This window comes from Apodemus sylvaticus, chromosome 5, assembly GCF_947179515.1.
Source record: "Apodemus sylvaticus chromosome 5, mApoSyl1.1, whole genome shotgun sequence".
In the NCBI taxonomy this organism is placed as follows: domain Eukaryota; kingdom Metazoa; phylum Chordata; class Mammalia; order Rodentia; family Muridae; genus Apodemus; species Apodemus sylvaticus.
The window spans coordinates 8,365,733-8,635,524 of NC_067476.1; the positions used below are offsets into that span (position 1 = coordinate 8,365,733).

Consider the following 269,792-nt stretch of genomic DNA (forward strand, 5'->3'; position numbering starts at 1 on the left):
TTGACCCTCTGATTTGAGTCTCTTTGTTAGGTGACTGTTACTGAACAAGTTTGGCAGCAGAGGATCAGTGTTTATTTTTCCTCTTCTTAAAGATAAAAAAGATACATTTATTTATCTGAAACAGAGTCCCGTTATGTAGCTCTAGCTGGCCTGGAACTCTATGTAAAGCAGGCTGACCTTGCACTCACAGGAATCCACGTGCCTCTTCCTCCCAAGTGCTGGGGTTAAAGATATATGCTACCATACCTGGCAGTACAGAGTTTTATTCTAGTGTGTGTGTGTGTGTGTGTGTGTGTGTGTGTGTGTGTGCATGTGTGTCTTATATCTTTCTGCATGAACATATGGGTGGTTGCTCATGCATGTGAATGTGCACACATGTGGAAGCCAGACATTGGCATAGGGTGTCTTCCTTTATTGTGCCCATCTTAGATTTTGAGTCATGGCCTCTCACTGGACCTGGTGATCAGCTGTGCTGCCTCGCCAGTGGTCTCCAGGGGACCGGTCTGTTTGTCACCTCCTCCATCAGTGCTGGGGATGGATGTAGTCACCGTCAGAGCTTGCTGGGGATCCCAGCTCAGATATTTATGCCTGTGCTTTCCTGACTGAGCCATCCTCCCAGCCCTGTTTTCTAGAGGCAAGACCACATGTTTGTTGGCTGGAGAGAAGACTCAGGGATTAAGGGTGTTTGTTGCTCTTCTGGAGGACCCAACGTTGGTTCCTAGCATCTCACAACTTCATAACTTCAGCTCCATGCAGATCTGACACTCCTCACCTGGCTTCTATCAGTACCGTGTACATGTGGCACACCTATACCAACACACATACATGTGTATAAAAATAATAAAAGGAAATCTTTTGTAAAAAAAAAAAGAAAAGAAAGAAAGAACACAGGTTTGGAAGGGTTAGGGGCAGAGGGCGCTGCCTAGGCTCATTTCCATGGGCCTCTCTGATTCTGGGGTCAGTTTGATCTCCTTTCTTATCATCCTGCCTCATCTTCAGTATCACATCAGCATCTTGGTGGGTAGAAAGCCAGAGAGCACAAGAGGAGGCTGTACCACCCCCACTTTAGATAGATAGTAATAGACCTGATACTAAGCACTTTAAACATGATTGATGTCTGAACCTTAGCCAGGTAAACACAAAGGAATATATAATCTACCTCATGTATTTTCATGCTGTCTGTTGGGCTATCTCAGACCATTGCCCATCCCTTTCGGGCAGCTGCAAAGTGCTGAATACATTTTGTGTCCGTGTATACTGAATGATTGACATGAATGTGGACCATGTCCTAGGCCTATGTGCTGCTTCCACTCAGTCCTCAGCCTTACCCCACAGTGTCTTAAGCGTTGTATTTTACGATTACAGGCAGCTCAGTGTCATTGTGGTTGATCCAGGGCAGGACTGGGGAAGTCTTTCCGGTGACATTCTGCCCAAAAGTGCCACGCATAGCTTTGCATCTAGGGTACCCTTAATAATTATTAATTGATGAGAATGTCTTCATTGAATGCTTCAACTGCCTGCTCTCAGAATACAATGGGAGTCACAAGCACATTTTAATTAAATACTGACAGCTATAATTCTGGTTGCTTGTTCTCGCAGTCCCGAGCTTGTAGCATCCAGCTAATGGCTTGCTCATTTTGGAAGATGTTAGTGTGTGTGTGTGTGGGGGGGGCTGCCTTTTACTAAAACAGAAGATCATAATAATTAAAATCTGATGTTGCTCAAGATGAACTCCTTCAAAATAATTTATATCCTGCCAACACACACAGATGCGGGCACGTACACGCCAACATCCTCGAGAATTTACAATACCTCAGAGAACCCCTGTCCATTTCTTTCTGAAATGAAAAGTTTTCTGTTGACGTGATAAAAGACTCCTTACTAGGTTCAGGGGAAATGTGTATTTTCACTGATCAATTTCTCAGTTTCCCAGAAGAGGGGAGCCATGGAGAAATTCAGAAAACTAATGACGGCAGGAGCAAATTCTATTTGTACTTTATTGCTCCAATCAGGGTGGGAACTAGCGAATCACGGAAGGAGACAAAGGAAGATTCTGGGCGAGTTGGGGGAAAGGGCTGAAAAGATGAAGAGATGACTCTGATGCAAGAGAGACAGAGTCATCTGGAAAAAGAAGACAAAACGGCAGGCATACTACCCTGCATTGACTCATTGCTTCAGTGTACAGACCCCAGCCTCTGAGTCCAAGGTGGGCAGCACAGTGGGGACTGCAGGAGAGTCTTAACTAGAGGGCCACATTTAGGCTTTCTGGGGGCCACGAACCCCCGCAGATGTCACAGAATATCACACCGGTAGGTATGGACGAGAACAGACAAATCTAGTGTGTCTTCCCCCTAGGGACAAAGGATGCAACTTGGGGTTCCTTCTCCTCTCGTCTTCAACCTCTCTTCTTGTTTTTGTTGTTTGTTTGTTTATTTGTTTGTCTGTTTTGAAGCAGGGTATCTCTAAGTAGTCCTGTCTGTCGTGGAACTCTCTATGTAGACCATGCTGACCTTGAACTCACAGAGATCCACCTGTCTTGGCCTCGCATCTCTTCCTGTTTTGTCAGGTCATTCTTGCTCTGTGTCCCTGGGACTCTTTGTCTCCATCCCAGCCTTGCTTTCACAACACTTTTTTCTCCAGAGCCTTCCATGTGTTAGGATTAGCGGTGAGGGCCACCGTGCCTGGTCACATCTTCTAAGCCTCTAGGGACCACTAAAAAAATAAGTACACAAAACCAGAATTTAGGGTCTCCAGTCTCGCCAAACCAAGCCAAGCCAAGGGACTCAAATACTTTCCTTTCCTTTTCAGTTTTCCTTTTGTAAAATAGGAACAAACATCATAAAAACCCTATATGCCAAAGTTGACGAAAAGTCTACCCCAAATACAGAACCCTGGGATACAGTTAATTGACAATGTAGTAGCAGCAGGGCCATGCCATTAGGAATCTTGAGAACAAATAGACCCCACTGCTAACCCTTGCATGGTTCTTTATAAAGAATCCCCCTGTGGAGAGTCACAGGCACCTTCTCCTAATGGATATGGTTTTTGGTGTGTTTATTATATACCAATTATTATTTCAAAACTTTTCATTTTTGAGATGAGGTTTTACATTCTAGTCCAGGCTAACCTCAAAATTAAGGTGATTTTCTTGCCTCAGTTTCCAAGATCTAAACATTTTTACCTGCATACATAGTCATTAAAGCTTGTGGCTTTTTTTTTATGAAAATTAGTTTTAAGATAACAACCCAATTCCAGAACTTAGGAGGAAGAGGCAGGCAGAGTTCTATGAGTTCAAGGCCAGCCAGGGTCCTAGGGAGACTGTGTTTCAAATAGACAAAAACAAAATCAATAAGCAACAAACAAACTAATCAGAGCTTAGGAAGGAGAAATAACCGAGGTAAAACTCTACAACCTGAAGTGAAATTTTTTTATTTATATGTATATGGTATATGCATGCGTGTGGTGTGTGTAAATGTATAGGTGTTGGGGGTGTTCACCTGTTGATCAGCAGGTAGCCAGCAAGTCTAAATCATTCTCCTATCTCCAACTCCACAGCCCCGGGGTTAGAGGCTTGTGTGTGTCTAGTTTTTTTCCCTGGCACTGGGGATTCAAACTCAGGTCGGAACAGCTGGACAGCAAGCACTCTTAGCCACTGAGTCACCTCTCCAGTTGATGCCCTTACTGCCCGATGCCAATCTTAAGAAAAGCTATAATTAGCAGCACTGTGAAGGTGAGGTTGATGCCTGGAAATGGAAATTACTGTTGAAACCCAGTTCAACCTAATTCAACGGGAATGCTTTTCCTCCTCGAGGCACTGTGAATTCGTTTAAAGAGCACTTGCGTGCTGTTTGTCTCAGGCAAAGCAACACTGGCAAGCAGATTTTTGTGCAGAATTTAATCTTTTAAAAAGTTAGCCTATTTTTACTTTATGTGAATAAGTGCTTTATGTGTGCACATCGCATGTGTGCCTAGTGCCCGTGGAGGACCAAAGAGGTTGTTGGATCCTCTGAATATGGAGTTACAGGTGGCTGTGAGCTGTCACATGGATGCTGGGAACCAAACTTGGGTCCTCTTGTAAGGGCAGCCAGAGCTCACAATATTGCAGCTGTCTCTCCAGTCCTCAGAAACTATCTTTAAACTTTCAGAACTAGTGGATTAAAGTCGAGATGCTGCAGTCAGGCTGAGGAGAAGATGGGAATTATTAGGCAAGTGGGGATGGAGAAGTGGTTCACACACTTCTATTCTAATCTATTCTATTCTATTCTATTCTATTCTATTCTATTCTATTCTATTCTATTCTATTCTATTCATTTATATGAGTACACTGTAGCTGTCTTCAGACACACCAGACCATTACAGATGGTTGTGACCTACCATGTGGTTGCTGGGATTTGAACTCAGGACCTCTGGAAGAGCAGTCAGTGCTCTTAACTGGAGTTACAGATGGTTGTGAGCTACTGAGTGGGTGTCAGGAACCTAACCCAGGCCCTTTGCAAGAGTAACAAGTGCCCCTACCTGCTGAGCCAGCTCTCTAGACTCTGGTTTGTTCGTTTGTATCGTACATGCCTTGTTCTGTAGCATTTTGTCTGGTTACAGTGCTGTATACTCATTCATTCACATTGCTCTGTAAGCCTCCCTATCTGCCATCCACAGACTTTTCCAAGACCACTTTTTTTAATGTTTCCAAGGTGACAGGCCAAAGTCTTCTTCCTTGAAGCTTCCCCATAACTGATTCAGGACCTGAAACTGGAGACTGAATCCAGAGCCTCACATGTATCAGACAAGCATTCTACAACTGAGCTACGTCCCTAGGGACAGCTGGTTCTTTTTGTTGTTCCTAGAAATCCGAGAAGGGCTCATCTCCTTGTACGACGCAGTGAAGGCCAACATTATGAACTCCTTCTTACTCCTCTGTCTTCTCTGTTCCCAACTGTGTGTGCTTGGCTCCTCCCAGGACAGAACCTGTCCATAGTAGACACAGCAGAAAAATAAGCAAGATGCCTTAAACTGCAGCCTCAGATTTGCATAATATTTTGTTTACACCCCAAACTCTCTTCTTTCTACAGTGTCTATGCTAGGAGTCTTTTCTTTAGATGTGTGAACTTACTGGAAACCAGCCCCTGGAAGCTGCAATTTCACTTTCTCTCCATGTGATTTTGACTACTTCTATATTTTATAAAAACAGAATCTTAGGATATTTTTCCTTTTTTGTGAAAATTTTGCTTCCTAAAGTTTATTGTTCCAGTTCCATCTGTGAAATCGTCACTGGCAAATGTGTGCCGTTCCCCTCCATATTATTTTATTTGCACGGGTATTTTGCTTACATGCAGGTTTGTGTACCATGTGTGTGCTGTGGTCTTGAAGGCCAGAGGAGGGCAATAGATCCCTTTGGACTGTGGTTACACTGATTGTGAGCTGCCATGTGGGTGCTTGGAACCAAACCCACATCCTGTAGTAAACTAGTAACTAGTAGCTAGTAAACTTAATCACTAAGCCCTCTTCCCAGCCCCCAACGTGTCTTTTCTCCTTTAGTATAGTTCTTATGCTGTGCCCATGCTAACTTTAAAGTCCTAGACTTCCTATTTACTCTCAAGTTCTGGGGTTACAGGTGTTTGTCATCATGCCTAAGCAATAAAATGATGCATGAATCTGCAGATGTTATTAGGAGTATAATTATTATCTGATTAGCATGTGTCAGAATTTCCCCTTCCTTTAGGAAAAAAGGTAACGTTAAACCTGAGAATCTGGAGGAGAAAAGACCAAATCCACTATTGTCCAGTTAAAGCAATCTATTTGGGAGTGAACCTATTGTGGCCAGCCAGCTGTCTTACCTGAAGTCAGGATTTGAGAGAGCAGTCCCTTGAGGTCCTTTTCATAGGAGAGAGACGGTATTCACAGGGACTACTGCTACACACTGTTAGAAAGATACAGGGAAAGGGAGGCACAAGGGGAAGGGTGCTCATCATGTGAATGTGGTTGCAAGTTTAGTGTAGAGCTTGAAGTCATGTTTTGCAGATTTACCTAAAGAACAGGAACTTATTCTTTTTTCTTTTAAGATTTATGTTTATTTTATGTGTGTGAGCACATTGTAGCTTCTTCAGGCACACCAGAAGAGGGCATCTGATCCAATTACAGACAGATGTGAGCCACCATGTGGTTCCTGGGAATTGAACTCAGAACCACTGGAAGAGTAGTCAGTGCTCTTAACCACTGAGCCATCTCTCCAGCCCCAGGAACTTATTCTCAATTACAAATAAAACCCTAACTTGCAAGGACTTAACATGAGACAAATACAACTTATTCTTTAATTACAAACAGCAACTTTAGACTGCACAGGACAAATGCGAACTTATTCTTAACTGTCTTAACTGCAAACAGATCCCCCAAACTGCAAGGTCTATTTTCCCTGTTTTGATCTCCCATTAACTTGAAAGGTATATTGTTCATTTTGATCTCACAGTATATATCAATTTGTATCATATATAACCATATTTTGCTTATTTGCTTATATGATGGTGGATACCTGGCTCCTTCCACACTTGACTATTGTGTATGAGGTTACTATGGATATGAAAGTAGAAACATCTCATTAAGACACTGCTTTTAGCTGGGCGGTGGTGGCACACGCCTGTAATCCCAGCACTCTGGGAGGCAGAGGAAGGAGGATTTCTGAGTTCAAGGCCAGCCTGGTCTACAGAGTGAGTTCCAGGTCAGCCAGGGCTATACAGAGAAAGACTGTCTTGAAAAAACCAAATTCAAACAAACAAACAAACAAACAAAAAACCAAAAAAAAAAAAAAAAAAAAGGACACTGCTCTCAATTCTTTTGGGCATATACCATTAGTATACCACTATTTCTATTATTATTAATACTAATTTACTTTTTAGACACAGGACCTCATGTAGCCCAACTGTTTTCTGTTTCCTATTAAGTTTCATAGAGAAAAACGCTCTGAGACTATATAGAATACCTTGCTTTAAAAAAAAAAAACATCAGTTGATTCATACCTTAATCAATTATTTAGGCTGCCAAGTGGCAGTTTTCTAGTATCACTCACTCTTCCTTCCTTCCTTCCTTCCTTCCTTCCTTCCTTCCTTCCTTCCTTCCTTCCTCCTCCTTCCTCCTCTTCCTCCTCTTCCTCTCCTCCTCTTCCTCCTCTTCCTCCTCCTTCCCCCCGCCCCCTCTTTCTCTCTCTCTCCCTCCTTGGTTTGAGACAGGGTTTCTCTGTGTAGCCCTGGCTGTCCTGGAACTCACTCTGTAGACCAGCCTGGCCTGGAACTCAGAAATCGGCCTGCCTCTGCCTCCCAAGTGCTGGGATTAAAGTCGTGCGCCACCACTGCCCGTGTCCATCTTCATTTATGTGTTGACATTTTTCTATAGGTAAGAGAGTTCTTCCCCTTTATTTATGAATATGTACTCATTTTATTCAAGTACTCTGGGGACATTTTGTTGTTCTGAGAAATTCCTATGACTGCTCAAATTTTGGGGATACGCGGTGAGCCTCTGTATTTCTTTGTCATTCACTATCAAGCTAAAGGCGAGGACAACCTGACTTCCCTAGATGGAGATCACACCTTATGGTCAACAATCTCATTTAGTCAGACTGGCGCTGTTTTTCCAAGTTCGCTGGCGCTTCCTGGATAGGAGCCACGTCGCAAACTACACATCCCAAAAGCCTCCTAGGACGACGTCATCAGGAAGCGCCGCGCGCCCCTCAGACTGTGGTTCTAGAAAGCCGGCTGTGACGGCTGCAACATGGCGGACGTGCTGAGCGTTGGGGTGAACCTGGAGGCCTTTTCGCAGGCTATTAGTGCCATCCAGGCTTTACGCTCTAGCGTGAGTAGGGTCTTCGACTGCCTTAAGGATGGCATGCGCAACAAAGAGACGCTGGAGGGCCGCGAGAAGGCCTTCATCGCTCACTTCCAGGACAACTTGCATTCCGTCAACCGGGACCTCAAGTAGGTACTGGCTGAAGGGATCGGGGTCTAGGACCCTCCTGGCACCTGTCCCGCCCGGATTCCCGCGCCAGTCTGCCCAGTCACGGGCCTCTCTTCTTTATCCGCAGTCCGCTGTCACTTTCAATTATTCCCGGGTCCTTGTCAGCCTCTCAGGGACTCCCTGTCTCCCGTCCCGTTACCTAGTATTCATTCTGTTTGCCATTTCGTCCTGGTTGTCATCTGTGGTCCTTGATTCCCGCTACAGTGGTCGAATTCTGATGAGGAAACTAGCTCTTTTCAGGAACTTCCACGTCGTTGATCTTACCAGGTCTTTTCCTTGGGCTCCATCACACCGGGCCAGCCCCCTTGCCCCCAAACACTGTCCCAGGCCCAGTTATGTACCTCTCCATCCTATGAGCTCCAATTCCCATCCTCAGAGCCTGTAATTCATCAGTTCCATCTCACCTCACTCCCAAACACTACCTGTTTCCTTTTGCCTCTGCATTTCCCCTCCAAAGCCAACCTGCTCTGCACTGCCCGTCACCATCATTTCTTTTGTTCAGCTCTTTTCTTGTGAGAGACACATCTCACATCTGTTAGGATATATAGGAGGAAGGGTTTATTTAGGTTCCGTTTCAGAGGACTCGGTCTACTACAACGGGAAAGCATGTTTGATCAGCTTAACCCTTAATAATTGGGGACTGCATATTTCCCTCACAAGACTCCTTCTTTTATGTCATTAGTGTATTAAAAATTAGCTGAGAGGACGTTTCTCAGATGCCATACATAGAAGGCACTTAGTTTTTTGAGACAGGGTTTCTCACGGTAACAGTCTTGGTTGTCCTGGAACTCTATTTTTAAACCAGGATGGCCTCAAACTTACAGAGATCTGCCTGGCTCTGCCTCCCGAGTGCTGGGATTAATGGCGTGTGCCACCACACCCAACTTGGTAGGCACTTCTTATTTGCCTGAATTTGTGTTCTCTTCCTGTCTTAGAAGTTAGAATGTAAGGACTTGGGCTTTTTACTTCTGAAATTGAACATTATCTAGTCACCTAGAACTTCTGGTCAGGTTGGGTTAAGTTTCTTCCATCTCATGTTCCTCTACAGTGCCTGGCCCCAACTCAGGGCCTCCCATGTGTCAGGCAAGTTCTTCACAACTGGGCTAACTCAGGACTCCCTCCACCACTCAATTGGTCAAGTAGCTTGGAGGAGGAGGAGTGAAGTGATGTGTGCCGTTCCTCCCCCATATTCCACCCCTCCTTAAATTACACATACACACGTTTTTGGGTGCAGTGTCAGCTTGAGGAGGACATGCCCCTCCCCCCACCTCCATTGACTCCCCCCAGGGGGGCTTCCCCCCACCCCCAAGACAGAGTTTCTCTGTATAGTTCTGGCTGTTCTGGAACTCTCTTTGTAGATCAAGCTGACTGACCTCAAACTCACAGAGATCCCCTGCCTCTGCCTCCTGGGTGCTGGGATTAAAGAAGTGTGTCACCTCTGCCCTGCTTTCTAATGAGATGTCACAGCCCTTTGTCACTTTAGAAACTTTAGTAATGTTGATATTTCTTTGTCTTATCAAATGTATAGTAGTGTCAAGAGGGTGGCTGAAGATTTGAGATTGAATGCAGCATGGGAATGGTTCACAGCGTCCCATTGGCTGCTGGGAACTGCCTCTTCAGAATGCATGATTTCCCCGTTTGCTCACTTTCCAAGCGTCTCTCTAGTTTTCTTGCTAGGCTGAAGTGTGTTTGATTGACACAGCTCCCTTGATGGTGTCTTTCCATTACATTTGTTTATTATATTTCTTCTTTGTTTTGCTAAGCTCTGCCATCTGTGAAGCACTGTGCACAAATCTATCCCAATGTGAAATGATAAATAATCATGATTTATTCAGGTACTTGCTGCTTTGCCAAATGGAGTGATCTGCACGTGGGTCCGAAAAAAATCCTGAATGAGAAGCAGTGTTAGACTCTCTACAAGATGCTCAGCCTCTCCTGCTGTGGATGAATCTGAGCTGTTACATCCCAGTTTTTAGGGAACTTACAGTATCTTTGTGCCCTTAGGTTTGTTTTGCCTCTGGAGTGGCGTGAGAGGGCTAACCAGGGCTACACAGTCTCACGCCATTCCAGAGGGAAAGCAAACCTAAGGGCACAAAGAAGCTCTAAGTTTTCTAAAAATTGGGATGTAGGCTGGGCAGTGGTGGTGCACGCCTTTAATCCCAGCACTTGGGAGGCAGGGGCAGGCAGATTTCTGAGTTCAAAACCAGCCTGGTTTACAGAGTGAGTTCCAGAACAGCCAGGGCTACACAGAGAAACCCTGTTTCAAAAAGAAAAACAACCCCCCCCCCCAAAAAAAAATATTGGGATGTAAGAGCTCAGATTCATTCACAGCAGGAGATATTTGTCTCACTGTGTATCCCTGGTTGGAGTGGAACTCCCTGTGTAGACCAGGCTGGCCTCAAATTCACATTGATATATCACACCTGACTCCCCAGTTCTGGGATTAAAAGTGTGGGCCACCATGACTGGTTTTGACAGGTATTTTTGAGATTAGAACTCCCCAGTTAGTCACTCTCTTGTTTGTCCCTAGGTTTTTGTTTTGTTTTGTTTTGTTTTTGCCTTTGCAAAACTCTTCTTGAGAGAAGTCTGATGGTGTCAGACTAAGCAGTGTGCTTGGCCTTGAGGAAGTGAAGTGGACTCAGGTTTATGTAGCTTCTCTCTTGACTTTTAGCGAACTGGAACGTTTGAGCAACCTGGTGGGCAAGCCATCTGAGAACCACCCTCTTCATAACAGTGGGCTGCTAAGCCTGGATCCCGTGCAGGACAAAACGCCGCTCTACAGCCAGCTGCTGCAAGCGTACAAATGGTCCAACAAGGTAAGGGGCTGCTGCCGGTGGAGCTGACAGCAAAACCCGGTGCTTCTCCCACAACTGCGGAGAGCGTGCGAGGCATTTTCTTTTGCATCTGCACAGGCTGTAGAGTTAGAATTCTAAGGTTTCCTGTAAGGAATCCCTAGATCAGGTATACTTAGCCTGGAGATTGACTATGAAGAGCTACTTGTAGAACCCTGGATGGTGCGTACAAGGTGCTGTGGTGTGTTACATACAGTGTGCTGGGCTGTGTGCAGTTTTGCCTGAGGAAGGTGCATCTGTTCTAGCCTTCTCAGCTTACCAGGAGGTCCCGACTCCTACAGTTTAAAGACTGGCAATGGAAAGGCTTAGCCGCTCACATTGTTTATGGTCTTGTGTTGGATTTTCTTTGTCATGCTGGGAGAGTATGTGGAGAGTGCTATGGGTTAGATTATGCTCCACTTCCAACTGAACCCATATGCTACAGAGTCTAGTTTTTACGGTGTTGAGTGGGCAGGTCCATGGGCCCTCAGGAAGGTTGGGAAAGGAAAACTGGCCAATCATGTGAATCACAGGAACCACCAGCTTACAAACCTGGAAGCAGTTTGTTCACCCGAGTCCGTTTTGTCTGTCTGTCTGCTGTGTGCTGTGTGTTTCCCTGCTGACAGGAAGTGGCACGTTTTAGGAACAGGTTTAGAAGCCTTTCTTGGACGCTCCTCCGGGTCCACCCTTTACCCTCTGCCCTGGCTCTCTCCCTCTCATCTGTCTTGGTGACAGATGAGCCTTGAGAGTTTTTATGGTGTGTGTGTGTGTTTTTTGGTTTTTTTTCCTTTGAATTTCTGTGGTAGGCTTAGTTTAGTATTCTTTGGTTTGAAGCGAGTTAGAGATTCAGAAAGATGATTGTCCCAGGCGGACTAAAAGAACTTGAACTCTGAATATATTGATTTGGCCTTTAAGACTTTCCCCTCAAACTCTGTGGTGCCAGGTGTAGAAACCTGCCCTGGTGTTGGAATTGGTCAGTACAGTGGTCAGAGATCTCCCTGGTTCAAAGCTGAGCTCGTGAGGCTCAGCTCATGTGTGTTGCTGTGTCTGTCACTCAGGTGCTTCTCGGGCCTGCTGGCTTTGGTTACTCTGAGACTCTCCTGGTAGGAGAAAGTGTAGTCCATCAGCTGCAGGTTTGTGCATCCTTATGCCTCTAGTACTCCCAGTGACTGTGTCAGGCTCTGTGTGGCAGGTGTCCTTGGGGAGGGTTAATAGGACCCATGGGTGGGAGTCTCAGCTTGGCTCACTGGAATGATTCTTCTTGGTGTTGGAGAGGGCCATTTTCCCAAAAGAAAAGAGTATTAGTCTGTTTCGTTATTGTAATGAAGTACCTCAATTAGACTAACTAAGAAGAGTGGTTTATTCAGGACTTGGTGTTGGACAGGCGCTGCATTGACTTCATACTGGTGAGGACTTTATGGAAGATACTATCATAGCAGTGGGTGAGCATGTAGGAGGGACAGATCTCATTGTCAGACAGGGGTCAGAGAGGCTGGTGTCCACTTGTGAGGACATGTCCCAATTGACCTCAGGACCTCTTATTAGGTTCTTCCTCTTAACAGATCATCACCACGTTGGGGACAAAACTGCTAACAAGTGAAGCTTGGAGGGAGGTGACAACCCCCACTTAAACATACCCGAGCAGAGCAGAAACAGTGGCAGGTGTCTGCTGCAGGTGCTGAGGCTGCAGCCCAGGGTTCTAGGCTGCCCCATGGACACTGGCTTTCTTGGGGGTGTGCCTGGGATCTGAGCATGAGTTTGCCTGGTGAGTGGGTGGAAGCAGATGCATGGTTGGACTCTTAACTGTTCCCATTTGACTCCCAGAAAATGCAAACCTATGTTTGGTTGAGGCGGTCCTGTTGTTGTGTCGCATGGGTAAGAAGCCTGAGTGCTGAGACAGAAGTGACTGGCCTTACACTGGAGTGATGGCAGTTTACGTTTGAACAAAGCTGCTTTCATAATTTAAGGAAATCAGCTTCTTTGACTATGGAAACAGGAATCCCTGGCCCTTGCTTTTGTCCCAGGGAGAGAAAGCGTGTTAAGGAAAGTAAATACGTGTATGGACCTCTGCCTCAGAGGTGCTACATGTTAAAACATTCATGGAAGCTTGTCATGTAAAAAACTATATATCTAGGTCTCTAGTCAGTGTCGGGGGCTTTGGAGGATGCCCCGACATATGGTGATGTGCGCTTATAAAGCCACAGCAGTCTCTCATTAGTCGCCTGGGTCATTGGCAGAAGAATTCAGCCTCTTGTGTTAGAACCAAGCCATTGAAGTCCACTGACCTTGTCATAGCTCCTAGCTGGACTGTGGTTTGAGGTTGTTTTTGTTTTTGTTTTTTTTCCCTGAAACTTGATGGTCCAGTTTTGCTTAAATTATCAACTTTAGAAAGCATCTCTCCGCTTTGGTCACACCTTAGAAATTCTCTTTGTAATTTTGTTCATAATTTCTTTAATTAAGAAGCCATTCAGTCTGCATGCATTTCCATGGTTTATGAAAAGGCACGGGAGACAAATACATGGTATGTGGGCCTTAAATATTTGCTCTTCTCTGGGTGGACATTACTAATCAGCTGTTGCGTTCTCTCCTGCTAAGGCTCTTTGCAGATTGGCTCTGAATTGTACAAATGTTCTATGCTGGGCAGCTCCTGCTGGGCACTTTAGGAAAGGGCTACAGGGGACCTTACCTCTGTAGCAGGACTTGCTGTCTAGTGTGGCTGTTACTCATTTCTTCCACACCTCACTGAGGGAAAGACTTAGGATTGTGGGATCCATAAAAGCAGAACGAGAAGAAGGTAGCCAGCATGAGGGTGCCTGATGTACTCTGCTCAATAAACCCAAGAAGTAGCCTTGAGGAAGAAGCCAGTGTTCTCATCTCCAGCTGTTGGTGTGCAGGAGGCCAAGCATTAATTATGTGTTTTTCTTGCTTCTGTAAATGAAAAGAGATTTTAATTGTGAAAACAGTCCATTCATCATTTTATCCAAGAAATTTAAACAGCGTGCGCAGTAACGTGTGAAGGGAGCTGGGTATCTTGCCCATGTCAGCTTTCTACACTGTTGCTGAGAACGGAAGGACCCGGGAAAAGGCTTTGACACCACCCATTATGTGGGGACTCTGTGTGCAGTTGGCCATAGAAAGGTCTCGTGCATGTCCAATGACTACTTATTTTCTTTGGGGGAGTTTCTTAAATTTTGTAAAGTCAGTTGGAGTCTTAATTACATGGTAGTTGGCATAATTGTTAGAATAACACATCCAAAGATTAATATAACGAAATGGTGTCAAATCGCTGTGGGCAGCACTTTCCCCATGCTGATTCAGAGAAAGAGCTGAGCTTCTTCCTCGGATGCACCTATAGATAATTGTTCTGCAGACGGGTGACAAGCTCTCTTGATTTGGGCAAGGAAATAATTGGCATCACTGCTGTCCCTGCTGTAAAGTAGTCAGCATAGCCTGTTGTCACTTGATATGCTTAGGCATGAGGGAGACCGAGCTTATCCTGAAGGTCCCTTTCTGAGGATTCCAACCTGTCACCAACCAGGCTTTGAATTTCAGGCATTGATGCTTTTCACTCTTGTGACAGAAGGCTGCTTTGTATAAAGCCCTCCCTGGTCACAGTGGGGTTTGATCCCAGGAGCTCATGTGCCTGAAGTTAGGAGGTCCACAGATGCTGAAGTCCCTCATGTAAAACAGTGCTGTATCTGCATGTAACTAAGTATATTGCCTTCTCCTCCTTTTTTCTGTGCATTTGTAGATGGGTTCTTGCTGTGCTGTCCAGGCATCCCCCAAGTGATCCTTCTCCCTCAGCCTCCTGAGAGGCTGGGATGTAAGCGTAAGCTATATGCCCACCTTCTCCCCGTGTGTCACATGGTTGCTGGGTCATGTGATACCGAGCACAGTGCCTTTGCTATTGTGGCTGTTACACTGTACTGTGCAGGAGGTAATGACAGGGAAAGTCTGTAGACGTCAGTATAGGAGCAGTATTTTCTACCAGGAGTTGGTTGAATTTGCAGACTCACAGATAAGAACTAGGGGAGGGCTCACCATATCTGTCTAGAAAAGCCAACCACGACTTTGCCTTTCCTTGGCGATACCTAGAGTGACAAAGATTGCAACTACTCGAGTTGGGAGAGACTGACAGAGCAAGACACTGCTCCTCCCTCTTCCTCTCCATTTTCCTGTTTTCTAACATCTTTAAGTTTTTGATTTTGTTATTGTTTCTTGCTGTAATAGCCAAAAGCCCTTGACCTTTCTTTGTAGACCAGGCTGGTCCCAAATTCACAGAGATCTATCTACCTCTGCCTCCCCAGTTCAGGGATTAAAGGTGTGTGCTGCCATATTTGGCTTAATGTTTAATTTTTGTGGGTTTTTGTTGTTTTTTTGTTTGTTTGTTTTGTTTTGTTTTGTTTTTTTCCCGAGACAGGGTTTCTCTGTGTAGTCCTGGCTGTCCTGGAACTCACTTTGTAGATTAGTCTGGCCTCGAACTCAGAAATCCACCTGCTTCTGCCTCCCAAGTGCTGGGATTAAAGGCATGCGCCACCACCGCCCAGCTTAATGTTTTAATTTTAAAAGGAAGTTTTCTTCTTGATGTGGTGGTGTATGCCTTTAATCCCAGTATTTGAAAGGCAGAGACAGGCTGATCTCTATGAGTTCTAGGCATGTCTAGTCTATATAGTGAGTTCCAGGCTGAGTGGGCTCTGTGGTAAGCCTTATCTAAGAATAAAAAATAAAATAAAAAACAACTTTGTTTTGTTGTTTTTGTCTTCCAAGAATTCAAGCTACTCCATGGTTTTAAGTTACTATGATGTTCATCTGCCACATCCATCTCAATGCCGGCGTGCGTGCGTGCGTGCGTGCGTGCGTAGCGTAGTCTCATGGGGGCCAGGTAGGCCTTCAGTACAAGCTGGCCTTGAATGTGTGATCCTCCTGGTTCCACCTCCCAAGCGTTGGCTTACCATGTCTAGGTTGACATTTCTCTTTGAAAGTGTGCTTTCTGATTTTGCATTCTGGAACTGGCAGGCTTGGGGGTTGCTTTAGAGTATTACACTGAAATTTCCTGTAGGAAGCCTGTCTTGTTTTAAGGGTAAACTGTAAATTCCAGAGGGGAGGCACCACAGAGATCTTGTTCTTTGTAGGCTGTTCCAGAACCTTGCAAGGAGCCTGATAAACAAGCAAAATAGAGATGCAATACAGACTCACCCAGTGAAGGCTTCCCGTGAGCTTACTCTGTCTGCTGAGCTCAGCAGCAGAGTGCTTGCTTAGCATCGCGTACGGAAAACAAAACAGAAGCCACCTCTGAAGGAATGGAAGGACTTTTGACTTTAAACTCATCACCTGTTGTGGCTCTCTTGCTTGCATTTTTGACCTGGTATGTCCATTTTTAGCCATTTCTGAGAGTCCAGTTGCACAGTTAGAAGAGAGGATATCCCAGGATTTGTAAGGGTCCTAACTTCCAGGAGGGTAATTTGGGAAGGTCAGACAGAGGTCAGTTGGTAGACAGTGGTAAGCGTTTCCTGGCTGAGCTTAGCAGGTTCATTTGGGAGCCATGTCACCCAGGATGCCCTTCTTAGTGGACCAGATCCACAGCCAGTGCTTAAGAGGGGACACAGTTTGCTGGAAGCCCCTTGGGGCAGACTGAGTAAGGCTGATTTGAGCTGCTAAACCTGATGCAGCTTTTCTGTGGCAGCTGTTGCTTTGACAGCATCACAGAAACTGCCTGCGAAGAACAGGGTCAACTCTACCAACCTCCAGGGGTCCCACTTTGTGAATTCTCAATAATTTTGTGTTTTGTGTATGTGTGTGTGTGTGTGTGTTTGTGTGTACTCACACTTCTAGAGGTCTGGAACTTGATGACTTGCTGGTTGGCTGGCCAGTGAGCCCCAGGGATCTGTTGCTGTGATAGAATACTGGACAGAATAGTTGGGACAGGAAAGGCTTTATTCTGCTTACTATTCCCGTCACCACCATCACTATTGAACGTTGAGTCGGGCAGTAAAGGCAGGCCTGCTTATCGTTCTCCACAGCGGTGCCTCTGACCAAGGAACTCACTTCACAGCCAGTGAAGTACAGCAGGATCCATGGAGGATGCTGCTGGCTGGCTCTCACCCTGCCTTATTCCCAGCCATCTTTTGTATACAATTCAGGATCACCTTCATAGGGCTTGTACTGCCCACAGTAGACTGGGCCTTCCTATGTGGGGGCCCTGTAAGCATGAAGGCCAACAAAGAAATGAACCACAAGAGGCAAGAAGGAAAACTTGGTTCAGACTGATTTAGTCAATGCTGGTTCAAACTTCTAGAGAGTCTGGCACCAAGGTAGTTTATTGTAAGCATTTAAACACAGTATAATTTGAAAAAAAAATTGCTTGTATAATACAATCCTGGGGTACAAGGAAGCATAATTACATCTAAACTCAGCTCACAGTGCATATGACCATGAAGATGTCTTAAGGGCCTAGGTATGGTCTCTGACTGTGAATAGTGTAGTGGTCCGCAGGCCATAAAATGTTTGTGACATCTCCCCCAAGGATGGGCTCTGTTGACTGATAAAACTACAAAGAAAGGTCTGGGGCAGGTCTGGGATAAACATTTCGGGGCTTTGGGTCTGGTCTGGCTCTATAACTAGCAAAGGTCACCAGGGCATTAACAGCATCCGCTCCCAGTCCTCTGCTTAGAAAACAGATATTTATTTCCTCCTTGGAGACGACAACCCCAAATGATTAACATTTGGTTTTCCTGATGTACTGGCTGGTTTTGTGTGTCAACTTGACACAGGCTGGAGTTATCACAGAGAAAGGAGCCTCCCTTGAGGAAATGCTTCATGAGATCCAGCTGTAAGGCAGTTTTCAATTAGTGATCAAGGGGGAGGGCCCCTTGTGGGTGGTGCCATCCCTGGACTGGTAGTCCTGGGTTCTATAAGAGAGCAAGCTGAGCAAGCCAGGGGAAGCAAGCCAGTAAGAAACATCCCTCCATGGCCTCTGCATCTGAGTTCCAGTCCTGACTTCCTTTGGTGATGAACAGCAGTGAGAAAGTGTAAGCTGAATAACTCTTTTCCTCCCCACCTTGCTTCTCGGTCGTGATGTTTGTGCAGGAATAGAGACCCTGACTAAAACACCTGGTGGTCTGTGGGAGCAAAGACCTTTGTGCTCCTAACACTCCTACATCAACTGATGATCAAGACAATCATATATAAGCTGACCTACACATAAAACAGTCTGATCTGGGCAATTCCTCAGGTGAGCCTCTCCGTTCAGGAGAATAAGCTGTGCAGATTGATACTTAGGTTAACTAAGACACTGACAGTGCAGACAGGTCCTTATGCTTTTGTGCCAAGCACTTTACTGACCCAGCCATCTTCCCACCACTACCTATCAATTTTTTCTGTTCTAGAGTCTTCCTGGCAACAAGGCCTGGCCCTGACCATTTTATATATATCTGACACCTGCACATATACATGTGCAAACCTGTGGGCATGAGTTCTTACAGATGAGATGGGTCAGACAGTTACTTAGGTATTTGTTACTGTGGGACTTGGTACTGTTCTAGGAAAGGGACTAGGAACCATTCTTACATGTGCTTTCTCCCTAACCTGGTATTCAGAGCACCTGCTCACACAGTGAACCATGCTGGCAGTGGGGGGCTGGCTGGCATCTACTGCACATTAGCCTCAGCCCTGGCACCTCCCCTTCCGTGGGAGGCAGAATAGAAAAAAGAGTAGTCAGGAAACCCTGGCATGAAGGCAGCCTGCTGGCCGGTGCTACACTTTCCTGAGGCTGGACCTGTGCAGACCTGGCTGCTTGCTCTCCAGTCAGGCTGCCTGGGTTCTGACCTAGCTCTCTGCTCACCGAGCGCCTTGTCGAAGCTGTAAACTTCTTCCTGGGTGGGGGGTGTCCTGACAGAAATGAGGTTAGAACTAAGGTTTCTATCCTAATGTCGGTGAAGTAGAAATAATGTTTGTAGAATGCCTTCCTTGGCTGTTGGTCTGGGTGTAGCTTGGTAGTAGATCATCTGTTTTAGCATGTGAGGGGCCCTGGCTTTCATGTTCTGATAGCAAAATAAAAATAAAAACTGTCCACAGCTAACTCACACATAGCAAATGTTGAATGAACGGTGGCTGTGTTCAGCACACAGTAGTGTGCATGTGTATGTGTACCTGTGGCATGCAGTAGCACTACTGTGCACTTACATGTGTAAGCTCTAGGCTGTGATCACCTTGGCTCACATCACATCCCATTACCAGAGAGCATGAGACTCACCTTCCTGTTTGTCTCTTTAGTTCCCTAAGTTGGGCGTGTTTCAGAGATGACTAGGAGTTCTGAGTAATAACTAGGGCTGGTGGTACCACGTTCACAAACAGCTTTGAGGAGACTCCCAGGATGCTCTGCCTCCCTGTCACTGCTTTCTTTCTGACAGCAGGCCTCCCACCACTGACAATGGTGTTGACTCTGAAGTTCTTTGAAGTGCCTGAGCAAGGATAGCAACCCTTCACACAAGAGTGCAAGTTAGTCTGTGGGTTAGTTCTTTCCTTGTAAAACCTTGGGTGTGATGTGAGGGATTGGGAGTTTGGCAAAGGGTTGGGAATTGTGAGGCATGCCAGCAGGGAGAGCCTCCTCAGAAGAAGCCACAGAGAGGGAGGAGAAGGCCACAGGGAAGGGCGCAGGCAGGTATGCTCAGTGACTATAGAGGATTCATCTTTCCTGGAAGTTCCGTAAGATGTCTGTCACAGGATTTGGAATTGTGACTGCTCCCAGGGTCTTCAGCTGCAGGAATGCTGAGGGCCCACTTGTTTGAACACAGAGGCTGATTTGGAAAGATTATGTCCAATTTGTCACTAGCATTTATGACCAGTGGAGTTGTGTGCCCTCCTAGGCAACTGCTGGTTCAGAGTTGTCACCAGAGTAAGAGAAACTCATCTGTGGTGACTAGGTGGTGAGCCATCTCATGGTTCCGATGGTCTTCCCTTGGCTGCTTGAAAGGTTGGGCTGGGTGTGCTCTGAAGGTTTCCTCCGCCCTGTCTGGAAAGGCTCAGTGGCATTGATGCATGCAGTGGGTAGGGAGGAAAAGCCTCCTGAGGGCTGGAGAGGATCTCTCCTGTTGGTCACTTGTTTAGGAAACTTCTGAAGCACTCAGAACTGTGTCCGTGCTCCAAGTGTCTGACTGTGGCAACCCTTGAGGGCTCAGTGGAAAATTACCCCAGCAAGCTTCTTCAGTGCTTTGGCTCTTGCAGTGTGCCTGTATAAATGCCAATAAGAGTCAGGTGATACCCCATACTGTAAATGATTTTTAGCCCAAGGCCAGTCCACAGTTTAACATTCTGATTAGTTGTAGTTTGTGAAAACAGTTACTTGTTAGAGTCAGTGTGCTACTACTCCCCGTGGTTTCTGTGACTTGGAGGGCTGGCCTACCCATGGGCAGCTGCAGCCTTGTATCAGGCCTGTGGTTTTCTTCCATTTACCCTGCCTCACACGTTTGTTTTTGCAGTGCTGGGAGGGATGGAACCTGGGGCCTTACTGCATGCTGCTCCAGCAGTCTCTCCTGAGCTGCGTCCCCAGCTCTGCTAGACTTTCTGGACTGGGCTCTTCACCCCATCTTGGCCACCCTCGCTCTGGCTGCTGCTACTCAGTTTTCTCACAGGCTTCTCCTGTCTAGTGAACTTCTATCTTCCGATTGCAAGGCATGTTATCTGCCACTTTCCAGCGATCCCCATCTCTTTGTGCAGAGCATTCTAGCACCAGTGTGCATGAATCTCACTGTGTTACCCCGCCTCAGTTTCTATGAAATGGTCCTGGCAGTCCTGCCTGTTACTATTGCCATGATGATGACTTGTGGTATGTGGCACAGGTTGAGTCTGCTTCTATCCATGGTCTCCAGGTGGGCCTTGGCATGGCCTGGCACACACTGGTTCCCTAATATCCTCTGTAGTCCTTCCTGCAGAATATAAAATAAAAAGGTTTTATTATGGGAAATTTCAAGAGACATAGAAATAAGAATTATGAAACTCTTGTCATAGTTAGCTTCAGTTGACAATTTGACCTACCTGGAAAGGAAAAGGGAACTTTAATTGAACACTGCCTCCATCATATCGGTCTGAGGGCATGACTGTGGAGCTTTTTGCTTTTTTTTTTTTGTATTAATAATTGATCTATGAGTGCCTAGCCCACTGTGGGCAGTAGCATTCCTAGGTAGGTGGGCCTGGGCTATATACAAAAGGTAGTTGAAGCTGGCCATGGTGGTCGGTTCATGCCTTTAATCCTAGCACTTGTAAGGCAGAGGCAGATGGATCTCTTACTTCAAGGTCACCTTGGTCTACAAATCAGGTTCTATGAGAGTCCTGAATACATAGAGAAACCCTATCTTCAAACAAACAAACTAACTAGCTAACTGACTGACTAAGGTAGTTGAGCAACCTAGAGGAAGCAGGGCCAGAAGTAGCCTTTGTCTGTGGTTTCTGCTTCAGGCTCCTGTCTTGAGTTCCTGCTTAGATGATGAACATAACCTGAAAGTCAAATAAAGGCTCCCTTCCCAAGTTGCTTTTAGTAGGTATTTTAGCACAGCAGCAGAAAAAGCATACTAGAATAATCTGTATGCCTAGCTTGATCATTTCAGGACCTTCTACAGTCCTGTTTTATTCACCTCTCCCTGAGTGCTTTTCTTTTCAGTGAAGGGGTAGGCCTGGACACAATTTCCTAGTTTTCCCTGCCTTTTGAATGTTAGAATTACTAACATGCACCATGCCCCAGCAGGACTGGAGTGTTTAAAGCAAGACCAGACACAGTGTCCCATGGTGTGCACATTCTGCAATGCCCAGCTCTGGGTTCGAGCTTGCCTGCCTCTCTTTGGCCACTTTGATCTTCTGAAATGAATGCAGTCTCCCCAGGGCCTTTGCACATGCTCCTCCATCTCACGCCTCATCTCTTCCCATGGAAAAGTCTTAGGCACCTCAGTTTCTCTTGCTGCTCCTTTCTGAAAGCCTGCTATGAATCCAGTAGGTGCCCCCTTTTGTCCACTGCTGCTTTTATCCCACTCTGGTGGCTTAACCACCTGTTTGATCATAAGACAAAGCCGGGTTCTGCTTTGGGCAGTTGCTGAAGCCCTTAGGGCCTAGTGTGCTGGACTATCAGTGGACTGATCGATCTCCCAGAGCTGTTCTGATCTCTGTCTGCTGTGCAGTTTCCAGTGTCTCCACCCCAGTCCAGGGCTCAGTGACATTTCAAGTACTTGTTGCTGTTGGCTCCCACTCTTGAGTGTAGGAACCAAGTTAAACTCAAGCCCACCCTGCTCTCTCCCTTTAGACTGTATCTTTCCCTCACCTTGACCTTTTGCTGATTTCCTTGTGCTCATTAGAGACGAGCTGTGTGCATGGAGGAGGTGTGCATGTGGGAGCAAGCACCTTCTCCACCCCTCTCATGCCATTCCTGCCCTCGGGGCTCCTCCAGGCTTCCTGAGGCTGGGCTCAGGGTTCTGCCAGATTGGGGAGGTGAGGTACGCCTGGTTTTGCCCCATGCTCACTGCGCTATCCTTTGGCTCTGGGTCTTGCACTTGACCTTTCTCCCAATGTGGGCATTCCTTTGCTGCAGTTACTCATTTATTTGGGAGGCACAGCTCACTGCAGTGCCCGGGGCTTGGGGAGGCTTGTTGCTGGGGGTTCAGTTCCTACCATTGCTGGCCAGCACTGGCCGGTGCTGGGCTGGGCTTCTTCTTGCTGACTTGACACTAAATAGAACTGATTAGCAGGCTTTGGCAAACTGGAAGCTAAAGCCATGACTGTGCTGAGCTGCTGACCACCCCTCTGCCTGGGATGCCTGTGGCTTCGTGCATATACCCCTCACTCTTGTCCTGTAGAGGTGAAGCAGTTTTAGTTTCACATGTCCTTGTCCTTTAGCCTTCATGTGGCTGCTCTGATCACACTGTATCATGGGATGTCCAGTTGTGCCCCTTTCTCCAGGGTTAGAAGTGTGGGTCACCTTTGGATACCTAGCATCCAATAGACACTTGATGACTGAGCCTTACCCTGATGTATTTTCAAGAAAACTCAGGGACTATGCTTCTTCAGTGGAGCATGAGACCTCAGGGGCTCAGCGGTCAAGTATATCGTTCCTCATCTTACAGAAAGTAACTTGCCTATGGCAGTGTGCTAACCCTCTTAGTGAGACTGGCAGGGGAGGCTGATATTTGGAAGAGCTGAGTTGCTTCTCACTGCTGAGGCTGTTTTCCCTGTAGGTAATGTGGGAGCAGTGGTCCAGCCTAGGCTTGGGTGTGGTCAGGATTGCCTTGACTGTCATGGGTAGAACAGCCACAGACCCCACCTCACTAGAGAGGCAGCAGCTCTCTATTGCAGTGAGCTGCAGATACATTAAGTTGAGGGTCTTAGCAAGTAACTGACCTCTGTACTGGGACTCTCCTGAAGGAGTGACACATGACATCTAAAGTTGTTTCTTGGCTTCCATAGGTATGTACACACACACACACACACACACACACACACAGTGTGACAAATACTATCAGCATAAATGTAAAAAAACCTTACATCCCAAACAAAACTGTAAATGTAGCCATGGCCCCTGTTCCTGTTCCATCAATGCATCCCTTCTGGCTCCCACTGGGCGGCCTAAGACCCTGCTGTAGCCTCAGGATAGAGCAGCAGAGTATGCTGCAGTAAGATGGCCTCGGCTTCTTGGGCCTGCCTTCCTCTCTCTATTGAGAATTTACTTCCAGAGTTGGGGCTCACCCTGTGTCCACCCAGGCTGCTTTGCACCCATTTTCTCTTTTTATCTAAAATGCCTCTTAATGCTACAGGAATGGTTGTGTGTCAGAATGGGTCTGGTGTTGTCATTTAGTTGATGAGGATGGCCACAGTATCAACAGCTGTTAGGAGAAGTGACACTTTAGTATATTTTTCTCTGGAAAAAGGAATGTTTCAAAATGCTGAAGTTGGAATCTCGAGCAATACATGATTGGCAGAGTGCATGACACTCAGCAAGCACCAAATGAAGGCTTCAGGAGCAGGGGCATGCACCCCCCACCCCACCCCCCAGCAGTGTGCAGGGCTTTCCCCACATGTTCTCCTGGCCGGTAGCAGAAGAAGACCTCCCGGAGCTGGACGTAGTGTTGCAAGATCATGCCCTACAGTCTGGCTTCATGGCAGAGACCTGATTCCTCCTCATACCATGTATATTCTTACACTAATCAAGTGATGGCAAAAAAGAAAAAAAAAAAAAACAAAACCAGTAGAGAACAATATTTTAACTGCTTTTGTCAGTGGTTTTTTACCTTGAAAATGGACTTCGTTTCTAGTTCCTCAGGTAGCCCAGCAAGGCGAGCAAGTTCAACGGGTGACCCAGGGTAGGCTGTGTGGTGCTGACCAGCTTCCACATCTTTAAGTAGGGGCATCATGGTTCTTACTGTGTCAGGGCCTGGTGATGATTCCAGGAGCTAACACTGGTAAAGAATGGGATGTGAGCTCTTACCAGTGCAGTGATGAGAGAGGAGTTCCTGGATGTCCATGCTAAGAGTGTTGACCTGTGTTACCCACAGTAGGAGCAAGGAGGTAGGCCGTGGGAAATCAGGTGTCCCAGGAACACCATATGACAGACAGGCTGTGTTGGCCACCGTATATTAACAGCTGTTTCTGGAGGATTTATTTCCGTCAGTCATGTGCTTGCAAATGGCTGTGAGTGTGCTGGCTGTAATGGATCTTGTGTTTAAAGTTTCTATTGTCACGGCTCAGCAGGGCCCTCCCTGGGTCTGCCCCTCAGATTGCCTCTCAGGTTCCAGAAGTACTGCGTTTCTTCCACCCATTAGCTGTCAGCTCTGATTTGGGGACTGTGAGACATGGCCTCGGAGCGGCTGGCAGATTGGCCTTAGGAGATGCTAGGCACTGGAGTTTGCCAGCACAATTTGTACTTTGATTAATTTATTTAATCTAACTATCTTGTATCAACCTGCAAGGATAATTATGCACAAATTACTGTTTAAACTGGAAGCTTGTCTCCCCTCCCGAGCCCCATGCTGGCCCATGGTCTTTGTGAGAGTGTTTCTTATTCTTTCGTCCTCCCCAAGACACTGGACTCTCCGAAGTGAATACTCTAGTTTGAGTTAAAAGCTTTTGAGAAAAGCAAAGCACTGGTTTGGATTCTGATCCCGTTTGTCATATCTCTCGGGCAGAGAACTGGCTCTTTTATCTTTGTCTGTGAGTTCAATTCCATTTTCTCTCAGCAGTAAGGTTTTGTAGCTGGCTGCTGCTGCTTCAATATTTGAGTCAAGTGGGATTTTCAGAATGGGGCTGGAGCAGGTTCCTATGTTCTTTGTGAGCATGGGGAGGGGCTGTGAGTAGCACGTGGGGGGTACCCACAAAGTTGGTTCTGTCTTATTGACTGCTTTTGCTGATTATAAGGCATGCCGTTCTTTTCTGTGCTGCTGTGAAACCACCAGAGAAAGCAAAACACTGTCAGATAATTCTCAGACCCCTGATGGTGGGAGACATCGCGATGTCAGGTTTTAGGATAAGTGAATTATGACTTATTGATGATGGGGGTTGGCTATGCAATCTTAGCTTTTCAGGCAGTTTCACTGAAACTGTGAAGATGTAGGCATTTTTGCTGTTGTTCTTCAGTGACCTTCAGTTGAACTCCCAGATTACAGAGAAAAGAGCAATGAGCCTTGCTTTTGAAGGTAGGAAGAGGGAGACCAGTTCTTCCTCCCCACCCCCAGACTCTGCTTGAGAAAATGAAAAAGACGGAGGTGCCTGTGGCCCTGTGTCATGTCTGACTTTGAAATGAACATATTCAGCATGTTTTCACTTGGCTTCATAGGTTTTTCCTTATAACATTTCTGTACAAGACTTTAAATTCTTGATATTAAAAAAGATTCTTGGGACTCAGCAATCACGAGAGCACTTGCTTGGATCCAGAAGACTCAAGTTCAGTTCCCAGCACTCATAGCAAGAAACTCACAACAGCCTCTAATGTGATCAGGAAAAGCTTGTTATTGCGGCTGGTTTTCTCCCCAGGACAATTCTCTTGAGCCCAGTCTCCATTGCTGTCATCAAGGAAGATGCTGAGAAAAGGGAGGTGGTGACAATGTGAGTCTGAGGGAAAAAACTTGGGAAGTCTGTTGATTTAGGACCACCTGCTGGAAAAGCCCTGTTCTGCCTAAATTTGCCGGTCACTTGCTGGTTTGGTTTCTAGGAAACGAAATCTATCCTTCTCATTGGCCTATAGTTATGCAAGCATAAGTAAGACTGAGTGAGGACCCATCTAAGTTACTCCTGGTTACTTCAGCAGGAAAAAGCTGGCTGCAGGTGTAAGAGACTCCTGGATCACCATACGAGTGTGGTCCATGCCAACTGTGGACTCTCCTGGACCTCCACACCTTTGGGTGTGGTGACTCCGGGTGCAAATTTCCAGGGAAGTAATTGGTAACAGTAAGGCGAATTTTCCACTCTTGTGTTTGACTTTTGTTCCCTAAGGACTTATGAATCAAGTCCTTTGAGCATGGCACCCCCAGTTGGTTTGTCAACTGAGGATGCAGAGGGTCAGGGAAGACAAAGACCAGAAGCCTAAAACCAGGCAGCACTATGGTGGAGGCCTGGCCTGTGTATGCCGGCCTCCTCTCCCCAGACAGGCAGCAGCCCTCTGATCCTGATGGACTTGGGTGACTGAGGATTACATCAGACATGCAGTCTGAGGCTCACCTTTGCATATGTCTAGGTTCTGTTAATGAGGGTTACATTTATTGGGCATTTATGGAACTGAAGGGAAGGCCATGTAGGACTCCTAATGGCAACTGCAATGTGGGTCTTGGCCTCTTGAACCTCATGGTCCCTTGTCCCTGTTTCATTGTGTCTCTGTTGGCTTTTCTTTCTGTCGTGGTGGAACGAGGTTTCCCTGTGCTTCTGAGGCCACACCTCTTCATCTTAGTTGAGGAGAAAGAGAGAAACAGGGAGAGAGATTCAGATGGGCTACCACCTCCAGGTGGAGAGAGTCCGAGAACACACTGTGAGAAGAAGTGCCTGAAGCCCTAACTGCTGGTAGTATTCGGAATCTCGGCTGCGAGGTAGACAGATTAGATGGCGAGGTACAGCTCGAAATAAATCTTGGTTTCTCTGTGTGGTTATTGGGGACTAACAAAGGTAAAGAAGTGCAGATACTGGGTTAATTCACTGTTTACACTTACATTAAAATAATTCATTTTACAGTTCTGTGGGCCCAGTGAAGGATCTTTTGATTCTAGTTTTAAAGAGAGGATTGGTAGTCATCTGACCAGCGCTCTCCTTTCTTGTTGGAACGGGAGATTGGCTGTAACATAATTATTAGCCAGGTGTCAACCTTTGTTTTAAAGCTCTAATCTAACATTTTCCTGTTAGGACGGCACCAACTGGGGACTGTGCAGATGCGGAAAGATTTATTATTGCATCTTGCCTACCTGCGCAGTGTTTGTTAGAGACGGAGTAAGGAGGTGTGAAAAATGCTGGCACTTGTTCTCCCTAATGAGGTTACCTTATCAAAGGCGTGAGGTAAACAGTATGCCCTGGTAATTGTGGTGGGAACGTGAAGAAATGCTGTCAGTTTTATCTGAGAATATAGACTTGGAGCACAGCGCAGGCATGATGATCAAGCCTGTGGACCCGGGTGCCAGGCTTAGCCTCTGGTAGTGCTGTTCCCTTCCTGGATGTCCTGGTCCACGTGATTTCCTCTCTTTTTGCTTCCTTATCTGAAAAATGGGGTTAACCACCTTACCGATTCATGGAATTGTTAGAGGGCACTTGGGACATAGTCAGGGCTCAGTAACCAGTTGCTGTCCTCAGCACCATCATTCAGTATGAGTGGTCTGTACTGGGGTTTGACTAATAGGAGGTTTTGCATTGTCTGCAGATCTAATGGCCTTGGCTGCTCTGTTGGCTCCAGTAAGGGGTTGGTAGTGGGGCGTCTTCTCTGTGCTGATGTTAGGCTAAATGGCGTCCCCCTTCGTAATGCTCTGTCTTGGAAGCGGCTTATCTGTGCTTTAGTGAGTCTGAGGCATCTTAATAGCAGATTTCATTTGTGGTTGGCAGTATGAGTTGACCCACATCTAAATCCTTCTTGATCTAATCGTCTCTGCTATCCTGTTTGATCTTGTAAATATTAATTTAGTCTGTTTGTACATGTGGTTTCCAATGGTCCCAAGGTTAATTACTGTATTTTGTTTATAAAGTGCTCACAGGAGGCTGGGCATATTGTGGAGGACTTAGGAAAACTCTATCACCACTTAGGACTGTAGGATTAGCAGTAAAACCTGATGAGTGTCAAAGTGAAAAGAATTCTTAGGTCTTGTAGCTTGGTGATGATTTCTGCTCTAGTCTTTTGTTTTAAGAAGTATATGGATAGGTCTGGGGACATGGTACAGTGGGTAACGTGATTGTTTTGCAAACATGAGGACCTGAGTTCCGATCCTCCGCCTGTATATACAATGCTAGGTGCAGCAGCATGTGTTTCTATCCCCAGCACCAGTGGGTGGAGACAGAAGGATCTCAGGGACTTGCTGGCCAACTGTCCTGGCCAGTGTGATGAGCTCGGGTCTGAGGGAGCAGTGCTATTTAAAGAACAGAGTGGGAAAGTAAGTGAGGAACATGGCAAGCATGGCTTGTCATAGGTATACACACAGGGATCACACACACAAATACACACATGCATGCACACATGCCTACACCACAAGCACAACCTGGACACACAAACACACACACACACACACACACATACACACACACACACACACATTATAGGCACACATGTTTTGTGCCTCTTCTCATTCTGTGGTAGAAATGTTCCCTAAGAATGCTTAGGGAGCGCTGACATGGTCATTTTGGACCATTATGCCCAGAGCCACTTGCTGGACTTTGGGGAACCAGGTCTTGTCATAGCACTTCCAGTACACCGAGAGGAGTGCATGTCTAGGGGTGCCGGGCTGAAGGTCAAAGGAAGGGCATTGTAGACTCTTTATGGGGGAGATACTGCTGAGTCCACCCAAAAGAAGACTAGGGACGGGCTGTCTGTGTTTGATGTGGAGGGTTAGGGGAGAAGATGAGAGAATGTTCCTTTTTTTGCTATATTTCTACATCTTTATTTCTGATTACTTGCTATCTTTTAAAATTAATTTTTTAAAAATATTTTTGCTTTAAAAAGGAACTATTGTCATGTATTAATTATATACACACATGTATTTGCTAATAGATTATGTATGTATACTAAAATAAGAAGCAGTGTGCCTAGGTATCACCCAGGAGCTGTCTGCTAGACCTTGCTTCACCCACACACTTTGGCCAACTGTAAATTCAGCTAATGAGACTTGGCTATTTTTCTTTGAAGAAGAGTTGATGAGGCAGAACAGTGAGGGGCTGGGAACACAGCCTTGGAGCTACAAGTCTGGCTCTGTGTTTAGGTACGCCAGTGGGTCTGTAGTTTGCTTCTGCTGCTTACTGTTCAGGTTTGTCCTTTACCGTCTCTATCCCTGTGTTTTCATGTGTAAAATGTAGTGTCTTCTAGACTGTAATATAGGGAGAGCTGAGGGAGGGTTGATAGGGTTAGCCTTTATTAGATCTTTCTCCCTGCCTTTGGAGGTAGGCATTGTCCTCCATGATGCTGTCTCTTATGAAATACTACATTCAGCTCTGTGGAGCTTATCCTAAAGAAAGCAGCATCTTTACATCCAACTCCCTTCTTTGGTTCTCTTCATAGCCACACCAGCTGATAGTTTGCTGAGCACAGTAGCACAGCTGAGTGAAGTGCATGCTCAGAAGAGTGGGGTGGGCCCACCTGGAATATGGGGAGCAGCTGCTGTACCTGTATTTGCCTGGCCTTCACTGTGGAGACACACACACACACACACACACACACACACACACACACACGCACGCACGCACGCACGCACGCACGCACTCGAGGAGACACTGATTGCATTTTAGGTGAAGGCTCTACTCCCACATAAAACCGAAGTTTATAAAACTCCTTTATAAAAGAAAGATGACAACACAGTTATGTGTGGGGTAGGGGCCTTTTAGCCAAGGCTGTTTCTTCTAGCTGCTTCCTTTTGTAAGGGAACTTGTAGCCACTTGTGAGGTTATACTGCAGCCTGCCTGTCTCCTTGTCCTGCCCCTTCATGTTTGCGCTGTGCAGAGCAAGAAGGACTGGGCCATGTATGTCTTCCTGTTCCGCTTTTCTGGATCTCAGTTTGCTTTGTTTTACTGTTGCTTTTTTGTGCAGTTCTTAATGTAATTAAATGGGAAGGGAACCTACTTTGTCACCTTTGCCTCCATTGGGATCCTTCTGGCCACAGAAGTCTGGCACTTGATGGAGTCATTTTCTAGAATGGGGAGAGTGCTTCTCCGTTGAGAGTCCGAGACACTCAGAGATTATCATCCATGGTGCCTCTTAGCCATGTGTATCCTGTGAGCCCTTGAACTGTTGCCATTGCTACCAAGGAACTAAAATTTCAGTCTTACTTAAGTAGCCGTATGCAGGTTGTAGCCACCGAATTAAAGAGCATAGGAAGACTGGAAGGACTCATGGGTCATATAGACCAGTACCAACCAACCTCCCTGTCCAGTTAACTATACATATTCCCCCAGTCCTGTCTCCTGCCCCCAGAGCTGGGAATCAAACCCAGGTAAGCTCCCTTCAGTGAGTTCTGTGCCCAGCGTCCACAGCTTAGATGGGAGCAGAGACTGACACAGGCCTTGGAAAGCTGTAATGATGAGCTGCAGAAAAAAAAGCAGACCCCCAACTGAGGAGTCCTGGATTCTTTTTTTCCCCCAGCATGGTTCGATTCTAGAACAGAATATGCTGGGCTCCTGAGTTAATCCTTGGAGAGATGCATTTGCCAGCCACCAGTGCCTTGCTCCATTCTTTGCCAATAAAATCTTTGCAAGATGCAGATGAGTGGTAGATGTGTTATCAGGGATAACCTTGAATCTGATCTAATTTATTAGTAAATCATTGACAAGCTTGTGTTATCGGGAACATGTTACTTGTGAAGGGCTTTGTAATTGATTACAAAAGCCACCGTGCTTTGACATTTCTGCTGCAAAGATTGATGACAGTATCAGAAGCACCTGTTGTGTGTGCAGGGGTGGGGGAGTGTGTGTGTGTGTGTGTGTGTGTTCATGGTGTGTGTTCATGGTGTGTGTTGAGTCTAGGGTTTTTTGGTTAAGTAATGACTGATGAAATATAGCCTTAGGCCATCACCTGGGCATTGCACTCGTCCTTTTTGCCCAGGTACCAAAAAAAGGCTTAGATGTTGGCGTGGTAGGAATGAAAACCAATGGCTTGGTGTCCTCAAGCTGCCCTCAGCTGGGGGAGGTGAAGGTGCAGAACCAATATTAAGCAGTGATGAGCGTTCCAAAGATAATAAGCCTATAGGTTGAAAGTAGAGAGACTGGGTGGGGCCCTTTAGATGGGGTTGGGAACAGGCCTGGTGGGAGGCCAAGGGGCCCAGCTCTCTGAGAACTGCAAACATTAAGAAGTCTGGCTTCAGAGTCTTTTGAAACCTTTTTAGTAGGCTTCTAGCTGTTGGTGTTTTTCTATTAGAAAAGATGCCCTGCATTTCCATTTTATAGTGGCTCCCACTGACCTTGTCCCTGTCAGTGTTGTAGGCCCTGACCCTGGACCCCAGAGAGTGGCTTTGCTCGGGACATTTTCAGCTAAAGCCTGATGGCTGGCCTTCTTCCTGCCTGAGTGTCTGGTCTTCAGTGGTGATCCCACTGGTGGCTTCCCTGCTGACTGCCCCGTCTGTCTGACACCCCTCACCGAGCCTCTTCAGCCCAGATGATTTCATTCTGTTCAGGGACCACTGTTGTATTTAGCAGATGTCCCTCTTGCCTGCATCATGCCTCTTAGATTCAAAAAACACCCTTTCCCTCACTCCTTCCCTGGTCCTTCCACCCTTCAAGTCTCTCTTACCTTTGCTTTTTCTTGGACACATTCTTAAGTCACCTATTTGTGACAGGAATCCATGTTTTCTGATCCAAGCACAGCGTGTTTGTATTAAGTCCCCTCGGTATTCTGGAATTGTTGAGTTGGTGGTGTGATTGGGATAATTCCAGTGTGCGAAAAATGCTTTCTTGATCCAGCAGCAGTTCTAAACATGTGGGTCTTGACCCCTTTGGGGGTTGAATATCTGATGTCCTACATATCATATATTTACATTATGATTTATAACTGCAGCAAATTATATTTATGAAGTAGCAATAAGACAGTTGTATGGTTGGGGTCACCACAGCATGGAGAACTGTATTAAAAAGTTTCAGCATTTGGAAGGTTGAGAACCTCTAGATTCTAGTGGCTTGGCCTTAGGCTCAAGGAGTGTAAAGTTTGAATTAAGAAACAATAATTTGGGGGCTGAGGAGATGGTTGAGCTGTTAAGTGCACTAGCTGCTCTTCCAGAGGACCCAGGTTCAACTCCCAGCACCTACATGGCAGCTCACAGCTGCCTGCAATTCTAGTTCCAGGGAATCCAACATCCTTACACATGCAGGCAAAACACCAAGGCACATAAAATGAAAATAAATTTAAAAAAAGAAACAATAACTTTATTTTAGAATGTAGAAATCCCCCCACCCCCATTCTTCACAAGAGAGCTCACTTTTGTTTCCTTTCAGTCCCCACCTCTCTTTGGCAGTATTTTCTTTCAGTCTTCTGGTTTCTCTGAGAACTGAATGTGCCCTTCAGGTGGAGTGAGGCACCAGGGGGCATCTTGTTAATTCCTGATGCAGCTCCTGAGGGGTTGTTTTGCTGGAGTTGTTTCCTCGGCCCTTTCTGGTTGGAAGGCCCCGCCCAGGCCCTTCCTAGCCCCTTGATGGTGCTGCTTGCTGGGGTCCATCCAGGACTCTGCTACATGTTGGGCCAACACCCACTGCTTGTCCCAGAGACCCATGGAACCGGGTGAGCCTTGGCTTTGCTAGTCTCTCCCTCCCTGCCTGCTGCCTCCCATCCCCCACGTTCTTCCATCCTAGGGCTTGAGGGTTACCATGCTGCTGTTGCTTTATAGTTGGCTCCAAGTACAAGCACATGCGCACAGAATCTCACTCAGAGTGGCAAGACTTTGCCTTGATTTTCCCACAGTCTGCAGAGCCTGATTTAGGGCCGCACCAGGATTAAGTAGGATTACCAGCATCTTCCCTCTGTCTCTCTTGTGTATCTTGTATGAATGTGTCCTAATAACTATTGATATCAAGTTCATCCCTCAAGAAGCCGAGTCCGACCTTTAGTGTCCTGCTGAGGCTGCAGTTTGCTGATGTGTTTTTCTTGCAAGTAAAATCAATGCAGATAAATCTCAGTAACTTTTCGTGCATGGTGAGGTAGTAGGGCCCTCTGTCTACATAGCTGCCATAGTAGGCTCTTCTGTCTATATAGCACACCTGCATCCCATGCAAGGCTGTTGGACCAGCATTGATTAGCTGATCTACTACTCTTAAAGGTCATGCTTAATCAGGCTTCAGGCATACTGGAGAAGATTCTAGAGTTCCTGGGCATTGCAGTTGACTTTGTGTTATTCTCTGCTGATATTTGCCTTTAACAGCACATCCTTAATTCACCAAGCAGGTAGGGCTGTACTTAAAGGGCAAAAACCTGGCGTGCATTTTTATCCTGAAAATTAGTCACAGCCAGTTGGCTGTGGTTTAGGAGTGGTAGGGTTCACTTCTGGAAATCCTAATGTAAACGGGCTGATACCCCAGCGGGCTGTCAAAGCCCTGCTCTCTGTCCGAGACTTGGATGTGGGAGGAAGTGACCATGGAAATTGTAAAGTAAATGGACTGACATCCCAACAGGCTGTCAAAGCTCTGCTCTCCACACTTGTGACACAGATGCTGGGGGAAGGACAGACAGCGGCCACCGAGAGTGGGCCAGCTTCTCCAAACAGTTGATGAAGCAAGCTGCCAGGGGCACAGGCTCTGCTGCTAGCCCTTCATGTTAAGCGTGGTGCTGTAGAACAGATGGAGAGGAAGAGGTCTCCTTGACAGTTCGGGAGGGTGGGGACCTTTAAGTTATGAGGAGTCAAAAGAACACTTTAGTTATTAGCTGCATTCTGGGTGACAGCCTGACATTCCGTAACTGTCCACAGCAACCAGGCTGCATTACAATGACACTATCGCAAATGTCTCCTATTAACTTCTCCCTAATAAGGAGGGATGGTTTGATTTGAATAGTTCTGAATAATTTCACAGTATTTATTGCCCATCAGCAATAAATCCCATAATTTCCCATCAGCTATGGGAATGCTTCTTTCTTGTCATGGTGGTTGACTGGAGGACCAGAAACAAGGGCTTCCATGGTTCTGCCGAGATACAAGCCCCTCTGTCCCATACCCAAGAACCTTCCTTATTCTTGAAGGGAAAAGTTGGGCTGGAAAAATCTGTAATATTAATATTCTGAGAGCAAATGTTGAGAATGTTTGTAAGATTTTAGAAAGAAATTAACATTTTTTTGTGTAGTGGGTAATTATAGTTTTCAAAGAGGTATGTGTTCATTATCCCATCTGGAAAAGAAGAAAAAAGGTCATCTCTAATCTTGCCACTTAAATATGGGTCCTGCTGCCTGCTTTTCTACTGGCTCATTTCTAGGGACATATATATTTGTTTGTTCATTCTTTATACACCATGAAAGTGACCTTGCCTCATCTTCTCCTGGACCTTAGCAATTTTGTATGATATTTATGACAGTGTTACATGGCATCGGAAAATTAGACATTTAAAACAAAAGAGCCTAATCTTCCATTCAGGACATGTACCACGATTTACCATGCTATTTCCCTGTTGTTGGAAATTTCAATGGCTGCGCTTAAAGATGGATGGGATCAGTGCCATGTTTAGGACTGTCTAAGGCCCCAGCCCCAGAGGGATTACTGGTCATAGTGCTGTTTTCTCTCTTCCAGGATTGAAACAAACTTTTTACAGGAGTCCAGATTGCCACCTCATTGCAAAGTTGGATCAAGACGGTTTTGTGTGTGTGTGTGTGTGTGTTTGCATATTGTGCTCAGGTTTTTCACATTTTCAACCATTCTGGCTGAGCCCATGCGAGCTGTGTTGACTGTCTTCTGTGGCCTTACACACCTCCCTCCCCTTGGTACTCACGTTCACTCGCATGTTCCCCTGACTGTTGCTGCTGCTTTCTGCACCTGTGCTCTGCCTCTCGCTATCTCAGCACACACTGAAGTAGTCTGTTCCCCTCATTTTCTATGGGGTTACTAGAGTGAACTGCAAAGCCCAAAGGCACTGAGATCTCTGAAGCAAGATACATCATTTTATCATGGTAAATATGAATTTTTAATCTTGATGCCTTTTAAAGACTGGTTTGGAATTTCAGGCCAGTTTGGTCTCTATATAGCCAGTTCCAGTGCCATCATTTACCAACCAACTAGCCAACCAGCTAACCACCAAATAGGACCTGGAGAGATGACTCAGAGGTTAGGAGTGTATCCCTGCATCAGGTGCCTCACATCTGCTGCCTGTCACTCCACCTCCAGGGGACCCAGCACCTGCTAGCCTCCACAGGTACTGTATTCACATACACAGAGCTCCCTATAGGCGCGGGATGGAATAAAACAAAGGATCCTCTGAAGGTGCTTGGAGCTGGGGCTGCAGTGAAGAGAGCGTGGCACTCAGGCGGAAAGGCATATGGGAAGGTGTTGCCTGGAAACTGGACTTTGCCCTTTCCTTTCAGTTTCCAAGAATCTGTGGCTAGTATGGAAACTGTCAGAGGACTGTAGTGTTTGCTGCAAACACTGTTGACACTACTGTGGTCACCTAGCCTCATCACTGATACTAACAGGACAGGACTGCTGATCACAAGGAAGACTTTAGGAAAACCCCATTTGAAAGGCTGATGATGGCTTTTCTGCCTCTGTGTAGCTTTGTGAGTTTGGACTTGTGTAAACTTATTGGATTGAACACCACCTCTATACATCACCTCCAGCATCCAGAACAGTTCTGTTGCAAAAAACAAAAAACAAAAACAACAAAAAACCTCAAGCATCCTTTGTAATTCCCAAACCCATGGTGTGTCCCTCAGACTATCATGTGTATCTGAGGCTGTCCTGTCACTCTAGCTTCTCTCAGCAAGCATGGAGCCTTGAGTTCCATCCATGCTGCTGACGGATCCCTTTTATTCTTCACAGCTCTGCACAGCTTGACATACACACATTGAAGGACGATTGCTTGTCTTTGTTAAATGGTGTTGTAGACATTTGTATGGATTCCGTGACTCTCCTTTCTGTGTCATAGCCAAGGAATCTCAATATTCCTGGTTTACAAAGTTTTCCTCCACTCCGTTCCCCTCTCCTCCCCTCTCCCCTCCCTTCCCCTCTCCCCTCTCCTCTCCTTTCTCGCCTCCCCTCTCCTCTCCTCCCCTCCCCTCCCCTCCATTTCCCTCCTCTCTTTTCTCTCTTCTAGAAGCTTTATAGTACACATTTGACATTAGACTAATTTTGAGTTAAATTTGACTTGTGTCATGAGACTGGTGGTAAGACTGCCCAGCCGGCTCTCTCGTTGCTGTCAACCGTTGTGTGCATTTCCAGGCTCTTCAGCTTGGTCCATGCAGGGCTTTCTTTTTTCTTTTTTCTTTTTTTTTTTTTTAAGATTTATATTTACGCTGTAGCTGTCTTCAGACACACCAGAAGAAGGCGTCAGATCTCATTTAGGATGTTGTGAGCTACTATGTGGTTGCTGGGATTTGAACTCAGGACCTTCAGAAGAGCAGTCAGTTCTCTTAACCAGTGAGCCATCTCTCCAGCCCCATGCAGGGCTCTCATTGTCCTCAGGCCTGCCTCATGCTGGACATACATGTTCTGATTATTGAAGCTTTATGGAATGCCTAGAAATTGGTAAATTACGTTCCTTAACAAGTATTTCTTTTCATAAAAATTGTTTTAGCAGTTCTGGGTCCTTCACATTTGATCAGCTCCATTCATTATTTCCCACACCCCTTGCCCCTGAATTTTCGTTATTCTGCTTTGGGGATGTCAGAGATGCAAGTGGCAGTCTCGGTGCTGTCACTGTGCAGGTGTTCCTTTCCAGGGTCTCCCTCCCTTGCTGTGGGAGAGGCATTCTACTCCTTTCCCTGGCTGGAAAGCTGACAACACAGTGACAGGCCCAGGGAGCACAAAGGCAGAGCTTGGGGAAGGGCGGCGCCTCCACACACAGCTCCTTGAGAGACTTCACAGGGCTTCCTTTGCTGCTGCTAACGCTGCTGCCGCTCGGCTGCCATGGCTTAGGGCCTGGGACAGAGAGTAGAGAGAAGAAAAGGCTCAAAAGGAGAGAGAGAGACAGAGAGACAGAGACAGAGAGACAGAGAGACAGAGACAAATACACACACAGAGAGTGTGATATCAAGAAAAACAAATGTGGGCCCCTGCTAGGCATGTAGCGTCCTTTGATTCCCTGCTACATCATGGCACAGCCCACACGAATACCGTGCATCTCATAGGCAGTCCTGGATCACTGCCGTTTGTTTGCCTGCTGTTGATAGATGGGCTGCCTGGTGTATTTTCTGTTACAGATTTGCTGCAGAGTGTCTCAAGCATATCTCTTGGCACACGTGGCATAAATATTTGTCATTGTTCTTTGAACGCCTACTATTAAGCTTTTGTTTCCTGTGAATCTTCTCATTTGTTGACAGTTTTAGATTTTGGGATTTTTTTTTCACAAACATCCACAGGGTTTACGTTTTTATTGGTGGGGTTTATTGGTCTCTTCTCTGTTTTCTTTCTTTTACTCTTAGAAATAGATGGGAGACATTCACAATTGCTTTCTTGCCACCTTCGCTGTGGTTTGATCTTATACTCTGAACTCTCAGATATGGAGAGGTATTTCAGGTGCACAGTAGGTTACAACTCTTCTCTTTCCTGCATTCTCATGGAGTTATATGAATTTTAATTTTTCCACTTAATGGCAGGCTTCTCATTAAATGAAAATGAGGTAAAGTGGAGAAGGTTTGGGAGGGTATGGTGGTCGGGTTTCACAGAGGAACTTGCCAGCCATGAAGTTGGCCGGGGAACGTGCACTGTTTCTGACTGGTAGCAGGACCATGGCTGTCCTGCAAGTTTGAGGACAGCAGGTGCAGCTACTGTGCTTAGAGAAACAAAGTTACCCACGAACCCAGAGAGTTGTGCAGTGGGCAGGAAGGCTGCCAGGAGGGCTGGTCATCCCAGCACCCTCTTCTGTTCCTGTGGTCCCTCAGAGGCACACAAGGCCAAGGATGCCCAATACAAAAGTGTAGACTTTCTTAAAACGTTTTAAGACGTGTGTGTGTGTGTGTGTGTGTGTGTGTGTGTGTGTGTGTGTGTGAGAGAGAGAGAGAGAGAGAGAGAGAGAGAGAGAGAGAGAGAGAGAGACTGTGTGACTTAAAAAAAAAAACAAATTCGATTGTATGGTTCTTAAGCAGAAACTTTGTAGATGACATTGTTGTCTTAGTGTCAAAAGATTGAGCCTTTGGGATCCACTGTGGCTGAGTTACATTATACTCATGTTCCAAAGTGATGCATGCCAGTATGATCTTATTTATAGTGGGTGCCCCCATTCCCCCTTATTCCAGATCTCTGTCTCTATCCTTGACTATCCCTCCCAGTGCCATGCAGAGACCTCCTTGCCTATAAAGAGGAGGGCCAATCCTCTTCAATTTTAAAGAACAACCTTGATCAAGGAGTCTAACTGGGCCTCCACATGGGAAGCCAGGACTTTCTGCATGGTCCAGGTCTGTGTGGACTTGAGCACTAATTCCTTAAAGTATCCTTCATAACTAGGGCCAAAGATTCTACTGCAGCAGAACCTGCAGTGCTGCCCCACCAGCAGAAAAATGAGAATGGGGTGGCTCAGCACACATGGGAAAGCCTGGAATGTAGAGTTAGGTGGGCCCTACCTTATTCTCAATTAGAGTGAACACTTGTGTTATAACATGTACAAAGACACAGAGGAGTAGGTTCTCTTCCAGCATAACAAATCTGAAGTTGCACACTCCTTTAAGCCATTAGTGCAAACAAGCCAGGTAGCCTCTGAAACATGGAAATATATCTCACCACCATTCCTGGAATTTACTTGCATAGAGAGAACTTCCTAGAGGATATCTTAGTACCACTAAACAGGCACCCTTACCTTGGAGTCCCCCAGGGTGAGCTTGGGTTGATTCCATTTACAGCTGTTAGGGCTGGAAATGGAGCTGGTTGTTTGGTTCCAATCCCAACATAATATGGGGCTTGAGGTCCAGGACAGCATGCAGTCCTGACCGTCTGGATGAGAGTAGCTAAGGATGTGATATACTCCAGCATCCCAGACATGGAGGAGCTGGCTGGTGCTGCCTCCTAGACCTTCATCTGAGGTTACCAAAGGCATTCTTAGGGAAATTGGAGTTTACAGGTTTATCACCTTAGGGGGCTCACATTCTGGGGGATACCAAGATGGATTTGTTTGGGCCAGTGGGTTGGACAACTGTAGGTGCAGGTTTCTTTTGGATAGTGACTCGCTGCCTGGATCGGGACCATTTAGTGATAACCTGACTCTCCAGGTTCTGCTGGTTCCATAGTAGTGATTTTTTTAGAAACAAGAACAACAAGAGAGCTCTATTGTATGTGAGAAATATGAATCAACAAAGTGACCACATCTGTACTCCTCCCTGAGGAGGGTCTACTTCTGTCTCTCTGATTATCACTGGAATCTTTTCTGTTACTCCATCTAGGCACACCAACATATACTGTCTCAATTTTGAGTTTGTTAGTTCTAGAAGGCAGATATCTGTATTCTTTTTAAAATTTATTTTTATTTTGTTTTATATATTTGAGTATTTGGCCTGCATGCATGTCTCTATACCATATGCCTGCCTGGTGCTCATGGAGGCCACAGTAGGGTCTCATATCCTGAAACTGGAGTTACAGACGGTTGTGAGCTGCCACACCGGTGCTGGGAATTGAATCCAGAGCCTCTGAAGAGAAACCAGTACTCTTAACCCCCAAGCCATCTCCAGTCCCAGTATTCCTTCTGCTGAAGGCTAACTGAGGCACCTGAGTCTGGCAGGAAGGATAACTGCCACATTGGCACTCACACCTCAAGGCGCTTCCTCCTCCTCTGGGTGGTAGGTGGTTCCCGTGACCTCCAGTGCTAATTGAGACTGTGACCACTCCCAAAGAAGAAGTCTACTTTGGAAGTATTATTTTCTTTGCTGAGATTTCCTTCTGCCTCCCTGGCTCTCATCAGAAAGCTTGCCTTGCCTCGAAGGGTAAAGTACTGGGGTCTGTGGAAAGTCTGTGTCTGGGTCTCCCTGACTTAGAGTAACGGGTGCCTGACGAACAGGAGCAGAAGCGCTCTCTTTATAGTCAGCTCCGTGGGTTCCCATGAGTCATCTTGTCTCAGAAGACAGCTGGCCTCTCAGAAGTTCAAATGTTGTGAATTTTCTGCCACAAGTTTTGGAAAGTTTCACAACTTAGGTGAACATTGAGATACAGGTGGATTCTAAGTGGAGCCTAGTAAAGAAAGGCCCATTACAGTAGTGCCTGGTGCCTGGAGCCCACTCAGACCTAGGGTGTCAGCCAAGAAATGCCAAGAGCATTTATTCCAGTGAAGAATCAATGTGGGAAGGTTGCAGTTGCTGGATTGTGGATTTTGGAGGGGCAGAGGCACTGGGGTCTTCAGCCCAGTGACCATTGGACTGTAGTACTTGGTTATCTGAATGTAGAGACACTGAAATCTTTAGTCCCAGAGACCACTGGACTTGACTGCTTGGTCATCTGGATGTAGAGGCACCAGAATCTTTACTCCTAGAGGCCACTGGACTGTGCAGTGCTTGGTCATCTGGGTGTAGAGACACTGGGGTCTTCTGCCCGGAGACCACTGGACTGTAGTGCTTGGTCATCTGAGTGTACCCTGGAGTCATATAGACCTTGTTTGATGCAACTTGGAGCAAGTGACTTTGCTCTCTGAGCCCTGTTCTCCTACCCATCATGCATCTCAAGAACCGTGAGCTGTTTCTCTAGAGTCTGGTGCATGGTATGCATTAACTTGGCCATTGTCACCATCGCCATCGTCCTCGACCTCCTTGTTTTGTAGAGGGAGAAACTGAGTCCCAGCTCCTGTGAGCGTGTGCACCACTCAGAGGCCAGGCGGGGACTGCTCCTTTCACCCCGCCACCTGCCCATCTGCACTTGGCTCCAGATCACGTACTGTCACCTCCTCGGTTCTCTGCAGTGCCGGCAGATCCTGACAACAGATGGTGCTGTTCTGAATTAAAACAATTTAACTCAAGATCCATCAACTGCCAACATCAAACACCCTTAAAAGAAGGAAAGAAACTCATTATCAAGAGTATTTAAGCAAAGTAGGTATTTAATCTATCTTAATCATTTGCATTCTCCAGGAGAAGAAAGTCAGTGACTGCAGCTGCCACCACAGGCCAGGCCTGCCTGCTTGTAATTGCCTCAGTCTGGCCGCATCACACCCCTATTTCCTTGTTTGCCACACAGTACTAATTTGGATTTGGGTCCTTAAAGAACAGTCTTTAAAGCTATGCTGAATATTTGAATATTTAAACATTTAGAAAGTACTCTGTTGCTTTTGTACCTTTGTAAAGCTTTGGTAGGGCATGTGGACACTGTGCGGGGTTGCTTGCAGTGCTGGGCAGAAAGGATGTGTTAGGCCAAGTTTGGTATTGCAGTGAAACACCCGAGGTCTGTTACCTCTCAGCAACAGCAGCTGAAAGGACAACAACAGTAGCTCGGGAAGGACCCTCTCCCTCCTGGCTGCAGCACTTTCTGATGGAAGGCACCACAGTGGCAGGGGCATGTGTGGGCAAGAGAGGTCACGTAGGCAGCTAGGTAGAGAGAACAGTTGTGGTGTGACCAGGACTGCTCCTTTGTTATAACCACCCTCTTGGAAGCCAACTTCCTCCCATGAGCATCACAGCCAGCACTTCTAGAGCCATCCCGGTAGGCGCTGCCTCTTAATGTCTCACCAGCCTCCAGCATTACCACTCTGGGGACATGGCCACACCATGGCAGGAATCACTCTGGTCAGTCTACTAAAGTCCTATCTCTTGGCATGACCGTCTCCTGTCCTTCTGCTGCTGTTCCCATGGTCCTCTTGCAAGCATCCCTGAGCACCAAGAAGGCCAGGTCATCTTTACCTTGCTTTGTTGCCTCTTTCAGTCCTGTGGTTGGGGATGTAGCTTAGCTCTTGGAGACCAGGCAATGGATGTTCCCCTTCCCTTGACTGAAGCATTTATGGCCTAATAATAGCTACTCAAGGGGCAAGTAAAATAGTTGTACTGTTTTTCCAGAAAAGTCTGTGCATGGGCGGGGAGCAGGAGCCACATGTATAGGGTGTGCTGGTGGAGGAAGCACACTGTGTATATACTCTGTAATCCTTTGTCCCTTCAGTGTTTCTTACTGAGTCTGTGGTGTCTGTGGTGCAGGTTCTAGCCTGACAGGCTGAGAGGTCTGCTTCCCATGTAATGCAAATGTGCTCCCCTACATATTTGTTCTCTGCCTCACACTTTGCCTGATGTATGTACCAAAGGCCTATTTGTGGAATATTCTCCTGACATTTGTATGGGCAGGCTGTCCTCCAGAACTGTCTTCCTGGGCAGGCCTGCCCGGACTCAGCTTGCTGCTTCTCTGGCCCACCTCTTGGTCCAGGTGGTGTCCCAAGCAGCTGTTTGGAAGGGACCTGCCACAAGGTCTCCATTTAGTTTGGTTCTAACAGTTTTTCCATAAGGAAAGAAAATAAAGATGCGGAGCAGCATTTGCAGTTCTGTCTTTTAATAATTAATTTCTCTAGCACTGAGAAGAGACTGAGACTTCACAGTTGCTTGAGAGGCCAGGGCTTTGTCTGATCTGTGTCCCCTGTCCTGGGAGGGGCACTGAGAAGTTCAGATCCATCAGTCTACCTGACAACATTTTGAAGAGTCATGCATAAATGTGTGATATTGGTGTGGTAGTCTCGGTTTATCATAGCATACTGTTGTGTGAGTAAGTGTGTGGTAGTGGTGTGGTAGCCTCAGGTTTACCATAGCATACTGTTGTGTGAATAAGTGTGTGGTAGTGGTGTGGTAGCCTCAGGTTTACCACAGCATACTGTTGTGTAAAGGGAACACTGAGTGTTTTCTATCAAAATGCCCTCTTTTATTGACACTCCTCATCTTCCCATTGTCTTATGAAATAAAACAAACAAGACATGGAACATTGACATTGTAGAGCTAGAGAAAAGTTACAGAGACACCATGTTACAAGGGATCATAGAGGTGAAGGGTCTGTTGTCTTTAGTGAAAGCCTAGTGAGGCAGGAACCTGGTTGTGAGTGTCCTTTCCTGGGGCCAGCACTGTGACAGGGCTTATGCACAGGGAGGGGTGGTTGAGCAGGGCACATCTGCCTCCTGTTCTTAGGGCATGTGTGTTGGGGCATGTGTGTGCATTCTCTGTGCACACTCACTTGAAGTGGCACTCCTTTTATTAAAGCACATATTGGCTCCACAGACACCTTTGCCTTCAGATAGTCCAGGTGATATGGTCAGGACCCACTCTGAGACCTCCCCAGACTTTCTTGCCTCTGTGTGGTAGGACAGTGTGGACACAAGGTAGGATGGTATGGACATGGGGTAGGGCAGTGTGGACACAAGACTCTATAGCTGCAGCCAGTAGAGGCAGTGCTGATACTTAGTAAGTACTTGCTGTGTCCCGGGGACTAAGGACAGGGTCTGTTAGTTCCCCGCTTAGAGATGAGGAAATGTAAAATATACAGCAGCTTGTAATACAGCTCAGCTCAGCATCCTCCTGGCCATCCCGAGCTCCCGCCTTCCAACAAAGCCCCTCACACAGGGCTCACTTGGAAAGTGGGCAGCTGGAGGAGACTGAGCTTAGAACATTCATGCCCTGGCCTTACTCTGCTCTTCAGCATTGAGGCCTGGAAAGTTCTCTCCCACCTAGAGATGTAATCTACATTCTGATTGGAGTGTTTTTGACACATGGCATTCCTTGTAATTTAGAAGTCAAAAGTGAAGGCCAAGGGGCCCCAAATAGGGCTATTTAATTGCATGCAAAGGCTTTACTAAAGGGGCTGACCTCTGTGTTCTTGTCTCAGACCTGCATGGACTTTTGCTCTCCCTTGCTGAAGTGCTTGTTGGCCAGCAGGCAGAGTCCTTCAGCAAGGACAGCCAGTTCCGTCTCCTCTACCTCCAGCTCTGCAGCAGCTCCCAGCTTGCTCTTGTGAATCCTTCAGTGATCACCCCTGAACTCTGCTCCCTGCTCTGACATTACCTCCCGTCTCCACTCCCTGGCCATCCTGGGCCTCTAGGCAGACTGATCTTTCACACATACCTATGTCTGTCTCCTCATTTTCTGATCCCTCTCCATCTTCTCAGCGAGCACCATGTTTAACATTGTGCCCTGCTTCCATGCCCTGTAGAAACCGTAGCATGCCTCATCTTCCTGTGACATTCTGTTCTTCCTGAAAAATGTAGCTTTGGCTGTGTGTTCCTCCCCTAGAGCTGTTCTTTGTCTTTTTGCTTTGCTATGTTCTAAGCATGTAGAGAAGCACCTGGCACATGTAGAGAGTGGCCCACTGATGCTTGTGGGCTGCATGGGGTGGATGGATGGATGGATGGATGGATGGATGGATGGATGGATGGATAGATGAGGTATAGACTTGAAAAAGACACTTTCTCTTTGGGTCTTTAAGATTTCTAAAGTAAAATATCAGCTTGTACTAGATGAAATGTCATCTCCTCCCAACTGTGACTTCTGTCGATTCTCTGCATCTAGTGGTGTTGATGCGTCACTCACCACCTTCCCCCACCCCAGGATGTGGGCTTCCTGGGGCAGGCAGGATCTAGCTGGTGTTGAGGAGGCAGGTGTCATGGTAGTGCTGTTTCTGGGAAGGAAACTAGAGCTGTGGCCACCCGAACATGCATGGAAGACGTGCCCCACTTCCGCCCCGCAGCAGAAGGCCCCACATGTTTTGCCCATTTTCATTTGGTGATGTTTCCTGGGGACTGTGCCATGCCGTTGTCATTTTCCTGTGCCAGCATGGCAGCTCCCTTCTCCTGGATGCCACCGAAGCCCAAGCCCATTGTTGCTGTGGGTTTGTTTGCATATTGCACAGCCATCTGCTCCTTTACCATCCAAGCTTTAGATTTTGAAATATGAATTACCAGCCGCTCCAAGAAGTTCAGTGGCGTTTTGCTTTGTATGCCAGGAGCTAGACTTTCAACCGCTAGAGCCGCCATTGCCGAGGCTCTGCTTCCTCTTGATTTGGGAGGCACTCTGGCAGGAATTGGGACTGGGCGGACTAGTACCCGGGTGTCTTGAGATCTCATACTGCTGTTCTTTCAGGCCTTCATCCAACAGGGCCTCCAGGTCAGAGCTGTTTGAGAAAGCCCCAGTGTGCACTAATCCCCCTGCTGTAAGTTGGTAGATAAAGACTCCACATATTTCAGTGTTTATTTGCTATGCAACTCCAGTCCCACTTGCTCCATGGTAGAGTACATATATGCTGTGTGCTTCATCCTGTAGCATCTCCTGCCACAGCATCCCTGGCCAGGTGCTGCCCCTGCTCCTGCCCGAGGCTCGCTGGCTCACCCTGCCCTCCCCTCTTTCCCTAGTGCACTGCCATTACATGCCGCTCCCTCCACCTGCTGTGAATTTATGGGGAACACTTCTAGCACTGTGCTTTTCCTCTGTTGCATCTCTCACGGAGGCCATCAGTCTTTGGTTTTGGAGTGAGTGAGCTGTTTAGTAAGGCTGTAGTTCCATGAGGTTCATGGTGCCATGGAACATTGAGCTCTTGGAAGCAGGGTGAAAGGTGGGTTTGCACAGACAACAGTATAATGATGTTTGCACAGTGTGATGTCTGTCGTGCCTTTGAGGGACTGGGGCAGAGAAGGGCGCCTGCCTAGGAGTGCCTGGGTGGAAGGGAGGGCTAACTTTTCCACGATGCTCGTTCCTCAAAAGTCAGGCAGTGTTAGCAGAATACTGATTGCCAAGCCACTTAGCCAGCAGCCACACACAATCCAGAAGATCTGTCTCTGTCTTTCGAGTGTATCCACATGCTCTGGGAGATTTGACGTTCCTATTTATTAAGTGTTAGCCAAAGAATGTTTTTGTTTTTCAGCTCTCTTTTCTGATGTTTCCAAAATGTCTGTTTTTCTACTTTAAACAACCCCCCACATAAATGCAGTTCAGTCTTTTTCTTTTGAGGAATTTGTAGTTGTTAGAGTGTCAGCTCAGGGAGGCTAGGCTGGGCATCTGGGATAGTGACAGGAATAGATCCTTTTGGGGGCCCAGGGTAGAACCGGCTTTGCTGCCAAGTTGCTGGTGATAGAAACTAAGCAGGCTGAGTCCATATCACTGAGGCTTTGGTCTTTCCATTGCCCAGGAGACCCAGAGCTTCTGCCACCTCCCCCCACCCCTAAGGTGGGTTTCAGTACTGACCCTCAGAACGCTGGGAGCTTCAGGACAGCCATGGGTGGCAGTGTTCCCCTGGTGAGGATCTGCCATCCTTACATTTGGATATGTTTCCAGGTTATAGAAATGTCCCCCTCAGTGCGTGCAGAGCTCTGTGGACTCCACCCACGCCTCCTCTCCTCCTGTTGCTGGTGGTGTTGCTGTCTGAGTTAGGATTTCTGCTAAGAATGGGACGATCCATAACCGCTTTCTCTTCGCTGCCGGAAAACAGAGGTGCTCTTATCTCTACCTACTGTTCCCATGCTTGCTGTCTGCAAAGGCCAGATTGTATCTCTTTCCTTCTGTCTCGCTCTTGCTTGGGTTTTTCTTTCACTCTGCTATGCTGGTAATCAAATCCAGGGCCTTGGGCGTGCAAGACAAGTGAGCCAAGCCACAGCTGCTTCTCAGCTGGGTCCTTTTCCAGCACTTGCTCAGGATCCACTCTTGGGCCTGCCTGATCAGTTCTCCACCGAGGGAGTTCAAGGCTAGCTCCTGCTTCTTGTGTTTGCATAACTGCTACGCTGAAGGTGCTGGTATGAAAGCCCAGACCCAGGCACATTCAGAGGAAGGATTTTGAGACAAGGGCCACTGCATTTGCTATCTGGTAGCCATTTCCCTCTGCCCCAACTACAGGGGCTTGCCTGTGTCTACGTCACGCTTTTCACAGTCTGCTTCTTGGGTTTAGGTTATGGATGAGAATAAGCACACAAGATTGCCCTCTCATCTACCTAAGGGAGGAACCTGGGTGTAGTGGAGATTGTGCAAGGGAGCGTTAGTTAGAAGGCAGAGCCAGTGCTCCAACATGAGCTCACACTGGGTTTGGGAGGTTCGCCATTGAGGTACATTGCAGGTGTGATGGAATTCCGCATGTCTCTCACCTCCTGCTCTGTCTGTGCTCCACTGGTTTCCTCTGTGATACTTCTGTATCCTTCAACTTCGTGATCTCTGCCACCTCTGCAGGAACTCTTCCATATGGCAGTGGTTGCCTTGCCACCTCCCCCACTGGTGTCCCTGCCGTATTTTCTCTGTGCACCTTGCTACCAGCTCCATGATTTCCTTACTGCTTTGTTCAGGAATGTGCTTACCATGCTATGGGACTCCTGTTTGTCTTTGGAACTTATTCTCAGCACTGACCCCAGAACAGGGCCAGATGTTAGGACGCTAGATGCCTAGTATGTGTTTACTAGTGATGTTCTAAGATTTATATATGAGGTTAAATATGTGCTGATTTATCACTGGGTGAGCGAAAAGTCTGGTTGGCAGTAATGCACATCCGTAATGCTTCAATGGTTCTCAACCTTCCTGATGCTGAGACACTGTAATACAGTTCCTCATGTTGTGGTGACTCCAACCATAAAGTTATGTTGTTGTTGTTGTTGTTAATTCATAGCTATAACGTTGCTACTGTTATGAATTATAAGGTAAATATCTGATATGCAAGATATCTGATATTCAACCCTGAAAGGGGTTTTGACTCATAGTTTGAGAACTATTAGTTTAAGTGTTGTGAGCTTAGTGTCAGCAGTATGACTGTGGGCAAGTGACAGCTTCTTTTGGCCTCTTCTGCATGGGTAAAATGGGATTGTTGAACACCTTCCCCTGGATTGCATTGTGAAGGCATTATTAATGTTTGGGATAGCAGACACTAGAGTTCTGTTGTGGTTGTTACTATTTCACAAAATATGTAGACCAATAGTCTTTTGTTTGTTTTGTTTTATTAGCATTTGTTAATTGTACAGAACAATGTGTTTGATTATGACACTTCGTTACCATCTGTAACACACTTTGGTCGCCTTTAACCCCTCTTACCACATCCTGCTCCCCTCCCCCTGCTCTCTTCCCTGCCCCCAAGCCCCCTTCTACCCTCATGTATTATCTCTGCTATTTTCTTTTCATTATTGTTACATGCATGCACACATATGGATATAGAAATACTACCTGCTGAGTTCATTTGCTGTTGATCATATGTTTGATTTTTAGGGCTGACCACTTAGGATTAGAGAGCATCTCCCTGGGGAAGACTGCTTTTCCTTCTCTCATTCCATTAATTGCCTGTAGCATTCATTTCCTGTAGGCTTGGGCCTCAGGAAATGGGATCTCACCTTTGTTCCATGTTCACTGGTGCTGTCACTGTGCAGGCCTTGCTTAGGGAACTAGATTGTTAAGATGTCACGGGTGATATTCTATGTTCTTTACAGAAGATACAATCTTATAGCAGATGTCCCGGCCCTCTGGTTCTTAAAGTCTTTCCACACACTTCCCACAGTTTTCTCTGAGCCTTAGGTATATGGTGGTGCTGCAGGTGTGTCAGCTGGAGCTGGGCACTATGGCCAAACTTCTTCGATGAATCGTTGGTGTGAGCAGATAGAGTGCAGTCAGAAGAAATACTGATTTAGGAGCGTGGCAGGAATAGGTTGTGGTTGAGGAATAGCCTCACTAGTCACAGGTATGACTGGGTTCATAGTAGCACTCATGAACTAGTCTGAAGTCCAATTAGACAGCTGCTGGTTACCCCCAGGTGTCAGTCCCACCAAGGCACCTGTGCAGATGCCTGCTGTGCTAAGCCAGCTGTCTTGATGCACCATTTCTGGTCATATAGTTCTCTTTTGAGGTGAGTCTGTAGCTGTTGTATGCATATGCATACCCATTCTAGGAACTGGAGCACACTATGGATAAACTAGGCCACTGCCACAGATTGTTTTAACAGTTGACATGTCAGCATGGGCAGAACCTGTTTGCTACCTACGACAGCCTCCTGGGTTTGATATTCAAACAGAGGCCTGTGTGTTATATCCTTTACCTTGAGTCTGCTTCTCATTAACCCGCGTCTGCCTGGCAGGAGAGAGGAGAGGTCACAGCCAGTGCATGGTCAGGGTCTCTCCTTAAATCTGCCTTGTGCTGACAGGGGACTGTTTCTAAGTTTAGTATGTGACATTGTTGGGGACACATGAGGCACGGTTAAGTGGCTTTATGTAATGTGTCTTAAAAACTCAAGCTGTCATTCCGAGATTCAGTTCCCCATCAGATGCCCCGGTTTTGAGCTTTCTTTCTGTCCAGCAGTGAGGTGGGCCTTGTGACTTCCCTGCACACTTCTTTAGAGATGCCCTTTGTCCGTGGGCAAGAACACTAGTATGGCCTCAAAGTCAAGGGCCAGGCTTGTGAAGAAAGTAGTTCCCACAAGGTGAAGAGCAGTTTGTTTCTGTGCCACCACAGGTAACCTTGGTGACCTTAAATCCTTGTGTCTGTGCTTCCATGAATTTGTAGTCTTGATGTGTCCACAAATACTTAAGCTCTTCTGTGTTTCTCCCTTGATAAAGGTAATCACTTGTTTTCTGCCTCAGATCTGTTTATATTTATGAGAACTAATGACACATTGTATCTAGGGAGAAGAAAGAAAAAATTGCTCCTGATTTTGAACTTGGGGTGGGCAGGGCAGTGAGCTGCACCCTCTCTTCCCACATATTTAATAAAGGTTTCTGTGGCACTCGAGGCTTCCTGTCTGTTCACGTGGGGCTGCATGCTGGCGCCGTGTGCCGCTCCTGAGATTGGCACTGTTATATTATTAATAGTACTGATCACACATGCCTTGCATTTAATATAGAACATAAGAGGCTCACCTTCCATGAATGAAAACTCTCAAATTGAAAGTGTGGATGCCATAAAAATTTTAAAGGAGGAAATGTGCTGTGATTTAACTTTTGGAATAAAAATAGTGCATTTTTAAGCAGCAGGCGTGAATGTCCTTGGGTTCCTGAGTTAGGATGGCAGAGAAAGAAAAGGTTTCCCTTCCTTTTCCCTGTGTGCTGAGTAGAGACAGGATTGCCCAGAACACCAGGAACCTAGGTTGCACTGACTAAAGTGGAGGAAAAACTGCCTCAAAACTGCTAGGGAAAGCAGCTGTCCCCTTGCCCAGTCTTCTGCTCCTGCTTGTGCCTGTAATAGCTTGGCACAGTTGGAGATTTGTGTACACATATGCATGCGTGGAAATACCATGCTCTGATGACATTCCTTGGGGGGCGACCTTTGATGATGAATTTTCTTGCCCTTTTTAGGGGAGGAGAAGAGGAGGCGGGTGGTACTTCACAAGACTAAATTTACTCAACTTTTTTGGGTTTAAATTTCCTTAGGGGGAAAAAATGTCAAATGATTGTAGATCCCAAACTGTCTTTGTTGGCATTTGAATGGCTCTGAGTCCAGTGTGGGGAGCAAATGAAAAGGAAAGGCTCCTCTCTGCTCGCTGGCGCAAAAGGTGCTGAGGCGAAGCCCTGGACCACACAGTGTCTCGGGGACCTTCATGATTTATATATTGTATGTGATCTTTTCTTAAACATTGTTAACCTGTGCCCTTTACAGACAATGCTAGGTCAGAAAATGTCAGGGGAACTTCGGATTGCTTTCATAATTGTGTAAAAAAATTGTTGTCTTCAGGATCCAGAGCCCGTGGCAGGCATCCTTCGTAGATGGCGTGTTGGAGAGCCAAACAGCACTGTGTGCACGAAGCTGCCTTTGGCTGGTGGGGAAAGAAAAATGTTTGAGTGAGATTTTACTTCTGGCCTCATGTAGTTCTCAAGAAGAACATACGTTGTTGTTCCCTGGTGCACTGTTGTTGGCGCCTACTTAATTTGTTGGGAAGGCGGATTCCTCAAGCAGGAGGCCTTCTGAGGCTTACTCCCAGGCAGGCCCTTTATTACAGGGGGGCGGGGGGGGGGGGCAGGAGATAGGCAAGGGAGCAAGGCACTGCTCCAGAGGAGAGGGCAGTAGAGGCAGGAAGGGGATGAGGCAGAAGAAAGCCCTCCTTCCAGAGGGCTGTGGTCCCACGTCATGGAGGCTGCTGCTTGGATGGGCCATCGCCTCTTGGGACCATGCACTGCTCATGTAATCAAGGAAGGGCTGGAGTTGCTAGCATGTTTGGTCACAAGGTGGCATGGGCATATTGAGGCACAAAAGCCCATCTTGTATCCAGGTCAAGAGGAAGGCAGACAGCTCTGTGGCCGGGCCATGTGGCGTGGCTTGTGACTGCTGTGTTTTGGAACAACCTTGGTTACTTTGCTTCAGCTCTTTCAGAATGAAGAAAAGGAAGTTCACATGTGTGGGCCTGGTCAGCAGCTTGCCAGATTTCACCTAAGCTGAATGCTGAGGCCACATTCATTCTTTTCAAACAGTTTGCTTTCTCAATAAACACAAAATACAAACCTATAAAAAGAAGCCTAAAAACCTGACATTTTCCCTGGGCTTAAGACATGTCACGGGTATACAGAACTTTCCCATTGTTTTTCATCTTTATTTTGTCCAGGGGCAGGCCTTGGACTAGTGGCACTGAGGGCTCTTGGCGTGTGTGCAGTGCCTTGGAGCACCCGGAAGCTCAGTGCTGCACCCACCCCACCTACATCTGATGGAAGACCCAGCTCTCCCTCACATCGAGAAGGCTCGAATCGCCTCATTATCTCTACAACCTGAGTGAATTTTCGAATTAATTGATGTGTGGGAGGGAAGGCATCTGCTATTGTAAGATCCTTTAGTTGAGGCAGTAAAGCTTGAAATAAAATTAAGTGTTACTATAGTAAACTAATAGTTCCCAGGTGACGGAGCTAGTTGTGTCACATGGGGGACACGCATGCTCATGACCTATGTCGTGCCCTGGGTCTCCTTCTTTGCAGCAGTTTTGTGTTTGCTCATCAAAGGAACAATTGTGTACATACTTTAAAGGAGACTTTTACTGCAGACTTCTCACAGAAGACAGGTTCCTTGCCTGGCTCTCGCCATGTCACTTCCCAGAGGTAGCTCTGAGCTTTTATGTCACTCTTTGCTTTTGATTCTTGCCTGTGCTGCACTGAGTAATTTGCATAGGCCACCTCAGATGCTGTGTGGCTCCATGGAAGAAAAGGAGGGTTTGGCACCTGCACATCACATTCTCCCCAGGCCTTGCTTGCCTCTGATGACGTCAGTTTGCATGTGACCACACCATGCAGGGTGCTGCTTCTTTGCAAGGGTTGGAGGGGTGTCTGAGACTCCTCTTTTCCAGCTCTCCATGGGTCCCAAGAGTCTGGGTTAGCCTCTCCAGATTAGTGTCTCATGGGAGTAGGGATCTGGGGACTCATTGTGCCTACACCCCCATCCCCCTGCCGGACACCTTCCTCAGTGTGTAATTCTGTGTGCCATGCCACTTGCTGGCTTTTACCTCTTCCACCCTCCTCCAGCTCTCCACAGTGGGCAGTTTCAGTGAGCTTCCCTCTGCCAAGGGTTGGCCATGCATCCTGCCTGCTGGGCTGTCCCCTGAGGGCTCATGTGTTGAAGGCTTGGTCCCCAGAACAGCCATATATAGAGGTGGGTCTTTTAGGAAGCAAACAGGTCATGAAGGGTTGGACCTCACTGACAGATTAATCTACCAAAACATTTATGATTTGACGGGCTGTTGAAAGATGATAGAAACAGGATGTGGGACCTGGATGACACCAGTGGATGTTTGCTGGTATGCAGTGCTAGTCTCAGTATAAACAAAGGTATCAGAAAGCCTCTGATATTTCTAGTCTTTGCTTCATGGCTGCTTGGCTGTCTCCTCTGCTGCTCACTCCCACTTTTATGCCTTTGTGACTTCACCTCAGACCATCAGCAATGGAGCCAGTCAGATGAAACATGATCCCAAATACATCTTTATGTTGATTTCTCCTGGGATTTTGTTACTGACACAGAAAGCTGAGGGACTCAGGCTCTGTGTTTTTCCCTTCTGAATGGACCCCTTGTGCTCATTTATCCCCATCCTTTCAGGGACACGGGGAAGGAGTGCAGTTGAATACATTTATCCGCCATGTTGAGCCGAGAGACCTGGCTCCCATTGAGGCACCACACTTTGAGTTGTGCACAGGTTTATCATCCTGACTTTGTGCTTAAAGGGAAAGACAATGAGCTAGAATGCAGAGGAGGGCCTTCTCTTCTGCCTTAACTCAAAACAGCCCATCCTGCTGTCTGGGCTGCCAGCAGTTCAATCTTCCAGACTGTAGTAGTTGAGGACAGAGGCATACGGTTTGTAATGGCAACACAATGGAAGCTGAGCTTGACAAAAAAAGTAGACTTAATACTGGAGCCACTCTCCAGTGTGGGACTAGGGACAGTGTGACTCTCATGCCTGTGCAGCTGGGCCTGTTTCTCCATGTGGTGTCCACCTGACACCACCCCCTGCAAGTTACTTGTGCTGTTTCCAATGAGAAGGAAGATAAATTCCTTTGCACACCTCTCCTTGGTTTTGGAAACCAGAACACAAACCACCAATTTGATCTGTCACCTGCCTTTGGGAAATGATGGACTGTCTGTGTGGGATGTGGCCATGGCCGCCCACCTTCCTCTGCCCTTGCCTCTCCCCATCTCGGGCAGCACATGGCCCTGGCCTGTGAACCCTGAGTCCCAGCTTGCACCTTGCTGTAGCTCCCCTCCCGTTGCAAGGGAATGTAAAATGCAGCTCACAAGGCTATCTCAGACCTTATTAAAACATCATTTCCCCTGCCTTGTTCTCAGATTTCTGTGCTTAATCATAGAAAGGCAGCTTGCTCAAATACACATTATTCTTGTATGGAAAACTCTTGTCGGCTTGTCTGTCTCCCCACCCCCTCTGCATTTTATAACCCTGCTTCACCAAGGCAGGACTTATTAAATATCATAATTTGCTCGTTGGAGAATTATTTGTAAACTTAATTAGCTCTGTCAGTGTTTGAGTTAATTTTCTCCCTGAATTTCAGCCTCCCAGGTCCTGGTTTTCTGGACTCTGTCCTGTGTCTGTTAAAGACTTTGTAAATAGTTTTGAAATGCCAGTTGGTGATATATAGGCCTCCTTAGCATTTCTTTGATTTATGTGCAGTGCTGTGGAAAAAGGCAAAGAAAGCAAATTATATGGGGAAAAATGTTGCCAATCTTCACTTTTTTTTTTTACCTTTAGTTTTAAAAAGTACACTTATCAATCATGTCTGATGGATTTTCTTTTTTATAAAGATTGAAAATTTAACTATTTGAAGACTCCTGCAATGCAGGTCCGTATTTGCTTAGTCACGTATAGTTGAGCACTGGATAGGGAATCTGAATTTCCAAAGCTGTCTCCACTTGTCTCCAAAGGCATCATGGAAAGAGCAGATGCTGACTAAAAGGCTAGATGCCTCTTCATTCTCAAAGCAGGCCACATCTGTATCTACACCCCTAGATTCTTGTGGTGAGTTGGGTGCAGCTCAATAAGCTCACTGAGATTTGTCCAAGAGAAATTCTGTTGCATAGCAAATTCTTATTGCACTTATTCATTAGGATGTGTGCATGCATGCATGAACACACCTTGGTATATGTGTGGAGGTCAGAGGACAACTTATGGGAGTCAGCTCTCTTCTTCCACCCACCGTGTGAGCTCCAAGGACCACAGGCTAGTCATCAGCTTGGCATTGGGCACATTGACTGGCTGAGCCATCTCCTGAGCCAGTATGATGGCCTCCAGAGAGATATTGAACCAATCAGTGACTCCATACATATTTCCTAAGACTTTTCCATAATGGGTCTCAGGTTTTAGTATGCCTGAGACCCATGTGTGCTCACTGGTATTTGAAATGGATTCTTGGGCATCTCATAGAAATTATCAACCAGCAGATTTGAGGCAGGGCCTTATAATCTGCACATGGGATCAGCACCCTTTGGGTGCCCTGATGCCAATGAAGCAGGCTGGCAGGGGTACCAAGTGCAGTTATACCTACACCCCACAGCATGGCACAAGTTCACAGCCCCATAGCCAAGGCCTGGGAGTCTGAATGGGTTTTGATCTTAGACTTTTATATTCTAGAAAGGTAGCATATCGATATACCATATATAACACTAACTTCTCCAGCGGGATCCAGGGTAATACCTGGTAATCAGATGGTGTGCTGTAGAAATGTCTGCCTCTTCACAGTAAGTGAGATAAATTAAGATTCAAATAGATTCACATCAGTTCATGGCAGGTTCTGCTGCCACACGAGTTCTGCGCCTACATTGATGAGAAAGCTTTTGACTTTGAGGACTTTCATACATTTTCCTATTTCGAGAAGGAATCCTGGCTCTGTGCTGGCAGCTTCTTGTCCCGTCCTCTGCTCTGGGTGTGAGACAGCAGAAGGCAGTGAGTGGGTGAAAGGTGTGTATACAGCTAGAACACTCCGGCAGCAGCAGCAGGGGCTTCTGGGAGACCAAGTGCAAGTCCAATGCAGTTGGCTCCTCTGGAGCTGGAAAAGCAACCAGTGGGTTGGGACTCCAGGGCCAGCAGGGACAATTTGCTAGACTGTGGTAAGCCATGGTTCCATCTTCCAAGAGGCCTGACTGCAGACGCATGTCCTGCTGCTTCCCTCAGGAGAAGCCCTTACTAACTGCTCATTGTGAGAGTGACTGCTCCTTGTAACTGAACTAACCATGTAGCAGGGACATGAGAGCTGTCCCCCACCCCATGCCCGCCCTTCACCAGGACCTTACTCACCCCAGCATGGTTCTCAGCATAGTCTGAAGTTTACTTCTTATCTCTTCTGGCTTTTTCCCACTAGCAGATCACTCATTTCTTTATAAAATCCATCTCGAGGGCATTCTGAGTTCTCCGTGGCAGAGTGTGTGTGGTGGTTCGAGAACAGATGCCCCACAGTCTGGCCAGATTCCAGCCTCCCCATGCCTGTGCCTGTGCATGCCTGTGCCTCGGTTCCTCCTCCTCAGCTTAGCGTTAGTACCAGGGCCTACTTACATGTCTGTCATGCTGATCACTTGAGTTTCCAGCTCACAGTGAGTTCTTGCTATTCTCCAGATATAAGACACCCCCAAAAGTTCGTGTGCAGGGGCATGTGATTGTATTAATCAGTGGATTAATCCTTGTGGTGGATTCATAGTATGATAGCATTGCTGGGGGTGGGGGAGAAGGGAGGCAGTAGGCATGGCCTAGTTAGAGGAGGTAGGTTATTGGAGACATCCCTGGGAAGGATGGGCCCTGTCCTCTGCCCCTTTCTGTCTCCTGCTTTGCTGCCTTGAAGTGACAGGTCTCCTCCACATGCTTCTATTACCACACATCTGCCTCACCTCAGGCTCACCGTGACAGAAGCTGGTCTTTCCTCCCTATACTTGCTTTCTCAGGAGTTTCTCAAGGTTGTGAAGTCTGACTAACAAACTTGTGCATAATTAATGTTAGTGGGGGTTTTTTGTTTTTTGTTTTTTGATTTTTTACCGCAGGCTAGCCACTGTTCCTGACAAGGGAAGTCTCTGCTCCTAGGGGTTTGTACTAGATGGAAATCTTGACCTAAAAGCAGATACTACTTTGGGTTTCTAGCAGCATGAGCCCTGTGTTCTGCGTCTGTCACAGCAGCACATTCTCAGCATATTGCTATTGAACCTCCACATGGCTCTGTGCGGAGCCAGTGGGACATGGGTGGAATCCCATGTGCTGTCACGCCATAATGTTCAATGGTAATAGAAGAGCGGTTTCTGAGAGGCACAGTGGGTGTCTGGACTAGCTTGAGGAAACCCATGTGATCGGTGGCCTTTGTGATATCGAGGATGAAACCAGTGGCCTGTTCTTCCCAGCCCTGGCCTAAGGCTGGCTCCTTTCCACGCTGAGCTCTTTCCCTGGGTGGGCACAGTTGAGTTATTAGTCATTTCTTTTTTTTTCTTTTTAATTTTTTAAAATATTTTATTTATTTTATATATGTGAATACACCTTCGCTGTCCTCAGACACCATAGAAGAGGGCATCAGATCCCATTACAGTCAGTTGTGAGCCACCATGTGGTTGCTGGGAATTGAACTCAGGACCTCCGGAAGAGCAGTCAGTGCTCCTCACCTCGGAGCCGTCTCTCCTGCCTCCAGTCGTGCTCTGGATCTTCCCTCCCTGATACTGTTCCCGCCCAGCTGCTGCTCCAGTGTGGTTGGTTGCTTGCTTGGTTTCCTTCCAGGAGATTGGATTGGACAGTTTCGCCACAGTTGCCCTTCTTGGGCTAGGGGTGTGGCCAAGTGTAGTGTATGTGCCTGGCATAGGAGTCCTGCGTGTAGTCTGTAGTGGGAAGGAGAGAGAAGGAAGATGTGTGGGAGGGAGGAATAAGAGACTAGGAAGGGAGAGAGAAGGAGGAAAGGCGGGCAGGAGAGAAGGTGCTGTTCTGTGTTCTAGCCACTGCCACTTTCTAGCCTAGCTGTACTTGGTTTCCTTGAGGCCAGAACTCAGCCTTGTCCTCTAAATCTTTCATCCAAAGCAAGCTTTCCAGTCATCGGCTTGTTCCAGGCGCCTTGCTGGTAGTGGCGTCCACCTCAGCCTGTCATAGCAACCACAGATTACATAGTTCAGGTGTGTGCTTGCTGCCGCCTCTGCTCAGCCCTCTGTTCACCACTCGCCAACTCCCAGGACTCGAGGCCAGCTTTCTTCTGGAGCAACTGAGCAGTGTTGAGAAGCAGCACTATCCTAAGAAGAGTCTTTGGGGGGTGGACGGTGGACTGATGAACCCGTGCTCACAGGGCACAGGCTTAGAGGGCCTTTGGAATGTACCTGGACAGACCACTACATACCCACAGTCTCAGACTTAAAACTTTTCTCTGCCTGAATCATGTTGATTGGTAAATAGAACATTCACTCTGATTTGTTGCTTGTTTTGAATGAAAAACATCCCTACTGGGTGACTCTTATTTCTTCCAAGGATGAAAAAAAATCACAACCCTGTATTTCTGTGGGGAAGTTCTGGCACCTAGGCTGACCGCTGTCTGTCTCTTCTCATTCTTTCTGTGTAGACAATAATCCTGGTCCACCACTCAGTGCTGCAGCACCCACTGCCTAGCATGCACAGTGCCCCTAGTTCAGTCCCTAGCACCACCGAACCAAACCAGAATTTAAGCCAGTGAAAATCCTTTAACAGTCCCACAAAGAAAGAGAGTGGTTCTGTGAGGGAGGGGCTGTAGGAGGAGACTATGGTCTCAGCCTCACTGAGATCTTTGTGATCCTCTCTTGATGGCTTAACACATCAAGGTTGAGCTAACAAGCCAGGCATTTAGGGCGAGTGCAGATTAAAAGGACCAGTCAGGACAATCTATTAGAGGGAGCTTCCCAACTGATGCCCCGCCACGCCGCCTTCCAGGGCTTCTGAGGCCCCACAGAGTCATTCTTGTTAGTGAGAGGTTTATTCGAGATGGGCCGGGAAGCGTCTCTGCCCGCCAGACTGTCTTCCTTCACTGTGTGAGGAGAATTCTAAGTTGGATTTCTTCTCAGTGCAGCTAACAGCTGCATCTTCCTCTTTCTTCCACCCTCCCAGTTTGTTATCCGATGTGGGTAGGGTGACAGGACTTGATTAAAAAGGGATCAGCTAGCTAGCAGGATGAAGCACTTTTGAGTATCGAGCCTTCTCCAAATCTTGGACAGCTTTGGTCTCTTCCTCTCTGCAGAGTGATAGGCTCTGTGCTTGAGGCTGAGAATGGTGCCCTCTGAGACTTGGAGAGCAGCTCGGTCTCTACCTGTGTGCAGAGTGCCAGACTGGACCCTGTCCACATCACACCACTTCATCTGGAGGTGTCCTTGGCCTTCTTTGTCTGTCACTACCATTCTCCACAGAAATGTAAAATAAGACCCCCCCCCCCCCACACACACACACCTACCTTAGGGAGCGGTTCAGTTGACATAAAGACAATTCTTAGTCCCTCTAGGTGAACATTGCTGTTCACAGTGGACTGATAAGATAGACACAGGCTCTGAAGAGAGGAGGCACTCAGGGCCCTTTGTGTGGCGCTTGCCATTTGACTGTAAGGCTGTCTCCTGCCGAGAGGCCACACTGCCAAGCTCTGCCTTTGCTGTTCCAGGACAGTGTGGAGGAGAGCATCTGTTGTGCAGACCGCTGCCTCCTTTTGACCTCTGGCACTGGCCTCATGACTCCTTTACCTTGAAGAGATGATGCAGTGTAGCCGCCAGCAGCTACATGTAAACTGGGTTACCTGTTGAGAGAATTTTGGGGTCATAGGGAAGAGCGGCGAAAAGAAAGTACGGCTAAGTCAATGTTCACTGATCAAAGCCGTAAACTTTAATGGCGCCGGACCTTTTAACAGTTTGGGCAAACCCTCCCCCCAGACTCCAGGCTGAGTTCCGGTGGAAGTTGTCTAGCTTCTCTTGGAGGTCTTCGTCTTGACTGCTCCGGCAGCTGGGTGGGTCACCTGTTTAATTCAGGAATCCCTATACCAGGAAGAACAATGAACTTAACCTTTACTACGTGCGCTCCACCCTAAGTGGAGCAGAATCCTGGCTAACTGGGAGAAGTTAACCTTGACCAAAGTCAAACTCTGACCAAGTGCAAGACTGCCCCAATATGGCTCTGTACATGTCCTCCCTTTTTTTATTAATTTGAACACGAGGAGGTAGAAAACAAGTGGATAAATATCCTTCATAAGAAGGCGGGCCTTAACCAGGAGGGGAAGCATTGACCGTAATTCCTCTTAAATATTGTATAACGTCTTTTTCAGAGGAGGGGTAATAGGCTCCCTTATTATTTTAAGGACAGCCTCTCGACGTTAACCCCTATGCAATTAGGTGTACTTCCTGGGGACTCAGAAGCAGAAATTCACCTCCCCATGCAGTGCTTTGCCTCGCACGTCTCGCTGGTACCCATGTTTGTTCAAAAACAAACACACATAGATCTGAGTTCTATGTGGCTCCCTCTTTGGAGATCCACTTGTGTAAGTTTTGAAGCCAGGGGGGTCTGCAAGTGTCTTTAACAGACATGTAATCTCTCCATCCAGGTGAGCCTGGGTGGAGACAGCCAGTCTGCTTAACAGACAAGGTCAAGAGTTAAAGGTGGAATAGGATTAACTTGTCCCAGAAGTATCCAATTCAGTTGTAAATTAACAACTTTAAGGACCCAAGGCTTGGCCTCTGAGGTGGGAGAGGTAGCCTTGTGAATCAAGAATTAAGCTGTTACTTCTCAGGAAAAGTGGAGACTATATGTTAAATTAACACAGCTGGCTGAAGATTGTTAGCCATCTTCAAAATTGGAATCTTCAATATTGGGATTATTTCTAGACTAGTCTATGGTTAAGTCAGCTGAACACAATAAGGAGAAGAGTCATTTTAACTCTTCTAATTAATTTTTCCTAAGCTAGCTTAACAGTCTCCATGTTCTGTCCCACAAAGTCTAAAAGCTTGAAGCTAGGCAATTTATCTAACCTGGGACATTTAACAATTGAGGTAAGTCAAGAACATATATCCAATATAGCTCTTATGTTACCATGGTCTGGGCATTCAGCAAGCACAGTCAGCATATCTTCTGCAGCATTCTGTGGAAAAAAACAGAGGACATGCCTTCTCCCCCAATATTAAATCAGGATCATGGCATATGTTAGTAAGTGAATTCCTTCATTTCACCTAGACATCAATATGTCTAATTACAAGATGTCATATACATTTAGCAAGGAGTTTCTTGGCATCCAATTTTAAAATTTTAAAATTTTCTTAAAAACATGTAAGCATAATTTAAATTATATGCACAGGGACACAATTTCCCCTCTCTTCTTTCTTCCAAGAAGATATTGTTTTATTAATTTAAGTTGGAACACAAAGTATAAACCATAACATAGGCAATAACTATGTAATTATATAAAATATAGTTGCTTTTTCTGTTAGAGCAGTTGCAACTAGACAGCCTAAAAATGAATCATTAGTCACATGTACATATTTTTTAATCTTCTAAATTAGAAATATGAATATCATTTATCTGTAATAACTAAGTCCTCTAGAATTAACACCATTACGTGGTAGAGGTAGAAATTGAGGACATCAAGAACAAATCTTTATAATTTGATGTGCACAAAATATAAAATTATTTCAAATACCTAAAGGACAGTCATTTAGAGAATATATCCTTTGTTCTTAGAAATTTGAATCACATTTGTATAAACTGTAGAAATTAAGAATTAGCAGTATTAAAAATGGACCAATTTTAAGCAATTATAAACCATGAGCTATGTATATCTACTATTATTAAAAGCTTGACCTTTAACATCTTAAAAATAGCTGCTATAGCACCCAATTCAGGTATCTGTGTTGAAGCAGGGAGAAACTTAAAGGAATAAACATGTGATCTGATAGTACAAATTATCTTTTGGATAACAATTATTAATTTTGCCTAAAAATGCTTACCATGTAATAGACCAACCATTAATAATAAATTTGATTGTTGCTTGAAGCAAGGAACAAACGTTTCCTACCTTGAAAACAGAGGTTTAAGACCTTCTGTGGCAAGCTTAAAATGAGGTAAATAAGATAAAGCCAATTAATATATCTTAACAACCTTTGAAAGCCATTTACTTAAAAATTCTAAAAGTCTATGGTTATAGCAAAGGCCTGTAACAAACATTCTATGATTATAGACTGAAAAATGTAAGATCCTAACTCCTGTATTGAAAGAGAGACAAACATTTTTTTTTTTTTTTTTTTTAAAGCCAAACACTCCTTAGGTGGGGCCTGTAAGGCAGAAACAATTTCTCAAAACTTCCTCACTAGCTTCCCCTGAGGCAGCTCTAAGCTTTGCATTAACTCAAATGTAAATTTTTTTATCTGCCCTAGGATCCACCTTGAGTCCTTGGCAAGGACATTGTATGAGATTCCTCAAATGTAAATATCTTCTAATCTGAGCCTTTTATCTAAGACCAGACCCAAACCTACAAGGACAATTTAAGGATTAAACAAAAGAAACCTGTAATTTCATGGTCAAAGGAACCTACTTGATATCAAATACATTTCTACAGAGATCTCCTTTTTAATCTTGGAGGGTTAAATTTTGCTCCTACCATTGTAGCCTATAAACTTGTGGAAAAGAGGCAATGGGCCTCTAAAACCCATAGCTGCATCACTCTCAAAATTATCTTAATTACAAAGTGTTAACAATTACGAGCCTGCAAACTGAAAACTGTAGCCAATGACACACTGATTTTTATTGTAACTCAATGTTTTCTTGCAATATTAGAGCACAATTGTAATTTTGGAAGCAAATCTCAATTTTAAACAATCTATTTTCTTTAAAATTAATGGCAAACACATATTTACAGCACAAGGTTTGTATGCCAGTTCTTATGTTCAAGTGTATAACAGTGTAACTTATTAAAGAGACAATATTTTAAATCTTAATCTTCATTAAGTCTAATCTCCAGGCCAAGATTCACATGAAACACCATGCCAATTTAGGAGCGTCCCAAAGGCCTGTATTTCCTGGATTGCGTCATGCCACGTGGTGTTCAAAATGGCGACTACCCTAAACTACCAGCCTTAACCATCATGCCACGTGTTCAAAATGGCGACTACCCTAAACTACCAGCCTTAACCATCATGCCACGTGTTCAAAATGGCGACTACCCTAAACTACCAGCCTTAACCATCATGCCACGTGTTCAAAATGGCGACTACCCTAAACTACCAGCCTTAACCTGACTTTTGTTAATAACATTATACCTTTTAAATCATGTGCAGTGACTTAAGCCAATACTCTATAGTCAAGACATGTAAAATATACCTTTAAATCCAATTATAAACAAGAACAAAGCATGAGTGGCGTTAGGCCACGTGTAGTTAGTTAAGATAGCTCTAACACTGAATCACCAGTTTTAAACTAACCTTTTCTTAATAACACTATACCTTTTACATAATAACCAATTAATTTATAACTCTTTAGTCAAGAAATGTAAAGCCTTATATCATTAAAACCAATTAGAAACAAGTATAAAGCGACTAGATGAATTTCACAAGCCAAACCAAGGTCTTCCCAAATCTTGAGGTTTCTGGGCTTTTAAGAGCGGCTTTTTCCCCAGCCATGTTTCTGTCTTGGGTGAGTGAGCTACGCTGCTGCAGCGTGGCTTTGAATCAATCCCCACACAAACTGTGGCTAGCTCAAAAGGTTACCAGCAGATGTAATCTTTACCAATTTTTTCTTTTTAACATGAAACAGTCATTCACACAAAGACACAGAGAGGACATAAACATACACATAGACAGACAGTCGGTCGGTGCACCGGGACAAACACGGAAAGATACACAGAAAGTTAAGCGTGCTTGTTAAGCAATTGCATCCATTTTCCTCTTTAAACAGCTCTTAGAAGCTGTGGACATATGCCTATTTTTAAAAACCCCTTTCTTTTCGCCGAAATCAGCTCTTACGAGCTTTGGGCAAATGCCTACCAAATTCCTTCCCCATATTTCCCTATCTTATCAACCCAAGCAGTCCTGCGCTGGGTCCACGCAGTATGCTTGAAAAACTGTATCCATTCCTTGCACTCACAACCATAGACACGAATTCACTAGCGCTAGTTTTGCCCTCTATGTTGCTTACCGTGCGGACACCATTAATTTTCACCTTTTTCTGCGAAGCTTCGCTGGATAGGGCTACCTCAAGAAATTCTCTCGTGCCAGGTCTTCCCACGTTCAGGCGCCACTATGTAGCCGCCAGCAGCTACATGTAAACTGGGTTACCTGTTGAGAGAATTTTGGGGTCATAGGGAAGAGCGGCGAAAAGAAAGTACGGCTAAGTCAATGTTCACTGATCAAAGCCGTAAACTTTAATGGCGCCGGACCTTTTAACAGTTTGGGCAAACCCTCCCCCCAGACTCCAGGCTGAGTTCCGGTGGAAGTTGTCTAGCTTCTCTTGGAGGTCTTCGTCTTGACTGCTCCGGCAGCTGGGTGGGTCACCTGTTTAATTCAGGAATCCCTATACCAGGAAGAACAATGAACTTAACCTTTACTACGTGCGCTCCACCCTAAGTGGAGCAGAATCCTGGCTAACTGGGAGAAGTTAACCTTGACCAAAGTCAAACTCTGACCAAGTGCAAGACTGCCCCAATATGGCTCTGTACATGTGGCTCTGTACAATGCAGCTCATCAAAGGATCCATAAAATGGTGCTTTCTAAATGGCTTCTCCAGTTTCCTGCTTTTGGGTGTCTTGCAGGCCTCCAGACTAAGGGGCCATCAGCTCCCCTCTACTCCTGCCCTCTCTGCCTCTTCTGGTCTTTGCAAGTTAGTGGTTATGTGACTCCTTCCTTTTGCCATCTTTGTTGCCTGCCCCTCCCCCCATACTGTCGTCGGATCTGGGGCATCATGCATGACTACTGATCATTGGGGAAAGGAATAACAGGGGAACTGTGTCACGGCATTGAATTGGCACTTACCTCAGAAGCAGGCAGTTCATGACCGGGAAGGAAGAGTTTAATGTTTCCTTGGTGAAATCTAAACACAGCAGTAGCAGCACCAGCAGCAGCAGCAGCTGTGTAGCACACATTTTTCTCTCTGAAGGAACCATCCCTTTTCTGACTACCTGTAAAAGAAGAAATTTATAATGATTTAATCACATTCAATTATTTTCATTGTTTCATTCATGGTAATCTTTTAGAGATCCTGTCTCCTAGTTTACAGAACTTGTCAGAGCCAGTGCTGGAGCCTTAGTGTCTGAGATGGGTTTCCGTTTCATTCCTTTCTCCATTGCATAGCCTCCTTCCTCTCTTCCCCATGCCTCAGCCATGAATGGTGTGAAGATAAGAGTTATCTGTCAGCTCACATTGGGGAACCCGTCAACCTGGGGTTCAAAGGGTACTCCTGCCCCTCTACTGCTAGCTTTAGCTGGAGATTTTGAGAGGAGTGAAACAGCTATATCACAAATGGACTTACATTCACAGGCATGGATTTTTGCAGTAGAAAACCAGATTCAGATTGTGTTTTCATAGAGGAATGTTTATTATTTTTTATTTGCATGTGAGCATGTAGTGACACTTTTGAGAACTCTGAAATTTGAGTTCTTCTTAAACACAGACATATAAGAATATGTATCTGTTTTAATCCCATATGTGGGGATATGGGGCTGCTTCAGACTGACCACAGCAGCTGACTGATTTGCCTCGTGCTCTAGCAGAGGCATGGTTTTGCCAACTGCAGATAGTGTCTGCATTTGTGTGACATTTGGAATTGTGGGAAGTTTTCAGAGGGTACATAAATTGAGGGCCCTGAGAGGTGAGGTTGGGGGTTGTTGGTCATTTAGGGAGGTTGATTGCAGTTTGTTGATAGCAGTGGTCAAAGAAGAAGCAAAAGGAAAGAAATTAGATTCAGAGTTTTCTAATTCCTCTCTCCCTTCTGCCCTTGTTTCTCTCCTATCTAGTGTTAGGGGTAAAACTAAAGGGTTAAAGGGTGGGAAAAAGAGCCCACAGAGTAGTAAAGGGCAGCTACGCATGTGTAGCACCTGGTGGTACATGTAGCATCACATGAAAGCCTCCTGTGATACCTGGTGGCTCTCGGGAGACAGCAAAACATCTTGTCTTACCTCCCCTTGTCCATTTTTTTACTTAGAGGTCTGCTTATCTTCCTTTTTGTGCCTGCCTTCCTTTTTCCTTCCTTTTTGTGCCTTTTCTTTCCTTCCTTCCTTCCTTCCTTCCTTCCTTCCTTCCTTCCTTCCTTCCTTCCTTCCTTCCTTCCTTCCTTCCTTCCTTCCTTCCTTCCTTTGTGATATCCCCATGATGGCTCTACCTTCAGTTTTAGCTGCATTAAGTGTGTTTTGTTCCTGAATGTTCAGCCACATGAGTGATTTCTCCTCTTGCTGATTGGCATTTTGAAGTGTGATTGCATGCATACAGCTGTGGTGTAAACAGGAGCAGGTGGAGACAGCCTATTAATAAAGGTGTGAACTCCAGGAAGCACCAGTAGAGCAGGCCCATGCATTGATATGTCGGAAAGAAGCTGGAATGGCAGTGAGCACATCAACACATGCCACAGTGGAACCGGAAGCACAGCCCTGCTTCAGGGCTTGCTTTCAGAGTAATTGAGGGGCCTGAGTCTCAGCTGCCCGGTGGAGAACAAATAGGCAAAAGTAAATTGGAGGCCTCCTTCTTATGGTTTATTTATGCTGTCTTGACCAAGTAAAAAGATTATTTACCTATAAAAGCTCAACTCAGTGGTTTAAAATAAAATAATGGGCTGTTTGAAAGGAGTTCTGCGAGATAAAAGGGCGACTGAGGCTAATGCCATTATCTGATATTTAGATTGAAACCCAAGCAGAACAATTAGATTTATGGTATTTTTCTTTAGTTGTTTTCCTTGGCGCAGACAATGCCAGGCAGGCTTCTCTGCTCTCTTCCCAGAGTTGGGCTCAGAAGGAGTTGAGCTTCACAGTGATGCCGTGCTGTCTCATTAGGAAGCTAAGCTACTGCAGTAATGAGGGCCAAAGGTCTTTGCAGCTCAAAGCTGTGATGAAGTATTCCTGGTTTTTAGTTCCAGTTGGAATTTAATGGTTTGGGGAAATAGGACTGTGTGAAAATCTCAGCTCTGTCTACCCATGTTGCATAGATCTATAGAGTGTGTGCTGAGATTGCAGCTCTGGGTTTTGGTGTGTTCTCTGCTACCTTGAAGAGATCTGTCTGTCTGTCTGTCTGTCCTATCTATCTATCTATCTATCTACCTACCTACCTACCTACCTTCTACCAACCTACCTACCTACCTATCTGTCCATGCATCGTGGGGCCAGTGATCTACGAGGAAGTAGGGCATGGACTCCTTTGCTTTCTCATCAAAAGCCCCAATGTCTTCAGTAAAAACAGTATCTGTTTTACAGATTGGTAACACAGTCAGGCCATGATAGGACATAGTTGTCTCACTAAGTGACCCATCTGCTTGTCTACTGACAGATACACCAACATCCCCTGTGTGTAGTGAGTGGTCCTGGACATTAGCAGTATGGGGTAGCCAACAGTATACTTGGTAGTCCCCGAGAGACGTTTCCTGAGTCCATGTCCCAGGATAACAGTTATGTGCTTGGAGAGGGGCTAGAATGACAGGCAGAGGGGACTGTGGGGCTCCCTGCCCTTCTGTCTCTTCCTCTTATCCCTCAGGGCCTTTTGTAAATGAATCCTCACTTCACGCCAAGAAATGGCCTCCCTATTTAAGGATTGGGTGAATCCTTGAGAAGGAAATAAAATCAAAGTTTGATTGATCTGGCTTTAAATTTTCCGATTTTTTTTGAATGTCATATTCTCTTAATGTGGGCTCCAGGCCATAGGGCAAGGGTAGAAAGATGTTGCATATGGAGAGATGATGCATATGGAGAGATGCTGTGGCCTTGGACCCCAGGGCCCTATCTTAATTAGTGCATTGAACTTGAGCAGACCAAGAAATTTCTTTCTCATTTTTGATTCATTGAAGAACATTTCCCTTATTTTGGAGCAAGTAGAAGCCACCAGGACAACAGGGAAGACATAAAGCAAGCCGAGAACTAACCTAATGGCTCATTGAGTTTTTTAAACACTCAAGTTTCGACCAGGATCTTGGCATTGACTCCTGCCTCCTTCATTTTCTTTGATACAGTTTTCTTTTGATATGTGCTACTGCTTGTAATTCAGAGCATACTCAAGCCAACCAAACTTTGACCCTAGTAGTCTAGGTTCTTTGAAGAAAGTTCTGTGAGACCTAGGCTACCTAGAGGAAGAGGCTTGGGTAAGCCTTATGGAGTACTGTCCTCTTGAGTGTGACAGCCTTTGATTTCACTCGAGCTGCTGTGACTGTGCCTGTTGATAGCCCATAAAAAGCATGTGGGAGAGTCACTGGACTTCCCCTGGGCTTCTGACTGTTCCCCCTTGCACATCTCAGACCGCTGTATGGAATGCTGCCCTAATTGCACATGACCTTGTGATAGAGGGAACAGATATAGTATGGAAGGTTAACTGAAAGGGAGAGCACACTTGTTATCATCCCTGCCAGGCTGAGAGTTTTTGAAGGTGCAGTAGCTTTGGGGTCACACATGCTCCTATAGGTAACCCCTCAACTATACTCTGTAAGCCCAATAAACTCATTTGCTCTCCAGGTTGGACTTTGGGGTGGGGATGCTCATGTCACCTGTTGTATGACTGTTAGGGGAGGTGGATTGCTTTACCGCCCTTGTCTGGAGTCAGATACCCTCCCAGCTCCTTTAGAGAACTTGGCGTGTTCTAGAGATGGGTGTGGGATGTGCAGCCACAGGCTCTCCTGGGAGCAAAGCCCAGGAGCAGTTTCTTGAGAGGATGCTTGTGCAGGCTCTGTCTCATGGACCCCTCCTGGCAATACTTGGGGCATCTCTCATGGGCAGTGAGTCTCATCATTATTTACAGTTAGTTGCCACCAGAGTGTTCCTAATTCTGATTGGTCTTTACTCAGGCAATGGTGAGGTGTTGAAGTTTTCCCAGGGCTAGAGGGCTTTAGGCTGAGAGCTGATAAAACAGTCTGAGGAGAAGGTAGAAGGCTGAAATTAACACACAGTAGAGTCCTAAGTGCAGTGCCCTCAGCCCCAGAGAACAGAGCGAGCTGCTGTGTGTGGTAAACGAAGACCCCATGTGTAACATAATTTCTGGCATCCACAGCGGTGTGAAAGGTGCCAGGCCGGGCTGTTCCATTTCTTGTTAGTGAGGAAACAGTCCTGCGTGGAAACATCACATTAGAACTTTTACAAGTGGCTTTTCTGAGATGAAGCTGTTTCCATGCCACAGACATTTGGAAGGGAGTATGTTTATTGAAATATATTTTTATAGAAAACATTGCAGAACCTATAACTGAATATGTATGGCAGCGTTTTGTGGCATAATATGTTCTTAATGTTGTGTGTGGATTTGCTCTGAACCCCCTTCTGCTTCAGAACATTGACTGAGTGGACATTTTCCAAGAGTCTTTTTAGATCTAAACAGTGTTCTATGGAATGAAGTGTTTGGTGCTTAAATAATATATAAATCCAGTTGGACAGGAGCTGCCTGTCAGTTTTATTAACTTTGACCTTTCCGCCCATTATAAAGGTGGTTCACTTAATATTTAATGGTCCCTTATAGATCTTGACAGTTGGAGCCATGTTCCTGGAAACCAGGATCTTATATATGATTAACAAATGTCACTTAATCATTATGAGTCAGCTTGCAAGGGCAGGTTCTGTTCTTGAAGAAGGCACGTGTTCCACCTCCATGTGCTGTGGAGCTGCACTGCGTGCTGCGTCCTCCAGGATGGGGAGGCTTTGCAGGACCCTGCAGAGACAGGCAGCAGGCAGCGTGCAGCGAGGCTGTCTTGCTTTTTGTTTGTTCGAGCAAATGATCTGAGTGATGCCGGGTGGACAGAACCCCCTTGCCACTGCAGTTAGTAGGCCTCTGCCTTGAGAAGAGTCAGCAGGCCTAGATCGGCTGAGCTTGCATGGACAAAGAAGATGGAGAGCCAAAGGCAGAGAGGGTTCCTTGGGCCAGGATGGACCCTGCCAAGCTGTCTCTCCCTTCATTCCAGAAAGGCCCTTGCTTATTGCTCTCACTGCAGATTCTGGTCGGGAGGATCGAAGCCCAAGCAGCTGACATTTTGAAACATTGTCTTTCAAACTTGTGCTGTCCCTTGCTTCCATTGATTTCCCATTTAAGGAATCTGAGGGAGAAACCAAATCTGAGCAAAATTCATTGGTCTAAGATGAGTTGTTAAAGCCAAATTATGCCCTTCTCCACCCTGGGAAGAGCCCCTACATTAGTATGAAGGCCATCTGTCTTTGTCTCATCTGGGGTGGCCATAGGCTCCCCAACAGATCTACCAGGTAAATCAAGTGCCCGCTAGAAAGTAGTATGGGTGCTCCAAATGCAGCCAGCGCTGCCTCTCGGGGTCTGGTGGCTCGCTTTTCTTTTATAGCCACTTGCAAGGAACAGATCATTTTAATCGTCTTTGTCTTTTCCCTGTGTGCAGCCCCATGGCTTAGGTGAGGCCATTTGTTTTTCAGAGCTTTATTGCCCTTTGCATCCAGGCCCAGCCTTTTATATTCGGTGGTCACCATTTCATTACCAAAAGCTGTAATGCAGCTGACTCAGCAAAGAAAAATCCATGCTTTGGAAAAGCAATCGGGGAGAAATTGATTCAGAATGAGTTACTATTTGTATGTTTAGTTAATTCTAAATATATATTCTAAAGACTTTGCTTCATTTTAGAGGAGGGGGGAAGAAGTGTATCAGTTGCTAGAAATGGTCTTGGTCCAAATTTTTAGCTTAGCAGCTGTATATCTGAGTGTTTTGTTTGTCTGTTCAGGACTGGGATACCTGTCAAGGCTAATTTTATTGTAGAGAGATTGATGGCAATTCTTAGGATCTAGACTACAAAAGCAGAAGAAGGTTACTGTCACATGTCACAGAGATGTGTTTCATTTGGCAGTGTGTGAGACTGGGGGACTATGTTTTCAGTCCAGATGTTGGGATGGCAGAAGTTGGGGTTTGTCTGGGGAACCAGGGAGCTTTCTGCGGTGTTGGCAGATTTTTGTCTTAAGTCGAGTGTCGGTCTAAACCAGTGGGTCTCAACCTTCCTAATGTTGTGACCCTTTAATACTGTTACTTATGTTGTAGTGACCCCCAACCATAAATTTATTACTACTTAGTAACTATAATTTTGCTACTGTTATGAATCACAATGTGAATATGTGTTTTCTGGTGGTCTTATATGACCTCTGTAAAAGGGTCATTTTACCCCCAAAGGAGTTGTGACCCCCAAGTTGGGAACCACTGGTCTAAACACATCAATAGATATTTAAAATGCACGTATTCCACTTTACACAAACTAAAAGTATGGTGGGTTTCTATGCAATGTTGTCTGGGTTAGAGTTAGGATGTGGCACTTCCCCCTTCCAAAGAAGTCAAGATACTACAGGGAGTAAAAACGATGTGTGTTAAGCAACCTCCAGGCTCAGCAGTTTGTCCAGGAATGAGCAAAGGGTTCTGGCCCTGAGCCCACATCATATGTGCAGCTTCTTCACTGATGCACAGTTCGGTGGCCTGTGAGTAGAAATGGAGTTACTGTCTGCCATTCCCTCCAGAGCCTGAGTCTGTTTGTATAAGTTGCTCTCAGATTGAGTCCTAAACTGGCTCTTATCCTGATACTTGTACCATCCCCAGTGGGAAAAGTGAGTCCAGAGAAAGGTGTGCTTGAGCCCTGTGACCAGTTGAGGTCCTGTCTTACCACAGCCCAGGATCAGTCTTGTAGTTTTCATTATAAGCAAGCAAGAGTTCCCAGAACTTACTCTGTGCCTGGGGAAAACTGTCCAGATCTTATTAGCAGCATGCCGCAGGCTTTCAGGCCACCCCTTGAAACACAGGGTGAATTTCCACAGCCACATCTCCCCAGTGCTGCTAGTATTCAAAAAATGTGCAGTGCTCCGCAACGCCGCGCCCCCCCCCCCCCCCCCCCCCCGCACGTCTCTTGGTTCAGGGTGCATTCTTCTGTTTGTAAATCAGTGCAGCAATTCTGGGAGGTTTTTTTGCTATCTGAACCACTTTCAACTGAGTCCAGTTTTCACTGGTGCATTCTTGCTGTGATGAACAACTTTATTTCTGTTTCTCTTCATCTAATTATCACCTTAGGAATAAATTTCTTGCAGCAGAATGTTAGCAGCAGTATTTGAAAAAACATAAAATGTATAAGGTAACAGAATGGTCTGGGGTTGATAGTGTAATGCCTGCTGTCCTGAACTCATGGAATGTTCTCTCCCTCTTGTCTCTGCAGCTACAGTACCATGCAGGCCTAGCATCTGGCCTTTTGAATCAACAGTCCTTGAAGCGCTCTGCAAACCAGATGGGTGTGTCTGCCAAGCGAAGACCGAAGGCCCAGCCCACCACTCTGGTTCTACCGCCTCAGTGAGTGAAGGGTTTATGGAGGGCTTTCTGCATGGGTGACCATTGCTTTGTTCTCTTTTGGAGTTGGTGGGAAGGTTTTGGTTTCCTTCTAAATAGTGTCTTCCTTTTTAAAAGAACTCCAAGACTAGAAAGTGTAACTTACCTAAGGTTTTCTGGATCAGCTGTGACAAAGTTCCTAGTTTGCTACATGTCTGGCATGATTTGCCAGCTGGGAGTTTTAGGTACCTCATATCTTACTATTTCCTCAGACCAATTCTAAAGCTGGCAGAACACCAGTAGATCTGACCTGTGGGCCTTCTGGTAAGCACAGCCTAGAGGACATGCTTAAGCTGGCATAGAGTTAGAACTAGGCTGGCTGCTGCCTTCATCTAGTAACCCATGTGCTCTTGTTTTTATCCCTAGGAGGGATATAGGCACAGCAAGCCACGTGCTTTTCCATCTCTGTGCACACCCCCTGTGCACACCCCCTGTGCACACCCCCATAGCCACCAGTTCCAGAACCCCAGGAGAGTCCTCAGGCGCTGAGTTGGCACTCGAGCTGCCTTTAACCCTATGCTGAGTATTGTTCCCATTTCTTCAGATAGTTAACTTTAGCCTGGTATGGTGATATGTGCCTGTGAATTGCAGCGTGGGGGAGGCTGATACAGGGGGATCTCTGTTTAAGGCTACCTTGGACTATATAGTAAGATTCTATCTCAAAACAAAACCAAAAAAACTTTCAAGAACAGAAAAGACAGTTTTGCCAGTTTCTGTCATTTGTGTTAGGTGTGTTTATGCACTGGGGATTGAACTCAAAGCCTTTGTCCGCTAAGAATGTATTTTTCCACTGAGCTATTTCCATAGATCAGCATAAAGATAGGAGGCATAAATGTCTTTTTTTCAACTCCATTTAATAGTTGTTGCATCAGTTGATTCAGCTACTTGGCTGGCAGGCTGTGTGCTGAGGTCTTGCTGGTGTGCTCTCTCCCAGCGCACACTCCTCAGAAGGGTCACACTTCCAGGGACTGTGTGGGCTTCAGCCATCCCCCAGCTGTCATTCTCTCGCTGCCCTGCCTTTGCCTCGTCCTCGGCTCAGAGCTGCATCTTTCCATGGAAGGCTTGAAGGTCCTTTACATCTAAGACATGCGTGCTCACCTTCATTCGGGAGCGCATTGATTTTTGTCTGGTTAGCAAATGCTTACTGTGCCTACTATGTGCCAGGCAAGGTTCCAGGTCTTGAGGCTGTAATTATAAGCAAGATGGCTGCCAATACCATACATAGTTTCCAGTTATAATTAATGCTGTGAAAAGAATAAAGAGGAGTAGAGCGTGGGAGGGGGGTCTGCTTAAACAGAGCGGTCAAACAAGGACCCACTAGCAATGGCTGAAGACAGAGACTTGAGGAAAGAGAGCTGAGGAAAGTCCCTGTGGCTCTGCAGCAGCAGCACCTGTCCACAGCTGTCTCCAAGTTCTGTGGACCTCTCAGAGCCTGCACAGGCCACTCAGGACAAACAAGCAGCACTCTCCCGGGGGTTCTACATGCTGCATGCATATGCATGGCCTGTGTTCTTTGAAGAGGGGCTGAGAAGCAGAGAGCTTCTTGCAAAGCGTTACTCTGTTGTTGCATCACATTGACTTGGTGACTCTGCACATCTCAGCACGCAGCTCCCTGAAGTCTGATGGGCCTTGTAATCTGTCATTTTCCCTGCATGGATTGTCTACTGAGGCAAGATGTTTGGCAAGAAGTGAAAGACTTTCTAATGGTCCCTTAAGACCGAAGCCAAAAAGTGTTTGTTGCTAACTCTCTCCTGACAAAAGTCAGTTCTTGGTCCATCTGTTCACCATTTGTTAATTTGCATTGGCTTGAAACCTGTTTACAGGTGACATGCTATTATGAGGACACTTAGAAGCTATTTTAAGCACTGAGGCAATCAACAGACACTGTTCTGATGCCAAAGGGAAGGAGAGAGAGGAGTGTTCACAACTGTCACCGTACATTTATAATAGATCACTCAAAATACTTGGTTTCAAAGTGAGAAGTTGTTACAGCAGCCCAAGAATACAACAGCGGAATGATTTCCTGTCCACTGGAGCCATTTCCTGTAGAGATCGACTGCTCCTCTTTCACATCTTTGAGCTCTAGGGCTCACAGCCTCCTGGAATCCCTTCATAGAACTTCTGCCTCATAGGCAGGATCTATATCCAGACTTGCATACAGCTCTTCACTGTGGTTGATGTTGGCTAGGAATAGGACACGGCAGAGATGATGGCCTATTGGAATCATGAACATTTTTAAAAAATTAAACAACAAAAACCAACCCACAAGAAACAGATGTATAATATAAATGTAAAGAAAAACAAAAGGCAGCATATACATCACACCATCCCAAGGAAACCCCTTTTAAGATTTGGTGGATTTTTTTCAGTGTATACACACACACACACACACACACACACACACACACACGAGAGGGTGGGGGCAAGGGAGGAGAAATCATTTTTATAAGCAAAACTTTCCAAAAGGGATCAAATTGAGATCTCCTTGTTTCTGTGCTAGTGCATCATGAAGGCAGCATGGCATGACCTCTGAGGTATTCAAACATGTATGCTAATAGTGTAATAGTCAGCCATCTTACATAGCACATGATCACCATAGGTTCACTTTGCCATTAAGAAATTCCTGAGCCTCTGTGAAGCGTCCAGATTTACCAAGGTTGCTATATTAGTTAACTGTCACTTACCCCTAACCCGCCGCTCTCAAATTTAGATAAATTGTCCCTGATTATAATGTTAGCAGTAAGAGGCACTCTCTGTCCTGTCATCCTAGGTCAGGGTTCTGAGAGTGGCTTGCCTGGGCAGCTCTGACTCAATGTCTTAGTGTGTTCTACTGAGACATTAGCTAGGTCCATAGTCATCAGGAGCTCAGCTCATGTCACCAAGGCTATGCAATGACCTCAGCTGAGCTCTCTATGAGTTGATATCTCATTTGAACATTCTGAGAGTTAGGCAGCAAGCCAGCCACTGTTGATTGGTGACAAGAGGTTGTATTTCCCATGTCACAGGCTTCTTGAGTGTCCTCAGGTTTGGCACTGGCTTCTCCAAATGTAGCCGACTAGGGATGAGCCAAGAGGAGTTTGTCCTTGTCTAACTCAGCCTTAAAGTGTCTGTTGTCCACTCTGTTCATTAGAGATGGGTCACTGAGTGCTAATGGCATTCAACAGGAGGACACAAACTGTCCTTATGAAAGAGAAAGTAGCAAGGAAAAGGTCAGGGAAGGGTGGCAAAGAGCGAGCCCTGTTAGATCCGTTTTCTTAGCCACAGGTGTCAAGTAGGCGCCTCAGAGAGCACTGAGGTGCACTTCAGCTTTCAGGAGACTAGAGCCGGGAACAAATGAGTCACAGGGTAGCAAGAGTGTGCCAGGTTCTGTGCTAGACAAGACCCATGTTCCCGTCAGGGTGCTATTGTAGAGGGCGGGCTATTCTCCAAGCACAGTGGCCAACACCTTCATCGTTCTGCTGCAAGAGATTCGGGATCGCTGACCTCTCACCAGTCCTGCAGGCTCGCTTCTACACCTCCCGCCACTGGCTTGTAATTCTGCCCTCCCTGCACTTGCCCTCAAGGGATGTGGAGGTGCTAAGTGACCCAATTATGGCAGTTAACTGAAGAAGGGACACTGTGTCAGGGAAGTCAGCATCCGGCCTAGGATGAGACTGTCCTGCGGCCTAGGATGAGACTGTCCTGCGGTATGGCTGCTTAAGGGGCACCTGTACTCTGAAGCCTGTTAAGCTTAGCTTGGACTTCTGTGGAACCTGACTTTGATTTTTTCTTGGAGCTTTTTAAGGAGAGGGTAAGTGTTTGTTGACATGTACCTGATCAAGAGAGTCCCGTGTCAGGTGCTGAGGAAGATCCACTTACAGACTCCATGAAGTTTTCCCAGATTTCCTTCCTACCATCTTGACCAGACTTCTAGGTTTCTAAGGCTAGGTGGGCTTTAATCAGTGAAGAAAGCAGCCAGGGCCTTCCCAAGTTTGCCCCTTCTTGCACCCTCTATTCTAGCCCTGCTGAGCTGTGCAGCAACCATGAACAGGAATGTGGGACAGTTTTAGAATGTGTTTTTCAGATGCACCGACTTGAACAGTAGTCACCTGCAGACTTGGTTGCTCCTGTGTGCTGGATTAAAGACTCACTCCCACTCCGCCCAGTTTTCCACTTTCTCCTCCCCACATCTGAAGATGTGTACAGTGTGTGGCTGAGCATCCTTCCTCCAGCTGTCCTAAGTGCTCCCGCTCAGTAATGTTGCTGGCAGAAGGGGCACTGTTCCATCAAAGAGGCAGGCACCCTGTTGCTATGGAAACATTGCTGGACCTTTGACTCCCCCCTCCCCCATTGGATTAAGGTTGGCTTCTGTCTTATTCAATGGGTCTGTGAGTTTTGTTTGGAGACCTGTATTTAGTATCCATCAGGGGTAGCTGTGTTGTGCTCTCTCCCAATAGCAGGTTTGGGTATGCTTCGCTATTGACATGGGATGCTGGTTTGGATTGTGTGGTCAGGCTGACGGGTCCATGGATCTGTGGCCTCAACAGCTAATGATGAACTGACTTTCAGTGGCCAGAAATGAAAGAGCCCTTTCTGCTCCAACCCACCATGCCTCAGCCTCATTTAGGTTTGAGGGGAAACTAGTTCTCTGAAAGGTTCTTTTTGAAAATACTACCAGTAGGCCATGCAGGCAGGGTTAGCATCATCTTTTCCCCACATTTCCCTGTTTGAAAAGATCCTGCCTGTGGAATCAGAGCCCCATTCCTTTAGTGCCTTCCCCGAGAGGACCAAGCCATTGTCTGCTGGTCGCCTGCCCTACACTAGTTCCCCGTTGGTCTTCCTTTTCGGTTTGTCAGGGTTTCCTTTCCCTTAACTTGTTCCTCTTAGCAGACAAAGTGTACTGGTTCGAACCATCTCCCAGGAATGCTCTCTGAGCCCTTTGACGCCAGCTCCCACATCACCCAGCTCTGCTTTGCAGCCCGGCTCTCAGAGCTCACGTCTTGGTTCGTCTTTTCTCTGCAGCCAGCGTGTGGTCTCTGCTGTTTGCTGTTTGCAGTTGCTGTTCCTAGAAGGGCACACAGTGGATTGCAGACTGTGGTGTCTGCCCCCTATTTACTCAGTGTGGAGCTTTTGAGATCCACTCTGATCGTTGCCTGAGACCTTCAAGGGAGCTATGTTCACACCATGTGTGTTTGAGTAACAGTATCACTATGGTAAACATAGGCGAAGCAGTTTCTGGGAAGAAGTACCATCGACTCAGCACAGGGAGAGCAAGCCCTCACCTGTTCTTAAACACAGTGACCTTTTCTGTGCCACTGAATTTTCTCTGGGACTTGAGTCAAATGAGGCGAATCTCCTGCTACCACTCTTCATGCCTGGCTCCCGAGATCACCCACTCATGGTCCCACATGGTCACTTTGTTCCCTTTGGCTCACACTGCCTTTTGTTTAGTGTAGAAACACCAGGGAGCAAAGCAGTGCTATTGTGTGTCGTGGGTGTGAAGAGGGACAAGAGAAGGTAAGAGCTGCTCACTGGTATGTCACCAGCAAGGCAGTGCTCGTGGGAGGCTGTCCTGCCGCTCTCGGCCTCTGGCCACACACTCTCTCCTGTTGATTTTAAGATTTGTTTAAGATGGAGAATTTGTTTTATTTTCCATCTTTGTCCCATCAGCATTCTGTGAAGTCCAGTATTTTGTAGCACTATCGTAAAGTCATGTCTGTGGTGATCGTGAGCTTACGTCCTTGTGGATTGTTCTCACTCCTGAGACTATTTTGAGGGCCTGATGTGGTTATGTGGTGATTAATTTATATTAAATCCATTGGCCTTGGTGGTGACAAGGGCTTGAATAGGACCCTGCCTCTCTTTAACCAGAGCTGAGTTCAGCTGACCTAAACAAAGGCTCAGTCAGTAGTGTCTGGCTGTCCCTCTGTCAGAAGCTTTCCACAGCTCACAGCAGCCTCAGCCTGTACTGGGGCTGTGGCAGAGGCAGAGCAAGTGTTTGGCCTGTGCTGATGTCCCACAGAGGAGAGAAGCATGCAGATGAAAGTTTGCTGAGTTTGGGGGAAAGTTTGTCAAAACTTAGGTGGAAATTCACTAAGCCTCCCTTTCCCCCATTGGTGAGCATTAAGTAACAATATTCATTAAATACCACAGAGAGGCTGTGTAATAAAGAAATAATCCTAGGCCTAGGTGGCTGCAGTTCTCCAGAAGAGCTGAAATTGAGAATATAATTAAAGATTAAAACATTGTTTGCATTCTAGAACATGGAGAGATCTTTTCTCTCCATTGCGGGACCATATTAATAAGGAGGAGATCAGTTTCCAATAACTGTTGCTGCTGAGGCTCAGTTATTAACACCCGTTACGTCTGAGCTTCTGACTCAGGACTTCTGTCCTTCTCCTCCAAGACTGGCTAGCAGTCCCAGCCTTCCTCAAAAACAGCTTGCATGGGTTGGGGAGACGCCTAGAGGGTAAAGGGTCACTCACAAGCATGAGGAACAGCGGTCAGAGCTCCAGCACCCATGTAAGGAGAGCCCACTGTATGCCCATGTGTTTGATCTCCGGAGCGTGAAGAGTGTGTTGAGATAGCCAGGGTTGCCTTTATAGGAATCTCAAACCCTGCAGCCCCCTGCTCCCCTCTCTTGTAGACGCAGTAATTTTCAGTTTATTCCTTTTAGCCAGTTTGCATGCAAAGGCAAAGATATAGATGGGAACTCTCTCATAGTCAGCAATGTTTATAACTGTGGCTGACAGGCCACCTCAACCCAGGGACAGATAGGAAACTGATGCATAGCTGGCACCTGGTCTCCAGAGCTTTTGAGGCCAGTCTAGACACTTAGCCTCCCAGGGACTAGGGCGACTCCAGAGCCTTCCTCCACCTAGCCCTGCTCCGTGGGCTGTAACAGCCCAAACATTATTTCACTTTGTGTTTGCCACTGCTTGCACCTGCTAATTTCCCAGTGCTATTGAGATAGACTGGGAAAGCATTTTGAGGCCAAGGGCGTGGAATTGGCTGCTTCTGGCTCTCTCCTCTGCTCTTTAGAGTCTCTGTTTGAGGAGAGACAAGCCTGTAATTGTTGTTAGGCTTATATCCGTGTGTTGTTGGCAAGTAGAGGAGGAAAGAGACTCTGAGTCTCTGAGGTGGAGGAAAGGCATGATGTGGTTCCTGTGCAGAAGGGAGTGTCCTCTCCTCATCCAGTAAGGCCTTAAGCCCAGGCTTCTCCGCGGCACCTAACACACTCTCCCAGTCACCCAGTTTCTCCACAGTATCTCAAGCACTGGTATGTACTTTTCCTGGCTGATAAGGCTGAGAACACTTTTCTCTGTGTCTCTGTATCTCTCACTGTCTCTGTCTTTCTGTGTCTCTGAGTGTTTGTGTGTGTGTGTGTGCAGAGTAGAGTTCAACCTCTGGTGTCCACCTAATGTCCCCCTTTGTGGAGTCAGAGTGTTTTCCTGGTACCTGAGGTACTACTGATACTCTTAGGGTACCTGGCCAGTTGGCTCTTGACATCCTTCTGTGTCTTTCTCCCCAGTAGTGTGATTATAAATATGAAACATCATGCCCAGCTTTTTATATAGGTGCTGGGGATCGAACTCAGGTCCTCATGCTTGTGTGGCAACTACTTTAACTACTGAGTTACCTCCTAGCTTCCCAAGAATGCTTACGAGACATTTTTAGATGTGATCACAGTACCCAGGACTCACAGTGAACCGTAGCTGTAAGTCCTGAGTATTTAAGTGGCTAGGAACCAAGGACAGACAGAGAGGGTTGTAGCGCGGAAGGTGCGGAGGTTGGGCTTGGAGCCTTCCACAGAGGGCTGGGCCCAGAAGCCAGTCTTAGCATACTGTGGAAGAGCAGGCCCTTGGGGCCAGCGAGCAGGGCACAGTGGTATATTAGGAAGATGAATCAAGTGGCAGGTTGCAGATGAATAAGCTAGTCCTTTGTAGCTGTTTAAAAGATAATTGGTTCATGTTACTTATCTTTTATCCCCTCTCTTTGGGCAGGAAAAAAGTCTCTGGGAGAAATAAACGAGGAATCCCTCATAAATATTAATGCAAAAATCTGTCCGTGGAGAATAAATATAGGGACATTTTGTTTTAAATGCTCTATATCGTTGCGATTCATTAGCATATATGTTGTAAAGCCGCTGCTCTTCACTTGAGAGAACTGGGTTCCACTCAGCTAATAGCCACAGACCAAACTCTAACTTGTCGGGACTGCAGTGCTTGAAACATACGGCAGAACTTCGCTCCTTGTTTCAGCCAGAGGGGTTCTGGTTCCTCGAACTCAGAGGACTGCCTGTCGAAGGGTGCCTGATGTTCCCAACCCCCTTCCCATCTGGCCTCTGTTGGGACCTTTGATTCACTCTCCGTGTACTCCTGTGTCCTGTGTCCTTTCCACTCAGAGCGGGTGAGGTGTGTGGACAGCCAGGCCAGGAGCATCATGGCACAGAAAGGACTTGTAAACAGAGGGAGAGAGGAACCATTCCTCTCAGGGCATACGCAGCTTGAGGTGCTCACAAACCTCAGGCAGAGTGATGGATGGGCCACATTCACTTTAAATAGGCCAACATCCTGCTGCCAAGCATGCAGTCAGCATACCGCTGCTGTTGGAGTGGGGGTCCTGAGACCGTCTTGTCATGTATGGTGCTGCTGGGCTGCCGGGCTCTCTTACATTTGCCTGTGCTTATATGTTCGCCCAAGCACTTATCTGCAGATAATAGAAACTGACTATTGAATCTCTTGAGTCCAAGTGCAGGTTTCCATATGAGCCCGAGTATGATAAGGCCTAATCCATGTCTCACAGTGGGAGAGCAGCGTGCGTTCTTCCCAGTTTCACACACAGAAGACTCTTATTGCCACAGATCTTAGGAACCTCAGCATGCTTTAATTTTTTTTTAAATCAAGTTAGAAACTGCTTTTTCACTTAGAGGAGTCCTTTCCAGCTTCTCGCTAGCAAGTCTAGGCTGCTGGCATGAGCCAGGTAAGGGTTCTTGGAATGTGAGTTCTGGGATGCTTCAGAGTGGTTATCTGAAGGTCTCAGACTATGGTTGACTGCTGGAATCTAAAGCAGCAGACAGTAAGCCATGGATGATGGGAGCTATTCTATCTGAAACATTTATGATAAAATGTTGGGACTCTTAGGGGAGTGCTCAAGACAAGTGACAGGTGGCACGGGGGACCACCCAGCTTTGGTGACAACTGTCACATCCTGCCCCATTGACCTCACAGAAACCTGAAGCTGTTAATGCCCAGCTCTGGTCAGCATGGGCACCTGCAGCCCTCAGGGACAAGCTTTGGCCCCAGCACTGCCCCATCCTGAATTTGTCTCAGACTACATGTAACACAGACATGAGAGACTCTGCCTTCTGTAGATACTGAATCACAGAGCAGTTGCACAGACTAGGAAACGGTACCAAAGAACCTAGCCGTTATACCCGGAGTGGGATGTTCAGCCTGCAGAATCAGTTTAAAATGATATTTCATTGCGCCCTCTAATTGCATTTCTCCTTTACAAGGTGATTTTATCCAGGAAGACAGCTGTCTGCTGTGGCTATTACATCACTGGCCATTACAGGGCAAAGGAAGAAAAGAATGGGTGGTTCCTAGATGCATATCAGATAGGCTCTGGTCCTTTTAAAACATGGCATCAAGGTTGAGTCACAACGAAGAAAGCTATGGCTTCGTTATGTGTTGAATTTTGCTTAGTACAAGTCTTCCCAAACAGCAGACTTGATAAAGTAATTGAAAGTAAAGGGTATTTGTTTAATTATTTTGCATAACAAAGAACTGAGCCTAGGATTTTTAGCTTTTCACACCGTAGGGTTCCCAACTAAAGCCTGGTATGAGTGAGACTCTGAAATGCTTCTGTTCTGCCTGTGCTGGAAAGCATTTCCTGTGATCTCCTGTGGTGCCTCTCTCTCTCTCTCTCTCTCTCTCTCTCTCTCTGCCATACTGGCCATTAGTAAGCTATAGGCAGAAGGAAGTCATGAAAATCTCCTTGTAGCATAGAGGTGGTGGAGACACAGAGAGCCAGGCTTTCTTCTTTTTTTCTTTTCTTTTTCTTCTCTCTTTCTTTGTTTCTTTCTTTGTTTCTTTGTTTCTTTGTTTCTTTCTTTTCTTTGTTTGTTTGTTTGTTTCTTTCTTTTCTTTTTTTTTTTTTCCGAGACAGGGTTTCTCTGTATAGTTCTGGCTGTCCTAGAACTCACTCTGTAGTCCAGGCTGGCCTAGAACTCAGAAATCTGCATGCCTCTGCCTTCCAAGTGCTGGGATCAAAGGCGAGCGCCACCACTGCCTGGCTAAGAGCTAGGTTTTCTGTTCACTTTCAAAGAGTCCAGAAACTCACAGGCCCACTGTGAGATCCAGCCTGAGGAGGCAGTGCCTGTATCTCAGCTGGAGTCCCTTAGGGCAGAATGGACTCTGGTCTTGTGGCACCAGTTCACCCAACACTCAGTACCAGCCAGTAGATGGACACACAGGAGTTCTCGGCAGTAAAAGATACTGTTTGCTGCCCTTGTCATTTTGACTTGTAGCTTGCTGGGACATAAATCTCTTGAATTGGGTCTAGTGTGGAAACAATTGGATATTTTCCTTCTGTCTGGAGGCGTGGTATAGAAGCAGGGGCAGTGGGCAGGACCAGTCCTTCTCCTAGGCACTCAGACAGCTGGGCCAGGGAAGAACAGGCTCCCAAGTAAAGGGGAGAGATAGCCAGAGATTGGAACCATACAGGATACTTGGGAGAGAGACTTAGCATTCTGGTAGTAACAGCTGCCAGGAGGATTCCTGCAGGTACCTGAGATCCTGAGAACTAAGACAGCCACTGCGATGTGGGGGTTCTCCAGGGGGTGCATATGGAGAACCGAGAGAGCGAGCCTGTCATATGCAGTGGATAGAGCACTGTGAGGAAAGCTTGTAGGGCTCACCGAGGCAGTCATGGGGTCTGCTGGGTTCAGCTCAGGAGTCCAGGGTCAGGGCTCGTCACCTCCTCATTCAGTTTAGCCTGTGACTACAGGAAGACGGGGCTCTACTCTTTCTCATTCTTCACTGTGCCACTGTATATAATACTCACGTACTCAGTCTGTGTAACCAGACATGCTGCACTGCCCTGTGGGTATTAAGAATTAGTATATTTATGAAATCACAAGTACACAATTTAGATTTTTAAAACTAAATGCGTTTGTTTATATACGTGTGGCAGTTTAGTTTATTGTAGATTTAATGTGTATTTTTTCTTTATAGCCATTTAATAGCTATATTTTATGATAAATCATATGTATTTAAATTGTGAAATAATGTATGAGTACTACTTTGCAATAATCAAGAAGATGAAAATTATTTCCCACCTCAAATATTGCCCCATGTCCCTTTATCATCCCTTCTGTAAATTAGTTTGTATTTTCCAGAACTTTATGTCTGTGAAGCCATACAACATATACCCTCTTTTTAAAAATCTGTTGTTATTACTTGGCCTGACCATTGAGATTGAGTCTGTTGTTGCATGTAAACAGAAATGATCTCATTTCTGTTTGCTACTGTACAGTAGTCCACTGAACATCCCACAGTTTATCCCTTTGTCTTGATGACACTTGGGTTGCTTGGATGCTGTGAATAAAGCCATTCTGACCTTTCACATACCAGGCTCTGCATGGACAGGCGCTTCTGTTTTCCTGTATACGAACTTTGGATCACCGTATCTTGGTCACATCCACAGATATATGTTTAACTTTTTAAGAAGTTGATGAACAATTTTCTTTTTTTTTTTGATATATTTATTTACATTTCAAATGATTTCCCCTTTTCTGGACCCCCACTCCCCGAAAGTTCCATCAGCCCCCTTCCCTCCCCCTGTTTTCCCACCCAACCCTTCCCACTTCCCTGTTCTGATTTTGCTCTTTACTGCGTCACTGAGTCTTTTCAGAACAAGGGGCCACTCCTCCGTTCTTCTTGTACCTCATTTGATGTGTGGATTATGTTTTGGGTATTCCAGTTTTCTAGGTTAATATCCACTTATTAGTGAGTGCATACCATGATTCATCTTTTGAGTCTGGGTTACCTCACTTAGTATGATATTCTCCAGCTCCATCCATTTGCCTAAGAATTTCATGAATTCATTGTTTCTAATAGCTGAATAGTACTCCATTGTGTATATATGCCACATTTTTTGCATCCACTCTTCTGTTGAGGGATACCTGGGTTCTTTCCAACTTCTGGCAATTATAAATAGGGCTGCTATGAACATAGTGGAACATGTATCCTTATTACATGCTGGGGAATCTTTTGGGTATATGCCCAGGAGTGGTATAGCAGGATCTTCTGGAAGTGAGGTGCCCAGTTTTCGGAGGAACCGCCAGACTGATTTCCAGAGTGGTTGTACCAATTTGCAACCCCACCAGCAGTGGAGGAGTGTTCCTCTTTCTCCACATCCTCGCCGACACCTGCTGTCTCCTGAGTTTTTAATCTTAGCCATTCTGACTGGTGTAAGGTGAAATCTCAAGGTTGTTTTGATTTGCATTTCCCTAATGACTAATGAAGTTGAGTATTTTTTAAGGTGTTTCTCTGCCATCCGAAGTTCTTCAGGTGAGAATTCTTTGTTTAACTCTGTACCCCATTTTTTAATAGGGTTGTTTGGTTTTCTGGAGTCTAACTTCTTGAGTTCTTTATATATATTGGATATTAGCCCTCTATCTGATGTAGGATTGGTGAAGATCTTTTCCCAATTTGTTGGTTGCCGATTTGTCCTTTTGATGGTGTCCTTTGCCGTACAGAAACTTTGTAATTTTATGAGGTCCCATTTGTCAATTCTTGATCTTAGAGCATATGCTATTGGTGTTCTGTTCAGAAACTTTCTCCCTATACCGATGTCCTCAAGGGTCTTCCCCAGTTTCTTTTCTATTAGCTTCAGAGTGTCTGGCTTTATGTGGAGAAACTATCATTATTTGCAGATGACATGATAGTCTACCTAAGTGACCCAAAAACTTCCACTAGAGAGCTCCTACAGCTGATAAACAACTTCAGCAAAGTGGCAGGTTATAAAATCAACTCAAGCAAATCAGTGGCCTTCCTATACTCAAAGGATAAGCAGGCTGAGAAAGAAATTAGGGAAATGACCCCCTTCACAATAGCCACAACAGTATAAAGTACCTTGGGGTGACTCTTACCAAACATGTGAAAGATCTGTATGACAAGAACTTCAAGACTCTGAAGAAGGAAATGGAAGAAGACCTCAAAAAATGGGAAAACCTCCCATGCTCATGGATCGGCAGGATCAATATAGTTAAAATGGCCATTTTGCCAAAAGCAATATACAGATTCAATGCAATACCCATCAAAATCCCAACTCAATTCTTCCCAGAGTTAGAAAGAGCAATTATCAGATTCATCTGGAATAACAAGAAACCCAGGATAGCTAAAACTATTCTCAGCAACAAAAGAAATTCTGGGGGAATCAGTATCCCTGACCTCAAGCAATACTACAGAGCAATAGTGTTAAAAACTGCATGGTATTGGTACAGTGACAGGCAGGCAGATCAATGGAACAGGATTGAAGATCCAGAAATGAACCCACACACCTATGGCCTCTTGATCCTCGACAAAGGGGCTGAAAACATCCAATGGAAAAAAGATAGCCTTTTCAACAAATGGTGCTGGTTCAACTGGAGGTCAGCATGCAGAAGAATGCGAATTGATCCATCCTTGTCTCCTTGTACTAAGCTCAAATCCAGATGAACAATTTTCTAAAGAAGTTGTACCACTTCATATCCCTAGCAGCAGGGTTAGAGGGTCCAGGTGTTCCATGCCGTCACCCTTGCAGGGGTCTAAACACAGAGCTTTGTCTGTGTTTTCTGTTCCTTAGCTTTGAGCTTTTGCCGGCTTCCTTCCTGGGTAGCTGTGATAGCTGTGGTCTGGAGTGGCTCTTGGTGGTAACAGGCAGCTAGCAAGTTTGCTTTGATTTTTCTTTTTTCTGCAAAAATACTAATTTTTGAGCCACTGATGTCTAAATTCATGCTATTCTTGCAATTCTTTTTGCTTATTTGAACTTTGTTTGTTTGTTGGAACCTGTTTTTCTGTGTAGCCCTGGCTGGTCTAGAGCACTATATAGATCAAGCTGGCCTCAGGTCTGTGGTGAGCCTCCCACCTCTGCCTCCTGAGAGCTGCAATTTTGAGGGCTGCTATGCCTGGCTTCAGTTGACATTATCCTCACTTATTTGCACTAAGTTCCACTTTGTGTTCACTTTCATGATTCAGAGAAGAAAACCTGATGCCCACCAGGCTGGATGCTGGGTGCTGAATAGTCAGCAGGGGAGTGCATATCCCTACAATCAGAGTAAGGAAGGCCTGCTAAGCAGACACTTCCCCTGCTCACCCTGTCTCTCACCTTTCACCCAATGACCTCATTGCCCAGTGACCTCATCCATATCTGTAACAAGATATGGGTCTCAGATCGAATCAAAAACAACTTAAACTACGGAGAATATACACATGTGTGGTCCCCAGGTTTCTCTTGTACAGTGTGCAGAGAGACTCCTAAAGTGCCATGCATGCGTGTCCCCAGGTCTCTTTCCCAATATGTTCTGGAGCTTGGGCACACCATTGGAGGGCTGTGACTCTTGGCTTTAGGGAGACCTTTTCCAGCTCTCCATGTGGTAGGTAAATCTGAGGATTTCTTGCCATCAGAGGGAATCGCACGACATCACAGCGCTCTAAAGAAAATAGCCCTGTAATTCTCTCATGGACTTTCAGTAACATTTACTTCATTCTTACCAATACATGGTGGTTTCTAAGCATGGTGGTTCTGGAAAGCCCTTCTCCTCATTTGGCACAAAACAAAAAAGGAAGTTGATTTGAAGTATGAAGCAGGTTTAGACTTGGGCGTGTTGGAAAAACTGTAACGATGAAATTATGTAGTACATTAAGTTGAAGCTACCAATTGCATTTTCTCTCTCCTCTAAACCTCTTCCTGTCAGTTGACATGAGCCTTACCCCACAGGCTGGGCACAAATCTGACTTTCCATATAACGTGGGCTGGAATAGGTTTTCTCAAAACTATGTTTTTTGGCAGATTTTTCTTTTTAACAAAAGAACACTTAGAATTTAGAGGTCCCTTATGACCAATTAATTCAATGCAGTTTGTTCAGCAGACATGTAGACACTATGCAGAACTGTCCTTACCCCAAAGGAACTTCTGTATTCTTGAGGAAGCATATTTGGGGCACCATGGAACTCAGACTAGAAGAGCCAGGAGGCATCTCTTCCACCTTCTCCTATGTTAGGGAAACTCTGGCTGTAGAGTTCCTGAGGTTTCATTAGAATAGCCCTGCTTGCACACACACACACCCCACCCCCTTCTCGCAAGTAAGATGGATTAGGAGAGGCAGACAGAGCCGGGATATAGAACACAGTTACATCTGTCTTTCCCCGTGATTTTGCATGGTCTCTGAACCCTTCCTCTGCTTTGCTTTGCTGTTCTTAGAGGTCATCTCTCCACTTGGTGGAGACCTGTCTGTGAACCCAGTGTCAAACCCTCGCCTCCAGATTCTTTACAGGTGGAAGGGCCTGCCTCCCTCTATTGCTGAGCTTTATGCTTCAGTATGCCTGGTGGCCCTGGAGCTTTGCCTGGTGCGCACTGTTTTTTGGCAGAGGCAGTACTTTATCAGCCAGGATGGACATACTTCTGTGCTACAAATGAGTCTAGATTTATAGCCTTAGATTCCAAGGTGTGAGATGACAGCTCACTGGCCACAGCCAGTCAGCCACAGAGGGAAAAATGAGTCATTCTGAAGGTACAGTCACTCTCCTCAGCTATAGGCGCTCACACCCTGTCCACAGTCTCCCTGATGCAGAGCTGGGTGTGAGGATTCTGACAGCTCCACTTGCTAGCTGTCCAAGGCATGGGTGCTGAGGTATGGTGTGTTTATTTGGGAGTCAGTGCTTGGGAAAGGAAGGAATAGAATAGGTCTAGGCTGTGGGAGAACAGTTTGCCTGCATCCAAAGGGGCCCTGATCTCCTGGGAAGTGTCTGGAGCCAGCACTCAGCTGGAGGCGCCCTTCTGTATCCTGCCTCACTCAAGTCAGACGCTGCAGGCTATACTGCAGTGCAGAAGGAGCTGGACAGCTGGAAGCCAACTGCCCCCACAGCTGGCCACAGGCTGAATCTCACCAAGCCTGCTCTGTAGCAGCCTCAATTCTGGTACCATACAGTGGTGTTTCAGAATGCTAGTCACTGATTCTCCACCCCCCAGAAGCATGCTCGCACAATCTCCAACACGAGTGGTGAATGCCGTTGCTGTCCCTGATACCCTTAGCTGCAGAGCTGGCCCAGGGAGGCACACAGCTTCATTCCTGCCACATCTGAGCCCCCATTACCAGGCCCCTAGGTGCCTAGAGTCACAATGGGTGAGTATACTAGGACACTGTGAGGTGTCCTGGATTCCACCTCATTCCACTGCCTGCTTCTCAGAACCAGTGTTGGGGCAAAATGATGACACCCCTGTGTTCCCACAGGTTCTAAGACCAGGATTGCAGAGTACCCTGGAGGCAGCCATGCCATGATACAGTGGAACGGCATCCCCCCTGGTCAAGATATGTGGTCAGAGACCAGGAGAGGGCCGCTCCAAGTCTCTTCTGAGTGTAGAGACTTTTCTCTTGGTCCTCTTGACTCCCAGACCTGTGTATTCTTTCCTTCAGAGGCACAGCATCCTACTGATCCTCTCTGGTTTGATTGCTATCCTGTATCTTGGGGGATGGTACCTTGTCTTTGCATAGTGCTGTCTTGGCACCACAGACATCATTCTAGTGAGAGTAGATTGCTAGCCCTCTAGGATAGAAGATATTCTATCACCAAGCCTTACCAAGCAGATGTTGGTTGGCCTCCTTGAGGAGTCACCTGCCTTGGCCACTCAGTATCAGTCTCTCTTGCTGGCAGATATTGGTTGGTATCAGTAGCCAGATCACTTCAAGATGGATATGTTCACATTCAGCCCATTTCTGCCACCATGGCCACCTTGAGTGGATACACTGAGCAGACAGTGGACTGGGAGTATTTCTTCTCGTTGCCCAGTGCCTTTTCCTTGAGGGTTGATGACAACATGTAGGCCCTTTCACCCTTTCCATTTCCCATGTGCCCATGTACATGTCTACTCCTGTCCTTGTCCTGACTTACTAATCTAAGTGGCCACCCATGAGACCATGTATCACATAACCTTTGCTACTACTCTGTTTGGACATACACCATCTGTGCCACTGGAGCCACTGGGCAGTTTCCCCCTCATTGATGATTTTGAAGCCAACCCCATAGCTGACATGTGCATTTGGCTGGTTCTCACGTAACAGAAGACTGATCCGTAGGCCAAACTTGGGCCCTTTTTTTCTTTTTCAGTTGACCACTTGGGATTCCTTTGCTCAGACATAGATGATAGTCTTGGGGTGAGGGCTGGCACAGCCATGGTGAGCTTTACATTGTGGAAGAGGGCAGGAAAACTCTCCCAAAGAAGAAAATCTAAGCTGTGTACAGTCTGTAGAATATGAACTGGGCTTGATTCTGTGTTTCATTGGGATGAGGAAAGAACATGCATTCACTTTGAAGTGGTTTTGCCAACCTTCAGTGGTGACATTCACAAAGGTGCTCCTCCACTGATATGGTGTGTGTAGTGAGGCCCTCTGCCTGTGGGCTGTAATGATCTGCAGTCCTCCAGAAGCCATTTGGTTTCTGCAGAGGTCAGACTAGTGAACAAAACAGATAAGGTGAAGACCAGTTGTCCACACCCTTGAGAGTCTTCAAGCAGACACTGCTCTCCAGTATTGCAGAATTGCTTCTGACACAGTATGAATTGGGAGTGCAGCAGTGGCTGGTCAGACTGTTTGGTCTTCCCTGCTCTAGTGGGTTTTACCCATAAAAGACGCCATATGGTCATTGAGTAGACTGTCAGGTATGTCGATCTGAGTTTTATCCAATCTGTGTAAGTACCCATGTGTCCCGCAGGTCTCTCCGAATTCATGTCAACCATGGTTGGCTCTGCAGGGGGCTTTGAGCTTGAATGAGATGGTTGTCTGCTGGCTACACTCAACTCTGGTGCTGGAGCACCAGGATTCGTTCCCCTCAGTCCTCAAGACAAGGGTTTGTGCTTTGTTTGACTCTATCTCCCAATATGGCAGATAGTGTTTGAAACAGAAAGAAACTTTCCATAGAAAGCAGCTCAAGAAACTGCTGTTTATTAATGGGTTTAGGTTAGACCCTGGGGATAGAGCGAATCCTTGGTCTTAGTGCTTAGGATATGTGGTAGATAAAAATGAGGAAGGATCGGCCCAAACTGCACAGCTTCTGTATAGACTGGGACTCAGCCTGGCATTTCCATTTATCTGTATGCCATGTTCCCCAGCCTCTTTGAAATCACTCATTTTAATCCTTTCCTTTGTCAAACAGGGTGACGATAATGGAAACATAGCTCACATCATGTCCCAGATGGCAATCACTAAGTGTTAGCTATTCATATGTCATGGCAACTATTATATGTGGTGGCAGCAGTATGTCCCAAATGACTTTTGTGAGTACTGAGTGTCTCAGGATTCCAACAGAGAGCTGTGACAAAGGGTCCACAGTAGAGTCAGGCCCTTGTGCCTTTCTTCTGTGCAATCTCTTTTCAAAGCAGGCACCAAAAGAAAGACAGTGTAGATTGAAATGTTCGTTAGAACTTGGCAGAAATCCAGTCCCTGTTTGCACATACATGGTGGATGAAAATGAAGGATCAGTCCAAAAGGCACAGCTTCTGCATAGACTGAGTCTCAGCCTGGAGTTCTGGGTGCTATATCCTCTCCACACCCACAACCTGTAGAAAGATACCTGCCTGTGTGGACAGTACCAAGACTGTTCTGTCTCTTTCATGTACACCTGGGCCAAGCCATGTCTTCTCCCTGCACATGTGTTTACTCAGTGTATACAGAGTACAGTTTTCCTCCCAAATAATGCAATTAAAAGTAATGTCATCAGTGTTCCCTAGATGAACTTCTGAAAGCTCGCCTAACAGACAATTGGAGTAAATGTCTCGGTTGCTTATGATTAATGAATCATGTCGGCACTGAGAAACCGATGCACGCCTTCCTGAACTTCAGAGGAAAATTAAATCCTATTTTACATGTTTTTATTCAAAGTACATGTTATTATTCATTCACATGTTGTGTGTAGTGCCTTGAGATAGCAAGGACAGACCATTTACAGAGTCAAGTGAAGATTTACCTGTCACGCTGGAGTTTAGCTCAGGTCCCTTTCTGCAGTGTGAGTAGGAAGCCTGCTTAAAGGTGTGTTTCTTATTTCTAACAGTCAGTTAGAAATTAGTCCGCTTTGAATCTCCACAGCAGCCAATGCAATTAGCATGCTTCTGCCTAGACTCTAAGGGGTTCCTGCTGGGTTCAAGGATATGGAAGGAACAACTCTGCTGTAAAATGTCACTTCTGAATGGTTGTGGCTGAGGGTATGCCTCCCTCAACAGGTGCAGACTTAGGTCTCTCGTGGCACCTGCAATTTGAAACACAGCTGTACTTTACCAGCACGCGTCTGTTGTTTTGTATGGCTGCCCCCAAGATATTTGGGTACAAGTCGCAGTTAGGAGAAACTGTCAGTAGTTGTCTTGGAAAGGGAAACAGCCTCCTCTTGCTGTGTTCTGGGTTATGACTAAAAAGCTAGGCAGGTCTTCTTTGAGAGCTTTATCTCACACTCAGGTTTCCCATTGTATCCTGTGGCCATAATACCGATTACACTGATTAATGAATTGACCACAAGTGTATATGGATTTTCCACCCATGTCTGATTAGTGCACAGAGTTATATGCCCTTGGCTATGAAGAATTTATAATCTGACTGAAGGACTGTTTTGAAATGCAGGTAAGAGAATATCAATTCCTGGTGATTTGTATAGACTGTCTGTCATGAGCGCGTTGTGAGCTGAGGTCCTGGGAGAGGGTCAGCAGCCAGCTCTACTGCGTTAATGGAAACCCTAGACCTGAACAGCACCTGCATTTCCTAGGCAGGGCAGACTTTGAGGCCACAGTGCATGGAGTCAGGGTGAAGACACTGCCCTCTCGTAGGTGACATGGGAATCGATGGCCGAGTGTGCTGTGGGATACGGGCACAGACCCAAAAGGGCAAGGACATTTTGACCTCTGTCTCCTCGGAAAAACTTAGAGGATGCTCAGCAGACTTTTGGGGTGAGCCTGCTATGAAGTGACAAAGATCTTGGACACTAGCAAGATGATCTTATGGCCACACAAGCAACATGCACTCTCAGGAGCCTAGGCCAAAACTCTCAAGGGAAGATCAAAGAAGAAATCCACATAGAGACTTCTGCACAAAGCAGCTGCCTGCAGGAGCGTCCCATCAGGGTTTACGTCCAAGACTGGCTGAGAAGCTAGGGCTGCACCATGGGTGTTTTATTGTGGAGTCTCTTCAGGCTCCACATGGGCAGAAATAACTGTCAAGAGCTCTGACCCCTTCAGACAAGAGTGGAACTGGGCTTTGGAAAAAGCAGATTTCCTGTAGCACGGGTGTGGGGAGGAAGTATTGGGGCCGCTGGGCAGGACAGCAGAGAAGATCAAAGGTGGGGCTTGTTCTGTGTAGGTCGGAAAGAAAGAAGGCAAGCAGACCAGTGCGCTGGTGTGGGCAGCTGCGGGGCTTGGTGGCTGAATTCAGGATTTGTTGGTGGCAAGCTGAGGCCCGTCCCTACTAATGTAGCTGTTAGCAGCTATGAAGACCAACAACAGCTCTCTCCCTTGAATAGGCAACCGGGACTTGGTAACAATGTTTGGGGTTTGCATTGTCCTTTGCAGTTTAGTTAAGAGCATTTATGCAGTGGGAAGGAGCAATGAAGCAAGATATCAAGACGTGTGAGATTGTTAGAGCTGCCTGACAGGAGTCTGTTGTGACTTTCCCTTCCTTGTGGGAATGTTTGAGCATCTCTGTAGCAGAGAACTGAAAACACAGCAAGTCTCAAAAAATGTGAGTGGCCCTGGTGCCATGGAACGGTGCATATTAGAGAGTGGTGATGGTAAATTCCACCTTCTGCGTATCTTACCACCGAGCAGTATCTAGTCGACTGGCAACAGGGCCTGCTGCTATCCTCTGGACACAAGCAGGGCTTTCTCAGGAGAGGGCCTGCTGCCATCCCGAGAGGGAGGTCCCAAATCCTAGAGCAAAGTCAGTCTCCGTGGTGTGGGCTCCCATCCCTCCCTGCCAGGCCTGTTCTCAGGTTCATCAGCACACTGTAGAGCTCTAGTCCCTGGTGCTTCGTCCACAAAGCACAGAGCATTGTGAACTTTAAATGAGATGAAGAATCGTTTTATGAATGCACCTCCAAGGGCATCCATGAGAGCTGTGTGCAGTGAGTGGTTTAGTGTAGAGGTGGCATTGATGCATCAATTATTCTTAGTGGAGAAGTAGCAGACAAAGACTGTCCCTATACTAACATCATTTTCTAGACTAAAAAGGTACAATCACAATGTTAGAGAATTTTAAAAGAAGAAAAAAAACAAACAAACTTGCAGTTTGCTTCTCCCCCGCCCCCTTTGGAGATAGGATTTCCCTGTGTAGCCTAGGCTAATCTTAAAATCACTGTATATCCCAGATTGGCCATGAACATTTTGCCTTAGCCTCCTTGTACATTGTGATTATGGGTTATGCCACCATGTCCAACATTAGTTAACTCTTTTTTTTTTTTTTTTTTGAGGTTTTTCAAGACAGGGTTTTTCTGTGTAGCCCTGTCTGCCTGTCTGTCCTGGAACTCACTGTGTAGACCAGGTTGGCCTCAAACTTGGAGACTTGCTTGCCTCTGCATCTTGAGTGCTGAGATGGTATGTGTCGCCACCACCACCTGGCTTATTTAACATTCTTAATATGATTTTACCTTTTGATTACTATGTTTACTGCCTCAGTGGAATCCAAATTAATGAGATCTCCTTGCACCCTATCCAACAGGGAGAGGCCCAATTTCACGCATAATTCATCCTGACTGCTCATAGCATTTTAATTGTTTGCTAGTGTGTCAAAATACTGTTCTCCTGACAGTTGGGACAATATAAATAGGAATCAAGAGGAAGTAGAAAATCAAGTAATCTACAAGAAAATAAGAATGCCTTTGAAACACCTAAAAAGCTGGCATGCTAGACACTTGCTCCCTGACACTGTCGGCATGTTGTTTTGGGAGGCTGTGATTTCTCTAAGTCAGAATCTGCTAAGGATGAAGCCCCTGAACCTGAAGCAGCCTACAGAGAGCTGGGTCCTTCCTGTCAGTGCTCCTCACTGAGCAGATGTCCCACCTGCTTTGGGGACACAACATACCCGAGGAGTCTCCTGCCGGGTGCACCCCACAACTTTCTACACAGATTCATCTCTATCCTTTAGCTTACGCCCTATTTTAGTAAAGCATCATTAAACTGTTGGGGTTTGCTCCAGCAGCTAGTCCTCACTGCTGGCACGTAATAATCTTGCCCTGAGGAGCTTTGGAACACACAGAAGACACCCTGGAGGATGTACTCTAGCCTTAGACTCTCTACTTGCACATTTAGTTAAACAAGAAAAAGCCCAAATCTGTGATGCACCCACATCAGTCATAGGAGGGACTTGCAGTCAGGGCAGGCAGTACAGAAGATTATAAAATTGTCCTGTTCATGACATCTAGTCAGACCAGCAGCAGTACAGTATTTGGGAGGAAGTTCCACCCAAGATTCTTTAGCCTCAGCTCAGTATTATTTATTATTATTATTATTACTATTATTACTATTACTTCATGTCCTCTAGGAAAGGGTCATGAGTCTTCCTTGGAAAATACTAACTACTGAGTCACAAAGTACAGAGAGTGGAGGGATCCCCAAGGTGCTCCAGTTGAGCAGGTCTTTAGTGCCTGCTTGTAGGGTAGGAGATCAGCCTAGTTACTCCACAGTGGAGCAGGTCTTTAGTGACTACCTGTAGGGTGGTGGATCAGCCCAGTTACCCCACAGTGGAGCAGGTCTTTACTGACTACCTATAGGGTAGGAGATCAGCCCAGTTACTCCACAGTGGAGCAGGCCTTTAGTGACTACCTGTAGGGTAGGGGATCAGCCCAGTTACTCCACAGTGGAGCAGGTCTTTACTGACTACCTATAGGGTAGGAGATCAGCCCAGTTACTCCACAGTGGAGCAGGTCTTTAGTGACTACCTGTAGGGTAGGGGATCAGCCCAGTTACTCCACAGTGAAGCAGGTCTGTAGTGACTGCCTATAGGGTGGAGGATCAGCCCAGTTACTCCACAGTGGAGCAGGTCTTTAGTGACAGCCTGTAGGGTAGGGGATCAGTCCAGTTACTCCACAGTGGAGCAGGTCTTTAGTGACAGCCTGTAAGGTGGAGGATCAGCCCAGTTACTCCACAGTGGAGCAGGTCTTTAGTGACAGCCTGTAGGGTAGGGGATCAGTCCAGTTACTCCACAGTGGAGCAGGTCTTTAGTGACAGCCTGTAAGGTGGAGGATCAGCCCAGTTACTCCACAGTGGAGCAGGTCTTTACTGACTACCTGTAGGGTGGAGGATCAGCCCAGTTACTCCACAGTGGAGCAGGTCTTTAGTGACAGCCTGTAGGGTAGGGGATCAGCCCAGTTACTCCACAGTGGAGCAGGTCTTTAGTGACAGCCTGTAAGGTGGAGGATCAGCCCAGTTACTCCACAGTGGAGCAGGTCTTTACTGACTACCTGTAGGGTGGAGGATCAGCCCAGTTACTCCACAGTGGAGCAGGTCTTTACTGACTGTCTGAAGAGAGTGGATTCCTACAGGAGGCACTGGGAATATAACTGTTCTAGCTGATGGGTTCTAATGGGGAATTGCAAGGCTGTTTGTCCATTTAAATGCACAACCAAGGCTAACTACGGGTCAGAGATCACATTATTATAGGATGTGGAATCTTCACTGCATAGCCAACCAGCACTCAGGGTTAGTGAGCTATCTTATTTTGTTTAGGAGTAAGCAATTATGTATGGTTAGCAAGAACTCAAGACTTAAGGGTCTGGAGTGGCTCTGTGTAGTGGCTGTTCAGTATGAAAGCATAAACCCCCGAGTCCAGATCCTCAGTGCCACATAAAACGTCAGGTGCAGTGGACACAGGTCAGTTACTATGCCAGGGAGGCCAAGGCCGGAAGGTTCTCAGGGTTGGCTCCAAAGATAAGGTATAGAACCATCAATGTAGAGGCCTGATAGCAACCTTTGGTCTCTACTACACATAGACACACAGACAGACAGACAGACAGACAGACAGACAGACAGACAGACAAAGGCAGGCAGGCAGACAGACAGACAAAAACAGACAGAATTCAAGGGTTTTGCATATTATATAAACCTGGAAAAAACCTCCATGTGTTAAAAAGAAAGATGATACAATGTGACCCCCCCCCCTACCAAGAAAACAAAAGGACAAAGGAACCCAGTACCGATGTAAGCCTGGCCATAATCTGATGCCAATGGATAACAGTGGGATTAGTTTCTCACCAAAGGAAAAAGAAGCTGACAGCCTCCAATAAGGCATTGCCATGCGTCACATGCTGTAGATGGGCACAGAGGCAGATCCTGTGCCCCTGACACAGAAGACTTTTGAGGGACCCTATCTATTAAGTTCAGAAGACACAATGTCAGTGGTCAAGAAAGGGACAATTTTGCAACTTCCAGCAAGAGAGTGACATCCACAGGAAGTCCTGATGGGCCAGATTACCAGCTGTGTGGTGGGCAGGAAGGGCCAAGACTTACTTTAGGAGCCCCTGGCAGGTCAGGGTGACAGAGACTCCCACAAGCATGAGCATAGTTTTTATAATGCCTCCCTGGATCCATCCCATAATGTCTCCCTGGATCCATCTCATCATTAGTGTGCTGCCACCCCTGCAGAGATGCTATCCCTCAGGGTCAGAAGCAGCTTCTCCAGGCCCTCTGCAGACCCCTTCTCTGCACTGACTGGCTTATTGTCTTATGTCCTGTCTGTTGGCATAGTTCTGTTTGAAAGCCGGCCCTTGTCTTGGTCACCGCTATAGCCCCAGAGCCTGGAACATGCTTGCCAAACCTCTGCTGATTTAGGAAATCCTGCAGGTACCTGCTCTATGCCATCTGTTGTGGGAACTCTTGACTACACTGGCAGTCTAAGCATAGACCCTACCTTCTAGCAGAGAGCACATGATCAGTAGGTAGCATGCGGCATGCTGGGAGGAGGGCAGTGCCTCAGGGAGAGTGGAGCTGGCAGAAAGGGCCCAGAGAAGCCAGCCAGGGAGAGTACCTTGAGGTGGTGACGGAGGAGCAGATGGGGTGCTAGCCGTGCAGCCCTCGTGGGGAAGGTGTTTGAGACAGGCACGCCAAGGACAGGGGTATTAATGAGGTAGGTCGGGGCCTTGCACACCAAGCTTGGACTTCCTCCTGAGACTCTAGGCCTGACACTGGCCCTGCTCTGACGCCGCCAGACTAGTGTCTGGATCAGCTGAGTGAGAGGAACTGGGGCTGTAAGTGACCTTGAGCCACTCATCCAGGCAGCTCTGCCATGGCGGTGCAGACAAGAGTCCTTGTTTTATCCATTGTTTTGAGGTGGACAATATGTGCTACTCTCGATTATTAAAAAGTCCATTTAGAACATTTATTAGCACAAATGAATTCAATTATTTCAAATATAGAAGCAAAATATTGTACAAGATGAAAATATATGATATAATTAGACTATTAATGAAGACATTCACATACCTCTACATGATTGAAAATGAAAGCTTAACAGTCTCGAAAGGATGGTGCTAAATATTTACATATCTGTCTGAGGCTCACATTTTAGATGCTAAAAATACTCATTGTTAATGATGGAGGAAGGGGTAGGTTTAAAGAAGTATTATATATTTGTCACACCAAAGTCAGAGCCACTTCCGGCAAGTCTCCCAGGCAGTCTTTGAGATAGAAGTACTGCTGGAATCGGAGTGGACTCTCCGCTCCATACTAAAGGAACGTCCGTAGGATGGCAGCATGCTGGGGAAGTCTGCCTGGAAGGTGGGCCTCTGGTCTCTACATTGTGAAATCTGTGGAGATGTGACAAGGAGACAGTGCATCAGAGTGCAGTCTGGGGGAAAGGACGAATGGCAGCCCGAGCCTCTCCTCCCAGGAAGGCCTGCTTTGGCTTGCTTCACATTGTTCATGCTTTCCTGCCTCTGTCAAACAGTGGTGAATAGAATAGAGGGGTAGGGTTGTAAAATACAACAAGAGAGAACGGAATGACAAACTTCATGCTGTCTCTAGTTCTGCAGCAAGGTCTCTTGGGAACTTACCAGCGCTCAGTCCTCTGTCCATTGTATCACCCCCATGAGATGGGATGGTAACACAGTCATCAGGTGATTAGTCTGCTTATTAAAGTAGAAAAGGGGACTGGAGGGTTGGTTCAGCAAGTGAAGCACTTGTCTTGTAAGAGTGAAAACCTTGGTTCAAATCTCCAGAGCTCATATAATGCCAGGCATAGTATGCACATCTCTAACACCTGTGCAAGGGTGACAAGATGGGACACAGGGTTGTTCTCAGAATCATGCAGGCTAGTGTACAAAGTCGAAAGCTAATGATCCTTCTCAGGGTAAAAGGCAGGGACTGACTGCTAAGGTCCTCTGACCGTCACATGTATGCCTTGACACGTGTGGGCTTGCGCTCACATGAGCAAACAAATCATACATACACATACATGAGTTGAAAATAGAAAGGCTTTGGCTTAGTGCAGTGATTGGCAAGCCAAGGCTCACTGGTCGTGCTTGCTCAATACAGTTCTGTGCAGGGCCATGTCCACTCATTTGTAAGTCCAAAGAGACTACACAGAGGTCAGTTTTTGCCACAGAGGTCATGTGATCAGCAAGGCTAAAAGTATTTGCTCACTGGACCTTTAAGAAAAGGACTGTTGGTCCTTGGCTTAGAGGACCAGTTCTGGTGCTGTGTCCTGGGCCCCCGTCCACAGCCCATCTCTTCCTGGTGTAATGTGATGGTGGGGCACTGTGCGCCCCTCATGATTGAGACCCATTGCTCGGGAGGACTCGCTCACCCTGTCCTTGATAGCACGCTGTGATTTACTAGTGATTCCCACTCTGGTCTGGCCCAGGCAGCCAGCCATTCCTCTGACCTGGCCACTTGCTTGTTTACCATAGCTCTTTTACCCTGTGACCTCAGCCCACTTCTGCCTGTTGTGGCCACAGTGCCCACTGAGCAGAAGAGCTTGGCTTCTTGGGTGCATGCTGGGGCTCCAGGGCTTTCAGGGGAGCAGAAGGAAAGCTTCTGAGGGCCAGTGCTCAGGCTGGGACTGGTGCTCCGTGCCACTGTGCTCTATTAGTCAGAACATTGCCAAACCTTGTCCTGTGGGCCATCAGCTGATAGACATCAGCACATGGAAGAGTGCACAGAGTGTGCAAGACGTGGTATTTGCTATTTGTGTGGACATTCTGTATGTGGGAGTGGGCCTTTCCCCAGGTGACTTTCTACTGATTGGAATCCTCTTTCTCTAACACTTCGAAATAAAGGAGGAAGGAAATGGGGTCAGTTGTTAAATTTGGTTGGAAATCTGAGGCCTGGTTTTTCTTAGAAAGTGTGCCAGTCCCTCACCTGGCAGTGTGCCCTTCTTTCCGTATCTCTTGCCGTCTTCAGCAGTAGCATGGTGACTCGGGGCTTGCAGAGCTGGTTATGTTACCAGTCTTCATGTTGCCTTCCTACCTCACATCCTGCTTTGCTCTGTCATTGTATTAGTGTGTTAACTATCTTCTTGCTGTCGTGGATACCAAAGAGCCTCAGTATGTACAAGAGTGTACACACACATGTGCGCACGCGCGCATGCACGCGCATATACCCTCACACACGCACACATACACACACACACACTCTGTCTCTGTCTCTGTCTCTGTCTCTCTCTCTCTCTCTCTCTCTCTCTCTCTCTCTCTCTCAAAAAACACACTGTAAATCCTGAACCCTTCCTGATGCTTCTCTCCAACGAGCAATTCCCTCTCCAGTTAGTTAGGGTTGGTGCTCACAAATGGCTACATTTTAAAATAAACCCAGAGAAAGGAATCATATCATCTGTGCCTCATGTGTGTGTCTGACTTCTTCATTATCAGAAGGGGCCCAGACTGCAGCTGTCTGAATGACTGGTGCCTGTTTTGAGTTTAGCCATCACTCAGGGCAAGCGTTGGAGATAGATTGTAATTTAGCCAAGACAAATAATAGTTTCGCTTAAAACTTGCAACAGTGCTGTGAATGAGCAAGGGTTTATACAAGGTATGAGGTAAGTTTCATGCAGTCACAGTGTGAGTCCCAGCCAGCAGCTCTGAATCGCCTTTATATTTTGGGTAACAAATTTGGTGGCATTCTTTTTTGCAATTAGGAGCCCTGCTGCTTGGAGATACTCATCCAGATTGAGTTGGGATAAAGAAAGTTATGCTGATTTCTCTCGCTCTCTCTCTTTTTACAGTGTCTAATCTTTGCTTTCAAAATGTGCAAATTCTGTCAGAAAACTTGGGTGACTGAAACTCTTCCCCCAGGGTTTCATTTTCTAATCTGCTCCATTGAGCCATTTCTTCCACTAACAAGGACTTAGACAGCACTGGGCTGTCTGCTGCCAGCTGCCATCTCTGTCAGAAGGCACTGACTACCAAGCTAGCCAGCAGGGAAGAGGTTAAAGAACCTTTTCCAAAATGGGACCAAGCAGGCAAATGTGTTCCAGCCCCTGTCCAATAAGCAGTTAAAATGCTTTTGAAGACGTTTTCCATGAGAATGCGGCTCACAGATGATTGACTGCTGTGTGCTTACTTTTAAGAACTAATTGGAAAGCGGCTCCTGTGCCTAGTGGGTTCCTCCCACCAGTGAGGAGTGCTAAGATCTTCTGTGCCTCTTACCTGTTTGCCCTGAGGTCCCTTTTGTTTCACAAAAGAGGAAGGGCAGGCCCATGAAACTGCTCGCTGCTGCTGTGCCTGCCAGTCTATGCCTGCCAGCCTCCTTTGAGCCTCCCTCAGTGGTGGAATCTCTCAATCACACAGTCTTCTGCTGATTGCAGGAGTCCACCATTTGGGGTCAAAATCAGGTGTGCTCTGAATAAGAGGAACAGTTTTGCCTGCCCCAGCATTTGAGAGCTAATGAGCGGGGTGGCTGGTTTGTTTCCAGAGCAGCATAGTGCTTAGAGCTGAGGCTCTGGCCCAGCCCTCCTTTTCTCCTCTCTCCCCTCCGCCCACGCCCCTTCTTAAAAGCCGCTTGCACAGTGTGAGCTATGTTCTTGTTAGTGATGTGTTTATACTTTTGAAAACTCACAGACCAAAAACCATTTAAAGAGACAGTTAAGGTTTGAGACTGTAGTTCTTAGGAATTTGTATGGTTTCATTATGTTTTAAATAAAAAACAAAATGATAATTTAGGCAAAGCACATAGCCAGGTTTTAAGAACCCAAGAGAACCTGTAGGTTCCTGAGATGGACTCCACCCTCCGTCCATACCCATTAGTCTTCTCTGCCCATCTCTCATGCCAGGTTCTGCACTAGTTGTAGAAAGAGCCCAGTCCAGCAAAGTGTCCCGTCCAACATTGGTGACTTCGCTGTTGGGCAGTGCATGGAGTACTGCATGGACTCTCCATGTCAAAGCAGGGAGGTTCTCACTGAGGGGTGGGCCCCTCGTCTCTTCACCCAGCAGTTCCTTTGTTGAGCACCTTCTGTGTTTCAGCTCTGCACAAAGGTGGCAGCAGACAGAGAATGACCAGAATCCCCTATGTTGTCTGCCTTCATTAGAAACATTCAGATTCTTTTAGAGAATGACTTTTAATATTCAATGGCATTGTAGTGCAATGGAGCTTAGTTGAAAAAAATAAAATGATAGTGGTTTTTGTGTATTTCTAATATATAAAATAGGATTCAGAGTTTGACTTAAATTCTCAGATCTGTCTCAACTGAAATCAGATTTGTACAGGTACCCTGGCTTCTGAGTGCTTTCCTTGTATTGTTTTGTAAAATGAGGCAGAGAGGAGGGTGTCAGATCCGTGTTTGACCTAGCATGGGTGGACTTGCGCCCAGCCCTGTGTGTCGAGGAGGGTCAAGCAATGCCTACAGAGCGCCCGAGCCCCAGGGTGGCTAAGGGAAAGTAAGCAGTCAAGGATACGAGTAAGGCCCAACCCTGTCTCTGTGCTACAAGCTTGTGCCCCAAAGTGTCACCAGGCAGCTGCGCTTCGCAGCTCTCTGTGTGCGGTTGGCTGGTTGCTCATTCCTCGTGTTAGAAGGACGTTCTTGTGGCTTCTCTGCAGTGAGGAGGAAGGCCAGGGCGCAGAGCTCATCTGCCGTGTTATAGAGCCAAGAAAACTCTCATCCTAAAGGCTCTTCATGTTCAGACTGTGGACCCCCGAACAGTGGCTGTCCCCATCTCTGCTTGCCTGTGTGTCACTGTGCTCAGACCTGTGTAGAATGGCTGTCTTATGTCTAGGCAAAGTCGCTTCTCTTATTACCCTGGCATAAGGTAATTACTTTACTTTCTTTTGTAAAACCTTCTTAAAGGAAAACTTTGAATGTACGCAAAAGTAGACAGAGAGTGTAATGGGCTTGTTCACCCAGCTACACCCAACCTTTTCTGTGATTTTGATTCTAATCTAAGCTATCATGGTTATTAATCCCTAAATATTTCACAATGGAGCCCACAAATGTAAAGATTTATAAGACGCTAACACTCTTAATGAGGCATGACCATAGTGTGGTCGCTCTGCTGAAAATCAGACCACAGCAACCCTACAACAGCTGCCCTGTCAGTTTCAGTTTCCAGTTGTCTTCTAGGTGTCAGCAGTGGTTGTTAGTAGTTTGAATTGCATCCAAACAGAATTCACATCTGTGACTGGCTGGTAGTCTTCTGTATCTCTATAAAGTACCCCACCCAAACCCTGCCCCTTCTCTTTCTGTGAAATTTTGTTGTCTAAGAACTAACTTCTTTTCTGTTGTTTGGAATTTGCCAGTTGTGCCATTGGCTTGATTTAGACATTTCTCCAGAGTCACAGTGATTTGCTTGTCTGTTTTTTCCGATGTCATCTCTGATGGCACAGTGCCCTGTGAGAACAAGCATGGTTGCTGGCTGTTTGGCTTTCTGCTGGTGGCAGTAGCTGGGCTGAATACGGAGAAGTGTCATAGTGATGTTGTGGCCCTGCTCCTGACAAGAGGGGCTTCCGTTTGTCCCCAGCTGTGTGGGTGTCAGCCAGACAGGACAGCAGAAGAGATGCTTGATGCTTGCCTTTTGGATCCTAGTTTTCAACGTAGAGTTGTCTCTCTAGCTTCTTTCATTAATGACCAGTTGCTTCCCCCCTAATTTGTTATAAAAGTGATTATTACTCTGGGGAACTGATGTGTCTGTTGGCCTTTTTGTTTTTGTTTTGTTTGTTTTTTGTTTTTTTGTTTTTGTTTTGTTTTGTTTTGTTTTTGAGACAGGGTTTTTCTGTGTAGCCCTGGCTGTCCTGGAACTCACTCTGTAGACCTCGAACTCAGAAATCCACCTGCCTCTGCCTCCCAAGTGCTGGGATTAAAGGCGTGTGCCACTACCTCCCAGCAAAAATGTGTAGCCCAGGCTGGCCTCAAACTCGTGATCCTCCTGCCTCTGCCTCCTTCAGCAAATCCTACCAGTGTGCGCCACCACAACCAGCCTGTTGGCCTTTCAAAACTCCATGAAGAGATAAAGCTCTCAACTAACATCTGACTTTTGAGACTGGACAGCTTATCAAGTGCCCTGAGAACTGGTGGAAATCATGGCTGGGCAGTCAGTCAGTCTACCTTTGTTTGCAAGGGGTTAAATCCATGCTTGGCCAAGTATCCAGATCAGCTTCCTTGTCTAAAGAAGGAAAGTGGGCCCAGAGAGATGGCCTGGTGCCACATCATAGTGGCACATGGCAGCTGGTACCTAAATTCTGTGCTGCAGGATGGTGCCGTTGGCAATAAGCCAGGCTGACCCTGCTGTACGTGGAGCCAGAGCCACCTTTACAGACTTGGCCTGTCTGGCTGTCCTACATAGCCCCAAGGTGGTTAGGGAATTTGTCCTGTGAGGACTGTTCTAGGAGAAGCAGCTCTTGAACAAGACTCCAGAAGCACAGCTAGCATGACCAGCAGCCAAAGGGTTAACCTTGGGGCCTGGGATGACCTGACCAACAGTGAAGAGTTAACCTTGGGGCTTGGTTGAATGGCAGGGGCAAAAAAAAAATGGTCAAGTTCATCCTTGGAACTGACATCAAAGTGGGACAGCTGTGACTAGCGGCCCAATTAGTGCTTCTCCTGTTTAAATGGAGCTCCTGCGAGCTGAATCTTGCAAGGCTGTTGTGATCAGGCTTGGGAGAGCAGAAGGGAGGAAGGGTTCTTCCTAATTGCAGTGTTCTTAAGGCATAATGATGTGTTTTGGGGGCCTTTCTGATTAGATAATAGCACTGTAGGTTAGAGATAGAGCCAGTGAGGCTCAATGCTGTGTTTGCTTGTTACTGGCTTGGTGTCTTTTGGTAGGCTATTTCCATAATCACTACAAACAGTTGATATTTACAGATCCTTTAAAAAAAAAAAAGCAAATAATAAACTGGTCAACAGTTTAGCTTCTCAAGGAAGCAAAGAGAGTCTGAGACATTTCTTTGCTAACATCCCTAAATCACCTGTCTTTGCTAACAGGCTGGCCTTTCATTCTCTGGCAAGGCCTATGTGTGTGGTGGAAGGAGAGGAGTGGGAACTAATATTGGTTTCACATCCTGTTATGGGATTGGTGCTCAGGACCCAGGGTTAGTCCTGGGACGCTAACCCATCTTTCAACTCAACCTAAACTTTTGGCTTCTGGGCCTCTTCTCGCTCACTCTTCGCCTTCGCCCTTCAGAGCATACCTTAGCATCAGATGGTGAGGGTGTAGAGAGAGTGGACAGTCTGCTCTTGTGCACTTAGAGCTGGTGTGTGTTCAGGGCCTTTGGGGGAGTGAGACAAAGCTGAGTTCATTCCAGTTCTCCTAAATAAGTTGAGTGAGGAGAATCCCCTGCCTGTGGTGAATGAGCTTTGGAAGGCCAGGATTGTGTGGGAGGCTCTGCTTACCCAGCCCCTCATCATAGGACTCTGCCATTGCTGCACCTCACCCACCTTTAGTCCAAAGCAAGGAAGCTTTGAGCCAAGGAGCTGACATTTCCCCAGACTTTATGATTAGCCTGGGACTTGATCACACTGCTTCCCCCTAGTGCCTGTCTCCTTCCCATCAGGGCTTTACCAAGGTTCACAGAGGTACCTACCGCTGGTGGGTTCTGCCCACTAGTGAATGGTGATGAGCTGTGGGGTAGATCAGTAGAGAGAGGGACCAGGGAGACAGCTCAGCTGGGACGAGCCCCAGCACCCATGTGGCAGGCAGACATGGAGTGCCGTCTTGTAACCCTGATCTGGGCCTTACTGAACGGATGAGCCCCAGGTTCAGTGGGAGACCCTGCCTCAGAGAACAGAGTAGAGAGCAATGGAAAAGACACTCTTAGGCCTCTGACCTCCACATCCTCCACTCACACCTCCACACACACGAACATGCACATGCACCGTGCTCCCACGTGCTCCAGTCACAGCTGACTGTCAAAGGTCAGCAGAGCCTCAGCTGCAGCGGAACATGTATGGGCTCTCTTGCCCTATGGGCAGAAGGGGTGTGTGATTTTAGCACCCATCCTTCCTAATATATCTAAAATATTCATGTGGTGACTCCCAACTATAAGGTTATTTTCATTGCTACTTCACAACTGTAATTTTGCTGCTTTATGAAATGTAATGTAAATATTTGATACTCAGGATATCTGATAAGCGATCCCTGTGAAAGGGCCATGCAACCACAAAGGGTGGTGTCCCACAGATTGCAAGGTACTGAACCAGAAGATGTCTGTGCTAGAATTAGAGGGCTTGGGGGGGGGGGCAGCAGAGAGCAGACACTGGTGTCAGTTTCTGCCTGATTTAACTGACAAAGTAGCTAAGTAAACTTCCTTCTGGCAGTCAGTTACCTGCTTGATGGCTTTGCTATCTGTGTGTGATGTAGCCCAGTCCCCCACTCTGACCATGGTATAAATCTGGTGAAGGTTTTGAAGTGTTGTTTTGGAAAGCCAAAAGTGCATTGAGCAGCTAAGTTTCCCCTCGTAATTCTGGGTTTCAGAAAAGAGTTAAATTGTGATATGGCCAGGTAACAGTGTCTCCTTTCCTCCTGGGTCATCACCACTGGACAACCCATCCTAATTGCCCTCCTGTCCACCTGAAGCGAGCCTCAGCTTCTTCTGCCTCATATACATCAGTCAAAGCATCAAGTCATAATCCTGACCTTAGTGACTAACCATCCTTCTAGGTGCTTCTCCTCATTACAACCACCCAAGCCCACTGGGGCCTCCAGAGTCTAGCCTACCCTCCCCTGGCTTGCCCCATCTACCCGCCCTTTTTTCTGCACTATAGCTCTCTGCCTGTTCTTCCTTGGACCAAATGCTGTGTGGCCTCTGGATGCCTGCTGGTCCTCCCGTTTCCATATGGCATGTGCTCCCCCACCATACTCTCTTTATTATTTGAGCGAGCAAAGACAGACATAGAAGCAGACTGGTGAGTGGAGCCCACAGGGGCACAGGGGCAGCGGCCCAGATCCCAGATTAGCGCCGTTTGGCCATGTTTCCTTCCCAGCCCTTTGTTTCTTTCCAGTGCTTGCTTTTTGTTGGTGGTGCCATTGTGTTTTAAAGCAAATCCCTGATGCCTTGTCATTTTGCTCCTGAGTACTTGATTCTATGAAACAGGAACACTTACTCTTGTAATCATATTCCCAATAGCTCGGTTGACAGAAGGAAGGACAACTCCCCAGCTTGTCTCCTCAGTCTGCTCGTATCTGATTCTCTTGGAAATGCCCTTTTCTTGGTGTCTGTGGTGCAGACAGACTCCGCGCGGTTGTTTTCTGTATGTGGTCTGATTGGCTCCTCTGTCCCAGTTCTCCAGCTTGGATTCTGTGATCTCCTGGCTCTGTTTTTCTTTGTTTCCTTTCTTCCTAATGTTCCTCGCCGTCTCTGAATCTTCTCTCTCATTGCCTCTGCTCCTGACCAGTCACCTCATTTCCAAGGACTTCCTTTCTGAGCCCTTGGTTTTGTTTGGTTGTTTGGTTGTTTGGTCGGTTGGTCAGTCGGTGTTTGTATCAGTTAGTTATTCCTTATCCTTTTAGCCCAATTTAAACTCATTGGTTCTGGTTTTTATTGGCTAGTGGTCACTAAGGTAAACTACTGTCCTGTTAGATTTTTGTATTATTGTACTGGGTAAAGTAGAATCAGGATTCAGCCTTGTCCTCATTTGGGACTCTAGGGCAGCCTTCCCAAACTCCCCAAGTACCTAGCACTGCTCTGACTCTCCATAGCCACAGGGCATCGGAAGCTGTTAACTGCACCACTTGGACTGGATCCGTGACACTCTGTCCTGCTCCTAGCATGTCTACAGAGGACTTTGTCGAAAGGAACATCTGCTAGAAGGTTCAGGCCCTTGCTGAGCGGCTGCTCACACCCACAGGACCTCCATTTGGGGCCAGCTTTTCCTGTGCCCACCTTTCAGTGTTCCAGTGTTCTCCTTCAGTTAAGGATCCTCCTGTTTTGGTAACATTTCCCGATGGCATTAGGTTCTGCTGGCCCTAGGAGGTCCTGTGTCCTGTGATATCAGGGACTCGTCTGGCTTTACTGGGGCTTCCATCATCTCTCGCTGCCTTACTTGTTTAGTTTGGTTTCCAGGAGAAACTTAGGAAAATCCTAGAATTATATTTAATTAATTTATTCAAATTAGGTAGCTTCCTCTTTTGTACTGCTGCCCCCTTTCAGGTCTCTGTGTGGTATACATTGCCCTTTGACCTAGGTCTTCACCCGGGACTTTTATGGTCCGTGTGTCAGGACCATCATGCTCCATCCCTTGGGCTGAGTACAGTCTGTAGCTCCACTGGCCTCTTCCTTCACCACTCCAGATATTGTGAGACTTTCCCCAAAAGCACTAAACCTTTTTACTGTGATTGCAGTAAACAGAAAATAAAAGAAATCTTTATCCAAAGGTACTTAAATTATAAAACACAAGGGAAAAGCCTCCATTAAAAATACTAAATTAATAATGAAATATATGCTGAAGTGAATATCTACAGTCATAAAGGTCCTGGCTTACCTGCTCCCAACAAAGAGAAACAGATAGCTTACTGTGATTGAATCCTGTGTGCAGTTGTGTATGGCTGTGTTTGTGTGTGTGTGTGTGTGTGTGTGTGTGTGTGTGTGTACCTGACACATACGTGATTAAAGACAGTAGCAAGTGGTATCTGAGATAGTTTGATGGCTAGATTCCTTCACAGGCATGTCACCTCAGTGAGGCCTGTAATGAAATGGGAAGGAAGACTGACCTAGAACCAGAAACAAAGCCAGACAACTCTTTTTTTTTAAAGATTTATTTATTTATTATATGCAAGTACACTGTAGTTGTCTTCAGACACTCCAGAACAGGAAGTCAGATCTCATTACAGATGGTTGTGAGCCACCATGTGGGTGCAGGGATTTGAACTCAGAACCTTTGGGAGAGCAGTCAGTGCTCTTAACCCCTGAGCCATCTCTCCAGCCCCCCAGACAACTCTTCTTCCCTGCCCTCCAGTATATGAGCTTGGGCCTACCACTTGCTTAGTAGCACTAGGTTGTGTCCCACTTGTAAATCAAGGAGCTTGGGTCCTTGGCTCTGAGCATAGGATTCTTGTAAGTCTAAGTTGCTATTAGCTGAAGACAAGCAGTAACCCTCCAGCACAGGAGCCAGAGGAGGAGGCTGTTCTGAGCTGGTCTCTGCTCTAAACGGAGCTCTGCAAGTGAGCAGAAGCACACCAGAAGCCCAACGATTCCATTTAATTTTACAATTACCCATTTGCAAGTAGCCACGGACTATTTCTCGTTGTTGATTCACAGTGGTGGTGTCATGGGGGATGCGTTTGAGAGAGAGATTTCTTGGAGCAATGCAGTGCTGAAAATAGAGCAGGCATTCCTGGAAATTTTGAATTAACACCCACAGATTGGAATGGCCTGGGGTTTGTGTTTTGAATAAGCTTACGGTGCAGTGTTTATTTGGACGCAGTGAGGGTCTGGGAGGAGGCACTAAGCTGATGACAGCAGCGACCTCATCAGCACGTGCCATGTGTTAGAGCGTTTACATACGCTGTTACTGTACAACACTGTGGGCATTATCCTCATGTCCTAGGTGAAAGCAGAGATGGGAGAAAGCTCACCAGTGCCAGGCAGCAAGGGGGTCATGGCTGCCGTGAAGAGGTGCTCAGACAGCCTTGTGGTACTGGGTCTGCTCTGAACCCTTGGCATCTATGGAGTCATTCTGTCTTTTCAATGCCATGTGGACGCTGCTGTTCCTCCTCCTACAGATGAGGAGACTGGGCACAAAGACGGTATATGGCTTAGCTAATTCAGATCCTCTCATCAAAGAGCCCTGGGCTTGGGAAGTACTTAACACCCGAGTTCCTACTGCTGGACCTAGTGTCACAAAGCGACTGAAAAGGCATTGAATGTCTCAGCCAATTTCTTCAGATGTTAGGTGTGGAGCAGGCCCTCCATGAAGGACTTAAACCTGGTTCTTCACACTGAAGAGCACACTGAGTTCTTTAGCCATGCTGCATATAACCTGAAGCTCATGCCCCGCCCCCTGAAGTCCTGAGTTTTGGGGCCATTTGCAGAAACACATTCTCAGTCACAGGTGTCAGAAACATATTACAAAGAATATGTCCTCTCTAGAATGACCATGGTTATCAGGGAGCATTCAAGATTCCCAGCTCCTGCTGGTCACCTGCTGTTGCGTGTGTATGACAAGTATGCATCAGTGCCAACTCGTTTAGAAAAGTGTACACTGGAAAGGCACTAATGCAGAAAGAGAACCAGGGGCTGTGGTGGCGTGCTCTTAAAAGACTTGTTGTATTTTTGGCTCTGTGTGTGTGTGTGTGTGTGTGTGTGTGTGTGTGTGTGTGTACATATGAGTATATAGGTGCCTGTAGAGTCCTTGGAGCTGGAGTTAAAAGAAGTTTTGAGCCCAGGTCCTCTGCAAGAGCCCCAAGTGCTCTTAATGCTGAGCCATCCTCCAGCTCCCTTAGCAATATGTCTCCATGAGGATTTTTAAGTAATCCTTGCTGACAGTGGTCTGAGGGCTGTCATTTTAATGGAGTCGTTTGTGTTTGCCTGTGTGAACTGTTTCCTCCCTTCAGGTTTGTCTCTAGAGAAAGTGAAGCAGTGCCTTTGAACATACAGTGGCTCAAGGCTGGTCAGTCTATGAACACCTGGACAAGGACAAGAGAGTCCAGGGCGGCAGCAGCAGGCCCAGCATGGCTACCTGCCCTGTGGTTATTGAGCCCGTTGTGTAGAAAGTCTTTAGTGGTTTTTCAACCTGAAAAGAACAAATTTGAAATAAATAAATTGACCCATTAACCTGTTACCAGCAGGTTTCCTCTGTGCTTGGTACCCCAAATCATCTGAGATGAGGTTCACTAAGCCAGACTGTAATAGATTTTCAGGGTGATATGTGGACTGTAAAGCGACCATTAACCAACTTGCTTTGTTTATGAGAACTGGGCACTTAATGACACTGGCCCTGAGCTGGAAACACATTCTACTATGGTGTGTTTCAGTGTGGTGAAGCCATTGATCAGATGAAAATGACCAGTTAGCAAGTAAGTGTTTCCTGGGCCGGAGGCTTTTGAATAATGTGTTCTTCAGTTAAAAACAGCACTTTAAGCAATTGTTTAAACCTAACCATTTGGGAACAAGGGAGAGAGCTTCATGAATAATTTATTTTCAAAAGAAAATATTGAGGGATCTGAACTTATTCACCTTCCAACCCTTCTGACTAGAGTAGAAATAAATACCACCAAATACTAGGACATAGTGGAAGGCAGAATGCAGACAAGATGTGCAGAAGCCTGTGCACTGCATTCTTTAAACCCTTTGTGGAGAAAGATGTAGGCATGTAAACAAGAGTTTAAAATAAGAGCCGGGTATGGAATCGCTGGAAGGGGTGCAGGGTTTTAGATGTAACATTGAACATACATTTGCATAGTGTCATGGGAAAGCTTGAAATGCTGGTAATACGTCCTTGTGTATGAAAGGACTCCATCAAAGCAGCCCAGTTTGATCCCATGTGCTTAAACATTATGTGATATACCTACTTTCTAAACCGATCACCATCTTGTAAGAATGGTGTGTCCTTGCTTCAAGGTTTAAGGAGAGTTTGGTGATGTGCAGCTGTGTGTACCACAGCAGTGAAAGTGCCCCACCCCCTCACTCCATGCCATTGAGGACTCACAGTCTTCTATTTGTGGTCCTGTCTGACTGGTGGCCACAGTGATTTGCTCTCATGGGTGAAATCTCATTGGCCATCTTGGTATTAGAGGAGTTAACATAGGCACAGTGACCCTGAGAGGCCTGATGGTTCTCACACCAGCACTGACAGTGGCTGGGGTTTATTGGGCTACTCTAACATACCTGTCAGTACTTACTGCTGATAGACCCATTTAATCCTGGCTATCTCCTGAACTGGGTACAGTTGTAGCCTTCATTTATAGATGACAAGCTGAGGCTGGAGTTATGAGATCTCAGAGCTAATGTTCTTGACCCATCTGGCATCCAAATGACAACTTCTTGGCCATCCTCACCTCAGACCAGAAGTTCTTGTGCCAGATGAGTAGCCCACACCATGCATTGGTGCACACAATATTCACCATCCATTTTCAACTCCACAACAAAGTCAAATACAGTGATGATTCAAGAAGAATGCTAACAAGCCCAACGACATTCCTGATAGCAGATTTTCAGACACTCAAAGCCCCTCTCACAAAGCTTGTTTTCTCCAGGTTGTCAGGGTAACATGGTTGGAAACATGTAGCACACGTACCCACAACAGCCAGGCGCCCATGCTTATATAACAAGAGCAAGACACGGGGAACACTATATAAAGCACAGGGCTTGGGTGGATGTTCAAAGCATTAACACAAAAATTAAATTGTTTTTAATTGTTTTCTTGTTAGGATTAAACGGAAGTCTTTGTTTTAAAAAGACACCCATACATGGCTGGTGGGGGAATTAAGTGCTGTCACTAGAAGATCGAGCTAGGAGTATCTGAGCCCTTAGCTAGGAGAAGCCATGTTCTCTAGCAGGGATGGGCGGCTGAAGGGAGGCAGCTGGAATCCATTCCTGCTGCCAGCCCCGAGTAAAGACTTTACGTGATACAGGAATCTCGATGGACCCATCTTCTGTTTCTGCTTTCTGCTTCTGGGGCCTTTAAACAATTTCATGTTTAAGATAGTGGGCTTCCCATTTTGAGCCAGTCACACTTGAAAAATAACCCTTGAAATTATGTGAACTTAATTTCTAGCCGTTTTGTTTCAGAAATACTAACCTCAGGGGGTCTTTGTTCTCTACACTAAAACTTAATCTATTTGGAAAATTCCATTTACTCTCTGTAGAAATGGACCGGCCATGGTTCCTGTGAATGATACGGTTGCTATTATCCCTGAACACTGTAAAATAACCTTTGAAACAGTTGGGTAGGACCAAGCAGGAGCCATGCCTGGCTGGGAAATGGCCAAGCAGACACTAGGCCTCGATAATTTCTCTAGTTGTATATGTTTGGATTTGTAATTTTATTTGGAAATTTTTTTTCTTACAAAAAACTAAGTAGATGGATCAATTATGTTTACTTTGGTGCTGAAATGTCACCCATATCTGCAGCCTGGAGAGTGTCAGTTACCTGAGATGCAGGTATGAGGAAGATCAAGTGGTCCCCCACAGAGAAGGAAAGGACATTTAACACAATTACTGATTATTCAGAAGGTTTGTCAGAAAGATTCTAAAGTGCAGGCTAGCCCCTTACCTGGGTGCATCTAAACACACCCTTTAAACACACACATTATTTCCCCAAAATATGTCTAAGAAAATAGACTGACATTTAAACAGTGGCCAGAGTTCACTGCTGAGAAAACAGAGCAGGTAAGCGGCTCCCGCTGTGTGGAGTGCTCCTGATGCCCAGGAGAGCCTGTGAACCCTGCCTCTCGGGGAGGTGCTGCTCTGCGAGCCTCTCAGGGGTTGTGTTCTAAAGCTCTGGAAGGAGAAATGCCCTCAGAAAGGTCAGGAGTTCTAGTCCCATGTTGCCTTCAGCCTTTTGTAGCAGGTACTTGTTTTGTGATCAGATGTGACAGGAACAACTTCAGGAAGGAAGGGACAGGCCATCGTGGTAGGAAAGGCTGGGTGGCAGTGTGCAGCAGCTGGTCACACCACATCTGCAGTCAGGAAACAAGATGGGTGAATGCTGGTGTTCAGCTCTCGCCTTTTAATTCAGTTCAGGAGCCAAGCCCACATTCCAGACATGGCCAGAGGTGTGTCCCCTAAGTGAGTCCAAACCCAGTAAGGCTAACAGTGAAGAGCGCCCATCACAGCTCCTCAGAGCGAAAGGTTTGGGGTAGAAAGCACTGTAGCTGCCTTCCAGCTCTAGACCCATGTGAGTCTTCTGGGACCTGTTATTATAATCTGAAATCTGTTAAACTCTTGAAGCATGTTTCCAAATGTGTTTACTCAAAGAAAAAGGATTGCTAGAGGTCACAGGCCACATGCTATCATCTTTCCAGCATGCATGGGCCCAACCTGGCCTGTTGTCTCTGGTGTTAAAGGACTATAGAGCTTCCCTGGTCAGTGAAGGCTCAGTTTCCCCGTCATGTGCCCTGCTGCCTTCATTAGGCCCTGATACACAGAGGCCAGCAGCCAACCGTTATTTACTGTAGAAATCTGGGGAACGCTGTTTCCCAGAGCTGTCAGCAGGTCTTAGAACCTTCATGGGAATGATGAAAAGTCCGCCACACTAATCATCAGCAAACGCTTTGCATTGTTCAACAGCAAAGACTCTGCCAGCCTCTTTGAAGACCACAAAGAGAGAGCCCTTTGAATTAGGGCTGGAAACTACCAGAGCTTTCCAACCACACAGAAACTCTGTGTTGTTCAGAGCCACCACCCAACCTGTTTCCCTCTCTCTTCTCTGAAGGTCTCCGTGTGCCAACCTGAGCTTGCATCCCCAGCCAGCCATCTGTCTGGCACATAGTGGCACCGGTGAAACCTGGGCTGCTAGGCAAAGCCTCCTTCAGGCTGAAGGGCTAAATGTCTCCTTGCTGTGGTCTTCATTTAGATGGAATTCTCCAGGGCAAGGTCTCAGTCCCCTAGACTTGCAGGAGTAGCTGTATGTGATTGGCCAACTGTGAGTGTGAGCCCCACATCCTCTCCTAGCAACTGTTCACTCTTATAGCCATTAAGTCTAACCTTAGTGTGTCCTGCTGTCACGTTAATAGACCGTAACAAGTCGTCGAGCTGTCCCCACTGAGGGCCTCCATGTTTGAGCTGCCTGTGACCCCTGTTCTGTGTTCTCCTTGGTGTGAGCTGCCTGTCTTGCTCAGTTGGGAAGGGAAGTTTGCATACCGTGTTCCCAAATGTGACTGGCTGAGTTCTTCCAATGCCTAATCGTTAAGCACATCACTGCCACTGGGGCTCAACATGACAGACTCCCTCATGTGTAACTTGTCCATGTTAATACACTTCCAAGGACCTGAGACAGAGAGAGAGAGAGAGAGAGAGAGAGAGAGCCAGCCATAGCCTGGCTCCAGGACAGTATGCTCTACCAATTGGAGGATCCCATGTGAGTGTACATTCTCGAACGAACACACACACACATACACACACACACACACACACTGCGCTTTACCGTATTTGTCTATGATGCTGTTGGGAGATGGATAACCTCAGTGGAACAGAGCAGGTTATGGATGTGGACATCTGAGATTTCAGAGGGGAAGGACCTGGTGCTTATTTTCTTCTTGGCTTCCATTTCTAAAGCTGTGACCACTTAAGTAAAATTGTTCTCTCCCGCCTCTCCTCAGGACTTCCAGTGAAGGACAGTTAGGGATGGGTTCTGATTACCTATGCACTCTGAACACCCTACTTGGCTGTGTTAAGGCACCCCCACAGTTCCAGTGAGTGCTAGTCTGTAAGCTCTGGTGGGCAGACACACCCTCTAAATTCCTGGACTGATAAACTGCTTCCTGAGGTCCTTGATAGACTCTCCTCCTCAGTCTACAGGTGCAGTTGCTGGTACCTTCTAGCCCTCATCCTTCAGAAATTTCCTGTCTAGCCGTGGGTCCTTCAGGAGTTTCAGGTGATAGACCCCAGATTGCTGAAGGCAGTGTGCTCTGTACTAGAGCTGTCCTTGGGATGATCCTGCTGTTAGACATACTAAAGTCCATTAAGTCTGATATGGAAATAGGGGCTTCCAGTTAACTGAATTCTCTACAGTAATTACCATTCAGAGACGGACAGGTCTTGAAAGCTATGTGATTGCATGCAGTAACCTCTAGGAAATACATGTTGAAGTGTCCAAAGCTAGAATGAACCATAGAGATCATCTGGTCCAATCAATAGGAGACTGACAGCAGGAGGAGCCAGTGACTTGCCTAATTTGGCAGTGGGTATATAGAGCCAGGATGTGTTTCCTCATCTGGGCTTTTCTCAGTGAATATCCTGCCCTGTGTTCAGGCCGAGGTGAACTGGAAGAGAACATGGGGGCTAGAAGGACATAGCTGCTCCGGTCCAGGGTTAGGTGCATATTCTCTGGGTGTACATGTCTGTGCAGCATTCTAGACTTTGGGTGTGCTATTTCAAGGTCTTCGTTCCAAACCACCCACTGGACAGAAATGTTCTTAGGCCACGGCTCTCCTCCTGTGAGGGTCAAGCCCAGAAGCTGCCCCATGCCACCCACCCTCATGCACTGTGTGCAGCTGCCTTCCTGCTTTGTTAGTGTAAAGGGAGTTCTGCTGTACTCTTCTGGGTGTGCAGGACTAAGTGTGTCAAAACCACTGCCTGTATTCAAATGTGCTTGACACTCTCTGTAGTCCAGGGGCAGATAGGCCAGAGTGGATTGCAGAAACTGCTTAGGTGGTGCCTGCATGGGAGTCTGGGAGTCTTTGCAAACCAGGCTTGGCTCAGGAGGGTGGAACTGATTGCAGCCTGGCCTGTGTTTTTTCTCTGGGAGAATTTGGGGATGTTGCTGGTGGGCTGCTTTGTTTTGTTTTCTCTTTAAATAGCAAATTCACTTTCAAGCCGCTGCCCTTGGAAGCTGCAGGAACAGCCTGTGGACAAATGAGAAAGTAGTTTTGTCTGCGCAGGGCTGTTGGAGTGGGCTGCCTTCAGCAGCCTGAGCCCTGCTCACAGCACTGCTTTCTTGTCCCCTGGTTCATCAGCTCTGCTGGCTGGGTGGACTGGCTCTGTTAGTGAGCTTTTTAAAAGGCACCCCACCCCAGATCACTACTTCTCCTGTCTGTCACATGACTTACATTTTTTGAAGTGGCCCCTTTCATCTTGGCTGTCAATTTTATTGACATGAAATATTTCACAATATCCTCTTAATTCTGCTTTTGATGACTCTGGAATCTGAACATTGTCCCCAACTTGTCCCTGTTCCAGGTAAATTCCTGTTTCCTCTGTTTCTTTCCTTCCTGAGTCTTGCTATGGTGTCTGTGTCATGGCCGCTCTCTGCACTTCACAGGCTTGCTAATACTCGACTAGTATGCATTCTGATGCCCTTCTGCTTCTCTGGAGTTACCTGCTTCCCATCTATGACCCTTAGATGGAAGCTTAGCTACAGTGCCTGTAGAAGTACTGGAAAGCTAGGAATGTCCCCTACACATGGCATTACCAGCATGCCACACATTTTAATGTATTTTGTTGTCATTTAGTTCAAGATTATTCTATAATTCTCTTTGTGATTTCCTATTTGGCTTCTGTGATTTCTAGAAGTCTGCAGTTTAATTTTCAAATGACCTGGGAAGGAATTCTGATGTATTTTTGCCAATGGTTTGTAACTTCATTTTGTGGTAGAGAATGGATTCTGCATGAATCTGAACCTTGTTTTCAGCCCACCCTGCTTCTGTTGTAACTTATGCACTTGGAGAGGCTGTGTATCCTGCAGGTCACACGGCTGAGGATGGGCACCCATGCTGCGGCTCTCCTGTCTGTGGCCTTCCTGCCTCTCAGAGGCCTGTGGCCTGTTCCTGGGAGCCTTTCCGCTTAGGGTGGTCTTACCTCCTGCATCATAGCTTCTGAAAACTTTTCAACTTTGTGATTTCTCCTTTTCACCAGATATATCTTTCCATGACCCTCAGCAGAAGACATAAAATAAGCATGCTCATCAAACTTTTGCTGATAAAAAGTCATGTTTATTTTAAAACAATTCTTTGCGTGCATATAATTTTATTATTTACTAAAGATGAAAGAAAATTTACATGCCAGTTCAATGTGTGTATTTGTTTATTTTTACATAAACAATTCAGTCTTGGCTGAGGAGGAAACCCTGCGATGGTACAGCATAGTCAACATCTTTATAGTCACCAGTACTGAGAGTGCCTCTTCTCATAAATGCATCACACAAAGTGGCAGAAAAACCTTTAGGACCATTCAGAAATTGTTAGGAATTTCATCATAATCTAACACCAACATTCATTTTATGCTCTTCTTTCTTTAAAATCAAGTCAGCAACCCAAAGAGCAATTTTTGTTCTGACACAACAGTCATTAGTGTACATTACAGTTTGTTTGTTTGTTTGTTTGTTTGTTTGAGACAGTGTTTCTCTGTATAGCCCTGGCTGTCCTGGAACTCAACTTTGTAGACCAGGCTGGCCTCGAACTCAGAAATTTACCTGCCTCTGCCTCCCAAGTGCTGGGATTAAAGGCATGTGCCACCACCACCCGGCCAGTGTACACTACTTTGAAGCAGACTGAGAAGTGACAGCAGGGACACAGTGTCTTCACTTCCATAAGACAATAGGAGCAGAACGTGTTGTATGTGCAGTGTGAGCCATGCAGTTTATACATACAGAGGTTTCACTCTGACCCACAGTATTTTGGGCACATGCAGTAGGAAGTGCCATGTTGTATGTGCAGAAGCAAGGCTACCGTGAAGTCATGTGGTGTGCCGTGGGCATGTGCTGCTGAAGCACCTCAGAGTCGTGATACGCTTGATCTGGAATTTATTTTTGGTTGTTGTTCATTTAGAAACCTCACAGTGTAAGAAGTTAGGTTTGGGGCTGGAGAGATGACTCAGCTATTGAGAACAGCAGAGTTCAGTCCCCGGCACCCATGTTGGCTAGCTCACAGCCACCTGTCACCCCAGCTCCAGGGAATGCAGCATGTCTGCCCTCTGAGGAGGCCAACTGCACTCAGGTGCAGGGACCCACACCTACACAGACCTAAAAATAACACAGGTAAATCGTAAAAAATAATCTGGGTTCCAAGGTACTTCACTCTTCCATTTTTCTTTCTTTTTTAAAAAAGAAGTCTTAAAAAAAACCCTTGCTTATAAACGATGATCTCCCCTTTTTGTTTAGAGTGGAAATGTAGGGACCCATAGATGGGGCTTAGGGGGTATGAGACGTGGTTAGTGGGTGGTCAAGTGGTTGACCTTAATTCTCATCTGATGTAGAGTAAAAGAGTTCATGCAGGACCTGGCAGACTGCCGCGGAGTTCTAAGCTTGGTGAGCTATGAGTTTGGGCGAGGCCACTATCCACCTGTAGTGGATTGTCTTAGTCACTGTTGTATTGCTGTGAAGAAACATCATGTCTACAGCAACTCTTACAAAAGAAAGCATTTCATTGGAGCTGGCTTATAGTTTTAGAGGTTCAGTCCATTATCATCCTGGTGGGGGAGCTGTGGTTCTGGAGAAGGAGCTAAGAGTTCTATATCAGGATCCACAGGCAACAGGAAGACAGTGGGCCTGAAACCCCAAAGCACACCCCCAGTGACACTTCCTTCAACAAGGCCATGCCAACTTCTCCTAACCTCTCTCAAGTATTGCTAATACCTGTTTTCTGGTTTGTTTGTTTGTTTGTTTGTTTGTTTGTTTTGTTTTCTGAGACAGAGTTTCTCTGTGTAGCCCTGGCTGTCTTGGAACTCACGCTATAGACCAGGCTGGCCTTGAACTCATAAATCCGCCCACCTCTGCCTCCAGAATGCTGGGGTTAAAGGCCTGTGCTACCACTGGGCTTACTGATTTCTACACACACAAATATCTGAGCCTTTCAGGGATATGGTGTTTTGAATAAGAATGGCCTCCATAGGCTCATTTGAATGTTTAAGGAGTGACATTAGGAGGTGTGGCCTTGTTTGGAGAAAATGTGTCACCCCATGGGGGTGGGCTTTGGGGTTCAAATGCCCAAGTCAGGTTCAGTCTTTCTGAAGAAGTTCCTCCTTCTTCCTTTCTCCTACTCCCTTTCTCCCTCCCCTTCTTTCTCTCCCTCTTTCTCTCTGCCTATCTATCTAGATGTAGAACTCTCAGCTTCTGCTCCAGGACCATGTTTGCCGTGTGTCAGCATGCTACTTGTCATGATGAGGTTGAAACCTCTGGACTGTACCCAATTAAATGTTTTCCTTTAAAAGAGTTGCCATGGTCACAGTGTCTCTTCACAGTAAATAAAAATTACAACAAAACTTTAAGATAGAGGCCATTCACATTCAGACCACCCCTAGGATGCACCGTCAGTTTGTTTCTGGCACTGGGACCACCATTCCCTGTGTCAGATAAAATCCTAGGTTTGGGCTGCAGCCATACTGCCCTGAACACACCTGATCTCATGTGATCTTGGAAGCAAAGCATGGACTGTTATATGGTTGGTCATATGGGAGAATCCTGGGTATGGTTCACCGAGCGCAGTGTTCTGGCAGTTTTGAATATGCCAGAATGGCTGTGTATATGCCAAGTACCGGGGCTACTTTTCCTTCCTCTCCCTGAGCACTGGGCGTGCTCCCGCCGCATTCTCAGACACACCGCCCAACTGCCCAGGGATCAGTTATCACAGCCCTTGCTTCCTGGTCTTGCTGAGCTAAACACTGCAGCCTCTTCTGCATGCCTGTCCATTTCTCCTCCTTCAATACCTTCAAGTGGAGGGATGGGAACACCTTTTGTAAGGTACTGAAGGGAAAAATCATCTAGCACAAGGAAAAAAGCCACAATAATTTACAAATAAGCAAACCTATCTTACAACTAAGCTGTTGTTGAATTACGTGCTTCAAAATTTTTCAAACTAAGTCTCTATAGCTGTATGGTTGAGCAAAGTGGTATAAAGTTGCTGGGTTTTATTTGCTGGTTATGTTTTTCTTTCTGTGTAGATGTTGACATAAAAATGTTCATCTGCATGTTACCTACAGTAAGCTCATGTGCCACCATGTAGATATGTTTGTCACATTTCGGAGCACGTGTGAATTTGACAGTGAGAAGCCTGTTAGCACTTAGGCAGTGGTCTGAGAGAGTTCTCTACCTGAAGCTTGGAGGTATCAGAGCACACAAGAAAGGATGGGGTGGGGGTGGGGCTCAGTGGCAGTGCATGTCCTTAGCCTGAGTTCCATTCCTAGCATGGCGAAGGGTGGGTGAGAAGAGTAGACGTAAAGACCAGACCTGGGGCCTGCTTCTCACCTGCTGCTTCTGTTTGAATGAAGCGGAGTTCTAAACAAAGTCACATCCACAGCTAAATAGTGGAGGGAATATTCCATTCTGCTGATGGAATATTGCTTAATTAAGAAACAGAATACATAAAGGTTCACTTCGTTAGTAGCCAAAAACATGCACATTTTTGTTACTGTCAGTAACTTCAACATCTGGGTCTCATATTTCATACTCTAGCATTTGAGACTTTGGAGTTGCTTCGTGTTCTGTGCTTGACATGGTAAGAACTTACTGTTCTCGGAGGAGACTGAGTGGCTGAGGAAGCTGTGTGCAGCCGGGTGCCTATTGACCTCCAGCACCTATGCAGCGCCTTGTGCTCTGTTCAGTGGGCACAGGCTTTGCTGTCCCTCCTCTTGTGTGAGGGGAGCATGCTAAAAAGCCAGTGCGATAGACAGGACGCCACACAGAGCACTGTGTGGAGAAGGTGTCCGGCAGCTTGGATGGCCCAGTGCAGTTGGTTGCTGGTGGTTTCATAGGTAGGTAGGATACAGCTGACTGCACTTTCCCTCACACAGGTCCCCTCTGAGCTCCCTGCCTTAGTGGGCTTCACCCATGATCAAAAGCAAATTAAAGAGAAAGCAGTCTAGTCCAGCTTACAACCCTTAGGTCACGCCCCATCACTAGGGAAAATCAGGGCAGGTCCTCAAGGCAGGAACTGAAGCAGAGGTTATGGAGAAACAACACTTACTGGCTTGTTTCCCTTGGCTTACTCAGTGCACTGGCCCTCCCATATCAGCCATTAATAGAGAAAATACTCTCCAGTTTTGCCTACAAGCCAATCTGATTAAAGCATTTTCTCAGTTGAGATTCTCTGTTCCCAGATGACTCCAGCTTGTGTCAAGTTGACCACTCACAAAAAAGCAACAACAATAACAACAACAACAACCAGGATACCTCATTTGCCCAAACACAGACAGAAGGTAGAGAGCAGACTATCCAGAAGCCTATGGGTATAGTCCACATGACATTACCTATCAGGGTCCAGCCTCCAGAGGAGACCTCCACCCAATGCTTTGTATGTAAGCTAAAGAGGATGTGTGGGTGGGGATTGTCACAGAAGTGAGCAGGAAACAGCTACTGCCACCCTTCTGCTGTGGGGACAAAGCCGTCCAGTCCACGTGCCCTTGCCATGCTGCCATGACTCTACTAGATGGTGGGATTTAGCAGACACTGAGCAGTGCTGCAGCCCTTTCGCCAGCCGAGTGCTCCCCAGCCAGCACTTGCTGTTGACTGTGTCTACCAGGCACAGTGCAGGACAGCGGGCTCAGTGAAGATTCCCAGCACAGATGGCCCGGAGCCTGTTCTACTTACTCAGGCACACCTTGCACTAACTCACATTTTAGGACCTTGCCTAAGTGGGCTGCCTGCCCTCTCTCCCAAGCACCATGCCAGGAGGGTTTCTCCCTTCTAACAGGAATGCAGTGAGATGTTAGAAAAACAAAAGCCCGTGGTCTTCGGCTATCTCACCTTTGCCAGGGAGGAAGACTTGTTTTGTGTAAGGGGAGCAACTGGTGTTAGCTGTGTATTCAGAGCTGAAAGCTTATGTGTGACACACATCCCTCACCGCTGGAAGTAAGTAAATGATGGTCCTATTTGTGAGATATGAAGCCAAGGCCAGAGGGACTGAACTGAGGGCAAAGGAAGACTGAACACCTGGGTCTCTTGAATCCTAAAGCATGTTGGTGTCTCTTTGCAGAAATGGAAACCCTAAGACGCTGAGTTCTGCCTGTCCATCTTCACCCTAGTTCTACCTCCTCCTAACCTGTTTGCTCCATGTCACTGCTGTCAGGAAGGGACAGCCTCACTGGGATACACTTGCTGTTAGGTGACACTTTCTGGTTTAAAGCTTTGACTTGTAGAAGAAACAGTTACAAGAAATGATTCGATTCACTCGTGTGATCTTTTTTTTTCTTTGATCCAATCTGATTAAATCTCTCCAGTTTAAATAAAACCAACTGTTTATCGAGCATGTTTTGTGTAGAGACATCCCAGGGGCTGGAGATGGGAGCCTCAGTCTCTCCTCAAGGAATTGTCTGATGAGTCGAAATATAACAAGACAGTTGTCATGCAAAAGCACACTTGCCCCTCCCCCTGCAGTGTTTTGCAGTTTCCTAGAGTGTGCTGACCCATTGGGACAACCAGTGCACTCGTGCTTAAGGTTTTGTTCCGATAGGACCAAGTATGTGTACAGGGACAGTGATCACTGAACACCACCTCTACATTCCCAGGGCAGTACTACCACACAGAAATGAAAGCTCACTGTATCTGCAGGTAGCAGACTGATCTGACACCTGCACTCACCATCTCAGAGTACTGAGCAGGCTAGCATGCACACTCAGCGGCGGATCTTTAGCTGTGATGGGGGATGGGAGGGAACAGTGCTAGAATTGGAAGTGGCCTTCTCTCTCACATCCATTCGTCCTCCAGCCCTTTGACCAGATCCTGAGGACATGAGTGACAGGTGATGAGGTAGCTGCTGTAAAGTTCCTATTTGAAGGTTGAGCCTGGGTGGTTTTGTTGTGGAATGGGCTTCCCCCTTCCTCTCATAAGCATTTGAAGGGTTCACAGAGAAGGTAATGAAATCACTGTTAACCCAGTTTCCTGCCATGGCAACTATCAAGTCCCTGAACTCACTCAGCACTAGAGGACATCCACTGGAGGAGCAGAAAGGGCAGAAGTGGCAAGTGGTTACATGCTGTCACTGTGCGTCTGATAATGCCCTCACTTAGCTCACAACCACAGGGTCCTCACAGGCCCAGGGACACACTGTAGTCTCTAAGAACTCTCTGCTCGTGGGCTCTCGGTTCAGCTCACCCTGAGCTAGCTGCTGGACCTGCTTTTCTCTCCCTTGTAAAGCAGGAGTTTTGCCCTGCTCTGCTCCCTTCCCAGAGCTGGGGAAGGGTGTGTGAAAGACCAGAGAGTGCTGCTCCCTGGCTCCTGGGAGAGGCAGCTCACTCCCTAGCAACTCGCTGCCTGTGAACTTGTTGATCATTGAGTGTAGGCCTTTGTAAGTATGTTAATACAGAGATAGATAGGGCAGCTTTACAAAGAGTTCTTTCCCTCTGAGTCACTCCAAGAGGTGTGTGTCTAAGTTAGGGTTTCTATTTCTGAGATTAAAAAGTAGCTTGGGAAGGAAAGGGTTTATTTCATCATAACTCTCAAGTCACTTTCCTTCACTGAGGAAAGGCAGAGCAAGAACTGAGTACTACACAGAAGCTGTGGAGGGAGGGACCTGTAGGCTCAGGTTTCTTATGCAACTTTGGACCACCTGCCTGGGGGTGGCACCACCCACAGTGGCTGGGCCCTCCTGCGCCCCATTAATTTAAAAAAAAATGGTACAGACCTACTATAGGCCTGCCTTAAATAGGCATGTGTTTAGTTGAGGTTACTTTCCCCAGATGACTCTAGAGTGTATCAAGTTGACATAAAACTAACCAATACGGTGTGTGTAAAAAGTCCCCTTTCTTGGTGGCCTTTGACAGGTGTAGTTCATGAGACGTCCAGGAACCTGAGGCTCTGCTGGACAGATAGCAGCTGGGCTTGACTGGCCTCACTGTGTGCTGGGTCTTTATGCTGGTCAGCTTTTGGAACTGGAGGAGTGAGTTCTTTGCTTCCCTGGGTGTTCACCTGAGTGGATAAAGGGCCCTGCGCACGCATTCATGAGCTACACCATAGAGAGCAAGGTCAGCCACCCCTGGCCACCCTCATCCCTAGGAGTCAGTCTTTTAGACTTGCCAACACTCCTGTGTACATGTGCAGTTTCACAAGGACATGGTTAAGAGGGGTCGCCTGGTAGCTCTCATGTTGGGATGGGAAGGACATGTTGAGAGATGGAGAGACTTGAGCAGGCGTTCCTCTTTCTGTCCCCAGTACATCCATCCCCACCTTCCTACTGCACACAGTTTAGCAACTGCCTTTCATTTCTTGAGAGAACAACCAGATAACATCCATAACAGCCTTAGTACTGACATTTTACAAATGTGAATTGAAGCATTTCTAGTCCCCTCCTTCAGCATCGGTGGTTGATTGTTGTTTCCACAAGCCTCACTCCTGTGGAGTCACTAGACAAGCCCCCATCTGCTCAGCCCACTGTCAGAGGCCACTCAGGCTCATGGGTATGGACAGGTGTGGGGAGAAGTCTTCACTCCCTTCCAGTTCTTGCAAATGTCTGTTCATGGTCACTCCTGGCTTTATTCTCTCTGGAAAATTAGTTTATTAATACATGCATCCCTTAACTCTGAGGGTGTATATGGGCGGAGAAAATGAACAGCATGGATCTTACATGCTGTGTGGGGTAAATGCTATTTAAATCCGGCTGGAGCAGCTAAGCATTGCTCTAGCATGAGATCATTGGCTTGGGTCCAGGTTTGTTGTGTTTGTGGGTTGAGTTGCCCCCCTCTTTTGAGGAGGGGGTCAGGCTTAGAGAGCTAAGCCATCTGTCCAGTATAATATTTTAAGTCTTTAATAACAAATCATTTGCAATATATCTTACCACGTAGAGGAGAAAATGAATTATTTTGCAGAAGTGTTATCTTTAGAAACGTCTTCCCCATTCCCTTTTGTTATCGTTTTGGTGGTGTTGTCTCCATTTGATAGTGCACATCTTTGTACTACTGTTTCGCAGAATTGATTAGTTCATTAAAAGTGGCATTTTAAAACCAGTGTGTCGGTACAGTATGCTTCTTTAGAAGGCTTTTGCGTCTAAAAGGCATTAAGCTTCTACAAGAACAGATGCAGGCCTTCTATGGACAGACATTAAGCCTCAAGACTTGAAAGGCTCTCTGCCGCTTTCTTTGAGGTGTATTTTCAATGAGCTTGGCTGCCATTGTGCATGGCTTTCCGTGGTTAATGTAGTGACCTCTGCCACACCTTGCCTCTTCACCCGCTGCAGAGAACTGTGTATCTCATTGCATAATGGCCTAGCCTGGGTCCATGTGGCAATCTCTAATGTACTGCCCATTCAACAAGTATTCAAGGAGCACCAGGCACTGTGCGAGGCGGATAGTACAAGGAAGAAAGCAGTCACATGGCCCTCGAGAATTCTGTAGTTCCTTGTAGTTAGGCTTTAAAGAAATAATCACTCACAAATTGTGTAGTTAGAAATGTGAAGAGGTGACAGAATTTGAAAGTGCTGTGTGAGGTAGGGTGTTCTGATGGAGAGATATGAACAGGACAGGGCCAGAGAAGACTTCCTGAGGAGGTTAGCCTAAGGAAGAATGACCAAGGCTTTGTGTTGGGCCTGTCTGGGAAAGAATGCTTCAGGAAGATTGTTCTGTGTGGGGAAGGAGGTGGCAACTGAGGCTGGAAGGGAGAGACAGCTGCATTGAAGGTTCTCCTGGGCCTCTGAGACTTGAGACTTGATTCCTTTCTGACCCCTCTCTCAGGAGTGGTTCTGAAAACAGAGGATGCTTTACCTAGACAAGCAAAGGCCCCTAGAAGGCGTGGTTGTGTGGCTTTGTCCTGCAAAGCTGGCACCTCTAGTCAGATCACTTTTAAGGTCCTATGAATAGGTACATGACCCTGGTGTGGTCTTGTAACAACTCCATAAGAGGAGTTGAGTGCTGAGTGGGAGGAAGGGATGCTCACACACTGACGGTAGACCGGGTGTGAGTGCAGTGTGGGGCGGGGGGGGGGGGGGGGGGGGGCGCGGCATGGAAGTTCCTCAGAAGGCTAAAGCAGAAGCACCATGTGACTTAGCAGACCCACCTCTCAGTGTCTGCTCACAGGCAATAAGAAGAAGCATCTGCATTCCCATGTTCCTGCAGTCTTAGTCACAGTAGTCAAGATCTGGGATCATCACATGTGCCCATCAACTTATTAACAGATACAGAAAACATGGTGTGGGCACAATTGGGACTTTGACAAGAAGGAAACCTGTCAGTATGGAGGAACGTGAAAGTTTTGGGTTAAATAAGCCAGGCACAGACAGATTAAATAGTACAGGGTGTCATTCATATATCAAGTCTGAAAGAGGCGAATTCATAGGGGAAGACAGTACAATGGTGGTTACCAAGGACTCGGATGGGAGAGCGAGTCGGGATGTTGTCTGAAGAGCACGAGTATCAGCAGTAAGTTCAAAAGACCCATTAGAGCACAGTGGCTACGGTTAGTGATAGGTCATCACATTCTTGAAAATTGCTGACAGAAAAGGTGGTATGTGGGGGGAGGCACGTGTTCATTAGCTTGATAGCAGCCATTCCATAATGTGTGTGTATTTCAGAGCACACTCACAGGGGAAAAGAGGTGCAATTGTTAATTTGTCAGTTAAGTAATAAGCTCACCTAACAGCTCCATTACAGAAGTATGATTTTAAGATTCACACAACTGTTAGATGTTACACACACTGCTATAATTGTGATGACTTCAAGACTGTGATACAAAGATCATACATACATACATACATACATACATACATACATACATACATACATACAGGCAGGCAAAGTGCATACTCTACAAAGAAAACCAGAGACCTTAATTCTAGAAGGGTATAGACAGGGATACTTAAATCAGGGTCCACAAATAGACTCTTAAAAGCTATAAAGCGCAGAAAGTTGCATGTAAAATGTCATATAGTTAGTCCTCAGTACCTTCTAGGGATCTGGGACCTGGGGAGACTAAAAACCATCAGTGAAGGACTTAGGAAGATCCAGCAACCATACGTATTTACAAAAGCCTTTGACCTTTGGGAGAAGTATCTGAGGAACATTCTGCCAAGCTGATACTGTATGGCTCCATGGAGACGCTGGCCAGCCTGCAGGACAAGAACTGTCTTGCAAAAAGTGGAATTACCTGCAGACCACCTCTTGGAGATGCTGTCAGTGAGTCACTAGGCGAGGGGACTTGTACGGTGCTAGTGGTTTTCAGTACTCCTGTGAAGGCCATTTAAAGAAACAAGAAAGCAGGGCTTAGGGCCCAGCCAGGCATGTGTTATGTTGAGGAGTGTGGGTAGAGAGGGTGGGCTCTGCTGCCAGAAACCCTGATCAGTGAGTCTGCAGTCCCAGCCCAGGAAGCCATTGGGGACCTGGGGAGGGAGGGCTTCCTGCTTTTCTCTGCACAAGCTCGTCTCCTAAACCACTGAGCACCTAGTCTTCATTTAGGGATAGGGCAGAGAAACAGAAATTTAAAAGTTAGCTTTCTGACTGAAAATACTGAAGATGCACACCTTGAACTGAACCTGTGATTTCTAGGAGTTTGTGTTTCCAGGCTAGTTCTTAGGCCGTCTAGCTGAGTGTTGGAGTAAAGGAGAACCCAGCATCTCCATGTTTGAAAGGATCCTGTGATGTAAATAGGAACAGCAATCCTTCCAAGTTATTACCCTGTTAACAGGTTGACAGATATGTGCAAATTGTGACTCACTGCTCAATTTGGCTCCAAATTAATGTCTTTCTGTGCGGGCCGCACAGGCCGCGTCTGCTCAAGTGTAAACTCGTCACCGCTGCGGTGTACTGCTTGTTTGCCTCCACTCCAAAGGTAAAAATTAAAGTCATTTGATTCTGCCACAAGTGGGGTGTGACATATGGTGGCAGTGTGGGAGGAAAGCAAGCCGTTCCTACCTGTCCTTAGCCAGGCTCTGTAAGCGTGCTGCTGGCGTACTCTGCGAGCGCCGTACAGACACGAGCAGCGCCCGCTGTCTTGGGAGGCAGCATTCTAGAAGCTTTGCCAAAGACCACCCCACACACCAGCCCCCACTCTCTGCAGAAAGAAAGCCATTTTTGTCTCCAGACTTTTAATCTGGTGTGGCAAGCCTCCCTGGTTTCTGTCAAGTTACTAGTGGCTCATTTGTATCTCTAAGGCTGGGTCTATTTAAAAATGAAATGTTTTGATTTCTGCATCTAAAATCTAGACACTGTTTTCCTCAGCTAAAGGTGCAGCTGACTTTCTTTGGTCTCTTTTTGGCAAATGCATAATGTCACCTGTAACAAAGGAATCTGCATCTCCTTTATGTTAGGCCTGCGAAGAAAAACAGTCTCCTTAAAATTCATTTCTGCTCAATGGAATTTTCAAATGAGCTTGCTGAGCCTTATCTAAGATCACAGGCAGGTGGGTGGGCAGGGAGGAAACCACGGAAAACCCACCCACCCTGGGCCTCTTAACTGAGCTGAGCCTGCAGCAGATACCTTTCCTAGGAACTATCATTCCTCTGCCACAACCTTCCCTTCCAAGTAAAAGTCACTATGTATTGATAATGGAGTCAGTGGACCCAAAGATGAGCAGGGTTGCCCACTGCAACTCTAGATGCCATGAGTGAAATCTGGACCAGGCTGGTTTGGAATTCTGGGAAAGTACTGAGTAAGGTTGCCTCCAGGTTTGTGTGTGATCCAGGATCACCACATAACCCCACTGTTAGGGTTTTCCTGCCTGCTAAGGAGCCCGAATTTTCAGGTGGAATGCTGAAGGCTTCAAGGTGAAAGAGACAAGACAGCAGGTTGTGGTGGCCTTTGTGTTGAACTTGTGCAGATTCATCCAGCTGCCTTCCAGAGCTATGATGGCTATTGATTGCACACTATGCACAAGACGCTGCCTGCCCCTCACATTAGCATAGACTTAGCAGTGACCTCCAGTCACACGGGACAGAGGCTGTTTGCTTCTGCTGAGTCTGAAGAAATGGGTTGAAAGCACACATACAGATTAGGGGAAGTCTCTGAAAGGGAGCATCACCAGCGCCTGAGTTGGCATGGTTTGTCATGCATCTTCTGTTGGTTCTGTAGACACTAGGCAGTGCTTCCAGTCACCTCTGCAATTAAGTTAGGCTTAGATGTCATGAGGCTGTGAGTTAGGGAACCATCGAAGATCCCCTGACTGCTTCTCAGCTACCTAGGAATGACACTTCTGAAGCTGTTACTTCTTAGTAGGTTGGGGCCTTACCTTGAAGAAATGTCTGGAGCAACTTCAGTTCTATTTGCAAGCCTCACATCAGGTCCTCTTGAGAAAGGAAGCTGGCTGCTGCTGTGGCCCATGGGATCTGTGGGCTACCTGAAGTCCACCAGAATCCCCGACACCATGTTCCCCAGGAGCTCCCCGGCCAGCACCACCTCTCTTCATGCCCACCTGTCCACTGCCCTTGTTAGTTACCAAGCCTTCTGCAGCCTCTTCTGCCCTCCTCCATCAGGAGAACCCAGCAGGGCAGTCCTGAGAGCTGCCTTCGGATTTCCTTGGCAGACATGTTGTTGTGCACTCTTTACCAGATAGCTTTCTTCTGCGCTCCCTCTCATGAGCCTCAGGTTTCCAACTGAAATTTCCCCCCAAAACTATACCTTAACATGTCCCTGATGTGGAGGGTGTAATTTAATTTACTACCCATTAATTGCTACTTTTGGGTCTTGGCTGCTGAGTCAGATGCACCTTTTGTGTTGGTGTCGATAGACAGTGAACTGGCAGGGTGTCCTATGTAGAGAGCAGAGCTAGCTCTGTGTATGCTGTGGGCTGGCATGCTCCCAGTGAGCCTCCACTGCAGGGCAGGGGGGCTCTTGGGACCACCCATCAGCACACGTGTCATCTGTGAGTCCTCATGCCAGTGATCTCAGTGAGTGTTAAACCCTGGGAGATGCAGGCTCCACAGTCAGAATGAAAATGGAGCTGCTAGCTCACCTGATGTATTTGACTATGCTAAGAAAGGTTTTAGAGCCAGGAGTTTAGGAATAAGATGGTAATAGGGACATAGAAGGCTGGCCAAATAAAAGCCAAACAAATTCACGAAAATGGAAAGCACCACTATCAGATGGGTTGGACTAGAGAAGGCACAGCCAAAGCACAGGCCTACAGTGTGCCTACCATGCCTACAGTGGAGTCCTGTAGAAGAGACATACATATCCCAGTGGAAAGTTAGGCTGCATTCAGGCACTTTATTTAAAATATAAATATAAAGCCGGGCGGTGGTGGCACACGCCTGTAATCCCAGCACTCTGGGAGGCAGAGGCAGGCAGCCTGGTCTACAGAGTGAGTTCCAGGACAGCCAGGGCTATACAGAGAAACCCTGTCTCCAAAAAACCAAATCAAATATATATATATATCAAATATAAATATAAATAAATATATATATAATCACTTAAAACAGCTCTTCTGCACAGGCTCATGGAAGGAAAATGGATATATTTTCATGAGGGACCTTGTGATCTTCAGAAGGTGTCACACCTTTTATTAAGTATGAAATAGTCTTCCAGCCTCCAGCAGGACTCCAGTTCATAATTGTTTACTTCTTCCACACCCAGATATGTCGATGATGTCATCAGCCGTATTGACAGAATGTTTCCAGAAATGTCCATTCACTTATCGAGACCCAACGGGACTTCAGCAATGCTTCTGGTAAGACCTGCTTGCCTGTTTGTGGGAACATGTGGAGGAAAAACCTGTCTTCAAATTCAGCCCCCTGTGGAAGCCGAGGAGATGACACAGTCAGTAAAGTGCCTCCGTTTGAACCCCCAGGCTCATGAACACAGCCAAGATCTGTGTGTGGTTACATGTACTGTAAGCTCAGTGCTGGACAGTGGAGGCAGGAGGGCCCTGCAGCGTGCTGGCATGGTGGCCCAGCTGAAAGGGTGAAAAACCTTGTCTGAAGAAAAGATAACGTGGAGGGTGACAACTGGATTCCACCTCTGGTCCCCACACACCACACCAATCTATATGGTTCCTCATGCTGTGGTGACCCCCAACCTTAAAGTCATAACATTACTTTTGTTGCTACTTCATAACTATGAGTTTGCTGCTGCTTTAAATGGTAATGTAAATATCCGTTTTCCTATGGGGTGGAGACCCACAGGATGGAGCCATTGCTTTAGCATAGCCACTGCACTCTGAAATCTTGCTTTTGAGCACATTGCAGTCCCAGGGAAGAGTTAGGGAGCCAGGGAAGATACATAAGCTGTTTGGCCTTGAGCCAGGTCACGTGACAGTCTCCCCAGCAGCTTTGGGTACATTTTGTATTTTCTCTAAGAGATTCTGCTGGGTGATTCACAGCTGGTATCCTGCTAAAGAAAACGGACCCACTATGGCCTCAGGACTTTGTGGTTCATGAAAGTCGTTTACCACCCTCACATGTTAGGAGAAAGCCTCTGGCCCTTCTTCTGCTACCACTGACTTCTGGATCTGTTGTTTCTGTTGGGTTTGTGCCGAGCATCTGGCCTCACAGTCCACTAGTGTTTAAATTGACCAAAGACAGTGTGCTTGGAGTCCAGTGGCGTATAGCTGGGTTGTGGCATCCGTGAGGTTTCTGGTGTCTGTGTGGTGATCAGTGCCTGAGGAGCCCCTCTTGGGACACACATTTCTCAGCAGTATGTACAAGGGTATCAGGAAGGCAAGGCTCTGTGTGTAGAACTGTGGCCTTAGATTCTCTGTGAGCTCTGCAGCCATGGCATTCTCCTTATGGACCAGTCACCCAGGTAAGCCACTCTTCACCCAGCCCCACCCACTTGGAAAAGCTGATTGTTTATGCATGCTGGTAAATGGAAAGGATGTGAACTTCCTAAGTTGACAATGTTTCATTTGTGTGTGTATTTGATATATACATATAAATAGATTTCTGAAGTCCATTTGAGCAGTTTTCTCATCTTGGGATAAAATATAAAGAAAATGATATCGTACAGTATTTCTTTGAAAGAAAAATAAAGCAGTTTTCTTTATATAAAAGGTATTCCCTGCTTTCCTCAAGCATATCCATCATGCATGTAAGGTCCCCTTAGACCTCACAGCAGTGCACAGGTCCTGTTAGCAGACTGACAGGACCAAAGAGTTAATAAAGATAAAAACAAAGCATCCTCAGCAAAATAGGTTTGGTCACATAATTTTCAGGTCACTGAGCTTCCATTTCATGAAGTGGATCAGAATTTGGCATTGAGTAGGACAGCAGGATTAGAGGCAGGCAGGCAGAGTACTTGAGTTTCTACCACCTGACAAAACAGGCAACATGGGCCCCTTACCTCTCATGCAGCTTCTGTTCTGATAGGCTGATAAGAGAGGTTGGGATTCTATGCAAGGGAGACTCTGAATTGCACAAAACATGCTTAACTAACCAGGGCTGGCTGTGTCCCCATCTCAGTGACATACAACTGTAGTCAGTGTCTCTTGGTCATAGTGGAGGTAGGTGATGCCATCAGGATCTCATGGCAGGTGAGTGGCCGCACTTTGGCCATACCTGCTTTATTTGGCTTCACCTTTTATGTAGTGGCATTGTCGCAGACTGCAATGCTCTAAAACGATCCGCACCCCATCTTCTGAATGGAGGTGGGAGGTGACTGTCACCTTGAGGGTGGGGGAGTCAGGACCAGCAGCTGCCGCCTCCTCACGACCTTTGCTAGTCACCCATTCCCTGACTTCAGCAGCCATACTTGAAGATCTGTAGTGCACCCCCACAGGAAACATAGGCAAGAAGAGAAAGACTTTCTGGAGAGGGCTCTGAAAGCTGGACAGCAGGCGGGACTGGTAGGAAGGGGCAGCTGGGGGACTGGGAATAGGACAGGCCAGCAGGCTCCCTCACTTGCCAGAGCCTGCACTTCACCCATGCTCTGTAAGTGAAGTGACATTTCATCCCAAAGCCAGCAGCAGAACCTGTTCAGAGCACGTAAACCAACAGCTGTTTGATGGTGCCGGATGCTCCCATAGTGCAGGTAGAACAAACCCAGGGCCCCACGACGCTCCAGACATGGGCTGAACAGCATCTTTCTGGTTCCCTGGGATTTGCCATCCAGCCTCCCACCCTCATCACCCAGGAAGGAGCTTCCTGGCAGCCTCTTCCAAAACTGCTCCCCTCCCTGTGTTGGGTGGACAGTCAGGACTTAGATGCCCACACAAGTGTGGGGAGTAGAGAGGAAGTAACTCCCGAGGGGCTGAGAAAGCAACCACCCTGCACCTGACCAATGAGCTGCAGGGAGGGCGGGCTGTGGCCTGCGCAGCTCTTATCTGCCCTCCCACAGCCCAGCTGTGTTCATCTGACTGAGACCTCCATCCTGTCAGCAAGACCCCCGGGGTGCGTCATCTGAGAACAAACTACTCATTCTGATGGCAGAAACAGATCTTTAGACTACCAGGCACTGTGCTGGCGACTATTTTTTTTCTTTCAAAAAAAAATGTAAGTGGATAGCTATAATCATCGGTATAACATATATGTAAATTATAAAGCCCACCACTTAGTTGAGAAGCAGGGCAAAGCCAGCATGTGTTGTTCCCCATAGCTTTGCCACCTGAGGTCACCTTCCGGAAAATGACCCTCCTTCTCCCTTGTACACCAGTGTGCTCTATGTGCATGTGTCCCTAACTGTCATGGAACTGTGAATTGTATAAAAATAGTACCATACTTTGTGTGTTGTTTCTGCCATGTATACTGTTGTCTGGTGCAGTCCATCCCATGACTCTTCACGTGGTATTTCTGGTGCCGAGATATGCTGGGATTCTTTCCAGCTTTGCATTTTATATCACATGCACGAGTGCATGCACACAGTCTTAAGCCCCAGTCAGAGTCTCAGTTCCCCCAATTTCACTGATGTTAGAAGTCTCCAGTTTCTGCTGTGTGCGTAGAGAGAAGGTTCTTGCTTCTGCATCTGCTTCTGCTTAGGAATTGGCAGAGTCACTGACCCAAGCATGGACAAAAGGCAAGTCTGGGTGAAGCCAGTTTGGTGTTCTCACTCTCTGGGCCATCACTGCCAGGCGGTCTGCATTGGAGATCCCACAGCTTTGATTGGCAGCCTCTCCACTGTGTAGAAGGCACAGGGGAAGCAGGGCAAGTTGACACTTTCTGGTGCTTTTATCTTAAGCAGTTGGGGTCTGTTTGGCTCATCCAAAGGCAAAGCTGTTGGTTTGTAAACACCAGGGCTTCAAGCCCCTCAGAAGCAAGAGCCATCACCATCCACCCAGGATATTTGACCTGGGAGGACACACTGTGACCTTGTTTACCACCAGGGTAGCACACACATCCGAGCTGGGATGAGGCTAGAGGCCAGGAAGTGCCTGGTAAAGCTAGCTGAATACAGAAAGGGCAGAGAGCGTGGTCTGCCTCACTGGGAGGCTTGGTCCACTGACAGAATGGAGCTCCACTCCTCTACCTCCATCCTAGCTCCTTGAAAGGGACTGAACTGGCTTGGTCCTGAAACCAGCCAGCATTGCTGGGGAAGTCTGCTTTGGTGTCTTCATGAGCCTCAGGTCATCACCTGCAGCCTGTGCACCAAACTGTAGCTCCTGTGCCTCCTGTGTGCAGCACACAGCACTCTGCTTGCTGGGAGTGGTCCTGATGCTGTGTGAGTTAGTAGCTCGTGGTTTTAATGAGCGCTGTTGCTGTTCTCTGAAGGATGATCTCAGTCATCCAAAAATAAATCTAGCTGTGTTGATATTTAGTTTCAGCTAATCTACCGCCTAACATCCCATTATTAATTTTCCTCCAACAGTCAAAATATTGTAAGAGCTTAACTGAGTCAGACTGGAACAAGCTGCTGGCTTCTTGCTTCACTTAAAGCAGTATCATCTCCAGTTTCTGACTGATCAACTAGATATAAGAAAATAAGAGCCGGGCGGTGGTGGCACACGCCTGTAATCCCAGCACTCTGGGAAGCAGAGGCAGGCGGATTTCTGAGTTCGAGACCAGCCTGGTCTACAGAGTGAGTTCCAGGACAGCCAGGGCTATACAGAGAAACCCTGTCTCGAAAACACCAAATCCAAAAAAAAAAAAAAAAAAGAAAATAAGAAAATGGAGCATTCACTATAATGCTTGAAATTACCACCTCAAGTTTTTGTACACATCTCTCCAGAGCTACACCTTAGCCCTCCAGCCTCAATGATACCTTCTTCCTTAAGATGTTAGACCCACTACTCCAAGTCACTGTGCCCATTGTTTGAGCTTGGGAGACTCCCTAACACCAGAACTGTTCCCCTGCTTTCACTTAGACTGTCTCACTGAGGTCAGTAGCTCTAGTGCCTGAGTGGTCCTCAGGCTCACAGGGTAGTTTCCAACAAATGCACATTCCTTGCAGGCCACTCAGAAATCCTGAGTTGGTAGCCCTATGTAGACCCCCTAGGTCTCCATGTGCCCTGTTCCCCAAGAGCAGCTGGGGCTCTGGAGTACATTGTGAGAAGCATGTTAACTCCTGGGAGAAGATAGCCCACCCACGTACACATTGAGAACCGCTGCCCTGCACCCAGCAGTTCTTCTTCTGCAAGTGAGTCTAAGAGAAACTTTCCCAGGACCGCTTGTGATACTAACACACATTACTATTGAGACAGCTTTTGGCATGTCAGGGTGACACATGAGCCGGGCTGGAGAAGAAACTCATCCTACCATCCAGTGAATTCTCTCTGCAGCAGCAGGCAAGCAGGCAAAGACCTCAGTGCTGGAGTTCCCACACTGCCAGGGCTGCCACTGCAGTCTAGAAAGTGGGACCAGCGACCAGCCACAGTGGCCTTCCCTATGTTAGAATGACAGGGTTAAGGAGCAGGAGTGGGTTGGGAATGTGTGAAAGAAGAGAGATAGATGTGGAAGGTGGGCAGTGTGCTGGGAATCAAAACCCACAGGAAGTGCAGTGAAGCAATGTCCAAGAGAAGTGACCCAGGAGAGAGACTCATCAGGCTCAGCTGCAGTGCAGGAAGACAGGGCAAGAGGGAAGACAGAAACCCACCCCAAGTCAGGCTTAGCATCCCAGGCTGGGAGAGGGCTCAGAAGGCTGTGAGGTTTTGTGTAGTTTTATCCTAATCTTGGAGTAACACATGCTGCTGCTGATCCAGGCATGACCCTTCATATTTATCTAATAATAATGAGGGGCTGAAGAGATGGGTCAGTAGTTAGTGCTTGCTGTTTTTCAGATGGATAAGAGTTCAGCGCCTCCCACACTGGGGAGCTTACAACCACCCATAGCTCCAGCTCTAGGGCTTCCAGTGCCATCTTCTGGTCTCCACTGGCATCTGCATGCAGGTACACATATACAGACACACATGCATACATAAATATTTCAATGTTTTAAAATCTTTAGCAGTATAGAACCTGCCTCCACTAAGTGCAAGTATAGAATTCACAACTATACTTGCTGGTGTGAGCTCCACCACCCATCCCCACACAGGAAGCTGTACCCCCTCCCTTTATACATCACTCCTCTAGGGAGGGGCTAAGCATAATTTTTTATGTCTCCGTTTGTTTGTTTGTTTGTTTGTTTGAGACAGGGTTTCTCTGTGTAGCCCTGGCTGTCCTGGAACTCACTCTGTAGACCAGGCTGGCCTCGAACTCAGAAATCTACTTGCCTCTGCCTCCCATGTGTGTGCACCACCACTGCCCGGCTTATGTCTCCATTTTTAATTCAATATATTTGCAAGATATTATGTTGTTTTTAAGAACTAATTTCTTACTCATACTAAATTTTTCACTAAGGTTTGCCTGTTGTTTTGTTTAGTATATTTCATTCAAATTGCTGGGGTACTCATTTTTCTGATAGGAAATGTTCTGTTATTTTGTTTACAGATTCTTTTTTTTTTGTTTATTTAATTATTATATGCAAGTTCACTGTAGGTGTCTTCAGACACACCAGAATAGGGTGTCAGATCTCATTACGGATGGTTGTGAGCCACCATGTGGTTGCTGGGATTTGAACTCAGGACCTTCAAAAGAGCAGTCAGTGCTCTTAACCGCTGAGCCATCTCTCCAGCCCTTGTTTACAGATTCTTATAAACAGCTCTGCTCAGAGCATTACTGACCCTTGGTTTTGGTCCTGATGATTAAAGGTCACCTCATCCTCCTCTGCCTTGGCCTTGCTCTAGATCTCACCGTGACATTGCCTGACTTAGGGCAGTGTTTGTTCCTTTGGTGATTTGTTTTTAATAATTTTCTGAGATTATAATTACATCATTTCTGCTTTCCCTTCCTTCCTTCCTCCTAACTCTTCAATATTTCCCTACCCCTTGCTTGCTGTCTTTCAAATTCATGCATGACTTCTTTAATTGTGTGGTGGTGGTGGTGGTGGTGGTGGTGGTGGTGGTGGTGGTGGTGGTGGTGTGTGTGTGTGTGTTAGTTACTTGTAATGTTACTGTATGAGATTACGGTGGTTCTTGACTTGATTGTTGCCTCCTAAGATGTGGCAATCCCTAGAAGTATTTTTAAGACACTTTGGTGTAGGCATCTGAGTGGGTGGAGACTAGAGGATCTGCTGCATGCTGTCCTGCTGAGCTGGAACTGCCCAGCAAACCACCAAGGCTGTGGTGGAAGCCTGGCTCAGGCACTCAGACAATTGCACTCATTTCTACCTCCCAGCAACTCTGGATCCTGGGCTTCTCCCAGCCCTCTAAAGGCTTAGGCCTTCATTTTAACTGACATCCGACGCTCCTGACATCTACCCATGCTATAATTCTGTGCTGCCCCAAAGCAGTGTTTGCCAGAGTGAGCAGAACCTGAGTTCTATCGCCTTCGTTACTGCACTAATGCTATGGAAGTTCTTTATCTCTAACATCCCAATTTACAAGCCTGGTAAGAAAACATGGGCTTTGTACTTCTCCACGCTTGTGACTCTGTATTTCAAATGCGTGGGAAGTGTGCATGTGTGTACTTGTAGAGACCAGAGGTGACATTGAGTCACTCAGAGTCTCTCTCTCTCTCTCTCTCTCTCTCTCTCTCTCTCTCTCTCTCTCTTACTTCTATACTTTTTTTTTTGAGACAGAGCCTCACTATGCAACCCTCGATGGCCTACAACTCACTATGTAGCTCAGGCTGGCCTCGAACTCACAGAAATCTATCTGCCTCTGCCTTCCAAGTGCTGGAATTAAAGATGCACGTTACCACAACAAGCTTGCATCTACTTTTTTGAAACAAGTTCTCTCATAGACTGTGGAGCTCACCATTTCAGTAAGATTTCCTGGCCTGGAAGCCCTCAGAATCCAATGGTCTCAGCCTCCAGTGCTGGGATTACAGATTACACTTCTTCACCTAGATATGTGCTGGATCTGAACTCAGGTCTTTACAGTTGTACAAGTACTTTACACAGTATGCTGGATCCCCAGTCCTTCTTCACTTTTGACACACACAAAAAAAGCAGTTTTTATCAAATATGGCCCTAAAGATATTTGTTTCCAAAACTCCATTCTTCTAAGGTAGCAATTCCCAAATTGTGATCTGAGGACAAGAAGCTACAGGGACCCTTCCCAGGGCGCCAAGAGATCTGCTTTAAGGCAAATGGGAGGCCTCCCTCTCCTTCCTCGTACACCGATTCTCACATCCACAGTGGAGTTGTTCAAGTTCCTTAATGCTTGGAGGACACTGTATGCTAAGCTCTCTGGCCCGAGGGTCCCCCGTGCTTGAGGCCCCTCCCTTCTCATTCCTGTTGCTTTAAGAGCTGATAGCTCCGTCCATCCCTTAGATGCAGCGGCTCCTCCAGATCCTCAGCCATTCTCAGTAGACAGAGGGCCTGAGACCTGGGGATGAGAGCTACTGCTTTGAGAAGAAATGTCTTTGAGTATCGCAAGCAGCAGAGCAGCTGAGTGGTGGTGTGCACACTCCAGAGGCTGCAGCTGAAGATCACTTAAGCCCTGGAGTTTGAGATCAGCCTCCAGAACATGGGAAGACCACAAAAATAAAATAAAGTATCTAAGACAATAGATCAGATTGATCTCAAAAGTGACACTCTGAGGTGCTTATGGTGGCACTCATAATTAGAAACTCACTCAGCTACTAAAACCCTTGATGCGAAGTAAAAATAAGAATTTGGGACTTCCCACCAGATGATTATCTGTTTCTTCAGCCAGTTAATTCTGTAGCCAGGCGATGAGCAGAGGAAGGGTACCTGGGGACTGAACTGCACTGGGCAAAGGGAGGGCAAGCCTTGCCGGAGTCCTGTCTCAGACGCACAGACTTGTGTCAGATGTTATCTCTTTGCTAGGTATGGTCAGAGCCTCATCTCTGTTATATTTTTTAGAAGCGCATGCTGAAATATGTACATCAAAGATGTCATGATATATGAGATTTGTTTCAACATGCCTCACCAGCCACCAAAAAGGAAGGAGAGATGGGTAGATAGAATAGGGAAAGCAACACAATCATTTTGCTTTTAAACACTCTCTTCCTTTATTCTTATGTTGTCTATCCAAAATATTACAGGTAACTATGCACACCCAAGTTTCTTCATGTGCACAGTATAGAAGCCACGAACACATGCCATAACTTCACCCAGAAGCACCCACTGGTGCTTTTTAGTAGGAAGAAGTGCATGGTTGCAGAGAGCTTCTTGTGCTGTCACTATCACCTTCTACAGAGTGAAAACTGGCCTCCACTGAAACGCACTGTGCTATACCTAGAGTTTACTGGTGGGAAGGAAGAGGCAGGCATTGGCACAGAAGGACGAGACACACTTTACAATAAAGAATAGTCTGGATTCTGCGCTCATCCAGTTTTAAAGAACTGTGCACATTGCAGGGAGAGTGTGTACTGGCATATGCAGTTTCCTGCTGTGTCAAAGGCACAAGTTGGAGCACGGGTCTGGACAAATGGGTGGATGAGAAAGCCTACCAGGGTGCAACTGGAGCATAGGTACAGGGGTGTCTGCTCTGCAACTTCTTCAACTTTTTTAATGTTTGAAATTTTCATACTAAAATCTGATGAGATAAACCTCCCCCAGCCTTTAAGAAAACAGATCCCGATCCCACAGAGCAAAAGACTAGAATGCCACTCTCCAGACACTGTAGTTATAAAGTGACTGTACTTAAGAAAATGAGAGCATTATCATAGAAATTCTAAGTCTGAACTTGAGGTGCAAATAAAAACAGTCATGTAGAATCTAATAACAAGCACTGGGAGAAGCAGACCACTGAGAGAGTAATAAGGTGAAATTGGAGAAATTATAGGGATGGAGCACAGGCTAAGAGACCATGTGGGGAAGCATCACATGTGCGTATGACAGAGTTCTGGGGAGAGCATAATAGGGTGGAGCCAGTGTGTAAAACTAGGTAAACGCAGAAAATAAAGCCAAGGCCTGAGTGTAAGCACTGAAAGGAGCCATTGGGCATAGTTACCTAGGACCCACCAAGTCTAATCTAAAGCTCAGGAATCATCTTGCTTCAAAGATAAAACAATGCCTCAGGACTCCCCAGCAAGAATTCAAATAACTCAAAAGGCCCCGCCTCCCCAAAATCATCTGATTTTACAATCGTTTGTCATTACACTGCTCAAAACAGCAAATAGTGCTGGGGAAGTAGCTCATCAATTAAGAACACTCATTGACACTTCTGATCTCTGCCATACTGTACATGCCACACATACTGTACACGTACATACACATGTTCATGGGCAAGTGCGCACACATACATATACACCCTCACATACTCGAGTGCACACATAAACATTACAACTCATGTACTTATGCAGACACACATGCACCTAATTCAAAATAATAAAAATGAATACTTTTTAAAACCAACAAGGAATGACTCATCACTTAAGAATGTTTGCTGCTCCTATAGAGGTCTTGAGTCCAGTTCTTGGAACCTATTTTGAGCAGCTTAAAGCCACACAAACTCCAGTTCCACTTCCAGTGCCCTCTTCTGACCTCCCCTAGGTACCAACATGCTTGTGGTATGCATACATATGTGCAAAGAAATATTCAGACATGTAAAATTCAAAAAATATAGCAATTTTCAAAGAAGAACCAGAGACACATGTGTGTGTCCTTTCAAGTACTGAGGCCAGAGCGAGGTCATTTGAGCATGTCAGGATTTTGTACCTGGGAGCCTCCCTGGAGTGTCCCCAGCCAAGAGAAAGTGGGCTGCTCAGCTCTAGGACAAACTGAGAAGGGTAGAAGCAAGGTAGCCATGGCGGTGGGAGAGAATCTGTAAGCACTATGTTCGTGAGAGGTCCATAAAGGCGCAGATGAAATACGTGTATTGATTTTTGTGTATACAATCAGTGAGAATCAAGGATATTGTTATACACTAAGAAGCAAGAGGCCAAATTGACACATAAGAAAGTGGAGTCTGAAGGCGTTAGCATGTAGGTGCAAAAATAAGTGTGGAAACTATAGACTTAATAAGAAAACAGCGGGCTGGGGAATAACTTAGTGGTAGAGCATTTGCCTAGTGTGAGTGAGGCCCTGGTCCCATCACCAGCATCAACAGAATGAAAGTAGGCATGGTGAGTACATCCTACTTTCAAGATGAGGCAGGGGGACTGCAAGTTTCAGGTCAGTCTGAGCTGTCTATGATATATTGTCTCAAAGTATCCACACATGAGAATAAAGGAGAGAAAAGAGGTGGAAACTGGGGGGGAGAGGGGGATACCCATACCCAAGAACACTAAACGTGATATATCTAACTGTGGTATCAAATTGAGAACACACATATTAGTCACATCAATAATACGCATACTAACAGACTTTCAAAGGTGCCACTAAAGTTCATAGGGAAAAAGAAGTATGTATGCATTAAAGAATAGGAACAATTAAAAAGGGAAGAAATATGGATAGTCTTCTTAAAGCACACCTAGAAATCTATAGGAGTCAAAATATAATAATGGCCCCGGCTTGTGGTGGACAACCAGACTAGAAGACAAAAATACACCATAGCTAATGTGGAAATGGACCAGATGTTACAGGTGACATCTGTAGTCAATGGGGCCACAGCCACAGAAAGAAGAGAACACCTTCAGAAAGTCAAAAAAAAAAAAAAAAAGTCCTATCAAACCAAGACAACTGGCAGGCTGGGGAATGTACGGACCAAGCGTCCTGGTGCAGAGATGCTATCTTGGAAATCCTTTTGCTAATTTTAAAAATAAAGCAGAAAATATTAAAATGGAACTTAAGTGGGGAAAGCCTTAGCATACATACACACAGCAGTTAAATAGATGAACGTATGTCCATCGTCATCCTCAGAGAGATGTGGAGTAAAACTTCACGGAGAGCTGCCCCCTGCCCACCAGGTTAGCGGTACTGAAAAGGCCAAGCCTACCATCTGCTGTGGGGCAAGGGAATGCTGATGGCGATGTGGGCCACTTCGAAGAAGACCTTCAGTGAAACTGTGTTTGCATTTACCTTTGACCAGCTGGGCTTGTACAAGGAGGTGACCCTGAAGACTCCTTCCAACAGTATAAAAGCAGAGGTGTGCCGCTGTTGGTTATGGAGTTGTTTGTGAATGCAAAGTCTTAGGGTAACCTGCACACTCTGAGGAGGGTGACTCAGGAGATCAAGAAGCAGCCACACAATGGAGCCACACAGCTTCTGTTCTCATCTTTCAAAGATGGAGGACCTGTGACCTATGCGAAGTGACTTCCAGGGTGGGCCATTATTTGAAGAGAAGAGCAGGTGCTTTATTCCCTACAGCCCGTCTTTGTAAGGAGAAAGGAAACATCCATTAGCACGTGTGGAGGGGCCGAACTGGAATGAGGTAGTCTGCTTAGGAGGCTGTTGAGAGAGGTGTGTCAAGCAGAGTGCTGGGGGGATGCATGCGAGTCGGCAAAGCGACTCCAGAGCTTCTGACTAGATATCCAGACTAGGATGTTTATCTTTTTTGCTTTTATTTTTTAACCAAAAATAATACAATTGGAATTAAAGAAAGCTAAAGATATTTCAGTCAGTTTATATGTTCAGTCCTTGAGGGGTGGGGAAGAAAGTAGAGAAGCAACTGGAGAACCTTTGAGTCTGGGGCTGATCCAGCCTTTCTGTTGAGTGCTGTGCTAGCCGTGAGCTAAACAGTGAGTGTTGGTGGCGGCTGGCTTCACATTGGTATGGTACGTGGTATGCCTGAAGCCCTGTGTGTGTAGGATCGAGCACATACTGAGACAGGTATGTGGTGCTGTCTGGCAATAAACAGAAATGCTGCTGTGTCTGTACACACAGGTGTGTCCTACCTAATCCCGTCTGTAAGGTCCCGATGAGAGTACACTCTATCCTGGCACTGGGCTCTGAACACCAGTCTGACTTACTAGCAGGATCCCTTTGAGTAAGCAGCAAGGGACAGTACAAGATGAGCCTGGGGCATCTCACTGTGCCAGAAAATAAGGGAAATATCCAGAGAATTATTGAGGGGGGCGGGATAGATAAGATACCATTTCAAAGAGGCACTCGCTAAGCACACCCAGGACTTCAGCATGCCAAAACAATGACATCTGTAATTATAAATCACAGAGTCCAGTCCTCATCTGTGAATCTGCCTGATAAAATGAACAAAGTATTGGGAGGCATCAGTGTGACCTCACAGTAGCTGTGAGGAAAGGGAGCTGAAATGTGGAGGGAAGCGGGGAAGGTTTCAGATTCTGCTGTGGCTAGGAGTTGCAGGCTGCTTGCCGGAGAGGAACTGAAGACTGAGCAAATGAAAACTGGGACCTAAAGAGGGATAAAGGCCCAGGAAGCTGTGCACACGCCTGCACTTCAGAAGTCGTCTCAGCTACACTCTGTCCCATGCTTCTGTGGAGATACGCACTCATACCATATTCATCCATTTTAAAGGCCAGGGGCTCTGGGGTTTGTGGGATGGTGGTGCTCTGGGTAAGTGTTCCCCGGGCATCACCTGCGCCCCCTCCTTGGAAATTGCTGTTCTGACCTCAGTGCCCTCGCTTGGGTTGTGAGACCTTGACTTCACTATGGGATGTCCTGTGAATCTGGAGGAGAGGGGGAGACTTTTCTTTTTTCTTTTTTTTTCCTTTTTTTTTTTTGTTTTTGTTTTTGTTTTTGTTTTTGTTTTTTTCGAGACAGGGTTTCCCTGTGCAGCCCTGGCTGTCCTAGAACTCACTCTGTAGCCCAGGCTGGTCTTGAACTCATAAATCCGCCTGCCTCTGCCTCCCAAGTGCTAGGATTAAAGGTGTGTGCCACCACCGCCCGGCAGGGGGAGCCTTTTCAAACGAAGTTTATTCCCAGGAAAGGCTCTGGAGCTGAGTCCTCTCCAGAATTTCTGGGGCTTCCCAGAACAGCTGCCACTCCCTCGCCCTGCTTTCTGTTCATTCCTTTGCACATTTGTGCTCCTTCTGGGAGACTTTCGAGGGGCTTACAGGTCAGGTGGTGTGAGGTGCTGTACTCATACACAGTGGCCCTGTGGAGGATGCCGAAGGAGCTGGAGAGTGGAGGACGACCACTGTCTCATCACTGGTGCTGATAGCACAAAGAAAGTACTGTGAGTCGCAGACACCAAGTCATTCAGGCAAGGGCACAGGTGGTTTTTGTCTTGTTTTCTAATTTCTCCAAGTACTTTATGCTTTTTCTTGACCCCCCCTCCCCAAACTACTAAGTATAACTTGCATCCCCAGCCTCTTTAGTTAGTTGTAGGACAGCCCTTCACAGAGACGCTGTGCGCCTGTATCTATTTACAGAGTAGCAGGATATGAACAGGTCCTAAGTTCCCTTGAGTACTGCCTCTACATTGATAACAGCTCCCTTAGGCAGTCTAGGCTGTCCCCTTTGCCACAGAGGTCAGCCCCTTTCCCAGCAGTCTCCATCCTCAGCGTTTCCAGGGATGCCCTTTAAACCCTTCCACCATTTGCATGTTCCAGCTGCTGTATCCAGGGACCTGCCCTGAGTCCAGCTCCTAGGCTGCCATTCGTAGCAGTGAATTGAACTGTTAGGGAAGGCAATTTCAATACCAGAGGAGCTTGGTTTGGATGTTGCTGTCTAAGTGTTTGTGTATCTGATGCGAAAATGATGTGTGGTAGGAACGGCTGCCATTGGCCTCTCTGAGACAAGGTGAACTGTGTGTTCAGCCCTCCTGGCCTTAACTCTGGGTGTTTGTCTCGGGCTGTCTAGTTTGATTTATTCCGTAGTAAATGCTGGACCAGTTTTCAAGCCAGATAACTTATCTTACACTCTGTCCCCAATTTGGCCTTATTTTGTTCCAGTGTGTCCCCTTGTCCTGCAACAAATGTTTATTGATCAGCCATTGAAAGATAGTCCAGCCCCTCCTCTCCAGCAACACTGTCAGCAGTCATAGCCAGGTACCACGTGCGCACGACTCCCTGTGAGCTGTGTGCTCTGCCTCAGGCATCTCCTCAGCAAGATATTAACTGTGCTTGGTTCTGGCCTCAATACTCTTGCCCCCACCTTTTCCTTCGACTCCTGGTCCCCTTTCCAGAATGATCATTCCACAGAGGCCCGTCTCCTCTGTCCCACCCACCCCCACCCACCCACTCACCCCCACCCCACCTTGGTGGTGTACAAGAGAAAGCCTCCTTACAGATGCCTGTGCTTATGACAGCTTGGCCTCAGATTGCCTTCTCAAGCTTGTCTCCTCCCCTTCTCCTTCCTGCCTGGCCATGCCCAGCGCTCTCTGCTGTTGCTCATCGCCATCTTGAATGAGACCCTTTTCCTTGTATGAAGCAGGCCAGTGTCTTGCAGACAGTTCAGCATCCTTTGCTCCGACCTGCTAAATGCCAAGAGTTCCCGACATTTATTGCAACAAATAGCATCCCTCCTTCTCCACTGGCTTCTAGGAACTCCATACCTGTGTGCTTCAGTGCTCTCTGCCTGTGGCCTCCCCTTCCGCCAGCAGAGCCACCGTGCACGTTTAACTTCTGCCTGAGCAGCCCTCCCTTTTCTGTGCTCCTCCAGCCTTTATACACCTGCATTGACAGATGTGCTGTGTGTCACCTACGGATCTTTGAGAGTTGTCCTGCTTTAAAACACCATTTAACAGTACCTGCAATCTGAGGCACCACTGTGCATAGCCTTTATAATGGTCCTAAAGGGGAAGGGCTGAGATCTGCCTGTGAGCATATTGCATTGCATATTATGCAGTTAGACTTCCATAGCCCTGGCTACTGAACCCAGGACCTTTACAAAGCAAGGTTCTCCTGGGACATTCTACCACAGCCCAAAGAAACAACCTCAATTGTCGCTGGTCTTGGTAGAAAGCACCAGTGTGGAGCAGTAGGTAGTATTGAACCCATGGAGCCCTGTGATTCAACTCCTACTCTAATCTGTATGAACTGTAAGAGTTCCTGTGCTTCTAGAGCTGGAGCTTCTTGAAAGAGTCCAGACTGCTTTTATCTTTACATGATCGGGTTGGGTTGTCTTGACTCAGATTTATACACAGCAGTTGAATCTCATTAGCCCAAATTCGCACTGTGTAGACCAAGCATGTAAATAAACAGTTGAGACCTTCCCAGGCTATGTTAAATCTTTAGCCCATTTCGAAGCAATGCCTCTTAGCAATTTACTTTACTCTTAGCACATCTTAACACAACACTCTAGTCTACACATGTGCCTTTTTCTCCTGTTAATCTTTTCATTGGATCCACAGAATAGATAGCATTTACTCAGTTCCAGTCCAAGTGCCATGTAGAGTCCAGCTGTTGACAGCTGGACTAAAGGATAAGCATGAGTCTGCAGCAGAATGGCCAGTGGCTGTTTTCTGAAGTCAGATCTTCAGATTGCCTGGGTGCTGCTTGGTTTGTTTTGAGTGTTTTCTTTGGTTTATGCAGTGTAAAGATAGAGCCCTGAGCTCATACACTCTGGACAGGTACTCCCCCAGTGACCTCAGCCCTAGGAACACAGAAGAGGGAGGGACTGCTAGTAATAATTTAAATTATTACTACGTAGTAATAATTAAAAGCATTGGCTTCACTCCAGAACCACTGGGGTGAAAAGGATCTGGAGCCCCCTAAGCAACCCGCTGCCCTATAGTGAAAACAGATCCTCAGAGAGGCCCTCATAGTAGGTCATCCTGGAAGAGGTAGGCTGGAAGGCCATGGAAGCAGCCAGAAACAGGAGGGAAAGCTGGGCTCCCCTTCCCACCCCCAAGTATCCTGTGATGGTTCCTACCAGCAGCAAGCCTGCACACCATCTGGCCTCTCACCAGCCCCTCAACAGATGTCAGGGCCATTTCCTAGATGGGGAAACTTGGAATGAATAGGGACCTCGACGGATCAACGCTTGTGTCCAGTGTGGCCCGAACCTGCAGTGAGAGCCCCATCTCCTCTGTCACCCTCTGCCATTATCCCTGAAAAGTTAAATGGATTCAGAAACATACAAAAAGCTCCTAAAACATGTAGGTGGCTTGGGGGGGGGGTGCAGAATGTGTTGAAATGAGTTGAGTTTTATAAAGCTTTTTAAAAGAATGATGGTTTTGATAAAATTTAATTTTGGTGGAAAATGTTTTCTGAAAATACTTGAGATGTTCCCAGTTCTATTTCCTCCCTGCACACAGGCTTTATCAAATGATTGTTTGTTGATAAATTTAGTGTTCAGTTGGGACTTACATGTAGATTGTACCTACCCTCAAAGGGAAAGAGGATTTTATAGTTTCCATTCATTCTCATTAAAATCAGAACATTTGCATCTTAGCTTTTACATCTAGTTCCAGGAATTTTAAGCAGTCTGATTGTATAGAAGTGGGTCGTATTAATTGCAAATGGGCTCGACATCTGCTTGCTAACATGGAGGGCTTTTTTTTTTTAGCCCTGTTTTGTTTTTATATACGTCTACCAGGGTGATTAGGCAAGAGCTACGGCTGGAGCTGTTAGAAGACTGGGTTCTCAGAGGCTTAGAACGCACCCATAAAAATGGATTTAAGAGCGAGTCTCTGAAAGTTCTTGAACCAGGAGCAATTAGACATCTGAGACTTGATAGGTTTTTCTCCACAGTCTGTTAGGAAGCAGTCTTCTGGCCTTGGAACTTCCATTAATCAGCTGCTCAGGAGCCAAGGTTGTGGCTCCTGGCCCTGGAGTAAGTAAGCATGGGTGCACTGCCTTCAAGGCATGAGCTGGGCTGAACGAGGTCTGCTGGGACCCAGGCAACTGGGGGCTCACTCAGTAGACAACTTCCTTCTTCCCTAATGCTACTGGGGTGCTGATGCCCAAAGTGGGTCTCTGCATACTGCCCTCTAAGAAAGCCAGGAGATAGAGATCACACGCCAAGGCACTGTCCAGCCAAACAACCAAACCGTTGGCTTGGTGCAGTTCTTTCAGAACCTTTTCTGAACTGGCCCTGTGAACACTGACTTCCTAAGGAGGCGGTTTGCTATACCACTTCTAAGTAAGCACGTCACCTGGGCCAGTCTGACTTCAGCAGAGGCACTGCCTGGCCACATCTGACCCCTCGTTATGGCGTGTGCTCCACGCACTATTGTCTTGAAGAACTTCCCAAATACTTTAACATTAGTAACTAAAGCAGCTAATGTCTCCTGGATCAGAAAATTATTGAAGAAGGTACTTGGCTCAGAACCCACCCTCTCACCTTCCCCCTTCTTCTGGACTGCTTGTTGGTTGTGCTGGTGGTGGTGGTGGTGGTGGTGGTGGTGGTTTAACTGCCATGTAAAACTGCCTCTCGTATATGACAAAGTCAGGGAAATGGGGAGATGGTGAGTCAAGATTAAGGAAGGACAGAAAGCTATGGAAAGGATGGCACGTCCCCTGAGTGGGCAACATTTCCCCGCCTTGCTTTCCTAACCCTGCCAGCAGTGCCTATGTCTAGGAAGGTACAGCTGGCATTCGCTACATGGATAAATTGTTAAATGCTCTGAGGTCTTTGTTGGATGGTCCTGTCTAATGATGCACCATGGATCCTAGTTAGCTGCCCAATGTGGATGGACTCACTCCTTCTAGAATCAGGGCTTAAACACAAGAACTTTTCTTTTTCTGCAGATAGCAGATAGCCATCTCATGCATGGCAAAGCAGATAGTTGTAGGAGTTAGTGTTCAGGAGTAGGAAGGGGCTTAAACCAGCAGCTCCAACCCCCTCCTCTCTGTCTTGGGAAGGTGGCAGGTGTTAGGAGTGAGACAGGCTGTCATAGAACTAACTGAGCAAAGCTAGTTGGTGTACCAAGGGCAAGCCTGCCCCCAGGCCGGGGTCTTGACCTCACTAACTTCTGACAGCAATATCTGGTAGTGGCAGGCGTCTTGTTGCTGAAATCCTCCTTCCGGTACACGGTGGCTCTGTTCCCCCCGTTGGTCCCTCTTCCCACAGACTGTGGCTTGTTACCCAAAGGAAGGATCCCTGGCTCACCCTTAATACGGGGAAATCATTTAGAGCACTTAATTTGGGCTGACTCTTTATTGGTGCACTATTGCAATTAAGTTAGATTAATGAAAGGTAAATTCCAGTCTATACATGAAAAAAAAATGTCTTGTAAAGATCCTAATTAGAGTGTGTGTTTATTTAGCCTATCGTGCTTTAATTGCATCCGTCTTGCTATTTACAAACAGGCATCATTAAAGAGTAATGAGTATGTGAAGAGCATTAATACTAGCAGCAGCTGGGGGGGGCAGTGGAAGTCTGCTGCTGGATATGATTTTCAAATGAAGGAGAATGCGGAGTGATGCTGGTGGGGGTTGCAGCGTTATGCAAGGCAGCAGCATGTCCTTCGCTGCAGAGGACTGGCTGCTTTTAATTTGTTGTGGCAGTGTAATCTGTAGAAGGAAACAGACACCTCACACCATCGTCTACGACCTTAGCCAGCCATGCCTGCCATTGCCCATACACACTGGCCCGCACTGTGGGACAGCTGCCCTCAAAGCCACATAGGTTCCTGGGAGGCTGGAAAAGCCATGCAAGGTGTGGGGCTCTCCTCGCATTGCACAGCTCTGGGCCCTTTAGCAGCCTTTCAGAAAATCCAAACATGCAGTAAAGTGAGAAATAAGCTTCTGGTGTTTCTTGGCACCTCTAATATCACGTCTCAGTCTTACATAACTTCAGTTGTTCTTGGAGTTAGATGCAGCCGCGGCTTCCTTAGGTGGGTGCTGAGTCACTCCTGTCTGCCCCCACCTGACGGAAGTGCAGAAAAGCTGAGGTTCCAAATGGAAAAGCGAGAATGGAGCGGCGGAGCCACGGTGATCCTATCTCATTTCTCTCATTCTTGGTGTGCTTTCTCTTCTGGGGTCAGGGTATGACCCAGTGGGGGTTCATGCTAGAGCCTGGCTTTAATGCTCAACACCAAAAGTGAGTAAATACTTCCTATTAATCAGATTTCAGGACTGGGAATATGGCTCAGTGGCAAAGTACTAACGTGTGAAGTCCTGGGTCTGATGCCCAACACTGCAAACAAACAAAACCCAAGAAGCAGGTTTAAAATCCAGGTGTGAAAGAACCAACTCCATCTCTTAGACTCCTGACTGCATAGTGTTTATAGGAATAAACTAGAATCTAAAGTGCAGTGCCTCGGTTTCCCCATGTCTAACTTATTGCACACAGTGCTGGAACTGCATTCTATATAAATGCTAAGTGTTGAAGCTAGAGTGGCACTTAGATTTCTCCAGGGAGTCCTTGGTGAGTTGAAGTCCTGGGTTTAATTTATTTTAAATCAGGTTATAGGAACTCACAGTTTTCAGTACATTTTAGGCTTATCTTCAAACAAACTTAGCTTAATTTTAGGCAACCCTAAACAGAAGTAAAATGTTTTTATTCAAACCACCCCGTGGATTTAAGGGCACAGATCACTGCCATTATCCAGCCAGAAGTTCCCCGGGTGGGGCTGTGGACATGTGTCTTCTTTAGTTGTTAACTTACAGCTCTTCCCATTTTCAGCTCAGACAACTGTGGGACATATTTTTCCATTCATATTAATTGAATTTTAAAGTGACCTTGTCCATGTATTGATTTGAATTAAAATTTTCTACATCAAGGTCAAGTTGGCATACATCCTAAGGACAAAATATTAAAAAGCCAAGTGCTGCCTAACAGGGTATTGGCAGAAAAAAATAGAGATTTAACAGAACCAGGTTGCCCCCGAGGGCACTGTCGTACTGTTGTGACGCTGCTGGCAGGTCCACGTGGGGACTGCCATCAGCTGGTCCTCACCACCATGGAGTCTACTCCTGCTGTAAGTTAGCAGAGAGCATCTCTTGTCACTTGGGCTGGCCTTAATGTAAGCCTTCAGCTGCACACATGCCACCCAGGAAAGTCAGGATTCTTTAAACTGTGGGATTATCTCTAGCCCTTTGTCATGGGTCTAATCTAAGAACCGCCCCTCAACGTGGCTTCTTCTTGACATTTCAGAAGGAGCTCAAACTTTTCACAGGAAGTGATCCTTTCCCTGTTTTTCTCCTTTGTCATCTCAGGAAATACCCAGGCCATTCAATGTCTGGGACTCAAGCAGGGCACTGGGATGACTCTTTACTCCACTTTGCCCCGCAGACTCAGTCTAACAAATTATGACATTTTGTTGTTTTTGTTGTTGTTGTTGTTGTTGTCAATCTAACAAATTGTGATATTTAGTTGTTGTTGGTGGTGGTGGTGGTAGTGGTGGTGGTGGTGGTGGTGGTGGTGTGTGCAAGCATGCTTGTCACATCCAAGTGGAGGTTAACACTGGCATCAGACGTCTGCCTTGATCACGTTCTACCTTATATCTTGGGATAGGACCTCTTATTTCACTCCAGAGCTCACAGGTTCAGCTAGTCTCTAGACAGCTTGGTCCAAGGATCCCCTCCCTTATTCTGGGATTACAGGTTGGCATTTATGTGAGTGCGGAGATCCAGACTCTCTTCTCAGCTTGCATAGCAAGGGCTCCACCCACTGAGCCATTGCCCGAGCCCCAAATCATGTCAGTCTGTGGCATAACCCACCCTACACAGGTGCTTTTCATGGTCTCCTTATGTGCTCTCATGACCCTCCATGAAGCAGATGTGTAACTGTACACATCAGACATGTCACTCCTTTGCCTGGCCTGCAAGGTATCCCTTGTCACTCAGAAATAAACACCTGCAGGGTGTGGTGGCACATGGCACTCTACAGAGTTTCATGATAACCAAGGCTACACGGAGAAGCCATGTCCTGTGATGGAACAAAAGAAAGAAAGAAAAGGAAAAGAAAACAAAAATGTCCACATCAGAGCCGTCATGGCCCAGGCTTCCATCCAGCCCCCCACTTGCCCCCCAGTTTTGCTGTTGCTCCTCCCTTGCAGTTTTGCTGTTGCTCTGCCCTGCACTGGGCCTGCGCTACCTTGGTCTTGGGAAGCGTCAGTGAAACCTGAGCCAGCCCTTTTCTCTAGCCATCCCATCTCCTGACCCTGTACAGAGCAGGGTTATCCCCACTGCCTCCTCTCCTCGAGGAGTGTTCAGGGAGCCCTTGTCATGCTCCACCTTGGCACACTGCGGCTCCTTAGTCAACACCTGGTGAGCAGCAGCTGCTAACATCTCATTCCACACATCACCCTTTCCTGAACAAACCCTTCAAGCCGTCGCTGTTTGGTTCATTTCCTTCATGACCGCAACGGCTCTTTATCTCTTACCTGTCTGTCTCCTGCCACTAGAGCACCAGCTCCATGAGCTGTCTAGTCTGTTTACCTCTCTGCCTGGCCTGCACATGATACAGATTAACATGTGGATGGGGGAAGGACGTAAAGGGCAAGGCATTTGCATTCCAAGGTAGTTCTAGGCTATGTCATCTGTCTGCCTGTCTCTCCTGCCCCCTTCTCCTGCCCCTTCTCTCCTTTCTTAGTATTGTCCTTTCTCCCTTCAAGTCCGTGCTTTACTGCCAGCTGCTGCAAAGAGTCAAATTTGTAGGCCTTATCAGGATGTGCGGGAGCAGAACCTCTGTCAGGCTACTAAAGTATGTGATCCCTTGATTCCAGTGCTACACCTAATCCAGCTGTTTCCACCACCATGCAGAGGACCCTGGGAAGGGACTTCATTTCCTGACAGCCATAGTCTGTGCCAGGTTCAGGTACAGGGTGCACACTGTGGAGGGCTGCTTTCAAGGCTGCTGGAGTGCCCATTGTTTCAACGTGGTTAGAAATCATCAGGCTGCTCCCCCGCCCCTGTCCATCCGCACTCGTGGAAGGGCTATATGCATGTATATCTACAAACTAAAGTAGCCTGGATTTGATTATAGTAACCCCTCATACCACAGAGAAGGCCTGAAGGAGAAGGAGCCCAGGGCTAGGAAGCATGGCCCATCCCCTTCTCTTTGGATTTTTGTTGATGAGCAGGAAAAAATAGGATTGTGAAGAATTTTATGTCTATAATACAAAACAGAAAATTATTTTATAACTCTCTGTCATGAACCTTTCTATGAAATTTGCCAAGCAGCTAGGTCTCCTGTGACAAAAATCCTCCTGCAATCGGGCAACCTTAGATTTTCTAGAGACGCAAGAGTTAAGGAAAGTTTAGAGTGCCCAAATTTCTAAGGTTGATGGTTCCTTAGCAAATGACTCCAATTTACCCATCAATGGACTAAGCCACCTAATGAGAAACAACCCTTATTAGGTGTGGTGTTTAGTAACTATTAAAATAATGGCACAGTAATATAGCCCATTGCTGCCGTGCAGTGAGCTAAGGACTTGATGCTGGGAGATGGTCGGCCCTAACCCAGTGTCCTCATACAGGCCCCGCCTTGGAGAGGGGCCAGGCTTTACTAGATGGCTTCTCCTAGGCAGAAGAGACTCTGAACTTCAGAGCCCCTGGGCCTTTTGCCCGTGGCAGGGGTCTGTCAGGAATGACCCTACAAGACTGCCAGCTGAGTCCTTACCCATTGCTTAGCACTCACATAGCCACCCTGTCCCTTTCTCCCGTCAACCAGCTAAAAAGTGGGCCATTTTCTAAGGAGAGCCAGTGGGGCCAGGCCAGGATCTGCATAGGAGTCTGGGGAGTGCCGCTCTCCCCTCTCCTGTCTTGTTGGGCAGACTCCTGAGAGCTTTGCCATCCTTGTGAACAGGAGAAATCTGTTTGACTTGCTCTCTCTCTCTCTCTTTTTTTTTTTTTTTTTTTTTTGATTTTGGTTTTATCGAGACAGGGTTTCTCTGTGTAGCCCTGGCTCACTCTGTAGACCAGGCTGGCCTCAAACTCAGAAATCCGCCTGCCTCTGCCACCCAGAGTGCTGGGATTACAGGTGTGCGCCACCACTGCCCGGCTTGGTATCTCAAAGGTAGCTTCCAGTGGGAGTTTCTTCCCAGTTTGAGTTTTTCTTCCTCAGATTACCCTTTATGTATGTCATGGCGCCCTACCGTGAAGAACACAACTGGGTCCTTCTCTTGTGCATACCCTGAAACATGGAGAGACTTGGTTTCCTGGGCTGCACTTCAGTGCCCTGGTGCTTTCCTATCCTAGCCCAAGTTCCCTTGGGAATGCGTTTGCTGCCCTGCCCTCACAGAGTCCACACTAGCTCCTCCATGCCCCCTCCTTTACCTTGCCAGGTACCACAAACAGTCCCTGTGCTTGACCCCATCCTTACCCTGCAGGCTGTGGGTCTCTCAGAGTCAGCCTGGCCCAGAGGCCTGTGTCTGCAGCCAGCCCCACCTGTTTCCTAGAAGGACGCAGCTGCCAGCACTGCGTCCTCAGGCCCCTTGCTGCTGTAGCTTCCGACACTGCCATTCAGAGGCACAATTCTGCCCAGCATGACTCTATCAGGGCTGCACACATCCAGCAGCTGTGTAGAATCCAGAAGGCTGGCTTTTTTAAATGCACTAAAATTAGACAAAGCAGGTACACTATTAGCGTCTTACCACAAGGTTGGGAGTATGCACAAAGCCATTGGTGAGGGAAGCCGAAGTCCTAGGGAGGAGGGTTTAGAGCACAGTGCCAGAGAAGATTGCTGGGAGGAAGGAGGGTCAGGTGACTCCTGGCCCTGTGGTCACTGTTGCTGGCATTTGGATTCATGTGCTAGGCAAGCATGGGGAAACAGCGAGAGGTAGCTCCCGGCCTCGCACAGAGAAACAGCGACCTTGGGCTCCAGTCTCCAGCTTCCTTCTGTTAAAAATGGAAATAAGACAGCTGCCCAGGCTGCCTCCTGAGTTCTTAGTTCTTAGAGGAGTGCATGGCCGCCATGCAAGCATGCCCTATCCACAGGGAAAGAGGTGAGGTGTGTTATTCAAAGGAAAGGCCCCAGGCGCTGTACAAAGCCTGGGTGGCTCTAGGTGCTTTCTTCTGTAGAATCCAAGAACCCTCCTTGGGAGAGGGGGAGGGGAGTCCTTGTAGCACTCATGGGGACTGCCCCTGGGCACAGCTCTCTCCACCCTGAGCCCATTGTAGCAGAAGGCTCTGGGACACAGCACTGTCCTCCATCAGTGCTCTGTACAAACACTGAGTGCTCCATGTGGGGAGTACCTGGTGTCCTCCACTTCTATTCAGGTACAGGCCATTTTTATCACCCCCTAGGGCTCAGTTTATGTCCTTAATAGTCACAGAGCTGAGGTTTGGAGAGAAGACTCGGTAGTTGACAACACTTGACCCAAGTTTGGCCCAACACCCACATCAGGCAGTTCACAACTTCCTGTAACTCCAGCTCCAGGAGATAAGATGCCCTCTTCTGGCCTTCACTGGCACCCACACATAGGTGAAAGCAGTTCCTCCCCCCACCCCCCCCCCCACCCCGACACAGTGTGTGGCCCAGAGGGCACATCTCACATGATAATAGTGAATATATTAAGGGTTCCTTAGCACCCTTCGCCTCATTCTAGTCTTCAGGGTTAGTGCAGAGGCAGTTCCTTGGGACTGTCATGAAGAAAATGACTCCTAAGTCCCCTAGAAGAGTGCGCGCACCCTTCTCCCTTTCTGCCTCTCTATCCAAAGCTTTCTTAGGTGGCAGCAGGCCCCTTGAGGCCTTATTTGTATGGGGAAATAGCACTCATGGGGTCTTTATAGGAATGGTTGGCTTTTAAAAATAAGATACCCTCTCCCTAAAGCAGAGCTCAGAGATGTAGCCAGCTGTCAGAAGAGCAAACCCTGTGCTGTCCCCTTTGCCTCGGGCACACATGTGCACTCTGCTAGGTCAAGGGCCAGCTGGCCTAGGTTCTTCAGCATGTGGTCAGCATACCCCCACCCCAATCCTAGACATAGATGTGGCTCATCTCAAACTGCTGTGGCTGCACAGACTGCAGGAACGAGTGTCAAGCAATCTCCACTTCCAAGAGGTGGTTACTCGTATAGTAACCCTTCAGCCACCAGGTCTGTCGGTGACAGAACTGAAGCAGGTATTTCTCTCCTTGACTTTCCTCACCCTTTGTCTCCTGTCTGTGATATTCCCGACCACAGTGAGCTAGAATCCTCTTGGGAGAACGCTGCTTGACAGGCAGCTGCAGATGACCAGCATCCGCCCAAAGCGGCTGGCCCATCCGAGCCTGGCAGACCAGTGCTTGCAGACACTCCCTCCGCTGAGGAGGCCAGCGGGAGGCTGTCTGGTACCTTCCCAAGTGCCCTCTGGTCCTGCTCAGGAAGCGTGGTGCTCCCTTGACTGTGTGCCACTTACACTGGCTGTACCAATGGCCACAGAGTGCTGAGTGAGCTCTTGGGACTGTGCTGTTCAGTATAGAAAAGTGTTACCTTGGCAACAGCAAGCGTGCTTCATTACCAGATGGTATTAGCTTTTATCTGTGGCACCCCATAGCCACTGCCAAGAATCAACCCATAGCCCCTGTCAGTGAGCATCTTGCTTCTGAAGATGGCAGCGTTGGCTACATGTAGAAAGATGTCCACGGTCCATCTGCAGTGTATTGTAGCCGTCCGTCAAAGCCCAGGGTCCGACAAAGCCAGGCCAGAAACTTACACATACTCCACCACATACGGGAGCATCTGGCTCATTGGAATGACACTAAGATTAGAAAGTATGTTGTAGAGTATGCAGCCAGCTCCACACGATGCCTACTATTACCCACTCTGCCACAGCATGCTCAGAAGGACGCTCTGTGGTCATGCTCGTCTAAGACGAGCATTGCGACCTGCATCCTTTTTTGTTTTAATTTCCTCAGCCAACACCTCCACATTTCATTCCCCCTCTGAGCAGACAGGCATAAGAGACTGACTTATCCTGTGTCGTACTGTCTGTAGAGCCTGTGGAATAAAAGTCCAGGGGAAAAGTATAGGCCTTGACCTCTTCTGCCTAACCAATGGCCATCACTGTGGTCAGTCGGGTAGATCTGACTGGCTGAACTTCTGGCAGCTTTAAGTCTTCCTTGACCTGCAGGCTGGCAGGTGCTTTCTGCCTAGTGCTCATGCATCAGACTCACTGTTTTTTGTCCTGGAGGGTAGCATCCACAGTCCACAGCTTCCCTGTAGCCCCAAGTGTGGCACCAGAAGGGAAGTGAGCCCCAAGTGGTGGCTCACTGGCCTGGACAGCAGTTCTGATTCCATCTTTGCTGCTGACTGGCTAAAACTGTTGTTCCTTGAACACACACACACACACACACACACACACACACAAAGGAATTATCTGCCAGGCAGTAGTGGCGCATACCTTTAATCCCAGCACTTGGGAGGCAGTCGGATTTCTGAGTTGAAGGCCAGCCTGGTCTACAGAGTGAGTTCCAGGACAGCCAGGGCTATACAGAGAAACCCTGTCTGGAAAAACAAAAAACAAACAAACAAACAAACAAACAAGGAATTATCCAAAAACCATGAATGGTGACCATCTTTGGGTAGAAAGACTGGGCCCATTATCTTCCTCCAGGTGCCCCGTCCCAGAAACTCAGATTTCTGAGACAGTTAATTAGAAACAGCTGGAGTCAGGTGTTTTTAGAAGACAGCTCTCAGTTACTGAAGCTTCAGAGCTGGCCTTCTGTGTGCTGGGGGACAGCCCTGGCTGTCAGGTCTGCCTGCCCTGTAGCCTGGGCTCCTGCCCTGCCAGACTTCTCTTCTATGAGGCTCCTGCTGATCCTGCCTTTATGGTCCATTGGCATCCTTAAATAGTGATTCTGTGACAGCTAATGTAACAAAATGTAAAAGTACACTGTAAGATGTGTTTGTTAGCACTCCTCGCATGAAAACAAATGCATCTGACCTCTCACCGTGCTTCTCTTCTGCACAGGTAAGGCACACAAAACAGAAAGAAACCTCATAGCAGCACCAGTAAAAAGCCAGGAGCAGGATGCTCACCAGCACCTAGGACTACTCAAGGAAACAAGAAGGTAGTCATCAGAGAGGCTGAAGGCTGCAGGGGACAAGGAGACAAGAAAGGGATGCTTAAAAGTCATCTTTCTAGAGCTAGCACCAAGTTGGCCTGGAAGAGCTAGGCTTGTTGTCCAGGCTGAGGTTTTCTTAGACCAGTAGGGTTTCCTTTCAGCAAATCTGAGCTTTCTCGCCCCATCAGAACATCCAAGACCACAGGCCTCCAGTGAGCTCTGGGCCAGGCCTGGAATACAGAAGGTGTGCACCTCAGGCACTGCCTTCTAAGGAAACACAGAATGACTCCAGTTCCTATGAAGAGCCATATGCCCCCACATGGCAGTGCCTATCTTCCCTGGCACTGTGGAAACCTTTTTAGGTGTTTTTCTTTGTGTTCAGGGTGCAGAGAATATGGATGGCCGCAGGTCTGGGTAGCACCTAGCCACCTTCCTTTCCCCTCGGGTTCACTTCGATGTGGTTTCTCCGCTCCCAGCAAGGCTGCTGGGCGCCTGCTTCTGCTCTCTGCACTGTGCTGCATGTGTTTTACTCACAGCCGGCAGGCCGGGACACCAGTGTGCTCACCAAGCTCAGAGGAGCCTGGCCTTGGGAAGTGCTGGAGCAGGCGCTCTCCCAACAGTGGCAAAGCAGGTGGCAGAGCAGAGTTGGCCAGGCCCAGGTCTGTCACCCAGCCTTCCTACCATGTCCTCTGCCGCCTCACTCAGAATGAGGACAGATAAGTGGTGGTCTCTGCCTCCACCATCCTGCCCAGCTCTGTGTGATTTGCATGTTGACTCTGAGCCTTCACGTGTGTACACTCGTGTCTCGACAGGTGACCTTGGGGAAGGTGTTGAAAGTAATCGTCGTCATGAGGAGCCTGTTCATCGACCGCACGATTGTGAAGGGGTATAATGAGAGCGTCTACACCGAGGACGGCAAGGTGAGTGGCCTGGAGTCGGGGAGGGGTTCTTCCTTACTCTGTCCCAGAACAGAGTTCCAGGTGAGTGATACTCATAACCAGCAAATCAGCACTGGAGCGATCCAGACTAGTCAGCATGAAGAAGAACCCTTGATAAAAACTATTTCATTCTCTCCGCTTGCTGTTTTAAACCTCTGCTCGCGGCAAGCCCGGCGCCCTCACTTGAATTTCTAATCGAGCACCTTAGACCCCAGTTGCCTCATTAGACATGTCTTCTGAGGAAATAGATTTTTTTTTCAAGTCAGCCAGCACATCAATAGCCCAGGGTTCCTCATTTTGCTTTTCTTAGAGTTGTGAGGAAGATTCAAGTTAGTTTGACACAACCCAATGACACTCTCCTTGACTCTCACAACGAATGGGCCCTTGGGAAGTCACATCTCAGCTACACACTGAATACCTCAGCAGGAAGAAGCAGCTTCTTCCTCAGGTGATCTGTCTCACAGAACACTTATTCTCCAAAGCCAAACGTGGTGAGGGCCAAGGCTGAGGTGAGGAGGCAGTCGCTTTCCCAGGTGTTGGCTTCCCTGGAAAGTTCACTCTGGTGGACCTGTAGTTTCTTGAGTGTGCACTCTCCATCTGGCTCTGTGGGAAGCAGCAGAGGACACTGATGAGAACTGGCAGCCTTCCTTTGTGTCTGCTCCCAAGCGTGATGTGCACCTGCCCCACAGACCCACCCAAGCTCCCCGTGTCTCTCCCCAGCCCTCTCCTGGGAGCTTTTGCTTTCCTCATTTCAAATGTTAACATTTTAATGTGTTTGGTAGCAAATGATTACGACTCAGTGACCACATTATAATGAGAATAGACAGTTCCTGAAAAGCAGGTGGTAGAAGTGGCTTTGTCTGTGACAGGTGTTCTGGTGCTGTGCTAAGGTGCTAAGCAAAGCACCCTGCATCCCCACGTGCCACAGACCGCGGTTGCCAGAGGAGTCATTGTTCTTCCAAGTTCTTTACCTGGTTTGCGTTGCTCTCCCGATTGATAGCAAATCATTTGTTGGGAGATGTCCTTTTTCTTTCTGAAAAAAAAATCAGACTGTCCTTCAAGCTAGAGTGGAGAGTGAGTGTGCCGGTCTGGGTGGGTGTGGCCTCCATGGGATTCTGAATTCCTCCTGGGTCTAGTGGGATTTCTGATTGCGGGTCTACTCTAGGAGCCAGGCAGGCAGGCTTAGTGCAGACCTCCCAGAAGACTGGACCCCGCCGAGCACGTAGAAGTTCATTTCTCTTGGGTCTTTTCAAGCTTCAGGTTGAAGATGCTGTAGTCACACCTGGTATGAAACAGCTGCTGCTCCCTTCATCAGGGATTGGAGAGTGAGAACAAAGAAAGGATCTAACTAGCACCAGGCTTGTGGAGCTACCAAGTCAGGATGCAATGAGACACACTCCAAATTCAGACCAGCGTGGAGAATCCACCGGCTGGCACGCTGCTGTGAGGTTCTGGTGACCAGACCCCAACTATCCGCAGTAACACACAGGGACACCCACACTCTACCATGGGGGAACACTGGTACTTTATGCTGTACCCAAGACAAAAAAAAATTGTCTACCACGTCCCTCTTGAAGGCCACTGTGGTGGCTGCTGCTGCCATGCTTTCTTCTTTCCCAGCTCTTCCTCGCCTCCTCTTTTCTGGGGTTCTCTCCTTCCTCTGCTCAGTCCCTTTAGCTGTTCTCAGCCATGTTGCCCACACAGAGATCACTCCTTCTGTCTGGCTGCTTCATCCCTCTGTCTCGGATTCCTCGTGTCCCTGTCTTGGCTAGCTATACCACCATCCAGCTGCCGCAACCTTCCCCCGCCACCTCTGAGGACTGGGCTGTCAGCAGGTGTGGCTCTCAGCTCTCTGAGGTCCTGCACTTTGCCCCACACCCCAGGCCCTCTGTCCGCCCACTGCATCATCATTCTTGGCTTTGCTGATCTGACTGCTACCCTTGTTAACTCGCGTGGAGGCTCCAGTGTCCCCACCCTCAGCCTGTGGATCGCTCTCCTCATAAACACCCGTGCATACACAGGGTTCTCTTGCTAGTCACTGTCCCAGTGTACTTGGGGTGGCCGCCCCAGAGCAAGAGGTAGGTATTAATGGGTTTTAGGCCCAGAGCAGCCCATGCACCCAGATTTAAGAAACCTTGGGTTACAGATAATTCCCCTCTATCTTTTATAGCCCAAGGATACAGCCCAGGGCCTCTCACAAGTTAAGCAAGTGCTCCCTCCACCCCTGAGCCATCCCCTCCCTCTACCCCAGCCAAGCTAAGTGTGTTTGGACATTCTTAGAGCCTTTGGTTTATGCATATGCCTTACAAATGCCTTAAACCTCACAAGGTCACTAAGTTCTTTTGTGGTCCCAATTTTGTCCTCAGAGCATATTGTATCAGCAGCTTGTACAACATGCTTCTGAGATCTGTCTTATGGAATGGAATCCAGACACCTTTGCAAGATCTGAGCCTACCTGCCCCCATTCTCTGCAGGTAACCTGCCCACTCCTCAGCCATGGTGCCCACCGTGGCCCTAGGACAGCCAAGCTGTCACTCACATTTGCCTAGTCTGACTTTCCCTAGGAGCTTGCTCTCCTACTCCACCCCTAGTGACTAGCAAGAGAACCCTGTGTATGCACGGGTGTTTATGAGGAGAGCGATCCACAGGCTGAGGGTGGGGACACTGGAGCCTCCACGCGAGTTAACAAGGGTAGCAGTCAGATCAGGTCTCATCTCTCCTCCTCCCCCTCTCTTCCCCTCTTCTCCCCTCCCCCCCTTCCCTCCTGCCAGTTACTAACTTAGCTGACTCTGGGAGCAACTCCTCTCTTGCATTTCCAGTGCTCAGCCTGTCCTTTTGGCCATACTTTGCCTTAGAAACTACTCTCAGACTGACTCATGGTAACAGAACGGGAGGCTGGAACCTCCTAAGGGTAGACCTTAGTGCCTGCAACAGCCCGGAAGCACTGTTGTGTGTGGGAGAGAGGCTGATGGGATGGCCTGCCTGAGAGGCAAAACTGCTTAGCTGAAATGGAAACCTAAGGAGTCAGGAAGCAGCAGGCATTAGAATCATAAATGATCAGACTAAAGGGACACATGAGCCAGATACACAGCCTTCCTCCTGAAAGATTGCTTTCTCCACTGCAGCAGAAAGTGGGCATTTTGAGGGAATCTGGTTTTGAGGGTGGCTTGTCTCAGAGCGTGGTGGGGCACTGTCTCGAGCAAGGAGGCAGAGCCTGCTGCTGGTGTAACAGAAGTCATAGCATGCTGAGGACCATTACACGAGGTCCACGCTAGAGTGTCTGAGTATGGCCGGAAGCCTATCTCCCCAAGGCTGCTCACCCGTGTGACATGTCTTAGCTGAGGATCACATCTGGTTTCTAACAGAAGTCTCTGATCCAAGTCAGGATCCTGGGGGAAACTGTCCAGCCGCAGGGCAGATCAATGTTGTCTCTCCAGATGTGCAGAGCAGAGCACAGTTGGCATCATGGGATTCTAGGACTGTGTCTGGTTATCCTGAGTGAGTCATGTCATTGGGTGCTGGTTCTCAGGTTAGCAGCAGCCTTGGGTGTAGCGGGGTCCTCCCTGAGCTGGTTTTACATGTCTACAGGGCGATATTTTACTGTGCCCATTACAGGCAGGCACCTCCTGATCCCTTTTGCACCTATGTACGTGGACCCATGTAGCAGGTAGGGACTTCAAAACAAGACCAGGCAAGCCTGGCAGAGCCAGGCCTCAAGTGGTAGAGAAGCTTTTTGTGGGCCGCCCTGAGGCTGACTGCTCCTCACCGTTTCATTAGTGCCAGTTTCTTAAGCATCTTACAGAATAGAAGACACTGCAAATGCCCGGTTCTGAGTGTTGAGCCTGCAGTGGGCACACTGTGTCACACAGTGTCAGATTTGGAAAACAGCATTAGAGCTCAGGGTCTGGTCCGCGGACAGAACCCCCGGCAGTTCTGCTGTTGGCAAGTTGTAGGCCTGCATGTGTTCAGCTGTGTCCTGGGCTTAGGACTTGTCCTGCTTGTTCCTCAACTTGGGGTTCACTGGATTGACTCATAAAGCCTCCCATGGCCTTAACCTCTTGCCCTATGTGGTTGTCCACCCCCTTTCCCCCACTGGTCCCCAACACAGTGTCTTTAGTGCTGAGGTGGTGACCAGCCAGCCCCTCCCCCCACCCAGTTTCCAGCCAGCTTTTCCCACCAACATCTGACCCACACACTGCTAGCTTGCACCTTGCTGTAACAGTCACTACCTTGATGCCCTCCCTGTCTCTACCCATGATGCATATTTTTGATATCAAGCACAGGTACCCTCATTCCTCTAAGAATAAAACTGCTGTTCAGACTTACCGACCTCTCTTGGCAGCAATCAGGGAGCAGGGCCGTGACTCAGCATGTTAACAGGCAGGGTGTGGGAACACCTGGCCATTGTCCTGATTTTATATCAGTCAGGCTGAACAGATGGAAAAATAGAAGTGTCTCCGTTGAATTTATCTTATTAGGGGATTTAGGTTATGTTAATGCTATAGCTTCATTAATTACCCCATATCAATAAAAAAAGGCAGCTTTTAGCCTTCTAGCATAAGAGAGGAGAAGAAATGGCGGTATCAAAGGGAACCTTCAAAGACAGCCAGAGCTGTCTCCAGGGTAATTTCTGATCCTGCATTCTTCCCACTTCAAAGTTGGATATGTGTGTGTGTTTGGGTCGAGGGGGTTGGGGGAAGCTTGAATCTGATTTCTCTAATAAGTGTTGGCATCAGCCCCGTTTGATATTAGATGCAGGGAACATTTTGATTTGTTATAGCCTTTGAAATTGTTCAGACGACCTTCAGAAAAATGGCCTCTTGTTACTTGTGGGGAAAAGGGTGAGAGCTGGGAAAGGGGATGAATCCAGCCGGCTCCGTACAGCGGGCACCCAAAGCTGTGCGTTCAGCAATTTCCTGGTAACAGCTGCATGTCCTGATTGAAAGGGAAAGTTAAAGAATAATAGAGGTGTAGCACGGCTCTCCTGGGAGGCGTGCTTCCCTCTTCCTCTCTTCCTCTCTTCCTCTCTTCCTCTCTTCCTCTCTTCCTCTCTTCCTCTCTTCCTCTCTTCCTCTCTTCCTCTGGGAGGGTGGGCGCACCTAAGAAGATGACCACACACAAGTTTTTCATGGCACTGAAACCTTGGGCAGCTACAGAGAAATCCCTCACCAGTGCCCAGTTGTATCCCTAATCCAGATGGACATGTCTGTCTTGCAGGTCAGAGATCCCTTTAAAGGTTCCCTTTAGAGGCTGAGGCCCACTGTGGCTCAGGGACTTCGTTTGGAAGTGTCTGTCCATTTTAGATCATTTCAAATTCTCTGTGTGCGCTGCCTTTTGAAATGAAATAAAGAATTGATAACTTTCTGATAAGCTGCCAGCACTTTCGCGTACTACTAAATGAATGTTAGCAGCAGTGATTGGCGGAGCGGCAGGCCTGGCATGGGTTTGTGAGACTGAACTCTGTAGGAGCACCCCAGAGAGGTGGGGCAGTGACATTGTAAGGGGGGGGGGCTGAATAGAGAGGCCCTGGGCCTCTGGAAACAGGTCTGCTCCCAGACTCCCCACTCCTTAGCCGTGATACTCTCTGTGCCTCAGTTTCCTTATTTGTGCATCAGTACTGGAAGGAGATCCTGTCGGCCACAGCAGAAGTAGGAGATCAGCAAGGACAGGGCGACCTTGCCTTTGGTGTCTGACCATGCTTTTAGTGGGCTTTGGGGTTTGTTTTGTTTTTTGTTTTGACATCTTAGTGTCTTATCCTAAGGACAGATATGAGCACCCCACTCATCTGCAGGGTTGCATTTCACTCCCCTGCAAATAGCCCCTGCCCCTACCTGAGCACACTCTACCATCGCACCCTTAGCTGCCTCTGGGACTACAGCTTCATCCACTAGGCTCCACAGGCAGCTCACTTGACCCTTGCAAATCCTTCAAACACGGTCCAGTGTTCTGAGGGGAGGTTCACTCCCTTCCTGACATCCCAGTTCCAAATAATGTCTTGCTCACTGAAGGTTTGCAGCTTCCAGAATGTTCCCTTTTTAATATTGCAACTAGAAAAAAAAAAACTGTTAACAATGCTTGCCTTTGCATCAAATAAGCGAGAACTAATAAATGTTCACTGAGCTCAGCCTGGGATTCCTGAAACAAATTTCTGAGCCCTTCCTGGCCCTAAAGAGAGACAGAGCATAGGCTCCAGAACGCATTTAAAGGGCTTTCTCTAGTATAAACCTAGCAAAAGATCAAGTATATGCACCTGACTCAGGTTCAGAGCAAAAAGGAGGCCCATTGTTACTGAGTCCCTTTCTCAGCCGTGTGTGCCAGGTTGATGGACTGTATTGTCCAGGGCCTAGCTGTTCCAGATGGTAGAATCTTCCTCTAGCATTCTGAAGGACTTGTTTAAAACTGCTGAAAAGGCTGCACAATGAATAGGCAAGGAGGGTATTGAATATCCAGTTAGTTTGCAGAGTTCATTCTTAATGAAGTATCTGATCTTTTCTCTAGAGGTCGTTTGGGTGTTTTGTTTTGTTTTTTGGTAGATTTTGTAGATATTGAAGGTCTCCTAAGATGATTGTTTAAGTAAAGTCTGCAACTTTGAGTGTGCGCAACTCCCATCTCCGTGTCTTTGTGGCTGGTATCCTTGTGGCAGAGTGCTATGTGTGGTGTGAACAGGCAGGAGATGTCAACAGTGCTGGCTGGAAAGGAGAGAAAGAAGTTGCTTCCGAGTTCCAAAATGGATGCGTCTCTTCCTGAAACATTGAATTAAAGTCCGGGCATCGAGATCTGGGGAGAACTAAGGCATGCAAAGTTTTTCCCATCCCTTCCCCCACCCCCACCCCCACCCCTCCCCTGGTCCCTGGGCAGTCTTTAAATGCTGCATTCCTTAAACCCTGGGTCACCAAGCCTGACTCCACCCACACAGGCTGGCTAGGATCAGAATAGAGAATGTGGGGAACTAGATGTGTGCATTCTTTTATTTTTATTTATTTTGTCTGTAAACGTCTGCATTCAGAGGTGAGAGGGCAGTTTGCAGGAATCCATTCTCTCCTTCACCGTGTGGACCCTGGGGTCATTAGGCATAGCAGCCGCCATTTTCCACAGAAACAACTGTTTTTGTCAGTTGCCCTAATACTTGTTAGCCTCTAATGCCTGAAGATGTTTCAGATTCTTTTCCTGGTCCATTGGTTTAAAGGAGACAGAGACTGACATTTGATATTTGATATGCCTCTCTAGTGGCAATTTGGCATTGGGGACATGCTATTAGGAGGTCGAGGCAATATAGCAGGAGGGATATAGCATGGGTGGTAGGGTACATTTTCCCAGTACGGGTGTGTACTCAAAGATCCACGTTACCTGTCAGCTCTAGAGCTGGGCTGTTCCTCTGCCCTCCACAGCCAGAGCCCAGCCATCCTGCAGGGAACCCCGACAGTCACTCTGCCCTTCAGCATGTACGGTGGTCAGGTGCCTGAGACTTAACAAGAAACCAATCACAAGCGAAAAGGAGCTGGACAGAGGAATGCGTGCCAGGGTGCAACCCAGCTTCCAGTTTCCAAGGACTCTTCAGAGAGCCATGTTTTGGTGTTTCCTCAGCACAGCAAGGACTCTGAAGTGTCACACTCACTTCCTGTGGCTCAGAGGCATGTCCCCATGCAGCCACTTCCCCTGCACCCTGCTGCAGCAGATCAATGTGACAGCACATAGGCCTGAGCTGCCCCAGGTCAGTCTTGCAGTCTGACCACCAGTCAACCCCAGAGACAGGACCAGGAGGCCCATTCACTGGCTGTTTCAATTTGCTCAGTTCCTGACCTCATATTAAAGTCACCTGTCTAGCAGCTCTGGGACACAGAAGACTTCCTCACTTGTCATTACCTGTGAGTGGCAGCCCAGCCCTTGCAGTCTCTGTCTTAGAGGAATTCTGGGTTTGCCATTCATCATTTGTTCTGAAGTCTTGAAATATGCAGCCAGATTTGTATAGTTGCCATGCAGTGTGGGAAGCAGTTACACTGAGGTACTGTGCATGAGACCCCAGTGGGGCCGGGGACTGGACTGGTTCCCCTGAGCTCCACCCACATCTCATCTGGGACCTCTTGCTTCCTGTGTGTGCAATTCAGTCTCCTTAGATCAGGGCCTCTGCAGCCAGCTAGTTCCAGAACATTCTAGGGTGCTACTGAAAAACAGATAAGCAGCTGCCTCACAAGCAGCTCCAGCCCCCAGACTCAGCCAGATGCAAGAGCAATGAATGTGTAACTTAAAACACAGAGCTGCCTGGCAGTGGCGTGCTGGTGTCTCTGATGCTGGCCTGCCCTTGGGACCCTTTTCCTCCTCCTGGCTGCCTTGTCTAGTCTCAGTATGAGGGTTTGTGTCGTATGAACTTGTTATGCTGTGTTTGGTCCGTAGCCCTGGAAGGCCTACTCTTTTCTGAAGAAAAACAGAGAAGGAGTGGATCTGGGGAGAGGGGAGGTGGGGGTGGGGAACTGGGAGGAATGGGGGAGGGGAAACAGTCAGGGACGCAATTTTGAGAGAATAAATAAAAATACCGAAAACCTCCCCAGGGGCTGCCAGTGCCACCCGGGCTTGAGCAGCCAGGTGACATTGCCATGCCTTCTGTGAGAGGTGAACTCCCTCTTCATCTGTAAAGCCAAGGTCATCCTGGAGACTAAATGAAGGCGCGTGGAGGGCCTGCTGAGACCCTCGAGTGGAGGACTGTCCTCACACTACCGTTCGCTCTACCCAGCAGTGGCCCAACACTTCTGCCCACAGGGTGGTCTTTATTGTTAGAAAAACTAACTTCTCAAAAAGGAAGGAAGTGGGTGTGGGGAAGAATGTTCTGACTGGTGACTGTGGAAAGCTGTTCTGACTGTGGTGACATTGAGGCTGAGGGAGGAGGAGCCATGTGCAAGCTTGTGTGTAGGACGCTCCAGGCAGAGAGCGTCAGGTGCTTCGGCACTTCAGGGGTCCAGTGTACAAAGCCCTGGGTTCTGTTGACATGGTAATGCGCACCTAGAATCCCAGCACTTAGAAGGTGAAAGCAGGAGAACCTTGGGGAGAATCGGGGTCTACAGTGGGCAGGGGCTGAGGCCCATGGCACTGGAGGGGGATGACCACAGAGCCCTTCATTCCATTTCTCAAGTCACCTGGAAGTTGGTTAAAATAAAAACTTAGGCAGGTCACAGCAGGCCTTTGCCACCGGGGCCCTCTCTGTCACTGGTTTCTTTGGGTTGACTAAAACTGATGCTGATTCTTCTCTCTCCACAACAGCTAGACATATGGTCCAAATCCAACTATCAAGTATTCCAGAAGGTAAGCGTTCCTCTGTATCTTACTCAGGAGATACGGGCGAACTACAAATGCCTTTGGGTATAAACTTTCCCAGCTCGGAGGCTTTATAGAAAGTGAAGGGGAAAAAGAAAGGTTGGGGCTGTGACTCCTTCAAGGCTGAGTGCTTGTCTAGAGTGCACAAAGCCCTGGGTTCTGTTGACATGGTAATGCGCACCTAGAATCCCAGCACTTAGAAGGTGAAAGCAGGAGACCCGAAGCCCGAGGCTGCCCTCTCCTGCACAGGTTCTCACTCCCTGAGCTACAAGAGTGGGAGTTGAGGGGAACCTGACATGCATTTCTATGACACAGGAAAGCAGGTAGTTTAGGGATGGGTGGAGCCGGGGAGGTGTGTTGGAGTGGTGGACATACTTTATTTCTGAAGGAATAGTGATAGTTATAGAATCAGAGCCCAGATGATTATATGCTCATGGGGACTCACTGTGTATAGTATAAACTACAGCAAGGTTAAAAAAAAAAAAAAGTTCAGATGATGCCAAGCTCTACTAGGTCTTGAAATGCAGTTTCTCAGACCTTGTGTTTGGCCCATGGGCATGGAGATGGGCTGAGAAAAGCAGGCCGGCTCAACCGAGCTCCACTCTGCCTCCTGCCTCCATGACTGCTTGTTTGCCTCTTTATATGGCTCTGAAAAGCCATAAAGAACTGTTAAGAAAACTGAGAGATGGGGCTGGAGAGGCAGTTTAGCAGCTGAGAAGGCTTGTTGCTCTTCCAGAGGACCTGGGTTACATATAAACAGCTTACAAACTCTAACTCCAGTGCCTGGATGATCGGGTGTGTACACATGGTACACAGGCATACATGCAAACAAAACACCCATACCCATAAAAAAATTAAATGTTTAAAATTATGTGAGAAATCAGTTCCTCAGCTCTGGGAGGGTGAAGCTCCTAACACAGCAGTAGCATGGCCCCACTGCGTGTGTGGGGTCACTGCATACCCCAGAGCACCTGGGCCAGCTCCCTCGCAGGCAGCAGCCCTGTCCCCTGTGCTCTGGACTGGCCCGACAGTTGCCACCTAATCTGTTCTCTTGACAAGGACAGCAGTGGCTCTCTGCAGTACTCTTTACTGTTGCCAGGCCCTGGGCTGGGTCCAGGAATACCAGGAAGATAACACGAGTAGACAGGCTGTCCAGGGGCTGAGACGGCCAGAGGAGCGATGGCCTTCAGACAGAGTGCTGAGGGGATCCCACGAGGGATCAGGCAAGTGTCCCAGGCTGGGGACAGAATGTGGATACTGTTCCCTGTTTGGTAAGCAATACCCCAGGGACACTCAGAGCTGGGACACTTGGCCCAGGTCCTTCCTTGAGCAAGTTGTATCCCAGGTGTGCCAGGAGGCTTAGGCTTTTTTTGTTCTCCTAATTAAAGTGGAATTTGCATAATACAAAGTGAGCCATTTTAAAGTGAGCAGTTCCTGGGAGTTGGGTAACTTGGCTTTTCCCGCCAGCCTCTGTCTAGATCACCAACATCTCACCTCTATGAGAGAAACACCTGGCTCAGGATGCCGTCAGCAGAGGCCATGGTGGCTACCCTGTCATCACATCACTGTGACCACAGTCACATGGCCCAGCCTGAGGGAGCCTCATGCACAGGAGCATTCAGGAGTCCTGACCTTGTCACACCTTAGATAAAGCGTCTGCCCTGAAATAAGGTTTGCCCTACATCGGAAAAGCCAGCAGCGCCTAAATCAGAGGCAGGGCTGTTGGAGTTCAGAGCAGAGGAAAGGATGCTGGTACCCAGATCTCTTCCTCCTTCTCTTGAGTAAGGGACCCACCAGTCAGAATGGTACTGCCCACATCCAGGGTAGATGCACTCACTCACACAGACATACTCACATTCTCTCTCTCTCTCTCTCTCTCTCTCTCTCTCACACACACACACACACACACACACAGACAGGTGTGTTTCCATGGTAACTCTAAACCCAGTTAATTTGACAGAAATGAACCGTCACAGGCATCAGGGCTTCAGAAGATGTCATCAGTGGTCTAAAGGAGTAGGTCAGTTGGCATGTAAGGTGGAGTTAGGGAGCTGGCCAAGTGTGTGCCCCAATAGGGTGACTTAAATAAGATCATTAATTAGTATGTCTTGAATGTAAATTGTGTACCATAAAGTTATGTGTTTGAACTAGATGGTAGCACAATTTCAAGAAATTATAAAACTTGGGAGGTCAGGCCAGCCTGGAGGAAGTAGGCTGCTGAAGGGCAGGCCTTGAGGTTTAGGTTTGTGCTTCCCTTGTACTTTGGGGAGGGGTGAGGTGGTGCAGGGTCCCGGCCGTGCCCCCACGCTCTGTGGCTCCTGCCACCTGCTGCTGTGCCTTGCTTTCCCTGTGGATCTGTGCCCTCAGACCGAGCCCAGATGAGCCATCTCTCCACTTGTTGAGTTTTGGTCAGAGTGCTGAGGAAAGTAGTTATAACAGGGTCTGTCTGGGCCACCTGTGCAGTTCTTGCATAAAGCTCAAAATATTTCAAATCGAGAACATTTCGAACATTGTCTAACTGAAAACATCCTTGTCCGGAGTCTGCTAGCATCCCTTCACCTCACTGTCCCTAGAAACACAATGAGAAGTAGCCTCGCTCCCTGGCCCAGGGCTGAATGGAAGGAGCTGTGAAAGCCACGCCCAGCCTTCAGTGCCTGGGACCTGTGCAGGCTCTGCATGCTTGCTAAGCTACCAAGCTGGAGATATTCGCACGGCTGGCATGGCTAGCACAGGTGCCACCTCAGCTATAAACATTAGTATTTTCGGTGTTGTTCTTGACAAATTTCCCTCTATTGTGACTGCAAAGAGAAGAAAGAAAACCACTCATTGCCAGAAGAATCAGCATCATTAAAACTGGTGTTTGTCTTTCCTTTAACCTTTATTGTTGTGCCCACAGAGGGCACAATAATAATGAATTTCTTCTCCAGACCCTACAATGGCTCTCAGGATTTCTCAAGCCCTGCAGCCTGGCAACCTTGGCTTTTTGGTAGTGAGCTCTCCCTGGGAGTGAGGTGGCCTTGCCGTGGGAGTCCTTTTTGAACATATGTGGGAAACTTATTAGGGGCTGGGACAGAGTGTGAAATGGGGATTTTCTGAAGCACAGACATAGACTGTGCTTCCATGTTTTTACCCACTCCTCCCTGGAAACAGCCTGCCATGCAGTCTGTCTGAGCGTGCAGACACACACAGCAGTAGAGTCTAAGATGGACAGTTGGAGAGATACGTGACCACCCGCCAGTCTCCCTGGGCTGTTGGCAGTAGTGAGGACGGACTGACCCACATGGTGGTGCTTTACCCACCTGGAGCAGTGCCCAGACACTTTGGGTCCTTCGTCCTCTCTCCCTTGCCCTATTATATCTAAACGATTAATCTCCAGTGCTGTCCTACCCTGGGCTAAAGACTGCCACTACACGGATGTCAGTGTTCTCAGAGAAGGAGGGACAGGTAATGGTGAGGTCTCTGTCTCCTCTCAGGGCCAAGTAAGACTTCCTGCCAGAGATTGCCTGTGCTGTCAGATGGAGGGGTATCTGAGGAAATAATGTACTGCAGAATCCAGCTTAATCCTCTCAGTAAAGCTTCTGCTAATCACGTTCTGTGGAATGGGTATGGTGTGATGTCACATCAGGGAGCCTGTGCTCCAGGCTTGCAGACGGGGCTGGTGGCAGGAAGAAAGTGCATTCCCTTCCCACAGTCAGCTCATAGGCCCCAGAGCTGGGGCCACTCCGTGCAAGGCTAGACTGTCCTGCCCAGCCTTCTGAGTGATGGTTAGTGTTGGGACTCAAAGCCCCAGATCACAGGCTGGCTGGCTGGCAGCCCTTCTAAGCTTTGCTTTCTAGGACCTGCCCTTTCTCACTTCTGTTTTCCTGTCCCCCACATCAATGTGGCATGGTGTGGGTGTGTGTGCTTATTGACGCTGCTGATAGTGAATGCTGGCAGAGCACATGAGGCTCTCCTGCCCCTGTCAGCCCAGGGCAGTTCCCTGGGTCAGGAGGGCGGCTCACTGTCACACGGAGGTTCTGTCCCCTGCGTGAGGGGACAGAATCGCACACTTCCTGAAGAGCTTGACCTCAGAGTAGACTGCATTAGTACACCCACTTCTGAGCTGACTCCCTGGCCATTGAAGGAGCTTGAACCCCGCCCCCACCACCCACTTCCCTTTCCTGGCCCATTGTTTTGCTTCAGGTGCCCTTAGGAAGGCAGGAAGCCCCCCCTCCCCCCAGCTCTCTGGATAGACAGGGACTGGTGCCTTATAGAGCCAAAGCAAACTTACCCATGTCTTTTTACTTCAGGAGCTAGGGCAGTGGCGGGCAGGCCACTATTACATTGTCCAGAGGCCTGTGCTCAAGTCCCTCAGTCATAGCCTTAGCCCCTGAGGAGGGAAATGCCTGCCTTTTGTCTGAGGACACTGACTGTCAGCAAGCCTTTGTCTGACTTGCTCATTAGCCTCAGTACCCAAGTGCAAGGCAGAGGCTGCTTGGGGGACAGCTTGCTGTGAGGCTGTGACTGCCAACAGGTGCCTGTCATTTACTGCACTGCCCCAGAGGCGCCATGCACTTCATCCTAGGGCGAAGCGGCTTTTTATAGCCAGTGAGTTTCCAGCAGTGTGGATTCAGAGAATGAAATATAGAAATAAGGGACCCTCTGAAAGGCCAGAGCCACAGAGCCAGCAGAGGCTTCAGCAAGCTCGCATTTTCCTGCCATTTAAACTCTGCTGGGCGCTCACTGTTCTGACCTTTAACCCCCCTCATTTCAAAACAGTGTGCATTTCCCCAGCGTGTGCGGGGACTGAGAGCTGGTCTGCAGGCACTCCACTTGCTACATGAAGTCCTTGCAGAGGCTAGAGAAGGGGGAGAGCACAGAGACACAGGCAGGGTGGGGCGTAGAAGTCTCTAAGGAGCCAGAGTCCGCTCCTGGGGGTGGGGACTGGGAATGGAACCCTCTGAGGCCATTGGCCTTAGCCGCAGCCATTGCTCCACAGGCAGCAGACGGGTGCAGAGCCCACCACGTCCTGCACCAGCAGACAACTGGGGTACCCGTGGGTGGGTACCACTGCCCTCCTTGCCTCCTTGTTCACTCGGCCAGTCTTTGATGTGAAAGGCAGGGCCTTTCCTGGGAATGGTCTCTGCAGAGATGCCCTTGAGTACCCATCAGGCGCTTTGCAGGAGGGCGGGCAGAGTCAGCCCAGGAGACTGGCGCTCTAGAAGGAGGCCGTGTGCTCTGAGCCCTGTGTGACTCAGTACTTCCCACAGTACCCTCATTTCCAGTGTGTGCTAGCTAGCTCCAAGTTCTCAAAAGGTAACCATCCCAACACAGAAAACTTCAGAGGACAAGAGACCTCCTCCTCTCTTGAAACTGATCTCGGCGTGACCTGAGCACAGGCCCCTGTGTGCTACCTCACATCATCCAGAGGGCTTACTAACTAGTCTCTGAGTCCCCCTGCCAACCTCCTACATTTCTCTTCAGAAAAAAATAGCTTAACCAAGCCCCTGGTTAGGATGCCACATCTGGAAGCCCAGAGAGGCAGAAACTGTGGTGAGACTCTCAGGCCACACCCTACCCAGGCCACACCCTACCCAGCCCTTGTACCAGAAAGGGACCCTCACAACTGTGTCCCAAATAGGCAGAGCTAGGGGACCGCTTTCACAAGTACCCAGACAGATGAACAGCTTCATGAGGATGGGCAGGTTCCTGATGATGGCACACAGGAGGAAGGTGTGTGCTTGGCTGGGAGCAGGCTGTTGAATTGGGGGAAAGAGAGGCAGAAGACCCCTTAGTCATCATAGCGGATGCTGTGCCCTCAGCCACCAGCTGGTCTACGCTGATCGGCTAGCTAACCATCCACCTCAGCCTGGGAGCCAAGGGAGAGAGGTCGAGGTGCTGGGCCTGCACTGGCTGCCCAGAGCCCCAGCCACCACCCTCCCTATGGCTGCTCCACACCCCTCTTCCCAGGGCGGGTTTCCTCATCTGTTTGCCTTTAATGGGCCTGTGCCCCTTTCCTTCAGGCTCCCTATTGGGCACAATGTGGTCACAGCTCAAGTACTCACATGCACCCAGCCGTGTGTAGCAAACAGACGCAGGGAGGTCCAGCCAGCCCAGTGGCCTCTTTGATGTTCTGAGTTACCTCAGAAGTGGTTTGTGGATTTCTGCCATTAGAGGGGTCACAGGGCAACCGTTCATCATCTCAATTGTCCCCTTCTTCCTGGAGGGAAGGGACACTGGACAGGCCATCAGATCTGACAGGTGCTTCTGGGAAGACTGGTACCTCCCACTCCTGGACCCCTGCCCCCATCCCACAGCTCCAGCTGCCAGCACGGCTGGTCCACATGCAACAAGGGCTGCTGCCCATCATGCTCCCTGTAGTGACTGTCCCAGCCAGAGCCATCTGCAGATGGTCAGATCCTGGCCGTGCCTCTTCAGCTTGCTCTTCTGTGTTAGAGAGAGCATGCTGTGAGGGCAGCTGATATCATGGGTAGGACATAGCATATAAAGTAACCTTCGGGGACAAGTGATCCCTACTCTGCCTCCAAAGTGACCTTTCCTCCTGAGGAAGGCCCCCTCCATCTCCTCTGCGCCCTGTTGTCCAGTTTCCCTTGCACAGGGCTCCCGGCTCCTCTCCACAGTGGACTGTGGAGTTGAGAGCACGGGCAGTGCTGTGGACCTCCCGCCAAGAGTTTGTCCTGTGTAGGTTTAGCTGCTTCCTCTGCACAAAGGTGGGACAGATCACGCCTCCTTTGTGGGGTGTGTGTTGTGAAGATCACCATGGGGAGGGGCTTGGTACTAAGCTTTCCTGCCAAGGATGTGGTATTGCTGCTGCTGCTGCTGCTGCTGCTGCTGCTGCCGCCTCTGTAGCTGTCACAGGGAATGAGGAGCACAGAACCTGGAGTCTACAGCTATAAGTGTACCCCCCCCCTTTAAAGAGAAGCATTACTTAAAAAAAAAGATTTATTTATGTATTTATGTATTTCATGTATGCACGTACCCTGTCACTGTCCTCAGACACACCAGGAGGGGCACTACAGATGGCTGTGAGCCACCATGTGGTTGCTGGGATTTGAACTCAGGACCTCTGAAAGAGCAGTCAGTGCTCTTAACTGCTGAGCCACCTTTCCAGCCTGTGCATGTCCCCATTTTAAGGGAAGTATTTTTGTAAACTAAACTGAAAACCCAGCTACCGTGGCAAGCCCAGCCACTCCCACCAAAGCCTCCTCCATCTTCCTGGCCCTGATAGCTCTTTCCCTAGCCAAAGAGTGGGCAGCTTTAGTGTGAAATACACAAGAATTAAAGCTGCCAGCTATACCCACTGAGCAACTTGATGGGCCAGGACCTGGGACAGTTCATACTGTCCTGAGGACATGTCTCCCTCCAGTGACACCAACCTTATATGGCTTGCGGTGGACACACTGGTCTCCACGGCCAATGTCTTATTGCTGTGTCTCTGATGGAGAAGCAGGTGTGACTGTGTCAACTGCAGAAATGCAGCACCCAGTGAGGGAGAACAGTTCAGGTGTCTCCAGGCCAAGATTTCTTTTTTGATTTTTTGAGACAGGGTTTCTCTGTGTAGCCCTGGTTTTTCTGGAACTCACTCTCTAGACCAGTCTGGCCTCGAACTCAGAAATCAGCCTGCCTGTGCCTCCCAAGTGCTGGGATTAAAGGTGTGTGCCACCACCAAGATTTCACTGGCAACCAGCAACAGCCTGGCATTTTGCCATCTGGAAAGTGTTAAACTTTTCTCATCTAAAGAAGAGCCTCAATTTCTTAATACTGAAAAAATGTCAAGGGCCCACCATGTGGCTCTCCTCAACCCTGCTATGTGAAAGTGCAGAGTGCTCAGAACCTTGGAGAGTTCCATGGCTCCAAGAAGAGGGGGTGTCCCTGCCCTCCCGGGCTCCTGGGCTCTCTTCCCATCCCAGTGCCCTCCCTTTCCAGCTGCCTGAGGCCTTCCTACTTGATCTCTTAGTCTGGGTCCTATGTTTGTGGTGCCCAGTGTGGAGACATACTGCTCTCTAATGTCCAGAGCTGGCCCAGGTGGCCTCGTTCCCAGAGAGTGCAGCCTAGAGATGGACCATTGGTCACAGGCCTGGACACAGTGCCAGACTTAATTACTCAGAGGGCTGTAGAAGCACACACAAGGGAACTAGCCCTAAGCACCAGGAACCAGTCAGGACAGGGAGCCACCAGACTGAGTATCAGTGCTGAAAAGGGCGTAGAAAGAAGGGCATTCCAGCCAGGGTCAGACAGCAGTGCTGGGTTAGACAGGATCACGGGTCACTGCAGTGTCGGCCTGGGTCCAGGGAATGGAGAGCTTCTTCCAGACCTCAGTGGTGTCATGTCTGAAACTCTAAAGGGTTACTCTAGCCTGCCCCACCCAGATGCTTAGCCCCAGTTTGTACCTGCCAGAAACTGTCTTAAGCACAAGGCATCCACAGGCTCATACTTCTCAAATGCAGGGCTTGATCTCAAAGGTGTGCAAGGGAAATGAGGGCTGAAGGAGCAGCTGGGTCTGTTTCCACCCCTCCTCTCTGACCCAGCTAGCCTGATGATCATGTCCCAGCAGTCCCAGACCAGCATGACCTGGCCCCAGTGACAATGATAAGCTGGGCAGAGCCCATGCAGATGACTACTCCATCACACAAAGCAGAATATCGATCTTGCCAGAGTAATCCCCAGTCCCTGTGGGCCTCTGGGCTTCCTCCTTGGGCCCCCAGGCCTGCTGAGCCTACGGCACACAAATCCTGTCTCTGATTAGAGACTAGAGCTGCATAATAAGTGGTAAATCCCCTGCTTCCGCCCCGCCATGCCTTCATCCGTGTTTTAGAAGCTTCTGTCTGCAATGTTCCCATGGCCCCCAACACCACTTTGAGGACTTCAGAGCATTCCAATTTTGAGATGATGGTGACTTTCATAGGACGAAGACTTCTAAGGCCGCCTTCAGGATTCGTCCTAAAGCTTGTGCAGGGATGCTAGCAGAGCTGCCATCGCTTAAGCCCTTAACACACCAGGCTCCGGTAGCCAGCTCCAGAGCAGTTCCACAAGGCTGGGACTGTGTTGTTAGAATTTTTGGGGAGCCCCAGATGCCTGGGCTGGCCCCTCCACAATGTTAAAACATCTTCACCCTCCTAAGGTTGCTTATACTTCTCTGTGCTGGGGGGAGGAATGAGCACATTGGTGGCACATTCAGTTTGCTGCCAGCTCAGAGGTGCTGCCAGCCTTGGTGAAACCTAGAGCTAGGGAGGGGAGTGAGCAAACCCAGGGCCTTGTAAAGATGGTATCACATCAAGACTCCAGGTGAGTACCCGGAGGGAAACAGAAACATAGCACCTCTCTTGCCCTGGCATCTGCTGTCTTTTTTTCCCCTAAATTAGTGGTAGCTGGCATAATGGTACACACCGTTAGTTCCAGCATGCAGAGGGAGAGGGAGGTGGATCTCTGTGTGTTTGAGGCCAGCATAGCATACATAGTAAGTCCGAGGCCAGCCAGGGCTACAGAGTAAGACCCTCTGGGGTTTTTTTGTTTTGTTTTGTTTTTTTGTTTTTGGGGTTCCCCCCCCCAAAAGATCTTAAAGTCACTCCTGGGAAGGGCCAGAAATGGCGCTTCTCCTTGGCTGAGTGCTGGCAATGGGTGACTGGGAACCTACACTGAGGACCTGCAGGACCAGGCCATCCGCCCTCACCCAGGCTACCTGCCCTCCACCAAGTCACATTCTGCCTTTACAGCATCCGTCCATGCAGGCTAGTGCAGCCTGGAGGGAAGCCAGAGACAGGACACCACCGCGTGCTCTTTTAAATGAACAGCTCTAGTTACGTGGGTACTTCCTTTCCCTGTTCCTGAACCTCACAGGGGAATGCTTTTAATAGCGGGCCCCAGATCCTTATCTTGGCAGGGACATGCCTTGGGCATTTGGCTCTAAGTATAAATGAAACTGTCTGGTAACCCTTGCTAGCTAGAAGCTGAGGCTAGCTCACCTAGGGCTGCTGTCCTGCCCCCTGGTGGCCTGGGCTTCCTAAAATCCTGAGCTCTTAGGCCACACCCCTCAACAACTTCTAGAAGCTGGGTGGTTCCTGCAGGTAATGCCTCCCACCTGAGAGGTTTCCGGAGCCCCAACAACCACCCCTGGTGGGAGCCCGTTTGGAAATGAGGTAGGGGAGGAGGGACACACACAGCCGAGGGTCCCTGCTGTGGCCTGTGGCTGCTGAGACTGTCCTCGCCCCTCACTCGCTGACCCTCCCTTCAGGGGAGTGTGCTGGGCAGCGGTGCTCTAACAGCCTCCCCTCTCCAAGCTTTTCCTAGGTCACCACTGTGGCACCTGGGCTTGGGGCAGGGGTGTGTCCCAGATTCATCACTGGACTCATGGCCTCAGCACTATCACCAGGACCCCCAACCTTCTATGCCTTGTGCCTCCTCTAAAGCACTGTGCTGCAGTCCTCCTCCCCGCTGCGCCCGTGTGACGTGGCAGGAGATGCAGCCAGTTGTCCCCCTGGCCAGTGCAGTGGCGAAGGAGAGCCTTGTGCTTAGCTGCAAATAGGCAGAGGCTCTGGCAAGGAAGGAAGGAAGGAAGGAGCCTTGTCCAAGGTTTGGCTGTCTGTCTCAGCCCCTCCCTAAGAGAGGAGAGAGCCCACGTTTTGTCACCCAAGAAGTCCTCCAGTGGGAGCCTACTGGGTATGGGTCAGAGCCTGACCCTCAGTTCAGATCAGTGTGGACTGGACAAGCCCCGCCCTGCTGCACAATAGCCACATAACCTAAGTAAGTTCCTGAGCTCCCAGTCTCCCTGACTTGCAAATGGTACTTGGAGTGGTCCCTCTACTGTCATTGATGTGAGGGTTGAGTGAGGTCAGACTCTGTCCCTCTCCTGACCCGCAGAGTCCGTGCCCATGGTCATCCTACTCCTGGGCAGGGCAGGACCAGCTATAGAACAGTGAGCCTGTAGCCCAGAGGGCTGCCACATGCACTGCCCCTGCCGCAGCTCCACTCACTTTCCTAAACCGCTGCAGCCCAGAAGGGAGGCTCGGGGCGCTCTGCACCTCAGGGTGGCAGAGGAACTTAGGGACACGGCTTTGACTGGCAGCCCTTCCCCAGAGTGTTGACTGGCACCTGCTCCAAGGTCTCCTGAAAGAGTCCATCTGCGCCCCCACCCCCACCCCGCTCAGTTCTCCTCCATCTGGGTGCACAGAGACTTTCACAGCCTTGAGCTGAGGCAGAGACTTGAGTCACCCCAGCCTGCTGCCTTGACTCTCCAGATGGGGCCCACCGGGAGCCAGGCCAGGCCTCTGGTTCCCTGCAGTGAGGGGAAGCAAGGCCAGCCATGGTACCCTGCCTAGTCCTGCCTGCCTGGTACCGCTGCCTCCGCCCTCCACTCGCCTGCTCTCCTAGGATCCAAGCGCTTTGATGTTTTTACAAGCTTTGTTCCAGGCCAGCACTCAACCTGCAGCAAGGCTTCCTCCTTGGCCTTGGCCTCTCAGGAGCATTAGTGCTCTTCCCTGGCCTCCCTCCGCTCCGCGAGCAGGCAGCTTTTATCCCCGGGGAATATCATTAGCTTACAGCAGAACGGCCCAAACCTAGGGCCTCGCAAAATTAGGGAATAGTGATCTTTGTTGAACTGGCGTGCTTGTTCATCATGTTCAGTCCTGAACAAAGCACAGCTTTGTCATTGAAAGTGTAAAACTACTTTATTAACTCTCTATCTCTCTCCCTCTCCTCTCTCTCTCCTCTTCCTCTCTCTCTCCCTCTCCTCTCTCTCTCCTCTTCCTCTCTTTCTCCTCTTCCTCTCTCTCTTTCTCCTCTTCCTCTCTCTCTCCCTCTCCTCTCTCTCTCTCTCTCTCTCTCTCTCTCTCTCTCTCTCATTGAAAGTGGAATAGAGCTTGAGTTCTGGGGAGAGCACATAGGTGGAGCCTTGCCCAGTTCTGGGGCTTCAGCCATAGGAATCAGAAAACCAGGAATGGAGCTGGGGAAGTTGGAGAGACTCAGAAGTCAGCTGGCTTTGTTGCCTTATGTTAACATGCTGCTGAGATTGATGGTGGGATATTGAGAGACTAAATGACCAACCACATCAGTTGCCAGAGCAAAACCTGCCACCATTTGACAGTTAAAGAGAGTACTTTTAATGGGACTCTTTGAAAGAAGGCTAGATGGCAGATGGCAGGCCAAGAATGGCCAGTGCAGTTAGGGGCCTGCCTGTGCATCAGAGCGAGCCCGGCTCCTGCACATCTGCAGATCATTTCTCATGAACTCGCTGGTCCTCCTGGCTAGCCGGGATATCTCAGCTACATGGCCAGGCCTTCCCTGCACCTCACTTGCAGGACCTGGACCACAGTCTGTCAAGCCAGAAAATAGGAGCTCAAATACAGCTCGGGAAGCTAGGCCCAAGCGGGGGTCAAGGGTCTGGGTCCAAGGCTTGGGGCGTTGTAGAGACCGTCCTGTCAGATCTGGCTAGAGGTCCCAAATTTCATAGGCCACAGGAGCCAAGACCATTTAGAGACACCTTTCTCTGCTCCCACTGATGACAGCCACCAGACAGGGACTCACATGCTTGTGAGATTCTAAGGCTTCAAGAGTTTCACATGGTGGTCGTTTGTATTAACTGAGAAGAAAGAAACACAAAAACTACCTCCAAGGAAACAAGTCACAGGACTAAGGCAGGCCGGCTCCAGCAGTCAAACAGATGGCTCTGACCCCTCCAGAGGACCTTGGGGACCAGTGCCGTGGACAGCACCCATGTCAGGAAAGCAACCATGTGTGGAGCTGAGGAACAGCAGACTTTGGTGGGCATTTTAAGCAAAAAGACAGCCCGTTTGTCCCCTCGGCGTTACCATAGCCGTGTCACGGTTATTACTACTGCTTGGGAAGAAAAGCACTGCTCATTTTAGAAAGCTGTCTGTCAGGGAGCTTAAAATAAAAGCAGGCCTGGCGAGAGGGGCGGGGGGAGTAAGTTTATCTTGAAAGTCACCCAGGGAAAGACTTCCTCAGGCTTGTGTAGCACAGGCCCAGGACTGTGTCTGTGGGGGAGCAGTGCTGTCCCCCGGAGTGGGCATTTCCACGCTCCTCTCTCTAATTAACGTGTGCATTGGGTACCTGCTGTATGCCTTGTGGTTCTAGGCCTGGAGACACAGCATGAGCAAGAACAGATCATGTAGGAAGGCTGTGTGGGGAGAAGGTCAGGGAGCGCGCTGAGCAGGAAGGCGGACAGGGTGGGGGTGGAGGACGAGGGCAGGGAGGATGCCACACCGAGCAGGAGAGTGGAGCGGAGTGGAGTGGGGCTCGCTGGGGAAGAACTTAGTCAGCTTGTCCCCTCCCCTGCCGTGAAGCATGGGTTAAAAGTCCATCTGCGCCTAAATCCCCAGGCGCTGGGCTCCCGGGCCAGCCTGCCTGGCTGCAGAGCTGCCCTCGCGCTGTGCTACAACTTAAGGACCATCCTCACCGGCCCCTGGCCTAGACTGGCCTCCCAATTGCCCACAAATGGTTTGCCTCACTGCTGCTGTGGGCTTGCCAGCCACTGGTGTGTCACAGTATCCCACTGAGGCTGGGGGCCAACAAGTCCGTGCGTGTTGGGCCTGTGTTGATTCTTGTTCTCAGAGCTAATGATTTTATCTGGCGTGTTCTCTTTTGTTTTTAACTATATTTGTAATGACACGAATTTCCACTGCCTACAAGATGGCTCAGCAGGTAAAGGCACCTGCCAAGCCTGAGAACCTGGGCTTGATCTCCAGGCCCCACATGGTGGGAGCAGAGGACTGACTGCTGGGTGTCCTCTGCCCCCACTCTATGGCACATGCACACCACATACAAGAGCGCGCGCGCGCACACACACATACACACACCACACCAAGTAAATATGAAAATGTTTTTAATTTTAATGAGAACAATCAGATAAACAATTTCAATGTAACTCTCACAAGTCAGCTCCTAACTAGTTTGGGGGTGGCCAGACCTGCTGGGTGGGTGCCTTGGACTACCCCCTTCATTTTGAAAATGAGCTGATGAGGCCCCAGGAGAGTGATGGGATCCAGGCCAGAGACAGTGCCTGTGTCTGGTGCCTCCTGTGGGCTCCAGGCCACCTGGTCCCCGAGGAGCTGGGAAGGCCAGGAAAGCTGGTCTGAAGAAGGACCAGCGCAAGGGGCAGGCCTGCAGGAGAGCTGGCAGGGCAGAGCCTGGGAGAGGAGCAGGGAGACAGGATGGAATCACTGCGCTCTTGCTGTCTGTCAGTGTCGAACCTTGTCCCCCTCCCATGCTTCTTCCGTCCAGGTGTTTAGTTGCCAGAATGTTCCATACTCTTCTTGTCTCCAGACCTGTATGCTCTTGCCTCCAGTGCCTCCTCCCTGTCCCGACTCTGCTTATTTTCCTATTTGAGATTTTAATCTAGGTGTGGAAAGGAGCAGTGCAGGGGAATCCCAGCAGGGCTGTCGCTTTGAAGCCAGCAGCATCTGGCTGACAGTAACTGTCCTTCATCCTAGGTGACAGACCATGCCACCACTGCCCTGCTTCACTATCAGTTACCCCAGATGCCGGATGTCGTGGTCAGGTCCTTCATGGTAAGTGGCTTCGGGTCAGGCCTTCCAGCTCGGGAGAGGTCTGGGGGGCCTGCCCGCCCCAGGTGAGCCCTGGGGCTTCAGTCAGAGCTGAGCAAGCGGTGTCCACAGAAGTGGCCTTACAGAAGTTTCCAGCACTTAGGAGGGGATTAGCCCACTCCTAACCCATCAAGCCCTGTGGCTGGACTGAGCACGCAGGAGCGGCAAGAAGAGTCTGTAGTCCCCTGCCGCGTCCTCAGAGCTCAGGGCCAGAGCTCAAGGCGAGAGCAAATGCACAGCAGCTCGCAAGAACAGAGCAAAGCAAGCGGGTGTTTCTTCAGAGACATAGGGCTTCTCCCAGGGCTGGTCACATAGCCAGCTGCAGCCTCCACAGGCCCCGTAGCCAGTCCACCTTAGTGACAGCTTCCCTGATGTCACTAGCCATTGCCCTTCCCTGCCCAGGAAACTCCTTTTGTCTCCACACTACCATGCTGCCAGGATTCCCGCCTGCTGCTCTGAGCAGTGCTGACCACAAGGAGTGTTGCTTGGCAGCTCGCTGTCACAGCTTCTTAGAGAGAAAGACAGGCTCCTCACAAGATGCAAGCCTGGCTTGAGAACTGACTGCAGTGTGGGAGATGCCGCTGGGCACTCAGGGCAAAGGCACAGAGAGTCCTTCCCCATGCTAAGGAGTGAGCACCTGATGGTCTTTCTTGGCCCACAGGCTACATGTCTACCTAACATGAAATGGGGGAGCTCTGAAGTAGAGCAGACCCGTCACCCATCACCCATCTGTTTTTATTTCCAAAACCCCACACCAGCTTGTGGTGGGTCAGATCTGCCCCTCAGGAACTACTTGTATCAATAACCTCTTCAGAGGTCATTGTCCCCTCATTGACACCTGGGGGAGTGAGTTATGTGACTTGCCTGGCTCTCAGGGCTGCCTGCCTGTGGCTGTGGGTTCTCCTCCTAGGCCTTTGTGCCCATGAGTCTCCTTGAGGTGGAGAATCGAGTTACCTGAGCCTCATCCTTATGCATGACATCTGGGAGCCCTCAGCTCTCAACCTCATGGGTGGGCGATTGTCACTTATTATGTTACTTGGTGACATTGGGGCCGTCCCAGTTCGGTTAGGCCCCACCATGACAGAGAGGGACAACCTCTGAAATGAGATTAGCTCAGAGCACATTTCCCTGGTACAGAATCGCACAGTACTTCCAAGCTGTGCCTGTGGCTGCTGCTCGGAATGGGAGAGAGGGGTAGAGGCAGCTGTCCTCAGAAACAGGGAACCTGGCAATGGGACCAGAGAGATAGCCTTGGGGAGCACCCCAGCTCTGGACAGTAGGGATTCTGTGCGTAACAGGAGCTATCAGAACTGAGTCACAGGGAGACAGGCTTGTGGGGTTAGACAGCTTTTCTGTAGGACCATGGGTGTCTTCCAAGGTCAAAGCCCACGTAAGCTCTGCCTTTGGGCCACTGGGTCCTCAAAAAGGGCAACTGAAGGGCTCCCTGACGCCTTTCTCTCCTTTCTGTCTTACCTTTTCCAGACCTGGTTGAGAAGCTACATTAAGCTGTTCCAGGCCCCGTGCCAGCGCTGTGGGAAGTTTCTACAAGATGGCCTTCCCCCGACATGGAGAGACTTCCGAACCCTGGAAGCGTTCCATGACACCTGCCGACAGTGACCCCAGCCCCCACTGAGCAGCCTGCAGCACCTTCCCAGACCAGCCTGACCCAGTCACCACATAGGTGTCTGCGCTGTTCTCCCCGGCCGAACTGTCACCCGCATCAGGGCAGCATGGGATGGTGGTCTGCCCCTTCCCTGTGCCCCTGGGTCTATTGTGTTCATGAGCTGTGACTGGAATTCTTATGTTGGCTATGCTTGGTTCGTTTTTGTAACTTATTTTTGTAAACAATAAAGCTTTTGTACCCTGGACAAGGCTCTGTCCAGAAGAGTTTGCATTTGAAGCAGTCCTTGGGTCGGGCATGCTAGGAGCATGAACCCTGTATCTCCAGCTGCACGTGGAGCAGGCCCGGAATCCTGGCTAGGAGGTAGAGAGGTCAGGAGTTCAAGATCATCTTCAGCTGCATTGAGAGTTAGAAGCCCACCTGTGCCAGTCCCAGAAGGGGGGAAGGGAGGCTCTTTTTTTTTTTTTCAGTTGCCCTTTTGGAAGGCCTAGTGGCCCAAGGACAGGGCTGAAGTGGGCTCTGACTCTGGAAGACATTATGGCCCTGTAGACAAAGTGAGTTCTTCCAAGGCTGCCTGTCTTTACTGTTTCTTCCTGGGGTGGTGATGGGGAGCAGGCCGGCAGTGCTCTGTCCTGGTCATCAGTGCTGGGAAAGGGAGGACTCCTGAGGAGAGACTGCAGATGGCTCTATTGAGTCAGCACCACAGGTACCTAGAGAGCGGCCCTTCCCCAGCAGCAGCTGCAGCACCTGCTCGTGTAGTCACGAGTGCACCTGCTCGTGTAGTCACGAGTGCAGGCTGCTCGTGTAGTCACGAGTGTAGGCTGCTTGGCCCTCTGCATCCTGTAGATGTCTGTGAACCTTCTCCAGCCTTCCTAACAAGGCCACCCCACTTCGGTGAAAGTGCCCAGCCTAGAGGACGGCTGCTCCTTTCCTCCCTCTGCCCCTCCTTACCCAGTTATTCCCCGCCTGTCTCTCCCTCCTTCTTGCTTGTTGTGGGGTTTGCTTTTTGCCTTGAGGCAGCGTTGCCTTGCTGGGTAGCCCAGTCAGGCTTCAAACTTGAGCAGTTTTGTCCCGGTGCTGGATTACAGTGGAGCAGCCACTTCCTGACTAGGCCCGGACCTTTCCTACCTGTTCATCAGATTGGGAGGAACCAAGGCAGAAAGGTTGTCTTCTTTTGGTTTTTTTTTTTTTTTTTTACATTTTTGTTTGCTCATGTATATGAGTGATTTCCCTAAACATTTGTGCACATGTGGCTTGGAACTCGAGTTTCAAAGTTGTGGTTGCAGGGCAGTGATCTGGGTCCTCTTGTCTCTGAGCCATCACTGAGTGAGGGATGTATAGCACAGTGCTGTTCAACACAGGGCAGCAGCAGTGCCAGGCGGGAGCTTGTAGAAGGGCAAACCGCAGGCCCATCCCTGCTGCCTCTGTGCTCCCGGCATGAGCAGTGCTCCAGTCTGCAGCTACGCCAGGGATGGTGACTCTGGGAAACACTGCTTCCCTTGCTGCACATTTGGGAAGTGTGAGAGGCCTGATTTTCAATCAGCACATGCCAAAAGGGTCATTGACCTTCTATGCCATAGTTCACCAAGATCAAAGATACCATTTCTTCTGCTTTAGATCTGACTGTTCAGAGATCGCCTTCTATAGAGAGACACCACCCCCGTTACAGGCTGTGGCATGACACAGCTTCATGGACTTTCTCCAGCCCTCCTCTCCTTGGTCTCCTAAGGTTTTCATTTATTGCTTTAAAGGAAATGCACAACACTGGGTTAGCAATGAGAGTCTGCCTCAAGACTGCAGATCTTTGCAAAGACACTTCATGACAAGCAGACCTGGTGCGGTGCCGAGGTGTGCACTGCTCACATGGTTTGATGGCAGCTCGCTGGCTGTGACCAAGTCGGGGCATGTGCAGAGTGACGGGCGCCTCGTGACTGGCAGCTGGCAGCTGGCACCTTCAGAGATGTGCAAATGTGGAACTGTCCCGGCGGACTAGCGAGATTTCAGGGAGGGCGGGGCCCCTCGTGAGAAAGCTGTTTGGTGTTGAACCCTTTGTGGTTCTGGTCCCCGTTCCCATCCATTCTATAGCTCTCCAACCTGTTCCAGCCTGCTGCCAACAGTGACGGTGCATGCAGGCCCTCACCCAGCCTTGGGCAGGCGGTTGCTCCCACTTAGAACAAGGGTCGTATTCTTATGTCCTCTGTCCTCTTTAGAAGCACATTCTTGAAGACAAAGGGTTGTTTTCTGCTTCCAGGGATGACAGGACTCGGTCCAGCAGGTTTGCCTAGGCCACTAAAGAGAAGCGTTCCTTACACAATAACACAGGCTGAGGGTGACGGAGGAGCAGGGTCAGCGGGCCGCAGGTGATGAACGAATGGCTCCTCGCTCCAGCTTTCTGCTACTTGTAAGACAGTGGGTAAGTGGCTTCCTCTGCAAGTTGGTCATCATGAAAGGCCTGGCTAGGCCATCAGGTTGGCTGTGAGGCAGCCATGATGGAGACTGGGCAGCAGAATTCCAGCCATGCCTGCTAGTCTGATTTTCATTTTCTTTTTTCTCCCTTCTTGACATTGGTTTGTTTATTGTATGTGCCCATGTACATATGCATGTAGGCACACGTGAGCTGCTCTACAAATGAGGTCAGAAGACAGCTTGTAGGTATCACGTCTCAGTTGTCAGGCTGGGGGGCAGTGTCATTACCTGCTCAACCATCTCTAATCTGATTTTCTGTTTTTCGACACTCCCTGATTAAGGGAGAAGGAGAGGAGGCACCAGAGGTTTGCCTATCCGCTGCTCCTTCCCTGTCCTGGGAAGGCAAGTTTGAATGATAATGCTTTTGGTAAAGTCCAGAATGGGGGAGATCCTGAATGCTGGATGCTGACAGATCAGTGTGAGGGCCTGGCTCGGGTATCAGCTGTTAAAAGGAGACATTGACCTGAAGTTGATGTAAAACCTCAAATTGGAGAGAGGTCAGTTCCCGAAGGGTAGACTGTAAAGGAAGCCAGAGACAGACTGCTTCCGGGAGGACCCTCCCAGATCCTAGAGCTAAGAGGTGACTTGGAGTGCCACAGTGACTGTCATGTGACTTGAGGATGTGGCTGTGCTCAGTTGGTGCAGTGCCTGCCTAACATACACCAAGCCCCAGCACCTCAAAAACCCAGGCGGTGCAGTGCTCCCCTCCTATAGTCCCAGCACTGAGGAGGTAAAGGTGAGAGAGAGGGTGAGAAGTTCAAGGTCATCCTAAGCTATATTGCAAGTTCAGGGCTAGCCTAGACAACAAGAGACCCTTCACATGATTTGGACTCTCTTAAGAGTGGCGTCTGGCCAGACCTCCAAGGCATTTATCTTACGGGACTATATTGTTACCCTCTATCCCTAATCTCTTCTCTACCAAGTGTTTTATACATGCCACCAAGCTGTCCCACACAGGCATATGGAGTTCCCACTTTACAGATGAGGAACCTAGTGGAGGGTCTCCCACACTGACATATGACGGACAGGAGGGCTGGGTAAAGTCTGCGCTCCCTCCCCACGGGTTCCTGCTCACCTGCTGGAAGTTACTGCTTCTGGGTAGCCAGGCCTTTGCCCCATGCCTTCTGCTGCCCACAGGCTCTAGCTCCCATTAGCACCTGACAGAACAGAGCAGAGAGGCCTGCGAAAGGTTGTCCAGATTTTTTTTTCCTCCTGAACTAAATCGGGAATTGGCCTTTTGGTATCGAGTGATGTTTTAACACTAACACCATGGACACCACAAAACGGTGATCTTTCAGTGTTAATGCGAGAAGTTGCCGTTACATTTGGAGTGTCAGCGAGTGGGGCTGATGCTAAATTGAGAGCCTTTTAAGGTCACCCCAGTTGAGGGGAGGAAGGACATCTTCAGCCAGAAGAATTCTCACAAGATCTGGACCCCCTGCAAACCTGACAGGAGGTGTCATCCAGGTCTGGTAACGACAAAAATGGAAAACTGGCCTTTCTACACTGTGCCCTGGCCTCATGTCTCCACTGACACAGAAAAGCTGAGCGGCGCTCACCTGGGCCTACCCTGAGCAGGAGACTAACCCAATCCTGCCCCACCCTGGCCATCATGCCACTGCAGCCAGAAGGACTCTTCTCCCATACGTGTGTAAAGGTCACCCAAGGCCCCATGACCGGGTACTAGATGTCCTTTATTTGGTGGCTAATTAGCCTTCAGTACCTAGCACAGCGGGCTATCCCAGGGTCTGCCGTCCTAGCCTTCCCAGCCCCTAAACCAAAGATAAGAGAACCTCAACCGAATCTTAAATTGCACCCAGGCATGATGGCCCACACCTTTAATCCCAGCACTGGGGAAAGGGAGGCAGGAGTGTGGCCAGAGGTTCAAGACCAGCACAGACTACTGCTTGAGTCTTGGTCTCAGTAAAACTAAAACATGCTGTGGGCAAGGCTCAGCAACTGGAGTGCTTGCTATGCAAGCAGGAGGAGGTGAGTTCAATCCCTTGACTGCACACGAAAGCCAGCACAGCCACACACGTGACTACAATCTCCAACAACACGGCAGACCCCTGGAGTTCCCTGCTCAGCCGGCCTGACTAAAGTACTGTATTCCAGATTGGGTGAGAGATGTATTTCAAGAAATAGTAAGGTTGAGGGGCTGGAGAGACAGCTGAGTTGGTAAAGACACCTGCTACCAGACTAGACACCTGAGTCAGGCCCCAGGATCACCAGGGTAAATGGAAAGAAGCATTCCACAAACTGTCCCCCAACTTTTACACAAATGCCACAGCATTAGGATGTCCACACAAACACACAAAATGTTACACATGCAAGTATAGATATACGGCAAGAGCAAGCAAAAGCAAAAGCTCAGCGGTTAAGAGCACTGACTGCTCTTCCAGAGGTCCTGAGTTCAAGTCCCAGCAACCACATGGTGGCTCACAACCATCTGTAATGGGGTCTGATGCCCTCTTCTGGTGTGTCTGAAGATAGCTTTGGTGTACTCATATAAATAAAATAAATCTTTAAGAAGAAGGAGGAGGAGGAAGAGGAGGAAGAGGGAGGAGGAGGAGGAAGAAGAAGAAGATGAAGAAGAGGAGGAAGAAGAGGAGGAGGAGGAGAAGGAGGAGAAGGAGGAGGAGAAGGAGAAGGAGAAGGAGAAGGAAGGAGGAGGAGGAGGAGGAGGAGGAGGAGAAGGAAGAAGAAGAAGAAGAAGAAGAAGAAGAAGAAGAAGAAGAAGAAGAAGAAGAAGAAGAAGAAGAAGAAGAAGAAGAAGAAGAAGAAGAAGAAGAAGAAGAGAGGGAGAGGGAGACACCCAGTGCAGTCTCTGGTCCCACGGTGCGTGAGCACACATGTGCATACATGTACTCGAATGCTATGCATGCACAAATAAATAAATAGACATTTTGAACTTAGGTTACAGTTCCTATGTCCTCTTACTACTAAGAAAGCTAAACTTTCAAGTTTGCAGTTACACGAAGGTCACCCTTCACAACAACCTTGAGGTGACCAGTGGCCAAATAGGAACTCTAGCCAGGAGACAAGGTGTGCCCGCTTAGGGACAAGAGTATCCCAACAACTACAAGCTTCATCCATGCATAAGCTGTTTCTCCTGGGATCTGTGGAGACAGGAGAAACCCAAAGCACAGCTGGGTGAGACAGGATAGGGTGGAGGAGACCAAGGCTATTGAGCGCCAGCCCAGGAAGGCATTGAGAGGGCCCAGCAGCACCCACCGCCTGTACCAAGCACCCAGGCTGACTCAGTGCCTTGGCACTGTATCTCAGTCAGAGGCTTACTCTTAATTACAAAAGGAACCCATATGTTCCCTCCGAGGGAATTAGGTAATCCAATAAACAAAGCAAGGGAAAGAATGTGGTCCTTTCTGCTAGCCAGGGAGTGCCAGAGTGCCAGGCTGTGCCCTTCTGTAAGCCTATTGAATGGCTGCCGTGGGATGCGAGGTCACACTGTCAGAATACGGAGCCTCAGAATTATGTGCCCCTCTCCCCAAAAAGCCCCACAGCAGTGGACAGGCAACTCCAGGCAGCTACTCGGGGACCCAGTTCCTTTGTGTGCATGGTGGAAACTGAGTCGGGAAAACCTTCCCAGCTGCAGAAAGGGAGCAACGCTTGGAGAGCAGGTGAGAGACTGTTATGCTTCACGTCCAGTGTGACATCAGCAGAGTCACAGATAAGTAGGAAGCACTCAGCCTAAGCTACCCACTGGAGACGGCTTCATCCTAGGCCAGTGAGTTGGGGCCAGGAGTGTTTTAATAACTACTATCTGGGGCTGGAGAGACGGCTCAGTGGTTAAGAGCACTGACTGCTCTTCCAGAGGTCCTGAGTTCAATTCCCAGCAACCACATAGTGACTCCCAGCTATCTGTAATGGGATCTGATGGCCTCTTGTGGTGTGTCTAAAAACAACTACAGCATGCTCATATATAAATAAATAAATAAATAAATCTTTAAAAGAAAGAAAAGTACCATCTTGTCACAAATTGTCTTGTGACAGTTTTACTTTTCTCAATGCTAGTATCACTTTCTGCAGAAATATATACTAAAACCCGCTCCCCCCAATCTTCTCTTAAATTTGTTACTGCCTGATTTCCAACATTGACACCTAAACCTCAGAGCTGGCCTGGCGCACTGAGGGTTCCCTCACAGCACCTCAGTGGGGGTAAGTTCCACATTATGTCTAGCTGCAAGGGTTTCTGGGAAAAACAGTCTCTACCTAGGTGACCCCGAGTCCTCCCTTCCCATAAGGTGGACATCCGTGACTCTGTCATCCGTGACTCTGTCTATCCCTTGGAGTCCATGTATTCGCTTTTCTTTGGAGTCTTTGCCATTTAGTGACCGTGCTGTATGTAATGAATCCCTTGTGGCATTTTTTTAAATATTTAATTTTGAGATAATCTATCCGTCATGGGAAGTTGTAAGAAATGTACAGGGAGACCCCATACACATGATGACCGCAGTATTCAAAGCAGGAGACTGGCTGTTGTGACAGCAAAGGCACAACAGCTCTCCCCTCAAGGAGGACAATGCACAGTTTATTCTGAGCCAACTTCAAGTGGTGGTGGCTCAGGACACAGATCTGAGTCCCCTCAAATTCCAGGTTCTAACTCGGCAACAGTTTGATGGAGTTTTCATTAGAACAAAGAAAGCCACAAATCAAGGCACTTTCAAAATACCTTTGTGGGAGTGTTAGTTAAGGGGGTTCCGGCAACCTGGGGGCTTCAGGTGCTTCCTGATAGCGTCTTCACCCCGAGGTTGGCTGGAAACTAAACCTGATTGTACATTCCCAAGGATTTACCTAAGCTCTCAAGGCTATTGGGTGGGGAACAGAAGAGAGTGATACTTGGCCAGTAAGAGTGTGAAAGATGACCCAAGATAATTTGGGTCTGTATGTGTGTGCATGTGTATGTCTGTGTCTGTGTGTGTTTTTGCACAAGCATCTCTGCTCTTGTCTGCTGGTGCAGTTTTACCTCATGTTCAGCTTTGAGGAGCCACAATCTCACTATGTCATCCCCCTAGGGAAGCACTAATCTTCCCCACCATGATTGTTACCTTCTCTCATAGGTGTTATACGCACGAGGTCATTCAGTGTCTCCGTTTTACTAAACATGTATATTGTCTGCGTGTGTTTAGCTGTACCTGGGTAGCCATGTCCATGAACATGCCAAAGGACAGTCTGAGATGTCCTCCTTCAGGAGCCGGGCCTTTTGGGACACAGTTACAGCAGCTCGTGAGTGTTTCAGTAGCTGAACATGGAAAAGTGGCTTCTGAGAAAGCAGTTTCCTAGGGGGCTCTGTATGGGGACGGAGCCCCAGAACTCTCTTCTATCTCAATAAAAACCTTATGGTAGTGATGGACAGGGTCCAGCCAATCCCTGAGCTATCCTCGAGGAACCTTTCCCACTGCCCCACTATGAAGCCCTCTTTTAGCATCCCTGAAAGTGTCTGTAGCCAGACACCCGTCCGCGCCGTTTCACACACACACACTTCCTGAGCAAGCTGCAAGTTTTTCCAAACTCTTTCACTCTGCTCTTTTTTTTTTTTTTTTTTTTTTTTTTTTGGTTTTTCGAGACAGGGTTTCTCTGTGTAGCCCTGGCTGTCCTGGAACTCACTCTGTAGACCAGGCTGGCCTCGAACTCAGAAATCTGCCTGCCTCTGCCTCCCAAGTGCTGGGATTACAGGCGTGGGCCACCACCGCCCAGCTCACTCTGCTCTTTATTACCATTCTCACTAGAAACCTGGCCAAACGCAGCCAGTAAGGCCCATATCGCAGCCTGCACACGGTGCCACCTCGATGTCACCCACTAAGTTAACTTTCCCATCATCTTTAAAGTCAGCCTGCCTCAGTCTTGGAGCATGAGTGAAATGCACACAAGTGTTTTGCCAGGGTGTGGCTGGATGGCATATGGAAGAATTCCTTCCCATCTGAGACCTCGTGAACTCGCCCTTTGCTGTCTACACTCCTGTCAGCATTTGGGGCTTTCAGGCCCCCCTGGGACCTCCCCCACTGAGCTCTGCACACAGCACTAAACGGCTGCTCGAGCCACAGCATCAAACTCTTCCACGGTCCTCCCATGAACTTGTCTAAAGCCTAGGGGCCACACGCGAGACTCCACAGCCACACGGCACTTCGCTGATGCAATTTTCTGTATTATTGCCTTGTTGCCCAGACAAAATACCAATCAAAGCACCTTAAAACGATGAAGGAAGCCGGGTACAGACACATGCCTATGACCCTGGGATTTGGAAGGATGGAGCCCAGAATCAGGCGTTCAGGGCCCATCTGCTCTCATGATTTCTGAGGTTTCAGTCCATCATGGAAGCGAAGGCTCACGTCCAGTCTGTGCAGGTAGCGGAGCTACATTAGCCTTTCTCAAGACTGACGGTGGTCACACAGAGATGGGCGTATTCTCTTCAGATGCTGTGGTCCAGCCTCAGCTATGGGACAAAGCACCCACAGCAACATGGCTGCCACCACCCCCCAGCCCTGCCTGCATCGCACACAGCCCAGCACCACGTCCCCTTGCCTTTTTTTTTCCTGTAGCCTTTGATATTTGACTCTGAACCAGCCTTTAATTTCCACAGGGTCAAATCAATGACTGCCAAAGGCCACAGTTAATTTGCTCTTTTTCTTGTTTCTTTCCCTTAGTTTGCAAATTGGCAAAGCTCAAGAAAGTTCCAACCTAAAGTGCAGGCGCCTAACGTGGAGGTGACGGCCACTCGCAGCTTTAGGAAGCTCTGGATCCCTGTCAGGGCAAGGCCGTCAAGAAAAGCTGGCTGATGGAGGAAACGGTGCCCGCCACTGGCCATGGCCTGACCTGAGAAAACCTGAGTGTGTATGTGTGTGACACTGTTCTCAGGCCTGTGTGTGTGTGTGTGTGTGTGTGTGTGTGTGTGTGTGTCTGCGTCTGTGTATGTCTGTGTGTGTGTGTCTGTGTGTGTGTGTGTGTCTGTGTGTGTGAGAGAGAGAGACAGAAAGAGAGAGAGAGAGAGAGAGAGAGAGACTGTCCTCAGCCATCATGGGTGGGTGGGTGACATTGTCCTCAACCCCCGTAAGTGTGTATGTGTCACCATCCTCAGCTCTCTAACAGTGTCCCCACCTCAGGGATAGGGCATTGGTCTGGACCTCTGTAGCTTAGCCCCACAGCCTCTTCCTAGCACTGAAACTGCACTGTCTGCTAACCCCAGAGAGAGGCTTGCTGACAACACCCAAACTTCCCCTGATGTCACCAACAATGCAAGGAGTAGATTGTTAGCGTCCATTTTCATATGAAGTGCACTCAAAATGCCTGAGAGCCACGGAGAAGCAGGAGGTGCCGGCGCCTCTCTCCCCTGGCTGTCAGGCAGAACTCAGCGCTGGAGAGGAAAGACAGTTCGTCCTGTGACTGAGCCCAGAATCAGAAAGGGGGACAATCTCAAGCCCAAGAATATTCATTAGATAAGTAAGGTTCCATCACTGGGTGTGGTGGAATGTGCCTCTAATGGAAATACTTGGAGCTGGAAACAAAAGGATCAGAAAAGTTCAAGGCCAAACTCAACTTCATCTCCATTTCCTGTTCCAGGCCAGCCAGGGATCCATGAAACTTGGTCCTTTTTGTTGTGGTTTTTGTTTTCTTTTTCTTTTTCTTTTTTGTTTTTGTTGTTGTTGTTTGGTTTTGGTTTTGGTTTTGGTTTTTGAAACACGTCTCATTCTGTAGCCTTAACCAGCCAGGAATTTTCCATATAGACTAGGCTGATCTCAAACTTTCAGCATGCCTTGTGATGCCTTGCGTTTGGCACAGTCTGGGACTGAGCCACTGCTCCTGTGTACTGGGAGCCAGGCACTGGGCAATCCGACATGTTCCCTGCATGCTCCTGCCAAGCAGTGCCGAGCAAGGAGCCCTAGATGGCACTGGGGAGTATTGGGTTGGTCCAAGCAGGGCGTTTTGAGCAGTGAGCTCTTCAAAGAAAGGGGTCCATCTACAAAAGGATGCTTGCTCTCAGCTACAAGAGGAACAGGGCAGATAGAAGCCACACCACTGCCTCTGGACTGTGGAAGTGTCTGGAAGGGCCTGGAAGGGTCTGGGTGTAGCTCATAAAGGGGTAGGAATGGGATTAGGGTCCCCCAAAGGCAATGGGGCTTCAAGTCAGCATAAGGATTGCTCTAAGGCCCACAAATCATGGGCTGAACAGCGTCAAGGGTACAAACATGACAGAGTTCCAGAGATCAGGAGTCCCAAATAAGTTTTGGTGTAAGCCACTATCAAAGACAGGGTGGTCAGCCCCACTGGGAGCTCCAGAAACAGGCTGTTTTCTTGCTGTGACAGCTTTGAGGGCTATCCTCAGCTCCGTGCCTACACAGCTTCCTGACACCCTCAAAACCTGCAGCAGTGAACCCACCCTTCTCCCTTCCACTCTGACTCTTAAGTGAGGCCTCGCTCTCTGCACCTTACCCAGGTACCATTCTTACTCTACCAGTGACCCCAGGCACTCAGTTCCTGGCCAGATAACCAAGATAATCTTCCAGCTAGAGGCTCACCAATAGCTTCTTGACCCTGTCTGTCTGTCTGTCTGTCTGTGACCTCAAGTCCCTCACTCCCTCACCCAACAGTCACTCTTCTGCAGTGTAGGACATGAGCACCTCTGGGGAGCACTGGAGTCTGCTGAGTTCTGTCAGAGTTCTACATGCCTCGAGCCCTGTTTGTGACTGCCCCAAGGGAGTCAGAAGAATGTAGAGGCCAGGGCCAGGCCTCATGGTGAGGACACTCATTTTGCGTTTGGGGAGCACTCACCTTGGCTTCTGTCTATTATGTGCTTTGATCTGGTTAGTAGAAATCTACCTGCTCCTGGACTCTAGAATAAGGTCCTGGCCAGACCACACACTCATGCACAAAATCACACACACACACACACTTTTGACTGGAGGAAAGCTTTTTTTTCAACCCCAGCAAGTTACGCCTCCTTTGTACTAATGTTACTAACTCCCTTTAACTTGGCTTTAAGGACAGAGCAGTCTGTGTAGCACGTCTCCTCCCACTGCTCCATGGACAGCTAGAGACTCCTCAGACTCCGCTGCGGTCTCAGGACAGGGTGGGGCTCTCTGAATGGATCTCATTTTCTTCCTTAGGTGACCACATGGCGAGACTTCCCACAACCGCAGGCAAGCCCCCTTTGTTCTCAGCCCTGCTCCCCCAGCAGCTCCTGCAAGACCCTTCCAGTTCTGTAATCCATCCCCAGGGGACATGTGGGACCCAACACATCTGCTTTCAAGTACCTCAACCTGCTTCTGTCATCAAAGAACTGGGTTACAACCACAAGGCTTGGGGGCACTTCTTCACCCTGAGTGTGGACTGGGCTTCGTGACCTATCATGATGATGTGCAAGGAAGAAATGGCACATCACCATGGAGATGTCTGCCAGATGCCGCCTCACTCCTCATGCTCACGGTGGTCCTGTGAGCCCTGCTGCTGCCAGTGAGAAGGCCCCTCACTCAATAGGTCTCTTTCCCTCCAAATTCCTAACCACAGGCAGATCTTGATGAAACACTTGACCAGCACATAGTAGGAATTCTTCTGCCGATCACTGAGAAGTGCTCAGGTGAGGCAGGATGGAGACGGAGCATAAGGACACAGTCAGAGGCAGCTCCGAACCACGGTTTGCTTTTCAAACAGAAAACAGACCTTGGTAGACAGAGGAGGGAGGGACGGGGGAGATGTCTCTGTGGGTAAAGTGCTTGCCCCACAAGCATGGAGACGTGAGTTCAAATCCTCTGTACCTATATAAAAAAGCTGGGTGCAGCCATGTGCACCTCCGGTTCCAGCACTAGAGATGGGGAGACAGGAGGGCTCCTGGGCCTTGCTGGTGTACCTGAGCCCCAGGTTGAGTGAGAGACCCTGTCTCTAGGAATAAGGCGGAGAGCAGCAGGGGAAGACACCTAACAACCTCCGGCTTACACGCACATCAGTGGCGTCGGGGCTGCCAGTAAAATCTGGGGTTTGCTTACCAGTCGGAGCTGAGGAGACAGCTTCACACAGACACACGGTACAACGTGGCAAGAACTCACCGTTGCAGAAATTATTGAGAATCCTGCCCTGATCTGGAGCCAAGAGTCACTTAATGACTTGTTCTTTCCGGTTTATCTTTTATATAGCACTTTAGTACTGCACAGTGAAGATGTGGAGTAATTTGATGTTTATATGCTGAGGAAAAGACTAAAAAGTCTTCGGTTTTTGTAATTAAACTATGTTTCTCTATGAGCAAAACCTTTGTGTGGGTAGCAAAATACGCATCTTGTAAGTACAAGAGATTGGCATCTGAGCTGAGGCGATTCGGGCAGCTCGCTGGCATGCGCGGCGTGTTAGGGTGTTCATATGTCATTCCTGCTCAGAACCGCGGCTGTGGTGGCGTGACGCGGGAGGCCCAGCACACGTGAATACTGCCAGCAAAACCTCAGACCCACATGTTTGATTTTTGATTAATTTTTGGTCCTTGTCATTTTAGAAGCTTTTTACTGTTACCAAATTTATCACAGCTCCAAATGAAGTCCCAAGCTGAGGGACTCCAACCTAAGCCACCATGGCCTGTGCCTTCCAGCCTGGCCAGCCCTAGCATGCCCCATGCTGGCTTCCTTACCCCTGACCCTTAGGTTTTCTCAGAGGCTGGCTGGCCCCCCAGGGACCCCAGGCTCCAGATGAGATCACGCAAACCCCGAAGCGCAGGGCGGTCAGGCAATGTGGGTGGCAAAGGAGCCACTGTTAAGTGTGTGTTCTGTCTGGAGAAAGTTATTTTGCTTTCCACGCTTAGCCTCGTGACTTAAATGTCAGGGTTTTACATGACTAATTCCTACTCTTTCAGCATCCCGTGTCATTGCGTTTTTCTTCTGGGCTCCCTGGCATCAGCGAGGAGTGTCACCCCTCCACGGCGCCACACTCACAACTAGGAACAGGTTTTGAACCAGCAGCTTTGAGCTGAAGTTCTTGAACCTCAGGATAAGAAGAAGCAGGCTCAGCTACATCCTTCTCACAGAACCCCTGGGATAAAGAGTTCTCAGCCCAGCTCTTTTGTAGCCGCAAAGCCTGGCTGAGGCGTCCTTAGTGGGGCAGTTACAAGAGCGGGATTTTTTGTGCCCTCCTCCTTTTTTCTCTAGTAGAAGTGTGGACATGATGGCTGGCGCTCGAGCAGCCATCTTGGACCTTGAGGCCAAAGTCCCATGCTCGGGATAGAGCTGAGGTATCTCCTTTAAGCCACTGTTTTGGTTTTCCGGCTGCACACAGCCAACTTGATCCCAAGGGCACAGGATATGCAATGGCTGTTAACCTTGAACAGCTCTACCCTTCAAGCTCACTTTCTGCCTCCCGTGATCACCTTGGGGAAGATCTGAGAGTGCTAGGTAATGGGTTGTTTGCTTGCTGGCTGGTTAGTTTTTTGTTCTTGGATGCAGGACTTGTGTCAGGGCTCCCCACAATCACTAACACCTTGATTCCACCAACCCGTGTCCAGACCACATTAGTTTAGTTTCTGCTGCTGTTTCACATGGCTAAAGGTTATCGAATCCATCTTTAGTCAAGAAATGCAATTAATTAGCATAGGTCTGTCTGTGGAGAGAAAGCAGCTTCGTGATCTCACGCTTTAAGCAGCAGCCGGCCCGTGGCTTCCCAGCCCGTGGCTTCCCATCTCTGCTTTGAAAGTTTGGCATCTGTGCCAGGCCTGGTGCTGTACAGCAGAGAGGGCAATCTTGTCCCTCCTCTGGTGCCTCTCTGCCCCCTGTCATCTTCCATCTCACCTCACCTCACTGAGAGCTCCTCTTGCCTGTGACAAGTGTCGACCGCTGACTAAGCCATCAAGCCATGGGCAACTACAATTTTTTAGCCCCGGGCCATGGGCTCTCTTCCTCAGCTTTTGTGGGTTCTGACTTGGGCAGAGCAGTCTTCAAAGGCTTGTCCCAATCTCAGCCTGTGTGCAGCCTATGCCTGGCAAAGTGGGAGATAAGTACCTAGGAAGCCACGCCTTCCTCACAAGGCCATTCCACTTTGTATAAATAAAACTTTCAACACATCTTTGAAGAAATATGGACAGATTATGTGTGATGTGTGTTTGTATGTGTACACTTGCCGTGTGTGTGTGTGTGTGTGTGTGTGTGTGTGCATTTTCTGTGGGCTTATCTGGAGGTTACAGGAAGGCATTCAGAAGTTGGGTCTCTTGTTTCTCCCACTGTGCTGCATAAGCAACCTTCTACCTGATTCCCTTCTCTCCACGGTACCTCACCCATCTTGCTGTAGAGGTGCTGGGATTACAGACAGGGCGACTTCATCCTGCTTCCTTACCTGGGCTCTGAGGACTGAACTCAGGTCACCAGCCTTCCTCAGCAAACCCAAACCATCTCTCCAGTACCACATTGCCTTTCTTTCCCCCCTCCCCCTCTTTTTCTTTTTAGACAGCCCTGGCTATCCTGGAACTCTCTATGTCCACCAGGCTAGCCTCAAACTCACAGAGATCCGCTGCCTCTGCCTCCTGAGTGCTGGGATCAAAGGCGACCCCGCTGCCTGGCCCCACATTGCTGTTTAATCGCCACTAGCTCAGCTGTCCTCCATCAGACAACAAATAAACATCTTCTTGTGCCACTGCAGGTGGGGACATCTTAGCTGATGGTGGTGCCTCAGAGTCTCTTGTCAGAGCAGTCACTCAGGCTACCCCAGACTGTCCCCTCTCAAGACGACACCTATGTGGATACTTGGATACTGGTGGGAAGTCTGGGCTCTTCACCAAAGAGTTGTTTGTTACCCCTGGCTCCTGAAGTGGCACCCCTCCCCCAGTGCCCTTCTTTCTTCAGTAAACATGAGTCCCTCACCCTGGCCCCTGGACATGGGTGGGAAGAGGCCCCATCATCCCTCATGCCAATTAATGGACATATTTCATATCCTCACAGCTGGCCCTTTCTCCCCACATGGTTCTCACTGCTTCCTCCTCACAAAATGAACTCAGCCCTCCTGCCAACAGCCCCCGAAAATATCCAGCGTGATAGTGTCAGTGGAAGTCCACGCTCTGGCCTGCCGGAAAGGGAGAAGAAGGCTCGGAACAAGGGCTGGGCTCCTTTCCATCTGACAGCCCGGTTCTGGACATTCACAGAACCAGCTCACAGCCCAGCCCAGGGAAGGGGCAAGGGCAGCAAGTGCCACTGTCCCCTGTCCTGGCATGGCAGGTGTCACCTGTGCCTGCCAAGCGAGTGACTGGGAAAGGATACGTCGAGGGAGACACAGGGTCAGTTCACAGGAGCCACCCTCCCAATCTGTCCCTCCAGTGACTGTGACTCAGTCCTTCCCCCCTGACACTGAGCACTGAGCACAGGCCTCTTCCCTCCTCTTCCTGCCCTCCTCCCGGCTCCCGTGAGCCTCGATTCATGTGGGCGTACATGCGGGGAGTGTGAGCCGCCCGTCACCCTGCCACTCGTGAACTCGGATGGATGGTGACATCAACGTGAGTGCCAGGCAGGAAGCTGGCATTTCAGCTACAGAAATATCTCCAGAGTGACTTAGACCGTCAGGGACCACACGTGGGACCATGACGTCACCTCCTTTCAAAGCCACTGCTTCACTGCCTTAAGGCAGGCTGTGGATGGATGGGTCCCGGGGCGCCAGAGGCCAAGCCAAGGGCGCAGAAGCCTGACTGCTCTGGCCTCTGGCGTCTCACCCCCTACCCCAGTTTCAAATCCATCCCCTGGTCTTTCCAGCCTGACCACTGGATAGAGTAAGCTTACTTTGTAATAACAGGTGGCGGCAGGCACCGCCGGGTAGTGCCGAGAGCCTGGGGAGTGAAGCGCCCCCCAGAGGCAGGCAATTTTGTCTTGTGTATACCTACAGCAGGAGCACAGGCCACTACCAGGGGATTTATGTCAGTGGGAGTTTATTTGCTCCATGGTTGTCCACAACATGGGAAGCTGGGATGGCAGTGTAGAGTCATCTCTTGGGGGAAAGGCAGTGTTAGTTATCCTGGGGGGGCAGGAGACGGGTACAGTTCCCTACACAGGGCCAGCAAACAGCAGAATCCAGGTCTGGCTTCTCAGTTAAACAGGGCTCACCTCTCTGCCACGAGGGGTGTAATGGAAGAAGGCCATCCGAGAGGTGCCACCTTGCACAGGCTGTGTGCTGGGCCCCCAGCTGAGCATTCCTGCGGAGGGCCTGCACCTCGCCTCCGGCCCCTGAGGAGTAAGAACCTTACCAAGCCAAAGCACAGACACGGAACAAAGCCTCTGACTTAAGAACAGGGCAACATGGGAAGTTGCCCCTGGCAAGGCATCCAGTTTTCACCCCCCTGTAGAGCACCCCAGGATTGCCATTTGTCTCAGAGCAGTAGGAAGCAGGCCACAGGCCAGCTGTGTGGTCACATACGGTTTGTAAGTGATGCCAAAATCCAAGAGAAGGGAGGTCTTTTCAGGGTCCAGGGTGACCCGGGCCCAGGCCTCTGCCTCACTCAGGCTGCTGAGAGGGTAGCATTGGCTCTCCAGGGATGGATGGGGCTGTTCACAGCCATCAGAGATTCTCTCCCGTCACAGAATGTCCAGCACAAGACTGTCTTCTCTCCTTTAACTCAGAGAAGCCAAGGTTTACAGTGGATAAATAAGGGAATTGCCCTAGGTCACCGGCTACAGTGGAGTGGACGGGTCCCCTGCTCCAGGAATGCACACATCCTGAAAGGCCCCCTTGTCCCTCAGCCTAGTGTGAGCAGGACCCTAGGGACAAGCAATCTGCAACGTGTGGAAGAATGAGTGTCTAGCCATCCAACATGGCTTCCCCAGATGGTGACACCTGACATGAGTGTGGAGGAAGGGAAGCTGGACAGAGCTGCCTCACAGAACCTGCAAGGCAAGGACAGAAGGATCAGAGCTCAGCATGGGAAACACGGTGAACTGGAGGCCAGCCTGGGCTACACCGTGAGAGACTGTCAAAAACAAAGCAAAAGAAAACACCCATAAGAGGCCCACAACCCAAAAGGTACCATGTGTCTGTGAAAGGCCCAAAGACGGGGACTGGCGTGGGCATGATGGGAGGTGGCACTGGCCCTCCAGACCTTGAGTGTCACCAGCTGGAGGAGAGCCCAGCTGTTTCACAGGGAAGGCAGATTGCGGATCCTCGTCCCATGACTGTCTCACGTTCCCAACAGCTTGGGTACAGCTGCAGCAGGTGGGCGGGTGCGGACAGAGGATGCTCTTGAAGCTGTCTCAGGCTCTCTCCCTCTTTTAGAGGGACCTGGAGCATGAGAGATGACAGCCAGACAAGATGACGTCCATCCCCATCGGGCCTGGCGCAGCCTTTTTTCTGGTAAAAGTTTTCAGCTAAAAATACCTACCCTTCCCCACCCAAAGCTAGGCCTCTCCTGTGAAGCTGCTAGCTTCCCCTGTAAGTCCCGAGTGGAAACGTCTGGTGGATTTTCCTGTACTGGCAAGAAGGCAGCAGGCCTCACCCTTCACCCCCGAGGCCACCAGCCTGCTGCTTCCAACAATGTGAGAATCAGTAGGTAGGAGGAGGGTGACAGCAGGGCTGAGCAGGGGGACAGAGGATGGTCACCACCTCAGGGCCAGGGAGGAGCCCTGCCTTTGCTACAGAAGGCAAGAGTAGCCACACCCTTGCTGCTGGCAGAAGACTGCTCCTCACTTTTGGCCCCTGAAGATAAGAAACACACCAAGTCAAAGAATGGCCAAGTAACAAAATATCTGAGCTGGGAACTCAGCCAATGTGCACACACTGAAGTCTGATTAAGAGAGGCAATCGGAGACCCCAGATCCTTCTCCCTACCCTGAGCTGTCTGAGTCCACTCCATCCTCCCTCACACTGGCTGTTGAGCCTCTCAGAGGATGCTCTGAAGAGAAGGGAAGAGCCTTGATCCACCCCAGCCAGAGAGAAGGTAGCCAGACTTCATGCACCAAGCCCTCACAGTCTGAGACAGGAGGTCAGGGAGGCAGGAACGGAAGAGGGTTGGTCTGTCAGGCCTTACTGGCTGAAGAAGAACCAAGCATCCCTGACTGAAGAAGAGGGGACTTACACCCCTCTTTTCTAAAGCAGAAGTTAGAATCTGCCACCATGGTGACCCATGCCTGCTATCCCACCTCAGGAGATAGGGGGTCAGAAGTTATAGGTCATTGTTGGCTATAAGGTGCATTTGAGGCTAGCCAGGGGCTGCCCCCCATGCTCAGAGCTCTGGACTTAAAGATGCTTTGCCATTAGGCACATGATTTACCCAAGCTCTTTGGGGGACAGGACAGCAGAGAGGTTACAAAGATTTCTACGGACCAGGCTGGAAGTAACTCATCGCTCCCCAGGGCTTTCCCCAGCCAGAACCCAGCATAAGGCTGCACCAAGCTGAAGGGATCTGGATCTGTGTGCAAGGATGCCAGCTCACCAGCCCCCCTAAGACTGAGGTAAGGAGAAAACTGTTCCACCAGCAACAGGCGCATTAGCCGCCACTGCAGCCCTGCGTGCCCTTCCCTTGCCCCAGGCATATGAGAGAGAGGAACTGAAGAAAGCAAAGAAGGACCATCCCCAAGGGTTGTGCTCCAGGTTCTCTGTCCAGCAAACTTGTCTAGACGTGGATCTCACCAGACTCCAATAGGCCCCCCACCCCTATCCCACCCTGTGGAGACACGGAGTGTCCAGGGACCTGCTGCTTAAGGCCACAAAGATAGTGTGGTGATCTGAATGAAAATGGCCGGCAGGGCAGTGGTGGCGCACGTCTGTGATCCCAGCACTTGGGAGGCAGAGGCAGGCGGATTTCTGAGTTTAAGGCCAGCCTGGTCTACAAAGTGAGTTCCAGGACAGCCAGGGCTACACGGAGAAACCCTGTCTCGAAAAAGCCCCCCTCCCAAAAAAAAGGGGGGGGGTTATTGCTGTAGTCCTGCTGTGGCCATGCTGTCTCTTCACAGCAATAATCATCCTAAGGCAGCAGTCTAATATGAAGTTTTGCTTTGTTTCGTTTTTATGTGTGTGAATACACACCTAAACGTACATATAGGTCTGTATTCATGTTTGCACACCATGCACCTGGTACCTGCAGAGGGCACAGGAGGGGGTGGATCACCTGGATCTGGAGCTGTGGGGGGTTGTGAGCAGCTGGGTGCTAGAAGTTGAACTTGGATCCTCTGGAAGAATAACCAGCGCTGTAACCCCTGAGCTGTCACTCCTGTCCTGTGCTCTTAACCACTCCCGGCCCTGGTATGAAGTCTTTCAGAGATCAATTGGAGTCTAAAAGCAAGTCGAGGGGTATGGTGGTGGGGCTTGCAGCTCTGGGTAACTGGAAGCTTCTGGAAAGAGAAGTTGGAGACTGTCAGGATCCTCTGTGGAAGAGAGCACATGAGGGGGGGGGGCGGAGTTGAGGGGCAGGAGATGCAGAGCTGTGCTGGCACTTTAAAGGCTCTTGAGCTGGAATACCCTGGCCCGGGACCCCGTCCTCCAGGGAGACCCACCCCACCCCTCTGCCTCCCCTCCTGTGATAGTTCGGCCAGATCTATCACAGAAGGGGAGAACTTACACAGGAGCTACTCGGGAGCGAGCAGATGCCAATAAAACAGCTTGAGTATCACGTTTACATCCTCGCCTGGACACGGGGCAGCAGTAAATAATACCGTGTGGACCAGAGTCCACCAGTGGGAGAACTGACTCTGAAGACAAAGACTGTGTACGGATCGCCTCCGCCAACACTCTGTCTCTGATTTTGTTCTCTTTTTATTCTAGACACGGGATCTTTCTTTGTAGACACAGCCCAGCTTTCCCGGCCCAACTGTCCAGAGCAAACATTCACTCCTGGCCTGCTGGTCCCCACAGCATGATCTAGACCTTCCCCGAGGCTAGTGGACCGGAGCTGGGGGGGGGGGGGTGAGTGGGCCTGGTCATGGGGGCGTGGTCAAGGGCAGCCGCAATGACGTCCAGTAGGACTCCAGCAAGCTACAGTAGCTCCGCTCTGCTGTTGTGGGTCCTTCGCTCCACACTCACGGCTGGGTCCTCTGTGCCTCTGGAGATCCCAGAAGCCCCAACACCTGGCCGACAGCTTCATTTTCTGCTTAAGCGGACTGGAAGCGATTTGCTTTGCTTACAAATAGGAGCCCGTCAGTTGCTGGAACCGCTGTGGCATTCCCTAGAGAACGCCCAAGCAATAAAATGTGCTGTAAAGTTCTTTTAATAAGTTCTTTTGAAAAATTATTGCATAAATAATACATGTTCACTATTTCCAAAAGAAGAAATAAAGAATAACACAAAGAAGAAATAAAAAATATCTCATAATCACAGCGCCAGAGATGAGCGCTGTTGCTTTGCGGCAGACTCTTCCCGCATATAGGATGCCTTTTATTTAAAAAAAAAAAAAGGAAAAAGGCGGCGGCGGGGGGTGGGGGGCTGTCTGGGAGCTGCTTAGTTGGTGCTCGCCTAACATACGCAAAGCCCGGCGTTCCATTCAAATACCACATAGCCAGGTATAACAACACACACCTGTAAGCCCAGCACTTAGGAGTTCCAAGGTCATTCTCAGCTACATTGCAAGTTCAAAGCCATCCTGGGCTACATAAGATCCTGGGGGTGTTGGGGTTTTGGGTTTTGGTTTGTTTTTGTTTTTAATGGAGGAGCTGAAGAGATAGTTCAGTGGTTAAGAGCGTCACTGCTTCTGCAGAGGACCTGAGTTTGGTTCCCAGCACCCACAGGAGGCAGCTCACAGCCACCTGTAACTCCAGACACAGGAGAACTATGCTCTTTCTGTCTTCCTGTGTCACACACACACACACACACACACACTAGATAAATAAACAATAAAATAACTCTTTAAAAACAAAACAGGTAGCGAAGAAACAAAAACTGGATTGCTGAGGCTGGAGAGTTGGCTTCACAGGAGACCAGCGGCAAAGATCCGGGTTCGATTCCCGGCACGTACACTCGCTTTCATCTATAATTCCTGTCTCAAGGGTTCTGATGCCTCTTCTGACCCCTGAGGGCACCAGGCACACGCATAATGCACACAACATACATGCTGACACCCATACTCCTTAAATGAAATTAATTTAATTCATTAATTAATTAGAAAATTCACCAGAGGTCTTTCTATGATTTAATCCTTCAATGTTTGATTTTAATTTCCATTTTATTTATTTTTATTTACTTTTTTGGGGTTTTTTTTGTTTTTTTTTTTTTGTTTTGTTTTTTTGGCTTTTTGTTTTGGTTTTTCGAGACAGGGTTTCTCTGTGAAGCCCTGGCTGTCCTGGAACTCACTCTGTAGACCAGGCTGGCCTCGAACTCAGAAATCTGCCTGCCTCTGCCTCCCAAGTGCTGGGATTACAGGCGTGTGCCACCACCGCCCAGTCTGTTTTGTTTTGTTTTGTTTTTTCAAGACAGGATCCCATGTAGCCCAGGCTGGTCTTGAACTCATGCTGTAGCCATGGGTAACCTTGCACTCTAATCCTTCTGCCTTCATCTGTAAAGCTGGGATTGCAGGGACGCGCTCCGCCACACTTAGCTTCACTAGGCTTTAGCTTCATTTAGCATTTTGAAGCACAGTCTTCCTATGTAGCCCAGGCTGACTCTGAACTCCTGACCTCCCGCCTCAGCTTCCCACGTGGTGAGACCCAGCTAGTGTTTTGTTTTCCTCGATGCTGCCGCCAATGTTATTCTGTTCCATTTCTCCTTTTTTTCTAGAATAAGGAGACTAACCATGTTTGTAACAAATTTGATAAATGAACTTATGATTCTAATGCTCTGCAGATTCTATTAGATTTTCAATGTGTACAGTTTTATCATCTGTGAAGACTGAAGACAACTTTATTTTTCTCTTCTAATTCTAACTGCATCAAGGAGGATGTGGGTTATTAAAAGTGCTGAGGAGAGGGAATCTCGTGCTTTCAGGCTTAGGGCTGGAAGAGGGATACTTACTTATTTGCTTGTTTATTAATTTTTGAGACAAGGTCTCACTACCCAGTCCTTACTGGCCTGGAACATGCTGTATAAACCAGGACAACCTTGAACCCAGGCTGACCTCGAACCCACAAAGATCTTCTGCCTTTGCCTATGGAATGAATGCTTAATTAAAAAGAAAGATTTCTTTTATTTTAATTATGTGTGTGTAGTGGTGCTGGCTATGAGTTCATGAGTGCAGGTTCCTGCAGAGGGCAGAAGAGGGCACTACGCTCCGAGGGCTGGAAGTTGTGGCCCACCCAGCAAGCAACACTGTTTCTCAAGGCCTGAGGTCCTTCTCTGGGGTTTCCTAAGGGCTTGCCTTCATGATTGTATTGAGTAATTCTTCTGCATTTATAGCAGCAGGCATGTGAGTTGCTCCTCTCCTTTGTTGATTGGCTTTAGGGGAGCACACCAACCTTGCCTCCTGACTGGAGTCCACTTGCTTGCTGGGAGCTTATGGCCAACACTTTCCTGTCAGGACACTGAAGCCACACCTTTCTGTCTCCCGTCTCAGGAGATTTGTGAGGACTTTGGGTTGTTCCACCAAAGAAATTCAGGCCTGGAGTTATCTTTGTCCCATAGTCTGAAGTCTGGGACTTAATTTCTTCGATACACTGTTTTGGGTATTAATTTTGGAGTTTGTGTTACTTTATCTTTTTCAGTTAATGTTCAAGCAGCTCGGCATGAAGTTCCAGCCCCATTCTTCCATCTCTTAAAACCCCAGTGCTCTGTGGGTAGGCAGGACTGGAGGACTGGAGGACTGGAGGAGGGAGGACCAGAGGACCGGAAGACTGGAGGAGGGAGGACTGGAGGAGGGAGGACTGGAGGAGGGAGGACCAGAGGACCGGAAGACTGGAGGAGGGAGGACTGGAGGAGGGAGGACTGGAGGAGGGAGGACTGGAGGAGGGAGGATCAGAGGATCGGAGGACTGGAGGAGGGAGGACTGAAGAACTGGAGGACTGGAGCACCAGCAGACTGGAGGAGGGAGGACTGGAGGAGGGAAGACTAGAGGAGGGAGGAGGACCGGAGGAGAGCCATGTTAGAAACTGCATCTTAGCCCTCACAGTAGCATCTGGGTATGTGCCCGTCTTTGACACCGCTTGCTGTCTTTGCCTCAATCTCATGTCTCCCGGAGATGGAACTTTCAAATGCTGTTTGTGCTGGCCCATCACAGGGTGCCCCAGGTCCCTGCCCCAACCCCAGCCAGGGAAAGTCATTGGCAGATTAATTTCAATGAAGATGAATCGATAATTTATGCTGGTGTTTTCCCCATGCAGCAAAGTGGCCCATTTTGATATGATCCGACAGGGTCATGCATACCTTGGTTTAATTAAACCCAATACAGAAAATTAAAAGAAGAAAAAAAATCCTCCCAGCAATTGGCCCCAAAAGCCTCCATCCAAAAGATGATGAAGAACAGGGGATCTGGGAGGGGTGTGGGGTTGTAAGCAGAAAGTCTGATTCAGCAGATGCTTGGGAGGAATATAAATATCGTATTGACATCTTCTCATTATGTGGCCTCTAAGAGGCCAGGCTGGCTGAGGTGTCAGGTGATGGATTGTCTTCAGGAGGCAACACCATGTCTAGAAGCCAATGTTGCTTAGCTCTCCTTGAGGAGGTATCAGAAGCAACAGGGCTCGCTTGTCTCACGGGTCTTCCATGTGCCTTCAGTGAGTCTTCCAAGACCTTCGATGTGAGACCACAGTCACAGTGAGCCCTCCCGAGTCTTCCCTCCGGGCTCTCTGCAACATCAGTTCCCTGTCAATCATCCCTCTAGCCGGAGCAACCCAACACCGCAGCCTTTGGGCCTTCTCCCTGTACCCCAGACTACCACAGACATCAAGACATCCATGGTCCCTAAAACACATGGAACCCCATTCACCAGTCTTATGGCGACCATATTGCTGCAAACCCCAGACTAAAGCCCTTTCTCTGACTTAGGGAGCCATAGAAACTGAGTCACAGAATGAAACCTAAGCTGTACTCCAAAGCCCTCTAGGCAATCACTTGATTACTGTGGTGGCTATTCCTGGTTGTCAACTTGACTATATCTGGAATGAACTACAATCTAGAATTGGAAGGCTCACCTATGATCCTAATCTGGAGGCTCAGAGATATAAGTTTCTGACCTGGATCTTGGCATGGAGATCTTGAAGCATAGTGGCTATGAATTTCAGAAGACTAAGACAAGAAGATCTCTGAGTTCAAGATCATCTGGGATTAAAGGCATGGAGGCACACGCCTTTAATCTGGACCACACCCTCTGCTGGAGACCCACACGCCTGTAATCTGGGCCACACCCTCTGTTAGAGACCTACAGCCTTTAATCTGGGCTACACCCTCTGCTGGAGATACATAAGGACATTGGAAGAAGGAAGATTTACTCACTCTTCCTTGCCTGCTTGCCTTGTGGGACTGAGCAACTGCTAGATCCTTGGACTTCTATCCACAGCTGCTGCTGCCCATTGTTGGGGAGTTGGACTATAGACTGACTGTAAGTCATCGACAAATTCCCTAACTATAAAAGACTATCCATACGTTCTGTGACTCAATGTAATACAATTACAAACAGGCCTAGCCTGTCTCTGTTGAGCCTAGAATCCCCACCAATCAGAGGTGGCTTGTTTGCGGTGCACTGGTAAGGTGCCTAGCAACATTGTAGCCACTTTAGTTTGTGTAGACACCAGATGGGCTCACTGAGGGTTGGCCCCTAAGGAGACACTCTGTGTCACTTTCCTGAGCTGCTTCCTGCAACCACTCAGCCTGGGTCCTTCACTTCTCTGGCTCTCTGGCCTCCCGGTCTTCCTATGACGACCTGGGCTCCACCACTGCCCATCGTGGGATGGGGCCAGCCTCCATGCTCTGCCCATCGTGGGATGGGGCCAGCCTCCATGCTCCGCCCATCGTGGGATGGGGCCAGCCTCTATGCTCCGCCCATCGTGGGATGGGGCCAGCCTCCATGCTCCGCCCATCGTGGGATGGGGCCAGCCTCCATGTTCCCTGCGCTCCTTCTTGCAGGACTGTGCCCTTTAAGAAGCAGAGCCAGGCACTCCTGTTGCTCAGATCTCTCTACCAGTCTCCTCCACTGGCGCTTTGATTTTTTTTTATTATGCTAAAATATGCATAACATAACATTTATCATCTTCAGGGCGTGGTTTGGGTGGCTTGAAGCACACACAGCGCCATCACTGTGCAGCGGCCATGCCATCCATCTCTAGGACACTCCGTCCTCCCCAGCGCTTTTCACAGGCATCAGCCCCTCCTCCCAGCCCAGACCTCCGCTCTGTTTGAACTTACTCTCACAGGTCCCTCCCCTGGACGGACCTGTCCATGCCTAACCTTTACTTAATGGCTATTTCTCACTTAGCACAGTGTCCACAAGGCTCACCCGTGTTGGAGCATATGTCAGCACATCTTTCCTTCTTCTCCAGGGCGAGTGACATCCTACGTGTAGGTGCCTGTTTTTCACCCAGCTATGGATCTGAGGCGTGTGTGGGGGCCACTCCTCCTGGGCTACATTGCTGCTGCTGCTGTGGTGTTGGTCAAGTCCCTGCGTCCTTCTTCAGTTCCTGCTTGCTGCCAAGAGTAGCTGCTCATCTTTCCCAGTTCTAGGCTGCATTCAGTTTTTAAATGTTTATTTATTTGTGCGTATATACGTGTGGAGGTGGTGAGTGCATTGGCCACGGCATGTGAATGGAGATCAAAAGACAACTGTTGGGAGTCCGGTCTCTCCTTCTGCCATGAGGGGCCATCAGTTTGGTGGCAAGCACTGGCACCCATGCCTTCCACAGCTTGTGGGTGGAGATTCAGAAAGCAACTTGTGGAGGCTGGCTGCTTCCTTCCACCATGTGGGTGGGTCCTGGGACTTGAACTCAGGTCACCAGGCTTAGCAGCAAGCGATTTTACCCCCTGAGCCATTCCAGGAGCCTCAGCGTCCCCTTTTGATGCTGTCTAGGGGCCCTGGTCCTGGATTGCCACCACCCACTTTTAGGGTGTGTCTTTCTACTTCTATTAACAATAAATATGCCCCCTCACAGGCGTTACCCAGAGGCTAACCCATCCCTCACAGGCGTTACCCAGAGCCTTGTCTGAGGTGTGTCCGGAGCTGCCAGCTGACAACAGTAACTGTGGCAGTTGTTTTCTAGTTTGAGTTTATGTAACCACCCAACTTGGTGTGAAACCTCTGCGTTTCCTGCCAGCCTGTTGTAACATTCTTTTCCATAAAGCTTTTTTGCTAACTTCTAAAGAGTAATGTTTTGTAAAGGAGGGCTGAGAGCTCGCCTCCCCGGCCCACCCACTTCCTGTGTTCTCTGACTCTCTCCCGCCCTGGGTCATGTCTCTGGCTCTCTTCGTGGGCTCTCTCTTGGCATGTGCCTTTTCCCCTGGCCCCGTTCTCCAGGCCAACTCTCACCCTGGGATCTCCCCCTCAGTGAACTGTCCTGCTCTGCCCCACCCCTACTCCGGACGCCATGTTTTTGCTCTGTGCTCTTTTGATGAACAGTGAGACTGCAGCCCCACGAACTCGCATTTTCTGCTATGGATAGAGCTGTTTCACCTCAGATACCCTTACCTTATCTGAGTGAGCTGTTTCCGCTTTGGCTTTTATGCCCTCTAACCCTTCCACAGGCAACTTTATCTCTGAATGTGTTTAGGGATGGTTGGTCTCCAAGACACTGAGGCTATCCTAGCTGATACTATCTTAGCTGACAATGGGGGGAGGGGGAGGTTGATGGGGGGAGGGGATTTACTTCTGGATTTACTTCTTGTTCTGTGGGTCAGTTTGCCCTCCGGGGCCAGTCACTCAATGTCCTTGTGGCACACTGGCCTCCCAACGTATCAGAGTAGTGTGGCAGCAGCAGCCTTGAGATCTTCTTGGCTCTCTTTTCCTTTCTCAATCAGCTTATCAAAGTCTATTAAAAAGGAAATACCTGGGGCTGGAAAGGCTGCTTGGTGGTTAGAGGATCGGCTGCTTTTGCAGAGGGCCGGGTTTCCCAGTACCCACAGGGCCGTTCACAATTGGCTTTAACTCCAGCTCCAGGAGACATGGCGCCCCCTTCTGGTAGTACTGCATGCATGCATAAACAAAAATAGTTCTAGGAAAAACCTATTGACTGTGAAGGGCATGTGATTGCAGTCTTCCTGTTCATGAACATAGGATGCCTCTGCTTTTATCTTCATTCATTTCTCCCAGTGACATCGAGTAGCTTTGTGTCTACAACTCTTGACACCCTGACACCTACAGTTACCGCACAATGAAGTGTCTCCAGCTCCGCACACTGCCTCTCCCAGGGGCTGAGGAGTGGACATGTGAGTTAGTGAGCAATGAGGAGGTAGCAGCGGTCTGGAGACTGAGGGTGGTGCCAACAGTGTGCCCATGCTTAATGCCAAGGGAACGTGGACTAAGAGAAGGTTAAAGTGCTCACTTCCACCAGGCAACGTGGTGTACACCCATTATCCCAGCACTTGGGAATTAGTGGCAGGAAAACAGAGCTCAGGGCCAGCCTGGGCTACATGAGATCTCATCTGTAAAAAGCAGATAAGTGTGTTGTTGTATGCTCTTACCACACTAGCTAACTCTGGTAGGTGTCTCTGCTCGCTCATACAGCCGTGGCCCTAGAAGACAGGATATGTATGAGCTAATCTCTGAAAGCAGGGAGTGGGGGATGAAACTTTTCACATTTATTTCGCCTTTTTGTTTTTGTAGTTGTTTGTTTGTTTGTTTGTTTGTGACAGGGCCTTGCTAAGTAGCCCTAGCTGGCCTGAAATTTAAAATGCAGACCCGACTGGGTCTGACTCACAGTCACCCACTGCTTTGCTATTTCTGTCTCCTGGGTTCTGGGATTATACTCATGCCCAGCCTTCTGGCTTTTTCTTTTCTATTTTCCTTTTCTTATGGTTTATTTTCATTTGTGTGGGGTGTATATGCATACAGTTGTCCATGGAGGCCAGAAGAGTCTCGGATCCCCTGCAGCTGCAGTCACAGGCAGCTGTCATCTACCTGGGTTCTGGGAACCGAACTCTGGTCCTCTGCAGGAGCAGCAGCTGTTCTTAACCGCAGTTCATCCTCTCTCAACTTCTCTGTGTTTCTGTTTTCTCCTTCTCTCTCTCTCTCTCTCTCTCTCTCTCTCTCTCTCTCTCTCTCTCTGTGTGTGTGTGTGTGTGTGTGTGTGTGCATACTTAGGGGGCTTGAAACACACACACACACACACACACACTTCTTCCCCTCATGACAGGGTCTCTCTGTATAGTCCTGGTTGTCCTAGGACTCACTCTAGAGACCAGGCTAGCCTCGAACTCAGAGATCTTTCCCCATGCCCAGCTCAGACATGCATTTTCTAATGTTGAAAAAGACCTTAAATACACAAAAGTGAAGAGAACAATAAAACATTGATGTATTACTTTTGCAGCTTGAAAAAAAAAATCTATACTATGAGAAAAAAAAATCAATGTTCTCAACCAAAACAGAAATGAAAAAAAAAAAAAAGGAACAACGTAATTATTTGAAAAATACCCCTGGCTAAGCTCCAGTCAGACAGTCAGGGGCAGAGTCAGATTCTCGTCCCCGCCAGCACGCGCCCCTAGCCAGGCAGTGGCCAGTGGGGCCACTTTAGCAAAACTGGATGGATCTTTGATCAGCTTCGACCCCCAACCCTGAGTCCATTACAGGCAGACACTACTCTTTTAAATCTACAGGCTGAGTACTGCCCTGCATTCTACAGATCCTCGCACTTGGAGGCTAAGAGTTCAAAGTCAGGTTGAGCAACGTAGCAAGACTCCAGAAGGAGAAAAAAATGGAGGGAGAGAGAAGGGGAAGGAGGCAGTTCTGGCCGGTTCTAGCCGGTTCTACTCTTGCTGGGTTTGGGAGCCTGATCTCCGTGTACTGAGTCACCAAGTTTGAACAGCATCTCAGCTAACAAATGCATTTTTGTGCTTCTTGGTTTAGTTAGGATCCTGCTCCATGCTTTAGCCAAAGTCTGTAGTTCCAAACCCCTACCTAGGGCTACACCCCAAGACAGGGAACCCTCAGCTTCAGAGATCCAAAGGGGGGGCAGACACTCAACCCAAGTGAGTATCGCCTCTGATAGACAAACCAGGGCCCAACTGCACAGGGAACATAGAGTGAAGCACCCTTTCTGGGGGATCTCAACCTTATTCTCTGTCTGTCTGTCTGTCTCTGTCTGTCCATCTTCCCCCCACCCCCCGTGTGTGTGTGTGTGTGTGTGTGTGTGTGTGTGTGTGTGTTGCATGCATGCATGAATGCATATATGTTCCTGAGCAGGCTGTGTGAGTGTGTGCCCTGGTGCACGTGTAGAGGTCAGAGGACAACTTGTGGGAGCTGGTTCTTTCATATGGCTCCTGGTGATGGACTTTGGTCATCAGGCAGGGCCCCGACTGCCCTTACCTGCCGAGCCATCTTGCCAACCTTCGTTTTTTGAGACAAAGTCTTACATTAACCACTAGCTAGCCAGGATCCATTTGTCCCCACCCCACCCCCAGCACTAAAGCTACAGATTTTTACCCCACAAGCTCTGCTTATTCATGGTTGCTGGGAATCCAAACTCAGATCCTCATGCTGCCTAGCAAGCGTTTCACCCACTGGGCCATTTCGCCAGCCTATGACCTTGTTCTTATTGGAGGGGAGGAGTAGGGTGCTGACTGCAGAGCCAGCCTGGTGCTCTGGGGATCCCCATTAGCTATGTGTGCTGAGGTGGCCTGGGGGGTCCCTCTAGAGAGTGTGCTCTGCTTGAGGGAGACGATGGGTTAATATCCTCAACCCATCTGAGAACCTAGACAAGTCGTCATCTCTTTTCATGGGACGATTTCTCCAATGGCTGGAGCCCCCCTTGCTCCTCCACACCTTCTCGGTAGCAACAAGACAGGGCATGGATACTCAAGGACTCGTGTGCCACGTCTCTCTCCCCGGCACAGCTTCACCCACACTGTGGCAAAGATCTGCTCAGAAGTCACAGCTGCTGGGGGCTCATGAATTATGCACAGTCCCAGATCAACCCGTCAGCTATGTCAGGGAGGAATCAAAGGCCCTGGGACAGTGACAGCTTTTTCTGTAGAGCCTAGAACCCTCTGCAAGAGTCCTGGTGTCACCAGATCCTGTAGTTCTCCGATCTCGGCCCCTCCCGGATGCCCCTCTCTCTGTTTCTCTGCCAGGTGCAGGTTTGATGGACTGGAAGGGGACCTCAACAACAAAAAGCCTGGCCCATGTTTTCTGAGTTCGTTCCGAAATGCTCAGGCTGAATAATTGATGCCAGCACTATATTTGCGAGGGAAAAGTCACCTTGGGTATAGCAACAGCATCGAAGCTTCCTTTGGTCAAGCCATGCTTGGTGGTGGATTCTTGTAACCCCGGGGTGGGGGTGGTAGGTAGAAGCAGTAAGATCAGGTGTTCAGGGTCAGCCTCGAGTACATGCAGAGTTCAAGGACAGACTGGGCCAGGTGCGACCCCTGTCCAGGGTGTGTGAGGGATCCACACAAGTAGAGACAAACTGAGCAACAAAACAAGCAATGAATCTAGACACAGGCACTCCCCTGCCCAGAATGCAATGGGGCAACCCCACTGTCACAAATGCAGAAGTATCTCAAACCACTCCTCACACATAAGGAAAAGTTCACCGAGGAAGGACTGGAGGGCCAGCTGTGAAAGAGCTTCGAGGACAGTTGAAGGCACAGACAGCAGCAGCAATAGCAAGAATAAACGGACATGCTGGGCAAGGTGAGCTCTGTCCACCAGTGAAAAGGTGACCGTCACAGAGGAAACTGCTCAGTATAAGGAGCTTTGCCTAAAACAGGCCTACAGACAAGTCGGCGAGAGCAGCTTGCCCATCAGGGGCCAGAGATTACTGGGCCGGACAGGATCCCAGTGCTCACGAGACCTACTGGTCATCAAGGGAACCAGACACAAACCGTGGTGTGACACCAATCCACAGCTGCCAGGATTGCTGGCACAGAGAGGAGAGTCATCCGTTCCTCAGGCAAAAGGGTTCCCCAGACATCATCATACACGTGGAATGGTCCAGCTCTCGTGACACAATGGTTCCTCAGGTAACCAGCCCCATCCTGAAGTCATTAGGGTACCAGCCACACTAGGAGGGTCCTGAAAGAGAGTCTGCCCAGGCCAGAGACTCCGGGGGTCTCTGAATGTCAGGAACAGGGACTGAGACCCCTGGAATCTAAATGTGTATGTTAACATTGTAAGGATTATACACACACGCACATGCACATGCACACATGCACACACACACATACATATAAAGAATTGGTTACAGGAAGACGGGCCATGACTCTAGCTTACCATGTCCTGACCTTGCTCACATCAGAACCTCTCACTCAGCCAAGCCAGCCTTGAGACCTCTCATAGACTGTGTCCGTTCCAGGCGGTAGTCTGGACACAAGCCATATCTCAGCCATTTCCATCAACGGCTCTACATACTAGGGTGTCCTGCTGCCTAAGGAAGGTGCTAGAAGCACAGGAGGGTGGCTTAGAGGGAAGGAACACTGGGATTGATTAGTAATGTCTGCTTAAAGCTAAGGCAGGGGAACTCTAGCGGGGACCCAGCTCTGAGGCAGCACTTAGAGCTCCTGAGACCTGAAACTGGGGGAACGGAGGGAAGATCCTCCCTCCCTCCCTCCCTCTGCACCACCAGTGTCTACAAACAAACTAACCAAACCCCATGACTCGGTGGATTAAAATGCAGTTAGATTGGCCATTTGGAACAGAAGCAGTAGAGCTTCACACTGGACTTTATACTTCACTACTTAATATATTTTGTGCACTTATCCATCACCCAAAACAGAACAAACCGCAACAAATGTCCGCGAAGAGTTAATCTAGAAAGACAATGAGCTCTCTACCTCCCTAGCCCATGTCCACCATTTCCCTTAGTCTTCCTTGACCCCCAGTATAAAGCCTCTCCTTAGACTCTTTCTGCTTGTTACAGCACACCCACACACGCATGCACTTACACTGTGTGCTGTGCTGCACCCACACATGCTCTTGCACTGCATGGACCTACACATCCATGCCACACACATGCGCTCACACTCGCACATCCATGCCACACATGTGCGCTCACACTGCATGGACCCGCACATCCACACCACACATGTGCACTCATACTGCATGGACCCACACATCCACACCACACACATGTACTTGCACTGTATGGACTTGCACATCCATACCACACACATGCACTCACACTGCATGGACCCGCACATCCACACCACACACATGCACTCACACTGCATGGACCTGCACATCCACACCACACATATGCTCTCACACTGCATGGACCCGCGCATCCACACCACACACATGCGCTCACACTGCATGGACCCGCACATCCACACCACACACATGCGCTTACTGCACTTTTTCTTTCTGAGATAGTGGCCTCACCTCAAACTCAACAATTCTAAGTCCATTCTTTTTTTTTTTCTGCAAATTTTGTGATTCGGTTTTTCTCTAGAGAGGGTTATCTGTCTCCCTTTCCTCTTTCCTCCCCACACCACCCCTCCTCCCTCCCCACCCCACTCCACACATCTCTATAGTCTTTCTGACCCTCTCTGCACTCCTCGCACCCACCACTGAGAATAGAGATGCCAGGACAGAGGCACTTTGCTGTTTGTCCTGCCATCCCAGGCTTCCTGCTGGGCACCAGAAGGCAGAAGCTGAGCAGCTGTGGAGACTGACTCAGTTGCCCCTGCTTTCCAGTGGCCCACAGCCCCTTGGGGGGGCGGGGAGCAGAGCTAAGGGACACCCACTGGGAGACAGGTGGGATGGTGATGGAGCCCAGGCTCCAGAACTCCCTGCTTCCAGGTGCCCCCCAGCCCTCCTGAGAACCTTGGGAAGTTGTCTCTGAGTGGCTGCCAGGGGTTCTGTGTGGAGTGGCGGGTTGACCAGGGTCGCTGTTCCTGCAGAGAGGGCCTGGAAAATTCCTGTTGCCTTATACTCTGGGTTGCTGGATGTCCAGAGGACTCCCTGCCTGCTGTTCTTCATCTCCCTGGCCTGTCCCTGTCACTTGGGTTCGTAATGTTCTCACTGGGCAGGCCATGGGAAACTTGGGGACACTTTGGGAGGAGGTGGTTTGGCATAGGAAGAAAGGAAGTTCCTGGGATGTTGTGACCTTGAGCAAGGCTCCTGGCCTGGCCTCCTACCTCCTTGGGAAACTCATTCAGCTACAAACTTGGCTATCCAGACCCAGGGCAGAGAACTCAGTGAGTCTCAGAGAAAATGGATTGATGGGCTTCTGGGCACATCTGCTTGTCCCCAGGCCTCTGCTGAGTCCTCTCGGTGATGCTTCTGCGGAGTCAGGCTGATGGATTGGTTGGTTGTATCACCAATGCCTGCTCATAAGAACAAGCAAAGGAGGCAGAGTACGGAACCCTGTGCTTCTACTGAAGGGCTCCAGCGACGAGAACTACCCAAGTATTACCGCATTTCAGAGACCAGGAAGCCCAGAGAAGTTAAGAGACTTGGCCAATATCACACAGCCAGGAGTGGAGAAGCTGGACTTCCTGTGGCATGTTTTGAGGACCCCAGTTCCTCCAGCTCCCCCTCCTCCCACCGTCTTATTCTTTGCTCAAAGCTCTTGACCCTCAACGAGAGCCTCTCCAGACTCAGAAGCTCCCACAAGTGCCAGTGCCCGAGGCGACATCATTGCCTGCTTTCTCACTGGGGAGAGGGTCTCCATCAGACACATCAATCCTTCGGTCTGTCGGGAGGCCTGGAAACCCACTTCTGCGATGAGGGAGAAGCAAGGTGCATTCTTCCAGAGCGGAGGCGGTGGGCACAGGGCTTTGGAAAAGCAGCGCAGTGCAGAGACAGGGAGAGAAGTGGTAATGTCAAGGCCTGCTGAGTGCCAGACACTTGAAAAAAGTGTGGTGTCTGTGTGTGTGTGTGTGTGTGTGTGTGTGTGTGTTCATGTAAGTGCATTCACATGAGTGTGGGTGTCAGTGGAGGCCAGAAGAGAGCTCCAGGTCACCTAGAGCAGGAATGACAGGTAGCTGTAGGTCCTCTGATGTGCCTCAACTGAGATCCTCTTCAAGAGCGGTGAACGTCTTAAGTAGCTGCTGAACCATCCGCCCCCATGTGTGGGGTGAACCCTCATCACACAGTCTGGCCTGCTGTACACAGATGGGGAAGCTGAGTTCCAGCCTCCAGTCAGATGCTCAGCCCCCGCCAGTGGCTGATGCCAACCCAGGGCCTCATTAGTAGCTGGGGACCAGAGGTGATTTGGGGAAAGCCCTGAGTCCCTAGAGGCACAGGGAAGGTTTTGGGTCCTGAGGATACAACATGGCCAGAGGGGTCACAGGCAGAGGTCACTCGGCTGGAGCAGAGCCTGCCACCAGCTGAGCCTTGCAGCCTGTGGCCTGAATACCTTCCAGATCCCCACAGGACCTCACTGCCCTGCCAGCTCAGGGCAGCTGCTATGTTGGACAGTTCTAGGGAAGCCAAAGAAAATCCTTCACCCTGCTCCCAGTTGGCCCCTAGCCAGAGCTAAGTGGCACTCAGAACTGGAGAGAGAGAATGTCATTCACTGGGTATCCGTAGGGCACTGGGTGCCAACATCCTCTTTTGACTCCTCCTAAAATTTTGTCTGAGATACACCTGACAACTCAGGCTGGACAGAAATTCGCATAGTTTTCCTAGCCAGAGGAAAGAGGACCGGACTGCCTGGAGATAGGAGAGGTTTAAACAGAAGGTCAGCAGCTGAAGAATTTACAAGGACAGAAGGAACTTCATGTGCAAAGGTCCTGGGGTGAGAGCTAAGAGGCATAGGAGGTTCAAACAAGACTAGACTGGCTGGAGGTGGCAGGATCCTTAGATGGAGCTGGAAGGGCGGGCGGGCTGGCTCTTACGCAGTATGGTGAGAGGACTGCTGGACCTGGAAACCAGTAAAGGGACGGGTGGGCACAGAGATGGCTCGGCTGATAAAGACAATTACCGCCAAGATTGACGACCTGAGTTCAATCCCCAGCCCCACATGGCGGAAGGAAAGAAGCAAGAAGTTGCCCTCTGACCTCCACACACACTCCCTAACTCCACACACATGCCCCCACACATGCACACACACACACACACACAGGAATCAATGATGAAAATAAAGTTTTGAAAGAAGAGGCACAGGTTGACCGCTGTTCGGCTAGGGGTTCCCCGATGCAGGGTCCAGTGCCCACTTCCTTCGTGCTCAACCTTGATCTGTGCCGCACCAGGCCACCTCTAACTGGCACTCCCTTTAGATCTTTAGCTCATGGTGGACAGGGTACAGGGCTCTCCCACACCTTATAAAAGGCGCTTAGAAGCGACTTCTGCTATAAAGACTCGTGTAACCCTGGTAAATAAAGGCAGGATGACTCTGTCTGGGCCTCCACTCCATATCCATCTGCTTTACTGGGGTCGCATGCCTACCGCCTTGCACATCACTCACAGAGTCTAGAACCAGGACTGTGGCCCTCTCAGGCCCTTCAAGGCCAAAACCACAAAGGTAAGAGTCACGGGCCATCATCCTATCAGCTTCCAATGTCCTGTCCCAGACCCTGTAAGGGCACCTAACATCCTAGCCATTGCTCTACATGTCACCTTGGATTCCAGAAACAGCAGAGCCTCACAGGACAGACAGACCAGCCCCAGATGACAGTGATTGTCCGTAAGGACAAGGACACACCTTACAACAGGAATGTCCACCTCCAGAGCTCCAGCTCGTCCCCTCGGGCACCCCACAGACCTGAGGCAAGAAGATAGGTAGGCATATATTTTTAAAAAATATATTTATTTTCTGATGTTCATTTATGTGTCTGTATGAGCACAAGTGTGTATCAAATCAAAAGAAGACACCAGATGCCCTGGAACTGGGAACTGGCGGGGGGGGGGGGGGGGAGGAAGTGGGGGGCACCTCTCCCAATTCTATTTGAATCTAAAGCTTGAATCCTCACATCAGCACCCTGAAGGTGGACCTGGGATCCTTCTCCTGCATTTTGCAGTGTGCACGAACTGGTGAACATTTTGCAGTGTGCACATGCTGGTGAACAGCTTCTTCCTGTTTTTACCATCACAAGCCTCTTTGGTTGGTGCACTGATGTATTGGGAGTGGCCAAACCCAGCTGCTGAAGCCTCTGGAACTAAGGCTTTTGCTATAAAAAACTACAACCCAGTGCCACCCTCTTGCCACCTTGGCAACCTCTTGCCACCCGCACGGACAGTTCTTCCTATCGTTAAAGGGGTTTTCTAACTCAGCTCAAATAAGCTTCAGAGTGGCTGCCCATTGGACCTACATACATTGTCCCTGTCACCAGCAGCAATCGGTGCCCAAGCCCCCACCCTTTGGCCTCAGTGGTTTGTTGGGGGGGGGGGTCCCAGGCAACTCCTGGACATTAACAAGGCTAACCAGCTGAGAGGCACAAAGGAGACTGAGAGCCCGTGTGTGACTAGTCCTGGCGATGAACTAGGCTGTCCGTACTCCCTGCTCCCACACCCAGTTACATCAGGCATGAAGTCCAGAGTCTCTCCAGGCGTCAAGTACCAAAACTCAAATAGACCCAAACCCGGGGAGATCTCCACTTCCCGTCCCATAAAGCCCCCAGTAGATGAGGCTTGTTCAGCCATTAGAGGGGGCTGGTCTCATTGCAGCGTGCTGCCTCCTGGTCCTTTCTGTCCACACAACTTGAATTTCGATCCAAGGCAGGATCTACAAGGGCAGCCAAGAGGCCTCCTTCCACAGAGGCAAAACAGCACTCACCGGGACTAGCTGTTCGGCAGATTCTTACAAAGCTGGTCGGGTTTTTTTAATTGGCCAGAGGCCTAGAAACCGACTGGCTCAGAGAGGACAGACAGATGGGATCCTATATGAAGTGACTGAGTCACTCAGCTCAGAAAGAGAAGATCTTATTAGTCAGTGTCTCAAAGGGCTGCAGCTCTGCCAGAAGCCTCTCGGGCCCAGCCGGCTGGGACTGCCTCACCCCTTTGACTGGCACTGTCTCGCTTTGCCAGAGGATCCACAAGCCCAGGATGGAAGCCGAGTAGGTCCCACAGGCCTGCCTTGTTCCTCAGGTCTGGGCTTGCGGCCCAGGGGTTCCTGTTTGTTTACTCACAGGTTGGACTAAGCCAGCGGCTCTCCCAGTGTCACCTTTGTAGTCCTACCTAGGCCTGAGCTTGAAGTGGTGTGACCCAGGAGGCTCCCCATCCTAGGGACCCTAGACCATAGCTTGGGGTGTGGAATCTGGCCTGTTCATCAGAGCAGTCTACGTGCCAGGCTGCCTCTCTACCCTACCCATATCTCCCCAGGGTTACCTGAGCTTGACTACACACACACACACACAGACACACACACACACAAACACATACACACAGGCACACACACACAGACACACACACAGGCACACACACATACACACACACACAGGCACACACACAACACACACACAGGCACACACACATACACACACACACAGAGACACACACACACACAGAGACAGACACATGGATACACACACACACAGAGACACACACAGAAACACAGACACACAGACACACAGACACACACACATACACACACGCATATAATTTAAAAACAAGTCTCTGAAAGCTAACTACAAAGAAACTAAGCACACACACCACCACCACCACCACCACCATAGGTTAAAGGTCAGCCTGGCTATACATTGTGCACAGGGGACAGGAGGAAGAATAAGACCCACTCAGAGGATCCCACCCCACCCTCAGGACTTCATAGCCTGTGACCTTTATGGTCCCTGTGCCCCTATGGTCACTTTATGCATTCTTGAAAGCTTTAGATTGTTTTCCTTCAGAGACTGAGGAACCATATAGCCCCATTTCCATTTCGGTTCATGCTACAGATAGAGACCAAGCAGGGTCCAAACATCAAGTAAGCCCTGAGCCCTGAACTGCATCTGCTGCCGGACAAAGAGTGAAGAACCTGAAGGGGGAGGGCTTCCACCCCTGCTGGGGCGGGGGCAGACTCTCTGATCCCTCACTGGGGAAAGCAGTGCATCCTAGCTCCCCTTCAGGAGAAGGGCAAAGCATTTTTGGCCTCCTTCAGGCCTGCTCCTCCGTCCACCAGCCTCTCCCCAAGGAAGCCCCTGTGTCCCCAAGTGGAGTTCCTGATGTAAGCTTGAGTCTTTCCACCAGCAGTGGATCCATTGAGGTGAGCCCAAGCAGCAGGCCAGGCAGAGGGTCACGGCTAACTATATGCTAATGAGAGCCAGGGCCAATCAATCCACCCTTAATCAGGAAACCGCTGTGCACAGCAGGTGTGTCCAACTCTGGCCTGCAGGGAGGGTTAGCAAGAGTGGGGTGCAAAGGGGAGGGGCAACAGAGAGAAGGAAAGGGAGGGCGAGAAAGAGAGGTGGAGGGAGGGGAAGGACGTGGGAGGGAGTGCAGGAGACTCATGGTCTCCATCCCCTTAACTGGCTGTGCCCCCAAGGACCAACCGCTGGCTGCAAACTGAAAGAACCAAGGGAAAAGAGAAAAGAAAAAAGGTGTGGAGCGGGAATGGGGGCATCATCTTTTTAATCAACTCTCAAAGCTGCAACAGCTAATGAATTCATGGTCTTTGGAAACCCTAGGGCAAGTCTGCAAAGACAGAAGCCAGACCTCCTTCCTCCCCACCCCCTCCCTCCCTCTCCCCCCCTGCCTAGCTTCCCTGCTTCTCCACAGAGCTCAGGGAGGGCTGAGCAGCCAAACAGGATGTCAGATCTCAGTGGCTCCTGGGAGCCTCTGCAGGTCTCACTTCTGACCTCGGGACAGGGCCACTGAGGTCAGCACCCTTGCAATACCAGGGGCTTGGATTCCTCTAAACTTAGGGCACAGGGTAAAAGAGGACCAGCTGTGGTTATTTCTTTAGCTCCTACTGTAGGCAAGCTTCAATTTGAAGGCTCCCTCACAGCCTCTGTGAGCTAATTACTCTATTACAGATGACAAAACAGAATACTGCTTACACAAGGATACAAATCTGACAGCATCTCAGGGTAGAAGTGTTGTGTGGCACTATTCCTGAGGAGAGGTGAACACCATTACCCCAGTGATCACAGGGTAGACTAATGTCTGACTTGATAACCAATGAGATTCTTGAGGTTACTTAGAGAACAGAAATGACTCAAAGGCGACTGCATCAGTCCATCCCAGCATGGAGGACGGCTCAGAAGAACTTCGACCCTGGAGCTCTCTGCATGACAGGCAGGTTGACTCTACAGAGCAGGAAGTCTCCTCTCCTCAGCAGGCCTTACTGATTGATTATACAAGGGGAGGGGAAGAGGAGGGACCTCAGCATGTGCTAAGTTTCAGGGATTTCCTGAGACTTAATTGTTTACTTCTGGATTTTCCCTTCTAGATGGAATGTTTCAGTTCAGAGGAAATTGCTGTACAACAGGAAGAGTTGAAGCCCCACAGTAGCCCTGGCTACAAGGTCCTGGTGAGACTGGTTTCTTCCAGAGCTCTGAGGTACCCTGGCTCTCCAGTGCCCTCCTCACATCTTTGCTGAGCCTTTTGTCTTTGAAGCCTAGAGTTCACACCTTCTCTGGCAATTTCTTCCCTTCTTTTAAAAAGTACAAAACCAGTAGGTTTGACAGCTAAGCTTTGTGCCTTGTTCTGACTGACTGTGTGATTAAAAGCAAACTGCTTGCTATCTCTGGGCTGTCTTGCTATTTCTGGACTATCTTGGTATCTCTGCTGATGTATGACATGGCACACAGGATATCAGCACCTTCCAAGGCCTTTTTCTGCCTCATCAGCTATATCAACTAAAACCCAGAGAGCTTAATAACTTATCAAAGGTCACCCAGCAAGCCAGAGACCATGCAGTCAGAGGTTCGGCAGCCTCTGTCCCATCAGTCCATATTTCCAGGGAAACCCCACTCAAGGAATCTTTAGTGAAAGAAGGCAGAGGTTGGTAAGGGAGACAGCCCCACTCTACAGGGAAGGAGGTCCTGAGGGAGAACCAGTGTCCAGAGGGATCACAAGGAGGTGCCAGACAGACATGCCCAAGGTGGGAAACAGTCACATGGAGTTCAAAGTAGTTGAGGATACCCCAAAGAGTGAGTACAATGTCCAGCTCCTCAACTGGCATCTCCAGGGCTCTGCAGCCTCCTGTTACACACCCAGGCTGAGGTGAAGATGTGTCCTGCCTTCCCTCTGTTGCTGTAAGCACAGCGCCCAGAAAGTTCCATGGGACCAATGGCTCCCAGAGACATCAGTTTCTTTGAAGATACAGACTTTCTCTCTATGTCTTTTTCTTCATACCCCTCTGAAAATTGACCGACGGTGGCTACTGATTCTCCACAGAAGCAAGCCTTCTGTGCTCACCCACCTCCTCCATCCTGCTTAGGCCACAGCCTCCAGAAAGGCAGAGAAAGATGGTTCATTCCCATCTGCCACGAGCAGGTTGCTGGCAGCTGTGCCAGGCCTCCAGGCCACTAGGCCACCAGGCCACCAGGCCACCAGGCCACCAGGCCACCAGGCCACCAGGCCACCAGGCCACCAGGCCACCAGGCCTGGGCTTTGGAGGACTGAGGCTATGGCACTTGAGGACAGTGGTGTGTCTCAGGGCTGAAGGCCCTGCTATCCCAGTAACTGTACGATCTGGGCAATCTTCATCTCATTTCACAGGCAGTAACCTGAAGCTGGGGAGAGAGAGCTCTGTGACTTACCTGGATGGCGCTGCCTGATAACTGACAAGCCCCTCAGCTCAAGTTGCCTGATGGGCCTGAGAGCCTGGAGGCTGCGGTGCTGATGCTCTGCCTACTGGCACCAGAGATGGTGCCCGCTGGCACCAGAGATACCCCCCCCGGGATGTCCTCTCCCTCTGCTCTCTCTGCTTTACCATCTTCTGAGGAGAGAAAGTCCTCTTCATTCTATACAAGAGGCACCACCCAGATGGCATTGCCAGGTCAAGGTCTGAGTAGCCAGGCAGTTTCAGTCTGGGTCCTGCTTGGACCCCAGCCTGGGAGACAGGCGTCATTCCTGGGTGAGCTAGCTTCACAGATGGTAGTAGTGCCTCGGTGTCTCCCTGCTCAGCGTAGAACTGGACCTTTAAAGCAGACTGACCTCCAAAACAGGCAGAGCCCGCGTCTCAATGACTCCACACAGGAAGGGTATCTTTCTTGCCTGTGTCTTGCTCAGGGTCTGTTAGGGGAAAGTCAATACCCCAGGCTCCTGCCAACTCCCACCATCCCCCAGAGTAACACCAGACAGGAACACTATAAGCTTGGCCAGCTAGGTAGCAGCAGTGACCCATTTCTATCACTGTGACCAAAAATTCAGCAACCATAAAAGCCAGAAGAGGAATGGACACCACCATGTTCCAATAAAGTTTTATTTCCAGAAGCAACAAGGAAAGAGCAGAGTGTGGCCATTGGGTTTTATTTTTCTGATTTCTCCAGAGCCCTGACTCTCGCACCAGACTCTGCCTCCAGAGAGAGGGCGAATGATAGGATCACTGAGAGAGTGTCTTCCCTGTGGAAACCAAGAGCACGCATCCTCTCCTCACACGACCTCCATGACAGGCCAATGTTCAGATCCGCCAACATTCACTATGGGGAGGACCAATGAGCTTCTTCACAGGACATGCATGAAGGATTAGTGGCCAGAGCATGGGGGACCCCAAAGCAGTGGCGCTGGAAAATCTGTGTCCCACATGACGACAGCTTCCTCTTGGCAGAACAGAGAGCCCCTCAGTTAACCATCCCCAGCCTGGACACCTCCCAAGACCACCAGAGTTGTGTGCATTTAGAGAGGGATTGTGTGTAGATAGCTGGAAGGAGCTGCTGAAACCTCAGGGGAGAGCCCAGCAACTGACTCCACCCACCTTCATCTCTGAGGGATGCCAGCCGGCAGTAAGCCGATTGTGGATGCTCTCTTCATGCAGGGGAGCCGACCTGATGAAGATGTTTTGCTTGGTGAACTGCGTTGTACAACAGGAGCTTTGCAGGAGTGGGTCGCACCCCAACCTGGCAGAGTCCTAAGACCTTTCTAACACATCTTGTTGGCCAGAACTCAGGTTACGACAAAGGAGGCTGGAAACTATCCATTGAATTCGGGAGAAATGACCAGAAGATGCTTGAGTGGCCACCTGCTCCTCGCCTCACCTCTCAGCACCTCGGTGCCGTCACTTCTCTCTATGTAACAAAATACCAGCCAGCAGCCACTTAAGGGAAGAAAGGTTTACGTGGGCTCACGGTTGTGGTTCATCCTGAGTTCACTTCAGGATGGAGAAGGCACAGAGACAGGAGTGTTGCAGATGTCCCTTCATTATGACCCACCAGAAAGAAAAAGATACAGGCTAAAACTTCAAAGGCCCACCCCCAATGATGACACCCTCCTATCAGCCAGACCCTACCTCCTCAAGGTTCCGTCCTCTTCAAAATTGCAAAAGTAGAGAGAAATAAACCCCCCCCCCCCAAGGCATGAACCTATGAGGATGCTTCCACTTCAAACTGTGACATTTGGAGAGCAAGAATGCCTTTGATGCTCCTCCTTGGAGCTGCTGCTAGACTCACTGGTCCCAGAGAGCTCTAGGTCACTGAGTAGACAGAGATCGGCTCTAGCCAGGGCCTTCAGCAGATGAGATAGAATGACTTCTAAAGCCAGGAGCTTTTATCCCTAGCACAGCTCACCTTAAGGTCACCCCACTCATTTAACAGTAAGACCTACCTGGACCCTGGCCTCATTCCAAATCTCCTTCCTTTTTGTCTGGTACCTATTGTTACCAAGAGCTGGGTGTGGGGCTAAGGACCTCAGAGCCTTCTCCTCTCAACAGCCTGTAGAGGGAAGGCCCAGGGGGCAGCTGATGCTTCCCACGGCCTTGCACCCTCACCCCTTTCCCATACAACCTTGCAGGTCCACCCAGTCCTACTTTGGAATCCTCCAAGAAGCTTTCTTTGGCTGACTCAATGTCTGCACAGACTCTTGCGCCTCTGCTGTTGCCCTGGGAACACACAGAGCTAGTCTAACAGAGGATGAAAGGCATGTTGAGCAGATTCAGGTCACTTGAATTACCCCAGACAAGGGAGTGGCCCATCAAGGCTGCGACGCTGATGAACCCTGACCCTTCTTCTTAGCTGACTCCAGAGGTGTGAGAAGCCACAGTCACTGTTACATGCCACCAGTATCATTTGTTATGTGGCACTACTGTAGCAATAAGCAGCTATTACACTCTGGTTGTCTTCATTTTAAAGATGGAAAAACTAAAGCTAAGAAATGCTGAGTGCTTAGCTCAGGGTTTTATAGCCAGTAAATGACAGCATCTGGATTTGCCTTGAAGTCTCTTTTATCAGCGCATAGTCTATCAGATCCCGAGCTCTGTCCAGGCCAAGCTTTTGTTTAAAGGTCCGACAACTGCTTGATCCCCTAAACTGTAATGGTATCCACATGCAGTAGTTGCCGGCGTTTATTGAGTGGGCAGAAGGACCCTGCGGTCTGAGTGGCAGCGACTAAGAGGCTCTTCTTGCTCTCAGGAAGCCCCCAGGCATGGACTTTCCTGCAGAGAAAGAGCAGAGAAAGCCAGTAAACCAGCAATCAAATTTCTCCCCATCAACAGGAACCTGACTCAGGGCAGACACCAGGGACCAGTTCCACTCAGTTATTCCTTTGTTCTCTAGAAGACCTGGGGGAGACAAGGGCAGCATCAAAGGCTGTGGAGAATGGTTCTTTAGAAACTAAGGGTTTTCTGATGTGGTGAGGACCCCTGAGGGAAAGATGCAGGGTGGGCTTGGGGAACTGGGGCCGGGGTGTCAGAACTTGAAGCCTGCTGCTTAGGACAGGCTAAGACAAGGCCTGGTTAGCTCAAGAAACGGCCTGAGGGTACATCTCAGGGAGTGTGTGTGTGTGTGTGTGTGTGTGTGTGTGTGTGTGTGTGTGTGTGTGTGTGATAGTGAACAGGCTTTGTTGAGCACCATGATTACTCTGCTTACCCAGCCTGCAGACTCTGAGAGCTGAGCTGTGCAGGGAACCTGTGTTCCTCCCAGTCTGCTCCATGCCATGCAGAGGAAGCAGCGCTTCTCCCTGGCTGGAATTCTGCACACACAGATCCAGGAAAGAATTGATTTCCGCTTATCTTATCTCCCCATCAGGCATCCACGCCTCAGTAGTCTTCTGATTACGCCGTGTTGCTGTTCCTGTTCCCTGTCAGTACCAATATATTTCTAATAGAAAAGAAATGCAGGCTCATAAAAACGTGTGAGTGTTTATCACCATACAAGCACATCCATGTACACACACATTCACACATACACATGCATGTATGTACAAGCATACACACAGACTGATACACATATGCATATATACATCCAGGCACATATAATCATGCATGGCCTAGCTTGGTCTTTGGGTAACATGATGTCGGCTGACACCCTCATAGAGCCAAGCAGTCCCTTGATAAGTGGTGTTTAAGGCTCACTGTCTCCTGAGAAGTCCAGGGCCACGACTCTGAATGTCCCTTTGTCTCTGGGGAGTTTGGATAGCTTTTAGAATACACCAGGGTCTTCCCAAAAGAAAGCATAGAAGCTAGTGCCATCTGGTGGGGCCCCTGGTCTGGATTTGAGCTGTGTTATTATTTTCTAATTCTCTTAAAGTTTCTATCATAGACTGATGGGCCAGTGTGTATTGTATTTGTGGCTATCTGACCCGGTCTTCATCATAATTCATAATGCAGGGCATGCAGTGGCGCTCAATAAGTGTTTGCAGACATTAATGCCATACCTAAGGTATGAGAATGTTGTTCAGGGCAGGAAAATGATGCAGCCCTCCCAGTTCCCTCCTGGTAAAAATTCATGATTCCCCCCACTCTCTAACACTGGTCCCTCGGTGACACAATTTCACCCTAAGTCAGCAGCGGAATGGGTTTCAGTTGTGGGTCATTGCCATGACTCAGATAGACTAGCTGGTGATTAAGAGCTGGCCTCTGGGGCCAGACAGACCTTCCATTGAACTCTGGTTCTCATGCCTCTGTGGCTTAGGCAGGTTCCTGGGTCCCTCTGGGCTTCCTATTGTGACGGTGACACAATAGGACCAGCTTTGCAGATTCCCTGTGAGTCTCCAGTGAAAAATAGCACAAAAACTGCCTGCACAGCAGTAGCCCTCACTCACGGTGGCGGATGGTGCTGCCGCTGATATCCACGCACGCAGCAGCCGTGGCTCTGCTGCAAGGACAGAGCCGCAAGAGCCGGGTCCCCTGAGAACAAGCAGCTGGGGGGGGGGGAGAAGAGAGAGCTGAGAAAGGATGCCTTGGGAAGTGTTGCTTGCTAAACTTAGCTCTGAGGTCAGAAGGGGGTCAGAGGAATGAGAGGCCAGGCTGGGCTCAAGGAGTCAAGAGAGGCTTCCTGGAAGGGTGTGGTGAGGCAGGGACTGCTGGGGTCAGAGGCTGAGGCAGGTATCAGAGTGCAGCCACAAGATCAAAGAGCCTGCAAAGAGCTTCCAGAAAAGAGGAACGAGGGTCAGTCTAGACAGGGCGAAGACCCAGGACTGATTTGACCTTTGCTTTTAGAATGGCATCAGGGACATAGAGGGAAAGAGCGTATGTGTCCCTAGAGTGATAGTAGTTTAGCAGTGGCAGTATACTAAAATGCTTCCTCTCCAGAGCCAGCAGTTGTTTCCTTGTGGGGTGAGAGGTTAGTTTCACACTGGTCCCTGTCCTCTGCTATGTTCCTCTCTGGGCTCAAGACTCCTGAGAGATGGTAAACAGTCTTCCACAGCATCCAAGCATAAGCCACAAGTCTGAGCCATGCCAATAGTGATTCAGCACCATGGACAGCGCCGCGTCCTCACAGTCCATCAAAGTGGCCAATGTAAGCTACAGACGGGACCACACACACACACACACATACACACACACACCGGTTGCAGTCCCAGGCCACAGACAGGTCCCAGAGCCCAGCCCTCTGGGCTCCAATGCTTCAAATGCTGGCAATGTCCCCCCATTCCTGTAAGAGCACCCCCAAGCCACCCTCCAGGAGACAAGGACCACTCCTGTGGCAACCTGCATCCTAGAGCCCGCTCTTTCCCTCCCCTCCCTCTCTGTACTTCAGATGACTCCATTCCACCAGCCGGCTGCTTTCACGAGTGCACAAAAGGCTGCATATCAGAAATCTCATGTGACTCGGTCTAATATTCGCTCCTTTGAGAGCAATGCTTTCTCCTGCCAGGCGCCTGCTCCCTCTCACAGATTTCAAGCCACCAGGTCTGGTCAGCATGACCTTCTCTACCCTCAGCAGGCTGGGAAGAACTTCCCTTCCAGGGAAACTGCCTGCTCAGAGGTAGCCCCACCGAGCCAGCCCAGACCTCATGACCTCTGCCATAGCTAATGAATACAAGCCACAAAGAGCAAAATAGCTTTGAAATGATGCAGGATACAGAGGCTGCTCGGCGTGAGCACACAGTTTCATCAGAACATTCATGGAAGGGGATTAATCAGGAGGCTGGACTGAGGCTCCCTTGATGGGGAGGAGCAGGAAAGTTGACGGGGTTTGGGGGAGGGAGACTCTGTCTCAGTAATCAATGCTGGAAAGAATTCTGTGAATATCAATGACCTAACTGCATATGGAGGCTGGGGCGAGCAAATCTGAGTGGGAAATACAGGGTCTAACAACACATCAGCTTCTATGGCTGCAGACAAGAAAGGCTGATGCATTCATTCATTCATTCATTCACCCACCCATCCACATATTCATCCATCTGGCCCATCAGTATCTATGGAGAACCTCTTGAGTACTGGGTGCTTGCATTGGTGCAGTAGAGACAGGTTAGGACTAAATAGCGAAGACATTTGGAATTAAACTCGGAGAATCTGAACCTTTTAAACTACCTTTTGGCTTCCTCTTGTGTCTCCTGACCTTTCTTATTCATGGCCAATATTGTATATTTTGTACACACACACACACCTATCAGAGAAATAGCCACACAGAAATAGGACAAGGGCAGCAAAGTGATACAGTCAATAGATAGCCAGGGCTTACAGAAGCCTGAGGCCAGCAAAGGGACTTAGAAAGTTCTCTGACTTGCCCTGACAACATCTTGATTTGATTTTGGATTTCTACTTCAGAACAAGAAAATAAACTGTTATTTTGGGAGGGCTGGAAAGACAGTTAAGCAGTTAAGAACACCAGCTGCTCTTGCCAATAATCAGGGTTTGGTCCCCAGTACTAATGTGGCAACTCACAACTGTGTGTGACTGTAGCCCCAAAGTGCCCAATGTGCTCTTCTGGTGTCCTCAGAGGCAGCTGGTGGCACATGCATGGTGCATATGTGCCCATGCAGGCAAAAGGCCTGCATATACATACAAGATAAAGTCTTTCAAAATTGCTATTGTTTTAAGCCACCCAGTGTGTGTGGTCATTTGTTACAGTAAGCCTAGAAAACAGCATATCGTCAAAAGCTTTGCAGTGGTCCGAGGAGTCAGGAAGGAGCCACCCCTACCCACCCCCACCCACCCCCACGCACCCCAGGAAGTGACATTTCATCAAAGGCCTGACTCCTAAAGGATATCTCACAGTTTGCAGCTTCTCAGAGAGGGCACAACAGGTGTAAAGGCCGCGAAACAAGGAGACCCTGAAGAGAGGGCCCAGAAGGCTGGCACAGTGTGGGGGACAAAGAGATGCCAGATGCCTCCCAAGAGGTGGGCAGTGGGGGACCTCATGCCCAGAGAACAGGATGCAGTTTCAGGCCTGGAAAGCCTCAATTCCCACAGAACCAGAGTCCTACCGTCTCTGACCTTCACAGGCACCATATAAATATTAGTTGAGAAGTTCAGGTGTCCATGTGTTTGGGGAGAGCGTCTGGCTCTGTGATCATCTGGAATCTTCCCACTGCCTCCCAAGAGAGCTGATTCTCATTCTTCCCTGTCCCTGCATCTGTCCTGGGTCTGTGTGAGGTGACACCCCCACCTGAGTTCTTCAGCATTCCTGTCCCCCGAGCTCCTCACATTCACAGACAGGCGGCTTTCTCTCTTTTGGTCAACCTCAGACGGAATTAAAATAGCACCGCTACAGAGCGAGTCAGACTCGCCCAAGGAATTCCGAGTCTCCGGTGACTTCATTAGCTCCGGCGCCTTCAGTCATTCAGCCCCGGTGCTTTCTCTCCTGCCCACTCCCCCCAGCCCCATAGAGGGGTCTCATTAGCTGGGAAATATGATCCACTTAGTAGTTCCATTAACTCCACACTTCCAACACTTTTTGTCTCGGCCTTTCTTTCTGCACCGCCCTTTCCCATGATCGCTGTCTCTCCACTCATTAGCTGAAGGGCTGCTCACCTTCACTACTAGAGACTACTTCTCTCTCCTTCCCTCAGGCCCTTCCCTTCCTTGTCTCTCCTGCAGCTTCAGAACCAGAGGACACAGACTTCTTAAACCACTCTCAGTGAATGTACAAAGCTGTTTGGCTTGGGCCATGTGGATCCAGGGTCCCAGCCCCTCACTATCCTTGGCTCCATGGAGTGACCTGTCCCTGAAGCTATTTTCACTGAGGTCACCATATGGACTCTTGGTCAGTGTCCTCTGCACTCTAGTTCTTGTCCACAGCCCTGTCTCGAGGGGCCTCTTACCTCCAATCTTGCACAGACTACCAGGGAGTACTGCAGGGACTCCTAGAACACCTGCTTGCTACAGATTCTCCCTCAGTTTCAGTGACTTCCAAGTGCATGTGACTGGTGGGGGCTGCCAGAGACATCAGCTGACTCCACTTCCTTTTCCCACCCCTTTGAGACACAGCACTCTCCCCAAGGCCTCCCTTCCCCACTTCCCCTTTCCCTTATTCTGAGGTCTACCTACACAATCCTAAAACAAAGGAAACAGTGCATGTGGATGGTCTCAGGCAGACTCAGAATGCAGGGAAAGGTAGTTCTAGAGGCCGGGGCAGAAGCTGAATTTCTGAAACCCTAGAAAGGCTGCTGAGAGAGAGAGAGAGAGAGAGAGAGAGAGAGAGAGAGAGAGAGAGAGAGAACAGACTCAGACCAAGATGGAGGCTGAGGGGTGTGCCTTTCTTTAGCCTCTAGGGCTTTCTCTAATCTCATTCCTTGCTTCTGAGCTGGTGCAAAGGGACTGAATTGAGCCAGCGGCGGCGTTTGTGAAGTGGTCCCTACACCCCCAACCCTGTGCCAGGTCCTGTACTAGGTGTGAACTGGAGGTCGGAAGCTGTAGGTGAGAGGCAGTGTGCTGGCGACAGAGGTGGTGCTTCATCCCCAAATTCTGGAAGGACAAGTGCTCCCTGACTCCTGTGCTCCAGGTCTGAGGAGCACAAGCCTTCGCCTCCCTTCTCCCCCAGGGAGCTCCAGCCCTATACACAGAGCCTGCACCCCTCCCTGGGCTCCAGGAAGCCATTCCCCTCTCTGGTACTCAATGCAGGGAAAGAGCAACTCTGGGAAGCAAGGTCTACATGAAGGGGAAGAGGATCCTTACTCTGACACTTTCAGAGTGTGTGACCTGAGATAAACTGCTTTACTTCCCAAGACTACATCTTTGTTATCTGTAGGACGGGCCAACAGCATCCCCCACCATTTTGCCTTTGAGGCTGAAACCAACCTCAGGGCAATGCTGGACCAAGTGCGAGCCAAGGATCTTGGGGCTAGTCACTAGCACAAAGACAAACATGTGGGAAGAGGGGCTGGGGGAGGGAAAATCTGCAAGTAGGCAGGACAGAGAAGGATCTAGTACTGACAGAGCTCAGTAAAAGAGTTAGTACTAGGGGGCTGGGGACATGGCCCAGCAACCACATGGTGGCTCACAACCATCTGTAATGAGATCTGACGCTCTCTTCTGGTGCATCCGAAGCCAGCTACAGTTTACTTACATATAATAATAAATAGATCTGAGAGAGAGAGAGAGAGAGAGAGAGAGAGAGAGAGAGAGAGAGACAGCACCTTCAAGGCAACCAGCGGCGAGAGCTCACACAGGGCCACAGGGCTGCTGCCTGGTGGGTCTCACTCGGCGGTCCCTCTGCCCGCCATCTCTCCTGCAGGGAGCACCAAGTTCCTCTTGCTACCAAGTAATGCCCCACACACCCCACAATCTGCCACCTTATAACCTAATTACCCTGTAGAATCAAGACTCTTGATGCTTAATTAACCAATCAGATATATGTATCAATAATCTCACAATTTACAAGATGTCAATACCATAATTTTAGAGCCAATTGATAATGATGAAAGCTTTATCCCAATATTTCTAACCTTATGAAATCATGGCTACTTGTGTCTGGAAACCTTGCTACTCGGGCTCACATCTGTGGCCATAGTTCTTCCCCTCCCCTCCGGGACACTCCCTCTCGCTACAACTCTTAGCTCCGCCCCCTTTCCCTGTCCAATCACAGACCTTCTCTGTACTAATGTAATTAGACAAGGAAAATCCTGGGACAGATCAGAAGTTCAAGGCTGTCCTTGGCTATAGAGTTGATTGGGGTGAGTAGTTGGCACAGCCAAGTATCAAAGCTACTGTGGCACTCAAGCCAGAGAGGGTTCATTCACACAAAAGCCTGAGGAAGGGTTGCTTGACATTAAAGCCCTGCATGTTCCTGGGCTGGCGGTTGGCTAGGCACCCAGGACAGTGATGGGCAGTGCAGTTCAGAGACCCACAGAAAGAGCTTAGGAGTCCCATATCCAGGAAGCCTAGAGCTGCCCCCAGAGCTTCTCAGCCAGGGTTCTCATTTCTCAAGGGCTGGGTGCCAGTGACTGGAAGCTTCTTTCCTCTCCTGACAGAGATGGCAATTCTTGTTGCATTTGAACTAAAAAGTTTCAGTGGGCCAGGGAAGTAATAAGAGAGACTGCCTAGCCTATGGCTCTGTGAGACCAATTAAGTTTCATGCTTTATCACTGACACTGGAGAAAGCCAAGCTAAGCAAAAATGATCTCTGGGATCCATTGTTGGGAGGAGAGTTCTACCCCGAGCCTAGCTCACAAGCTAGTGTCTTCTGGGTCAAGTTTACAATGCACTGACTGGGCAGCTGGACCACAGATGGAACTACCCAGTTGTTACAATGTGCAAGCATCCATCCATCATTCATACAACAGGAGGGGAAGAGATACATTCTGCACCAGGTGCTGGAGACCCAGCAGGAACCTGGTCCCCAGCTGCACAGGATTCTCTTCTAGCAAAACATCATCAGCAAGTAGACCATCGAGAATGCCGAAAGAGAATCAGCGCCACTGACAACAGGAAGCCAGGTCAGAGACACCGGAAAGAGGAGACTGAGTCCACAGGGAAGGCACAGCGGCTTCCTGGCCTGGTGCGTCTCAGGCTTGCACCAACGGTTCTCCATAAGGCGAATTTTTAACATACAGGAATCATGTTCACCACTCAGGAGGCCAGAGGTTAACAGTCAAGGCACTGGAAGGGCTGGTGCTCTAGAGGCTGGTATGTGTGCATTCATGTGCGTGCACATACATGTGGAGGTCAGAGGTCAACGTCAGGTATGTTCTTTATTCACTCTCTGTCTTATTTTTCATTTTAATTTTTAGATTTAGTTATTTTCATTAGATATATTCTTTATTTACTTTAGATATATTTTGATTCTATGCATGTGAATGTTTTGCTTGCAGATATGCGTACCACATGTGTGCTGTAAGACATGAAAAGGCTGGAAGAAGCATCAGATCCCCTGAAACTGGAGTTACAAAGGGTTGTGACTCACCATGTAGGTGTTTGGAACCCAACCCAGGACCTCTGATTAGGACCACTCAGCAACCCCGCGGCTACTCTCCATTTTTGAAATAGGTTCTTCCACTGGGCCTAGAGCTCACCAGTTAAACTCAGCCAGCTGGCCCTGAGCCCCTCTGATGCCCAGCACCGTGGTTATGGGCATGCCACCACACAATCTCTTGCTTGGGTTCTGAAGATGGAACTCAGGTCCTCATGCCTGCACAGCAAGCCCATTCCTGATCCACCTCTGCAGTCCCCACTATGACCTCATCTGAATTAAACTACCTACATCTACCAAGATTCTATGTCTGGATGAGTTCATATCCACAGAATGGAGGTGGGATACAGCCTTAGCATGTCTGCAGGAGGTCAAGGTCAATCACACCTACAATAGAACCTGGGTGTATCTATTGGAGGTCTTAGGTCAATCATATCCACAGAATGGAGATAGGATAGTTTCTTGGCATGTCTACTGGATGTCACAAGTCAATCAGAAACACCCTGGTTTTCCTGGTCATTGCTTTAGTCTGACCTGGGGCCAGCGGAGCATCCTGAATCCCTGCTTCTGACTGCATGAGGATGATGCAGGTGAGAAGGACCCCAAGCTAAGTACGGAGGTACTGTGTGGACCCAGTGTTCATAGCAGTCCTGTATCACAGAACTCCCTGTTGCTGCATCTCCAGAAAGACAGAGCTAATAATGTCTCCCAGCTGAACCCCCAGCCCAGCCCCTCGTGAGCCCAGATCCTGACTGTTGTGGTTTGCTCTTATCACTGACACCATCACCATCACTATCACCACTAACATCACCATCATCACTGATGTCACGATCATAACCATCATCACCATTACCAGATTTCATTCTTCTCCGTTCCTGACGGCTCTCTGTAGTGACTTCATCCTGACCGCTTGAATGCAAGTCCATTCAGGGCAGTGCACATGTTTTGACCTTATCCATCTCCCCAGGTAGCTTGATACAGTGCAGAGCATGAGAGATTTGTGTCCAATAGAAGAGGAAATCTCAAGTGGGAACCTCCCTTTCCATAAACAAGACAATGGTCACACTGACTTTTACTCCCCAGTGACCATCTAGGAAAGTCCCAAACTGCCGAATGAGCTAAACCCAGGACTGCACGAACCTTCACAATTCCCAGTCCCACGGGAAGCACAGGTGGCCCACACATGCTTGACTTCCCATTCCCTGGATCAGAGAAGGTTCTGTGACTTCATTCAGCAACCTCTGCACTGGCTAAAATGCAAGACTGACAACATTAAGTGTTGGTAAGGCTGTGGAGCTTCCAAAACTCCATACACTCTGACAGACATACGAATGGTGCAGGCATTGTCCAGGATGGTTTAGCCTGGCTTTCTTCCTTTGTTTTGTTTTTGAGACAGAGTCTCCCATAGCCCAAGCTGGCTTTGAACTGCCCTAGTTAAGGATAACCTTGGACTTCTGACCCTTCTGCCTCCATATCCTTAATGTATGCACCTTAATGTGTGAGCCACCACCCCTACTTTTATGCAGTGCTGAGGACTGAACCACAGATGTCATGAACGCTAAGCAAGTGCTCTCCCAACTGCACCACATCCCAAGCCTGGTCTGACTGTTTCTTAGGTGGTTAAACACCTACCCTGTACACGATGGCCCCCAGCAAGTCCCCAGGACAAATAAAACGCATGCTCCTACCTGGGAAGGTTTCTCAGGAGGTTCATGGGATCTTTATCCAGAATGGCCGGGACCTGGAAACAGCCCCAAGTGTCTAATCGGCTAGGCAGTGCAGAAACGAACAGACGCTTATTATGGGATGTGGCCCAGCAAGGAAAACGGGACTAGTTCACATGATTTCAGGAGTGACCCTTGTGGAAATAGATACAGCTCGTCTCAATGGCATCTGCCTGGAGCAGGCAAAGTGGCCCACGGTGGCATCAGAGTGTGAAGGAGAGCCTTGCCTACGGCCATGCCAGGTGTGTGCGTCCTGCAGCCTGGAGCACACACAGCTGAGGATAGCTACATATGCGGCCCCAAACAAAACTATAGACTTACTGAAAACATGAGGGGGATTTTTGGAAATTTTATTAATGTGTGTGTCTGTCTGTGTTTCTGTGTGTGTCTGTCTGAGGATAGCAGAGACCCTCAGGCCTCTCCCCTCCCAAAGGTCCTTTCCTACCCCACCCCCGGCTGCATCAGGGGCTTCCTCTGGGACCATTTCTAGTCAGCTTCACTCTTGGGCCCCAAAGCAGCCACCTGCCCTGCCCTCGGCCCTAGGGTTCCCCTTGTGGTCACAAGTGGGAACTGCACCTCTTTCCTCTGTGTTACTCCAGAGCTCGCATGCTGTCTCCACAGGACTCAGCCGGCATTGCTGAACAGACAAACGAGATGATTGCTGTATCATTATCTTTATAGCTATAACTACATGTTTGTCTGTAAACTCCATTTCCGCCTCCCCCGGTGTCCTCTATTAAATCTGTATAGATCTGTAAACTTGATTTCTAGCGTGTGTCCACAGTTCTGCAAGCCACCCTGAGTTCTGAGGGTGCCTGGGAAAACGAGCCCTCGTCAGCTCCCAGGTGCTCCCAGGTCCCTGTCCGGTGGCTCGCAGCAGCCTCCACCATGTGTCCCCAACAGAGTGGTGCTCTTCCTGCTTCCCCTGTCTTCCAGCCTGACTTCCCAGTTCAGGCTCCAAACCCAAGCAACTAAGCTCTATTGGGTCACTTGTCCCCTTTAGGCCTCAGTTTACTTATCTGTGAAATGGAATGATGCTATTCCAGCCTCACTTAGGCATGCAGCATCAAACCTGGTAGCTTTAAGCAAACTAACTAGCCAGCCAGGGGTTTTATAGCAGAGAGGGGATCCCAGTAGTAGTTGGCGAGTCCAATTCCTTCTACCCCATGCAGGTAAGCCCCTAAAGCTCTCCCGAAACACAGATGGTAAAGGCCTATGCTGCCTTGAAAATAAGGCTCCTGTGCTGCCCCAGATGTTAGACTGGAACTGATCCGGCCTCTGACAACACATTGTTTTTCAGAAGTGCCTCTCACCCGGGCAGCCCTAACAGGAAGGGAGGCAGGGAGGCTGAAAGCCCAGAAAAGAGCAGACAGGTTCAGAGCAGGGAAGAAGATTGTTCGGTTCCACAGGGAGGACGGGATAGCCCTGAACCTGACAGACGCAACAACCCAACATTTAGCTCTATCCGATTACATTATCCATGACTGGACCCCTGGCACATCCGGTGTTAAGGATAGGAAGAGAGCCAGTGATGTCACCCACAAAACCAGGGCCAGCGGCTGCTTCCCAAGGCCCCCCTTTACTGAATAGGTGATCCTGAGTGAGTGAGCCACAGAACATCTTCCAAGGAAAAGGTAGGTACAAGGCCTGTACCGCATCCCCACCCTACCCCAGGACTTGGCAGAGAAGGAAGGACTGTTCCAGTCTGGACTGGTAAGGAGGGCGGGGAACGACAGGCGTGAAGTAACCCAGTGTGACTTCCGCCAGCGTGGTCCAAAGATGTAGCACGGGAGACTGGAGAGATGGGTCAGTAGACAAAGTGCTTGACTCACAAGCACAAGGGTCTGAATCCCAGCACTCTGGGAGGCAGAGGCAGGCAGATTTCTGAGTTCGAGGACAGCCAGGTCTACAGCGTGAGTTCCAAGACAGCCAGAGCTATACAGAGAAACCCTGTTTCCAAAAACAAAAAAAACCAAAAAACAAACAAACAAACAAACAAACAAAAAGGACCTGAATTCCGGAACCTACGGGAAAATGCTGGGTGTGGAAACGTAAATGTAACCCCAGCACTGGGAGGCAGAGACAGGCAGCCCTCACCCACCAGCCAGACACAATCAGGCAGCCCTGGGCCCCAGTGAGACAATCAAAAAAGCAAGGGGTTGGGGTTCACAGTCATGGTGGTACACACCTCTAATCCCAGCACTCTGGAGACAGAGGCAGGGGGATCTCTGTGAGTTCAAGGCCAGCATGGTCTGCACAAAATGTTCCAGGACAACCAGGGGTAGACAGAGAGACCCTGTCTCAGAAAAAAAGAGGTGTGCGTGCTGTAACAGCTCCTAATAACCTTTAAAGTTGATCTCTAATCTCCACATACATATATATACATGTACACACACACACACACACACTATGATGGCTTGTCAACTTGACTACATCTGGAATTATATAAAACTATAGTGGCCGAGCACACCAGGGAGGACTTTTCCTTAGTTAAATCACTTGAGGTGGGAAGCCTCTCCTTTAATCTGGATCTTTTGAGGTGGGCAGACCCACCTTTAGTGTGGGCCACACCTTTGCTGGCGGCCTACACAAGGACACAGAAGAAGGAAGCGTTTGCTCTCTGCCTGCTTGCTCTCCCCAGCAAGTCCATTCCTTCACGGCCTTGGAGCCGACTTCAGGGTTCCAGTGCGTTCTGAAGAGCTGAGATGCGAGCCTCAGGGACTGCACAGCTGTGGATTCTTGTATTCTGTTGTAGATGGACAACTGTACCACAGTCTGAAAGTCACTCTAATAAATCCCATATGCATGTGTGCATGTGTGTACATAGATATATTAAAGAAAATATATAAATATGTATTTCTGTATAGTGGATATATGGACTTCTATATGTGGAGACAGATATAATAAAAACGTCTAGAGAACCCTTCTCTGTTGCTCTAGAGAACACTGCCTAATACACACTCATGAAACACAATGTTTTTCACTAGAGGCTGCTACAAGGAAGGCTACCTCTCCCTCTGACTCAAAAGCCCTCATTCCCTGAAGCAATGACTTCCTGTCAGAGACTGGCGCACAAGAGATGCTGTCTTGGTAGGCAAGGTGGTTAAGAGGGTAAAAGGGCATGCTACAGAGCCTGGCAAACCGAGTCAGTCCCAAGCCTTCACACGGCAGTAGGAGAGAACTGATTTCCAAGGGCTGTACTCTGACTTTCATGTATAGCCATAGCACACATGCCCTACCCCCAAAAATAAATAAAATGTAATAAAACATTTAGAAACAATGTCTAAAGGATGAATAGCCCAAATCCCACCATCTTGAGCCTCCAGCTAGAGAGGCATATCCTTCTAGGATGGCCCCGTGTGCTTCTGCAAGGCTCATACTTTGCTTCAAGGTTTAGCATAAAAAAATGTATGAACAACAGCCTTTTTCTGGCTGTGTTATAGTCTATCATGTGGGTGGATGCTAATTGAATCAAACTCAGCTGGACCAGAGATCTGTCACCTGGCTGAAGATGACCTTGGCAGTGGACAACAGCTTCCGTGAAAATCCCCTGGTGACAAGTGCTGACTGCTCACAAAACAGCCACATTTCTTTTTCATAAGTCCCTCCGACATCCTTCCCAAGGTCAAGGCTGACTGTGTTCCCTAACAACTGCCCACACCAGTGTCCATTCCCCACTGGAGGAATAGGGACTGTCTAAAGTCCTTGGCCTCAGTCACCTCATCTCCACCTAAAGGCTGCCCTCCCTGTAGCCACTTTCTCAGTGCCTTGGTTAGAGAGCAGAGCACCTCCCAGGAGCTCCTCGGGCTTCAGGTGAAGGGAACATTGCGGATTTTGATGCTGACCCAATAGCAAGTCTACACATCAAATCCTGGCTCCATCACCCCGTGGCTGTGTGGACTGTGAAACGCACTTGCCTCTCTAAGCCTGTTTTCCCAGCTATAAAACAGATTTAGTATGAGCATTCCAAGGGTTCCCTCAAGACTACAGCAGCTTCCTTGCAGACCACTTGGTCCAGGACAGGCTCTGTCAAGGATAGTCCAGATGTTAGGGAGCATCCCTGTATGGCTGTCCTTAGAGAGGCTCTGCGGGGGGCCCTGGAGCCTTGCTGAGGTGTCTCTGCCCTGCCCCCACCCCGGCTGTCAAAGGCCTGTGTAATCCCTCATGGACTCCAGGACCCAGAGGAGGGGCCAGGGCTGGAGACTCAGAGACCAATCGATACATTATTTAGCAGCAAGAATGCAAATGAGGACAAATTAATTACGGCACTCCCTCCCCCTACTCCCCCCTGCTCCCGCTGTCCTCCCTCCTCTATCCTCTCCCCACTGTCCGATTGCTGACAAATTCTCTAGAAAATATCAAAACAGCCTCTGGCTGGAACCTGCCATGGTGAAGCCCCATTATCTATTATTGATGCGGACCTTGACAAGCTCGCTCTTTAAGGAAGATGCACATAGAGAGGAAGAGAGAGAGCTGCTAATCGGGTTTAAAGGCGCAGACTCCCATTCCCCTCCTGAGGACTTTGCATTGACACCAGCTGCAGCCCAATCTGCCTGCCAATCAGTCCTCAGAGCTCAGAGTTGGGATTGTCGGAGAGAGGGCAGAGAGACCATTCAGCCACAACGGGAGAGGAGATTCTGACAGAGGCCAGTGGTAGGTCTTCTGACTCTCACCGCCTTTCCCTAGATTGGCCTTGGTTTTCCTTTTGGGAACACTGCTCAAAGCTAGCTAGTCCAGCCAGGCAGGCAGGAGTCCCAAAGGAAACAGAGAATTCTGATAACTGCCTCAGTTTCCCAAAGTGGGTTTTAGGGTAAGGATGCTATCTATTTGATGTCACCATAATGACACACAAAACATTCCACACCATGAGTGATGCCCTAATGTCACCTCTGTACCTTGAATGATAGTGATGTGCCCTGTGAGTTCACACTGAATCAGGTTCCACTCTAGCAGGGGAGGCAGGAAATGTGAAAGACACATAGGAATTCTCTAAGCCTTCCTTCCCACTCCTCATGGGCAAGGGAGAGATGCCCTCTGACCTTGCCCCTTGACTTCTGTGTCAGGCAGAAGAGTTGGCCCTGGGGTCATGAGAGAGGAAGAGCTGGCCCTGCCCCTTACCAGCCGCAATACTCAGGAGAGCAGACTCTGTACCTTGCCTGGGCAGCACAGGAAAGCTGGCCCTGGTGATGTGGGTGAGCTGGTCCCAAGGACAGGAGAGCAGAAGTGCTAGCTCTACCCCTTACCGGCTGCAGCGCTGGGTGAGTGAGCGTGGGCAGTTTGCCTTGGTGGTGTGGGTGCAGGAGCACTGGCCGGCTGACCAGCTCAGTTGCCACCCAGGCCCAGACTCGGGCTTTGAGTTTGCCCACCCCAACATCCACCCCATGTATGAACTGCTAGAGACATGAGGGGCTGCTTCTGCAGATCCGAAGCTGCAGGATCTGCATGACACGGGGCAATAACAGGATATCAAGAGGAGTCCAGTGAGGATCCAGTATCGATGGCTTAGCAGAAGCTAGAGGCCCTGTACCAGACCTATGAGGAATGAACATCTATCTACAAGTACAGATGTGTAGAGAAAAGGGTACACCGTGGGACACACAGTGACACACTGCAGCTTTCATGACAAAATGTTTTGCTTGTTAATTTGGGGGGAGGGGTATTGCAAGAGCAGAGGAAGGATACAAAGAGATGGGGAGATGAGTGCGATTGGAGTGCATGATATGAAATAACTGAGTGTAATAATAGGTCTAACTGTAACCACTGCAGTCAGGGGCCTGAAAGGTAGGACAGTCACAAGCCCAAGGCCACCCTCAACTACGTATAGTGAGTTTCAGGCTAGCCTGGGGTAAAGAATACAATCTTGTTTTTTGTTAGTTTGTTTGTTTAAATGGACACCCTGAAGGTTTTGTACTCAGAGCAAAGAATGTCTCATAAAATTGTTTTCCCAGCATACACAAGTTCCTGAGTCTATCCTTAACACCACATAGAAAGTAGATACGATTCTAAAATAAGTTAGATAAATCACAGGTCAGACACCCTGGCTTATTGCCATAATCCAGCAGTCTGAAGGCTGTGGTAGGTTTGCTTTGGTTCAGGGCCAGCCCAGACTACACACAATGGCTCTACGTGGGCAAAACTGTGTTGCACGGTAAGAACAGAATTCATTTATTAACTGGTGAGGGCTGCCGCAGAAGGGCTTCTTGGTGGTATTTGGGAAGGGTGGAGGGATGTGGACCGGGCGTGGGAGTCTGTGGTCAGCACAGCTGATGGGAGGCAATGGGGCAGGTGGGCAGACAGCAAAGCTGGGAGCTGCCAGACTGGTGCCTGCGGGGTGCCTGGGCGGGATGCAGAAGCCAGTCTGGTATGTCCGAGCTTAAAGCAACCGTCAAAAGCTCCTGAGGGCCGGGCGGTGCTGTCACACGCCTGTAATCCCGGCACTTGGGAGGCAGAGGCAGGCAGATTTCTGAGTTCGAGGCCAGCCTGATCTACAGAGTGAGTTCCAGGACAGCCAGGGCTACGCAGAGAAACCCTGTCTTAGAAGAAAAAAAAAAAAAAAGCTCCTGAGGGAAACAGAAACAGAGTCTTCGAGAAGCGGAGACCCCCAGACCCATTGCCTTGTTTCAGCAGAGAATCATAGCAGTGGGCACAGGATCTAAGAGTCCCCAACCAGAATGCATTGATGGGGGCAGCAGGTTACCTAAGGGAAGGGGATGGGAGGCTGTAGGGGGCAGTAAGGGCTGGGGTAAATAGGACCACAGGCTCAGGCCTAAGGGGCAGCTGCTCCTGGTGCCCCTCCAGCCCACCCTGGAGGAATTGGGTCCCTGGCCTTAGTTTTTTTCCAGTTTTTGAGGAGAAACACAAATTTAATTCTAACCCAAGATTACTCAAATGTAATACCATGACAGTAAATTCTAACTTTACAGAGCAGTGTCAGGCCAGGCCGCGCCTGTTGGCAGGCTGATCCTTGTCTGACAGCTAGAGTAAGCAACTAGGTCTTCACAGAGGTGGGAGCTGGGAGCTGGAGGCCTCCTTGGCCCTGCTGCCTGGCCCTGTCTCCTTAAACACTTTAGTGTTTTACAGATCCAGCAGAGTTAAAGTCTGAGTACATGCTCAGAGCACCATGTGGGGAGGATTCAGTTGGTAAAGTGCTTGCCTTTGTGAGCACGAGGGCTTGAGTTTGAACCCCAGAACCCACGTGATGAATGAAATCGAAAAAGGGAAAGGAAACTGGGCAGTGGTGGCGCATGCCTTTAATCCCAGCACTCAGGAGGCAGAGGCAGGTGAATTTCTGTGAGTCTGAGGCCAGCTTGGTCTATAGAGTAAATTCCAGGACAGTCAGGGCTACATAGAGAAACCCTGTATCTAAAAGCAGCAGCAGAAGAAGAAGAGGAGGAGGAGGAAGAGGAGGAGGAGGAAGAGAAAGAGGAAGAGGAAGAAAAGGAAGAAGAGGAAGAAGAGGAGAAAGAAGAGGAGGAAGAGGAGGAGGGGAAAGGGGAGAAGAAAGAAGAAGCAGAGGAAGAGGAGGAAGAGGAGGAAGAGGAGGAGGGGGAAGAAGAGAAGAAAGAGGAAGAAGAGGGAGCGGAGGAAGAGGAGGAGGAAAAGAAGGAGGAAAAGAAGGAGGAGGAAAAGGAGGAAGAGGAAAAGGAAGAGGAGGAAGAGGAGAAGGAAGAAGAAGAGGAGGAGGAAGAGGAGGAGGAGGAAGAGGAGAAGGAAGATGAGGAGGGGAAAGGAGAGAAGAAAGAGGAAGAAGAAGAGGAGGAAGAGGAGGAGGAAAAGGAGGAGGAAGAGAAGGAGGAGGAAAAGGAGGAGGAAAAGGAGGAGGAAGAAAAGGAAAAGGAGGAAGAAGAAGAGGAAGAGGAGGAGGAAGGAGAGAAGGAGGAGGAAGAAGAGAGGGAGGAGGAGAAAGGAAGAAGAGAAGGAGGAGGAAGAAGAGGAAGACAACCCAGGGCTTCTCGACCATGGTACAGGATGGTGGGCCCCGCCATGATAAACAGCTATGTGGTGGAGAGGTAGTGAAGATAGAAAGAAAGGGAGCAGTAATGGGTGCCCTTGGAGGTGGAACTGGAGATGTGTTGGCAGTGACAGGCGGGAGAGGGCCAAGCCACATGCTGTCATTCCCAGGAGGAGTGTCAAGGGGTCATGTGCAGCAGCCTGGAGCTTATGCAGATGCACTCTCAGCCCTGAACTGGCTGGCAAAGGTTCACTGTGTAGATTGGCCCTTCTTAATAGAAGGGCTGCCTTGGTCCACGATGCCCCCAGAGGCCATGTTAGTATCTATGGTCCATGCTGCTGCCTCAGGCAGTGATGGACCCTGACCTCCACGTGAATATACGTGTTCTGTGCCACCAACTGATGCCCTAGTGCTATCCTCGGGCTTGACTGCCTCAGGGGCCATGATGATGTGGGTCGCATGTGATCTGAGACCACATTGAAGCCTGTAGTCTGTGCAGCTGCTGAGGGTCATGAGAGGGTCAATGGTCCTGCTATGGCCAGGACTGTGTGGCTAGTGGAGTCCATGTCTGTAGTCTGGGCTGTGGCATGAAGCCATGTTGGTGTCCAGGGGCACAGGAGAGCTGGCCCATCCTTCCTGGGAGAGCTGGCTCTCCCCTCTACGGCTATAGCATGACTGTTCACTGTTGATGGCTTCTGGCTGGGGTTCAGGTGGAGAAGAGTCACCTTCCCTTGGGGACTGGCCACAAGGGAGTGACCATGTTCCGTTAGCATACAGGACAGCACGAAATGGGTTTGCTTTGTCTTTTCTTTTTCTATTTCCCTTTTCTTCTTTTTTGGGGGGTGGGTGTGTACATGGGGGGCAGACATGGAAGGATTCAGAGGTGAGCAAAATTGAAGTACATGACGTGAGATTTCCAAATAATCAATAAAAAAGAAAGAAAAAGAACCAAGATAGATGTGATGGTACATCTCTGTAAGCCCAGCACTTGGGAGACAGAAGCAGGTGGGTCTTTGGGAGTTCAAGGCCTGCCATTTCTACATAGCCAGAGTCTGACTCAAAAATAAATAAGTTTAATAGTAATATTTTTTTAAAAGACATGCACACACTCATGCCTCAAGTGCTAGGGAGGCGGACAAACAAGTCTCTTGCTTGACAGTTAGCCTAATGAGAAAGTTCTAGGTTCAGAGAGAGACTCTGTCTCAAAAACAAGGACAGTACATAAAGAACAACACTGAAGGTTGTTTTCTGGCCTGCACACACACACACACACACACACATACACACTCACACATACACACACACTCACACATATACACACAGTCTCACATACATACATACATACATACACACACACACACACATACTCACATATACACACCTTCACACCCTCATACACACACAGACACACACAGACACACACACCCCACAAGGAATATCTGCCCTCTGACACAGTTTCTTCTGCAGGAACACTGTGGACTGGGTGCTGCCCTTCAAACAAAGACAATGGTGGGAGTGGAGAGATGGCTCAGCAGTTAAAAGCAATGACTGCTCTTCCGAAGGTCCTGAGTTTGAATCCCAGGAACCACATGGTGGCTCACAGTCTTTTGTAATAGGATCTGACTCCCTCTTCTGGAGTGTCTGAAGACAACCACAGTGTGTTTAATTACATATAATAAGCAAACAAACAAACAAATCTTTAGAAAAAAAAAAGACAACGGGGGTGCAGTAAGGTCAAGCAGCTTCCCAGGGTTACACAGCAGCCAGAGGCAGAGCTGGGCTTAGGTGCCTTGTGTGAAGGCGGGGCGGCCTCCACAGGGCTCCCACGCTGGTAATGCTTTACTATGGAAAGGAAGCAAGGGGGAGGGGCTAGGAAGCAGACTAATCATTGAACTGACTCCCTACGCAGCTGCTCAGACAAATGACTGAAACCTAGTGGCTGAGAATGACACTTGTGTGACAGCTCTAGAGGGCACAATCCTAAATCCCAATATCAGCACCCATGCTGCAGGCTGGGGGTGCTGCCCACACCCACACCCACACCCACATCCAGCTCCATGCTCCATGCTCCTTCTGTCCTCAGAGCCAGCAGGTTATCTTCCATCACCCCTGTCTCTGACCTCTGTTTCCACTGCCTCATCTCCTCTTGTTCATGGTTGTTTGTCTTGCTATGAAACCCAAGCTGGCCTGGAACTTGTGATCCTCCTGCCTCAGCTTCCCATGTGTTAGGATTATAAGTATACACTACCATCCCAACTTCTTTTAATGTGACTCCTTTCCTCATTTTGTCAGAGTCTCTTGCAGTCTGGTCTAGAACTTGCTATGTGCCGAGGCTGGCCTTGAACTCCTGATCCTCCTGCCTCTGCTTCCCGAGTGCTAGAATTATAGACATTTGCCACCATGCCCAGCTTGGCCACATTCTGGGATTTTTTCCTTCTATTGGGCCCCACTCAGAGTCCCAGAGAGTCTCCCACATTAGTTGACTTTCTCGTTGCTGTGGTGTGCCAGAGAGAAGCAACTTGAGGTGGGGGAAGATGTCCTTTGGTTAGGAGTTTCAGGAAAAAAACACTTAACTGAGGTGGCTTCATCCTTGTCACCAGTAGCTGGCCACATCATGGTAGCTCAGTAAGAGTGAAAAACCCACCTTTGAAGCCCACCCCAGGTGGCCTATGTCTCCTATGTCTACTAGCTTGCTCCAAGCCCTAAAGTTTCATAACCTCAATATCCAAATGCATGAACACATTCCCCTTCAAGCCACACCCTGCAACTTGACTTCCTTGATTTAATCCTCTCTCCAAAGTGCCTTCTGTTCAATTAGGCAGCATACTCCACTTGGGAGACTAGAACGTGTGTGTGTGTGTGTGTGTGTGTGTGTGTGTGTGTGTACAGCAGCATGTTCTCTGTTCCCAAAGCACTCCCTGCAAAGGCCATGCTTGCCATCTCCGAGTGAGGGATGGTGAGGAAATAAGGACAGAAGACTCCCGAGCCCAGGAAAGCAGCAAGGCCAACTGGGTATTGTCTCAGCACCTCCTGGCTGGTGTCCTAAATCAGGCATCTTGGTCCTGGAGGGTTGAGATCCAAGGGGAGGGGTGGAAGACCCCATCGCAGGGCCCCACGTCCTTTTTCCCATCCATGCCTTCCTTGTTGATGTGTGGATCTCATCTCTCCTCTGGACCAGCCTCAGCCCCGGCATGCAGCAGCAGCTGGAAGGCAGGCAGATGGGGCCTGTGCCCTTGGAGAACCTTCATCTTGGCACAAGAGGCAGGAATTGAATATTCAGTCATTTAATCATATGGAGAGGGTTTTGAGAATGTGGCATGTTGAGGAATGAGAGGCCTCCTAGGGTGCTTTTATTAAGAACCCAAGATACATTCTTGAAGGTATAAAATGAAGATACTGGAAGAACAGAATGGGCGGAAAAAGAAGAGGAGTAGATGGCCGAGATGGGAGATGGAGCGGGAGCAGGAACAGAGGCAGCAAACGGAGGAAGGAGAAGGAGAGGAATCTCTCTGCAGTGCACCCGACCGTCTCTGCAAGAGTCACAGCTCTGTCATCCAGCCTTAACCTCCCGTTCACTCCTGCCGAGCCGAGGACTGGCCCCATGCTCTCCCTTCAGTTTGCCACAGCTACGACTTCCCCAGCGATGAAGGCCTGGTCTTGGCATATCACCTCCATTACTCTACTGATGCTCACCCCGCCACTGATCCCACAAGTCGAGTGGGACCTTTAGCTGGAGCCAAAGGGGTGTGGGTGCTTTCCAATATGCAAGACACCATGATGTGGCTCTTGGCACAGCTCATCCATCTCCAAGCCCAACTTCTTGGCAACTGGACACAACCAGTCTCCAAATCCCAGCCACTCTGCCTTGTTAACATCCTCGTACTTTGAAGAGGCTCCTGTGTGTCTCAAGCTCTTTTCCTGGACTGGACTGTGGGCATTTTAGGGACAGGGTCATCACCAAGTGCAGGTCTGGGCACCGAGTTGATATCCCACAAGAATACTGGCGTGAGCGCCTGTGGATGCCCTGCAAGGAGCCAGGGCCCTGCTGATGCTATCAAGCGATGCCTGTGGTAGGGCTGGCACTGACCCCATGGCTGAGGCCCAAGGCTGCAGGCACCTCACAGGGGTGTGCCATCCTGCCACTCCATGGGGAACTGCAGGCTTTCTGTCCTTGTCCATGGCAGGGATGGAGCTGAGGCTGCCTTAGGACTTCTAAGTCTGGCACCATCCGCTCCCCAAATGCTCCCAAGCCAGATGCCCATCCTCTCAAGAGAGAAACTGAGCACTGGGGGAGCCTGGCGGCTCGGCGTGCATGGCATTCCCTCTTGCTCTTGCTAGCCAGTGACCTTGGGCAAGTGGGTAAGTTACCTCTGAGGGCCTCTACCTTCCCATCTCCACAAAGAGGGCACACCCTTCACAGAGTCATATGAGACTAAATGATTAAGATGATGTGCATCTACTGGTTTCAAGCCTGGCACCAACTCACTCGTGACCTTGAGAAGTCCCTCCCACCTAGAGCCAGGGAAGCAACTAATCCTGGTGTCCCCTCCCAGGTCCTTCTGCACTCAAACTTTACGATTGGCATGGGCTGTCATCATCCCATCTCTCTTTCTTCTAGCACTTGACTGTGTGTGGCCTTCTGAAGGCCGGGGCCATGCTGACCCTGTGAGGAATAGACAGCAGAACTGGGCAGGGCTCTTTCCCCCAAGCAGTACCCTGTGCAGGTCTGGAGCCACGAACAGGAGAGAATTATGCAGTAGGGAAGTGACCTAAAGAGTGGAGGTCACTATCTCCCTTCCCCTCAGGTCAGAGGTTATCCCATCTCAAAGTCAGGGCCGGATGGAGCGCTGCTTTTGATTCTCCAGGAAAGCTCCTGGATTTAAGAGCTTATGGAGAGTTTAATTAAAGAACCATGCTATTTTTGAAAAGTTTCCCTCTCCCTATATTGATCCTACTTTGAAAGGTGTTCGAGGCATCAGGAGAAGGTCGTGAAAGGGGAAGAGAAACAAAACAGGGAAAGACACGGCTGCAAGAGTCGTCATAAGTGTGCTGCCACGTGACTCCTTGTGCCTGTGGTTGGGGTGACCAGCTCTGCCACTGGGGATTGTTTGCCTCCTAAAAGACGACTACATCCACATGGCTAGAGAGTGCCCCGGGACAGGCCTGGTCGGCTGCCCAGCATGTCCTGGCTACCATTCTGTCAGTGTTCTCTCCCCCAGGAGAAGCAGCTGTGGCTGAAGTGACAGCACAGGCTGGGCCCCAGGCAAGAGGCTTCCAGGGTAGACAGCTCTCTCCCTCGGGAAATCTCCTGAGATTTCACAAATGGCCCCAGCATCCTGCGCCCGGCCGCTGGGATGCTGCCTCAGCAAAGCTGTGATTGCTCCTGAGTTTTGCAGATGGGGCGTAGACACTTGCTCTCAGCTCTCCCTGACTGCTCCCTTGGCACTTTGTCCTCCACACCACCCAGCTGGCCTGAGGCTCCCAAACTCCATAGCTGCCCACCATCCCCAAGCAGAAATATCACTGCTTCCTTCTGCTGCCTTCAAGGACCCGGATGAGAGAATCGGATAGGTAGGGCATGTGGCCATCTTGCCCAATCGACTATGACCACAGCAAGAACTGCTTAGAGCTGAGACTTGAACCCTGAGACTGAGGGCAGAGGACTCCCAGTTTCCTCATCCTGGGCCTAGAAGTCACTTCCTCTGGGATCCCAACAAACAGGCCTGTGGCCATGACAGAGCTGAGCAGGCCAGCCCAGTTTAGCACCTTGGACAGAGCACTCGCAGTTTGGGATGCTGGCTGTCCTACGGTCCAGTCTTCTTCACAGTGAGTTGTGAGAATCAGAGCCAGAAATGGGGTTCACATCTCAGATGCCCAGCCCTTGCCTTGAGCGTACCTCACCCCTGCCCTCCCGTGATAAATGTGGGTGCTTCTTCTAGCCTGTCTGTTCAGGTAGAGGATGACCCAGTGGTTCATGATTTAAATGTAGGCTGTGTTATTGCTGGGGCTGGGGGCAGCACATCAAGATCAGTATGGGGAGATGGCTTTGCTGCCCTGCACATGAGACTCAGTGTCGGAGCATGCCTAGCATGTGCAAGGCCCTGGGTTCCATCCTCATCACTAAAATCAGAAGGAATGGAGGCAGGGAGGGAGAGTAGGGGAGGGAAGATGGGGGGAGGGAGGAGAAGGCAGATTGTTGTGCTCACAGCTGCTCCATGCCGGACCATAAAGAAAACAGCTGGGGGCTGATTGGGACACAGAGGGTATGTGTGTGTGTGTGTGTGTGTGTGTGTGTGTGTGTGTGTGAGAGAGAGAGAGAGAGAGAGAGAGAGAGAGAGAGGCCTTCCTCCCGTTCCACCTGGGAAGCAGGGAGGTAAAGCAGGCTGAGCTCACTCAGATGACTTCAATGTGTCTCCTCACGAGAACGATGGTTATGAGATGGAGCCAAATGTTGAAAACAAGGCAGACAAGGCTGTACTGAGACTTTATCCAGAGAGCAAAGGAGCCAGGGCTGACCAAAGAGGTCGCCAGGCTGCCCTGTGAGCAGCTTTTATTGATTGGCTAGGGTGGGCGATCTGGTCACTTTCTCTGGTTATAGGCACAGACTCAAAAGACATTTTCCTTATTGTGCATAAACATCTTGGCCTTGGGGGTAGCAGGCTAATGGGCAGTGGCTTAGCCCAGGAACTACTGAGTCTCTCCTGTCACTGCCGTCGTCTGCTTGTCTAAATGTGTTGTTGGCCTTGTCATTTTTTATGGGCCTTGTGACAAGGCAGAGGTACCAAGCTCCTGAGAAGCAGGGGGTTTGCTCAGAAGAAACACAGCCAGCTGCAGTGGGCAATAGGCCAACTCTATCCTTCATTAGAGTCTTGGACTAGACATTTTACTTCTTACTTGTTTTGTATATGTGCATGTGTATATATGTGAGTGTGTGTGTGTGCGTGTGCGTAGTTTACATATATAGGGAGGTGCATGGGTGCACACAGAGACCAGAGAATTTCAGGTGTCCGCCACTCTCCCCCTTATTCCCTTACTGCAGGGTCTCTTGATGATCCTGGAGCTGGACCGGCAGCCTGAAAGCCCCAGTGATCCCATCTTTCCCCGGAATGGTGCTGAGATTACAGACACACCCAGCTGCAACATGTTCTTCTACATGAGTGTTGTGGATTTGAACTCAGGTCCTCACATTTACATAGCAAGTGTCCTCTCTCATCTGCTGAGTCTCTCTCCAACTCCCAAAACATTTTAAACTATTTATTTATATGTGCATACATGTACCTGTGGGAGTGTACATGCACCATGTATGTGCCGGAGCCTTCAGAAACCAAGAGGGCATCCGATCCCCTGGAACTGGAGTTACAAGCAGTTATACAGGTACAGGAAGCCAAACTCAGAACCTTTGCAAGAGCAGTAAGCATCCTTTAACTGTTGAGCCATCGTCTCCCCAGCCCTTGCCCAAAACAACATGCCTGTGCAGAGCTGGACCAATTCTTACCTGAGGGTTAAAACAGAAAAGCAGACAGACACAACCTGGAGGCAGAGATGCCAAGGCCATTTCCAGCACCACCTGGTCCATGTAAAGAGTCGGTGTTTTTAACAAAAACGGGCTTCGTATTCCTTCAAAGAAGCTTAGGCAGCTGTTACCATAACTCACACATGGGCCATGTTATCTACAGTAAGCTAGTAGGAACTAAGGACGTAGAATCCAGCTGTGCGAGGCCAAAATTAGTGGGTTTACATCAAGTAAGAGCGAGCGACATGGGTTTTCTCTGACAGATGCCCAGCATCCGAGTTGGTTCTGGAGACTTGATGAAGATATTTTGTTCACCTTCTGTCCCCTAGTTACAACCAGATCTGCCTCTCTTGGCTGTCTGGTACCTGGCCCTGGAGGGATAGAGGCCAGTCGATAGCTGAGGGTGTGAGGCAGTAAAAGCGTGGGTGTCCATTGGCAAAGCACTTGCCACACTAGTGTGAAGACCTGGGTTCAACCCCCGGGACCATAAACGGCATGTTGGTACACATATGCAATCCCAGCATGGGGAGACAAGAGACAGGAAGATCCCTGCTCAGTAGCCAGGCTGTCTAGCTCCATTTTTGAGTCTCCACCCAGTGAGAGACTGCCTCATAAAAACAAGGTGAGCTGACATGGTGTTGACAGCCTTTAAATCCTTGCACTTAGGAGGCAAAGACAAGCAGAACTCTGTGAGGTCAAGGCCAGACTCACACAAACAAACAAACAAACAAACAAACAAACAAGGCGGAGAGCTCCTGAGGAACAACACACACACACACACACACACACTACACACATAAACACATACACACACAATACACACATATACACATACACACACGTGTAAACACATACACACACAATACACACATACACACACATTTATACACATACATACACATATACACATATACACACATATACACCATACACACATACACACACGTATACACACATACACACGTATACACACATACACACATGTATATACACATACACACATATACACATATACACATGTATCCACCATACACACATATACACATATACACACACACATACACACATACACATATACACAAATAGGGTATGTCTCTGGACTGAGGGTCTTCTTAGCCCACTGGCAAGTCTTTATTGCCTGAGAAGAGCAGTCCCTCTAGGGTCGGCAAAACCCCAAGATATCAAAACACGCACTGTAGGGTTATGGGTGTCCCACATCCACTCCACCACTGGGCTTGGGACACTCAGGGAGGCAGGATGCGGGAGTGCTTACCCCACACTGGTGCAGGGTGAGTGTAGAATATGGGAACCTGGGGGCCACCGCTCCAGGGGTGGGGGAGCACAGTTTGAGATCCCAGGGTCTACTGGAGCTGGCTCGGGGGTCCCGGGCCTGCAGAGAGGCAGAGGCCATTTGGTTCTCCTGGCTCTTGGGCACCCAGGCATGGCTGGATGCAGGTGGAAGAGCTGAGAATGGAGTGGGGGGTGGGGCAGGGGGAAATGGGGGAGAGCAGCTGGGTTCCGAGGGGATTGAGTCCTTGGCTGTTGACTTGCTTGGCTTGGGCTTGGTGATTGCTGTGGCTGGGAGCACAGAGAGGTCTTCCACAGGAGGTTAAATGGTTGGCTTTTTAGGTGAAGGCCTGCTCCGTGGCTTCCCACATTGGATCCCAAGAAAGGAGGCAGTCCATGGTTTTAAGGCATTATTGTCATGGTGGAAAGTGGATGAGTAAAACTGCACCCCACTTCTCAGGGTGAGCCCGAAGTTAAATACCTTTTGCAGGGAGACGTGTCTGGGAAGGAGAGTTTACTGGCTAAGCCTCCAGGCCTTTAGGCACCTCATTAAAATGGAGATCTGTCTTGAGGCTACAGTGACCACAGGTCATGTCCTCTACCAGTGGAGGGGCTTGGGGCATTGCCCTTATGTGACTGAGGGCTACAAATCTATGGAGGGCTGCGGCTTCGTGTCAGGAGCCTACTGTCTGAGAGTGTGGCAATATGCCTGCCGTCCCCGGGGTTTCCAGCCTGTGCTCGACCAGAAACCAGGCTGCCTTACACGGTTCTACATCTCCCCTTTTTACTTTTTTAAAAGAGAGGGGTCACTGGATTGACTGTGTCATATGTACCAGTGATGTGTTTATAAAAAGATAAAGGGATACAATATGTTCTATGGGGTGTGGTGAGGTATGGGGGGAAGGATGTCTCAGCGGGCCCATGCGGAGCCATCTCTTCCCCCTGAGGCCCCTGCCACGTGACGGTATAGCATAGAATAGAGCTTATTTAGGGCATGGAGAGGGAAGTTGAGAGGGTCGTAGAGGCAGAAAAAGGCAGAGAGAGAGAGAGAGAGAGAAGACGAGGAGAAGGATAGAGCCATGGGCACGTGGAGAGAGGGGGAGCAAGAGAGAAACAGAGCAAAAGAGCAAGAGTAAGAGAGAGAGGAGGGGGCAAGCAGCCCTTTTATAGTGGGTCAGGCCTGCCTGGATATTGCTGGCAAACTGTGGGGTGGAGTTTAGACAGAACGCTAACGCCCACAGTACAGAGGTTATATTCTAGAAGAAACACAGACAGCAAACTTCTGGGCAGCAACTGAGCAGTCCCTCAGAGGGGAACCACTGAAGAGTGGCAGTCTCCTGAAGTAGGGTGTCAGCTAGCCTGACGGTCAGCCCAGTTGTCATCCCAGACCCACAGGGCCTGCCTGGTACACTTTCACCTAGCTCGACCAACAGACCACTTCCAGGCCTGGCCTTCTCCCACCCCACCCCACCCCTGCTGAAGGCTGGGTCTGTGGGTCCCATGCCAACACTGGGCAGAGCTTAAGGAATGAGTTTGCATGCCCCACCGAAAGACACGCACTTGGGCTCAGGAGCTGGGCACCTCTGCTGCCCAACTGGGAGCCTGAGACAAAGGATCGACAACTTCAGAAAGGTTTTTCATCCGCTCTCTTCCATTTTCTCTTCTGATGTCCAGAGAGGTAGAGACACGCTCAGGCTCCAGAGCTAATTGGTGCTTCATGTACCAGAGGACAGAATTCTGATTCTCCATCCGCTAAAGACCAGAATCAAGATGCCTGCACTGCAGCAGCCGAGGAGAGGAGCCAAGTCTTCCTCGGCCCCTCACGCTGGCCTTTCTGGGCCCCTGGGCAGTTTTGTGCCTGGACTTTGGAATACAGTTCCCTTTGCTTATTTGTTGGTCAGGTTTTTGTTTAGTCGCGTCTCTCAGAGACAGCCAGGGGCCAACGTGGCATCCGACTGACCCTGTCAGAGTCTCTCGTGACCACAGAGAAAGGCAGGAAAGAAAGGCGAGACCCCGAAGGGACCCTGGTCGATGAGGCCTTTATTCTAGTGCAGTAGCAAGTCCCCCATCAGGCAGAGGTGGGGAGGGCTCCAGCCACCTTTATGTAGCTGTGGCTTGGCAAGCAGGAAAGGAACACTGGATGCCACACAGGGACAGATGCCACGTTGAGAAAGGAGAGCCTCAGTCTGGGTATAGTTCAAAGGGGCTGTGGAAACTCCAGTGCCAGAGATGGAGATGTTGGTGGGACAGGACAACAACAGTGTGCGGCAGTCTCCCAGGGTAGACACCCCTGCCCGGAGAGCCCTTCCAGCAAGGCCGCCCCAGCTCCTTCAAGCTGTTACCAGAATAGGCTGCTATGCTCTGGATTCAGGTTACTTTGGGTGAAATCCGTGGGCAAGCCACTGTAATAGCTACAAGCCACATGTCCCCCCTAGGTTACCTCTACTACCCAGCTTTGAAATTAGCTGCAGGAGGAAGGGATGTGGTGACCAGAGAAGTCCCAAGGACTGCTTGTTTCTGTAAGTTTAGTTGTTTCAAGTCTAATTTTTAATGATGGTTCTTAAATGCGTTAACCTCCCTTGTGGCCCACCACACACCAGAGGCAGTGGAAAAGAAAGGATACAGGGGAAGTGGACCTGTTTAGAAAGGTTTTTTGGAGCAACTCTCATCTGTGTTGTCTGGAAATCTGCAGTTCAGTTCACAGGTTACCAGTGGCAGCTTGATCTACTTGCAAAAACTTCACAGATACACCAGCAGTTCAGCTCTGTCGAGTCCTGTTAGCAACAGCAGCGATCCGATCTAGCAGAGACAGCCAGGCCTCAGTCAGCAGGAGGGAACTGGAGGGACACCAGGAGAAGTTCTCAGCTGTGCCTCTCTCAGGGAAACAAAGATGAGCAAAGACTCAAGACCCACAAGTGGTTCACAGCTAGCTGTACCAGCAAGCCAAGCTCTGTCACTCTGTGGAGTCCTATTTACACCCTCCAAACATCACATGTCCTCCACGTGACGCCTTGCCTCAGCACGTGTCTTCCCTTAGTACATGCATCCAGTCAACCCAAGTCCTCAGAAGCAGCAAAAAACTGCAGCACGCCACCAGAAGTTATTTTGGTGCATTTCTCTCTATGGAGTCCCAACAAATGTAGCTCAACTATGCAATGTAAAGTGGAGCAATACATTCATGTTGTTAGCAAAGTATCCTTCATCATGAGTCCTTCATGTGCTTGCTTTAGCAGAACATTCTGTCTCCTGTGTCTGCTTCAGTGAGACGTTCCTTCAGGAGTCTGCCTTGGCCTTTCACATCTGTGCCCACTTTAACAAAAGTTCCTTCATGTGTTTGCCCCAGCAAAACACCATCCAACCGACTTTCCAAAGAACCCTTGAGTTTGCACGTCAGTTTCTGTTAAGGTAATAGCTCCAGCTTTGCTGTGCATGGCTGAGTACTAATCCCGGGCCTCTGGCTTGCTAGGCAAGCGCTCCAGCACTGAGCTACATCCCCACCTCTGTAGTTCTTGCATTCTGCACACTAGCAAGGCTCTGCTGCTCTCTTCTTCTGGAAACCCTCACGCACCCTTGAGCCTCCAGGGTGCACTGTACACACGTGTGGGTATATTCTCCTTTACCCATTCTGTAGAGAGAATATCTTGTATATTGTACAGATGCATCATCTGTCAATTAAAAAAAAAAAACCTATGGCCTATGGCTTAGGCAGGAAGTGGGAGGTGGGACATCCCAGGGGGAGAGAGAATTCTGAGATAGAGCCAGGTGGGGATTCACCCGGGGATGTGAAGAGATGGATGCATGGCACCTGTCACGTGGCAGAATGTAGATTAGAATAAATGGGATGTCTTAGGCTATATCTAGTCAGAGAAGAGCCTAGCTATATGCAAGGTATTTGTAAGTATATTTTGAGTCTGGGTCTTATTCCTGGGAGCATGGAGCTGAGAGAAAAAAACAGGTCTAACTTCTACAGTCCTCTCTTTGCCTAGCTAAATCTTACCCAGCCTCTAGGCCTAGATCTCAAGGTCACCTCTGTCAGGAAGCCCTGGACCAGGCTGTGCAGGTGTGTTTTGTGGCCCTGGCCTCCTTCACTGAACTCCAGCGCTCCTTTCTCCAATGTAACACGACCTTCCCAGCAGGGAACCTACCTCTAGCATCTGGTACTTGAATGAACAAACGAATGAATGAATGAATGAATGAATGAATGAATGAAGTCGCACTGCACATGAGTATACTTGACAAACTGGAGTGTTCCATCCCAGACATTAGGATATTGGCCATCAAGTAGAAATTGACAGATGTCAAAACTATGAGTTTTGTGAGTTCTCTTGCAATGAGACTGACCTGCTTAGGGTTTCCAGGGGAGAAATGGCGCTCCCTGGGAAATGAGGTCTTTTAAAAGAGGATTCAAACCCCAATTCAGCCACTTACTCCTCCCTGACCCGCTTCTTCTATGATAAAAAATACATATATCACAGGACTTAGGGGGGAAAATTAACTATGATACTCCAGTCCCAAGCCCAGGCCAGTTGATCAATTTTTTAAGAGCAACAAATGTTAATTTTTAAAAAGCTATTCTAAATCTAAAACATGTTTTACATCTCTCTGACTTTTTTTGTAAGCAATCCCCTGTCTGCCGGAGTTCATAATTCCTTCCCCGTGACATTACCTTCAAAATAACATTTCCAATTTATAATTTATTGGGTTTTCCCCCTTGAGATAGACATCTCCCAGTCTTGATCTCAAGAATACAATCAACAGAATTAATATTTAAGTCTGGAATGATCTAAATTTGAAGTCCAATCTCCAGGAATCGCCTTCACCGGACGGTGTTGAGCTCCCCAACACTCGGATGGGGCAGCTTTGTAAGTCACTCCAGGGTGGGAGGCGCAGAAGAAATCCCGTATTGCCCCTGCTCTCCACAGCTAGAACCTACGAGGAAAATGGTCACTAGCAGTCTCTTGGGTGACCTCACAGCCCATGACAGCAGCCCCTAGTAATGCCCACCATCACTAAAAAATCTAGGTCTCCTTCCGCCAGACCCGTCCCACTACCCACATAGTAAGGCTCAATCCTTCCACGGGTACAGTCAGTGGCTCTGTCCACTGTGCTCCCAGCCCAGAATGGTAGGTGCTCAGTTAATGTCAGTTTAATAAATGGACTGACTCTGTATATGAACATGAGAAGCTATGCTGGACCTGCCCTACACCAGAGTCTCGCTCCAGTAAACATTCTTCTCTTCGAGTTTCTGTACCCAGCCTTTCACTAGAGTGTACAAATGTGTGCTTAAGAAAGTTTCTGGGGAAAAAAATAAAAGAAAGTTTCTGGGGGCTAGAGAGATGGTTCAGGGATTAAGAGCACTGGCTGCTCTTCCAGAGGTCATGAGTTCAGTTCCCAGCAACCACATGGTGGCGCACAACCATCTGTAATGGGATCCAATGCCCTCTTCTGGTGTGTCAGCAACAGTGTGCTCATATACATAAAATAAACAAACCTTTAAAATAAATAAATAAAAGCAAGCTTCCGCGCTTGTCCTCCAGAGCAGAACTATCGGAGCCCAAATTGAGCGGGTTGTATCTGCAGAGCTCACGTAAATCCCAGAGCATCCACTTCTATCCACTCTTCTTCGCCATAAAGACTTCACCTTCCTTAGCTTTTAGACTTTGTGAATATGATGTGTGTGGAAGGGCAGATGTCTATGTGCCACCAAGCTCACTTGAGGGCAGAGTACAACCTTGGGGAGTCAGCCCTAGTTTCCACTTTGTTTGAAGTGGCGTTTCCTGAAGTCTGCTGTTGCATACAGCCACACCGGACAGAGACCTTCTGAAGGTTCTTCTGTCTCGGCCTCCCACCTTGGTGTGGAAGGGCTTGGGTTACAGATGTGTGCTGCTGTGACCAGTGCTGTGGATTTTGGGGACCTGGACTCTGGTCTTCACACTTTAGCCGCCGAGCTATCTTCCCCAGCCCATAAAGGGTTTCTTATTTGTGAGGGTTTATTTACTTATTTATTTTGTTTGTTTGCTTTATTTTGGGGTTTTGATTTTAGACAGGGTCTCATGTAGCCCAGGCTGGCCTTGAACTTGTTGTGTAGTCAAGGATGACCTTGAGCTCTTAATTCTCCTGCCTCCATCTAAGGCGGGTGTGTGCATCTAAGACTAAAGGTGTACACCACTCAGAGCCTCATTGAGGGTGTCTTGTCAAAATGTAAGACTGTCATGTGGCCTGGTGGTAGGTCACTTGATTAGCATGAACCAGGCCTGGTGTTCCATCTGCAGCAACATACACACCACCACCACCACCACCACCACTACCACCATCACCACCACCACCACCACCACCACCACCACCATCACCACCACTACCACCATCACCACCACCACCACCACCACCACCATCACCACCACCACCACTACCACCACCATCACCACCACCACCACCACCACCATCACCACCACCACCACCACCACCACCACCACTACCACCACCACCACCACCACCACCACCACCATCACCACCACCACCATCACCACCACCACCACCACCACCACCACTACCACCACCACCACCACTACCACCACCACCACTACCACCACCACCACCACCACCATCACCACCACCACCACCACCACCACCACCACCATCACCACCACTACCACCACCACCACCAACAACAACAACAACAACAACAACAACAATTTAGGCAAGTCAAAGCCCAACCTGAGGGACACCTGAGAACTCCTAGGTTCGTCTTCACAGGGTAGGAATCATGGGAGGGGGACTGGATGGTGATGGTAGTTTCTTTGGGGGAAATGTGGAGAGTGAATCCTAGACAAAGACAGGGTTGAGGAGGAACTAAGAGATTGTGGTAGAAAAAGTTTGTGTACTGGGCTGGGAGGGATCCTGAGTCAGGACGGTGAGCACAGGAAGCGAACCAGGGGGACGGAGGAAGAGCACACCTTGTGGGCCAGGATCAGCATACAGATTCTATTTTAAACTCTTTTCTCGGCCAGCACTCAGAAGGCAGAAGCTGGCACAGCTCTGTGAGTTTGAGGCCAGTGTCATGTACGTAGTGAGATCTAGAACATCTGGGGTATCTAAATTAAACAAACAAACAAACAAACAAATAAACTCTTTTCTCATTGTTCATGCCAGGATTCACAGAGCAACCGAAAGCTAAAGCTATCAGAGTTTGTCTTTAGTGTGAGTCTATGTACTTGTGAGTTGTGTGCCTTTTCCAGTAGGTGTGTGTTCGTGTACATGCAGGGGTGTGTGTATGTATATGGGGGGGGGAGGGTGGGTGTGTGCGCACGCGCCGAGCCAAGACACTGACTTCCTGCATCTTCCTCACTCTCCGTTTTATTTGCCTACATAAGGTTTGTCAGTGACTCTGGAGTCCACCACCTCAGCCGGTCAGTCAGTGAGCTCCAGAGACCCGCCTGTCTCTGCTTTCTTAATACTGAGTTCATTACTGTATCTGGCTTTTTATGTAGGCGTGCTAGACATCCAGACTCAGTTCTTTGTGCCTGTGCAGAAGAAACTTTACCAACTGAGCCATCTCCCTAGTTCCTGGTCTGTGGTCTCATGTAGTCCAGGCTAGCCTCAGACCTGGTATATAACTGAGGCTGGCTTTGAACTCCTGACACTTTTGCCTACTTCCCAAATGCTGTTACAGGTGTGTGCCTCCATTGCAACCGAGTTATAATTGGGCTTTCTTTCACACAGAAGTTTGTGCAGTGATACTTGGTGGGGGTGATACCCTCACAAACATGCCGGTGATCTTAACACTTAAAGAGAAAGGGTGTTTCTGGGTTGTTTTATTGATCGGCTAATGGTTAGTTGATTGTCTGATGCTAGTAGATTAACAGGATCTCATGCAGGGAAATGAGTGCCTTCTTTCTGGTGGGCATAGAGTCAGCAGAGAAAGCGGGACAGGTTGGAGCGGTGTCTGTAGAAAGCAGAGAGCTCTCCTTCAGAGCCTCGCTGCAGGCTGAATGGAAGGGGATGGGGATGTGTTTACCAGGAACGTAATGTGTCTCCTCAGGGTGCTTTAGGCCCAGCAGAATGGATGCTGCTCAGTATGCTTGCCAAGACGCTGGGGTCAAAATTCACCCTTCCTAGCACACCTGGGAAACTGCTCAAAATGTGGGATTTATTAAAATAAAATGAGTTTATCTTTGATTCAAAAGGAGACACTGGGCGAGCGGGCGGGCGGGCGGGGAGGCCTGCGTCGGATGAAAAGGCGTGCATTTGTGCGACCGCCCTTTCTTTTCTTGCCTCAGGACCAGCTCTGTTCTCTTACTTGTTAATAACAAACTCGCTTCCCCCAGGTTCCAGCGACCTGTCTCTGGGACACCCATGATCTTCCCGTTGCAGATTCCTTTGAGAAACATCACAGATTGGGTGCAGACGAGGCCTGGGGGGAGACGGTGGTGGCCGTGCAGAGAAGCCCCAGAGAGAAGGTTCCCTGCTGATTAGGAGAGGAAATTGAGGGACAACTGGAACTGCTGAAGCTGTCTTCAAAGCCCAAAGCAAGGCAGAATTAAGAAATAATGGAAAATCTGAAGGAAACAACAAAAACCCAAAATAACAGATAACGTGGGGGGCACTTGAAGCTGGAGAAAAATCATTTAAGGGTTGGAAAAAAACCCAATAGGGGAAAAACACATTGAATGCACTATCTAAAAATATAAATGGCTCCGGAACGCTTTTCATAAAATATTTAGGACAAGGAGGGGCCTTAGGAATTATCTAGTCTGGTGGTTTAGAATTTTTTTTGTTATTGTGTTAATTTTAGCATCAGAACCTTTTTCCCCCTTTAAGAATAAAATTGCAATGTCTAGGAAGGCTGTTCCACAGGATAGGGAGGGGCACTGGGCACCCATGGGTCCCTCTTCCTCTCCCACCCTTTCCACTCCGTCCCGCTGAGGCCTCTACGAAGAAGCTACTATGGAACAGCCTGTCCTCCTCACTGTGCACCACAGAGGCCCAGGGAGCGGAGGGAGCGGAGGAGATAAAGCCAACTAGGGACCACTAATCCTGAGAATCATAGCCACGCCTCATGTGTGCAAGCCTCAGGCCTTCCTAATGGCTGACTAGTGCTGCTCAGAGCCTCTTCCCGGGAGCCCCAGCCGTGTGGGGTGCATTGGAGGTCTTCATCCTGACTCCTGCAGGTCGGCTGGCCTCACTGACTCTGTCCCTTGCTGTGTGGCCTGCTCGCTCCTCTGCCTAGCACGAATAGTCAAGAAGTCTGCATGATTGGAAGTAAAACGTGCCAAGAGCTAAGTGCACCGAGCAAGGGGCAGGGCATCTGCTAGGTGTTGACCCTGCTTCTATCCACACCTCAAGTTCCTCAGAACTAAAGGGTTGAAGGTGCTGGAAGCCACTAGTGTCCAACCTGGAATAAGTGCTCGCTGGACATGTTAACTGACTTAGCTAACACAGTTACTAGAATGGGAGGAGAGAGGCATTATTGCCATTTTACAGTTATTTTTTCTATATTTATTTTTATTTTATGTGTGTTGGTATTTTGCCCACATGTATGTCTGTGTGAGGATATCAGATCCCCTGGAACTGGAATTACAGGTGTGTGCTGCTATGTGGGTGCTGGGAGTTGAACCCGGGACCTCTGGAAGAGCAGTCAGTGTTAATAACTACTGAACTGTCTCTCCAGTCACTCATTATTGCTATTTTAAAAGTGCAGAACCATCTACAGAAGGTTTGGGTAGTTTTTCCAGTATTGAGCCACTAACTGACACTGACTGGTTCTCTGATCCCTCTCCCTGGACTCAGCCAACCCACCCTGGCACCAGGTCGGGGTCCAGGTGGACTCCAGTCACCCAGCAAGAAGCATGAAAGGCACACACGCTCCTGGGTGCCTCTCCCAGGGGCCCTGGCACTAGAGCCTTGTGGGACGTTGCTTCCGTGGACTCTGCTGCCCTCTAGTGGTTGCACCCACACCACTCGGCCAGCTGCCAGGCCCATCTGGACAGGGACTGCCTATCATCATCCAGTTTGATCTTAGGATCATCCAAAATGAGGGCCACACAAGGACCTTTAGCCCAGAACAGATGTCAGCCACAAAGTGGAGTGGCCAATAGGGCTCTCCCGGGCCTAGAAAGGAGGCTTAGGTGGCGGCGGGTCACAGCCTAGACTGAAAAGAGATTTATTCAGATGCCTGACTGGTGTGTGTGTGTGTGTGTGTGTGTGTGTGTGTGTTTGCACATGGATGCTGCTGTGTGTCAGGACCATGTAGAGAAAGCAGGATATGGTGTCCTAGAATGCACTGTGCACCTTTTTCTCGGAAGATCAAAAGCAACGCGGAGGTGGGATTAGAAACACTCAGAATTCTTTCCTGATGGGCTTTACAATTCCATACACAGTGAACCCAGGCACAGGCAGGCGTGTAATCTGACACGACTATTAGAAAACATGGGGTGGCACCTGTACAAGTGAATCCTTTCCCTTCTACCCGTTTGAATATGAGCGGGCTCTCTCAGGACAGCGCCATGACACCGACCCACCCATTCATCCAGGACACCTACTGTAAGCACTCCTCTCTGGGACCACCCGCTGTGGGACAGCTGGAGGCAGCCTGCCCAGAACCCTCCTGACCCCTACCTCTGCGTCTGTGTTGAGTGGACTATTCCTGGGTGTAGTGACATGTGGGACCGTGAAAAGCAGTCTGTGGCCTGGTTGAACGAGGCTTACTCCGGAGACCCAGTAGAATATTCTACAAGGGACGGAACCAGTGAGCCATGCTCTGGGACACTCAGGCTCCTGACACCAACTCCATATTCCCGACTCCTCAACTCCATAATCCTGTGGCCATCAGTCACTAGGGCCAGGCCCCCAGTGTTCTGCCTGGACTCCACCCCCACAGTCACCTGGCTACAGCCAGGTTTTCCCCGCCCCACAGTTACCTAGCAACAGTCAGGTAACCCAGCCCACTACAAAGGGGGCTGCTGGGCCCCTCCTAGCTTTCTTGTTTTTTCTCTCTTGCCCCTACGCTCGCTCTCTCTCTCTCTCTCTCTCTCTCTCTCTCTCTCTCTCTCTCTCTCTCTCTCTCGTCCCCCTGTTTCCCCCTCTCTCCCCATTCTGCTCCCCCCTTGCCACGTGGTCGTGGCCAGCTCTCACCTCTCTATCTTTTCTTTCTCTCTTTACTTCTCTCTTTTCTTTTCCTATTTCTCTATAATAAAGCTTTGAAACTAGGAACTGCCTCTCCTTATCAAAACCCGTCGCCCGTGTAGGAGTAATGGAGCAGGCCTCAGTGTCTCCAGCAGCCAGAAAGGAGTACCCAAGACTCCTGCCCAGCCAGGCTTCCTCTACAGGTACACCAGAACTGCCCCGCCTTCTGAGCAAGGACCTCCCGCTAGCCGGACTGCTTTACCATCCCTTTATAGGTACAGATACCCGGGAGTCCGCCCAGTCGTGAGCCCACCATCCCTATACGAGTATGCATGCCCCGCCCATTTTCCCTACAGTGGCACTCCTGGAACTCCCTGACCCACCAGCTAGTATTACTGGCCTCAGGCTCTTGCATGGTTAAAACCTAGACCCAAGCCGGGCGGTGGTGGCGCACACCTGTAATCCCAGCACTCTGGGAGGCAGAGGCAGGCGGATTTCTGAGTTCGAGGGCAGCCTGGTCTACAGAATGAGTTCCAAGACAGCCTGGGCTATACAGAGAAACCCTGTCTCGAAAAAACCAAATCCAAAACAAACAAACAAACAAAAACCTAGACCCAGTTAAGGCTCTGGCTAGCTGCCCACAATGCCAACTGCAGCAGCACCTGGGATTGGGGTGCCTGAGCTTAGAGAATCCCCTTACATGACCCGAAGATACTAAGTAGAAATCACTGGGGTGACTAGGCAGTCCGGGAGGCTGTACATACACACAGAGATCATGGAGTGAACACAGAGACAGACAAGGAGATGCCCACAGGCCCCAGGGAGAAATGGTCCCAGCAGAAAGCTGCACAAGGTGGATGCAGTGAGTCAGACACACTGAGGAACTGGGAGGAGGTAGGGAAGGGGTAGCTGCCAGGGGAGAGGGACTTCAGAAAGCTTACAGTTGGTGGGCTTTGTTGTTGTTTTTGATTTTGGGAGACAAGGTTTCACTGTGCAGCTCTGGCTGTCCTGGAACACATTTTGTAGACCAGCCTAGCCTTAAACTCGGAGATCCACCTGCCTCTGCCTCCAAAATGCTGAGATGAAAGGCGTGCGCCACCACCGCCTGGCCCAAAGTTATATTTGAATGGATGGCAAGAGATGTAGATTAGTCGGTAGAGGGCTTGCCTAAGGTGCATGGTTTCTAGAGCCAATCCCCAGCACTGTGGTGAGGACAAGGTGGAGGCAGGAAGATGAGAACCCCAGGGCCGCGGCTGGGAAGGCAGGCTGCTCTTATTCTGTCTCAGGCCAAACCTGAAAACAAACTAAATGGCCATCAAGAGAAGAAAGAAGAAACAGAGTGTGGCAATCATGTGTATCTCACAGTGGTAGAGTATTATAAAGGTAAGATACACTTGCAACAGAGTAATGACTTAATAACAGACTCTGGGCAGTCTAACTTAGAGAACTGGGCAAGTGCTTGAATAGGGAGAGGGGGGGACGACTCCAGGCCATGTGGCTAGTACCTGGTTCGGTGGCTTTAGCAACAGGAGCTTCCTATGGATTTTCTAGTCTAGATGATATTCAGCTGCAGTTCCACCCCTCGCTTGACTATTCTTCTTCGTCAGACTGTTGATGGGCCCATCTGTATCGATTCAATGACATAGGTTGAAGAGTGTTTAAATAATTAGCCCAATTCACTTGATGTAATGGTGCCAGCCTCACAAGCCAGAATTTGAGAGGCAGAGACATAAGGGCGACTGGGTGTTCCAGGTCAGCCCGGCTTATTGTAAGGAGACCCTGTGTCAAAAATAACTAGGGAGAGAGGAAGGAGGGAAGGAGGAAAAGGAAGGAAGAGAGAGAGGGAGGAAGGAAAGGAGGAAGGAAGGAAGGAAGGAAATATATAATGGCTATTCTTGGTTGTCAAGTTGACTACATCTGAAATTAACTAAAACCCAAAAACAGAGAGCATACCTGTGAGAGTTTCTGCTTAATTTGAAGTGGAAAGATCCACTTCTAATCCAGATCTTTGAGGTGGGAAAACACACCTTTATCTAGAACTTTTGAGGTGGGAAGACGCACCTCTAGTCTGAGCCATGCCTTCTGCTGGAAGTCTACATAAGGACACCTTTGAAAGGAAACCTTTGTTCATTGTCTGCTTGTTCTCACCTTGCTAGCAAGTCCATTCCTTCACGGCATTAGAGCCCACTTCTTCAGAATTCCAGCATATGCTGAAGACCAGCTGAGACATTCAGCCTTGTGGACTGAGCAAAGACTGGATTTTTGGACCTGCAGTTCATAGCAGTCATTGTTGAATTTGCTGGACCACAGCCTATGTGTATGGGCCATCGTGTGTGTGTGTGTGTGTGTGTGTGTGTGTGTGTGTGTGTGTATAAATTATATATATACATATATACATACATACATATATATGTATATATGAGAGAGGGAGAGAAAGATAAAGACAGAAAGAGACTTATAGAATTCATTCTATAAGTTGTGTTAGTCTGGAGAACCTTGACTAATACAGAGAGAGAGAGAGAGAGAGAGAGAGAGAGAGAGAGAGAGAGAGAGAGAGAGAACAGCCTACTCACAAGTAAAGTCATAAGAAGTCGACTGCTACAGCTTAGAGAAGACACCCCCAGCAATGCTGCCAAGAAGCCCACCTCCTCTGACACCAGCCTTGAAGCTCTTTAACCAGGAGCGATGAGGGTCAGAGGGTTTATTCCAATGGGCAGCAAAGGGAAGCTGTAAAGGTCTCAGAAAGGCTCCTTTGGGTGAAGATGGAAGGGAGGGTTATAGCAAAAGTGAGAAGGACCTGGCTTCCGTTCCCAGCACCCATAGGGTGGCTCACAACCAACTGTAACTCTAGTCCCAGGAGATCTAACGCCCTCTTCTGCTCTCCAAAAGTACTGCATGCACATGACAGACACACATGCAGGCAAAACAACCATAGACACAGAAGGAATGAAGGAGGGACAGACAGACATGCCAGAGGCCATCCTCATGAATTCTTTTTTAGTTAAGTTAGTGAAAAAGGGACATCTGTGTTCCAAGTCTACATTAACTCGTTCGTAAACGATATAAAATTTGCCCAAGACTCTCACTGGCACCACTTGGGAACCCAGGACTGCACCCCCTACTCCAGGCAGGACTGCACCCCCTCACTCCAGGCAGGACTGCACCCCCCCTACTCCAGGCAGGACTGCACCCCCTCACTCCAGGCAGGACTGCACCCCCCCTACTCCAGGCAGGACTGCACCCCCTCATTCCAGGCAGGACTGCACCCCCTCACTCCAGGCAGGACTGCACCCCCTCACTCCAGGCAGGACTGCACCCCCTACTCCAGGCAGGACTGCACCCCCCCCACTCCAGGCAGGACTGCACCCCCTCACTCCAGGCAGGACTGCACCCTCCCCCACTCCAGGCAGGACTGCACCCCCCACTCCAGGCAGGACTGCACCCCCTCATTCCAGGCAGGACTGCACCCCCTCATTCCAGGCAGGACTGCACCCCCTCATTCCAGGCAGGACTGCACCCCCCCCACTCCAGGCAGGACTGCACCCCCCCCACTCCAGGCAGGACTGCACCCCCCCCCACTCCAGGCAGGACTGCACCCCCCCCACTCCAGGCAGGACTGCACCCCCCCCCCCACTCCAGGCAGGAC

General features: G+C 48.6%; 1 protein-coding gene across 2 annotated transcripts; it reads left to right on the forward strand.

Moving 5' to 3' along the window:
- The first annotated feature begins 7,730 nt into the window (after window positions 1-7,730).
- On the forward strand, window positions 7,731-184,788 carry Med27 (mediator complex subunit 27). 2 transcript variants are annotated; one of them, XM_052182015.1, is made up of 8 exons: window positions 7,731-7,958; window positions 10,670-10,814; window positions 71,753-71,883; window positions 130,627-130,720; window positions 158,914-159,021; window positions 168,292-168,333; window positions 182,790-182,867; window positions 184,386-184,788. In XM_052182015.1, exons 1-8 carry the CDS (start codon window positions 7,756-7,758, stop codon window positions 184,518-184,520), a joined length of 936 nt encoding a protein of 311 aa, XP_052037975.1. In that variant the 5' UTR covers window positions 7,731-7,755; the 3' UTR covers window positions 184,521-184,788. The 2 variants fall into 2 exon arrangements, with proteins under 2 accessions (XP_052037975.1, XP_052037976.1); XM_052182016.1 differs by lacking the exon at window positions 168,292-168,333.
- The last annotated feature ends 85,004 nt before the right edge of the window (window positions 184,789-269,792 follow it).

What these genes read in the sequence shown, in the direction of transcription:
- Med27 (XM_052182015.1), top strand. Translation starts at nt 7,756, where the DNA reads ATGGCGGACGTGCTGAGCGTTGGGGTGAACCTGGAGGCCTTTTCGCAG. An exon ending in CGTACAAATGGTCCAACAAG is followed by an intron (nt 10,815 to 71,752) that starts GTAAGGGGCTGC and finishes TTGTCTCTGCAG; the next exon opens with CTACAGTACCATGCAGGCCT. An exon ending in ACTATCAAGTATTCCAGAAG is followed by an intron (nt 168,334 to 182,789) that starts GTAAGCGTTCCT and finishes CCTTCATCCTAG; the next exon opens with GTGACAGACCATGCCACCAC.